The 288358-nt window shown below is 31.6% G+C and overlaps 11 protein-coding genes across 20 annotated transcripts; 7 read left to right on the forward strand and 4 right to left on the reverse strand.

Moving 5' to 3' along the window:
* Positions 1-10756: 10756 nt before the first annotated feature.
* LOC139514232 (U4/U6.U5 tri-snRNP-associated protein 1-like) lies at positions 10757-42587 on the reverse strand. The gene is made up of 20 exons (XM_071303097.1): positions 42038-42587; positions 38134-38188; positions 35877-35941; positions 35060-35225; positions 32133-32235; positions 31172-31249; positions 28310-28406; positions 24111-24253; positions 23074-23220; positions 22581-22640; positions 21410-21519; positions 20454-20626; positions 19201-19334; positions 16455-16622; positions 15407-15514; positions 13906-13987; positions 12659-12755; positions 12148-12379; positions 11440-11558; positions 10757-11078 (listed from the first exon to the last, which is right to left on the reverse strand). The coding sequence occupies exons 1-20, from the start codon at positions 42246-42248 to the stop codon at positions 11054-11056; spliced, it is 2373 nt and encodes a 790-aa protein (XP_071159198.1). The 5' UTR covers positions 42249-42587; the 3' UTR covers positions 10757-11053.
* Positions 42520-50634, forward strand: LOC139514233 (ankyrin repeat and SOCS box protein 3-like). 2 transcript variants are annotated; one of them, XM_071303099.1, is made up of 8 exons: positions 42520-42751; positions 44680-44788; positions 45650-45748; positions 46143-46292; positions 47054-47311; positions 47850-48030; positions 48667-49433; positions 50387-50634. In XM_071303099.1, exons 2-8 carry the CDS (start codon positions 44692-44694, stop codon positions 50581-50583), a joined length of 1749 nt encoding a protein of 582 aa, XP_071159200.1. In that variant the 5' UTR covers positions 42520-42751; positions 44680-44691; the 3' UTR covers positions 50584-50634. The 2 variants fall into 2 exon arrangements, with proteins under 2 accessions (XP_071159200.1, XP_071159201.1); XM_071303100.1 differs by having other exon boundaries at positions 42525-42592.
* A 1659-nt stretch (positions 50635-52293) lies between these two features.
* Positions 52294-71717, reverse strand: LOC139514234 (kelch domain-containing protein 3-like). Of its 3 annotated transcripts, none has more exons than XM_071303102.1 (12): positions 71675-71717; positions 67296-67374; positions 66012-66174; positions 64308-64475; positions 63071-63186; positions 61556-61630; positions 60740-60953; positions 58708-58794; positions 58325-58433; positions 57724-57806; positions 55734-55812; positions 52294-54516 (listed from the first exon to the last, which is right to left on the reverse strand). In XM_071303102.1, the coding sequence occupies exons 3-12, from the start codon at positions 66163-66165 to the stop codon at positions 54447-54449; spliced, it is 1155 nt and encodes a 384-aa protein (XP_071159203.1). In that variant the 5' UTR covers positions 66166-66174; positions 67296-67374; positions 71675-71717; the 3' UTR covers positions 52294-54446. The 3 variants fall into 3 exon arrangements, with proteins under 3 accessions (XP_071159203.1, XP_071159202.1, XP_071159206.1); XM_071303101.1 differs by having other exon boundaries at positions 67296-67377; XM_071303105.1 differs by having other exon boundaries at positions 67296-67377; positions 71665-71696.
* Positions 71718-79428: 7711 nt separating this feature from the next.
* On the reverse strand, positions 79429-105496 carry LOC139514235 (BBSome complex member BBS1-like). 2 transcript variants are annotated; one of them, XM_071303106.1, is made up of 16 exons: positions 105362-105490; positions 102454-102620; positions 101864-101953; positions 100789-100913; positions 100272-100318; positions 96994-97105; positions 95696-95827; positions 94980-95086; positions 94329-94346; positions 90608-90731; positions 89603-89831; positions 85391-85549; positions 85046-85179; positions 84227-84361; positions 83225-83311; positions 79429-80885 (listed from the first exon to the last, which is right to left on the reverse strand). In XM_071303106.1, the coding sequence occupies exons 1-16, from the start codon at positions 105409-105411 to the stop codon at positions 80799-80801; spliced, it is 1803 nt and encodes a 600-aa protein (XP_071159207.1). In that variant the 5' UTR covers positions 105412-105490; the 3' UTR covers positions 79429-80798. The 2 variants fall into 2 exon arrangements, with proteins under 2 accessions (XP_071159207.1, XP_071159208.1); XM_071303107.1 differs by lacking the exon at positions 94329-94346 and having other exon boundaries at positions 105362-105496.
* Positions 105497-105637: 141 nt separating this feature from the next.
* On the forward strand, positions 105638-146409 carry LOC139514237 (crossover junction endonuclease MUS81-like). Of its 6 annotated transcripts, none has more exons than XM_071303113.1 (21): positions 105638-105786; positions 114217-114363; positions 115147-115219; positions 115554-115610; positions 116300-116454; positions 118451-118555; positions 119109-119189; positions 120301-120389; positions 120825-120986; positions 122338-122414; positions 123627-123711; positions 134954-135099; positions 135524-135821; positions 136351-136472; positions 138239-138351; positions 138614-138730; positions 139115-139210; positions 141367-141492; positions 142362-142465; positions 143005-143088; positions 146300-146409. In XM_071303113.1, exons 2-21 carry the CDS (start codon positions 114226-114228, stop codon positions 146364-146366), a joined length of 2295 nt encoding a protein of 764 aa, XP_071159214.1. In that variant the 5' UTR covers positions 105638-105786; positions 114217-114225; the 3' UTR covers positions 146367-146409. The 6 variants fall into 6 exon arrangements, with proteins under 6 accessions (XP_071159214.1, XP_071159213.1, XP_071159211.1 ...); XM_071303112.1 differs by having other exon boundaries at positions 105641-105733; XM_071303110.1 differs by having other exon boundaries at positions 105645-105786; positions 138614-138802.
* Positions 146410-149961: 3552 nt separating this feature from the next.
* LOC139514238 (acylphosphatase-2-like) lies at positions 149962-159788 on the reverse strand. The gene is made up of 5 exons (XM_071303116.1): positions 159630-159788; positions 156837-156853; positions 154637-154746; positions 150654-150838; positions 149962-150096 (listed from the first exon to the last, which is right to left on the reverse strand). The coding sequence occupies exons 1-4, from the start codon at positions 159694-159696 to the stop codon at positions 150715-150717; spliced, it is 318 nt and encodes a 105-aa protein (XP_071159217.1). The 5' UTR covers positions 159697-159788; the 3' UTR covers positions 149962-150096; positions 150654-150714.
* On the forward strand, positions 159712-226060 carry LOC139514236 (proteasome activator complex subunit 4-like). Its single transcript, XM_071303108.1, has 47 exons — positions 159712-160135; positions 169193-169333; positions 170642-170758; positions 171200-171244; positions 171727-171876; positions 173477-173540; positions 173949-174023; positions 174381-174500; positions 177498-177587; positions 177933-177991; positions 178723-178929; positions 179299-179485; positions 180134-180223; positions 182191-182255; positions 186040-186184; positions 186546-186644; positions 191151-191223; positions 192035-192102; positions 192818-193033; positions 193631-193785; positions 194328-194420; positions 194795-194853; positions 195717-195779; positions 196219-196274; positions 196754-196852; positions 197168-197230; positions 197631-197726; positions 198127-198252; positions 198587-198778; positions 199492-199631; positions 200502-200555; positions 203067-203196; positions 205142-205380; positions 208197-208392; positions 209269-209433; positions 210134-210238; positions 210440-210531; positions 211940-212071; positions 212809-212960; positions 217679-217783; positions 218131-218207; positions 218670-218798; positions 219965-220117; positions 220637-220711; positions 221064-221267; positions 221905-222046; positions 224382-226060. The coding sequence occupies exons 1-46, from the start codon at positions 159942-159944 to the stop codon at positions 222037-222039; spliced, it is 5490 nt and encodes a 1829-aa protein (XP_071159209.1). The 5' UTR covers positions 159712-159941; the 3' UTR covers positions 222040-222046; positions 224382-226060.
* A 6489-nt stretch (positions 226061-232549) lies between these two features.
* Positions 232550-243715, forward strand: LOC139515118 (uncharacterized). The gene is made up of 4 exons (XM_071304679.1): positions 232550-232667; positions 233264-233736; positions 242317-242401; positions 242788-243715. The coding sequence occupies exons 1-4, from the start codon at positions 232550-232552 to the stop codon at positions 243231-243233; spliced, it is 1122 nt and encodes a 373-aa protein (XP_071160780.1). The 3' UTR covers positions 243234-243715.
* Positions 243716-251250: 7535 nt separating this feature from the next.
* Positions 251251-253247, forward strand: LOC139516031 (uncharacterized). The gene is made up of 3 exons (XM_071305838.1): positions 251251-251320; positions 251881-251965; positions 252575-253247. Exons 2-3 carry the CDS (start codon positions 251884-251886, stop codon positions 253015-253017), a joined length of 525 nt encoding a protein of 174 aa, XP_071161939.1. The 5' UTR covers positions 251251-251320; positions 251881-251883; the 3' UTR covers positions 253018-253247.
* A 16393-nt stretch (positions 253248-269640) lies between these two features.
* On the forward strand, positions 269641-272781 carry LOC139516032 (keratin, type I cytoskeletal 9-like). The gene is made up of 2 exons (XM_071305839.1): positions 269641-269722; positions 270276-272781. Exons 1-2 carry the CDS (start codon positions 269641-269643, stop codon positions 270725-270727), a joined length of 534 nt encoding a protein of 177 aa, XP_071161940.1. The 3' UTR covers positions 270728-272781.
* Positions 272782-284526: 11745 nt separating this feature from the next.
* On the forward strand, positions 284527-286174 carry LOC139516033 (ctenidin-3-like). The gene is made up of 2 exons (XM_071305840.1): positions 284527-284613; positions 285545-286174. Exons 1-2 carry the CDS (start codon positions 284532-284534, stop codon positions 285997-285999), a joined length of 537 nt encoding a protein of 178 aa, XP_071161941.1. The 5' UTR covers positions 284527-284531; the 3' UTR covers positions 286000-286174.
* The last annotated feature ends 2184 nt before the right edge of the window (positions 286175-288358 follow it).

A 288358-nucleotide genomic window follows, 5' to 3' on the forward strand; every position in this document is an offset into this window, starting at 1 on the left:
AAAAGTGAATAGAAATCAATGAAATTTTAACACAAGGTTTATGACCACAAAAGGAAGGTTGGGATTGATTTTGGGAGTTTTGGTCGCAACATTTTAGGAATTAGGGGCCAAAAAGGGCCCAAATAAGCATTTTCTTGGTTTTCGCACTATAACTTTAGTTTAAGTGAATAGAAATCTATGAAATTTTGACACAAGGTTTATGACCACAAAAGGAAGGTTGGGATTGATTTTGGGAGTTTTGGTTCCAACAGTTTAGGAAAAAAAAGGGCCCAAATAAGCATTATTCTTGGTTTTCGCCACATCACTTTATTATAAGTAAATAGAAATCAATGAAATTTTAACACAAGGTTTATGACCACAAAAGGAAGGTTGGGATTGATTTTTGGAGTTGAGGTCACAAGTGTTTATGAATTAGGGGCCAAAAAGGGGCCCAAATAAGCATTATTTTTGGTTTTTGCACCATAACTTTAGTATAAGTAAATAGAAATCTATGAAATTTAAACACAAGGTTTATGACCATAAAAGGAAGGTTGGGTTTGATTTTGGGAGTTTTGGTCCTAACAGTGTAGGAATAAGGGGCCCAAAGGGTCCAAAATTGAACTTTGTGTGATTTCATCAAAAATTTAATAATTGGGGTTCTTTGATATGCCGAATCTAACTATGTATGTAGATTCTTAATTTTTGGTCCCGTTTTCAAATTGGTCTACATTAAGGTCCAAAGGGTCCAAAATTAAACTTAGTTTGATTTTAACAAAAATTGAATCCTTGGGGTTCTTTGATATGCTGAATTTAAAAATGTACTTAGATTTTTAATTATTGGCCTAGTTTTCAAGTTGGTCCAAATGGGGGTTTAAAATAAAACTTTGTTTGATTTCATCAAAAATTGAATAAATGGGTTCTTTGATATGCCAAATCTAACTGTGTATGTAGATTCTTAATTTTTGGTCCAGTTTTCAAATTGGTCTACATTAAGGTCCAAACGGTCCAAAATTAAACTAAATTTGATTTTAACAAAAATTAAATTCTTGTGCTTATTTGATATGCTTTATCTAAATATGTACTTTGATTTTTGATTATGGGCCCAGTTTTCAAGTTGGTCCAAATCAGGATTCCATATCAAGTATTGTGCAATAGCAAGAAATTTTCAATTGCACAGTATTGCACAATAGCAAGAAATATCTAATTGCACAATATTGTGCAATAGCAATTAATTTTCAATTGGAGTTATCTTTCTTTGTATAGAATAGTAGTTGATAATATATGTTGGAAATTTGCCAGACATGACTATGATGTCATTTTCTATTTTTATTTGCCAATAACTTTATGTAAATAACTTCATTGGAAATTTGCCAATATAAAATGTTGCTGATGAAGCTTTTTTTCCTTATCTTATATCTAAAATGTTTTTAGATAGTGTATGTTGGACATTTGCCAGATATGACTATGATGTCATTTTCTATTTTTATTTGCCAATAACTTTATGTAAATAACTTCATTGGAAATTTGCCTTTTGGAAAAAGGGAAACGGGGATGTGAAAAAAAGGGGGGTGGGTTTAAATTTTTCTCATTTCAGATTTCATAAATAAAAAGAAAATTTCTTCAAACATTTTTTTGAGAGGATTAATATTCAACAGCATATTGAATTGCTCAAAGGCAAAAAAAAACTTTTAAGTTCATTAGACCACATTCATTCTGTGTCAGAAACCTATGCTGTGTCAAATATTTAATTTTAGATTTAAAAAGTTTGAAGAAGAAATCTTTTAATTGATTTGTAAAATATTGACATTTGTTTTGTGTAAAAAAAAACCATGTATTGTCAAAAATTTGATCACAATCCAAATTCAGAGCTGTATCACGCATGAATGTTTTGTCCATACTTGCCCCAACTGTTCAGGGTTCGACCTCTGCGGTCGTATAAAGCTGCGCCCTGCGGAGCACCTGGTTCATTTTTGTTTATTATCTTTTCTGGAAAACTATAATAAATTGATAGACCTGAGTGGTTGTGCTAAGGAAGTACTTCTTTAGCTCAGTTGGTGAAGGTGCTAACATGTAACACAGAGGTCCAGGGATTTAAGTCTGGGCGGATACAAAATGATGCTCTCCGGTTACAACATACCATTGTTGTTAGTATCAATGCTTCAATATAACTTTGAAGAGGACTTTTTATTTAAGTTGTTAAAGGAGTAAGTAAGGGCCGATTTTGGCCCCAAATTTCAGTTTCATCTAACGAGATATTTAGGACACTTTTTAAACACTTAAGTGTCTATTTTAATTGATTCGATTAGTTTAAGCTAAAGATTTTAACTGATTCAGTCATTAACAAGAGGCTGTCACAACGACAGCAAACTGGATTTATTAATATTTATTTGTGTCCTGGCAATATCACAAGAACCATTACTGATGAATGGTGAAAGTGAAAATCGTCAATATCAAATTTGACCTCCATTTTGTCATCAGTATCAACATATTAAAATTTGAAAAGCTTAGATTGAATGGTTCATGAGTAAATGCAACAACGTGAATGGAAACCCCATTTTGCAATCTTTCAAGAACCATAACGCCTGAACGGTAAAAGTCAAAATCGTCATTATTGAACTTGACCTCTATTTTGTCATCAGTAACAACATATAAAAATTTCAAAAGCTTTGGTTGAATGGATATGAGAAAATGCATGGACACGACTGGAAACACCATTTTTCAATCTTTCAAGAACCATAACTCCTGAACGGTGAAAGTTAAAATCGTCATTATTTAACTTGACCTCTATTTTGTCATCAGTTACAACATATTAAAATTTGGGAAGCTTTGGTAGAACAGTTCATGCGTAAATGCAAGGACACAACTGGAAACTCCATTATTCAATCTTTCAAGAACCATAACTCCTGAACGGTAAAGGTCAAAATCGTCATTTTTGAACTTGACCTCCATTTTGTCATCAGTAACAACATATTAAAATTTGGGAAGCTTTGGTAGAACAGTTCATGCGTAAATGCACGGACACGACTGAAAACTCCATTTTTCAATCTTTCAAGAACCATAACTCCTGAACGGTAAAAGTCAAAATCGCCATTATTGAACTTGACCTTCATTTAGTTGTCAGTAACAACATATTAAAATTTTAAAAGCTTTAGCTGAATGGTTCATGAGTTAATGCAAGGACAACATTTGATTGCCGCCCGGCCGCCCAACCGCCCGCCGTACATCCCCAAATCAATAACCGACATTTTTGTCACAAAAATCCGGTTAAAAACGCTCCGATTGAAGCTTAAATATGAAAAATCTATCAAATATGCCAAAAAACGTCACTTTTTAGATGGTTTTCGTCAAAAATGAAAGTGGCCGCATCCGTGTTCATCCTCAACCTTTATATATGTTATGTATTATCTTCAAATACAACTTACATTTCAATATTATGAATGAACACGAATGCGGCCACTTTCATTTAAGCCGGAAACCGTCTAAAATTTAAGTAAAATGCTATAATTGTGAAGATTTCAGTAATTTAGCAGGACTTTATGATGCTAGTACACGATATATGTGCATTGTATTGTCAAAAACAGCACATATTTATGTAACAGAAGCATTCTACTTTCCAAAAAATAGCTAAAAGATTACATTTTCACAATTTTGCAAAACTGCTTAATTGTGGGGCCAAAAAGGGGTCTTACTGAACCTTCTCCTTTCTGGCTGATCCAATTAAACCCAAAAGACTATAACGCTCACAAAATGTCTACTCTGTTGAAACCTTGAAGATTTGCCTCAATTTAAAAGATAAGTTCAACAAGCACTGTGAGTATTGCATGGCAATACATAGTCCACTCCCGTTTAAAAATTAATTGTATTGGAACAAAATTCGAACTTGATCTATTAATTGTCATGGTGTAAACTATAACAATTATCCAGTCAATATCTTCAAACATGACCAAAAAAATTGTTGAAAACTGATTATTTAAGTAAATTTTCTATGTCCAAGTACCATAATTCTGCACAAAATCATCAGACCAGATCAAACTTGATCTATCTGTTACTTGTCATGATAAAACTATATATCAATTTTCAAATCTCGTTGTAGAAGGGTCTAAATACAGCACAAACAACATTTTCCAAAAGACCAAAAAAGTGAAAGAGTATATTTTAACGAAACACATTTGACTAACAGGTCAAACAACTGAAGTTCTTAAACCCTGCTGACTGCCTATAACCATTGCCAAATAAATTGATCACAAGATGTAACAAAGTGAATTTTTATATTAATTTACAGTGACTTGACTGTAAGTGTTGCTATCCACCAATTGCAATTCATTCAAAATTTTGACAAAATTGCAATTTGTTTTATTAAACCAAATTGCAATTTGTTTTATTAAACCAAATTGTTCAACTGGTCAGAAATTTGAACCAACTGCTGTAGAAAACCACAGTCAAGTCGTGAAAGTGCAAAGGTGATAAAATAAAACATACTTACAATCCTATAAGACTTTAACTCCACTTTATTGATGGTATTACTAAATCAGTCTATCAATCTGTATAGTTATATTATAGCCATTACCATACTAAAGGTGAACTGTTTTATTTTTAATTGCTATAAAAATGTCCAAACTAAGCTTTTATACAGTTTTTCTTTCGAAAAGTATTCTATATTCATAAGAATCACACATTATGTGAATAAAAACATTTCATATTCAGTAAAATATTTGTGAAATTGCAATATGTTTGTAGGAAGGGGAGATAATCTTTTTTGGTTTCAAAAAATCTGTATTCAAAAGAATAGTATTTTAGGTTATCTCCCCAAGGAAATTTATCAATAGCATATTGTTATTTCACCCGTATTTTACTGAATATATGATGTATTATTTTAAATGATATATGATTCTTATAAATATAAAATCCTTTTTGAAAGAAAAACTATATAAAAGCTTAGTTTGGACATTTTTATAGCAATTCAAAATAAAACATGTTACCTTTAGTATGGTAATGGCTTTAATATAACTATACAGATTGATAGACAAATTTAGTAATAACATCATTAAAGTGGAGTTAAAGTCTTATAGGATTGTAAGTATATTTTATTTTATCACCTTGCACTTTCACATTTTGACTGAACAATTTGTTCAATATTCTAACCAGTTGAACAATTTGATTTTATAAAACAAATTGCAATTTGGTCAAAATTATGAATGAGTTGCAATTGGTGGATAGCAACACTAACAGTCAAGTCACTGTAATACTAAATAGAAAACAATAAACTTGCAGCAAAGATGGTAAACCACAAACATGAGGTGCTAAAATTTGTACACCATATCCGGATTTTGACAATTAATGTCTCTTCAGAGATGTTAGGGATCGAAAAGAATTTGGAAGGCCATATTATTTACCTCAATTTAGGATAGACTCTTGAATTTTAAATTTGCAAATCAATATCTTCAAGCATGATGGAACCAGGTGCTCCGCAGGGTGCAGCTTTATACGACCGCAGAGGTCGATCCCTGAACAGTTGGGGCAGGTATGGACAAAACATTTAAGCGTGATACAGTTCTGAATTTGGATTGTGATCAAATTTTTGACATTATATGTTGTTTTTTTACACAAAACAAATGTCAAGATTTTACAAATCAATTAAAAATTTCTTCTTCAAACTTATTTAAATCTAAAATTAAATAGTTGACACAGCATAGGTTTCTGACACAGAATGAATGTGGTCTAATGAACTTTAATTTTTTTTTGCCTTTGAGCAATTCACTATGCTGTTGAATATTAATCCTGTCAAAAAAATGTTTGAAGAAATTTTCTTTTTATTTATGAAATCTGAAATGAGAACAAGTATGGACACAACTTTTAAGCTAAAAATATTTTAGATAAGATAAGGGAAAAAAAACTTCATCAGCAACATTTTATATTGGCAAATTTCCAATGAAGTTATTTACATAAAGTTATTGGCAAATAAAAATAGAAAATGACATCATAGTCATGTCTGGCAAATGTCCAACATACATTATCTAAAAACATTTTAGATAAGATAAGGAAAAAAAGCTTCATCAGCAACATTTTATATTGGCAAATTTCCTATGAAGTTATTTACATAAAGTTATTGGCAAATAAAATAGAAAATGACGTCATAGTCATGTCTGGCAAATTTCCAACATATATTATCAACTACTATTCTATACAAAGAAAGATAACTCCAACTGAAAATAAATTGCTATTAAACAATATTGTGCAATTAGATATTTCTTTCTATTGTGCAATGCTGTGCAATTGAAAATTTCTTGCTATTGCACAATACTTGATATGGAATCCTGATTTGGACCAACTTGAAAACTGGGCCCATAACAAAAATCAAAGTACATGTTTAGATAAAGCATATCAAATAAGCCCAATAATTCAATTTTTGTTAAAATCAAACTTAGTTTAATTTTGGACCGTTTGGACCTTAATGTAGACCAATTTGAAAACTGGACCAAAAATTAAGAATCTACATACACAGTTAGATTTGGCATATCAAAGAACCCATTTATTCAATTTTTGATGAAATCAAACAAAGTTTAATTTTGGACCCCCATTTGGACCAACTTAAAAACTGGCCCATAATCAAAAATCTAAGTACATTTTTAGATTCAGCATATCAAAGAACCCCAAGAATTCAATTTTAGTTAAAATCAACCTAGTTTAAGTTTAATTTTGGACCCTTTTGACCTTAATGTAGACCAATTTGAAAACGGGACCAAAAATTAAGAATCTACATACATAGTTAGATTCGGCATATCAAAGAACCCCAATAATTCAATTTTTGATGAAATCACACAAAGTTCAATTTTGGACCCTTTGGGCCCCTTATTCCTCAACTGTTGGGACAAAAACTCCCAAAATCAATCCCAACCTTTATTTTATGGTCATAAACCTTGTGTTAAAATTTCATAGATTTCTATTTACTTATACTTCAGTTATTGTGCGAAAACCAAGAAAAATGCTTATTTGGGCCCTTTTTTGGCCCCTAATTCCTAAACTGTTGGGACGAAAACTCCCAAAATCAATCCCAACCTTTATTTTATGGTCATAAACCTTGTGTTAAAATTTCATAGATTTCCATTTACTTATAATAAAGTGATGTGGCGAAAACCAAGAAAAATGCTTATTTGGGCCCCTTTTTGGCCCCTTATTCCTAAACTGTTGGGACCAAAACTCCCAAAATCAATCCCAACCTTCCTTTTGTGTTTATAAACTTTGTGTTTAAATTTCATAGATTTCTATTTACTTATACTTAAGTTATTGTGCGAAAACCAAGAAAAATGCTTATTTGGGCCCTTTTTTGGCCCCTGATTCTTAACTGTTGGGACCAAAACTCCCATAATCAATCCCAACCTTCCTTTTGTGGTCATAAACCTTGTGTTAAAATTTCATTGATTTCTATTTACTTTGACTAAAGTTAGAGTGCGAAAATAAAAGTATTCGGACGACGACGACGACGTGATAGCAATATACGACCAAAAAATTAAAATTCAAACTTGAACTGCAACTAGCCATGATAAAACTATATATAATTGTTATTAAATCAATATCTTCAAGAATGACAAATTAGAGGCTCTTAAGAGCATGTGTCGCTCACCTTGGTCTATGTGCATATTAAACTAGAGGCTCTCAAGAGCCTGTATCACTCACCTGATTCTACTTGGGTTTTTGAAATCATATGAAAAAATATAAAATTTGGCTAAAAGTGACAACACAACCTCATTGATAAGGAAAGGAACATGTTTAATTTCATTCAAAAGTCCCCCACTGGCGGCCATCTTGGATGGCGGTTCGGCTACAAAGTAACAACACTTGGTCAGCACCTCATAAGGAACATTCATGCAATGTTTAGTTTTATTCCATTCAGTGGTTCTCTAAAAGAAGTCATTTGTATGCATTTCCCATAGGGTCCTATGTTAAACTAAGTCCCCTGCTGGCGGCCATCTTGGATGATGGATCTGCTACAAAGTAACAACACTTGGTCAGCACCTCATAAGGAACATTCATGCAATGTTTCGTTTTATTCCATTCAGTGGTTCTCTAAAAGAAGTCATTTGTATGCATTTCCAATAGGGTCCTATGTTAAACTAAGTCCCTGCTGGCGGCCATCTTGGATAATGGATCGGCTACAAAGTAACAACACTTGGTCAGCACCACATTAGGAACATTCATGCCATGTTTGATTTCATTCCATTCAGTGGTTCTCTAAAAGAAGTCATTTGTATGCATTTCCCATAGGGTCCTATGTTAAACTAAGTCCCATGATGGCGGCCATCTTGGATGATGGATGGGCTACAAAGAAACAACACATGGTCAGCACGGCATAAGGAACATTCATGCAATGTTTGGTTTCATTCCATTCAGTTGTTCTCTAAAAGAAGTCATTTGTATGCATTTCCTATAGGGTCCTATGTTAAACTAAGTCCCCCGCTGGCGTCCATCTTGGATAATGGATCGGCTACAAAGTAACAACACTTGGTCAGCACCACATTAGGAACATTCATGCCATGTTTGATTTCATTCCATTCAGTGGTTCTCTAAAAGAAGTCATTTGTATGCATTTCCCATAGGGTCCTATGTTAAACTAAGTCCCCCGCTGGCGGCCATCTTGGATGATGGATTGGCTACAAAGTAACAACACTTGGTCAGCACTCCATAAGGAACATTCATGCTATGTTTGGTTTCATTCCATTTAGTGGTTCTCTAGAAGAAGTCATTTGTATGCATTTCCCATAGGGTCCTATGTTAAACTAAGTCCCCTGCTGGCGGCCATCTTGGATGATGGATCGGCTACAAAGTAACAACACTTGGTCAGCACCCCATAAGGAACATTCATGCTATGTTTGGTTTTATTCCATTCAGTGGTTCTCTAAAAGAAGTCATTTGTATGCATTTCCCATAGGGTCCTATGTTAAACTAAGTTCCCGGCTGGCGGCCATCTTGGATGATGGATCGGCAACAAAGTAACAACACTTGGTCAGCACCTCATAAGGAACATTCATGCCATGTTTGGTTTCATTCCATTCAGTGGTTCTCTAGAGGAAGTCATTTGTATGCATTTCCCATAGGGTCCTATGTTAAACTAAGTCCCCCGCTTGCGGCCATCTTGGATGATGGATCGGCAACAAAGTAACAACACTTGGTCAGCACCTCATAAGAAACATTCATGCCATGTTTGGTTTCATTCAATTCAGTGGTTCTCTAAAAGAAGTCATTTGTATGCATTTCCCATAGGGTCCTATGTTAAACTAAGTCCCCTGCTGGCGGCCATCTTGGATGATGGATCGGCTACAAAGTAACAACACTTGGTCAGCACCCCATAAGGAACATTCATGCTATGTTTGGTTTTATTCCATTCAGTGGTTCTCTAAAAGAAGTCATTTGTATGCATTTCCCATAGGGTCCTATGTTAAACTAAGTCCCCGGCTAGCAGCCATCTTGGATGATGGATCGGCAACAAAGTAACAACACTTGGTCAGTACCTCATAAGGAACATTCATGCCATGTTTGGTTTCATTCCATTCAGTGGTCACTAAAAGAAGTCATTTGTATGCATTTCCCATAGGGTCCTATGTTAAACTAAGTCCCCCGCTGGCGGCCATCTTGGATGATGGATCGGCTACAAAGTAACAACACTTGGTCAGCACCTCATAAGGAACATTCATGCCATGTTTGGTTCCATTCCATTCAGTGGTTCTCTAGAAGAAGTTCAAAATGTAAATTGTTAACGACGACGGCGACGGACGCCAAGTGGTGAGAAAAGCTCACTTGGCCCTTCGGGCCAGGTGAGCTAACAAAGTACACAGATGGATTCATGACAAAATTGTGTTTTGATGATGGTGATGTGTTTGTAGATCTTACTTTACTGAATATTCTTGCTACTTACAATTTTCTCTATCTAAAATAAACTTGGCCCTTTAGTTACAGAGGAAAATATTTTGTAAAAATTTACAAAAATTTACCAAATTGATGATTTTTTTAAAATTGATTATAAAGGGCAATTACTCCTTAAGGGGTCAACTGAACATTTTGGTCATGTTGACTTATTTGTAGATCTTACTTTGCTGAACATTATTGCTGTTTAGTTTATCTCTATCTATAATAGTATTCAAGATAATAACCAAAAACGGCAAAATTTCTTTAAAAATTACCAATTGGGGGGATAACCCAACAACCAGTTGTCCTATTCATCTGAAAATTTCAGGGCAGATAGATCTTGACTTGATAAACAATGTAACCCCTGTCAGATTTGCTCTAAATGCTTTGGTTTCAGAGTTATAAACCAAAATCTACATTTACCACTGTTCTATTTTAAGCCATGGCGGCTGTGTTGGTTGGTTGGCCAGGTCACCAGACAAATTTTTAAACTAGATACCCCAATGAAGATTGTTGTCAAGTTTGGTTAAATTTGGCCCAGCAGTTTCAGAGGAGAAGATTTTTGTAAAAGTTAACGACAACTACGAAGACAACAGACAACGGATGCCAAGTGATGAGAAAAGCTCACTTGGACCTTTGGGGCAGGTGAGCTAAAAAAGTGGATTATTCTAGTGAATTTTCTAAGTCAAAGGGCTATAACTCTGCACAAAATCATCTGACCTGCACAAAATTCGAACTTTATCTGAAATACACCAAATATCAAATCAATATCTTCAAGCATGAAGAAAAAAAATGTGGAAAACTGATTTGCTGGACAGATTGCAAACCTAAAGTCCCCTTAGACTTAGTCGGCAGGGGAGTAATAAACTACAGCATATTATAAAGTCATATTTATTGTTGATTAATAACATATCATTAACACATTTATCAAGAGATCTTTTCGATATTCATACTACATTTTTGTGTATCTGTTTTATGTAGAAATTCTATCACAACTTTTTATTATTGTAAGGTATTTGAACACTATAAAGTTTCCATGTAGCGATACCTTGAGATTGAAAGGACCTCACAAATTTTTATGAATGACATTTTCCAGCGGACATATTTTACATGTCTATCATTCATTGTGAAATTCTACTGTTCAGAGACAACCATGAAATCTGTTCTATCACACTCATTTGGATTTGGCAATGTTGGCTCTGAAAAAAATGAAGGAGTTAATAACATGTAAGACAATGCAATTAATACTTTCAGACAATAATTCTACATGTGCATTGTATTTCCCTACTGATCATCAAGTATTTTAAAATCATTCACTGACAAAACATGGAGTTTTGCAAGTTATGCAATATATTCTAATTAGTAAAACATTTCTTTATAGGTTTTTGAATGCATCTTTTTATCAGTCAAGGAGTTATATATTTGCAGGTGTAGATACTATGAATCATGAAACCAAAGAATTTAAATTTTTGGATTTGTGCGCTCCTGATGATGTTAGAGCCAGAAAATCTCTTCGAAGGCACCAAATATATAAAATGTTATCTTCCTATGTTATTATACCCTGTTAGTCCTTTGTTCCCTGACAGAAGAATATAAGCAGATTTTTCTGATTTCTGCTTCTCTTTTAACATATTGAGTGTACCAAGTGGTGTGTCTGTTGAACTCATCTGTTTCATTAACTGTAAAGTAGAAGATATTGTGATCTATCAAATACTGTCTAATTTTTCAGTGATATTAAAATATAATAACTTTACAATAAATTTAATATTGGAATGCTTTAATGAAAAAAAAATCATCAACTGTATTATAAATTCTAAGAAAAGAAAAATGAAAACATCCCTTAACATGCTAGGATGATTTGTTTAACTATTGCAAAAGTATAACAAATTTTACTATATATTTCTATCATTGAGCATTTGAAAAATTCATAACTTCATATTTCATTTATAAACAAAAAGATCTCAAAAAACATATTTAACCCTGCTGCATTTTTGCATCTGTCACAAGTCGGAGACTCTGGCCTTTGTTAGTCTTGTATGATTTTTAATTTTAGTTTCTCGTGTATATTTTGGAGATTTAGTAAGGTTGTATACATTTTTGTTTAGGGGCCAGCTGAAGAACACCTCTGGGTGAGGGAATTTCTCACTGCATTGAAGACCCATTGGTGGCCTTCAGCTGTTGTCTGCTCTTTGGTCGGGTTGTTGTCTCTTTGACACATTCCCCATTTCTATTCTCAATTTAATTCTAAAATTTGAAAACAATATGAACCTGTTCTTCTTCAACTTTTTTCTGCCTTTTTTCTGTCTTTTTCTTTCCTGAACCTTTTCCATGGAAACGATGTGACAGCTGTCTGAAAGCCTCTTTCTGGTTCATATGTCTCCCAGCGTCATCAACATATTCCAATTTAAAAGAGGGCTTATAAGTATCTTTTTCTTTGAAATCAGTTGTAATACCACTGCCTCCATATCTATCTCTTTTCCTAAATTTTTCATCCAGATCACTAAAATGATAAATAAAATGTTTTACCGGTAGACAAATTATTTTAGAAAATCCTAATTTAAGATCTAAAACTTTACTGATATTATCAAATTAATTGCTAACATGTTTATGCTTTCATAAAGATATGTACAAACTTTTTTCACTTTAACTTATCAATACCATGATTTGTTCCCAAATATTTCAATAACAAGATGAGATAAAAATTGTGTTCTAAATGACTAAACCGGCACTGGTATACTGGGATATTAATATTTTTTTCAATGGCAGCTTTAACACTTACTCATATCTTTTGTCCTCAATAGAATAGTTCTGAGCAGACAAATCCTCAGCATCTTTTACTTCAGGTCGAGGTTTTTTCTCATCTTTTTCTATGTAACCTGCAAAATAAAAATTAGAAACTATTATGTACAATACTTTGAAATGTTGTGAAATGCTATTTGGGCCCCTTTTTGGCCCCTTATTCCTAAACTGTTGGGACCAAAACTCCCAAAATCAATCCCAACCTTCCTTTTGTGTTTATAAACTTTGTGTTTAAATTTCATAGATTTCTATTTACTTATACTTAAGTTATTGTGCGAAAACCAAGAAAAATGCTTATTTGGGCCCTTTTTTGGCCCCTGATTCCTAAACTGTTGGGACCAAAACTCCCAAAATCAATCCCAACCTTCCTTTTGTGGTCATAAACCTTGTGTTTAAATTTCATAGATTTCTATTTGCTTGAACATAAGTTATAGTGCAAAAACCAATGTGTCTTCGGACGACGACGCCAACGTCATACCAATATACGATTGCAAATTTTTTTTGCGGTGGTATAAAGAATCTTGTCCAGTGAAATCAATTGCGTTCATCTTCATTGCTCAACTCTATTTATGTACCTAACGATTAGAATAAAAAAATATTTATAAATTTTCCAAATTTGATACAGTTTGTATAAACTTTACAAACAAATCCTGTAACCTAAATGGGTATTGATTCAAAATTTTCAAATTTCAACAAGTTTTAAGTTTGTTTTTAGTCATGGAGTTCTTTTTGAAAAAAATCAGACTATATTCTAGATACCCAATAAATGGGCATTTAGTATAAAAATATGGATTTGATATTGATGCAAGTAAAGTTTTGTAACTGCAAACAAGGCCCCTTAACTGCATATAGATTTGATATTGATGCAAGCAAAGTTTTGTAACTGCAAACAAGGCCCCTTAACTGTAATATGGGACTAGGCTTTATTAAAATCATGAGCATTACATATTTGGGGAACTTTCATTTCAAACAAAATTGCACTTTATAAGTTGCATGAAAAGTCATAATTATGCAACTTCACTGCAAGAATTTAAACTATCTTATCAAAATTAATATTTTTACATAGTCGAAAATTAATTCTGCTTAATTTATTAGTATTCTAGCTAAAAGAATATTATGAAAGTTCTATTGGACAAATAAAAGCTAAAGTCCTTACACAATATTAAAAGGTCCCCAACAATTGACCTACACAAGTTGAACCCTTGGATATGTGTAAACCCAACTGACCTTTTTTATTAGCTAACTGTAAAGCTGCTCCTACACCTGTGCCCACAACAGGTTCATCATCCAGAACTGTTTTCTCGGATGTCTACAAACAAATGTGTAATATTATTTACTTATACACAGTTTTAATCAAGTAAACAGTTATTCATTAGTTTAACCCTTTCACCGATAGCTGCCCAGACAGAAGCTACTCTGAGATGATGGCTTCCCTGGCTTCTATTAGTCAAGTGGGAGATCTTCATAATAAATGTCAATAAAAACTTGTCTGTAGTTATTTGTGTCTTTATTTCATTATAATAATAATAATAATAAATTCTTTATTTAAAGAGGGTAAACTCAGTTAGTTACAATAAACTAATCTTCCCTGAGGCCCTCACATACAAATTACAATACAATGTACAATCAAAACAGATATTTACACATAGTTAATTTACACTCATGTAGTTCAATGTATTGTTATTAACATAAGATATAATGCTGTTTAAGATGTATACATGTAGTCAAAAAATCATTCACTAACACCATGTTCACAGTTTTGTTCCTGTTTTGATAAATTGATAATTTTTTCTTCATAAAATATTTATAATAAATTTTCAAATTTTCGGCATTTTATAGGTGAAATTCTCAAAATTCTGCTCTTTGACCCCAAATCGTATTTATTTTTACCCAAAACGGCAAAATTTTGAAAATTTAATGAGGCTGTACAAATTCCTTACATTGAACGATGTCCATTCCAAGTGTTGTGTACATGAAACGACATTTTATGTCTAAAAAGTATACTAGTTTGGCTCAAATTCATCCATATTCTTTCAAAAAAAATGTTCCTTCATTTCAAATTCTTGTAAATTCCATAAATTTCCTCTGATTTTTTTGACACGGTTTTCAACAAACAAAAGCGCATATTTTACACATTCATCTGGGTATTCAACAAAGAAAGATAGCTCATGTTTGCACTGTTTTAGCGGGAAATATAAAAGAAGTATTCCGATCCCTGTAAAACGGGACTCATCGTCAATTGTCTGAAGCGTGAATCCAGGTAAACCGGGACTCATCGGCGAAAGGGTTTATCATTCAATAAGTCCCTATGACATTACACTCCATGAATCACAAATTTCACTAGGATGAATGAGACTGGCCTTTACAATATAGTTCTGATTTAATAAAAACCTTCAGTTTGCTTTCTAAAATTAAATTACTTCAACTCAACATATATCTGTGTACAGCTTTTCAAGAAATCGCAATAATCAATCTTACTGTTTTGTCCATTCTTCAAATATTGCAATAATAAATGCATGCAATAATTACTGAATTTACAATATTAAAGACAAGCGCTTTCTTTTCTTGAATTGAAAGAATCAGCCAGACTTAAAGAGAAAACTGTTCATTCACAATTTCTTGTGATATCATGATGTATATAGAGATGCCCCTCTGTTTTATAATCCTGACATGTTTAATAAAGCTACATTTGTTTAACATACAATGTCCATTGTTTCAGTAAACTTACATTTGATAAATCTACAGGTGTCTGGTCGATTTCCACTATGTTCCAACCTGACTGATCATCCTCTTCCTGTTTACGTAATCTTTCTTCAGCAAGTTCTCGTTCCAAGTCCTGTAAGAGAATAACAATATATAGATATATCTAGGAAATAAAGCGCTGTTAGAATGTTTTGCACTGAAATTTTTTCATTTTTCCCTTCATTTCTGAGAAATTAAGAAAATATTCCCGTAGTAATACCTGTATTATCGAATCTAAAACTGAACAAATTTCAAAAAATAATACTTAAGGGGGTTCGCGGGTCTAAATCATTTATATAGGATTTCTCTATATTTTTCTATAAATGAACTTTATCTTAAAGTTAACAGAAAAATAAAATAAAAAAGTGGGGTCACCGTTCATTTGCGCTCACAAACTGCCTTCGAAAGAAGCATACATTTCTGTAAAGGTGTTATTTTTCTGTTGAAGTAATAGGAGAAATAAAGGTTATATCGAAAAAAAAAAGAAAGAAATTTATAACAGAAATCGCTCAAATTTTACAATAATTTTGTTTAAGTACAGCTTATATGGAAATTATATTAAAAAATATAGGTCACCGATGAGTTAAAAAAGATATTTCAATTTTAAAGCCAAAAAATGGCATTTTTCCACCAAAGGGAGATAATTTGGAACTTTTTCAATGATGTATACATTTTAAAAGTCATCTGGGGCCAACACAAATTGTTTGTTTTGAATGATTTTTGTACCATATGATAAGTAACAGCTTCAAAAGGTAACAAATAAAAATTTGAAATGAAAAACAAATGTTTATTTTTTTTCTGAAACTTTTATACCCTCGAGCCTCCTTAACTAATTAGTATGAAATTTGTCTATATGCTCCCTGTATCTAATTATAACTGCCTATGCCATGGGAGTTAATTGGAACAGCCAAAGCAAATTTTATGTTGTAATACAATGTATTCCTATTTTACCATGGGTATGGACCAAGAGTGTTGAAAGGCTATCCAATCAATGATGTCCACAATGTTATCATTAAATAATATTTTATACAAACCACCAATTCATCTTTGTCTTCCTCTCTATTACCAGCCTGTCCATACGTAGGAATATCTCCAAGAGATCGACAGAATTCTGAGGTAGCATTCAATATTATGTTCAGTGCACCTTTCTTTGTGGGAGACATATCCATGGGATCTTCTCTAGATTTAATCTGTTCTCCTATCTGTTCAAATTAAGTAAGAAAATATCAATTATACATCATATTAGATAGTCGGAAATCTCCTTGGTCACCTATTTTCTTCATTTTCTTGATAAACATAAAAAAAACATTAAAACAGACAATAATCAAATACATTTCATGGAGAACATATAACAAATGAGGTTATACTCAATTATTACATTGGTTGCAGTGAATAACATTGAATTCCCAGTTAAATAACCAGATGCTCCACAGGGTGCAGCTTTATACGACCGCAGAGGTTGAACCCTGAACGGTTGGGGCAAGTATGGACACAACATTCAAGCTGGATTCAGCTCTAAATTTGGATTGTGATTAAATAGTTGACACAGCATAGGTTTCTGACACAGAATGAATGTGGTCTAATGAACTTAAAATATTTGTTTTGCCTTTGAGCAATTCACTATGCTGTTGAATATTAATCCTCTCAAAAAAATGTTTGAAGAAATTTTCTTATTCATGAAATCTGAAATGAGAAAAATTGAACCCCCCCCCCCCCCCCACAATTTTTTTTTCACATCCCCCTTTCCCTTATTCCAAAACTGATCTCAATTCGAATTTCTTATGGAGTTTGCAACAATAACTACTCATTTAAATACATCATAAAATATTAAAATGTAAAAAAAGTGCTTGTTATCAATGAATGGTAAAGATTGTGTTAATTAATCAGTTGGTAGTAAAAGTGAATATACATTGTATATTGTATAAAACAATGAATTAAGTTGATTCAACTACTATTCTGGACAAAGAAAGATAACTCCAATTGAAAATTTCTTGCTATTGCGCAATAGTGTGCAATTAGATATTTCTTGCTATTGCGCAATACTGTGCAATTGAAAATACTTGCTATTGCACATTACTGTGCAATTGAAGATTTCTTGCTATTGCGCAATACTGTGCAATTGAAAATTTCTTTGCAACTGTAGATTTCTTGCTATTGCTGAATACTGTGCAATTAAAAATTTCTTGCTATTGCACAATACTTAATATAATAATTTTGGATCCTGATTTAGACCAACTTGAAAACTGGGCTCATAATAAAAAATCTAAGTACATGTTTAGATTCAGCATATCAAAGACGCCCAAGAATTCAATTTTTGTTAAAATCAAACTTAGTTTAATTTTGGACCCTTTGGACTTTAATGTAGACCAATTTAAAAACAGGACCAAAAATTAAGAATCTACATACACAGTTAGATTTGGCATATCAAAGAACCCCAATTATTCAATTTTTGATGAAATCAAACAAGTTTAATTTTGGACCCCGATTTGGACCAAATTGAAAACTGGGCCAATAATAAAAAATCTAAGTACATTTTTAGATTCAGCATATCAAAGAACCCCAATTATTCAATTTTTGATGGTATCAAACAAAGTTTAATTTTGGACCCTTTGGGCCCTTATTCTTATCTTATACTTAAGTTATGGTGCGAAAATCAATCCCAACCTTCCTTTTGTGGTCATAAACCTTGTGTTTAAATTTCATTGATTTCTATTTACTTATACTAAAGTTATTGTGCGAAAACCAAGAATAATGCTTATTTGGGCCCTTTTTTGGCCCCTTATTCCTAAACTGTTGGAACAAAAACTCCCAAAATCAATCCCAACCTTCCTTTTGTGGTCATAAAACCTTGTGTCAAAATTCCATAGATTTCTATTTACTTAAACTAAAGTTATAGTGCGAAAACCAAGAAAATGCTTATTTGGGCCTTTTTTGGCCCCTTATTCCTAAACTGCTGGGACCAAAACTCCCAAAATCAATCCCAACCTTCCTTTTGTGGTCATAAACCTTGTGTTAAAATTTCATAGATTTTCTATTTACTTATACTAAAGTTATAGTGCGAAAATCAAATGTTTTTCGGGACGACGACACCAATACCAATATACGACCCAAAAATTTTCAATTTTTGCGTCTTATAAAAAACCGATAATTTCTCATGTGAAATAAACATGGTTATCTAACTTTCTGACGTCATACAACAATAGGCGTTGCCAAGACGTTGATAACATCGGATCAAAACAAATTGTGAATGCGTAGAAAAAAGATATAGTTCCTTAAATTTTCTACATTAATTTCATAAAAAAGTCATTTGCCAATGTAATAAAAAGAATAACTAATCAAAGAATTCAAATATCGAAAAATATTCAACTTGTGACCGAACAACACTGATAATTTATGCGCAATTGTGAATTAATGTGTTGTTCGGTCACTCGTTGAATATTTTTCTCTATTTGCATTCTTCGATTAGTTATTCTTTTTATTACATTGGTAAATGACTTTATGGGAAAAACTCACATCTCTGGGGGTTGATGTAAAAATGTGTATGGCTATTAAGTCCCTTTATAATGGGGTCAGGTGCTCCATCAGAGTCAATAGATTCAACATAGATTGGTTTGCTGTGAACTGTGGTTTATAACAAGGTTGTCCACTTTCTCCCTTATTATTTAACATTTTCATAAATGAATTAGCTGTATACTTAAAATCTTTTAAGCAATTTACAAATTATGAGGGATTCAAAGGAAATTGTAATTGTAATTAAAATGTTAACTGTAGAAATGGTACCTGTAATGTTGGAGGTTTCTTTCGTTTCAGATTGACTTTACGAGCTTTGGAAAGTGCTGAATGTAATTCATTTTGGACTTCATCTTCCTCTATATTAACACCTGTTAAATCTTCATCGGGCTCCAATAGTTCAGCTAAAAGTATAAAATTAGCAATATTAATACATGAACAGTTCTCATAAATCAATTTAGCATTTAAAATTTTGTAAAGCCAGAACATTGTTTTTCATTTCTGTACAATCCATATATTTGATTCTTTGAAAAGTATTCAAGGAAAGAAATGGACATGAAACAAATATAAGCAATCCAAATAAAATTTAAAAGCTAAAGGCAGGGAAGAACAGACAACACAAAGGCCAAAAACTAAAGATGCAAATCCACAAAACATTACAAACCAAGTTAATGTTGAAAGCATTATAAACCCAATAAAAACTTAGAATGAACTCAAATGCTCTGGAATGTGATAAGTTGTCTGAAGAAAGGCCAAAATTTTTACTACAAGTACAATAAATTGTTTCCTTGGTCATCTGTGATACATATATTCAAAAGACCATTGATAATCTGTTTATTGCAGTTGTCCTAGGCAACGTCAATGATGTAGGCTCATGACATCAAACAATTTCTTTCTTTTGACGTGAGGAAAAAAATGCTCTTGCTCATAGACTTTAGATATTAGCAACAAATTTCTATATCAAGTGAGATGCATGATATGAAAAATTATCACAAAAAAAGATTAAATAAATAAATGGAGAATGTGTCCATGGGGGCAAAGATGATTCCCCCACCACTTGCATTTAATGTTATAAAGGGGCATAATTTGAGAACGGTAAAAGTGACGCCACCCAAATTGGAATTTGATCTGTGTTTTGTGGTAATAATCATTATGTATAAGTTTCATAACATTTGGTTGGAAAGTTGGAAAAGAAAAACCTATTTTGGGACGTACGTACATATAGAGAGACAAGGGAAATACTTGAAGCATAACGGTGAGGCGCATAAAATCACATCAGTACACACAAAGAGATTAAGTTTCTAGGTGATAATATTTCCAAATGATTGCGGGTGAATGATTCAGGGTAAAAACTTGTGTGTTTTTACATCAATCATAGGGATTAACTCAGCAGTAGCTAGAAAATTTTGAAAAGAATCACTTTGTGTATTGTATTTACTCATATCTGTGTAACATGCACTTACCTGGATCTATTTATCATTATGTGTACTGTGTATACATATATCTGTGTAACATGCACTTACTAGGATCTATTTCCTCTTCTTTTAAGGCTTCAATATCCATTCTAACCTCTGGAGGTTTGGACCAATCAGGTTCAAATGGATTAGCAATTCCTGTCTGGTATACACCCTGATAACTGTTTGTGTCTTGTTCGACCTCAGGTTCATCTTTTATCTTTATACCTTTACCTCTATCCCTACAAAATGTAAACAATACATGTATACCTATCCTATGTGACTGTTAAGGTGGTACATTCAACTACAGGGAGATAACTCTGTAAAAATCAGCTGAATGTTTAATCACATTCTATTGTTATGGAAATATTACGCTACTCACTGATCAAAATATAAAGTGTTTGTCAAACTGCTATATATCTAATATTTTTTATAAAAAGTGTGTGTGGTTCGAGTGTATTAATTCTTATATTTTATACAAAGGGTCAAATAACATATTTTGTCAAAATTTTCATGAAATTAAATGAGCCTTATAAAAACATTTGTTTGCAATAAGAAATGGCTTTTTAAAGAATATTGAAAGCCCTGTTGTTTTACAATTATGTTGTTATATACATGATCTTTTCATTGGCTCACAGTGACTATCAAATTAGTTCAGAAGTATTATTTTGTGCTTTTAAAAGGCACAAATATCACCAGATATATTCTTTGTCCAATGGACTTGGTGCCTTTATACATAGCCATACTTATATCATTATAATAAAGTTTTACCATACTCTGAACCATGAACCGAGGTCAAGGACAATGGACATACATGTATGACAGACAGAAACTTTATAACATAAAGCATCTACAAAAAAGAATGAAGAATCCACGTCTTCAACCTTTTAAAGTTTATAAAGCTTTATTCAAATAGTTTATTCCGCCATAACCTGATGGTAATCCCTATATGGCATTCTGCAACTTTTTTCGTAGGCACAACAACCAATTTCATCGTCTTTCTAGGCTTTTTTTACAATAATTACCTTGCACCATAATTTTCCTCATTTTCATCTAGTGGTAGCAAATCATCTGCTTTGAGTGCCTTCCCTCTTATCTTCCTTCTCTTCTTCTTTATTTTCTTAAATTTGGCATCCTGTAAATTGCAATCGGTCAATTAAGTGTTTATATTGTAGAAATATGTCTAATATAAAGAATCTTAATGAACCTTTAAGTTAAAAAAAGATCTATGAAAGAAACAGTAAGATATGTCCCCAGAATATTCTCATGGGACAGGATAATGCGCTGGGCATAAAACTTAGCAAGACTTACTCTTATTTGGGGTAAGCTGATATAAGGGTACTTCAAATCACATCATAAATTGGTATATACCCATAACAATAAATTTTCTACCAGTTATGAAACCTTAACACTAACATTTTTGTGGAATTCCATAATTTTACTTTAACTGAAATTGCACACATGCATTGACCACTATAATATTTTGTCAGGATACATATCTGTAATTTGGTTAACGCTTGTGGCCAATCATTTAAAAAAAAGTAATACCCTGAAAATGCATAAAAACAGGCAATCTGGCTAAAATAAAATAATTTGTAAAATTTCATACTTTTAAAGCAGTCAACATTAATAAAACAAAAGTAGACAGAAAAAAAGTCTATTATATTTCTAGATCATAAATCTAAATGTAGGTTTTTAGATGAAGTATTAAAAACTTTTGATTTTCACAGATCTAATTAAGGCTTCCTTGCCCTACTCCTTTTACTGTTTCTTATATGAAATCATTAGCTGTCAAATCTTGATTAAATATTTAAATTTAGTAATGAGTAACTTTGTAAATATATTAATTGTAAATAAAAGAACTTGTGGGGATATGTCAATATGTTAAGTAAAACAAAAAACATCTTGAGAATAAACAATTGTCTAAACGATATATCAAGCTCTAAATCTACAAAAGTTTAGAAAATATTCTACAGGACTATCTGCCATCAACACCCAATGACAAAATGTCAAAAAAAATAGATATAACTAAAGACAGAGGCTAATGAGGTTCATTCCTGACCTGTGACCAGCACATTGAGACATAGTAGGGTTAAACCAGTTTTTCTAGGTCTGAACTTTCCCCTTATTAATCTGGAAAAGTGGAAATTCATATGTGTATATATTATACCGACTAGTAAATATAAACAAACTTACTGCTTCATCTTGTGTATAATATTCACTTGCTAACATCATACTTGGTAAGGACAGAGTTTGCTGCAAAGAAAAGAAAAGTAATTCATGCAGATTAAAACATCTATAACAATCATTAAGTCACAAACCCAGTGTATTAAATAAAAAGTTTCAAAAATGTCATATTCAGTTTAGCACAAAACATGTACTTTTTTCAATATAGTAAATAGTCTATTGTATATTTTAGTAATCATTGTAAATCATCCAACAACTATATCAATGTAAGATTAATGAATGAGATTCAAGTAAATGTTGCATAGTATCAATAGGTTAAATAAATTTCATCTAATTTTATGTTCATTCTGTCACATGATAGACATAGATTTTAATATCTCATTAGTTCATTAAATTACAGTATGGTTATGTTTTATACTCTATTTTAATTATTTTAACTTGTTGATCATTCTGCAGTATACAAACAAAAACAAAACTAATCTGACAGATAAAAATATCCTACACTTTGATCTCGTAACTGTTGTCTAATTCTGTCCATCTGTCTATCATCATCATTAGAATATCTTCCTCCAGCTCCAAGTTCAAAGGATTTCTTTTTCTCACCTTCAATCTCTTCATCATACTTGGCAAGGACATCTTTAGGTTTGAGCTATGGAAAATAATAGTGTAAACAAATAAACTTGTATGCAACATTGTTGGCATTTTAATTTTGCTCAAGTTCAATTAAAATTCTTAAATACTAAAGAATAAATACTTAATATTAAAGTTCTTGTATATTTTTTGATAAAATAGTACATGTACCGCTGGAATTATATACAAGCATATTAATAAAAGTTTGTAGGGTTAATGCCAACGAAACAGCAAACCAACAACAAAAATATCATGATATTTCCAGAAGTGTGCATGAAGAATATTTCAAACAGGGTTGGGAGGGACAGGGTTGGGAGGGAGAATGAATACCATCTCAAGTATGATATATTCACCTATTGACAAATGCTCTTGTAGTAATTCATACTTTGAGATTAAAAAGAATATATATCATGATCCAAGATGTTATGCTTGAACAGGTTTTGTTATTTACTCAATATTTCTATTTTGAATTAATCAGAGTGAGAATCTACATAAACCAGACCTTTTAGATAAGATTTATCTGTTCATATTCTATTTCAATATTCTGTCATTTATTAACTTTGTATTGGTTATAAAACAACCTGTAGCTTTTTTAAATATATTTTTGGAAATAGAATGTACAAGTTACCTTTCAAGTAGTATGAAAATCATTCTGTCTTTTTTAAAATTTATACCCTCATTCTAGCTAAAGCAAATACAAACTAGATGCATGTGGATATTTGATTATCTGTTTAAAATTTTGCCCACTCACTAAAATCATCTTATGGTGTTGAAGCTTTTTTATACTATGTATTTAATTTTAAATAGCTTTCATAGTAAACACCAAAGCAAATGAATATTTTAAACACTGCAATAAATAAGTAAAACCTTTGATATTTCATAGTGATTTGAATCATAGGTTATTCATACCATTCCATATTCATCTTCTTCTGCTTCATCATACGGTTTATACTCTGCTTTCTTCTTCTTATTTTCTAAATTCTTTTTAGCTGCTTCATCATCTAACATATTTACATTCATCAAAACATCTGCGTTATCATCATCTAAAATACCTGAAAGATAAAGCAGAAGTAACTAGGTGAACATACATATCCATGGCAACCATTAAATCTCAAATTATTTGTTCTGCTGAAATTTCAAACTCTTTTATAAACAAGGGTACATTGTATTTTTCGCCAAATTAAGAAGAAATACAGTATTTCATTTGCTCCACAATTTTGTTCATTAGTGTCAAAATCAAATATGGTTTCTTTGCCATTTTACAGGTGGTATATGATGGAAAAATTATAATATACATTGTATCCCATATGAGGCTTGTGAAAGAAATACCTCCAAACCCTGAGTAATTAAGTGAAATCACAGAGTCAAAACTGAAGCAAAATTTCCTTAAAATTACCAATTTTAGGGCAGGAAGGAACCCAACAACGGGATGTAAGATTCATCTGAAAATTTGTGAGTGGATAGATCTTATTCTGATGGACATTTAAATCTTGAAAGATTTGCCCTTAATGTCTTAGTTTCAAAGATATAAAGCAAAAACTGCATTTTACCACACTATATTCTAATTTTAGCCATTTGGGCCATTTTGTTTGGTAGGCGGGGTCATTGGACACATTTTTTAAACTATATACCACAATGATAATTGTGGCCAAGTTTGGTTAAATTTGGCCAAGTAGTTTCAGAGAAAAAGATTTTTGTACAAGTTACAAAAAATGACGAAAAGTTGTTAAAAATTGACTATATAGGGCAATAACTCCTTAAGGGGTTGACTGACAATTTTGGTCATGATGACTTATTTGTAGGTCTTACTTTGCTGAACATTATTGCTGTTTACAGTTTATCTCTATCTATAATAGTATTCAAGATAATAACCAACCAGGTGCTCCGCAGGGCGCAGCTTTATACGACCGCAGAGGTCGATCCCTGAACAGTTGGGGCAGGTATGGACAAAACATTTAAGCGTGATACAGCTCTGAACTTGGATTGTGATCAAATTTTTGACATTATATGGGTTTTTTACACAAAACAAATGTCAAGCCACTCCATCATCATCATCATCTCAATTCAAATTTTAAATGGACTTTGCAACCATAAACACTAATTTAAATACATTAGAAAATTATAAAAATAGAAAATGACATGATAGTCATGTCTGGCAAATTTCGAACATACATTATCTAAAAACATTTTAGAAAAGATAAGGAAAAAAAGCTTCATCAGCAACATTTAATATTGGCAAATTTCAATGAAGTTATTTACATAAAGTTATTGGCAAATAAAAATAGAAAATGACATCATAGTCATGTCTGGCAAATTTCCAACATATATTATCTAAAAATATTTTAGATAAGATAAGGAAAAAAAAACTTCATCAGCAACATTTTATATTGGCAAATTTCCAATGAAGTTATTTACATAAAGTTATTGGCAAATAAAAATAGAAAATGACATCATAGTCATGTCTGGCAAATGTCCAACATACATTATCTAAAAACATTTTAGATAAGATAAGGAAACTAGAGGCTCTAAAGAGCCTGTGTCGCTCACCTTGGTCTTGTGCATATTAAACAATGGACACGGATAAATTCATGAAAATTTATGAAAAATGTTAAAAATTAACTATAAAGGGCAATAACTCCTTAAGGGGTCAATTGACTATTTTGGTCATGTAAACTTATTTGTAGATCTTATTTTGCTGAACGTTATTGCTGTATACAGTTTATCTCTATCTATAATAATATTCAAGATAATAACAAAAAACGGCAAAATTTCCTTAAAATTACCAATTCAGGACAGTAACCTAACAACGGGTTATCCAATCCATGTGAAATTATCAGGGCAGATAGATCTTGACCTGATAAACAATTAAACCCTGTCAGATTTTCTCTTAATGCTTCGGTTTTTGAGTTATAAGCCAAAAAACTGCATTTTACCCCTATGTTCTATTATTAGCCGTGGCAGCCATTTTGGTTGATTGGCCAGGTCACGCCACACATTTTTTAAACAAGTTACCCCCCAATGATGACTGTGGCCAAGTTTGATTTAATTTGGCCCAGTAGTTTCAGAGGAGAAGATTTTTGTAAAAGATTACTCAGATTTAGGAAAAATGGTTAAAAATTGACTATAAAGGTCAATAACTCCTAAAGGGGTCAACTGACCATTTTGGTCATGTTGACTTATTTGTAAATCTTACTTTGCTGAACATTATTGCTGTTTACAGTTTATCTCTATCTATAATAATATTCAAGATAATAGCCAAAAACAGCAAAAATTACCTAAAATTACCAGTTCAGGGGCAGCAACCCAATAACGGGCTGTCGGATTCATCTGAAAATTTGAGGGCAGATAGATCTTGACCTGATAAACAATTTTACCCCTTGTCAGATTTGCTCTAAATGCTTTGGTTTTTGAGTTATAAGCCAAAAACTGCATTTTACCCCTATGTTCTATTTTTAGCCATGGCGGCCATCTTGGTTGGTTGGCCGGGTCACGCCACACATTTTTTAAACCAGATACCCCAATGATGATTGTGGCCAAGTTTGATTTAATTTGGCCCAGTAGTTTCAGAGGAGAAGATTTTTGTAAAAGTTAACGACGACGGACGACAGACGACGACGACGGACGCCAAGTGATGGGAAAAGCTCACTTGGCCCTTCGGGCCAGGTGAGCTAAAAAAGCTTCATCAGCAACATTTTATATTGGCAAATTTCCAATGAAGTTATTTACATAAAGTTATTGGCAAATAAAAATAGAAAATGACATCATAGTCATGTCTGGCAAATGTCCAACATACATTATCTAAAAACATTTTAGATAAGATAAGGAAAAAAAGCTTCATCAGCAACATTTTATATTGGCAAATTTTCAATGAAGTTATTTACATAAAGTTATTGGCAAATAAAAATAGAAAATGACATCATAGTCATGTCTGGCAAATTTCCAACATATATTATCAACTACTTTTCTATACAAAGAAAGATAACTCCAATTGAAAATTAATTGCTATTGCAAAATATTGTGCAATTAGATATTTCTTGCTATTGTGCAATACTGTGCAATTGAAAATTTCTTGCTATTGCACAATACTTGATATGGAATCCTGATTTGGACCAACTTGAAAACTGGACCCATAATCAAAAATCAAAGTACATGTTTAGATAAAGCATATCAAATAAGACCAAGAATTTAATTTTTGTTAAAATCAAACTTAGTTTAATTTTGGACCCTTTGGACCTTAATGTAGACCAATTTGAAAACTGGACCAAAAATTAAGAATCTACATACACAGTTAGATTTGGCATATCAAAGAACCCATTTATTCAATTTTTGATGAAATCAAACAAAGTTTAATTTTGGACCCCCATTTGGACCAATAATTAAAAATCTAAGTACATTTTTAAATTCAGCATATCAAAGAACCACAAGGATTCAATTTTTGTTAAAATCAAACTAAGTTTAATTTTGGACCCTTTGGACCTTAATGTAGACCAATTTGAAACGGGACCAAAAATTAAGAATCTACATACATAGTTAGATTCGGCATATCAAGGAACCCCAATTATTCAATTTTTGATGAAATCACACAAAGTTCAATTTTGGACCCTTTGGGCCCCTTATTCCTAAACTGTTGGGACCAAAACTCCCAAAATCAAACCCAAACTTCCTTTTATGGTCATAAACCTTGTGTTTAAATTTCATAGATTTCTATTTACTTATACTAAAGTTATGGTGCAAAAACCAAAAATAATGCTTATTTGGGCCCCTTTTTGGCCCCTAATTCATAAACTGTTGTGACCTCCACTCCAAAAATCAATCCCAACCTTCCTTTTGTGGTCATAAACCTTGTGTTTAAATTTCATTGATTTCTATTTACTTAAACTAAAGTTATAGTGCGAAAACCAAGAAAATGCTTAGATACCCCAAGGATGATTGTGGCCAAGTTTGGTTTAATTTGGCCCAGTAGTTTCAGAGGAGAAGATTTTTGTAAAAGTTTACAGACGACAGACAACGGACGACCGATGCCGGACGCCAAGTGATGAGAAAAGCTCACTTGACCTTTCAGGTCAGGTGAGCTAAAAAGCAGTATGTTATCTGAATTCTAAGTTTACCCTTGTCTTGTAATGTTAGTATCACAGTCTTTCCTTCCTTAAATGTACCCATCCCATGTTGCACTTTCAGTCCTTTTAAATTCTTAGATGTGTAATCCTACAAAAATACAAAAAACATTAACATGTATTTGGAAGCAAAACACTATCAGATTACTTGACCTGCCCTGTCTGTTTTCCTATCAAAAGTATGTGGTTTTCTCTGGACCCACCAATAAAAACTAGCCGCTATGAAATAGCACAAAAGTGGCGTTAAAATGTTAAAACTCCCAACAGTCAACAGTCAGTCAACACCTAAAGAAATTAACTGTTTATTTCTTTAAATTTCTTTACTTAAGAATTGAATGCTCTTTTTTGTAAAATTTATTGGGGTGTAAAAGCGTTGACCGAAGTACATTTTGTATGAAGCGCGGAAGCGCTTCATACTAAAAATGTGCGCACGGTCACACTTTTACAACCCTATAAAGTTACAAAACAAGAGGCTCTCAAGAGCCTGAATCGCTCACCTGAATTTTTTTGGTTTAATCTCTCATCAATGATTATTTTGGCTTTTCAATTTATTTAAATGTTCTTTGAATCGTCCTATTTTCTTCAAAAGCAAAAAAAAATCATTTTCTCCTATGTTCTATTTTAGCCATAGGAGCTATGTTTCTTGACATACAAGGAAATGAAATATAAAATTTATACTAGATACTCTGAAACTCTGAAACTCATTTAGCCTAAGTTTGGCTGAAATTGATACAGCAGTTTCATAAGAGAAGATTTTTTAAAGTAAGTCAACATGATGAACAAATTGTGAAAAAAGTCTTTAAAGGGCAATAATTCCTAAAGAGGTCAATTGACAATTTTGGTCAAATTGACTTATTTGTAGATCTTACTTTGCTGATCATATTTGCTGTTTACAGTTTATCTTTATCTATAATAATATTCAAGATAATGACCAAAAACTGCAAAATTTCCTTAAAATTACCAATTAAGTGGCAGCAACCCAACAATTGGATGTTTGATTCATCTGAAAATTTCAGGGCTGATAGATATTGACCTAATGAACATTTTTACTCCATGTCAGATTTGCTCTTAATGCTTTCGTTTTTGAGATATAAGCCAAAAACTGCATTTGACCCCTATGTTCTATTTTAAGTAACGGCAGCCATGTTTTTTGACGGATCAAAAATCAAAGCACACACTTTGTGCAGGATAATCTAAGGAACAACCATGCTAAGTTTTAACCAAATCCATTCAGTAGTTTCAGAGGAGAAGATTTTTTAAAGTTAGCAAATATGATGAACAAATTGTGAAAATTGTCATTAAAGGACAATAACCCCTTAAGGGGTCAATTGACAATTTTGGTCATATTAACTTATTTGTAGATCTTACTTTGCTGATCTTTTTTGCTGTTTACAGTTTATCTTTATCTATAATAATATTCAAGATAATGACCAAAAACTGCAAAATTTCCTTAAAATTACCAATTAAGTGGCAGCAACCCAACAATTGGATGTTTGATTCATCTGAAAATTTCAGGGCTGATAGATATTGACCTAATGAACATTTTTACTCCATGTCAGATTTGCTCTTAATGCTTTCGTTTTTGAGATATAAGCCAAAAACTGCATTTGACCCCTATGTTCTATTTTAAGTAACGGCGGCCATGTTTTTTGACGGATCAAAAATCAAAGCACACACTTTGTGCAGGATAATCTAAGGAACAACCATGCTAAGTTTTAACCAAATCCATTCAGTAGTTTCAGAGGAGAAGATTTTTTAAAGTTAGCAAATATGATGAACAAATTGTGAAAAATTGTCATTAAAGGACAATAACCCCTTAAGGGGTCAATTGACAATTTTGGTCATATTAACTTATTTGTAGATCTTACTTTGCTGATCTTTTTTGCTGTTTACAGTTTATCTTTATCTATAATAATATTCAAGATAATGACCAAAAACTGCAAAATTTCCTTAAAATTACCAATTAAGTGGCAGCAACCCAACAATGGTTTGTTTGATTCATCTGAAAATTTCAGGGCTGATAGATCTTGACCTAATGAACATTTTTACCCCATGTCAGATTTGCTCTAAATGCTTTCGTTTTTGAGATATAAGCCAAAAACTGCATTTGACCCCTATGTTCTATTTTAAGTAACGGCGGCCATGTTTTTTGACGGATCAAAAATCGAAGCGCACATTTTGTGCAGGATATACTAAGGAACAATCATGTTAAGTTTCATTCAAATCCATTCAGTAGTTTCAGAGGAGAAGATGTTTGAAAAATTGTTAACGACGACGACGACGACGACGGACGCCAAGTGATGAGAAAAGCTCACATGGCCTTTTAGGCCAGGTGAGCTAAAAAGGCATTCAACACTTATAATTACATTTTTACCAATAGGACTATGAAAACACGCCTTTTATCAAGTTTTTATTTCATTTACCTGTGCACTTTATTGTGGGACCTCGTGTCATCATGAATGAAAAGTTGCATTGTGTAATGCAATTGATTAAGGAATATCACAAGATTGCTAGTTAGCCAATCAGAATAACGTATTATAATGAAACATACATCTAATGTAATTATTTAGAAATGAAAAATTGCTGTTTCATCAACTTAGTAAATATGGAAAACTGAGATGATGAAAGCAACTGTTGTGAACAGAAGGACGACATGACATCACTTTTGACAGTCATGAATAGAAAAGACAAAGACTGGAAACTTCATTGCCCAGTCACCCAGTAGCATAAGCCCTTTAACATCTTATATTCATGATTTACAAAACAACGAAAAATAGTACGCCACAAATAATGATGAATCCACATTATCTATAAGAATGGAAAAAGTGTCTCATTTTAAGTGATTACCAATCTTACCTTTGATTTATTTGTAAATTCCTGTTCAACAATATTTCCTATTCCAAACTCTTCATCCATCTCTGCTAACATTTTTTCCTGAATAAAAAAAAAATGAAATGTACACAGAAAGTTGTTGAATTATGTATCTGAAAATACATCACAGGATATAGCTGACTCATATAAACCCTAAAACCAAATTTCAGAAATCTTTGTAATGAGTTCCTGAGAAAGATGCAATAAAAAATATTAAAGGGACAGGTGGATGGACAGATGGACAGACAGACAGATTGACGTACAGACAGATGTAAAACAGTATATCCCAACATTTTTAAGCGGGGGAATGGGGTATAAAAATGGAGACATGATCATTGTGTTCATAAATAATGCATTGTAATCATTATACTATCTTGGCAACAATCATTAAATCTAGATTTTTCAAACATCAACTAAGTAGATGTGTTAAATAAGTAGATGTGTTTTGTCCCAGCAGAATTGCTGTTTGATCAAGTCATTAGTAGCTCTGATGAGAAGAACTTGGTTGAATCAAAATCTAAGTTACCTCAAGGAAAAAAAGAAACATAAATTTACCCTGCTGTGTTGAAGTTTGATAGAAATTACATTAAAGAGGAAAATAAAATTCTGACAACTCAAACATGGAATGAGAAAAATAATTATGACAGGTCCTTTTGACTTTGACTTCTCAAGGTTTTACTAGTACTGTATCTGCAAAAGCAGAAGTAAACATGAACAGCCCATATTTCCTTCAGCATCTTGTTTAAGGAGGACCCATCCAAGATAACTTTATACTGTAGGTCATAATGTTATTCTATACTTTTACCTGAACCTTGAACTTGACTAAAAACATATGCATACATTTCAGTGCTTTAAAATGCAACTTGTATTTGTAGAAAATTTGTATATTTTGCTTTGAAAACCTGGTCTTCAAAATGGTTTTTCAATTAAAAAATATGTAGCTTACTCTTTTGGCTGCTAATTCTTTATCTGTCTGTATTTTTCTGCTTTTCTTTACCCATGAAGACGCATCATCTCCTGAATCACTTTCACCCAGTGTCTTAACTTTACTGAAAAATAAATATTAAATCTATTTCAAACCCCAGTTTCTGATTGATTTAATTGTACTATGTCTTAAAATCAAACTTTTTGTTTTCTGTATTTGTTATCAAAACTGAATTCGACTAATCTAAAAAATCTTAAAGTAACAGATATTTGACTAGCATGGATTTCAAATTCTCAAATGCTTTTGTTTTAGAGTTTCTTTTATTATTAACTTTGGTCTTACAAAAATTTTACATACATTTTAATCTAACTGATCAAATTATGTTTAACAATTATGTTACAATTCAACTTTTAAGCATTTGGAAATTAAAATGTTGAGATGATACCAGTTCTTTAAAATAAGATATCCCTATAACTAGTACCATATAATATTGAACTAGGATTTATATCAAATAAGATGATGTGGAATGATAGCATATGAGACAAAATTCCATCAAAGTTAAATTGAAGTAGATGTAAGCAATTATAGGCAACTTTATGGCAAACTAAGTTTGTTGAAAGTAAAAGTGATATATATATGTCGTGTACATGTTATTATTTTGTACAGGTTATTACTTGTACAAAATTTTCATACAAGTAATTACTTGTATGATGCCATCATACAGGTTATTACTTGTATAAATATAATTGTACAAGTAATAACCTGTACAAATTTTGTGGAGAAAAAGATAATAACTTGAACAAATCATTATTTTACATTGGCCTATTTGAAGTTCACAATAAATTGTTTCCCTTTTAACATATAATTCATTACTTTGCCTAAAGGTATAAACTCTCAATATGTAAGTACATTTAATATATAAGGTATATGAGCAAAACTGTTCATTTAAGTAGTCAAAACTAAAGTGCAGAGATGGAAAACAGTATAGAAAAGAAATTTAATGATGAAATAATTAAATTGTGTGATGACAATAATAAATCTCTTAATAATTCATTATTTACACGTGAAAGATACAGAGAGACTATTGGGAATGTAAAGAAAGCAAAATTAAGTTCCAAAAAGACTGCTCTTCAAAGATATTTCTTAAGGCAATATGATTTTTTGAGTGTAGCAGGCATTTAAAAACTCATTCGCAAAGGCGACATTTTTTTTTTTTACTATTGTACAGTAGATGAACTTTATCCATTAGTTAGAACTGCACATTCTGGAATTGGCCATGGAGGCATCCACAAGACATACAAGGAGTTAATAAAACAATTTGCCAATATCAGCAGAGAAATTATCAGAATTTTCATTCAGATGTGTGAACAGTGTATTTTGAGGACAAGTCGTACTGCAACCACAAAATTAGTTGTTCGTTCTATCACTTCTACAGACTTTAATTCCCGTTGTCAAGTAGACCTTGTTGACTATCAGTCATTTCCAGATGGAGAATACAAGTGGATCATGCACTACCAGGATCACTTTTTTCTACTTATGGGATCTCCACATATACTGCAAAGTGATAATGGAAGGGAATTTACGGCTAATGTAATTACAGAACTTAAACATATTAAACTCATTTGGCCAGAGCTGAAATAAATGAATGAAGGGTACCAATTTATTTTTGCTTTTAACGACCATGTCACTTTGCACCAGAAGTCCGTATTTACGTGGAATCTAGCTGTTTAGCTAAATTTGCATAAGATGTCACATGAGCTTATGTCATTACTTTGCGTCCTTCGTTCATCTGTAAACTTCTAACATTTCAAAAATAATACTGATAAACACTTGAAAATAAGAACAGAAAAACAAACACAATATAAATTTAAAAAAATACGAAAGATAATGAGTTATACAAGTTATTATCTTTTTCTCCACAAAATTTGTACAGGTTATTATTACTTGTACAATTATATTTATACAAGTAATAACCTGTATGATGGCATCATACAAGTAATTACTTGTATGAAAATTTTGTACAAGTAATAACCTGTACAAAATAATAAAATGTACACGACATATATATATATAAAATCATGTGACACCAAGTTCTGTGCAAGACAAATCCCAAACATCTGAAATAATATTCACATGGTATGTTCAATCCCAAAAGTTTCAAAATAAAAAAATAAAGAGATTTTGCTGGCACAGCAAAATAGCCAAAACTATCTCTGGTGAACTTTGCCTGAGGGATTTGCAACCTGGATTTAGTATATATGTAACTACAGGAATTTACAGTAAAACGTTTCATTTACATGTCAAACTGTATGTATAAAATTGCAAAGATATGTTTTTAAACTTCTACATTTTTGGTTCCCTTTTTCATAATAATCAGTGCCAAAAAGCTCATCATCAATCTTCTCCATGTTGCTATAAGTTATAAAATTGAGAATGGAAATGGGGAATGTGTCAAAGTGACAACAACCTGCCCATAGAGCAGATAACAGCCGAAGGCCACCAATGGGTCTTCAATGTAGCTAGAAACTCCCGCACCCTGAGGCGTCCTTCAGCTGGCCCCTAAACAAATATGCATACTAGTTCAGTGATAATGGACGTCATACTAAACTCCAAATTATACACAAGAAACTAAAATTCAAAATCATACCAGACTAACAAACGCCACAGGCTCCTGACTGGGGACAGGCGCAAAATTGCGGCAGGGTTAAACATGTTTTCTGAGATCTCAACCCTCCCCCTATACCTCTAGCCAATGTAGAAAAACAAACGCACAACAATACGCATGGTCAGTTTAATCATACAATTTGACAGTAACTTAAGCGTAATAATATGCGAAGAACAGTTGAGTACTCGAAGACTTGAAAACAATTGATTTAAGTCAGTAAAACTAATTGACTTTCTAGTTAATATCAAAATATTGCAGTCTGTCAAACTAATTAATCTCTAACCTTAGTTTCTGACTATGTTTGCGTTTTTCCTTCATTCTCTCCATTTTTTCTTTGAATTTATCTGTTTCTTTCTTAGCTGTAATGTTGACTGCTGGTTTATGTACGTCACCGTCTTCTGTAACAAAAGGAGCATCCTCTCCAGCCTCATTTCCATCCTCGTCTACGTCTAAAATAAATATCATAACAAATATAGAGCAACAGTCACAGCTGATTTGTATCGATAATTGAAGATGTGGGGTAGACATCAATAATAACCAAAATACATCTATAAGACAGTCTTAACAACAGACATGTGTTTGTACAAAATATAAAGCTTATATTGATGCAAGTTTATAAATTTTGTGAATAATTTAAACAAAAACAATCAATGTTTTGCCATCAACAACAAATTCTCTAAACTTTATACAATATAACATTCAGATATAACAAAAGAGAATCACTGAAAAAGATGAGTTCATACTACAATTACATAAAATATTTAGTTATTGGTATTTTGAAGAGTATTAAATTCAGGCTTGTATAAGCCAGTTTTATTCTCCAAAACCTGCCAGACAGGTGTGCCGATTATATACATGTAGTACATGTACAATAGCAAGAAATAAGAATAAAACTTGATTTCTCAAGGTTTGTTTATTTTCTGCCATGTTCTTTTTTTGAAATTGTAAAGGGCACACTATCATTTTCAAAACTAATATTTTTCCTAATTCATATATAATGAATGTGCAATTTTAATTCCAAATACATTATAAAGTGATTAATATCAAAATTGAATGCCTCATTACAAATTTTTTATTTCTATATATTTTCTTGTACCTACCCGCTTTAACTAGTGCTGGATAATTAACCTCTAGTGGTTTCAATCCAAGCTTAGCACGGATACGACTGAAAATATTCATAAAAAAATTCAAATCACACTGTTTCATTAAATAAAGATAAACTGCATGACTGCATGTCTTATTTCAGGTATTTACCTTAAAATATTAGAAAGATCATATCATAGTTAACATATGTACTAAGTTTCAAGTTGATTGGACTTCAACTTCATCAAAAACTACCTTGACCAAAAACTTTAACCTGAGCTTCACACTATCTTCTTTTTTGTTCAGTGGACCATGAAATTGGGGTCAATACTTTAATTTGACATTAAAATTAGAAAGATCATATCATAGGGAGCATGTGTACTAAGTTTCAAATTGATTGGACTTCAACTTCATCAAAAACTACCTCGACCAAAAACTTTAACCTGAAGCGGGACGAACGAACGGACGAACGGAGGCACAGACCAGAAAACATAATGCCCCTCTACTATCGTAGGTGGGGCATAAAAAAAAAGAAATTGTTTAGTATATCTTAAATAGATCCATAGACAATGTGCCTTCTTATTATTGAAACAAAACACCCTGATCTGTCAGGATCTCATCTCTGTTAGTATTGATTTAATTCTAATTGAGTAAATAAAACTAGAGGCTCTAAAGAGCCTGTGTCGCTCACCTTGGTCTATGTGAATATTAAACAAAGAACACAGATGGATTCATGACAAAATTGTGTTTTGGTGATGGTAATGTGTTTGTAGATCTTACTTTACTAAACATTCTTGCTGCTTACAATATCTCTTTCTATTATGAACTTGGCCAAGTAGTTACAGTGGAAAATGTTAGGAAAAATTTACAAATTTTATGAAAATGTTTAAAATTGACTATAAAGGTCAATAACTCCTTAGGGGGTAAATTGACCATTTTGGTCATGTTGACTTATTTTTATTAGGCCTTACTTTGCTGTACATTATTGCTGTTTACATTTTATCCCTATCTATTATACATGTAATATTCAAGATAATAACCAAAAATGGCAAAATTTCCTTAAAATTACCAATTCAGGGGTAGCAACCCAACAACTGGTTGTCCGATTCATCTAAAAATTTCAGGGCAGATAGATCTTAACCTGATAAACAATTTTACCTGATGTCAGATTTGGTTTTTGAGATATAAGCCAAAAACTGCATTTTACCCCCATGTTCTATTTTAAGCCATGGCGGCCATCTTGGTTGGTTGGACGGGTCACTGGACACACTTTTATAACTAGATACCCGAATGATGATTGTGGCCAAGTTTTGATTTAATTTGGCATAGTAGTTTCAGAGGAGAAGATTTTTGTAAAAGATTACTAAGATTTTCGAAAAATGATTAAAAATTGACTATAAAGGGCAATAACTCCTTAAGTTTTGGTCAAGTTGACTTATTTGTAAATATTACTTTGCTGAACATTATTGCTGCATACAGTTTATCTCTATCTATAATAATATTCAGGATCATAACCAAAAACAGCAAAATTTCCTAAAAATTACCAATTCAGGGGCAGCAACCTATCAACAGGTTGTCCAATTCATCTGTCAGATTTGCTCTAAATGGTTTGGTTTTTGAGATATTGTTCCCTAAAATCTGTCAAATATGTCAATGCCAACATATAAATATTTTTACAATATAATAGTCATTCATTATGACAAAAAATTAACCACAAAAGGGAAAGACTTGGACATGCATGGACAAAGACTTTTGACAGCAACATCAAAATTAGGGAGAGGTAGGTAGTTTCTGCATTTTAGCTTTAGATGTCAAACATTTAATTACAACAAAAAGGTTTTTTGACATGATAACCTTTGGTATTCTCCAAACATGACCAATAGAAACCATAGTCAGGACTTCTTTTTAAAATCTGATAGATATCATGAAGTTACCCCCATCTACTACATGTATTTGAGGAGGATTAGAATAAGCACATTTAGCAAGATATTGTCATTAGTCCAGTCATTTATAGTCGAAACATTATTACAGTAGAAACCTTCCATATATTCTTGCAACTGATTTAATATGCATGTACTCTAAATACAATAAAATCTTTCTTGATAAAAAGGAATGAACTAATGAAATAAAATAGCTTGTATAAAATACATCATTTATATATAAGTTTTCTGAACTTCATATTGATGTTTTTTTTGTTTGTTCCAGCAGTTACAATGTATTATGAATTATTTCAGGGTATTCATTTTTCTCTGAATGTCTTCTTTAATCACTTACTTTGTTTCTTCTATGCTCAATTCCAGGCCTCCACCACTTGCTGATGTCTCTTGAGCTACAAGTAGATAAGAAGATATCTTTAAAACAATTGTGCGCTAGCTTTTATAAGAAAAATGGCATGCCATGAACATTTCAGTTAAACTTATGATCATGAGATTTTTTTGTGAAAAGGGTCACAGAATTTTTATATTTCATATGATATGCAATTGTTTTGTATTGTAATGTTAAGTTATTTAGTGCAACAGTTGAAATATATATATTGAATTTGATCACATTTCATAGTTTTATCACAAAATGCAAGCAATGGAAATTAAAAAACTTGTACCATTAACATTATTAATGAAATGTTGAATAAATTAAAAATAAAGCATTTTTTATCATCATATTTCAAAAACTACCACGAACAAACTGCAAATTATGGTTGTCTACCTTGAGAAATATTGAAATTGAAATTGACTGATTTTACTGTAGAAAATCATTATGATGGTCAATTTTGAGGTTTATTATATATTCTAATTAATAAATAACTCAATAGTGAAACATCTGATGGCAATAAGCAGGTTTACTGTTATCACATCTTTAAAACACCTGTTGTAAATGTTTATTAGCTGAGGCTCATAAACATGTCACAAAAATTTTTATAGTATTTTCATGGAAAATGATTTTACACAAAAAGTGACGAAATTGATGTGAAATACTTTTGTCATTTGGAAAACAGGTTGTAAATAATGAAAAATTATTAGCTCTAGCAAAATCACTGCTTAACCCTGTGTCAACGTATATTTGTTCCACCTAGAACAAAAGTTCCACTGGAACTGTAATAAACAATGTCATAATACCTGTACCAGTTGGAACAAATATTCTATACCATTTATTCCGTTAGGAACATATACTGTAATATTTATTCCTGTGGAAATAATATTCCAGAATATTTCTTCCTTTAGGAACTTATATTATGAAGGACCTTCTATTCCGTGACACCTCTAGCTGCAGAAACATTTTAAAGTTGCATTATGTGTGCCAGAAACTTGATGTCAGTAACGTCTCATGCCCAACAATGACGTAACACCCTAATGACTATTACATTACGGAGGGAGGGTTGTAGGGGTCCTGATCCCAAAATCACAGGCTTAAAAACATGAAATTTAAAAAAAAATAATCCAGACATCCCTAAAATTGTAAAAAATAAATCCCGGATCCCGAAACGTTCAATCCCGAAAGCCCTAGCTTAAAAACACCTGATCCCCACGTCCTGCCCCCCTCATTTTGAACCTCTAAAGACATATATAACACAATGTTTAATCTTGAGGATTTTATCTGAAAGAGATAAAGCAAGAATGAGAAATTTGCATAAATTCAAACATGAACTAGAGGCTCTAAAGAGCCTGTGTCGCTCACCTTGGTCTATGTGAATATTAAACAAAGGAAGAAGATGGATTCATGACAAAATTGTGTTTTGGTGATGATAATGTGTTTGTACATCTTACTTTACTGAACATTCTTGCTGCTTACAATTATCTCTATCTATAATGAACTAAATTGACTATAAAGGACAATAACTCCTTAGGGGGTCAATTGACCATTTCAGTCATGTTGACTTATTTGTAAATCTTACTTTGCTGTACATTATTGCTGTTTAAAGTTTATCTCTATCTATAATAATATTCAAGATAATAACCCAAAACAGTAAAATTTCCTTAAAATTACCAATTTAGGGGCAGCAACCCAACAACGGGTTGTCTGATTCATCCGAAATTTCAGGGCAGATAGATTTTGACCTGATAAACAATTCAACCCAATGTCAGATTTGCTCTAAATGCTTTGGTTTTTGAGTTATAAGCCAAAAACTGCATTTTACCCCTATGTTTTATTTTTAGCTATGGCAGCCATCTTGGTTGGATGGCCAGGTCACCGGACACATTTTTTAAACTAGATACCCCAAAGATGATTGTGGCCAAGTTTGGATTAATTTGGCCCAGTAGTTTCAGAGAAGAAAATTTTTGTAAAAGATTACTAAGATTTACGGAAAAATGGTTAAAAATTTATTATAAAAGGCAATAACTCCTAAAGGGGTCAACTGACCATTTCGGTCAAGTTCACTTATTTGTAAATCTTACTTTGCTGAACATTATTGCTGTTTACAGTTAATCTCTATCTATAATAATATTCAAGATAACCAAAAACAGTAAAATTTTCTTAAAATTACCAATTTAGGGGCAGCAACCCAACAATGGGTTGTTGGATTCATCTGAAAATTTGAAGGCAGATAGATCTTGACCTGATTAACAATTTTACCCATTGTCAGATTTGCTCTAAATGCTTTGGTTTTTGAGTTATAAGCCAAAAACTGCATTTTACCCCTATGTTCTATTTTTAGTCATGGCGGCCATCTTGGTTGGTTGGCCGGGTCACGCCACACATTTTTTTAAACATGTTACCCCTATGATGATTGTGGCCAAGTTTAGTTTAATTTGGCCCAGTAGTTTCAGAGAAGAAGATTTTTGTAAAAGATTACTAAGATTTACGAAAAAATGGTTAAAAATTGACTATAAAGGGCAATAACTCCTAAAGGGGTCAACTGACCATTTTGGTCATGCTGACTTATTTGTAAATCTTACTTTGCTGAACATTATTGCTGTTTACAGTTTATCTCTATCTATAATAATATTCAAGATAATAACCAAAAACAGCAAAATTTCCTTAAAATTACCAATTCAGGGGCAGCAACCCAACAACAGGTTGTCCAATTCATCTGAAAATTTCAGGACAGATAGATCTTGACCTGATAAACACTTTTACCGCATGTCAGATTTGCTCTAAATGCTTTGGTTTTTGAGTTATAAGCCAAAAACTGCATTTTACCCCTATGTTCTATTTTTAGCCATGGCGGCCATCTTGGTTGGTTTGCCGGGTCACGCCACCCATTTTTAAAACTAGATATCCCAAAGATGATTATGGACAAGTTTGGATTAATTTGACCCAGTAGTTTCAGAGGAGAAGATTTTTGTAAAAGATTACTAAGATTTACGAAAAATGGTTTAAAATTGACTATAAAGGTCAATAACTCCTAAAGGGGTCAACTAACCATTTTGGTCATGTTGACTTATTTGTAAATCTTATTTTGCTGAACATTATTGCTGTTTACAGTTTATCTCTATCTATAATAATATTCAAGATAATAGCCAAAAACAGCAAAAATTCCCAAAAATTACCAGTTCAGGGGCAGCAACCCAATAACGGGTTGTCGCATTCATTTGAAAATTTGAGGGCAGATGGATCTTGACCTGATAAACAATTTTATCCCATGTTAGATTTGCTCTAAATGCTTTGGTTTTTGAGTTATAAGCCAAAAACTGCATTTTACCCCTATGTTCTATTTTTAGCCATGGCGGCCATCTTGGTTGGTTGGCCGGGTCACGCCACACATTTTTTAAACTAGATACCCCAATGATGATTGTAACCAAGTTTGGTTTAATTTGGCCCAGTAGTTTTAGAGGAGAAGATTTTTGTAAAAGTTAACGACGACGGACGACGACGACGACGACGGACGACAAGTGATGGGAAAAGCTCACTTGGCCCTTCGGGCCAGGTGAGCTAAAAATGTGACTTCGGATCGGCACAGCACATAGTCATCAATAAACCTTATCGCTAATCCCGGCTGACCCGGCCGCTTGAACTTTTGACGCATACAACAATCACTTTTCCATTGTGGCGTCAGCTATTTTGTTTTATGACGTCAAAATTTTATGGGAACCTGTGTGATATCCAGTAATGGCAGACAAATGGGGATAAGGTGTATATAATTTATGATGGAGTGCGGAAACTGAAAATAGAAGACACTCGGCAGTAAGGGAAATCAGAAAATAATTTTACATAGATGGAAGCCAAATTTCTTGACACCTACCAACATCTGCTAGAACTTTTTGTAGTGGTGCTCGATTGTAGTCATCATAGTTTTCATCATATCCTTCGTGAGTGTATTCTTGTTCATCTTCATGTGGTTTGTTGTCTTTTCGACTGTGTTTATGTCGCTTTCGTTCTCTCGATCGAGATCTGTGACGGTGTTTTCTTTTGTGTTCACGGTCCTTTTCTTTGTGTTTTTTAGACGACCCCATGACGGAATATACACTTGAGATCTACAGCATTAATGGGTAAAAACAGATATTTATTTACGATTTCTGTTCGTTGAATTACCGGAAGTTAAAAAAAACTACAGTAAAGTGTATAAAATAATGTTTTATAATGGGTTATGCCAAACTCAAAAGCGTCTTCTATAAAACAAATAAAAAACATAATTCCATAAATGGTTAGTATATCTAAGAATATATATTCAAAACTACAAATTGCAAAATATATTAAACATAAACGAACACTTTAATGTTCTATGAATGGTAAAGCTAATAACCCGGTCTACAGACAGACCATTTTGTGAGATGTGGAAAATCCATACAAACTAAAAGTAAAGTTGCTGTCTGACAAAAATAATGCATGCAATATGAATTCTCTTATTAAGAATATGAGAGGAACAAATAGCAATGATCAGAAAGAGCATTCAACTTTATCCCTTTTGACTCTACATGCTCTTCTCAAAAACCTATAGAAGGTTACAAATAAAAAGGTAAATTTGACAACTGGACTTTCATTTTTATACAGTACTTAATGAGGATAGGAATACCCATTACCGTCAGCCATCAAACGTTGTGATTTGTCAAAATATCTGTATCATGGTTCTTTAGAGGTCTTAAATGATAATCATTAATGTTATTTTTGGAAAAAAATAACGTGATTCTTAAAAATTTGTCATTTTTTAATTGTCATGCACCAAAAATTAATGTTGACATCATTTGACAAGTTTTTTTACTGTTATAAGTCACGAAGGTACCCGATTACAACTCTTCGTAATAGACAATGATGAAAGAATTTAGTCATCAGATGAAAAGATAAATAAAACAAGCTAATAATTATGGCTCATTCATTCAGTAAGTTTATCTGATTAAATCTGTTTTTCAGATATGAGGGGGGGTAGGAGGGGTCCTGATCCCAAAATCCTGGGTTTAAAAACACGAAATCCCGAAATTCCGGGCTTAAAAATATGAAATGCCGAGGTCCCGAAATTCGAAAAAATAATTCCTGGATCCCGAAAGGGTCAATCCCGAAATCCCGAGCTTAAAAACACCCGATCCTGGAGTCCTGATAAAGGTCCTATCCCCCCTCAGATATTATAAGCAATAGTAAGACTTTTATTAGTGTATGGTGTTCATACTACTCGTCTATATGATCATTACCTCATTTACATCGAGCATTGATAATGCAAAGTTGATATGAAAGTTTATGTTAAAATCTTAATTTTAATTTTATTAAATTGCAGTCATCTCTAACACTGACCCATATGACCGCACTTTTAAATATCAGTCTGCCAGTCATCATAAAAATCACCATAAAGTATATTAATGATTGTTTTTTTATTGAGAACATCTGTAATATTTATATTTCTTTTTATAATAGGTATCCTAATTTTTGTTTTTTGTTCATGAACATTAAAATGTGTTTTAAAACTGTCTGAAAACACACATATTTATAGGTTTTTACCCTGTGAATATACCACTGTCACTCTAATATAATTATAGTCAATTTATCTATTGTCAATTTATTGTTTCAATACTGTATGCCATAACCATGATAACCATTTAATGTAAATGTGTTAGTGCTAATAAATATTGTCTATTGTCTATTGTGATACGGTGTAAACCTTTATCTTTAAGACTTCAACATACTGTGGATTAATAATTATTTGTGGGATACCAATTTTCGAGGATTTTGTGAGTACAGGCAAACCATGAAATTAAATGTTCAATGGATGATAAAATTTTATGTAGGCTTGTATGGCATGTATGCAGACTTCATCAAAACCACAAAATTAAATATGCAAGCTTTCCTTAATCTAGAAAAATAGGTACCCTCGAAAATATATGAATTCAGAGTATATATTTTGTTTATTGTGCCCAACATTTTCAGTTTACAGACAAATTTATTTTTATTCTGATGACAGATGCAGTACAACAGTAAACTAGATTTTTTTTCATTTACAAATCATTTACACATTGCTTCATTTGTTATCATTTGTTGAAAGTTATGGTTATCAAATAAATTGTCTTTGATCTTGTTTTTTATGAACAATGTGCTGTTATTTTAAAAATTTCTTAATTTATGACAATCTGATTGAAATACAGAGTATGTATAAAAGAAGATGTTGTATGATTGCTAATGAGAAAACTTTCCACAAGAGACCTGGTGCCCAAATGTTACAGAAATTAACAACTTTAGATCACTGTAAGGCCTTCAACAATGAGAAAAGGCCATACCGCACAATCAACTATAAAAGGCTCTGTACACATAAGAATTTCTAAGACACAAATTTGTTTATTAAGAAAAAATGTACTCAAATACCAGAAATGACTACCGGTAAGCTATTGTGACATGTGAAGATACAAATGTATAAATACATGTAACATGTGAACATCTACTTCCATTTTTTCATTCTGATAGATTTGGTATGTAATGGATTTCAATGAAACCTATCAGGACACATGTTCTTCAGTAGGAATAGCAGCTCGTAATGGTGACCTTGGTCTGGTACAACAGTTAGTTTGGCATGGTATGTTTTTTTTAACAGCAATACTTCAAGTACTAATTATTGAAAAATCTTAAGGTATTTTTCTTCTGATCCGAGTTGCTGTTGACTTACTAATTAACCGTTGGTATGTTGTCTCCTAGAATTTTCAGTTTTGTATGAAGATGTCTCATTGAATAAATAATCTTACATCTCCAATTATTCATACCTAGAAAATTTAATAATAAAGAGTTGTGGTATGATTGTCTATTAACAAAAGCTGCCACAAAAATTGTTTGACAAGATATACACATGATTTAAAATGCCTTCACATTTAGAGGTTATGATTCTGTTTTCAAAAATGAATAGAGATACCTGAAGAAAAGCCATAAAACGACTTGTTAACGTCTTGTTAACTAAATGTTACATTACAGCAGCAAATAAATACCAGATCACATTTATTTACAAAAGCAAACCCCAAACTAAAACTTCATTGATCAAATGTATGGATTTGTTATTAAAGGCCTCAATGAAAATTACTCAATTTTTAAGTTCATATTCCTTAAATAATATATGTACTGTAGAAGTTACAGTACATATATTATTTAAGGAATATGAACTTAAAAATTGAGTAATTTTCATTGAGGTTACAGTACATATATTATTTAAGGAATATGAACTTAAAAATTGAGTAATTTTCATTGAGGCCTTTAATAACAAATCCATACATTTGTAGACATTCAAGAACAAAATAGAATATTTAAAATTATATACAATGATTTATTCCCAATTTTACTCAATTTTTTTTTTAAATTTAGCCACCTAGAAAAAGTCTACTTGTGATAACTCACATACTTATTATAAGTTGTGATTTTAAGGTATTTTATATATGAAATGATGTTTCAGGTCGTCTAGTAGATGTACGAGACAACAGAGGATGGACACCAATACATGAGGCTGCTGCTAATGGACACACTGGCTGCTTGGATTTTTTACTGAGGCTAGGTAGTTATCTATTACTTTGTACAGTTAGGAAAAAATAAACTATAAGGAAGGGAATGCATGTTTACTTTTTTATTTGAATTTACATTATAAAGATGGTTGGCTGATTAAATATACTTTTGTTGTACAATTCATCTGCTAATTAATAATGAAATCATTTATGACAGTGACCTTAATTTTTTTTACTGCATTCACTTTAAAAATGGAATACAACCCTCACTGAGAAGTCTATATAACATGAATTTTGACCTGTTGATAAATTGAATGTTGTGGACATATGCTCTTGCAATTAATATATTCAGTATTCAAAATGTTTAAACTAATTACCTTGTATCTACTAATAAACAAGGTATTAGGGTATACAATATATATTTAAGAAAAAGGATATTTCTTTCAGATGTTGATGTTGAGTGGAAAACATTTGAAGAGGAGACTTCATTGTTATTGGCAGCCAGAGGTGGCCATTTTGCATGTTGCAGAGCTCTTATTGGATATTCTGCAAACGTAAACACAACAACCAAGGAAAACTTTGCTCCACTGTGGGAAGGTAACTAAGCATGTTATGGGCAAACTCTTTATAGATGCCAGGATTAAAATTTTGTACACCAGACACATATTCCATTTTCAATAGAGTCATCAGTGACGCTCAAATTAAAAAAAATAATCAAAAAGGCCAAATAAAGTACAAGTGTTGAAAATCATTGATGACTCAAAATTCTGAAAGGTTTTACCTAATAAAGCTAAGGTAACTTTGGGGTGAGCTAGCAGGGTAATACCTGTAAAAAGGAAGTAGTCACTCCTTTTTGTATTGAAAGGGCAAGGTATGTTGGTACTCAATTTTTTTTTATACTGTCTTTAGTAAAGGAATTACATCAACTTGTTCATGTCTTTCCTTCCGTCTGTGTGTCTATACGTTAGTTGCTCTATCCCACAAAATTTGGTAGTGTTTTGCACAGAACCTTCAAATTATAGTTTTCCTGGAATTTGATGGGACCATGCTATACTGTATGTGGCATTTTCAAGAGCATCACTTGTCAACTTTCTGTGTGCGGAATAATTTAACTGTTTGCTGGACACTTAAATTTCACAAAGACTACAAATCAAGCTTCATTTGAGCATGCTACACTGTTGTGCTTTCAAATCTATGCTTATCAAAAAAATAAAATTCATTGAAAATACTTATAGTGGGGGTACCTTTTTATGAACACTTGCTCACATTTCAACTTGAAAACACTGTATATTCAGAGTTAAATGAATGCGTTTATGAGTGTAAAGACACCAGCATTCATCAATACTTTATAATTTTAGCTGTAAATGTGGATAACATGGATTGTGTAAAACTACTCCTGAGGAATGGAGCACACATAAACCATCAGATCTACACAGGTTACACTGCTCTACACACTGCTGCAGAGAAAGGTCATGCAACTATCCTGGCCTATTTAGTAGGACATGGTGCCAGACTTGACATTTGTGCTGACGAGGAACTAACACCTGTTTTCTTGGCCTCACAGTTTGGTCACAAAGATTGTCTTAGGATTCTTCTAAAAGTTGCTAAAGATAAAGGTATTAAAATAGAAGAATTGAAATATACAAATTCTCTTATAATTAAGTATAACACAGCTCTTTAAATATTTATGTCATCACTATCTACATTTTCTGTGAGAGAAACTTATTTCTGTATTATATACATCCATATTGCAATCCACATGATTGTTGTTAACATTCATTACATTTTTATTTAGTTGTCAATTACAGTTTATGGTATATTTGGATACCATACTTGGCTACCTCCACTTAATATTTGCCTTTATATGTAATTAGTAGTTTTATTATTACATACTTATTTTAAGACAAGATATTTGGAATACATATTTATTTTGAGGTTTTGGAAAAATTAAAATAACAAAATTACTGAACTTTGAGGAAATTTCAAAATGGAAAGCCCCTCATTAAATGGCAATGTTTAAAGCTCAAACACATCAAACAAATGGATAACAACTGTCATATTCCTGACTTGGTACAGGCAGTGATAATTAATTTTCCAATTTAAGGTATTCATTTACTTCATATTTAAATGTGATGTGTGTCTCTTATTTAATAGGTGTATTGGAAGTTGTAAACAGAACAGCATCAGACAATGCCAGCCCCTTGTTGATAGCAGCCCAGGGTGGACATGATGATTGTATTAGGTTGTTACTGGACTATGGTGCTGATGCAAATGTTCCTGTCAAAGATCTCAATGCTATAGCTGCACACTTTGCAATCTATCAAAACAAACCAAGGTTAATAGATGTCTAAAAGTCTTTAAAATTATTATTGGTACATTCAGAAAAAGTAAAATTGTTAAAAAAATAATTTACCAAGATGAAATTAATTGTTAAACCCAATTTTTGGTCAATACAAAAAATCTTAAAGGAGTGTTGCTCATAATACTGTAATTGGTCAGAATATTATGTAAGTCAGAAAATTATAGGTGCCAAAGCTAATGAGATACATATTTTGAAAGAAATTTAGTTATGCACAGAACCAAATATCATATCATATATTACATGCCAACAGGTGTACATTATTTTTCCTCAATCTTATTTGTAATGGAAGGGAATCATATGTTGTACTGCAGCAATAAGTGTAGTACTTATCCCAAAATTTGTGTTACATGTATTAGAACTGAATATTGAAAGGTTTCACTGTACTGTGTTCAAGGGTGACATGTTTTGTACTGATATAATTGTTTTGATAATTATTCCAAAATTTGAGTTATTAGGATTGAATTGATGAAGGTTTTGCTGTGTCCAATACTTTAATTTACTTTATGATTTTAATCTTGTATTCACAAAAAGAAAGTCAAAAATGTATAAAGTTTAGTTGTCTTACATTTATTTTCATATTTACATAATAATATTTATTATTTATTTTAGATGCTTACAGATGTTACTACCGGTAACAAACTTGGAATTTCTCTTCCACAATGCTGTACAGTTCATGCATCCTCTTTACTTGTCACTACAGCTAGAGGACACTACATGTCTGGAGATATTAATTGCAGCTGGACTAAATGTTAAGGCATTGATTCCATTCACAGAAGAACCATTTGAACATGAGAATGTCAGACATTTGCTATTTTCAGTGCTTGGGTATAAACATTGTGCTGGAATTTTAAGTCATGTCAGATATAAATGGCCAATGGTTGGTGTTGATCTCTTACTCCGAGCAGGATTGTCACCCAATCCTCAAGACCAATCAGAATTACCTCCCTTGGTAGCTTCACTCTGCAGAACTGCATATAGTTTATATATGACATTACTGAAGTTCCAAGCTTGTATAAATGTTTATCATGAAAGATGTGTAGGCAATTTGACAGTTTTACTTGCAATACAAAATGACCTTACCAATCATGTATTTGTTAAAGGATTTACGCAGAGGAAGATATATGGAAAATATTTAATACCACTGTTAATTCTTGGTGCTGATACAGAGTCTTGTTTTGAAACAATTGCGGATCATTATGATGATAGTGATAACACAAAGTTCACCCTGATAGATATTGTCAGGCAATCCAATGGGACCAATCTCTTCCCCATATTTGTGCTATTGATGTTCTTCACATGTCAAATTCCAAAAATGAACAAGTTCTGCGAGAGATTTTTTAGCAGAGAAGAAAATGAATATCTCCTGAAATTACAAGGTACATAATGTGTATTGTATTTTAAAGTTGATTTTAAAACTATCTAATTGAAGGACATCTCAGCATCTCTTTGGTTTGGCAGATGAAAGGTAAATACATCTTGAACAATTTATTCAAAAGAAAAAGAAATATACCCATGTCCATTTATAGCAAAACAGAAGTTCATGGTTTATGTCTGTCTGTTTGTCCTTCAATCTATGGCTACTTCATAGCTAATTGAAAGAGCTAGCAGTACTCCTTTGGAGTTTAAAACACAAAACTACAAAAATAATATAAAATTAAGTAAAGTCAAAAATGTAAAGAGTATGTATTATAAATTATTAAGCTATAAAAGCGTCAAGAAATGTGATAAGAAAATTACAGGATAATTGGCATATAGAATTTTGATTTTTTTTTTTACTTCTTTTGATTAAAAAACAGGAAGGGCTACAACTCTTAAAAACTTTATTTCATGCAAAGGAACATTGGGTTGATTTTTTTTCTTTTGGAAAAGTCCCAAAAGTTATACCTAGAAAAATCTGTTGTCTAATTAACAACATGAACAATGCCATTTTCATCTGATGATTCAAATACAATTTGTTTTGAAGTTGAACCTTATTTTTTTATGAATACAGACAAATATAATAAGATGAGCAAAACACACATAAAGGAATTAACATAAGATCATAAATTCATGCTAGTTTTCATCCATTCATACTTTTTTCTGTGTAATTACCTATTGTCCATTAATATGGTTTTCAATAAACTTATGAAGAAGAAATTTTATCATTTATGGGACATTGATTCTTACTTATATAACTCTTTCGAATCCAACAATGACTAAATGTAAATAGAATGTAAGAAATGGTGAAATGATTTAACCTGATTAAGATAATTCTCATTCATTAGATTTGATATATAATATTACAACAGAAATCTGTTTTAGTATTTTTAAGACTTTTTTTCTTTTTCAGATTCTAGTCATACGTTACAGCATGCTTGCAGAAAGAGGATTATTTTGTATTTTGCCCAGCAAGGAAGGTTAAATAAACAACTAATTGATAATTTGCCTTTACCAAGGATTCTACAAGATTATATTTTATTTAGAGATGACAGCATTCATTACAGTGATCTGGTGTTAGACGCTTTTAATTTTTTATTTGACCAATAAATGTTAGCATATTAATATTAGGAACACTTTAATAAATTATTCATCATGTTATATTTAATATATTTACTATTTATTTCTGTTTTTAAAGTCACATAATGCTAATCAGACTTGTCCATTGCGGCAGCAGTCCTTTTGCGCCAATTACTGTTTTTCAGGGGTATCATTTGCGCCAATATTCGGAACTCATCGTATGTTTTATTTTTGGTGCAAATGAAACCATCTAATTTAGATGCAAAAGTAGCATCTGAGAAAAAAAGTTGTGGCGCAAAAGAACGCATTTTTGGCGCAAACGGATCTCTCCCTCCATTGCTACCTATTGAATAGAAATTGATTAACAAATTGTTTTAATCACGCTCATGTGTTTTTTAGCCTGTCCATCCATTACTCTTTAACCTTCAGACCTTATCCCTATTTGGGAATCTGTAACACTTGAGATATTGATGTCATCCAACAATTCCTTTTTTCTTTGTAGTGTCAGACAAAATTTTAATGAAACCTTTGTGATGTATAGTAAAGGTGAACAACTATATATAAGGTGTATTCTTCTGATATGTATTTATGCATATGGTATTTCAAAATTAAGCTATTGTACTTTCAGAGGAATTCTAACCAGGTGGTGGTGGCATTAGCTATTTGTATTAGCCTTTTTACCTCAGAAGGTACAAAACAGGGATACTGCATACCTTATTTAAAGATGTCTTATGTTACCAAAGTTTTTGTCTGTCTGACAATTCATGGATCAAGGTTAAAATTTTATGACAAGTGTTTTCTAAATACAGTTTTTGTCTCACCTGTGACAAAAGTAGCTGTATGCCAGATATAGATATTACTATCCAGTGGTGTAAACTATTTGTATAAAGCATTTAAAGCTTTAAATCTCCTGTCTGCTTCTTTATCTTGTATGCTGCTAGCCTGCTACCTAACCTTACGTTAAAAAGTTTCCCTCTGTTATATGTCCTTGATCTCATTTTCATTGTTCATTGACTGCTTGAAAAAAAAATAAGAGTTTTTTTTCGTATCGTGCGTTTCTCACTTATTATGAATACTACTAGTATAGCTATATTTGGTATATGGGTTCCTTGTAACAGCTTCTTGTTCTTCTGACAAGATTCACCTGACCATGACCTCATTTCATGGATCAGTGATCAAGGTTTTAGTTATGTGATTAGGTCTGTTTCTCAAATACTAAAAGCAGTAGGATAACTTAATGTAGTGTATGCAATGACTGTAATAGGTACATGTCAGTCAGGTAGGTTTCATCTGACCTTGACCTCATTTTCATGGTTCCTTGGTCAATACTAAATCTTTGTGGTTATGCCTATTTTTCAGATATTATAATCAATTGGTCAACTACATTTCCTGAGTGGGTAACCTCATGTAATGTAAACACAAAAATGGTGACCATAAATTAATTTATGATAATCAGTTATGTGTCCCTTGCACATTTTTGTAGGTTTCATGTGACTGTGGCCACATATTTTCATCTCAACAGAATTATTGTTAATGTTTTGCGAACAAACATAGGAAGATCTTGGGAGCCTTTTGAAAATTCAAATATGGGATCATAAGCCTCATGACTCAATAGAGTTAACTCCCCTGAACCTTCAGACCCTCAGTCTAAGCGTGGCCTTATATAAATACAATCACACATTAGATCTGAAACTTCAGACCCTCAGCCCCAGCTTGGCCTTTTATTAATACAATAACACATTAGATCAAGTATATTTAATTGAAAGTAAGAAGATCCAAACTCATTAAATATTTTAGTACATAAAATATGTAATCGAAGATATTAACTATTATAATTTTTTTTTTTTAATTTCTTGCATATTATTTCACTTTAACCTGATACAGCATAAAATTAAAAACTTCTCAAATCATAATTGTCTGACTACCTTGGTAGATCTTTGTGTGAAAATGATGCTTAAAAGACTTTTAATTACTTCTTTAAAAAAAAAAAAAAATTTAAATTCAAGTACATGTACTTACAATAAAAATTTAGTTTTCTTTATATTACCTTCGCATTTGATGAAAAACATAACATTTCCATTAGCATAATTAATAACATGATAGTTCTGTATATTGTTAATATTAATGTAAACATATGTTATTAAAAAAAATATATCACAGCAAAGAATGTAAACAAAATTTTATGTAGATTTCAAAAAGTTTTATTATCAAATACTAATTACCTCATCTTAAAAAAATTCTACATATATATGGGCCTGTAAGTCCATCAGCACTTCTATTTTGTCAAATTTGTCTCCATAGGTTTAAAAAAAAGTAATGATGCAATGTTTATAGCTAATAAAAAAGAGGTTTCTTGAAGTTTTAAATTTGAAAAAAAAATTGACAATAAAGGTTAAACATATCCTGAATTACTTCTTGGTTGTCAAAATTTATGATAATCAGGTTTCTTGGGTTTGTGGCATTCCAATAGTGTGGATGGTTGAAATTGCTGTGCTTACTGGTGAAAAATGTTGACAGTTTTAGATGACCTCTTACTTAAAGATCTAACAACTGTTGAATAAGAAAACAAAACACCTGCCAGTGATTTAAAAATTAATTCAACACGTTAAAACATTTTATGCACTTGAAGATCTTTTCTGGATTTACCCTCATCAGGAACATTCAAAGCCAAAAATGTATATGAACCTAAACAGTTGAAGAGTTATATTACAATAAAAATACCTTAAATAATAGCCAAATACACTGTCAAAATACAAAAATAATATTTAGGAATAAATTATGACATTATCACAGTTGAAATTAGGGCAGGGGCAGTATCTAAACATATTAATACATTATTATGACAGATATTTTAAAAAACAAAACGAAGGGAACAACACATAAATTGCTGCTTTCAAACCAGTACCAAATCATAACTCACTGCTAGTGCAGAATAGCACCAGCAGCTGATGGATAATTCTTTGCAAGATGCTGATATTCTAAATCACAGCACTGAAGAACACAAGTGCAAGGTAATATCAAAAGTTATAATTTTTTATTTCAATTTATAATATTTTTATTTTTATATTAGAAAGAAAAATGTAAAAGATATAAAAATAATGTCATGGTAATTACTCCTATAGCTAAGTAGAAAAGAGACCTCACTGTCCTGAAAAAAATATTCTCACAAAAATACATTTTCATACTGGTTACAAAAATGAAGAATGATTTACTACAATTTATTAAATGCACAGGTTCATTGAAAACAGGGGAAAATTTACAAGATGGTAATCAAAAGTTTAAGAAACACTATAAATAAACATTTCTAAAAATTAAAAAAAAAAAAATCAGCACTTGAAGTAAATAATTGAAAAAAGTACAGATCAAACATTCATGAAATAAAAATCAAAATCTTTATGTATTTATCTACAGGTAATACTTCAACTGGATGAGACACATATAGTTAATGCTTTAAAGAGAGACGGTTTCTCTGAGACTCATCCACTATGGCAATAGAAGCAAACATGTAAATTATTGATGATGAGAACTATTTATGACATTTTTTTGTAAATTTTCATAAGCCATTCACATGTTAACCAGTTTTCTTCAAGTGTCCCAATGGTAAATTCTATTCTATAATAACTCAATCAAGAACTTTAACAAATTTGTCTAGTATTCAAAATCTGGGTAAAGTTCCGAAGATCAATGGGTTTCCCCTCACCAATACTGATTTTTATCATCAAACAATACTTTTAATAGCCCTCAACCTGACTGGTTGCAATAACAATTGGATTGACAAATAAGTAATTTCTGTGTAACACACATACGTGTCACTGAACACAAACATCACAATGCCTCTAACACAAGCTTAGGTAATGCAATGATAAATGCAAGGTGTATTAACCAACATTCACTCATCCATTTGTGTTGCTGGGTCTAGCACTTGATATTGTATTGTTTGTAGTCATTGCAGCAATCTCCCACCTGCAAAAAATTATAGTATAAAATGTATGAACTATTTACAATATATATGAGATTAAGACTATACGTCATACACTCTAAACAAATGTAACACACACAATAGTGTTGACCTCTCACAACCAATTCACAAGATGAATAATTTGATCTATCATGTTTATTTATAATGAAAAAGACCTCTTCCTGAAAACTTCAATTAACAACTGGAAAATGATACATCTAGCAGAAAGGGTCTTTTCATAAACAACCTCCAAGTTTGATTTACTGTGGATTCATTTTGGTACCAATTTCCGTGGATAGAGGAAAACTTGCATATTTAAATTAGTGGTTTTTACAAAATTTACATGCATTCCTTTAGAAAATATGCATTTCTTTGAACATTTGAACATTGAATGTTGTTTCCCTGTACCCACGGAATCCAAGATCTTTTGTTGGTAGGACAAGCAAATTAGACGATACTTCCAAACTAAAAAAAAAAAGATTCTTACAAAATGCAGCTTGAAGTCATATGAAACAAGTATACAACAATGGAGATGATACAATGATGATTATTTAATTCTTTTATATTTTCCATGAATTCCCATTTCAAAATTAAACTTTGTCAAGTCAGTTGTTAAACTATTTGATGTGTCATGATTTTCCTTTTAGAACTTGTTACCGGGTAATACTGTCTTCCTTTCATATTTGTTTACTTTTATTTACATATTTTCCTTTTGCCTTTGTGATATGAGATTGCTAAATTTCTAGCTAGAGATATGATAGTTAAAAGAACTGCAAACAATGGACAAAAGCTGTCAGTAATCAAAGTAATGTACAATATTAAAATCAATAGCAGTACATTTTAATATTAATATTTGGACTCCCATTTTATATTATAGAAAACATGGTCCTCTTTTTTGGTAAATTTGAAGGATCATATGACTTTAATACATTAACACATTCATTCAATTTCATGTCAGTCACTTTTTGTGAAGGAAACAAACATTCATATTATCAACAAGGACATTTTTGTAAATGACGAACAAAACTCTGATCACATCAATCTTTATGTACTTCCTGAGATATAAAAATGTGAAAGCATGAAAAGAAGGTCGTTAAACTAATTTCTGGAAAAAATTTTGGTTTACTGTAATTTTCTTTAATGACAAGTTATTTCAAAAAATTGATTCTCAATCTGTTCTTTGATTTTTATACATTTTCTTATTTAGAAAATTGTAACTTACTGGAGAACATGTGGTAAACAATCTGTTTTTATTTTGTTGTCTACAACTGCAATCTGACACAAGGTTTTCAATGTTGGTGCTACAGAAAAAAAAATCAATTTTTCAAGCATAATATACATATATAGTTTATAAAGTTTGAAATTTGTTGCATATACAATGAAATGTTATCTGTCTGCCCTACTCTTTTATGACCATGCTAAGCTCAACCCATTTAAGTTTTGTAATATTGTTATTATTTGACCGGGCCATATAATTTTTTATTCATACTTATCATATATATATGTTATAGTATAAGTTACATGGTGTGTTATTTCATATCGGTTGAGAATAAGATTCTCTTATTGGATTAAAAGGGGTCACATGACATTCATTATTCTTCAGTAATAAATTCCATCGGTCATTAACAGAAAAAAACGGACCAAAAAAATGGTCATTAACAAACTTTTACATGATAATGACCGATGGGGCGTGGTTTCCGTCTGATAATGACCGCTGGGGCGTGGTTTTCGTCTGATAATGACCGTTGGGGTGTGATTTCTCTGTTAGTGACCGGTGGGGCGTGGTTTCTCTGTTTACAGAGATGTACCTTTTATAAAACATGTTCCTGTTTTTAATATAATTGTTTATAATATGTTTTCGTTAATTATAAAATTAAAGATAACTTGATTAAGTATTTATATACTGAAAAAATGCACTAAAATGAATGGCAGTATTACTACGACTGGTCTTCATTCTTTGACATAGAAATCGTACAACTACTCGAGTTCGCTGTAGGCATTTTGAATTCATGAGAATTTTCCAAAACATGGTTTCTCAATGAAATAAACATAATAGTTCTTGAAACACTGGTCACTATATATGTTATAATATAAGTTACATGGTGTGTTAGTGACCTAATACAATATGTTTGGTGTCAGTAAATTCTATATGGGGGAAAGCGTAGTGAACTAATACGATATATATTCACCATATGGAATTTACTGACCCCATATATATCGTATTAGGTCACTAGCACACTGTGTAATGAATTTTCCTTACTGACTATCTTCTATGTGGTATTTTGACTAGCGGCCTATCAAAGTGATCAAGTCTTCAATACTTAGTATTAAGATCCTTTTTCCATTTTTCTATACAGAAAATGAATGCCAATTTTTTAGCTTTAAATATGTTTAATGAATTTATTTCAATTGTTCATTACATGTTTCTTTTGTCTGTTGAATCCTTTCAGATTCTTTTTTTTTTTGGTTTAAAAGGGAAGTAGCTCAGTTATGCCCATAATAACAACTTGTTAGCTTTAATTTTGTTTTATGAATTATTTCAACCTTTCATCATCAATTTCTTCATCTGTTGAATCCTTTCAGTTTTTTCCTCAACACCATGTTGTTTTTATAAAGGGTTGTGTCATCTTTTTTGTTTTGAAAGGGAAGTAACTCCTTACTAACCCCATATGGTCACTAACCATGTATGGTAACCAACCCTATATTTTTTTAGGACACCCTATATCAAATAAACATAGTCGCCATGTGTAGTCCTTTAACCAATCATATCTCTATAAATCTATAGGAGGTAAGATAATAATATATACATGTCTTTCATCATATTGACCATAACTTATCAATTACAACAATCAATTACAATGTAATTACAGCTTTTCTATAAAAGTATGCAAACATTTTATCAACTTGTTTGATTGGATTTTTGTAAACAACAGGTAGGTAGCCTGTTTCAGCCTGTTAACTAAATACTGGAATTTGGTTGGACAATAAACATTTACTTCATTTCAAGGTTAAGTTCCACATTGTATGTCAACTTTTATTGTCCAATCAACATCCAGTATATAATAGACAGACTGAAACTCTGCCTACCTATTGTTTGCAAACATCCAAGCAAACATAGCAAGCAAGTTGATCAAAGTTTTGTTTTGTATGCTTTTTGTAGAAAAGCTGTAATTAAAATCTTACAAAAAAAATTGCAAAATATTTATACTTACCAAAATCTAATACATGGAGGTCAGAGTGATCAGTCAAATCTGAATCATTGTTTTGATTAGGTATGGCAGGTTTCACAGATGGACTGCAATGAAATGTGATAGTATAAGCTTAAATCTGTCCTTACCAGGAATATTAACACTGACTAAAAGACTGATCTTCAGATGTGTTTTCATTTTTTAGGTATGTTGTTCTGCAGTAGAAACTACTTCTCTGTGTGATATTGTACATGTATTGTTAGAAGTAAATTCTATTAAGATTGTGACAGAGGCAATTTAAAGTGACAGTTGTAAAAATCAAATTGTTTATATATTATTCATGTATAGCTTCAGTAATTTCATGCTAAGGCCATAGACAGGCCCTACAAAATGTAGAGGTACATTGTAGAAAAGATGGCTGATTTTTTTTTTAAAACCGCCAATGACCAATTGTTTGGATTTACCTTGTTTACCTTCAAAATATTTTGGTAGCATATGTAGGTTATGACTAGAACCTTAGTGATCTCAATTCGTTAATCATGGATTGGTTAATAAAAGGATGAATTAAAATAATTGTAAAATAAAGTTTCTTTTCAAAATAATTAAAATACAATGATAATCATACCTAGTACCACCAAACAGAAAGACTTTGGTTCCTATCACACAACAACATTGTCGTCTCCGAGCACATGGACCTTTACCTTTTACTTTGACCATAGACCAATGCAAATGCACTGTAAATATTACACATAATACAATAAAATTTATAAAACACAGCAATGTTCATTTGTAACACTGAACTTAATATACTTTAAATAATCAGTTTTCTGAGGTTATCATCTTAAATCAATTACTTGTACTATTTTGGCTATGCTACATTAAAAAATGAGGCAATTTGCCCATTTGCTTTAATAAAATTTTAATTATCTTGGTTGTTAAAAGCATCTTAATTCATATGCCTCCATAAGTTTGATGATTTACATAATCAGTATTAAGTATATAACTCACCAGGATCAAATCTAAGAACATCTCTGAAGTGGTAGTCAAATTTGCCATTGTAGCCACCAAATATATACAGGTAACCCCTGTACACAACTGTAATGTACATGATAAATATCAAAATAAATGACATTAATTCTTACCATTGTGTATATATAATAGTAAAATTGCTTTTGACAAAAAGGCAACAACAGTAATCAAGTAAAACAGTGAACAGTAGCTCACTAATGATAACCCTTCTTTTATAAATTGGTAAACAGCAAGTTACTGAACGATAAATCTAAACACACATCACTCTGCATATATAGCAAGTCAACATGAAGACTGATGAGTAGCTCCTGAGAAAATGTGACTGGGATTCATGAGGCGAAGGGACATCCAGACAATGGACATATGGATGAATGGTCTGACAGAAGTATAACAACCAGACATTGACAAGACTATCACGTAATGAGAAGACTGAGAGTGCACCTAGCCATGTTCAATTATTTAACACTAAATATACTGGATGTAGAGTGAAGTATTCAATCCAGGTAGAGTTCATACAGCTAGCTAGACCACTAGGGCCTACACAAATAATGAATAATTGATTGTTGCTGGTATAATGTCTAGTTTAAACTTATTTCATGTTTCAGAACATAATTTATTTACTGCTACTGGTACTAAAATGTTTGCTTTAAACATGTTATATTAACTGACAACAAGTGTTCTAGTAATCAACAATAAAGTAAAATCCACTCAAACCAACCTCGACTTGCATTGTCTGGAAGTTTAAAAAGATTTGGCCTGTACTTTTATGTCAAATTTAATTCGTGGGTATTAATTTTCTAGGTTTGAGCAACATTTACATGTTCAAAGGTTATTTAATTCGTGGATTTTAGTTAAAAAAAATAAAAAAATTGAAGCCATTAGAAACAAAGGTTTCAAATTGTCTGGATTGAAGGAAATTGCAAAGTAATTATTGACCTGTGTAAATCGTAGTTATCATACTAATAAGTAACTAATTAACCCGTGATAGAGTGATCAACAGATTAGAGACTATCAAAGGTGTTAAATAGGCCATAAACATGTCACCTAAAGAAAACAGTAACATAAATAAATGCTTTAATGTATCTTGAATTGTAAAATAATTCTTATCAAAAGCATGCAAGCCCAGCATGAAATTATTTTCTCTAATTTTTGTGCTATTTTGACATTTCCTAACTGGTGTGAGAAAAATATTTTCCCTCACTAGTGAAAAATCTGTTCTCGGCAAATGATTGGTTGAAATTGAATTGTGACGTTAAATTTTCTAGTTTTCTTCTGAATTTTCTTATTGTGATGTCATGAAAAAAGATGACCATGCCTGATGACGTCACATTAAAAGTAAACAACTTTCCTCAAATTTTGAAAAGAAATCATTAGAGAAACAGATTTCACCACTGTAACTCGTGTATTACGATATTTCTCCACCCTCAACAGTTAAATTTAAATTATTTAAAAGCTCGACAAGCCTCACGCTTTAAATATTAAAATTTAACTGTCTCAAGTGGAGAAATATCGTAATACACTTGTTGCAGTTATGGAATCTTTATATTTCCCATACGTACAAGAACTAGTGGTATATAAAATGAACACTTTATCATAGCAAATCAATACCGGAAATCAGATTTTTATCGATTAACAATATTTTTCTTACGAGAATTAAAAGATTAAAGTTGTACAGTTTATGTTTTAAAGATTAAATTGATATAATCCTGCTTGCAGTTGCAGTTCATAGTGCATTTGCACTGTGACTACTATTGCAGTACCTCAGATTTGGTGATATTCAATATATTCTTTAGATGATATCAGTAGTCAAACCTACATCGGGATCTTTAAATGAATTGATTTGGACAACAGTGTTTTTTTATTTCGTTGGACACTTAAATTCATGGATGAAGTTACATATAAAAAATGATGTTTTTTCACAACATTAACCTTTTTGGTCATTATCGTCACTGATGAAGGTTGATCAAGAATCATGTACATAATACTATCATGTTTGAACAGAAATACTCACAAGCAGAATGACTTCTTCGTCCAATGGGTAATACACCAGTGGTTTCTGGTTCTATCCATGTCCTATTTAAAGTGTCAAAAATTTGTAATTTGTTACAATAAATCTCATTGTTAGTATAAATATTGCCTCCATGATCACTTCTACCACCAAAAATATACATCAGATGTCCAATTCCAGTAGCAGTGTGAAAATCTCTCCAACGTGCTGGTTCACCCTAAAAATAAACCATATAACTATGCATTTTATTTAAAAGCACAAATACTTTAGAAATGCCTCAGAGTTGACAATTGGTGTCATTGGTTATTATCATATTGTTGATACTTACGAATAATAGAATGCCCTATTAAGGATTTTGGACCTTTATTGATCATATGGTTATTTGAAAAGATCTAGAACCAAAAGTACATTACATGGTGAATTCTCAATACAACTGTGTATTACTTTTCAAGATAAAATTTCTTTGAAAGAAATCAAATTGAATTGGTTAACCATATGATTTGCAATGTTCTTATTATTATTTTCATTAAGCTATCTGAAAAAAAAATACAAGAAGATATTTTCAATAAACAGTAAATTAGTTACCCATGGTCAAATTCCTAACTTGTAGTCTCCAAGTACGTAAACATATAATTATAAGTTTAAGGCATATAAATGTTAAAAACATGCTGATTAACCCATGTTTTAACCTTTGGAAAACATGTTGTGCATGTCAACTTCCATGAGATGATTTTTTTTGTAAAACTTCATAGTAAAAGTGACACAGTTGAAGCTGCAAAAGAAGTAAAAATAAAAAGTATAAACTTAATGCATACTTACATTTGAAGGTACAATCAGTGACCAAGAAAAAGTGGAAAAATCTAAAGCATAAATCTCATTTGAAAATCTGTCTGTCTGGAAAAAAGATATAGTAGAAATACTAATTGATTAATATATCAGCTATTTTTGTCTCTAATTATCATTTTAGTGATAAATTAGATTATGAATTCCTAAAAATAAAAATAAAAAGTACCCCGGTAAACTGAAATATGTCAATTAACACAATGTAGTGCTGTGTAATAAAAAAATAGTCTTGCCATCAAAATTTTAGTAATTGGTATGCCTTCTTTTGGATTTTGACAAATAGTCAATATCAGGAACACTAGATTAAACAAAATGCTCTAGGGGCACAGCTTGATACAACCACAGAGGTTCATCCCTGAACGGATAAGCCAAGTATGGACACTACATTTAAGCTTGATACAGCTCTGAATTTGAATTGTGATTAAATATTTCACACAGCATAGGTTTCAGACACAGAATGAATGAGGTTAAAGAAACGAAAATTTTTGATTTAAATACACAGTCCGAATAGAACCACACACATCTGGCCTGCTAAACATCATTAATACAATGTCAATTCTATCATGAAATAGTCTTTAAGTTGTCCTCTTTCATACTGACATTTTTAATATTTATTCTGTTCCCTTAAACCATCTCAATGTAGTCTTTTTATAAGCCCATACTGTACAATTTCTTCAACCATTATCCCTTATATGAATATGTTGAAGGACAAATACAAGATTCCATCACCGTATTGTCAAACATAAAATTGATTTATTAGAATACAGTTGAAATCAGCAAGGGGTATTGTTTTAGGGAATTTGAAAAATGCTATAAAAATAGATGAGGAAAGACCCACTGTGGATTAATTGTCAAAGAGTTTGTAATTGTATATCTTGGCACTCTAAACAATGAAAGATCACAGTTTTTTACGTCAGAGACATACATGTAGCAAACAAATAATAGAACAACACAGGGATGTGGAAATATCAAAACTCTTCACATGTCCAAGAAAAAAGTAATATTAACCCTTTCCTCCATTTAAATTATTTTTTAACACACTGGATTCACATAGGATTTATTCTATAAAAAAAAATCATCAGGTTTAAAGTATTAATATGCATTTGTAAAACATATATTTCATCAATGAAATTCAAGTCAGATATTCTCATGAATATCCTTTTTATATTAGATACAAATATTATTAAGTCTGATTCAGATTTGTCTTAGGTAAGACGTTTCAACTGAGTCAAAAGGCATCATTATGGAGTAAAGGGGGAGGCGTCAAAAGGCGTTATTATGGAGGAAAGTGTTAATAAATCCATTTCCCAGACAGTTTTTTTGCTTTTCCATTTTGGTTTTGCTATTACAAAAATAGCTTATCCAGGACAAAAAGCTTGGTCATATTTAATTGTCCAGAAGAAAAAGGGACAAGCTGGACAAGTTGGGCATGGTATTTCCACAACCTTACAACCATATCGTTGGCAGTAAACAATAAGCTAAATGTATTACTTCTTCTTCATATCCTCCAAAGACATACATCTTATGGTTAATAACACAGGCAGAATGACCATCTCTGGCATTTGGAATAGAACCACACACATCTGGCCTAAACCATGCATGTGTATCTGAAATAAAAACATCAAAGATAATAACATCTACATTTGGAGTTTACCCAAAAAATAATAACATGTTTTTACAAAAGAATGGAATCGCCATTAAAACTGTAACAGCTCATTAAACTTGGAATAGTATCTCTTAGCAGGGCATTTCAATAAAATTGTGTGGTGTTCTGTAAAATAAATTACATATCAAAGAATAGGTACAATGTACGAAAACTGACATTTTTTGGTCTCTGAAGTTGCAAAAAGAGTAAAAGAAAATTATATATATTTCTTCAAATTATGTTAGTACTATTGATATGGGCACTTAAAAAATGTGATAGTTATTGTTTGCATATATTTTTTCTTTGAAGATGAGTAAGGTGTTGGTTGTTTGTGTGGTCTGTAGACCAGATTTGAGTTAAACAAGTTTAAGAAGCTCAAAATCAATCCTTGCATCTTTTTTTTTTTTTTTTTGGCTTGTCAATTTTCTATACCATATGTTGTAAAAGTAAAACACACAGTGAAAATAAAATGACAATACTTTAACATTTAATACTATGCAAATCATTCCAAGTCATTAAACCATAACTGAAGTTGCAGGACCAAATAACCTCAGTTGAATTGAGAAATGCCATTTAAGCTCATACAACTCAATACCAAATATAATTGAATTAACATACATGGTTCCCTTTAAACTGATCTAAACAGAAACTTTCACATTCAAATTATAGTTAAATTTTTAATTCAATGAACCATAATACAACTGCATACCAAATACCATTGACTTTTGATCAGTGATTCATCTTAAACTGTCCTAATCACAAACTTTAACATGTAAATGATGCAAAACTTTCATTCAATAGACTGTCAACATGACTGAGAAGGTGTCAATTTTACAATATGACCCAACAAATATGAGAAGCACAAAATATAACATCCTCATTTCAGTGAGCTACCTTTATGTATGTTCCAATTTAAGATATTTGCTTCTACTGCATGTCTTTCTATCATAATTTTCAGTCAAGTAATCATCTCTTTAATTCCTTGTAGAATATATGAATAATAGACTTTCAGTTTTTGATGTACAGATCTGCCATAATATGTATCTATTAATAGCAAATGCTAAATCCAATGTGTTTACTTACTGCTATTAAATCCATACAAAATATTACAAGCTCCATCTTTATCATTTCGTCCTCCCCAGATGTAAGCATTCTCATTATAAGCTACAGCAGTATGACCATATCTCTGGTATGGAATTGATGTTAAATTAGCTGGTTCTTCTAATAGTATTAATCTCCACCTTAAGGAAACTAAAAAATGCAGAAAATTATGAATATTTACATATACTTTTTTTTTTTTATTTACTGTGAAATTTTTAACCAAAAGAAACAAAAGAACTGAGGGCCAATGTACCCAGCACTGCATAAAGGACAAGGTTAACTTATGGCACAAAATGGCCTAAAATGTCAACTTTATCATATAACACCAAAAAGGTCTCAATTTGGTTCTTAAATGGGTCTATTTCAAATGTTTTAATGCTAAATATATCAATTCTTTTCATAAGGGTACAAAATATTCTCCAAAGTATGCCCATTTTAGACATTTTGTCAAAATATGATGATTTTGTGAATTTTTCAGACCTAAAAGCTTTAGAAACACATTGGCCGCCACCTAAGATCCAAAATGTGTTGTAACCAAAAGGTTCCAATTTGATATAGATTATCAATATAAAAACATTTTGGATCGTAGATGGCGGCCAAAGTTAATTATGCCAAAAACAATTAAAATTATGGGAAAAAAGTACCAAAATTAACCTTTTAATACAAATTATGTTTATTTAAGCGGTCATAGCTCCATAAATTATAAAGGAAAGTGCCAGAAAAAAATATTTTTGTCTTACTAGCATTATCTCAAGTATTTCTATGTGAAATTTGTAATTTTTTGGCCCGATTTAAAAAACATAAAAAATTCAGGGGCAATTTTAACCCTTCGTGAACCTTCTCCTTTTATCTGTTTAAGGACAATGTCTAAAAAAATTTTGGTTCTTTTAGACTTTTTATCTTGTACACCGATTTCCAAGGGCCATAACTCCTGTGAAAATAGATGTTGGACATTCCTCATGACCTTGGTTGTACAAGCATTTGATATTTTCCGCAATTGATATTTTATCGTGTGTTTTTCTATGTTGTGATGTTATACTATTGTTTCAGAAAAAGGGAGAAGGTTTGGTACCATTAAAACGTTTAATCCCGCTGCAAATGTTTGCATTATATGTGTTTCTCGTTTCTCATTTATTTATATAGATTAGACCGTTGGTTTTCCCGTTTGAATGGTGCAGATTACACAAATCATTTCAATTATCATGATTATAAGTCTGGTTTCTTATTAATTTTTTATAAACATTAATTTCATCAAGAAATCTGCTTACTGTTTTTGCATTTTTACCATTAACTCAAGATACTTGAAATAACTTGTTTATTCAGTTGCATTTCTTTCTGTTCTTTAAGTCACCTTTACCAATACGGCTTGTTGAAGGCCGTACTTTGACCTATAATTATGACTTGGTTGGAGAGTTGTCTCATTGGGACTCATACCACATCTTCTAATCTTATATTTATCTATATTCATATATAATAACATTAAGTACACCAATAAAAGCACAGTCTATAGTTTTATACTGTATTCAGGATCATTATATTCCACATATACTTACATCAGCTCTCTTATTTATATTTTACAACAAATCATTCATAAAAATAATTGATAGATTAATACTAATAGCTACTAAACATTAATGCAACCTCATACATAAATAAAATGTTTAAAATAAGGCTGATAAACTATACCTGTATCCAACAAGTGGACATCCATAGGTGTGGTGGTTTCATAGTTTTCTCCTGTACAGTACCCCCCAAAACTGTATATTCTGTCACTAATAGCAACAGCTGCATGGTTAACCCTTTTAGGTCCACCTTCCAATTCAACAGTCCAACGTAACATTTCCTACCACTGAAATATTTACAAATTACTATGTGTATTACATGGCATTTTCATTAATAGTCATTGAACCAGTCAGACACCTATTTCAAGCCCAATAGCTTTGATTCCATTACTTATATGAGGTTAAGGGATGACACAAGGGTAAAAACGCTTAAATCATTCTGTCAGGTACTACAGTAAATAGCTGTAATCAATGTACAGAATAAGATAGTTAAAACATTCAAATCATATCTAGATATATTAAATGTGGACAAACAATGCTGATAACACACCATTGCAGACAGTTGCAGTTACCATGTTTACTACAGTTCTTTAGAAAGATAAGCTTTTTTCAGTGGATATAATAAACTAAATGTGAGTCAATGACAGTCATGACAGTAGGTGCCTTACTAGTACGGCATGTAGTAAATTATTTTAAATTGCAAATTTGTATTTTAATCAAATACTGTTTGAAGTTTAAAGAATTATGAATATGAAACTTTTGAAATTGTTTAAATTTCCAATTCATACTTTTCTAATAAATGAAGTATCTATTCTGTTTTGAATTGGGGTACATTTCTTATCGCAAATAAATACACCTTATGTATTAATAACAATAACGGTACCAATTTTTCTGCACCAGATGCGCATTTCGACAATACATGTCTCTTCAGTGATGCTCGTGGCCAAAACATTTGAAATCCAAAGCTTATATAAAAGATGAAGAGCTACAATCCAAAAGTTCCAAAAAGTATAGCCAAATCCGTGAAAGAAATCAGAGCTTTGCATGACGGAGATACATTCCTTAATTTATAATAAATTCTAACATTTTGTAACAGCAAATTTTAATAAAACAAAAATAAATATAGAAATATCTTAAATTGTTTAAAGATGGTGGGATAAAAACATGTTTTTACAGCAGTTTTATCAGGTTATAGTTTCATGAATTGTTTCCTTGGAATCTAACTTATTGTTTTAAGAAAATCAATGAAAATGATTATTGTAACCTAAATACTTGTATAGATATACTGGCATATACATGTAATTTATCTATCTGAATTGAATTTCATATATAATCTATCTATGAATTAACAAATGACGAAAAATAATTGTGTGTTTAAAATGAATTACTCCGGGTAATAAAAACTTACTTATCCTGCCACACAATCTAATTTGTTGTAACCATATATGTATGGTGTTACTGCAATCTGGTCATGGAAATGTCTATCTCTACTTGAAAGTGAATAAAACAGAAATGCAGATATATTATATCATATTTACAAACATTTTGAAAGTTAACTACATATAAAAAGTTATCCACAGAGACTGAAATCAGTTTATATGTATTCATTCTGTAAAGATAAATTTCTGTACTTATGTTTATTCTTCCAGTAAAATAGAAATTAGTGGATTGGATTAATGATTGTAGAAGGTTTTGGAGAATTAGATTATTTTTAAAAATGAAAGTAATGTCCCTAATGCGGATGTCATGTACTAGGAAAGTTGAATACATATATATTCAACAGGTTGTTGAACATCCTCAAAAATCAATACCATCTTAATTTATGGATAGTAAATTAAAAATCAAGTATCAATATTATTTACAGTGATAAAATTTGTTATTCTGGGTTTGCTGTCATGGCACACATGATGTTATTATACTTCATGTTAAACTGCAAGATTTTGATTGGTTAATGAGAGGGAGATAATTTACACTATCCCATTGCAAACATTCTCAATATATATATATCTGAAGTGCGATAGACTCTAAAGTGCTATGGTCACGCTAAAGTATGATGGTCTATGCTAAAGTACGATGGCCTACCACGCTTAAGTGCGATGGACCAAAAGGGTAACGTTAAAGGGCTTAAAACTTTTTAAAATACAAGGATGTTAATAAATAGTTTTTTGCAGAAGTTAGTATGCTAAGGTTTTATAACATATGTGATAGGCTGTAAAATGTACTGGCAGGCTTAAGTCATGGTTTCTGAATATAAAAAACCTGACCATGTGATAATTTGTTAAAATGGTAATTTAGGTGTGACAAAAAATCCTTTCTTCTTTTTTAAATTTGGGCGTATCACATATTTTTGATAATTAGCGTAGATTATTGTTCACATGCATGTAGTCTATCCCTTATGTGAACATCTCCCTTTAAAGACGTCATCGAAAATTACAAATACAAAATTAGTTCATTGTGTAACATTTATTTGTTTAAATCTTAGTTAATTATAAAAATGAGAGAGAAATGCAATGTTCTCCTAGCTTTCTCCTTTTTTGCAGCAAGTACAAATACAGGTTGTATTTTCCTACAATGTACAAAATGATGTTTTAGCAGATAATTTATGATTTCGCATCTAAAACATGTACCTTTATTTTACCGACTAATAATTTAAATAAATTGATAAATTCTATAAATTGACGATATTTTAATGGGGACCACAAAGTATTAAAACTACAACATAAACAATGATTGCAATGTATCCGTTAGCTTCTAATAGAAACAAAATAAAGGTTACCTATGCTTATACTTTTGTATCTGTATAGTAAAATGGTCGACTGCAGGACACAAGTCCTTCTTCCAGCATCCGAAAAAAAACAACAACATTTGCCTCAGCCGACAAAGCATGGTTAGGTTAAAATTAAGTAAGTCATGGACATTTGGTTTAAAATTTTTCATCAAAAATTCTACATTTATCTTTCGGCATGTTCATTTTTTTGTGTATAGTGGACTGTTCACGTCATAATCCATAGTACGTCTATTTTGTTTATACATTTGCGGACATCGCACTTTAGCCTGTGTAGGCATCGCACTTCAGCGTATACCATCACAATTTAGCATATACCATCGCACTTTAGCTTGACCATCATACTTTAGCGTCCCCATCGCACTTTAGAGTCCTACATATATATATATATTTATATATATCTAACATTGTTGGGTTGATGTTTAGACGTGTTGTATATACATTATGTACACAGCCATGTATCACCATCATTGATGGCGATCCGATGGATACATCTGTTGTAGAGTTGTCACTGACTCAGACGTACTTATAAATATAATTATTTTCTGTGACTGTATATTACATTAATTTGTAGGATCCTTTACTATAGATAATTTAGCTGATCTGTAACAATAACATCTTCATGCCTTATATATCATGTACTGTAGTACGCTGCTAGATTAAAACTGACGAGGGAAGGTAACACACGGCCAGCGAAAGCTCTTTTTTTGAGAGCCCAGGTGGTTGTGTGGTCTAGCAGGACAGCTGCAGTGCACACGATTTGGTGTCACAATATCACAGTAGCATGGGTTCGAATCCCGGCGAGGGAAGAACCAAAAATTTGCAAAAGCAAATTTACAGATCTAACATTGTTGGGTTGATGTTTAGACAAGTTGTATATATATATATAATATATATCTGTCATAGAAGTGTTTGATCAATTGTTCGCTTTATTAAATACAGATAATTGCAATGTACATGATGTACAAGACCTCATAGTACATAACTTTAAATTTAAAATTTAAAATAATACACAGTGATGAAAAAACATTGAGCATATTGTGACAAATCTGGACTGATAATTGTTATTATTTAACCTATTATTTATTGTATATTACATATATCTATTTGAATATTGCCGGGTGGTCAACTTCTCGGGTGTGCACAAACACTGATAAATGCATTGACTTTCATACTCATGATTTAAACTATTTGTACTTTGCAAGTGATAAGGGCCAGTTTTATATGTATATCTTGGTAATGTTTACCTATGTCATGTATGTAATACTTTGATTTTCCCGTCATATAGTGGTTTATTTTGACAAATATCGTCGTGAGATTCAACTTGTTTACATCTGCCATGACACCGTTCTGTACTTTCACTTTGCGATCTCATATTATTATTTGTTTAAGTTAACACTTTATCAATGCAGATAAATTGTGTATTTATTATGTTTGTGCCTCCCTTTTCATTAACATTGTCTTTATTTATGATAGAACAGGGTTTTCATTGATCTCATTTAAGCATTATATCTAATGCGTAAGGTTATGTAAATTACACCCAAGTTCATACGCCGTATCGATAAAGGAATTTACTGTCCGTTTAAAAATAGCATTATGTAGAAATGTCCTTTTAGTTTTATTTGCTTTTAAATATAATTCGGACAAGAAGGACAAAATACGGACAACTCAATAACGAGTCTTTATTTAATAATAACGAAATCTGATTGTCTTCTTGAACGTTTCAAGCCAAAAGACGCAAGAAACGTTGCTTTTGATTGGACGATTAGATGTTTACTCTAACGTCATAGTAAGTGCCAAAAGACATAAATAGGAGCCTGTAGACAAACATGTCATTCTGAATCAATCTCTTGAACCGTCAACTACCTTTTATATTGACCACCCGATTTATTGCTTTATCTGTTGAATGATGAATGTGTATTTGATGTTTATTATATTGAAAGAAGAAGTCAAAATACTACTAAAATAAATATTGTTATGTTTATTACAAATGTGTTTCTCCACACTGCCATTTATTCCACTCCTCCTGAATGATGAGTTAAACAGTTTTATAGTAACCCTAGGTTGGTTACAATATTATATTAAATAACACATACTGGTTTATGAAAGGGTAATAGACCACATCCCTTGAAAATGCAAAAATATTGCCATTTACATAAGCTTGTGTACCACGACAGTCATCATATGCTCCCAAAAGGGTTTTTTAGCAAAAAAAACTTATTCATAGAAAGATTAATAATACACCAACAATTCATCTTACTTGTTTACAGGATTTTTTTAATTGAATAATACTTATATACAATTAAACATTATTGGACACCGAACAGGAGCAGAATATGTATTCTTTGTAACCTTGATGATGACATAATAAAAGTAATAGCAGGACACACGTCTAGGTGATACTTCCTTCTTCTTCTTTCGAATACGGGAGTAGTCTCCTAGGTAGGAGTGTAAAATACAGATACTGTATTCTCTTGAAATTTACTTGAGCTATTGTAGTACAGATAAAACTGTACAATTATTTACATTATAATACCCATTACATTGAGATACAGACGTAGTACTGCTTCATCATTTTTTGGACCATGGTCAAGAGAAAGCTATTCATTATTTAGTTCATTTACATTTTTGTAATCATGCGGTCTGCTGGAAGTATTATTCAATTTTGATTTTTATTTATCAACCTCTAGCTCTTGCCCCTGCCATGTCTTGTCTTATATGAATATCCTGCTTTGAACTTAACGTGCAATTTTGATTATTTCGCTTTTTGAAAGTTTGATTTTTTAAATAGAAAAGGGGCGAAAGTACATGTAAACACGGTTCTGATTATAATCAATCTTAGACATGTCAGACAAAATATAATTTTGGTATGGACAGAGCTGATTATTTGTGAGTAGAACTTCATATGTTAATTAGAATATAATATTTCTGATTCATATAGTGGTTCTTTCTGGATTTTTTTTTTGCAATGTTTTTGTGAGGAAAAAAATACTTCGACTTACAAAAAGGAAGTCAAGTTTTTACAGTAGTTTTAGAATCAATGACGGATTCAAACATGGAAATTTTTCCGAATCAAGATTGTCTTTCGAAGTCCTGTCACAGTGCGTCTTTATTCATGTTATTTAAAAAAGCAGATAACAATCTTATTGTTATATATAAATTTTAGATTTTTGGAAATTTGATCAAAGTTTTAAAATATAAAAATTCCAAATTGTGTAAAAGTTTTGAAATTTTGAAATTTTAACCAAATAATTAAAATATTAAAATTCTAAATATCGTTTTTGAATTTGATTGTTTAGAAGTTTGATCAAACTTTAAACATTCTTGAACTTAACGTGCAATTTTGATTATTTCGCTTTTTGAAAGTTTGATTTTTTAAATAGAAAAGGGGCGAAAGTACATGTAAACACGGTTCTGATTATAATCAATCTTAGTTAGGAATAAATAGCACGAAATCATTTTTTAATTACAAAATAAATAATTAAAAGAAGAAGTCGTTTTTTTTTTGTATTTACATATTAGACATCACATGGGATAACAGTGTCCAGAAATTTTAAGGTTGTGCATCTATTAAAAATATTTAAACCGGTATAAAAAAAAGTTGATTTAAATCTCTAATATAAGGTTAGAGTTTGGGATAAATAATTCAGAGCTATTTGGTGTCCCCAGTGCCAAACATTTATAGTATTATATATTTTTTTTTTTTTTTTTTATTAATTGCATTGTCTTATATGATTGAATTCAGTTCCAAGCAATGATACGGAGGAATACTAAATGTATGGTGCCGCAATGAACATTGTGCTAGGCGTGCTTCAGCTGCGGTCTCTAGACAAATAAGTGTACTGGTTCAGTGTTGGTTCAGTGATAATAGACATCTTACTAAACTCCGAAATATAACAATGAACTAAAATTAAAATCATACAAGAAAAGGCCAGAGGCTCCTAAATTGGGACAGGCGTACAAATGCGTCGGGTTAAACATGTTTGTTGATATCACAACCCTACCCCTCTTCCTCTATTCAATGCAGAATAAACAAACACACAGGCTCAGCAATACGCACTTTAAAAAAAATCGAAGTCCTATGTCAGAATAGGAAACAGAAGAAACTAATCACAATGACAATGATAATAAATTAACAAAGGATAGCTTTATATAAAGCTAGCAGTTACTGGCATATACCAGCTCCAGACCTCAATTAAACTAATTGAAAGATTCATCATATGAATAGCAAGCACAATCCTTCTCTGTTGTATTTATTGTATTTATTGCTAATTTGTTCCTGAACATTCATGAAATATTTGTCACTGGCAACCAAAAACCGATAATTTAAAATGGGTTGTTTAGATACAAATCACAAAGAAACTTAGGATTCAACTCCCGCGGGCAAAGTAGCCCTTATATATGGATTTTGATGTGTTTAACTTCACTTTGGCCAAGCACCTCTTCATTTGTTTCGGTTCTTATATTTACTCGAGTTTTAAATATCCAGTTTTCAGCGTTCCATAGGTGAATTCTTTACTTAAAATTCAGGGTTTTACATTGTACAGGTTTATCGAGAGCAACATTGGTGTATGGCCAAAAATGGAAAAATCCATCATGCAGCTGACAGCGTGGCACTCTTTTTTTCACGCCCCATTCTGACTGGAGGTACATGTGTTCTTTTATTTTGCTCAAAGTTGATTGCCGTACGATAACTTAAAAATGCTCAAATATTAACAAATACGAAACAATGATATCGATATCCCTTAATACAAAAAAAAAACCCTTTTCCTTGTATTTGCTATTTAAAAACAGTGGATGATTTAGGGCCCCAAATTGAGCTATGTATATGATAAATACATATACTTTTTCAGAAAGTTAGCAAACTGCCAGGGCAACTAACTAATAACACAGCATACATCTACTGGTATGAATTTGTTGCCCTGATCCTGTGCTACAAGTCAATATTTTTTATATGTGGCCCAAATATTATGCCCGCAACGTCTGTCAACCTAAGGTGTGCGTGTTTACGATAACGTTAACAAAATGACACCTCCGCTAACGCTATTGGGTCTAATGGTTTTCTCCGTTTTTAAAAAAATACCGGCGAGTTTATCGGCTGAGCACAATTTAAGTGTTATTAGTTAGTTGGCCTGGCAGTTTGCTAACTTTCTGCAACTATTTATAGGGGGTCGCTTGTATAGTTTGTCTACAATTCATTAAACGGAAGTGACTTTCCAGACTGTCATAGATTTCCGGGAGTGTGCTAAATGCCGAAAGTTGTTTCAACAAAGCATACATCTACTGGCATGAATTTGTTGCCCTGTTCCTGTGCTACAAGTCGATATCAATTTTTTTATGTGGCCCAAATATTATGCCCGCAACGTCTGTCAACCTAAGGTGTGCGTGTTTACGATAACGTTAACAAAATGACACCTCCGCTAACGCTATTGGGTCTAATCGTTTTCTCCGTTTTTTTAAAAATACCGGCGAGTTTATCGGCTGAGCACAACTTTGGTGTTATTAGTTAGTTGGCCTGGCAATTTGCTAACTTTCTGCCGCTATTTATAGGGGGTCGCTTGTATAGTTTGTCTACAATTCATTAAACGGAAGTGACTTTCCAGACTGTCATAGATTTACGGGAGTGTGCTAAATGCCGAAAGTTGTTTCAACAAAGCATACATCTACTGGTATGAATTTGTTGCCCTGTTCCTGTGCTACAAGTCGATATCAATTTTTTATATGTGGCCCAAATATTATGCCCGCAACGTCTGTCAACCTAAGGTGTGCGTGTTTACGATAACGTTAACAAAATGACACCTCCGCTAACGCTAAATTGGGTCTAATCGTTTTCTCCGTTTTTTCAAAAATACCGGCGAGTTTATCGGATGAGCACAATTTAAGTGTTATTAGTTAGTTGGCCTGGCAGTTTGCTAACTTTCTGCCGCTATTTATAGGGGGTCGCATGTATAGTTTGTCCACAATTCATTAAAAGGAAGTGACTTTCCAGACTGTCATATATTTCCGGGAGTGTGCTAAATGCCGAAAGTTGTTACAACAAAGCATACATCTACTGGTATGAATTTGTTGCCCTGTTCCTGTGCTACAAGTCGATATCAATTTTTTATATGTGGCCCAAATATTATGCCCGCAACGTCTGTCAACCTAAGGTGTGCGTGTTTACGATAACGTTAACAAAATGACACCTCCGCTAACGCTATTGGGTCTAATCGTTTTCTCCGTTTTTTCAAAAATACCGGCGAGTTTATCGGCTGAGCACAACTTTAGTGTTATTAGTAAGTTGGCCTGGCAGTTTGCTAACTTTCTGCAACTATTTATAGGGGGTCGCTTGTATAGTTTGTCTACAATTCATGAAACGGAAGTGACTTTCCAGACTGTCATAGATTTCCGGGAGTGTGCTAAATGCCGAAAGTTGTTACAACAAAGCATACATCTACTGGTATAAATTTGTTGCCCTGTTCCTGTGCTACAAGTCGATATCAATTTTTTATATGTGGCCCAAATATTATGCCCGCAACGTCTGTCAACCTAAGGTGTGCGTGTTTACGATAACGTTAACAGAATGACACTTCCGCTAACGCTATTGGGTCTAATCGTTTTCTCCTTTTTTTCAAAAATACCGGCGAGTTTATCGGCTGAGCATAACTTTAGTGTTATTAGTTAGTTGCCCTGGCAGTTTGCTAACTTTCTGCCGCTATTTATAGGTTTATAGGGGGTCGCATGTATAGTTTGTCCACAATTCATTAAACGGAAGTGACTTTTCAGACTGTCATAGATTTCCGGGAGTGTGCTAAATGCCGAAAGTTGTTACAACAAAGCATACATCTACTGGATGAATTTGTTGCCCTGATCCTGTGCTACAAGTCGATATCAATTTTTTATATGTGGCCTAAATATAATGCCCGCAACGTCTGTCAACCTAAGGTGTGCGTGTTTACGATAACGTTAACAAAATGACACCTCCGCTAACGCTATTGGGTCTACTCGTTTTCTCCGTTTTTTCAAAAATACCGGCGAGTTTATCGGCTGAGCACAACTTTAGTGTTATTAGTTAGTTGGCCTGGCAGTTTGCTAACTTTCTGTCGCTATTTATAGGGGGTCGCATGTATAGTTTGTCCACAATTCATTAAAAGGAAGTGACTTTCCAGACTGTCATATATTTCCGGGAGTGTGCTAAATGCCGAAAGTTGTTACAACAAAGCATACATCTACTGGTATGTATTTGGTGCCCTGTTCCTGTGCTACAAGTCGATATCAATTTTTTATATGTGGCCCAAATATTATGCCCGCAACGTCTGTCAACCTAAGGTGTGCGTGTTTACGATAATGTTAACAAAATGACACCTCCGCTAACGCTATTGGGTCTAATCGTTTTCTCCGTTTTTTCAAAAATACCGGCGAGTTTATCGGCTGAGCACAACTTTAGTGTTATTAGTTAGTTGGCCTGGCAGTTTGCTAACTTTCTGCCGCTATTTATAGGGGGTCGCATGTATAGTTTGTCCCCAATTCATTAAACGGAAGTGACTTTCCAGACTGTCATAGATTTCCGGGAGTGTGCTAAATGCCGAAAGTTGTTACAACAAAGCATACATCAACTGGTATGAATTTGTTGCCCTGATCCTGTGCTACAAGTCGATATCATTTTTTTATATGTGGCCCAAATATTATGCCCGCAACGTCTGTCAACCTAAGGTGTGCGTGTTTACGATAACGTTAACAAAATGACACCTCCGCTAACGCTATTGGGTCTAATCGTTTTCTCCTTTTTTTCAAAAATACCGGCGAGTTTATCGGCTGAGCATAACTTTAGTGTTATTAGTTAGTTGCCCTGGCAGTTTGCTAACTTTCTGCCGCTATTTATAGGTTTATAGGGGGTCGCATGTATAGTTTGTCCACAATTCATTAAACGGAAGTGACTTTCCAGACTGTCATAGATTTCCGGGAGTGTGCTAAATGCCGAAAGTTGTTACAACAAAGCATACATCTACTGGATGAATTTGTTGCCCTGATCCTGTGCTACAAGTCGATATCAATTTTTTATATGTGGCCTAAATATAATGCCCGCAACGTCTGTCAACCTAAGGTGTGCGTGTTTACGATAACGTTAACAAAATGACACCTCCGCTAACGCTATTGGGTCTAATCGTTTTCTCCGTTTTTTCAAAAATACCGGCGAGTTTATCGGCTGAGCACAACTTTAGTGTTATTAGTTAGTTGGCCTGGCAGTTTGCTAACTTTCTGTCGCTATTTATAGGGGGTCGCATGTATAGTTTGTCCACAATTCATTAAAAGGAAGTGACTTTCCAGACTGTCATATATTTCCGGGAGTGTGCTAAATGCCGAAAGTTGTTACAACAAAGCATACATCTACTGGTATGTATTTGGTGCCCTGTTCCTGTGCTACAAGTCGATATCAATTTTTTATATGTGGCCCAAATATTATGCCCGCAACGTCTGTCAACCTAAGGTGTGCGTGTTTACGATAATGTTAACAAAATGACACCTCCGCTAACGCTATTGGGTCTAATCGTTTTCTCCGTTTTTTCAAAAATACCGGCGAGTTTATCGGCTGAGCACAACTTTAGTGTTATTAGTTAGTTGGCCTGGCAGTTTGCTAACTTTCTGCCGCTATTTATAGGGGGTCGCATGTATAGTTTGTCCCCAATTCATTAAACGGAAGTGACTTTCCAGACTGTCATAGATTTCCGGGAGTGTGCTAAATGCCGAAAGTTGTTACAACAAAGCATACATCTACTGGTATGAATTTGTTGCCCTGATCCTGTGCTACAAGTCGATATCATTTTTTTATATGTGGCCCAAATATTATGCCCGCAACGTCTGTCAACCTAAGGTGTGCGTGTTTACGATAACGTTAACAAAATGACACCTCCGCTAACGCTATTGGGTCTAATCGTTTTCTCCTTTTTTTCAAAAATACCGGCGAGTTTATCGGCTGAGCATAACTTTAGTGTTATTAGTTAGTTGCCCTGGCAGTTTGCTAACTTTCTGCCGCTATTTATAGGTTTATAGGGGGTCGCATGTATAGTTTGTCCACAATTCATTAAACGGAAGTGACTTTCCAGACTGTCATAGATTTCCGGGAGTGTGCTAAATGCCGAAAGTTGTTACAACAAAGCATACATCTACTGGATGAATTTGTTGCCCTGATCCTGTGCTACAAGTCGATATCAATTTTTTATATGTGGCCTAAATATAATGCCCGCAACGTCTGTCAACCTAAGGTGTGCGTGTTTACGATAACGTTAACAAAATGACACCTCCGCTAACGCTATTGGGTCTAATCGTTTTCTCCGTTTTTTCAAAAATACCGGCGAGTTTATCGGCTGAGCACAACTTTAGTGTTATTAGTTAGTTGGCCTGGCAGTTTGCTAACTTTCTGTCGCTATTTATAGGGGGTCGCATGTATAGTTTGTCCACAATTCATTAAAAGGAAGTGACTTTCCAGACTGTCATATATTTCCGGGAGTGTGCTAAATGCCGAAAGTTGTTACAACAAAGCATACATCTACTGGTATGAATTTGTTGCCCTGATCCCGTGCTACAAGTCGATATCATTTTTTTATATGTGGCCCAAATATTATGCCCGCAACGTCTGTCAACCTAAGGTGTGCGTGTTTACGATAACGTTAACAAAATGACACCTCCGCTAATGCTATTGGGTCTAATCGTTTTATCCATTTTTTTCTCAAAAATACCGGCGAGTTCATTGGCTGAGCACAACTTTAGTGTTATTAGTTAGTTGCCCTCGCAGTTTGCTAACTTTCTGCCGCTATTTATAGGGCGTCACATGTATAGTTTGTCCACAATTCATTAAACGGAAGTGACTTTCCAGACTTTCATAGATTTCCGGGAGTGTGCTTAATGCCGAAAGTTGTTACAACAAAGCATACATCAACTGGTATGAATTTCTTGCCCTGTTCCTGTCCTACAAGTCGATATAAATTTTTTATATGTGCCCATTAAAAACTAGGTTTTGGTATTGAATGAATACAACACCACATGCAGTTTTGTGAGTCCTTTCTTAGTATTGGTATAAGTATTTTTTCATCATTGACAGTTCAATTTTTTGTTCAGGTAAATTAATCAATGAGTGATAGATTTCTCTTGATGGAAATTTAAAGGTCCTGGTGAATAAACTATACAGAGAACAATACCTGTTGTATTTGTTAGATGGGACAATAGAACTGCCAAAAGTTTAAATCGACAGGTAACTTGCAAGTAAATCTATGGAAAACTATCATAGGGTTTGCTATAAGATCATAAACAAGCTTCTGTCCAAGTTTGGTACAAACCCAGGACAGTTTAAGAAAGTTATTAAAATTTAAAAAAAAACTTTAACCACAGAGTGAATGTTCCAGCAGAAAAACTAAGTCCATTTATAAGTAAAATACAGAAATAATAGAATCTTATTTTTACGAAATTTACTTCTGGATACTATTTGATGATCATAAACAACCTTCTGTCTAAGTTTGGTAGAAATCCATGGTAGTTTAGGAAAGTTATTCAAATTTCAAAAACTTTAACCACAGAGTGAATATTTGGGGACGCCGCCGCCAGCGGAATGTTGGATCGCTATGTCATGCTTTTTCGACTAAAGTCGAAGGCTTTTCAAAAATACCTAGACCAAGAGGAGATAACTCTGTGGAAAAGCTTCATTTGGTCCGCAATAAATAGACATTATATCAAATTATTCATATTCCTCTTTTCAGATATATTTTCAATAAAAGAAGCCTACGATCTTTTGAAAATAATTTATTCACTATCACAGATATTGTATACACAGATGAAACATATATATTAATTTACAAAACAAAAGAAAAATACTAGTTCAACATTTGCTCTTCATGTTAAGTCTAAATATATAGTAGCAAACTTTTAGAGATGAAACAAAAAATGCTTAATGTAAAGGGACATAATACAGTAAAATTACTATTATAGCACTTTCTTGTGTATGTGAAAGACACTGTAAATTCAGTAAATAATGTGTGAATTTTTCATTGCAATTTTTGAGATTTATAATTGGGTCTTCAGAAAAAACTGCATAGAGATCAATGTATCAGGTATAAGAATGCAAGTAAAATGGAAGCATACTAAGTCCTTATCAGATCTAAATTCCTAATTGGTCATTTCATTTGTTTATTGTCATGATAGTAAAGTAATGTTCTATGGTACAGAATTTATTTTAGAATCAAGTAACTGTGGTCTCACATTAGTGTCAGCTGTAAAAGATTCAACTAATAAATGCAAACTTTGGGTTGCTGTCTCGTTAACCAACATCACTATTGTTCATAAACATTTAATTCTGAAAATACAATAAAATCATAAACACTGGGCTTTAAATTTTGGATGCAAAATTTGTGTTTTGTCTACAAAGACTCACCAGTTGCTCTCAAATAAAATTTAAAAAATCTTTCATTACAGAATGCTCAAAATTATAACATTTTCACAATTTAGACTAAAACAAAGTTTACTTTTAAACCTTTACCTTCACCCAACTAAGGTGCAATTGAATGTAAATGTTAAAACCAGTTTTAATTGATTCTCTGTTATCTTTACCAATGAAACTAATATAACTAAAAAAAAACTCTGAACAGAGCTAACAAATAGTTCCTTTATATCACCGTTTGTGTAGATATGGCATAGTCCAATGTATTTTTGGGAAACCCTAAAAATCATTAAAAATTTCAAATCAACAATAATAACTCTGTGCACAATGCAATTAGGCACCGAAAATTTTCAGAAAGCATCCTAAAAATCTATAAAATTAGATATAGGAAGAATTGCAGATATTGAAGTGAAATAGACATACTACGTTCAATTATGTACACACTGGCTTCAATAAGTGATGATAATATCTCAAAAAAAAAGTTCTTGTTGTAACAATCAATATATCCTAAAAGTTACAAATAAAAATAACAAAGAAAACAGTTTTTTTTCAAATTATAACTTTAAACAAGAGAATCCTATCAGCTGACTGGTCCTGATTCACACTGTAGTTGTTACATATCACAGGTCTCAGTATTCCCCCAAATGTACAACAAATAATATGTCCTTGATGTCTGAAATCTCCATGATACTTCATTGGTCCAACTTTCGATATGTAAACTACACAACAACTAATGATTCACTAACTGGCATACTTATTACACCTGTTATAATGGGTATACTCTTTCCTTCTTTTAAAACAAACACCTGTAATAATAGGTAAATAATGTACAAGTTATAGTAAAATTGGTGTTTGGTTAATTGATGAAATTGAAAGCAATAATTAATGCAGTTGTTTTTTAAAAACTTTAGATGAAAAATTTTATGCTTAAGGACATACAATACAGTTTTGATCCCACAATGATTTTTTACGACAATTTGCACACGCTATTTATCAACTTTGTCAAATCAAATGTTATAAAAAATATTATTTTATATGGTGCTTTGAGAGATAAATGGGATTGAAATTTAAACATTTGCCAACCAGATGCTCTGCAGGGCTCCGCTTTATACGATCGCAGTGGTCCAACCCTGAACAGTTGGGGCAAGTATGGACACAACATTTAAGCTTGATACAGCTCTGAAATTGGATTGTGATTAAGTAGTTGACACATCATTGGTTTCTGACACAGAATGAATGTGGTCTAATGAACTTAAAAAAAAATATTTTTTTGCTATTGAGCAATACAAATGAATTTTAATCCCCTAAACAAAAAATATTTGTAGAAAAATTCTTTTCAATTTCTGAAATCTGAAATGAGAAAAATTTTACATCCCTACCCCTACCCCCCTCCCACATTTTTTTTCACCTCCCCTGTTTACTTATCAAAAAAAATAATCTCAAGTTAAATTTCTAATGGAGTTGGCAACAATAACTGCTCATTTAATTACATCATAAAATATTAAAATATAAAATGACATACATTTCTTTTAGACAATAAACAGTAACTTCTAAAAATAAATTTACAGCTACACATCTCAAGACAATCATCATTTCTTAATACATAATTTTTAAGCAGTGAAAGGGAGGTAATCAAGTAATCAAGTATATATATAACAGTGGTCTTTAAATTTGAATTGGATTACCTCCCCTTTACTGTTTTTAAATTTTCTAAATTGTCCTTTAACCAAAAAAACCCTTGTTTTTCCCTTTTTTGTCCCTAATTGCTTGATGATTTGAACCATAACCCTGCCCCCCCCCCCCCCCATAACCATGCCTTTGTAGTAAAGAAACTTGTGGTATAATTTCAGAGAGATTTATACACTTGAACACAAGTTATTGACTAAAAACTAAAAAAAAAAGAAGTTTATTTTGGCCCCTAATGCCTACACATTTAAGATAATAACCCCCAAAATTAATCCAAACCTTCTTGATGGTACAATTTCAGAGCAATTAAAATGCTTATACACAAGTTGATATCCTGAAAGTAGAAAAATGCTTGTTTTGGGCCCCTTTTGGGAACCATATGCCCAATCCCTACCTTTCTTTTGAGGTATTGAACCTTTTTATAAAATTTCTTAGAGATCCCTTCACTTAAACTTAAGTTATTGTTCGGACACTAAATGCGTCTTCGGACGATGATGCAGACATTGACGCAGACGACGACATCATACCATTTTATAAATGCAAAAAATACAAATTTCTTTCCTTTGGACAGGCATTTTTGTTTCAAAAGATAAGATCAGATAAACACAAATAGATTTTGTAAAACCATTTCCTTTCTCAAAGCTGTAACTGATTTTTTTCTGGAAATTGCTACAACTAATTTTTATACATAACCAAGCTATATATTATTTTAAAAAGTGGGGTCCATGTACTGGATTTTAGACAAATGATTAAAATCAGTCGAAGAATGCATCTTTCATGATATGTCACAACTTGATTTCGTGAACAATAACATTTTACATTAGCAACATTACTATCTCACCTGTAACTGGCCTGAGAACACAGTTATTTCATAGTACATTTCTTTTAGACAATAAATTCGAATTAAAAAAATCGCACCTGCTCTTTCTCCAAAAGATTTTTACAGTGCTGTGTACTACTAGTGGGACAAATAATATTAAATTATAGAAACTTCTACCAGCTCTAATTCAAAATATTGACAATTCTGTTTGACAGCTTCAAACGTACTAAAATTTGACCTTTTTTAACAGGATCAAATCACTACTTAACATAAAGATTCAGCACCAAAATTTTTTTAACATGCAATTTCATCCCACTACTTAATATTTCATGCATTAAATATAAAGAAATTAATTAAGAAAGTGTATCAAAAAAAAATTGCAAGTTATACACTGTTCACACTAGGGACTATATTTGTAGACAACAAAAACCAAAGGATGATAACTTTGTCCTTGTACCAACTGTATCATATGCCCATAAAAGTCAATTTAAACAATTTATGAGTCACATACGACAGTTCCTGGGAAATACATTTCCACCATTATATAGGGTTCTAGTTTTTCACAAAGTATTTAATATTGATAAATCAGTAAAGTAATGGTTGTGTGAATAATTAATCGGTTAAAAATAGGAAACAAACCTTAACATTATCAGATATTCCTTTATCACTCTGACATTCAACAAATGTGTCGAAGGCATAGTTCAATCCTGGTACTAGCATAGGAACCTACAGATAAATATAAATCTATTATACTGACATAATAACTAGTAACTAAAACCACTTACATGAACATTCAAAAGCATTAATTCACTTATATATTCTAAGTTTGAGGGCATACTTCTTATATGTATAGATTATCAGGTTTTCTACACATTGATATTGTAAAATATCAGCCGCGAGCCACAATATGGACCTTTTTGGTGAGTGAGCGTAGCCAACGAGCTAAAAAGTTTCACATTGTGTCGAGCAGCTGATATTTTACGATATCTATACAAAGAAAACCTGATTATCTTTTTATCGTTTATCTCCCTAAGACAGTTTTACGCTTGACAAAAGCAAGCTTGATAACGTCTCCTCTCGCATTGTGACGTCGCTGATAACTTCTCCTCTCACATTGTGACGTCGCTGATAATGCCTGGTCTCGTTTTGAAGTTTTGATACGAGAATTACAGAGCAACTGAGCAGGGTGATATAGGCAGAGGGAAGGACGATAAACAGATATATACAGCCATGCAGCTAGAAATAAAGTCTTTTTAATATTATCAGCATGATTTTCTACAGATTCTATCTATGGATTAAATATTATTTATGCATCACATTAAATAATGCTGTAATCTTGTAAAATAAATTGTATACATAATACAATCGCATCTCTATCACATGTATATTTTTTACTCAAGAAAATTAAAAGTACAGTTGAGCAGACTACTTCAATTTCTAGGAGAATGTCAAACTGCTTCATATGTGACGTACACATTTTTGGAAAATCATAGTGTCAAATTGGAATGAAATGTTCTATAGATATGTATAATCCAAATCTTCTTTTATTCATATATCTTTAATGAAACTATTGTCATACTAAATTTTTCAATGCTTAACTTATCTTAACTTATATCATTTATAGGAAACTATTTAGATTACCTGTAGATATGCTTTCTTGAATACATATAACTTTTCATCATACTGGAATGTGATGATTAGGTTTGATGATGCTTGATTTAATGAAGTATTCTGTAAGTTTACTGTCAGCTTAAATGTTGGACCAATTCCTTGCACCTGAAAAAATGTCAAAAAAGGATGAAATTGAGCCCTTAAAAAAATAATTAATGAAACATTTACTTCTTGAGATTCATAATGAATACGAACACATGTATTTAATTTTCATTCTATCCATTATATGTTTATCATGTGTGTTATCTGCAATAAAAGAATTATACATAATGATTCTTTTCAAATATATTTGAACCATGAAAATCAGTTTTAGATCATTACTGACAACTAACAGACAGACAATTCAGATCCTATATATATACAATGCATCTCCAGATGAGGGAATTTCTGACTGTGTTGAAGACCCATTGGTGACCTTTGGCTGTTTTATGCTCTTTGGTCGGGTTGTTGTCTCTTTTGACACATTCCCCATTTCCATTCTCAATTTTAAATTAAGAATTGATTCATGTTGATCCATGCAATTTCCATTTCTTTCAAAATTCTAATATATATTGTTCAAAGAATAGAAAATCTTACTGTAAGCTATTGCTCACTTACATTAGCCCTGCTTTGATTATTCTGTAAACATGAAGCTATAAAATGTGTTTGATTAATTTATAAATTATCTGTTACAAAATTTTAATAAGCAATGAATTTGAAACCGCATCACAAGATAAAGCATGATGACATGAAGTTTGATTAAAATTTTCACAAAGCTATAATAAGTAGCTCCTATGTTTAATAACTTACTGTGGCATTTAGTTTAAGTGGCTCCATAGGGTCAGATGATATAGGGTTCATGCTATTTTCTAATGACTTGGCATATTCTCTAGCTGTATTCAATCTTAATAAGTATAAATCTCTCTGAAATGTTCTGTGCATTGCTGCAAATAAATAATCTATAAATTGACAAATGATCATTCAAACTTGAAATTGAAAAAACGATAAGAAAGATAAGAAGTCAAATTTTGCTGAATTAGTTAGTAGACTTTTTATAGGTGTGATTGCCCTTAAAACAATTAAATTTGTAAAGAAAAATGTAGAGCTAGTATAAAGGCTTTATAACTTTAATTCTAAAGTACAAAAAGCACTTACACACTGCATTTTCCCTCTCTCTCATTGTCTGATCTACAAATAGTTTAGTTTTCTTTGGAACATTTAGCCTTGTATTCTGTGCTGCTGGAGGTCCTGCTGATATATCTTTTTCTTCAAACGTTGCATTCCTCTTCAGGATCTTTATTAGTAAGCCTCCTCCTATAATGTAGAAAAAATCTTGTTAGCAAGCTATTTTAAGATCTCTGATTTTTCTTTGTAAAAAATATTTGTACACTTGTTTGTTAAATGATTTTATTTATAAGTTTAAAATTAATGTTTTTTTCTTGACTAAACCTTTCAAATCATGCATGTTTATTTCAATTGTGTTTTTGTATGGTTATCTCCATCTTTAAAGAAGGTAAGCTGATTCAAATAAATCTTCTATATTTAGTAAATGGATATATCTTTTTAAAGCCTGACGTCTGCTGCAGATGATTCTCTAAGTGTCACCTTTGTGGACACCAATTTATTTGGATTTAGGAAAAATTTATTTTCTTTGATACTTGAGTTTGTGATTTTGTCAAATTCTGCAAGCAAACGTTTAAGAAATTTGTATTTTGTTACTCTTTAAATAAGTGGTTAACCTTAGCTATACCCCTGAAATCCACAAAACTAGAGGCTCTAAAGAGCCTGTGTCGCTCACCTTGGTCTATGTGCATATTAAACAAAGGACACAAATGGATTTATGACAAAATTGTATTTTGGTGATGGTGATGTGTTTGAAGTTCTTACTTTACTGAACGTTCTTGCTTCTTACAATTATATCTATAATGAACTTTGCCCATTAGTAACAGAGAAAAATATTTGGTAAAAATTTACATAAATTTACCAAATTAATGAAAATTGTTAAAAATTGACTATAAAGGGCAATAACTCCTTAAGGGGTCAATTGACCATTTAGGTCATGTTGACTTATTTGTAGATCTTACTTTGATGAACATTATCGCTGTTTACAGTTTATCGCTATCTATAATAGTATTCAAGATAATAACCAAAAACAGCAAAATTTCTTTAAAATTACCAATTGGAGGGCAGCAACCCAACAACCGGTTGTCCAATTCATGTGAATATTTCAGGGCAGATATATATTGACTTGATTAACAATTTAACTCCTTGTCAGATTTCCTCTAAATGATTTGGTTTCAGAGTTATAAGCAAAAAACTACATTTTACCCCTGTTCTATTTTTAGCCGTGGTGGCCATCTTGGTTGGATGGCCAGGTCATCGGACACATTTTTCAAACAAGGTACCTGAAAGATGATTGTGGCCAAGTTTGAATTAATTTGGCCCAGTAGTTTCAGAGGAGAAGATTTTTGTAAAAGGTAACTAAGATTTACGAAAAATGGTTAAAAATTGACTATAAAGGGCAATAACTCCTTAAGTGGTCAACTGACCATTTCGGTCATGCTGACTTATTTGTAAATTTTACTTTGATGAACATTATTGCTGTTTACAGTTTATCTCTATCTATAATAATATTCAAGAGAATAACCAAAAACAGCAATATTTCCTCAAAATTACCAATTCAGGGGCAGCAACCCAACTACGGGTTGACCGATTCATCTGAAAATTTCAGGGCAGATAGACCTTGACCTGATAAACATTTTTACTCCTGTCAGATTTCCTCTAAATGTTTTGGTTTTTGAGTTATAAGCCAAAAACTGCATTTTACCCCTATGTTCTTTTTTTAGCCGTGGCAGCCATCTTGGTTGGTTGACCGGGTCACGTCACACATTTTTTAAACTAGATACCCCAAAGATGATTGTGGCCAAGTTTGGATTAATTTGGCCCAGTAGTTTCAGAGGAGAAGATTTTTGTAAAAGATTACTTAGATTTATGAAAAATGGTTAAAAATTGACTATAAAGGGCAATAACTCCTAAAGGGGTCAACTGACCATTTCGGTCATGTTGACTTATTTGTTAATCTAACTTTGCCGAACATTATTGCTGTTTACAGTTTATCTCTATCTATAATAATATTCAAGACAATAACCAAAAACAGCAAAATTTCCTCAAAATTACCAATTCAGGGGCAGCAACCCAACAACAGGTTGTCCGATTCATCTGAAAATTTTAGGGCAGATAGATCTTGACCTGATAAACATTTTTACCCCATGTTAGATTTCCTCTAAATGCTTTGGTTTTTGAGTTATAAGCCAAAAACTGCATTTTACCCCTATGTTCTATTTTTAGCCGTGGCAGCCAGCTTGGTTGGTTGACCGGGTCACGTCACACATTTTTTAAAACTAAATACCCCAATGATGATTGTGGCCAAGTTTGGTTCAATTTGGCCTAGTAGTTTCAGAGGAGAAGATTTTTGTAAAAGTTAACGACGCCGGACGACGATGACGCCGGACGACGATGACGCCGGACGACGCCGGACGCCAAGTGATGAGAAAAGCTCACCTGGCCCTTTGGGCCAGGTGAGCTAAAAAAGGAATGAAGCAATCTTTGAGTATTCAAAATGTTGTGTAGAAGATAACTGTATAAGAGTATGAAGGTAATTTCACTAAACTTATTCCAGGACTATATTATTCACATAGTCTATTACAAAATGTATAGTAATCATTCGTCTTTTCTTCTCATATTCTACTAATGCATCCTTTCATAAAATCTACCAATGTAAAATTTGGAACTCAAATCTTTCAACTTTTTTTATTTTTTGGTTATTTCGGAAGTATACTATATATTTTGAAATGAACAATATAAAACATTTGCTGCAATGTATATGAAATAAATGAGAAATAATGAATGTTTCATAGAGATAGGAAGCCACTTAATTCTTTACTCCATAATGACGCCTTTTCACGCCACCCCCTATACTCCATAATTATGCCTTTTGATGCCACCCCCTTTTACTCCATAATGAAGCCTTTTGACGCCACCCCTTTTTACTCAATAAAGATGCCTTTTGAGGCCACCCCTTTACTCTTTAATGCACCTGTTGATGCCTCAGTTGAAAGATCTTGCCTACGAAAATCTGTATCAGACTTAATAAAATTTGTATCTAATATAAATAGTTGACACAACAAAAGTTTCTGACACAGAATGAATGTGGTCTAATGAACTTAAAAAAAACTTTCTTTGCTTTTGAGCAATACACTATGCTGTGGAATATAAATCCCTAAAAATAAATATTTGAAATCTGAAATGAGAACATCTTTGCTTAATAATTTGATCCATTACCCCCTTTAACCATCCATTTGTAGTATGGAAACTTGTTGTATAATTTCAGAGAGATTTATACACTTAAACACAAGTTATTGACTGGAAACTACAAAAATGCTAATTTGGGCCTCTTTTTTGCCCCTCACCAATTGAAACTCCCCTTGAAGAAAGAACCCCAAAACTCAATTCCAGCCTTTCCTTTGTAGTAAGAAACCATGTAGTATAATTTCAGAGAGATCCATACACTTAAACACAAGTTATTGTCTGTAAACTAGAAAAATGCTTCTTTTTGGCTCTTTTTTGGACCCTTATTATGTTCAGGGACATTAACCCCAAACTGACACCAAGCCTTCCCTTCATTATATTGAACCTTGTGGTACAATGTCAGAAAGATCCATACAGTTAAACATAAGTTTTTGTCCTGAAACTTCAAAAATGCTTGTTTTTGACTCCTTTTTGGGCCCTTAATTTCTAAACTGTTTGCTCCATAACCCTTAAAATAAATCCCAACCTTCTACTTAATGATATGAACATTGTAGTACAATTTCAGAGTAATTGAAATACTTATACACAACTTATTGTCCTGAAACTAAATAAATGTATGTTATGGGCCCCTTTGGGCCCCTTATTCCTAAACCAATGGGACCATAACCCCCCAAAATCAATCCCAACCTTCCTTTTAAGGTTATAAACATTGTGTTAAAATTTATTGATTTCTATTTACTTATACCAAAGTTATTATCTGGAAACCATCTGTCTTAGGACAACACTGACGACGACAACGTGATACCAATATACAACCTTTGCGGTTGTATAAAGGATATTTATTCATGAGAATATCTGACTGGAATTTCATTGATGAAATATTTGTTTTGGCAATGCATTAATACTTTAAACCTAATAATTTTGTTTTATTGAAAAAATCCTATGCAAAGTATATGAAAAAAAAATCCATAAAGGAAGGGGTTAAGTTAAAGGCACTTAAAACAATCAACATCTAGAACCAGCATTAAATAAAGTCTAAATCAGCCTCTGAGTTCCTACCTCTTGTGGTCATTACTAATGTAGCGTCTTCTCTCCCAAATCTACCAAACTTCAGACCAGTAACAATGTCCTCTGTACTAATAACATTCACCAAATACTTCTCCTTGTACAGATGGACCTGACAGTTATTAAGAGCTAGGATGACACCTTTAAATCCTTTAGATGGATAATCCATTGTTTCCATTGTAGTAATACTAGCTGGTAACTTTACAGTCCAAACCTTCTTACCCTGTGCATAGACATACAGTTTCAATCTTAAAACAGCTTATTTTAAACAAATAATGCAAAAATATAAATAACATCTGTATAATCAAATTGCTTTTGATTTCACATTTATGGATTTAATAAACAACTGTCTAGCAAATATGTACTTAAAAGTTAGTAACTATGAAAGCACAAGAAAGTAGAATATATCTACTATCATTTGTTTAATTGTTTAAGCTTCAATGCCACTGAACCATTATATCAGTGGTTGTAGAATAAACAATTTTAACCATTCATGTGTTAACCTTTTTTGCTGGCAAGGAGCCAAATTCAGATACTCTTCATCTGAAGAAAATTTTAGAAGTTGAAATCAAAATTCTTTCATTGAAGCAGTACCTTTACCACAGGTCTATTTACATTTAAAATTTTCCAGTTTAACAAAAATATTAACTGTAAAATTAAACTGTGATGAAACTAACTTTGAAAAAATTCTTGATCAATGTGCAGATGTGTGACAACCTTCTTCAAAAAGAAAAACAGAAGACTTGTCAATGTTGTTTAATATTTATTTGCATTTGAACTCTTCTTTCTTAGTATAGAGTATTTAACTTAGCCACATGGTGCTAAAAGTATGTCATTATGTGGTAATAGTAAGTATTTGATTTTTTTCAGTGAGAACGTGCTACATGCACTTTTTAAAAAAACGCACCCCTCTATTTTCAAATCCTAGATGAAACACTGAGTAATAACTTAAAAAGTATTGAAAAAGAAAAAGACAGCATCAATTATAATCAATCCTACCTTAGATGTGAAACAATGCATGGTTTCATCCATAGTTCCTACGTATATTGTTTTGTTTATTCTCTCTAAGCCAACTGGCTGTGAGTTCAGCTCTATACAATGTTTTAGGTAGTCTGAACTTCCCCTACAAATACATCATATAAATACATATTATTCAAATTACCTGTTATTAATAAAAAGCTTCAACCAGATGCTCCGCAGGGCGTAGCTTTATACGACCGCAGAGGTTGAACCCTGAACGGTTAGGGCAAGTATGGACACAACATTCAAGCTGGATTCAGCTCTAAATTTGGATTGTGATTAAATAGTTGACACAGCATAGGTTTCTGACACAGAATGAATGTGTTTTAATGAACTTAAAATTTTTGTTTCTCTTAGAGCAATTCACTATGCTGTTGAATATTAATCCTCTCAAAAAAATGTTTGAAGAAATTTTCTTTTTTATTTATGAAATTTCAAATGAGAAAAATTGAACCCAATTTTTTTAATCACATCCCCCTTTCCCTTATTCCAAAACTAATCTCAATTAAAATTTCTAATGGAGTTTGCAACAATAACTACTCATTTAAATACATCATAAAATATTAAGATGTAAAAAAACTGCTTGTTATCACTGAATGGTAAAGATTATTTTAATTTATCAGTTGGTAGTAAAAAGTGAATATACATTGTATATTGTATATAACAAAGATTTAAGTTGATTCTGGACAAAGAAAGATAACTCCAATTAAAAAAAAATCTTGCTATTGCACAATATTTTGCAATTAGATATTTCTTGCTTACTATTCTGGACAAAGAAAGATAACTCTAATTAAAAAAAAATTTGATATTTCACAATATTGTGCAATTAGATATTTCTTGCCATTGCGCAATACTGTGCAATTGAAAAGACTTGCTATTGCACAATACTTAATATAATAATTTTAGATCCTGATTTGGACCAACTTGAAAACTGGGCCCATAATAAAAAATCTAAGTACATTTTTGGATTCAGCATATCAAAGAACTTCAAGATTTCAATTTTTGTTAAAATCAGACTAAGTTTAATTTTGGACCCTTTGGACCTTAATGTAGACCAATTTGAAAACGGGACCAAAAGTTAAGAATCTACATACACAGTCATGACAGTTAGATTCAGCATATCAAAGAACCCCAATTATTCAATTTTGATGAAATCAAACAAAAGTTTAATTTTGGACCCTTTGGGCCCCTTATTATGTTGGGACCAAAACTCCCAAAATCAAACCCAACCTTTCTTTTATGGTCATAAACCTTGTGTTTAAATTTCATAGATTTCTATTTACTTATACTAACGTTATGGTGCGAAAACCAAGAAAAATGCTTATTTGGGTCCCTTTTTGGCCCCTAATTCCTAAACTGTTGGGACCTAAACTCCCAAAATCAATACCAACCTTCCTTTTGTAGTCATTAACATTGTGTTTAAATTTCATTGATTTCTATTTACTTAAACTAATGTTATTGTGCGAAAACCAAGAATAATGCTTATTTGGGCCCTTTTTTGGCCCCTAATTCCTAAACTGTTGAGACCAAAACTCCCAAAATCAATCCCAACCGTTCTTTTGTGGTCATAAACCTTGTGTCAAAATTTCATAGATTTCTATTAACTTAAACTAAAGTTATAGTGCGAAAACCAAGAAAATGCTTATTTGGGCCCTTTTTGGCCCCTAATTCCTAAAATGTTGGGACCATAACTCCCAAAATCAATACCAACCTTCCTTTTGTGGTCATAAACCTTGTGTTAAAATTTCATAGATTTCCATTCACTTTTACTAAAGTTAGAGTGCGAAAACTAAAAGTATTCGGACGCCGGACGACGACGACGACGACGCCGACGCCAACGTGATAGCAATATACGACGAAAATTTTTTCAAAATTTGCGGTCGTATAAAAAATGGTTCTGATAAAATACTGGACCATCATGACATTACTATATCAAGACTTCTCCAATTTTATAAAGGAAGATATTGTCACCAGTTTTTAACTAGATATTTTACACAACTGAAGATGAAACGAATTATAATGTGGAAGTTGTGAGAAAATGTGAGTAGCCTTTTATAGATGTACAGGAGAAAAAGATAAAAGTTTATTTAAATATATTTGTGTTATCCTTTATATTTTTTTTTATCATAATTAAGACATACATTATTCACAAATATTGTCTTCATAAAGGATCTGATGCAATAATGACCTTATTTGAAAGAAATTGAAACTTGGAAGTTTTTATTTAAGTTTTATATTTGTGTCATTTTAAAATTTGGAGTAAAAGAAAACAAACAAGAATGTGTCCATAGTACATGGATGTCCCACTTGCAATATCATTTTCTTTGTTCAATGGACCGTGAAATTGTGGTCAAAAGTCTAATTTTGCATTTAAACCAGAAAGATCATATCATAGGGAACATGTGTACTAAGTTTAAAGTTGATTGGACTTCAACATCATCAAAAACTACCTTGACCAAAAACTTTAACCTGAATATTGCACTATTATTTTCTATGTTCAGTGGACCGTAAATCTGGGTCATAAATCTAATTTCAACTTCAACTTCATCAAAAACTACTTTGACAAAAAACTTTATCCTGAAACAGGACAGACAGACAGAAAGACGAACGAACGCACAGACCAGAAAACATAATGCCCCTCTACTATCGTAGGTGTGGCATAAAAATATGTTGTTTACAATCCCTGTACAACACATTAAAATGTCTTTTCCATGTCATGGAAAAGTTCCTTCTACACACATTCATGAAAAAAATCATCTTTTTTTGGTCAATTTTTTAATAGTTTTTATACATGCAAGTAAAAGGCACATACAAGAACCAACTAAATAATTTACCACAATGTTTGTCAATAGGAACAACACTCCTCATATTATAATCTTACTATTGGATGGTGGAAATCATTAGAATTTATTGTATTTAGGTATATGGCAAATACTCGTGGATAATATAGTCTAATGTAGAACTATTTAAACTGTTTTGAACAGTGACTCTTATTCAATAGTATTAATGATTTTTTAAGAGATACTTTATGATATATAGGACTGAAAAATATATTAACCCAATGATAGAAAAATTTAAAACAAAAGTCTATTTCAATTTATATTATTAAAACATTTATTAAACTCAAAACTTGGATGCACACCAATACCTACTGAAATGGACAGGTATCAAAGATACATATGAATGCTCAATTTTAAACTCCAATTTGTCTGAACAGCATGTACAAAGTTGATTGAAATGCATTTCCTGATCCAACCTGAATGGATAATATCATGGTACTTAAAACTGTAGTTAAGATTTTTCAATGCAATATGATGGCTGTAAGCTAGGTGAGCTAAGAGGTTAATGAAGCATTGACATAATTTACATACTTAGTTTGATGGTATGTACCAGCCTCTCATAATCTCATTGGTATATTTTGAGAGAAAAAAGATCATTTAAGTAAGAGAAGATTATACATATATGTAGTTTCTCAAGACACACAGTATAACTATAAAGAAATAGTATGACCAGTACAAACATAAGTAATTGTATTAAGTTGAGAGAAACACACAAAACAGAAGTTTTATCTTTTTTATAGAAAATTAATCAAAGAACATAAACTAATAAGTATTTTATGTAAGACAAATGATATACTCTACAAGGTTTTTGTTAACAGAAGTTAACAGTGTTAAATCAATGTACTTTGTATGAAATTTACCTCTTCAAATTATAATCGCTACAAATAAATATTTATCATCAAAGCAAGGTTAAAGGGTTACAAATTATCACAGAAAAAACAAGACATACCAAGCTTCTGTATATATGATGGCAATAATAAAATGCAATATCATATGTTTTCTATTTATTCATATCTGTCAGTAAACTATCAACTATCAAAGATTTAGTTGTCAACTTTTGATATTTTGCTTAATTAATTCAAAATCACATAACTAGTTGATGGAAGGTGTTGCAATGGAATGAAAAAGGAGTCTGTGTCAAAAGATATTATTTCTAAGGAAGGTATTATGTACAGTGCAATGTTGATATTGGCAGGAAATAAAATTAACTTTCAACACAAATATTATTTTATAAAAAAAAATAAACATATGCTTTACTGATGTATTGATGCATTACATTACATTTTTTGTTTTGTTTTTTTCTTTTAAATATGCCTTATCTTCTGTCTATCATTATACATATTACTTCAATAGCCATAAACCAGAAAGGCAAATTATCTATTTTTCCATTATTTTCAAAACACTTTCCAGAAGCAATTTTATTCATTTTAACAGTAACTGTCAACAAAATGGCTAAAATAGAAGGTGGAGATATCTTTTTCAAGCAATGAGATATAAAACATTTGGCTTACCTTTTGAGGGTGTATATACAACCATTTCTACAAGCTACAACAATTCTGTATTCTACATCATATAAACCAGTCACACTAAGGAACACAGGTACACTGGGTAGATCAATCTGTAATTATATATAAGTACTAGTAAATGTGATAATTTATCCCTGCATTAAGATGTAGGACAAGAAATAATATATTTTTCTGTACATCCTCTGGTAGTTTTGAAAGAATTAAACCTTTTGTTTGTGTTACAGGTGTGTAGTCTACACCAACAATACAATACTAGCACCTATATAAAATGTACATATTCATGATTTATTTACATTAAAATAGTTTTAAAGTTTAAAGTTTGAGGCTTGCCAAGCTTTTTTAATAATTAAAATTTAACTGCTGAGTCTTGAGAATGGAGAAATATTGTAATTCATGAATTATAGTGGTGGAATCTGTTCCTCTAATGATTTTAATCCTTCCTCATCAAAGATTTGTAGAAAGTTGCATTCTTTATATATAAGGTCATCAGACATGGTTGCCTTTTTAACATGACGTCACAATAGAAAATTCAGAAGAATTCAAGAAAATTTAACATTGTAATTGAGTTTCAACCAATCATATGCTGAGAACAGATATTTCTCTAGTGATGAGAATTTTTTTTTTCACACCACTCAAGAAATGTGAAAATAGCACAAAAATTTGAGATTTTGTTTACTGTCTCAATATTATTTAAGGCTTACTGTAGTAAGGACTGTGAAAGCTTCAGGATCCAGTACATATATTGATTTACTTTCGGTACCTATAACTAAACAACTAATGGCATCTTCATCTGCTAAAGATTTCTTCATTGTAGCTAAACATGTAATAACTGTCTGGAAAACAAATTACAATAGATTGTATTTATACATTTCAGTAAGATAATGTAGTCTTCAAGAGTTTAAAAATCTTTTTTTTTGAAAGAAGACAGTAAACTAGCTGAATAGTGTTTGTTTTAAAATTGTAATACATATTTGAGCTGATTTTCTTAAGTAATTGAGACTCTCCTACAAAATTCTGATTTTCCAAATAATGGGGATGTGAGATGTGTATCAATGAGATAACAACCCCAAAAAACAAATACCCTAAATGATAAATAAACAAACAAAAAATGGTAAAGCAGTTGCTGTTCTCATTACAGAAACTCTGAACATATAGCTTAAGGATGTACTTAGGTGAGGTAAGTGAAAATGAATAAATCAAGAATTTAAAATTGATACCTTTTCGAGGTATTTGAGATTTAAAATATGGCAGGAAAAGCTGACTCGGACTTTTACCTTATGTTTGCATTGGTATTATTGGGGTCCCAAAACAACAGAAAGAAAATTAAGAATCTTCTAAAATTTTGGTAAATGACCTTTCATGAGCTGTTTAGTCTTATATGAAAAAATAAATGGGTGTTATGGGGCAAAATAATTTACCTTGTTTTGTATTGAAAAACACCAAGGAGTCTGAAAATTTGACATGAATTCCAAAACCTAACCTAAGTACATCCTTAATACAAACCGATAAATAACGGAAATCTAATGAAATTTCATATTTAAATTTGCAATCAGTAAAATCTTGACAATAAAACATTTACATATATTTAAAGATCTCAAGAGTTAACTTACTTTTTTTTTAAATGATGGTATGTTTATTATCTAACCTGTGGTAGTTTTTATCTTCATTTGTTTGCAATAAGAACATAATGAGCTTCACAAACTGTGTGTTGGAGAACTCTTTTTTGTGTGTTGGTTTGCCATGGCACTGACATTTACTCTAAATCATCACATTTATACCTATAAACACTCTGTTGTTGAATGAGCAAAGTAAAAAAAATTTTGATCACCAGATAGGATTGAATCTTTTGACTTGATTTCTGTTAATATACTCTGATAATGCACAAAGCAAGACCAATAAAACTTCAGCATTTTCCAAAACAGATATCAGATCAGTCATCAGTTGTTCGAACTTGGAAAATTTTGTATTATAACATAGAAAAACTTGACAAGTGTGATACCTGTCTTCTAAGAGGTGTATGTTTATACATGTTGGAAAAAGCTTCACAATCAGGAACATCTTGTAGCTGGAGAAATCGTAAGGATCTTACAGTCAAAACAGCACCTTCAGCTCTACAAAAAATTATGTTTATTTGAAACATAAAAAAATAAATATTTAAAATATGTAAACAAGTTTTCTTTATGTATTCAATGACTTTTTGAAAATAGAAAAAAAAACATACTGGTCATACCCCTTTCTGCACAATCTTTTACACACTTATTTCGAAAAACAATACAATAAATGAAATCCATTTTTATTGATTACTTATGTTGCAGTCAATATAGTCACCATGAGCACAATATTAACTATCTGAGAACATAAATTACCTCCCCTTTCCATTTTAACCATTGATTCATTTACCTTGTTTAATCAAAGAGCTGAATAGCTCTGAGGGGAAAGACGGACCTTGTTTCTATCTAATTAATTTTTTTTTGGAAAAGGGGGGGGGGGGGGGTATCTTTTGATAGTCTTCATATAAAGAATGATAAAAGAGAACAGCTAGAACATGCAGAAAGGTTGACAATATTGAAATCAATTGTTGTTTATGTAATTTCATTTCCGTAGTTTAGGATTCAATTTGGACCAATGGAAGAGATCTGCATCTTCTAAATCTAAACATTTGATTAAAGTTGATAGTTAATTATCTAAAATTCAACTGAATTCTGTCATTCCACAACAACTACAATATTTTTTGAAATCTTGATTGTTTACCACTGAACTGCAGGCTAGGGCCATTTTCCATTTTTTGTGACAGTACTCTTGGATTTTTAATTTTTTTCTTAAGAAAGTGTGGACTGAAAAATCTATTCAGTTTTAAATTTCCATTGATTAAGTTCCCAGTTACAACTCTCATCACAGGGAAACAGGTACAGTCGATTCCACTTAATTGCATACCGCTTAATAGCATAATTCGGTTAATTGCATACTTTTCTCCTGCACAAAACCATTTCCCATTCATCTAATGTTAAATTGTACGGTTATATGCATAGCCCCACAAGTGCCATTTCGGTTAATTGCATAGAAAAAACTCGCCAGCTAGATATGCTTAGTTAAAACTGACGAGATTTTTGACCGGAAACAGCAATTTGGTAAGTATATTATTCTTGAATGCATCATAATTTTTTATATTATTTCACATTTACTTCTGTGTTATTTAAATAAAGTTTTAAAACAGTTTCTTTCGTGTTTATATGATTATAAAAAAGGCCTCGATGTGTACACAGGTAAAGTTTCCCATATTCTATTTTAAGCCTCGAGGTCATAAAAATGTCAATCAGCTGATTGTTGTAAAAACACAACGATTCTATGATCTTCTATCTAGAAAGGTGTTAATTATTGATTGGATTTCAAACATTATTCATAGATAACTCGTAGATAACATTTTGGGTGTATTTTTAAAAATATAAAGCCGGCTAATTATCGATCATTATCAAATGTGCAATCTCGTAATTCGGCTAGGGGTGATCTACATTTATGTTAAATATTACAGGGCATTTATATATGGTTGAAGAATTTCATACATCAATCTTTCATTTTTAATATTTTTTTTAAAGAATATTAACTTCTAATTATTATATTTTCTCACTTTCAACACTCGTGTCCAGCAAATAACCCGTGCAGGCCTGCAGGGCCCCATTACCTGTTACTTTGCATATATACGAAACTAGCGAGGGCAAATTAACAGTGTTACATCACTGTGCAATTGGTAAATACTGCATAAAAAAGGCAGTTCATTACACATTTATTGTATAAAATGATTATAAACTGTGTAGCATTGTTCAACAGTTTGTTTTAATCAAAGCGTAACAATATAATTTGTACATCCGGGTCATAGAAACAAATCTATTTTTAGAACAATTTTATTTTCGTATCTCAGGTAAAGGAAAAGTCGGTACATAAATAAACTAAAACTGAATGTGTTGATCAACTTTATTGAAAGAATACACAATGAAATAAAATGCATGACAATAGACAAATAACTTTTATTAGAATAAGTACATGTAAGCATTCAATATGTTGCAAGTCAATGCAAGTGGATTAAGGACGTTCATCTTTCTTTAGATGTCTTTCTTCGGTATTTCCTTTACTGATCTGCACTATCGGCGATTTGACCCTGTATTCTGGCATTTCGGATATAAGCATACTCCGCTTTATTGCATAATTTCGTCTGACAAATAGGCTATGCAAATAACCGGAATGCACTGTACTAATAAAAAACAATATGATTGATGTAAACTGTGTGAAGCTTGTTTCCAAATCCTAAATTTGAAATATTTGTAAATTTCATGAATAAATAGGTTGAAACTACAAAATGCAACATTTTCTTTTTTTTTTTTTTTTTACCATTACAATGATTATGTTGGTACACAAAAAATTAGTTTTAATGGAAGGCTACAAATCCAATGAAATGTCACATTTTAAGTGTTTAAATACATTAACTTTTATTTTAGTGGATAATTACTCATCAGTTGAGGTGTTCCTGAATTGGAGGAAGATTCTCAAAACAGAATTTTTACAGAAAAAAATCGTTTCTCTCCCCTATCTCATATAACCCCACGATCTTTGTTTATTTTGAAAGTTGCTGACCTACAAATTAAAGTATTGCATGTTAATGTTTGAATCATCTACAGCAAACAATATTATGTTTAGATTTAGCAAATACCAATTTGTAATTAGTGCACGATCTCTGGGAATGATTTAAATAACCAGTGAAGGATATCCCTGCTTCTGGTTGCATTCCAAGAATGACGTCACTATAAAATACAATGTAGGTTGGATATATTTAGAATATCTCGTCATACTGATTTTTCCGAATTGTAAAAGAAACGTAAATAGTGTAAAGGAGAGCTCAAGATACAATAATTTCGTTAGAAACAGAAGGGAAATGTGTAAAAAAGTGTTTAAAGTCAAACTTTCATTTCTGGGTCTCCTTCTCTTCAATCTAAGTAAGATTTGTTGTGGGGTTTTCCACACTATAAAAACAAAATGAATGATGTGAGGGAATGTCACTCTGGTCAACCCCATAGGGGATTGACGGCTTGAAGCCGTCTTTCCCCAAAAACAATACCCAATATCTATGTTTGATATAATAATTCTGAATATGTCATGTGAATATATCACTAAGGACCTTCGCATCTCAACTAGATGAGTCCAGCACTTATATTATTTTTCACTTAATTTAATATAGATTATTAAATTGTTACACTTATTTCAATGTATCAACAAACTATACATTACCTCATGCCTTCTAACATTTCTCTAAGAACAAAAATATTTATCTTTTCCTGAAATGAAAAATCATAGTTTATGTAAAATATATCATGTAAGTATTTGTTTCTTATTCAGACTCATTTTAGTATTAATGTTTACCAAAATATTTTGACACCAGAAATACAATTCTTGTTAGATTACCTTCCTGGGCAAGCGTTGTTCTTTTTTTTTCTTAACATGTTTGAGTCAATTATTCCTGAATGAAATAAATTTCATATACATGATTTAAAATTTTAACACTGTGATCCCAAAATATGCATATTATATTTATTACCTGATGTCAAGCACCCTTTGATCAATCATTAATTTTGCAAAATTGAAAAACAAATTGAAATACAACTGTGACGTTAAATTGTGTATTCTTTAAATAAAATTTCCTTGATGATGTTGGAAGTTTTTAAAGACCTTTACTGGCTATACAACCCTTGCACGCTCAGTAATACTACTTAATTAATTTCTTTTTGAAAGATTTTGTGCTTTTTACCTCTTTCACTTGGTTCCAGAGGTCTAATTCTACAGGATTGACATCTAGAGTTGGCAAGGTAAACTTGAAATATGGATGTAGATTCTTGTAAATATAAATGTAGGGTCCTGAGGCTACTGCTACAGCTGTAATATATATTAAGGGTCTTAAGTATATAACACAATGACAAAGTATATCAAGTCTAAACACTTAACATCTTTATATGTAAGCAATATTAAAATATTAAATTTCATAATGCCTGTTCCCTAGTACTGGTATATCTTTTCGTTTTATTTTTTGTTGCAAAAAATAATATGTTTAAGAAGGTTGTGTAATACTGTGGTACATTTTGTACTTCTGAATGAAAGAGATTAAAAACTAAAGCATTTTTCAATCTATGTGAATTTATCCTTTATCAACAGAGAGGTGAAAGATACCAAAGGAATATTTAAGTTGAAAACCAACTGACGAACCATGGTAAAATTTAATAAACAGCTGCGCCATGAGCGCATGATACGCCCGACGTCTTATGTGGAAGTCTTATGCAATAATCATAAATAGTTTATGAGAAAGTTTTAAGCAATAACCATATATTGTTTTAGAGACACGGCGGGACATGTGAAACCCCCCACCCTGTTTTTTTTTACAAAAACTAAATATTACCAAAATAAAATTTTGAATCAAAACCAAAAAGTATACAGATCTTTAGATTAATATATCAAAGAAGTGTGTAAAGTTTTAAGCAATAATCATAACATATTTTTGAGATACGGCGCGACATGTAAAAAAACCTCCCCTGTTTTACAAAATACTCAACAACTATATTAAGTTTCATGAAATTTGGATAAGTCGTTCTCAAGTTACGGTGCGACATGTTTACGACGGACAGACAGACGGACGGACAGACAGACGGACGGACACCGGACATTTGTATACCATGATACGTCCCGTCAAAATTTTGACGGGCGTATAAAAACAATCAACGGTGCACAATATACAATATAGAAAAATAAAGATTGGCTTATTTTACATGAATATCAGCAGTGTCATGAGGTATTTTAATCTTTCGATGGACAATCTGTATTGTATTATGTACCTGGAGTTCTTGGTTCATTCACATCCATATAAAATGTCACAACACCAGTGGGTAAATCTATAATCGCATTTTCACTCATCACATTTGTGCCTGTAAATAAAAAAATACCAACTTTTATACAAAGGAGGTTTTATTCAGGTCAGAGCACAAGCCACAAGGCATGCTGTAATAATTTCTATTGGGTTTTTCTATTGATTTGTTTTTATGAATATTTTCTCCATTTCTTTATCTTATTGTTTTTGCATACACATGTATATTAGTGTTTGACTTAGTATTTCACTTGCACCACAAGATCCTCTCTTCCTGTACAGTACTATTTGTGACATCACTTTATGCCGTCTTAAATGAAGTTCATCATTATTTCTTACTGATCATATCTGTTACCATACATGTATTACTTTTCTCAGCTCTAAGCCCCTTTATAAATTTGCAGTTCACAGCTTTGAGGTGTCAAGTACATTGATCAGGTGACGACATAATCTACATATTAAATAGAAATATATCATCCACATTGTTACAATAACATTTCATACTCTAAATTATCCTATTCAAAGAATGGAATTTTCAAGAAAATATGAAGAACCTGTTACCTTTATAAACTTTCAATTTCATGTCATATGATCCAGTTCCCAAATCAGCAATAACAAGTTTCCAATCCCCATCAGCTTGTATATCTGATAATGCAACACATTGTGTTAAGGTATATAGAGATGCCACTGGATCATAGTAAGCATTCAACCACTTCTCACTTCCCTGACTAAAAGGAAAATATGATTGTAATTATAACGAAATTCAAGTTTATCATTTTTTAATTATTAGAGAAAAGAAAACACATATCAATTGGCAAAGTAATTCAAAACTCTATAATACATGTAACAGATCATCATCTAACCATTATCTGCAATATTGGTTGGCAATAATTTTAAATGCAGACACAGTACTGTAACGAAATGGTGGTCCCTTAGAATGGAACTTGTTGTCCCTAAAATTGTGTGATGACAGTTGATGTTGTTAAAACCTTACCATTAATTGACTGTTCCTATTATATATTTCTTGCGTAACAATGTTTGTTAACTTTTTATTATTCTTGTCTATGTTTTTACAATCGGAACAGCTGTGAATTGTTTACTTTCAATGACGTACAACACAATGACGTCATAACCTATTTTTGTTATGATGTCGGCTCTGGATTTGGTAATTTAGGTAAATGGTAAGCCAAAATGGTAAATGGTAAACCTTATTGGTAAATGGTAAACCTTATCGGTAAATGGTAAACCTTGCACTTTCACATTTTGACTGAACAATTTGTTCAATATTCTGACCAGTTGAACAATTTGATTTTATAAAACAAATTGCAATTTGGTCAAAATTTTGAATGAGTTGCAATTGGTGGATAGCAACACTAACAGTCAAGTCACTGTATTGATAATTAGAGACAGCATGGTTGACACTAAACAAATTATCAGATGGTCTAATCTTTCTGTATATCGTCTCGAAAGGACTATACATAAATTCATGACAAAACTTATTCTGTGCATTTTTATATTACGATAATGATATATTTTTTTCACTAAAATTTCATTACAAAAAGTGCTTCTATCTACATTTTAATATGGGGACGAAATTTTCATTGTACTAATGAACTCAAAATCGTACAATTTTTTTGAATTCCCGCATCTGCATAGAAATCTACAATGTTCTTCCTTTTTCCGGTCTCGTTTGTATGAAACTTTGAGTAAAATATATATTTATCAGTCTAGTCATACCTGCCAACTTTCAAGATTTAGGTATGTACTACATGATTTTGACCCTGTCCCGATTACACGATCGTGAAAATAGCCAAAAAACATGATTTTAGTAAAATTTACACGAAAAATATTTTTGTTCCCGATTTTGAACTTTTGAAAGTTTTCCCAAGGGAGACAAATCGTGTCTGACAAATTTCATCCAATCAAAATTTAGTGATCATGCATTCACCAGTTGATTAATGTCGGCATAGTAAACAATCAAAGAATCGAAATTTTGAGTTTTTTTTTTTTAGCTTGGGTGTTAAATTTATAAAAATTGGAATCATGATGGGCGAGTTATCACTTGGAAAATAGTTCTGTCACCGCCTAAGAAAAAAAAGCGTGTTGCTTCGTGCAAATACATAAAATGTACTTAGAGAAATGGGAGAATGATGTCAAGTACAGGGGCTGGTTGTCTAAATCAACGTTAGGATTGTCACATACCTTTTGTAAAGTTTGCAACAGAAACTTCAAAGTTGACCACGGTGGCCTTAATGATGTCTCCAAACATTCTAGTACTGCTTGTGATATTGATCTATATAATATATGAGGGTTTGGATGGGGTTAAATGATTAAAGAATATAATGCCCTTAAAAAATGAAGATAAGGGAATAACGGGCCAAAAAAAATGAAAATTGGAGAAATGAGTGGTCAAATTTTTTGAAGATTAGAGAAAAAAGAGGTTAATTTTTTGAGGATTAGAGGGAAAAGGGGTGAAAATTAAATGTTTACAGAACAACAGACCCCCCCCCCCCCATTCCAGACCCTCATATATTGTTGTTTTTTTTGTTATTAAATTATTACTTTTTTTTAATTTCTTGACAATGTATCAGACAAACATAAAGTCATCTTACTGGTGTTTATCTCATTGACTCAACAAAAAGAATACAACAATCAAACAATTTAAAAAAAGATAGGTTATAATAGCATCTTCAACTATCACCCCCCAAGAAAGAAGTATGTCAGACACTTTTAGGAGCCAAATCATCACACAAAAAAATGCCGCGAAAAATTCTACCCTCAAAAATGCTGCAGCGCACAAAAACCCCCATGGCCATTTTCAAAAGTTGGCAGGTATGTCTAGTATAAAATAGGAAGGAACGCGCAATACCAATTTCATTTTTAATAATTCCTTGATATGAAAAAACGCTACCTGATGATAGTGTTTCTTTGTTTACATTGCATACGACGTCATAACTTAAATCCCTAACAACAGAACCAAAATCGGAAACGTTACGGTATTTCCGTTTATTTTTTTTTAACAAATATTTAAGTTACAAAAAAATTATTCATACAGACTTTGTCCTCATTTACAGGTAATGCCTGCCTCATATTAAAACAAATTAATCGCTAACCGACATAGGCTCTTAAGGCAAACTTTGCATTATTTTATTGTATACATGTTTGTATGTCATTTTGTGAAGTATGCTTTTCAGTTGTTTTAGTTGCATCGTGTCAAAAAGCGTAAAAACACCATTTACTATCATCATCATTAAAAAATGTATCACTTGTAAACATGGTAAATGATAGTCCAAATAATTATGACGTCTGGCAAGGCTATTTTAATTTTTTTCTGGGAAGGCGTCCCAGAAAAAAAATAAAAATAGCCTTGTCAGACGTCATAATTATTTGGACTAGGTAAATGCAATATTTTTTCTGCCGTGCGATGATTTCATATTTTTAAAAATTAATTCACAAAAATGTGTTAAACCTTATTTGGTCTACTGTAGGAGGGTCCTGCTTTTCGTCAACAGTTGACATTCTGTAAGACTTTACAAAAAATCAAAGGCAAGTTGTTGTGAATGTAAACATTCTTGTGATTCCGGAAGTAGATCTAAAAGACTAGACCGCATATAATTTCAATTGAAAAAAAAATATTCTACAGTAATTTAATTGATAATGTTGATAGGAACGAAAACTTCAAGGATTTTTTTTTTGATATGGTGAAATTATTGAAAAAAAAATATACTCAAAAGAATCATTTGCTGCATTTTGGCGCCATTTTCAAAGATTCGCAGCCTTCAAGACTCCCATCTTCCATAAATATAAATCATTTTTACGAATTCCCATGTCACAACTTGTGGTGAATACTCTGACTTGCAGAAAAAGACTGTATAAATATCTAGAATTTTAAAGGTACACCAACTGCTTAGTTTAGTGAATAGTGTGCAGAGACACCACGTACTTCGATATTTTTAACAGGTTTTGAAATCTCGTATTCATCAACAGGGTTTTGGGATCTGAATTGGTACGTGTAGGATCCGGTTAAGGCGTTTATATACAGTAGAGAAGCTTAAATATAAAAAAGAAGATGTGGTATGATTGCCAATGAGACAACTGTCCACAAGAGACCAAATCAACACGGACATTAACAACTATAACGTAACGGTACCCAAATTGCACCGAGTACCCAAATTGCACCTATTTAGCAAAACTAGCAGCGAAAATCTTACAAGATTTTCTAGAGACTAAACAATTTGTTTTTTTTTATGATTTGATACTAAGCACATCTTTCAACATAGGTAAAACTATTTAGATATGCACAAAACGTTCACAGTATCTATCAACAGATGAAGTATTTACTGAAAAAGCAAAATGTACTGAAACGTCGCCATGCGACGTCATCAAAACGTCATCTTTTTAAAATGAGCAAATACAATATGTTCCAAGTATCCATTTAAAAAATAATGAAGAGTAAGCATGGACTAATATCCAATTGTTCAAAATATTTAAAGAAATAAAACAAAAGCTCTGTTATTAGACTTTTGACTATGTGAATTTAAGCATGGAAGCAATTTGGGTACTCCTCATTTCAGAATCATTGATGGTTTGGAGGTCAGTTTGGACCAATTTTTCTATGATTCCATATGGAATAAAAATCAAATTGGTGTACCTTTACAATAAAGAAGGATAGGGCTACAAAATAAACACAGAATGGACATTTTTGTATTCATCATAAAAAAACGTAGATGAAAAAACTGTCAAAATAGGTGCTATTTGGGTACCGTCACGTTAGCTAGGTCACCGTACGGCCTTCAACAATGAACAAAGCCCATACTGCATAGTCAGCTATAAAAGGCCCCGATATGACAATGTAAAACAATTCAAACGAGAAAACTAACAGCCTTATTTGTATTAAAAATTACATGAACAAAAAACAAATATGTAACACATAAACAAACGACAACAACTGAATTACAGACTCCTGACTTGGGAAAGGCACATACATAAATAATGTGGCGGGGTTAAACAAGCATGCTTTGGGGTGAGACATGTTTGTGAGAACTCAACCCCGCCTTCCTGAGACAGTGGTGTAATAGCATAAGAGCCAACTATAGATTTCAGTTCAAAAGGGCTTTAACAAACAAACTAGTTTTGAAACATTCTGTATTTGTCTTTTCCAAGCCAGAATGCTGTAAAAAAACCTGGTTTTCGTTTGTTGCTCTGTGTCATATTTGTTTTTCATTCATTCTTAAAACCAAGTATATATATATGTGTATATTTACTATACAAATCCTTGTTAAAACATGATAATCTAGGCTGTTAGCTTTGTCATTGGAATTGTTTTTCATTTGTCATTACTGGATCTTTTAAGGCTGACTGTGTGGTATGGTTTTTATAAGCCCGTCAAAATTTTGACGGGACGTATAATTATGGTATACAAATGTCCGGTGTCCGTCCGTCTGTCCGTCTGTCCGGCGTAAACATGTTGCACCGTAACTTGAGAACGACTTATCCAAATTTCATGAAACTTAATATAGTTGTTTCTTATGATGGTCAAATGATCTGTATACTTTTTGGTGAAAATAAGATTTAAACTTTTTGAGTTACAGCACTTTATGACTAAAACAGGGGTGTGTTTTTTTCACATGTCGCACTGTATCTCAAAACTATTCTTGATTATGACTTAAAACTTTAAACACTTCTTAGTAGTATATTAATCTCAATATCTGTATACTTTTTGGTGATGATTCAAAATTTCATTTTTGAGTTATTGAGTATTTTGTAAAAAAGGGGGAGGTTTTTTTTACATGTCGCGCCATATCTCAAAAACTATTTATGATTATTGCTTAAAACTTTACACATGTCTTTTTTATATTAATCTCAATATCTGTATACTTTTTGGTGATGATTCAAAATTTCATTTTTGAGTTATTAGTATTTTTTAAAAAAGGGGGAGGGTTTTTTTTACATGTTGTGCCATATCTCAAAAACGATTTATGATTTTTGCTTAAAACTTTACACACTTCTTTGTTCTATTAATCTAAAGATCTGTATACTTTTTGGTGATTATTCAAAATTTTATTTTTGAGTTATTGAGTATTTTGTAAAACAAGGGAGGGTTTTTTACATGTCGCGCCGTATCTCAAAAATAAGTTTTTTTTGTTGATATATTAATCTAAAGATCTGTATACTTTTTGGTTTTGATTCAAAATTTTATTTTGGTAATATTTAGTTTTTGTAAAAAAAAACAGGGTGGGGGGTTTCACATGTCCTGCCGTGTCTCTAAAACAATATATGGTTATTGCTTAAAACTTTCTCATAAACTATTTATGATTATTGCATAAGACTTCCACATAAGACGTCGGGCGTATCATGCGCTCATGGCGCAGCTGTTTATTGTTCATTGTTGCAGTTGGACGGCAAACGCCTGAATCTGACAGATAAAGGTCAACTTGTCGACACAAAAAGGACCCGTATGTAAAATGTTTACGCCCTCAAACAGCGCCACCTATATTTTTTTATACGGCATCTTTGAGAACGATGTCCCGTTCTGTAGTAAATTAAAACATTAAATTAACTAAAACATAGAAAAGTAAGTGTAAAAAACCAATTGAAAGATATATTTGCAGATGACTGGTTATGCATGATACGCTGGCAATGTGCGCAATGTCCTTTAATCCAAGATTGAAAATTAGTTTGTTTCCTACGCCAAAATGGCGGATTTCAATGTTTACATTTTTTCCTCTATTCATAATCTGACACAATATCGTATCCAATCATTTATTAGCAATTTTATTATTGATCTTTGAAGATCATCCAATCACATTTACCGTTAGAAAGTGGCTACACGTTACAGCCATCGTTACAAAGTAGCCATGTGTTTTGTGGGGATACCTTTGGAATCAGGGCTCACGCTACCAGGCGACTTGGGCGAAGAAGTCGCCTTCCCGAACGTCACTTCGCTTTCCCCGACCCCCAAAAGCGAAAACAAGTTGCCCTGTTCTAGACGACAGTCGCTTTCAGTCGCTTCCGTCATCGGACATTTTCAATTTGATGAAACATCAAATTTTTATTGATAATTAAAGAAATTCAGACATAAACTATTCATTATCTTTTGAAAAGAGGATGAAGCATTGTTTTCGCAGTGTGTAGCAGGTTATTTGATAAAAATACAACTTTTTATCACTTCGTGCATTTCCACAAGTACCGGTGCTTGTTACTCGAAAACGTACATCAACCTCAATTTCGGCGACAAAATAAGTTTGTTACTTCATTTAAACGTGATAAAAGTTGCCTCCAGTAAATTTTAATCCATTTATTGCATTAAAAACGTCATGTTCCTTTCCAAATAACTTGTCAAACATCGTTTATTTTTGTAAATTTTCTTGCATTCGTCCGCCATTGACCGATTTCTAATCTCCGGATCTGAACCGGACCAGCTATGACCGAAATCCGTACTTTTACAATAATTACTACGGACGCACGGATGGAACAGCTGACAGAAGAATATTGATCCCAAAGGGAAAAATTACGCATTCCACACGCATTAAGAGACTTTTGGTTACATCTAATTGATTGGTGTTATAATTCCTTATATTTTTTATGGATTGTTTCAAACTATTGATTAAAGTTGCTTAACTCTGAGACTATTATACTAATATCAATATATTATGGCCCAGCTTAATAACTTTTATATTTTTTTATGAGAAACACTGAATGTCATACACAAGATAATTTTTAATTAAATTGTAATTGATATATTATAATTTCTTTATATTTTTTAAAATATTTTTTATTTTTTTAGTGCTAGATATTTAGTTGGTAGTTTCTCACAAGCTTAAACAACTTTTAATTTCAAATGTTACTTTAATTGTAATTTTTTTACTCAGATATGAATTGAACAGTATAAAAAGAACATTATATACATATGGCCCTTTATACTATTGTAAAATCCAAACATTGTATCGCACCGCGCGAATGAGCACTTCTCTTTCAAATCTCACCACTTCTCCCTATCAGTTTCAAAAAGAGAAGTCACTTCTCCCTATAATTCTGAAGTAGTGTGAGCCCTGGGAATGTTGTGTATTCAAAAGTTACGGTAAAAATCAATGGTTTCTTCATTAAATTTACCTGCAATTCACAAGTCATAACAGCAAATCCATTCTTAACAGACCTCATAAGGTAAACAGACATATTTAACTGTCTGCTTTAGCAAAAAACCGTGTAAATAAGCCTGATGGGTCGTTTTGAATTCAAGCACAGCAGACAAACACGTGGTAGATTGTTTATGTTTGATAGTGTGTTTACCTTAATCTGTTAATTGCACGTTGATGTTACTATATACTTACAACCTTTATCGTGTTATACTTTCAATTGTTATATAATACATCTTGCCTAAGAAACACGTCTAGCTAGGTGCAATGACTTCCTTTACTAGGACTTTAAATAATGAGGGTGTAATGATGTTTACAAATTACCATATTTACATTACAGCAAAATTTTTTTTTTTGCATTTGATATATATTTCATATATACATGTACATTTTATGTACACAAAGAACTATAGAGTAAATGAACATACATGGGTTTAATTTCCACCCTAGATATAAATTTTGATACTCATTATAGGTTGGAACAAATAGAGCAGATTGCAATTGACAATAATGTAATGTCTAAAATGCTGATTGATGGGGCCAAGTCCTCAACATCATTTTTTCTAAGTATACAGCAGCTCCTATAAGGATTAGTAAGGGAATACTTTACATATAGTCCAGTGGCTTAGTCCTGTCTTTTTTGTCTCTGATATTTCCTTATTTATATTATCATTTCTATTATTCATGTAGTAAGACAAAAGCTATTGTTACTCTTATATTCCTCATTTGCCTGAAAACAATGGAATTTATTCATTGTTGATGTATGTAAAGTGACTTGTAATTTAACTGTCACTGCTAACAGACACTTGGACTCTGGTGATAAGTTTCTAGACTGTTAATATCTCATTGGCAATTATACCATATATTTAAATGTCAGTTTCCCCTTTATAACTTTTTAAGAAAAGAATTTAATGATAATACGATAATAAGTTGTAAAAATTTTGAAAAGTTAAGCACAAGTGCCAAATTTAATTGGCTTTTTATTCAAGAAAACCTAGAGGTATTAAAAAGTGTTGCAATTTAAATAAATTTTTTGAGCTCAGAAAACTATCAATAAACATTGATAAAGTGCAGATATTGTTTTAATTAAGACTTTGAGAATATTTGCCTGTTAGTGTTAATACATGTAGAATATATAATTGTTATGCCTTTTTTTTCTAATATAAGTGTGGCTCTGATCTGGCTGTGGTTTAATATCTAAGAATGGATTTGGTTAAATTCATATTTATCTGATTTATATCAACATTATTGTGTCAATTATAAAAATCATTGCAATACATTACTTTGCTCTTCATGGGCCCTTTAATTGGAATAACATATCTTATCTTATACCACATCTCTTTATTTTAGTACTGACAGGTTAACTTTTAAAAGCATTTAAAGTAAGTGAGATGTTGACAAGCTTAGTCAATGATCATGATGATTGTAAATCCAGATAATATCATGAGATTTTTTTTTATAAAAGTAAATAATGTGATTAAATTGATTATCTCAATTCTAAGAACTGACATTCTGATTTGATACTATGAGATTATTTCTGATATCAGAATAATAAATATCTCATTGTTGTCCTTTTAAAAAAAAATTCTGAACATACTGTATTTAAGTCAGTTTTGTTTTTGTCTGAGACTACTATAACATGGGAAGTGACCAATCTCTATGTTATACATTGTAGTAGTCTCAGGTTTTTGTTTTTGTAGTTCAATTGACTATGCATTTTAGGGCAGGAAAATATGAATTTGGATTAAATTTGAAGTTGATTCAGTATATTTTATGACATAATACCACTATTTTATTTTAACAAAGCATTTTCAAACTTTATTTACTGGTCAGCTTAGCTTATTATTCAATCAATAATTTAATTGAAAGGACTCAACAGTTGGTTAATTGCAGGACTTTTGAATTCAAATGTAAGAAGGAAAAAAAATAAAGCAAAACTTGAAATAATACAAATAATAGGAATTATGAGATCTGCATGATCTCAGATTGCAATACAGCTTTTTTTCAGTTATCTTTGTGTTGATTATTATGTTTTAAATCCCTTTCTGGTTCTTTGGGTGTTCAGATTTTTTTCTCTTGATTAATGCAAGCTATAGAACTTGTACATCTTATATAGTTTCTTATCTCAGGGTGAATCCAGACAATTTTAAACATGGGTGGTGGTATTCTCAACCAAGGATAAAAAGGAGGGTTCCAACTATATGATCCCATTCAAATGCATTAATATTCCATAAAAAGAGGAGGTTCCAATCTCCAGACCCCTGGGATCCACCACTGTATCTTAAAGCAGGTATGATAAAACAAAAATTGTTCATGTACCTCTGTCCACTGCAAATTGATTTTATTTTCATTCAATGGTAATGTTCACAATTTTGAAGACCATATTTCCTTTTTTCCATATTTTTGTTTTAATGTAATTAAAAGTTCAATTCTATTGTAACACAGGTTCTGCTGACAAATGACTGATAAACCCTTCTTGTATCCTTCTATCTACTAAAAGGTGTTTGAGAATATACAATAAGTCCAAGTTTCAGAGAAAAGTCAGTTAAATGTATAATTTTCTTCTTTGGAAGTGTTCAATAACCTGTAAGTACTTGAACAAAATGTCATATTCAACCTTTCCATGACTATTTTAATGTTACAACAGTAGAGGAACATGGAATATTGAAAAGTTATTCAAGAAGTCGTCGAAATATATCAGCAATCATTAATTTTACTCGAATTTACTGTTGTGAACTTGCAATATCCAACGATGCGCGTACCGAGTTATCTCCCTTTGATCTCCGCTTCACCACGAATAAGCTGACACAATTGCGTATCCGGGGTTTTTGTGATCTGAAAGAGTCAATAGAGAACCAAAAAATGGTTTTACTTCATATTTTATACCCCTCAACACGTTACCAAACCTATTTAAGGAATTATTAAGGATTTTCCGTGAATCTACGCAAATTTTCAGAAAAAAAGTTTCACTTCACTCGTGAATTTATAACATTTTAACAACACATTTTAATAATTATTATATAAAATAAGGAAGCTAATTCAATCTAGAATTCTAATGCAATTATTTTGTAACGATGGTTCTGATTGGATGACAGTAAGCGTAAACTTCTCTATCTCCTTGTCTGTAACTAAGGAAGCCGACATTTTGAATTGATGAATATATTGACATGTCATTTCTACAATAATAAGCCAAAAAACTCACATGTTGCACCTAAAAATATTCTTTTTATCAAATTTTATTACATTCTGAAGCGGCACAGAAGCCAGAAAACACCCGGTGTTTATGTTTGAGGCCGGAAGCATACCTATGACGTCACCTAGTGTAGGGACCAAAGAAGATAACATCTTTTCGCGGAATTTTCTTTAATGAAGATTTTACACTGAAATCATGATTGAAATTTAATAATGAAATTGTTTTGCATTAGAATAGAGATAACTGTATTGTATGTGAAGCTTTGCGGACGTCCATCGGTAGTTTTACTGTCGCAAATACCCGTTTACCTGTCTCCGCTCCGCGTCGCCAGATAAACTAAATTTGCGACAGTAAAACTACCGATGGACGTCCTTAAAGCTTCAAATACAATACAGTTATCTCTTAATTGACCACTTTGGTTTTTATTAATGTACGTGTACAAATAAGTCAATACGAGTCCAAAAACCACGAGGCATGCACACTTACCAAAAAATCGTAAACTCCGACCTTTTATCACGTGACCAATGTCTTGACCTTAGAAGCCATTAAAACGTTTGCCGTCCAACTGTGAATGCTGTATGGTGACCTATATTTTTTTTCAATTTTGTGTCATTTGGTCTTTTGTGGAGGATTGTGTCATGGGCAATCATACATGTACCACATCTTTTTTTATATCTCATCAGATCAATACAAAGCAGAAAAACATCAAACAAAAACACTGACCAGACGTGTTATTCATCCCCCATCCCTAACAACAACAAAAAAGACAAGTACTGAAGTAGTACAGATCTGAATCATTGAAGAGTTCTTATGCAATTACTGACAGCTAGTAGAAAGCCAACAACAACTAATATTAAAAAAAATCATGTATTCATGCCTGAAATGCATGTTTCATATTATATATGTTAGAAGACTGCAGAGAGGATGGATATCAACATGTGAGATAGCAGATAAGTTACTGATGCAATTCTAAAAGATATTTTTTTTTAATTTTAGTTTAAGAAGATGGAGAGACACCCATTGTATGGTAAAAGGAAAAAGACCAAACCTGTTTGTCCAAATCCTTTATTTGCCTATTGGTTACAAGAATGGAAAGATGATGCTGCAGAAAAAGGAATTAAGACACAGTTTGTTTATGCTAAGGTTATATATATAGTTGGCAGTATATATTTTCACTTTAAATTTTTTAGACCTTATACATCATGTTCATGTATTATAGAAATGATTTTCCCGTGTCTATTATGGAATTTGTATTAAATAATGATCGATCAACTGTTCATGTGATTGTTTGTTAGGTATTGAAGACCACATTCTGTAAATCTAAATCATACAATTTCATGTTCCATTTTTATGGTTGGAGGATATGGAAATTTTTCTAGGAATAACTACCCTTATGAGGCAACTAAATTCCTAACTGTAATATTAGTCCAGTCCAGTAAATGCAGTGAACCTTTTAAGTAACATGAGCTTGAATATAGCGGTGATAGGCTGAAGTGAACATCACAGATTGATAATAGATTGGCTGCTGACTCCCATGGTGGTGCAGTTTATAAACAAATGTGTGCATATATTGTATTCTTTCATAATACATTTTTGTACATATGAAAGAAAAGAAGAATTACCCAAAATATTGAACAGTACAACATTCAAGAAAATGGACATACAAACATAACATGATCTAGATAGGCTGACATGGTCCAATTTGCTTCTGTCTAAAATTTGTTCAATTTGGCACTATTAACTTGCTTGCTTAACTTTGCTGAACTTGTACAATTACAAATTAATTGCCTTTCATGATGAAAATGATAATGGAACAACTTGAATAAGTAGTTTATAATGAAAGATTTTTATGAGAGTTTACTTTTAAGAATAGTAGTATATATATATATGTAATATTCCCAAGATGAACATTACATTTGTTTACAGGCATTGAAATCATTAAGGAATTATCCATTACCAATAGCATCAGGAAAGGATTGTAAAATGTTGGAATATTTTGGTTTGTATTATCATGATTATTCTACAACACTTTAAATGATATTATTTTTTGTAAATGGTCATATAGTTTACTCCAAATGTCTGAGGGACAGTACATTAATTCTCAAAGACATTCAATTATTATTGTGTAATTCTAACTGAAAGAATTATTTAAATTTGACTAGATTAAGCCAAAGAAATGTTTTTTAGGAGTATTCATTAAGAGATAATTAGTTTAAGTCTAGTTTTAAAATAAACTCATAATATTTGGGAAAAGTGTGTTATAATTAATGGTTTATTAAAACCATTGTAATTATTTTAGGTTAATATTTGTAAAAAAAAAAAAACTTTTCCAGGAGACAAAATATGCAAGATGTTGGATGTTAAACTGGCAAAACACATTGCTGAATATGGTAAGTGAATTTGGATTTTGTTCTTTCACCTTCACTCTTTCATGTCTTGTGATATGTTTTTTTTTCTAATGATAAAGACTTTATATTCAAAATATGAATGCAAATGATTCGGGTTATTTCTTTTTGGATAATTACTAGGCAAAATTTTGTACCACTGATCTTTGAAATTGTGTTGCATCCACATATATAATATCAAATTGAAAAATATCTTATTTGTGAACTCTGACAGATGTTTTGATAACCACTGAGGGTTTAGTTTCTGCTATTGTACAGTTATAATGCTGTTCATAGATAAGACAGTAAGAAGAAAAGATGGAATAGAAGCAATACCCAGACAGATTAACACTTTTATACATGAAAAAGATGTGAGATTAAAACAATGTATACAATGTGGACAGTTATAACAGTGGGAAGGGGCACTGAGTTGGACAAATTTCTAGCTTGTCCACTCTGCCCACCCATAGAAGTGGATATGCAATTTCTTTTGTTGAATCAAAAGACTTGCAAGTACAATCAATTAAAAGTAGCAGATAAGCATTTGTAATTAATGGAAAATTTTACAAAAAAAAGACTACACTGTGGGCAGGTGGAAAAAGCAAAATCCACAAGGGCTGCTCTGTACTTGTGTAGAAAACTATGAGTATCGACTTAGATAGATGATCTGAAAGTATACAAATATTTAACTACAGGTTCTGCTGAAAATGCACCATTTTTAATGACTGACGATGAAGCACCAAAACAGAAAAACACTCAAAAGAAACCAAATGGAAAGACCAAACAAGATCATAGATTTTTCTCTGCAGAATCTGATAATGAAGATAAAGACCAGGCACCTGTTCCCAGGGTATTTGTGGTTTTAACTTTTTACATTCATTTATAATGAATGTGAAAATAAAGCAAGACATACATTTATGAACATATTTTTATATTTTAAAGTAACCTATGTTAACACAAACCATTCAGAGTCCCTTAGGATAAGAGAATTGAAACAGGGAATTTGTCAAATAGACAACAACCCTCCTAGTCTCTTAGAGGATTTCTTACAACTTTTAAAAATTTAAACAAACAAACCCTAAAAACTATCTGTATCAACAATTTTGAAAAAAAATGTATGAGTTTTGACTAAAAAACATTCAATCTTGAAAAAACCCAATTCCTTTGTATAAATGGAAATGGGGAGTTAAGACATTAATAAGTCAACATGCAGTCCTAAACAGACATTCCTCTCAATATCATCCTCTAAATCTCCTTAAAAAAAAAGAAATTGGAAGAGACTTATAAAGTTCTGTTATTGGCATTAAATTCCTAAATACATGATTAAGTTTGTTTATGATGAATAACCGGAGCATGCCAATTAATATTATGGAGTGCTTTAGTCCATAAATTTCTATGCTCTCTTTAGTTATAGTGATGGTAACTAAAACTAGAGGCTCTTAAGAGCCTGTGTCGCTCACCTTGGTATATGTGCATATTAAACAAAGGACACAGATTTATTCATGACAAAATTGTGTCTTGGTGATGGTGATGTGTTTGTAGATCTCACTTTGCTGAACATTCTTGCTGCTTACAACTTTCTCTATCTATAATGAACTTGGCCATTAAGTTACAGAGGAAAATATTTTGTAAAAATTAATGAAAATTGTTAAAAAATGACTATAAAGGGCAATAACTCCTGAAGGGATCAACTAACCATATTGATTATGTTAACTTATTGGTAGATCTTACTTTGCTGAACATTATTGCTGTTTACAGTTTATCTCTATCTATAATAGTATTCAAAATAATAACCAAAAACGGCAAAATTTCCTTAAAAATTACCAATTCAGGGGCAGCAACCTAACAACCAGTTATTCAATTTATCTGAAAATTTCAGGGCAGATAGATATTGACTTGATAGACAATTTAATCCCTTGTCAGATTTGCTCTAAATGCTTTGGTTTCAGAGTTATAAGCCAAAATCTACATTTTACACCTATATTCTATTTTTAGCCATGGTGGCCATCTTGGTTGATTGGGTGGGTCACTGCACACATTTTCTACACTAGATACCCTAGTGATGATTGTGGCTAATTTTGGTTAAATTTGGCTGAGTAGTTTCAGAGGAGAAGATTTTTGTAAAAGTTAACGATGATGACGGACGACGACAAAAGACGACGGAAGCCAAGTGATGAGAAAAGCTCACTTGGCCCTTTGGGCCAGGTGATCGAATAAGTTATACTCCACTTTATATGCAATTTTTAAATTGTTTTCTTTTGAAGCAGTTTTTAATGGCTTTAAATGCATTTACAGGAGGGTAGTAATGCCCTTTATCGTCAGGCGTCAAACGGTCTTTTTCAGTTACTGCTAGCTTCAAATTGGTTAAAATTTTACCGTGATTCGTCAAGATATCCTTATTGTGATTTGTCAGATGTCTCTTATAATTATCGTTACCGTCTTTTGGGGAAAAATTAAGCATGATTTGTTAAAATCAGTAGATTTTCTTATGGTCTTTTATCATCATGCACCAAAAATTACTGTTAACATCATTTTGGCAAGACTTTTTACTGTTATTCATCATAAAAGTATTCAAATTACCACCCTTTTACAGAGGAATGTCAACTCCTACAAATATGCTACTGAATGGAAATTTATCAATGACCTTGCTGTTTTAACGTTGATGCAAAGAAGGCAAAACATTTCTTTTGTCTCAACAGTTATATTGTATTGTATTGTACTATTATAACAGTTTTATTTATTACATTTTAAAACAAGTCCATACATTTGTAATAAAATTTGATAAATAGGCTATACTTTTGTTTGATATTAAAGATTTTAGTAAATAATTCTTACATTTCCCTTAGAAGAGACAAAAATCTGGGAACCAAGGTGGAGGAGGAAGAGAGTATGTACCAGCATACAGATCAGGACCTTATGCTCTGTTGTTAACCCTGTACAAACATTCACAGGTAAATCAATGTTAAAATGTCATATTCACTGGTCATACTTTTAAAATGTTCACATAGAATACAGTTTGTTATACATATATGTCCAAAATTAAAAATTGTTGGAAGTCTGCTTTAGGATTTTAATCATATTTACCAAGTAAGTAATGCTTTTTATAAAATAAGATAGCTTATCTCTTGCATCCCTGATAAATGTCAATGTTTTTTTGGCAAAAAATGTTTTGGTGTAAAATCAGTATAACTAATTTGTTTGTTTTCACTTTGCTGGATTTTGTATGCTAACATTTTTAGACATTAGACATTTGAAATCATTTCAAGTTACAAAAAAATACATTTTGACGTTAAATCTAAAAAAAAATTGTTTGATTTTACATTTAAGATGCAAGAAGGTCTTAAAGTTAAAAATATCAACTAAAATTAACATATATTGACGAAGTCAGTGATATGAGTGTTGTTTTTATTTCATCTATCATAGGATCAAGATAAGAAGTAAAATATAATCTAAAAAAGTTATCAATTTTTTGAAACTTTTATTTAACTTTTTTTTTTTTACTAGTCAGATGCTGATAGACCATACATGTCAAAGACAGACCTAATTAGACAAGCACAGATTTTAGCTGACAAGTCATTCTCCATTGTAAGTCATAAATTAGTTTGATGTCTGTTAAATTTATATGTATAACGTAATGCTTTTTTGTTAAGTAACATAGTATATTTCTTCAGCATTCTCTTTAAATGCTCATGGGTTTTTTTTGGACAAATTTTTGGGTGTTTAAAGTTAGAATAGCTAATCAGCAGTGATCTGTTTGTTTGTTTTTTTTATTGACAAATTTGTTATGCTCACATGCCCATAAAAATCTAATATATTTTGTTTCTATACCAAACGATGTATTCAGGATTAATATTCTATATAAACGGGTCATAATCACAGGGTTGACACTACTAAATTGTCAAATTGTTATCTATTGTAGTATTTTAATCCGTAAGACTTTCTAAGATAACAATACGAATACTAAAAATCTGGACTAAAAATAAGTTTCAATTTGTTAGCGGGCATGACGTAAAACAGCGAATCAAAGAATTCAACTTTATTTATAACTAATATAGGACAATGCTGTTGATTAAAAAATACTCCATTCCAGGACCTTTTGTTTTCCAAATATTTAATATTACCAATAATTGATAAGTTCCAGTTCGACGGGTTCAAACAGAAAGATTTGAAAGCAGAGAAAATTGTGTATCTTATAATCGGCATGACTTTATCAGATGACAGTACTAATACTAAGATAAGGCTTGCGCATAGTTATATACTTTAATTCAGTCCCGGACCCGCGATATCACGGGTGTGTTCTAGTATAGATATAAGAAGATGAAGTATGAGTACCAATGAGACAACTCTCCATCCAAGTCAGGATTTATAAAAGTAAACCATTATAGGTCAAAGTAAGGTCATCAACACGGAGCCTTTGATCACACCTAACAGCAAGCTATTAAGGGTCCCAAAATTTACTAGTGTAAAACCATTCAAACAGGAAAACCAATGGTCTAATCTATATAAAAAACAAGAAACAAGAAACCCTTATGAACCACATCAACAAACAACAACTACTGAACATCAGATTCCTGACTTAGGACAGGTGCAAACATTTCCAGCGGGTTTAAACATTTTAATGGCATAATATGTTACACAAAAGTATTAAAGAAACAAGACTATTTTTTTTTACAATAAATGTTCTTTTCCCATACAGCCAGATCCAAGTTGTAGGTACACAGCATGGTCATCAATGGGAAGCCTCATCAACAAAGGGCTTGTTGTAAAAGAAAGTAATCCAGCTAAGTAAGAAATTTGAAAAAAAGAAATCAATGAAACCTTTATAGCATTTCAGCATTCATTATCATTACAAATATTGTGAGCAGTATGATCAGATATCATTTCATTCGTATTTTAAAATATCTTTAAACTTGTTCTGAAAGGTAATTCAAATATAAATCATAGTTATTAAGATAGATATATGATAAATATCCTGCAACCATATGCATTTACAAGTTACTGTGGTTCTTTCAAAAAAGAGCTTGAACTCTGTAAAATGTAATAAGAAATTCATAAAAGAAAAATAATGTTCTTATTCAAAACAGTAGTTTAAAAAAAATACCAACAGGGATAATTCACCCCTCATTGTTAAAAATTTTTCCTTAGTCTTTTCAATGATTTGAAAAGTTTGCACTTATGAAAAAGCACTAATGTTTATAGCATTTGTAATGTGTATTAAAGGTATAGTTTGACAGAAGCTGGATGTGGTATTGCTCATAAATTAGAAGCTGTAAAGGATGGTGTTGTTCCTTCTCCTGGAAACACAAGGGCAATAAGAACTGGAACCACTGATACACCACCAACACATGTGGCTCAAACTGTAACATCTAGTGATAATAATATGTAAGTCTTAATTAACAAACACAAGGACAATAAGAACTGGAACCACTGATACACCACCAACAAATGTGGCTCAAACTATATCATCTAGTGATAATAATATGTAAGTCTTAATTAACAAACACAAGGGCAATAAGAACTGGAACCACTGATACACCACCAACACATGTAGCTCAAACTGTAACATCTAGTGATAATAATATGTAAGTCTTAATTAACAAACACAAGGGCAATAAGAACTGGAACCACTGATACACCACCAACAAATGTGGCTCAAACTATAACATCTAGTGATTATAATATGAAAGTCTTAATTAACAAACACAAGGGCAATAAGAACTGGAACCACTGATACACCACCAACACATGTGGCTCAAACTGTAACATCTAGTGATAATAATATGTAAGTCTTAATTAACAAACACAAGGGCGATAAGAACTGGAACCACTGATACACCACCAACAAATGTGGCTCAAACTATAACATCTAGTGATAATAATATGTAAGTCTTAATTAACAAACACAAGGGCAATAAGAACTGGAACCACTGATACACCACCAACACATGTGGCTCAAACTGTAACATCTAGTGATAATAATATGTAAGTCTTAATTAACAAACACAAGGGCAATAAGAACTGGAACCACTGATACACCACCAACAAATGTGGCTCAAACTATAACATCTAGTGATAATAATATGTAAGTCTTAACTAACAAACACAAGGGCAATAAGAACTGGAACCACTGATACACCACCAACACATGTGACTCAAACTGTAACATCTAGTGATAATAATATGTAAATCTTAATTAACAAACACAAGGGCGATAAGAACTGGAACCACTGATACACCACCAACAAATGTGGCTCAAGCTTTAACATCTAGTGATAATAATATGTAAGTCTTAATTAACAAACACAAGGGCAATAAGAACTGGAACCACTGATACACCACCAACAAATGTGGCTCAAACTGTAACATCTAGTGATAATAATCTGTAAGTCTTAAAAAAGATAACTTCATATGTCATGTTGAAAGGTAATTTGTTAGAAAAGTTATTCAGCAACTTCATTTTATTCTCCTACTGATGCATTCATCTGCCTATCACCTATCTGTCTTTCATGTGAAGAAGATGAAATATCAATATGAAAATGTTTTTAGGGAATGCATCAAGGTTTGTTTTTATCCATACTTAATTTCTTTAGAAGAATATTTGTCTTCTTATACTGTTATTAGATGTTTTGTTGTTTAGTTGCTCAGTAATTGTTTCATGTTTTAAGAAATGGTTATTGAGGTCAAAGTTGTTAATCTTTGAAATAATGATAACTTAATAGTTTTTCTTCTTCAGAAATATAAACTTTAAGTACATTAGAGAGGATAATTCAGAAGTATTCACAAAAGATCAGGCTGCCGTTTCAATTGATGGTCAGTATTTAAAAATAATGGCATTTTTTTTTTAAATTTTGAATTCTATTGATCTTTATTACTGTAGTAAGGGAGAGATGAATTCAAAGATCTTTTTTATTCCTGTGCTTAGTTAGGCAGTATTATACAATGATTTTTGTCTCTTATGTATCTTTTTGTTTATTCATCCATTTAATAATAAGTAGATGATGCTTCATTGCTAATGAGACAACTTTTCACCAGAGACCAAATGAAAGGGTGTAAACAACTAGGTTTCTTCACTGTTTTCAACAATGAGCGAACCCCATACGCTATTGTAAGCTTTGTTCTGATGTTTATCATGTTTTCATATATCATTTCCAACTTGCCATGTTTTCACAAAAATCTTATACAACAGAATTGAACACACACAAAAATGTTGGGATTTTTATGTAATTCCATCTTATGTATTAATGCTGTCTTTTGATTGGTTGAGAGACGGGATTTTTCACTAATTTTCTATTTAATATTGAGATTTTTTTTTATCTACCAGTGAATTTGCCTTTAGGCAATTCCATGTGCAGGGGTATTTGCCACCATGGCAGATCAGGAATACCTTGTCTCAAAATAACCCAATGAATTATTTCTATTCTTAAAGGACAAATTTATGGTTATTCTTTATATACTGCAACTCCTACAACTGTTGCAAGTGTAAAATACTTAGATAAAAATTTGGAGTGAATGATGTAAAAATTCTGCAAACCTGTACTTGTCTACTTGAAGTCATAAATAAAACTCAATGGAAATGCATTGTCAAAGTAGTAAATATGGAGATTTATTTACCCTCAGTACATAAAAATTATCAGAAATGATTAAATGGCCAATGCAATTTGACTGCGCAAATAGGACAGCTGCCGTGTGTATATTATTATACAGTCAAGTAGAAACTTCTACAATAAAATTTCTGAGGGCTCATAAAATTCTGTGGAATTAAACATTTATACCATGCTTACAAGGGATATTTGCAAAAATACTGGATTCGACAGCTTTGGAAAAGATTGGCCAAATCTTATGCTCCAACTTATCAAGCTTCAGCATACTGCCTATTGACTCAAAACACATGATAACAATTTATTAAAGTATAATATGTTACCAGTATATGATTTTTTTTAACATTGGTATATTATTTGTTTGGAATATACATCTGTTTTTTACAGACACTTTGTTTAATATGGTAGATGAATTTTATTTCAGATGATATTGGATTTGGATTTTTGATCAAGTGTAATTATCAAAGATTGTTGTCATCAGGCTTACTCTATAAATTAGATACCAGCAGGTACTTAGTTTGAATATGTATATACAATGTACTGGTATATAGATGTTTTAATTGAAACCAGTTCAACACCAATGACACAAAGCCTAGCTTACATCATATGTTGCCATATAATTGTAACAGAATATCAGTTCATATTATTCAGGGTTCTCACAAAGGCGAGTCCATGAGTCCTGTGCTTATGAAAATATGTCTGGACTCACCATTTTCAAAACTGGTGAGTCCAAAGATGCATCAAAATTGAAATATTTTATATAACCTCAACACACATCATTTTATAGCAAAAGTTTAAAAGTAATCTGTATTTAATCTCATTTCATTGCTCTATTAGGTCATGGAGACTAACATGATAAATAATATTGCAATAAAATATCTTCTTCTTATAGGTACTCACCATGGCCAAAAATAATGAGTCCCTGGACTTGCCTTCAAAAATCCTTAGTGAGAACCCTGATTATTGTGTTGCCTGACAACAAAGCTGTAGAAACACATAGAGATCACATTGACCCTCTTGCATTATCAATGTCGGTGTCTGCCAGTTCACACTTGGTAATCAGCAACTTCTTGAAAATGGCTTGACAGAATTCACCCAAACTTCCATATATATTCAAACAGGAAATGAAGTTGAGTGCTTTTTACACGACCGCCAAATATTTTTTGGGATTGTATAATGGTATGTTGTCATCTGCTTCGTCGTTGTCTGAAGACACATTGGTTTCCGGATAATAACTTTAGTTGAAGTAATTGGAGCTCTATGAAATTTTTTAAGAAGGTTCAATACTTCAAAAGAAAGGTTGGGATTAATTTTGGGGATGCTGGTCCCAATCGTTTAGAAATTACGGGCCCTAAAAGGGCCCAAAACAAGCATTTTTTTAGTTTCAGGATTATAACTTGTGTATAAGTATTTCAATTGCTTTGAAATTGTACCACAGTTTTAATACCATAAATAGAAGGTTAAGAATAATTATATGGGGTTATGGGGTCAACAGTTGAGGAATTAGGGGCCAAAACTAGCATTTTTCTAGTTTCCAGATAATAACTTGTGTGTAAGTGTATGGATCTCTCTGACATTATACCACAAAGTTCCATATAACAAAGGGAAACCTAGAAGGAGTTATGGTTTAATTGCCCAAAACATGTAAGAATAAGGGGCCAAAAAAAGTGCCCTAAACAAGCATTTTTCTAGTTTCCAGACGATGACTTGTGTTTAAGTGTATGGATCTCTCTGAAATTGTACTACAAGTTTCCATACTACAAAAAAAGGCTGGGATTGAGTTTTGAGGATAATGCACCAAGGCAGTTTTCAAAAAGTTGGGAGGGGGTCCAATTTTTTTAAGGGGTTCATATTTTTTCAATATTTTTCAAATTTCAAATTCTGAAAAGTTTCAAGAAGAAATCTTCAATTGCACAGTATTGCCCAATAGATTTGTAAGAACTTTGACCACACCTATTTTGTGTCAGAAACCTATATTATGTCAAAAATTTGATCACAAAAAAAATTTATCATGTTTATACAGTATCAATCTTGATTATTGTGTCCAAATTTGTCCCAACATGGATATAGATTTAATTGCCTACATTACAGAAACATTTATCTATGAATAAAAGCAAATGTTCTGATCTCTCAATAATGTAGCAAGCACACTTACAGCACAATACATCCAAATAGACATCTAGAGTTAAACATAAAATACTAAGATATAATCAAATGAAATCTGGAGAAAATTACCACCTATGAATTTTACCATGCTTTTTAGCTCACCTGGCCCAAAAGGGCCAAGTAAGCTTTTCTCATCACTTGGTGTCCGTCGTCGTCCGTCGTCTGTCGTCTGTCGTTTAACTTTTACAAAAATCTTCTCCTCTGAAACTACTGGGCCAAATTAAACCGAACTTGGCCACAATCATCAATGGGGGGAAAAATGTGTCCGGTGATCCGGCCAACCAACCAAGATGGCTGCCATGGCTAAAAATAGAACATAGGGGTAACATGTCGATTTTGGCTTATATCTCTGAAACCAAAGCATTTAGAGCAAATATGACGTGGTTAAATTGTTTATTAGGTCAAGATCGGAGAACCCGTTCTTGGGTTGCTGCCCCTAAATTTAAGGAATAATTCTTTCATGCCATGCTCTATGCTCATTTTAACATGGGTAGGCATTATATTTGTTAATATCTTAATACCGAGCATTAGTGAGGTATTGAATGTTTACAAATATAATGCCTACCCAAGTTAAAATGAGCATAGAGCATGGCATGATAGAATTATTTCGATTCTAATAGGAATATTTTGAACTTTTGTACTTTGAAGCGGACCTAAAGTAGACGCTCAAAATGTTGCCATTTTGATTTGATGAACAAAAACGTTGTAGAAAAATCAACAGTTTAACAATAGAAAAAGAACAAAAACATTTAAACTTACTTTAAGAATGTTTTTTATTTAATTTCCCAGCGAGCAGCACCATACAAAATATCCATTTTGATCTCTGGCTTTGTTCAAAATTCATCTGACCTTGCAATTTCAATTGTGACGTCAATCACGTGCAGCCCCATTTTCTATTCGAATTAGAACATGGCTTTGTACCCAAAGCTAAAGCAGAACTTCATATTAGAATGGTAATTTTAGGGAAATTTTGCTGTTTTTGGTTATTATCTTGAATATTATTATCACTGGGGTAAATGTGATCTCCGTAACTGCAGTTACGTATATCCAAAGATGGCGAACGATGTTTCTGGTCAATATTTCTTTTGTCAATTGTGTTATAATTCTGTATTATTCTTCGGTATTTCGTGTCTTTTATAATGTATTACAATATTTGAAACTGAAATACTAAGTGTTTAATTCATAATTCAACCGCTAAATGGAGAAAACAGCCATTTAAAATATCGTGATGATATGGGTAACTGAAGTTAATAAATTTTTAATGATATACGTAACTGGAAGTATTGATATCCGTAACTGATTTTATTTTTAAATAGTTCAATCATGTTTGAAATGAAATAAATGTCTCCGGTTATTAAAATTGTAATAAATATGAATCAGAAATGATCATCGAAGTTCGAAGTCTTGAATTATTATGGAAAAAAGGCTTCCAATTCTTAATTTCTATATTGTCAGCAGCATGCATGCATAGTGAGCTAAAGGATTTGATAGCTTATTATAGATGAAATATAAGTAAAATTGAGAACGGACAGTACTTAAGCAAATGAAAAAAAATTCTCAAAAAACACCAAACGAATTGATAACAACTGTCGTATTCTTAATTTGGCACAGGCATTTCCTTAAGTAGAAAATGGTAGAGTATTAGCTGGTTGTACAACTAGCTAAGCCCCTAACTTGTATGATAGTCACATAGGATTCCATTATATTCACAATACATGTAATACAAAGCAAACAGACATGATAGGTCAGAAATCAAAATTTTGGGGAACAATGCATCTAAGTCAACAAAATTTTAAAATTTATCACACGATTAACAACTATTTCAACAGAGAAACACGTTAAAGATAGAGTTCATAAAACAAATTGGAGGGCAAGAGTACAAATTGACCATAGCACCATAGTACAATGGCTGTATGTATGAATACTGAGCCATCCCAAAAAATAATCAAACAGTACTATAGAGTTAAGGTTAACAATAAACATTTGGACAAAACAAAGTAGCACAAAATCACGTACATCAGATGATAAACAACAAATACATTAACAACATATTTCAAGACCCCCAAGAGAGACTGCGGTTGGAAAAATTGTCTCCATTGGTCTACCTCCACTTAAATTATAGTCATAGTGTTGTATCAGTTTTGCTGTCCGAGATGCACAAGTACGCATCCACTTCTGGTCAGAATGGGGACGTTAATTCAGATGCCACATGTTGAGTGAATTCCGTGCTCTTTGTAGCTAGGTTAATAACCCTTGTAACAAATCTTTGAGGGGTCCATAAATGGCCAGTGGCAAAGACAGACTCCCGTCCCTATCCAATCTGCCATACCCGTGGTAGACCAAATTTCTTTTACCTTTAACCGGGACGGCCTCTGATGCAAGACTTACCTACTTTATCTATATTTTTTAGCTCACCTGGCCCGAAGGGCCAAGTGAGCTTTTCCCATCACTTTGCGTCCGGCGTCCGGCGTCCTGCGTCCGTCGTCGTCCGTCGTCGTCCTGCGTCCGTCGTCGTTAACTTTTACAAAAATCTTCTCCTCTGAAACTACTGGGCCAAATTGAACCAAACTTGGCCACAATCATCTTTGGGGTATCTAGTTTAAAAAATGTGTGGCGTGACCCGGTCAACCAACCAAGATGGCCGCCACGGCTAAAAATAGAACATGGGGGTAAAATGCAGTTTTTGGCTTATAACTCAAAAACCAAAGCATTTAGAGGAAATCTGATGTGGGGTAAATATGTTTATCAGGTCAAGATCTATCTGCCCTGAAATTTAGATGAATCGGTCAACCTGTTGTTGGGTTGCTGCCCCTGAATTGGTAATTTTGAGGAAATTTTGCCGTTTTTGGTTATTATCTTGAATATTATTATAGATAGAGATAAACTGTGAACAGCAATAATGTTCAACAAAGTTAGATTTACAAATAAGTCAACATGACCGAAATGGTCAGTTGACCCCTTAAGGAGTTATTGCCCTTTATAGTCAATTTTTAACCATTTTTCATAAATCTAAGTAATCTTTTACAAAAATCTTCTCCTCTATAACTAATGGGCCAAATTAATCCAAAGTTGGCCACAATCATCTTTGGGGTATCTAGTTTAAAAAATGTGTGGTGTGACCCGGTCAACCAACCAAGATGGCCGCCACGGCTAAAAATAGAACATAGGGGTAAAATGCAGTTTTTGGCTTATAACTCAAAAATCAAAAAATTTAGAGGAAATCTGACATGGAGTAAAAATGTTTATCAGGTCAAGATCTATCTGCCCTGAAATTTTCAGATGAATCAGTCAACCTGTTGTTGGGTTGCTGCCCCTGAATTGGTAATTTTGAGGAAATTTTGCTGTTTTTGGTTATTATCTTGAATATTATTATAGATAGAGATAAACTGTAAACAGCAATAATGTTCATCAAAGTAAGATTTACAAATAAGTCAACATGACCGAAATGGTCAGTTGACCCCTTTAGGAGTTATTGCCCTTTATAGTCAATTTTTAACCATTTTTCGTAAATCTTAGTTATCTTTTACAAAAATCTTCTCCTCTGAAACTACTGGGCCAAATTAATTCAAACTTTGCCACAATCATCTTTGAGGTACCTTATTTCAAAAATGTGTCCCATGACCTGGCCATCCAACCAAGATGGCCACCACGGCTAAAAATAGAACAGGGGTAAAATGTAGTTTTTTACTTATAACTCTGAAACCAAATCATTTAGAGGAAATCTGACAAGGAGTTAAATTGTTAATCAAGTCAATATATATCTGCCCTGAAATATTCAAATGAATTGGACAACCGGTTGTTGGGTTGCTGCCCTCCAATTGGTAATTTTTAAAGAAATTTTGCTGTTTTTGGTTATTATCTTGAATACTATTATAGCGATAAACTGTAAACAGCGATAATGTTCATCAAAGTAAGATCTACAAGTAAGTCCATGACCTAAATGGTCAATTGACCCCTTAAGGAGTTATTGCCCTTTATAGTCAATTTTTAACAATTTTCATTAATTTGGTAAATTTATGTAAATTTTTACCAAATATTTTTCTCTGTTACTAATGGGCAAAGTTCATTATAGATATAATTGTAAGAAGCAAGAATGTTCAGTAAAGTAAGAACTTCAAACACATCACCATCACCAAAATACAATTTTGTCATGAATCCATTTGTGTCCTTTGTTTAATATGCACATAGACCAAGGTGAGCGACACAGGCTCTTTAGAGCCTCTAGTTTCTCTTCCTGAACATATATTTAATATAAAGAAAATGTGGTACCACTGTAATTGAGACACAAGAGACTAACTGACACAGAAATTAATATTTTGGTCACCATACGACATTTAACATTGATCAATGTCCATACCGCATAGTATGCTATAAAATATAATTCAAACAAGTCAACTAATGACCTAGGCCTTATTTAGGGGCCATTTTTTTTTTGAATAACGAAAAACACTGTAACAAATCACACCAATGCATTGCAGGCTCCTGATTGGTGTCAGACCTAGGCAAATACTGGATGTGGCGATGATAAACATGTTAACTGGCGGGATTAAGTGTGAAGAAATCTTAAACAGTAGATTTTTTTCTGATGTTGTTAGAACATTGTGGACATATTATTTTTGATCCCGATGATTTCATATATTTAGCTTAGCCATATTTGGCACAAGTTTTTGCAATTTTGGGTCCCTAATGCTTTTCAACTTTGTACTTGTTTCAAACGGCTTTTTAACTGTTTTGATATGAGCGTCACTGATGAGTCTTATTATGAAGACAAAACGCTAGTCTGGCGTATTAAATAATAGTCCTTGTACCTTTGATAACTATTTTACACCACTAGGTCGATGCCATGGCATGCACTACTGGTGGACGTTTCGTCCCCGAGGGTATCACCAGCCCTGTAGTCAGCACTTCGGTGTTGACATGAATATCAGTTATATGTCATTTTAATAATTTCCTGTGTACAAAATTTTGAATTTTTTTGAAAAACTCAGGATTTTCTTATCCCAGGAGTAGATTACATCAATCTAATTAAAACCCGACCTCTCATCGGTCCCGTTTTTAGCTCACCTGGCCTAAAAGGCCAAGTGAGCTTTTCTCATCACTTGGCGTCCGGCGTCCGTCGTCGTCCGTCGTCGTCCGTCGTCGTCCGTCGTCGTCCGTCGTCGTCGTTAACTTTTACAAAAATCTTCTCCTCTGAAACTACTGGGCCAAATTAAACCAAACTTGGCCACAATCATCATTGGGGTATCTAGTTTAAAAAATGTGTCCGGTGACCCGGCCAACCATCCAAGATGGCCGCCATGGCTAAAAATAGAACATAGGGGTAAAATGCAGTTTTTGGCTTATAACTCAAAAACCAAAGCATTTAGAGCAAATCTGACAGGGGTAGAATTGTTAAGCAGGTGAAGATCTATCTGCCCTGAAATTTTCAGATGAATCGGATAATCCGTTGTTGGGTTGCTGCCCCTGAATTAGTAATTTTAAGGAAATTTTGCTGTTTTTGGTTATTATCTTGAATATTATTATAGATAGAGATAAACAGGAAACAGCAATAATGTTCAGCAAAGTAAGATTTACAAATAAGTCAACATGACTGAAATGGTCAGTTGACCCCTTTAGGAGTTTTTGCCCTTTATAGTCAATTTTTAACCATTTTTCGTAAATCTTAGTAATCTTTTACAAAAATCTTCTCCTCTGAAACTACTTGGCCAAATTAATCCAAACTTGGCCACAATCATTTTTTGGGTTAGTAGTTTGAAAAATGTGTCCGGTGACCCGGTCATCCAACCAAGATGGCCGCCATGGCTAAAAATAGAACATGGGGTAAAATGCATTTTTTTGGCTTATAACTCAAAACCCAAAGCATTTAGAGCAAATCTGATATGGGGTAAAATTGTTTATCAGGTCAACATTTATCTGCTCTGAAATTTTCAGATGAATCGAACAACCCGTTGTTGGGTTGCTGACCCTGAATTGTTAGTTTTAAGGAAATTTTGCTGTTTTTGGTCATTATCTTGAATATTATTATTGAAAGAGATAAACTGTAAACAACAATAATGTTCAGCAAAGTAAGATTTACAAATAAGTCAACATGACTGAAATGGTCAGTTGACCCCTTTAGGAGTTATTGCCCTTTATAGTCAATTTTTAACCATTTTTAGCTCACCTGGCCCGAAGGGCCAAGTGAGCTTTTCCCATCACTTTGCGTCCGTCGTCCGGCGTCCGTCGTCCGTCGTCCGTCGTCGTCGTCCGTCGTCGTTAACTTTTACAAAAATCTTCTCCTCTGAAACTACTGGGCCAAATTAAACCAAACTTGGCCACAATCATCATTGGGGTATCTAGTTTAAAAAATGTGTGGCGTGACCCGGCCAACCAACCAAGATGGCCGCCATGGCTAAAAATAGAACATAGGGGTAAAATGCAGTTTTTGGCTTATAACTCAAAAACCAAAGCATTTAGAGCAAATCTGACGGCAGTAAAAGTGTTCATCAGGTCAAGATCTATCTGCCCTGAAATTTTCAGATGAATCGGACAACCTGTTGTTGGGTTGCTGCCCCTGAATTGATAATTTTAAGGAAATTTTGCTGTTTTTGGTTATTATCTTGAATATTATTATAGATAGAGATAAACTGTAAACAGCAATAATGTTCAGCAAAGTAAGATTTACAAATAAGTCAACGTGACCGAAATGGTCAGTCGACCCCTTTAGGAGTTATTGCCCTTTTTAGTCCATTTTTTACCATTTTTAGTAAATCTTAGTTATCCTTTACAAAAATCTTCTCCTCTGAAACTACTGGGACAAATTAATCCAAACTTGGCCACAATCATCATTGGGGTATCTAGTTTAAAAAATGTGTGGCGTGACCCGGCCAACCAACCAAGATGGCCGCCATGGCTAAAAATAGAACATAGGGGGTAAAATGCAGTTTTTGGCTTATAACTCAAAAACCAAAGCATTTAGAGCAAATCTGACAGGATAAAATTTTTCATCAGGTCAAGATCTATCTGCCCTGAAATTTTCAGATGAATCGAACAACCCGTTGTTGGGTTGCTGCCCCTGAATTGATAATTTTAAGGAAATTTTGCTGTTTTTGGTTATTATCTTGAATATTATTATAGATAGAGATAAACTGTAAACAGCAATAATGTTCAGCAAAGTAAGATCTACAAATAAGTGAACATGACCAAAATGGTCAGTTGACCACTTTAGGAGTTATTGTCCTTTATAGTCAATTTTTAACCATTTTTCGTAAATCTTAGTAATCTTTTAGAAAAATCTTCTCCTCTGAAACTACTGGGCCAAATTTAACCACACTTAGCCATAATCATCATTGGGGTATCTAGTTAAAAAAATGTGTCGGGTAACTCGGCCAACAAACCAAGATGGCGGCCATGGCTAAAAATAGAACATGGGGGTAAAATGCAGTTTTTGGCTTATAACTCAAAAACCAAAGCATTAAGAGCAAATCTGACTGGAAGTAAAATTGTTGATCAGGTCACGATCTATCTGCCCTGAAATTTTCAGATGAATTTGATAATCGGTTGTTAGGTTGCTGCCCCTGAATTGGTAATTTTGAGGAAATTTTGCTGTTTTTTTTGTTATCTTGAATATTATTATAGATAGAGATAAACTGTAAACAGCAATAATGAACAGCAAAGTAAGAACTAAAAATAAGTCACTATGACCAAAATAGTCGATTGACCCCCTAAGGAGTTATGGCCCTTCATAGTAAATTTTTAACAATTTTCTTAAAATTTGAAGATTTTCAATAACATTTTCCACAGAAAGTACTCTTATAGATAGAGATAATTGTAAGCAGCAAGAATGTTTAGTAAAGTAAGATCTACAAACACATCACCATCACCAAAACACAATTTTGTCATGAATCCATCTGTGTCCATTGTTTAATATTCACAAAGACCAAGGTGAGCGACACAGGCTCTTTAGAGCCTCTAGTTTGATATGCCGCGTGTTGAGATTACATTAGCCGTATTTGGCACAACTTTTTGGAATTTAGGGTCCTCAATGCTCTTCAACTTTGTTCTTGTTTTGGCTTTTTAACTGTTTTGATATTAGCGTCACTGATGGGTCTTATGAAGATGAAATGAGCGTCTGGCATATTGAATTATAATCCTGGTACATTTGATAACTATTTTGACGAATTTATGACAGATTTATTTCCGAAATAAATGATGGTCCGAACTATTTAATCGAGGGTAATGAATGAAGCAGAAACAACAAAATTCAACAGTTACGGATATCCTTCTATAACCATTTATTACAGTTACGTATATCAGCCTTTACAGTTACCCATATCCTCGGGATTTTTTTAAATGATGATTTCTCCATTTAGCGGTTGAACTATGACAAGAAACGTTGTATGTAAGTTTCAAACTTAGTAATACTTTAGATAGGATACGAAATACCGAAGAATAATACAGAATTATAACACAATTGACAAAAGAAATATTGACCAGAAACATCATCCGCCATCTTTGGATATACGTAACTGCAGTTACGGAGATCACATTTACCCCAGTGATTATAGATAGAGATAAACTGTCAACAGCAATAATGTTCAGCAAAGTAAGATCTACAAATCAGTCACATGACCAAAAGGATCAGTTGACCCCTTAAGGAGTAATTGCCCTATATAGTCAATTTTTAACAATTTTTAGTCATTTTTGTAATCTTTTACAAAAAACTTCTCCTCTGAAACTACTAAGACAAATTTAACCAAACTTGTCCACAATCATTATTAGGGTATCTAGTTTAAAAAAGGTGTCCAATGACCCTGCCCGTGAACCAAGATGGCCGACATGGCTAAAAATAGTACATAGGGTAAAATGCGGGTTTTGGCTCATATCTCTGAAACCAAAGCATTTAGAGGAAATCTGTTCATTAGGTCAAGATCTATCTGCCTTAAAATTTTCAGACCAATCGGGCAACTTTTTGTTGGGCTGCTGCCCCTGAATTGGTAATTTTAAGAAAATTTTGTAGCTTTTGGTTATTATCTTAAATATTATTATAGATAGAGATAAACTGTAAATAGCAATAATGTACAGCAAAGTAAGAACTACAAATAAGTCAACTTGACACCTTTAGGAGTTATTGTCCTTTATATTCAATTTTAACAATTTTCATAAATTTTGTAAATTTTTGTAAGATTTTACTTAATATTTTCCACTGTCACTTCTGGGCCAATTTCATTATAGATAGAGATATTTGTAAGCAGCAAGATTGTTCAATAAAGTAAGATCTACAAACACATTACCAACACAAAAACACAATTTTGTCATGAATCCATCTGTGTCCTTTGTTTAATATGCACATAGAGCGACACAGGCTCTTTAGAGCCTCTAGTTTCTCTTGCATCCATAAAATTAAATGATATTCAAACGTTTATAAACATAATTGCTAAAAATATACTTCTACATTTGATTTCTCAAGATTAATGACATCAATGACAAAGGTGCTTTATGGTTATGCGAACAAGCTTTTTCATTTATATCATTTACAAACACAATTAAGGATTATGTAGAGTTTGAATACATTTTTTATTGATGTTTTTATAATTATTAAAACAGACCAATGACAGACCATGTTTACGCCTACATCAGAGACAGTGATGCACCAGATGTAGCACCAGGTGTTCCACCTTTACCAACTCTAAATAACACACCAGATAATGAAGTTCATCATCCGATACCAAACATCACTGATCATATACCAGGTAAATTGTTTTGAACATGCATAGCCATTGCAAGAATGAAGCTATGACTTGAAATATCAATATAATCTACATATAAAACATTATTTTAAATCAACAAATTTAAAATTTATGCCATAGATTTTTTCAAATGTATATGTTCATATTGTCTTTAAAACTATTATTTAAACTATAAAAGTAACTAAGTCCATGTAAATAAAATTGAGAAATAATCTCAAAATCAAGTAATAAAGAATCAATTTGATATGATTAATTAGTTCATTTGATTTATTGTAAAACTAGGATTACATTTAAAAAAAAATGCCTTATTTCAAAAAGTTTCCAATATTACAGAAATCCTTTTTTTTTTTTTTTAAGTCTATGATGACACAATCAAAATATAAGATAGATGCATTCTCATTTAATTAAAAGCTATTTTATATTTTAGTTCAAGAAGCACAAAAATCTGTTAAGGAGAAGAAACCTAGACAAAAAAAGCAGAGTTCTATGGCAAATCCATCAGCAGAACTAAAATTACTTCCCTTGTTAAATGATTTACCTCCCATTCCTTCTTTTTCAAAGTTTCAAGAAACCATAGATTTAGATTCTCAGAGTTCCCAGAGCTCTATAAAGAGCATCAGTTCAGTATCATCAACATACAGTTTACCAAGACCAGATTTTTCACTAAGACCAGGGCAGTTTGAAATAGTTTTGTGCATTGATAATAGAGAATTTTATGGAGGAGGGTAGGTGTTTTTTTTAATATTAAAAGGAAATACTGCTAGACTCTTCATTTACTGCATCGAGCAACATGATATGTAGATTGTTTCTAGCTCAAATTATAGTTGCTTGTACTAGTTGCACTTTGCATTATAATCAATCTTATTTTTAGATATCTGTATTTTAATAATCACAAAAGTTGCACAGAAAATGTCTAAAATGAAAAATGGAAAGCTCTGTGTTTTGGAGAAAAAAAATGAACAAAATTAAACTAAATAATTGTATTATGCACAATTTCGATTAATAAATTTGTCGACAGCTTGTTGTTACTCAACATGGGTTAATTGGAGATGAATTACCAATAAATACAAGTTTTGTTTTTATTGAAAATCAAATGCTTCAATTAGGGAATTAGTTTTTTTAACTATTATTTCGAAATTTAATGATGTGATAAGACACACTGCATTTGACAAGTACACTTATTGTTTTAATATCAACAATTACATGTATATAGACAATCTTCATTTATATATTTTTTTTCCAATAACAAAACAGAAAGAAAGGCAGTAAGAATTTGCTACCAGATCTCATGAAGAATGGTATAAACTGTGATTTAAGAGAATTGCAAGTTGGAGACTTATTGTGGCTTGCTAGAGAAAAACCAGAATACTCCCAAAGTAAAACTCTTTATTATATTTGCTTGAAAAAGTTGTTTTTATTGATGAAAAATGTTTTACTAAAAGGTGCATGTATAACAGAAGTTTTCAGATTCAATGATTCAAAAGAGTGTTATGGAGTTTTACTTCTGCCTGTCCATTGGTCTACTCATCCTCATTTTGGACCTTGCATTAATTCTTGTACAATAATATTCCTAAGAGCATGCATGGATATAAATTAATAAATAAATTTGGTGTTTTTACTGTCTTCTGATTGGTTAAAATTATTAGTTTTATTTTCAATGTTGTCAATTTTGATGGCGACACCCCCACTCTGACGTTGTGTATTCATACGCCAACATGTGTGTACGTTGTTATTGTTAATATAAATTATATAAAAAGTTCTTTGAGCCTTATTTTTGATAGACATTTATTTATAATGAATGGCAATAATTTATTTTGATTTTATTAACCGGATTTTTGTGACAAAAATGTTGGTTATTGATTTGGGGATGTACGGCGGGTGGTTGTCGGGCGGGCCGGCAGGCGGCAATCAAATGTTGTCCGTGCATTAACTCATGAACCGTTCGGTTCAACCAAAGCTTTTAGAATTTTAATATGTTATTACTGACAACTATACGAAGGTCAAGTTCAATAATGGCGATTTTGACTTTTACCGTTCAGGAGTTATGGTTCTTGAAAAATTGAAAAATGGAGTTTCCAGTCGTGTCCGTGCATTTACGCATGAACCATTCAACCAAAGCTTCCCAAATTTTAATATGTTGTTACTGATGACAGAATGGAGGTCAAGTTTAATAATGACGATTTTGATTTTTACCGTTTAGGAGTTATGGTTCTTGAAAGATTGAAAAATGGAGTTTCCAGTCGTGTCTGTGCATTTATGCATGAACTGTTCTATCAAAGCTTCCGAAATTTTAATATGCTGTTACTGATGACAAAATGGAGGACAAGTTCAATACTGACGATTTTGACTTTTACCGTTCAGGAGTTATGGTTCTTGAAAGATTGAAAAATGGTGTTTCCCGTCGTGTCCGTGCATTTTCTCATGAACCATTCAACCAAAGCTTTTGAAATTTTAATATGTTGTTACTGATGACAAAATAGAGGTCAAGTTCAATAATGACGATTTTAACTTTTACTGTTCAGGAGTTATGGTTCTTGAAAGATCGTAAAATGGCGTTTCCATTCATGTTGTTGCATTTACTCATGAACCATTCAATCTAAGCTTTTCAAATTTTAATATGTTGATACTGATGACAAAATGGAGGTCAAATTTGATATTGACGATTTTCACTTTCACCATTCATCAGTAATGGTTCTTGTGATATTGCCAGGACACAAATAAATGTTAATAAATCCGGTTTGCTGTCGTTGTGACAGCCTCTTGTTGAACCATAAAACTAATTTTTGACTCTTCACATTTTATATAATCCGCTTTGCGGATTATTCAATGTGAAGAGTCAAAAATTAGTTTTATGGTTCAATAAATTCAAAATAGATAATAGCCGTTCATTAAATGAGTAACAGCTCAGAGTACATTTCTATCTCCAAAGCTTGATAAAAATTTAAAACAACATCGTTCTGCCTCATATATTGTTGGTTCATGTATACCTTTTTCCAATGTTTTCCTGAAATCAACAATGTTTTCAGCCTTTAACATGCATTTTTGAACACATAGATCAATTTTATTTTACAAATTCTTACTCCTTTAGTTTTCCTTACTATGACACCATTATAAATGCAATGAATGAGTTTATGTATTCCAGATTTTATGCCAGATCATAAACCAAAAGAACTTGTTTTAGACTATATTGTGGAGAGAAAAAGAATGGATGATTTAGTACACAGTTGTACAGATGGTAGACTGAAAGATCAAAAGGTGAATTGTGTAATCTGTTTACTTTGAAAATTTGACTTTACAACTTTACACTTTCACGCTCAACTCAAGTTCATCAGATTGTTAAAAATAAAAATTTTAAATAATTTTAGAATTGTTTTTATTATCTTACCCTAGAAATATAAAACCTGCACAATTCAATCAGATTGTACAATGCCTTTAAATATTCACTAAAGCAACTGTAAAAAATGTATGTAGTAAAAATAAATAGTTGAGTATATTTTATGATAATTTATTTTATTAGTTCAGATTGAAACACTGCGGTTTAAGATGTCCTATATTTTTGGTAGAAGATCATGGATCCATGCAACACTTCAGTATCCCAGAGAGCACAATCAAACAAACAATGACCAATCTTACAGTAAGATCTGAATTACAAATTTACTTCAGTATCCCAGAGAGCACAATCAAACAAACAATGACCAATCTTACAGTAAGATCTGAATTACAAATTTACTTCAGTATTCCAGGGAGCACAATCAAACAAACAATGACCAATCTTACAGTAAGATCTCAATTACAAACTTAATGATCTTCAAATAAGATAATGGTTACAAATTTAAACAAATCTTTCAATAAGAATTCAAAACAAATCATAACTTATCTTATCAAAAAATCTCGTTCAACAATCTGAGTAATATTGTGGTAATGATTTATTAAATAACTTTTGCATGCAGGTGCAAATAATAGTTTTTAGTCTGAATATTCTGTATTTGATATATAATGGAGATTCAATGATTTGTAGGTTATAGATGGATTTCAATTGAAAAGAACAAAAGGCAGTAAAGAAACAGTGGCATATCTAACAGTTATGACAAGACATCTTCAACGATTATATAGGGTTTGTTGAAAATACCCTAAGACTTCTGATATCTTTTACCATCCCCAAGTTGTACACCCATGTTTCCAAGTACAACAAATTTCTGTTTAATGCCAGTCTTCTGAAATGATTTGATCAATTTGAACATGCACTTGTGCTTAAGGTCAAGTAACTTAATAAAATAATGTCACCAAATTTGACTTGCTACATTTTAAACCATTTATTTTAGAGTTATTTTCCCTGAAATGTTGATTTTTAACTTTTTGGGGCATTTTCTTGCCATTGTTTCAAAAACTATAGAAGCTAGCTAACTTAAAAGTGTAAATTGCAAAAATTATCTGACAGCATGACAAGATGCATCAAGCCTGAATAGGAGTTATTGCCCTGTGATATTAACAATATTTAGAAATTTAAAGATTTTGAGTTACTTTAGTGATTATGTTATGCTGAATTATACTTAATTATACCCCCACTTTGAAAAAGGGAGGGTATACTGTTTTATCTCCGTCTGTCCGCCCGTCAGTCTTATGAATATTTTCGTTGCAATTTTCTTAGTAACTACAATGCCAGGATTTCTGAAATTTGGTTTCAAGGTGTATATAAGTCAGCTATACCGTGTGATGTGTTTTCAGATTCATCACTCGACAACTTTCTGTTTACTGAACACTTGTATCATTTTACACATGATGGCCAAGTCGAAAATTTTTGTCGCATTTTTCTCAGGAACTCCAATGCCAGGATTTCTGAAATTTGGTTTCAGGGTTCATATAAGTCAGCTATACCATGTGATGCAGTTTCAGATTCATCACTCAACAACTTTCTGTTTACTGAACACTTGTATCATTTTACACATGATGGCCAAGTCGAAAATTTTCGTCACATTTTTCTCAGGAACTCCAATGCCAGGATTTCTGAAATTTGGTTTCAGGGTTCATATTTATAAGTCAGCTATACCATGTGATGCGTTTTCAGATTCATCACTCAACAACTTCCTGTTTACCAAACACTTACATATTTTACACTTTTAACATTATCCACTTGCAGTGGGGGTATCAGCAGTGAGCAGTAGCTCACAGTAACACTTGTTTCCCCATAGTTTGCAATGTAGTAAGAAAACACTTATTGAAATCCAAATTGATTATTTATTCACTGAAAATATCTGATAAAAGCCTGTCTTTTAAATAAAAATTCGTAAGGGTTCCGCGGAACCCAGTGTCTCGCCTACTTTTGCTGTTAATCGCAGGCTCAACAAAAATGAGGGAAAAAAATCAATAAAAATATTCTCTAGATACTATCTTTTGATTGTAAGAAGCTTCTGTCCAAGTTTGGTAAAGATCCAGGATAGTTTATGAATCTAATAAATGTTTTAAAAACTTTAACTGCAGACTGTATGTAATGTTAACTAAAAGAGAAACTAAGTCCATTTATAAGTAAAATACAGATACACAGGTACAAATTTTTCACAAAATTTCCTTCTAGATACTAACTTTTGATCATAAACAAGCTTCTGTCCAAGTTTGGTACAAATCCAAAATAGTATAAGAAAGTTATTAAAGCTTTAAAAACTTTAACCACAGAGTGAATGTATTGTTTCTTGGCAGAAAATCTAAGTCCATTTAAAAGTAAAATACGGAAAAAATGGATTTGATTTTTTTACAAAATTTACTTCTGGATACTATCTTATGATCATAAACAAGCTTCTGTCCAAGTTTGGTACAATTCCAGGATAGTTTAAGAAAGTTATTAAAATTTTAAAAACTTTAACCACAGAGTGAATGTGTTGTTTCCTGGCAGAAAATCTTAAGTCCATTTAAAAGTAAAATACGGAAAAACGGATTAATTTATTTTACAAAATTCATTTCTGGGTACTATCTTATGATCATAAACAAGTTTCTGTCCAAGTTAAGTAGAATTCCAGGGTAGGTTAAGAAAGTTATTAAAATTTCAAAAACTTTAACCACAGAGTGAATATTTGTGGACGATGCTGACACGATGGAATTTAGGATCGCTATGTCTCGCTTTTTCAACTATCGACAAAAATGAATATTTTTTTTTAATATTATGTGATCAGTATAAAAAGGGATGAGACAAGATTATTCTCTATTTAAGACAAAAGAAAAAATGTTAAAGTTTGATTTCTATTCAGATATTTGTTCAACCTTGTCTTTTATTTTCAGAACAAAACATTACATGCCTGTAGTGTTGATGAAATTCAAGAATATAACAAAATTTTTGATATCAACGACAGTGAACAAAAGCTTATCACATTTGAACATTTCAATGTAGGATCAGTAAAGTCAAAGGTAAATAGAAAAGAACATTTAAAAGTAAATAAAACACAGACTTTTGTCTTACCTGGGACTTTTCATTACATTTGTGAGACATAAATATGTTCATCTCTAAATTGCATTATCTTCTTTTAAAAACCTGAAAATTTAGAAGGTAGAACTTGACAAAACATTTTGTTTATAGATAGCTTATGGTTTGACATATGTCATATGCTATGAGTAAAAGGACATGTATAATTCTGTCTATATAATCTGTTGTTGTGTGTCTTTCTCTTAAGTGTTACTTAATCTCAAGCTTCTTTCATTGTTTAAAGCTCACTTAGTTTTGGTGCTTTGGTCATTTCCTAATTCTTATTAATAATATGCTATTGGTAACTCTAGTTAGGTTTGTAGAATTATTGTAGTTGGATATGTTTCCTTATCAGAATTCATTTGATCATCTCTTATTTTCATGGTTCAATTGTTTATTTTAAGTTTTGTGCCTCTTTAATTAATCCATTACTTGTTTCTAAAATAGAAGTGATTCACTTGACCTTTACATCATCTTTTCTATTCATTGTTCAACATTAAAATTTTGCCCCTAATTCATGTAGTACTTTTCATTTTATTTTGACTATATTCTGAAATACAGAGACAGACATATTCTGTTAAGGTTTTCATATTTTTACTAGTTTTAAATCTGACATGCAATATATTAATAGTTGTGTAAAGAAATGTTGATATATATTCCAGTGTGAATTCAAATTCAATTTGTGCATAAACAAGATGCAATTTTATTTTTTCATAATTTCTTAAAAAAAATTGATAGGTAAAGTCATCATTTTGTATGAAGAATAAATTTTATAGGCAATTTAGCTAGATGGAGTAAACTTGTGTATTTATAGATATTGACAGTACAAGAAATGTTTGGTAAACAGCTGATACAACTATACAGAATGTCTGCAGAGAAAGCTAAAGCTATCAGTGATAAATATAATACTCTGAAACAGTAAGTATTTTGTTACATACTTTTATCAATTTATAGATGATTTATTCATGCTAATGATGTAATTGGGGTATCACATTTCTTAATTTCAAGATTTTGAATTCTGATTGCATTTTATGAAATTGCATTCTTTAATTCTGCATTTCATCTGCTGTTTATCAATCCCATGAATAAATATACACAATGAGTATTGAATTAACAGTTATAGAATAAAACAGTTGATTTCTAAAGAAAAAAATTAAGGTGTCAAATTACTGAACAATTGTTTTAACAAAGTTAAACAATCTTTTGTCTCCATTTTTATGCACATGGTTCATGATTCTGTGTTGATTGGTTATCAAGGTCATGATGGGTAAACTTCTGCACTTTAACCTGAATGTTAATTATCAACCAATATTTGTTGTCCACTACAAGTTCTGGATTTGTAAAAAATGACCAAAGAGGACATTAGTTTGTATATATGCATCCATTGGCTCAAATATCTTGAACATTATAATCACCAGAAACTCGTTTGATATGACTCTTAATTTTTTTCAATACAGGTTGTTGTATTCATATAATGAATGCAGAACAGAGAAGGATAAAGAATTAATGCTTAGTGGAATAAAATGTGGCAAGGCAATGAGGTATGTAGAAATTGTCCAGATGTTACCTAAAGTTGAATTAGATTTTTGTCGAGCCTGCAACTTTTGTTGCAGAAAGCTCGACATAGGGGTAGTGATCCGGCGGCGGTGTTAGCTAACTTCTTAAAAGCTTTATATTTTAGAAGGTGGAAGACCTTGATGCTTCATATTTTGTATATAGATGCCTCATGTTACGAAGTTTTTGTCAGTCACATGTCCATTGTCCTTGACCTCATTTTCATGGTTCAGTGACCCCTTGGAAAAAAAGTTCAGATTTTTTGTAATGTTGAATTCTCTCTCAATATACATAATAGGATAATTATATTTGGTATGTGCATACCTTGTAAGGTCCTCATGACCGTCAGACCGTTTTCACTTGACCTCGACCTCATTTCATGGATCAGTGAACAAGGTTAAGTTTTGATGGTCAAGTCCATATCTCAGATACTTTAAGCAATAGGTCTAGTATGTTCGGTGTATGGAAGGACTGTAAGGTGTACATGTCCAACTGGTAGGTGTCATCTGACCTTGAACTCATTTTTCATGGTTCAGTGGTTCACTGATTTTGTAAGAGTTCAACTCTACGTACAACAGTAAATGATACATGTATTTCTTCGTTAAAGTATTCACCACAGCATAGCATTCTCTGATTTTCAATATTTTGATCAGTTGAATAAGAAAATTGAGATTTAGAAATGTACATACCTTTTGAAGCGGTGACAATTACTCCACTCAAGCACAACCGGAAAATCCTCTCACGGTTTTCATTGCAGAACCAAATGTTCTGCGTGTGTAGATTACCAGCCGTGTTATATTTAGGAGTATCAACATAATATCAATGATTAGTAAAGAAGGCGAGACATTTCAGTGTGTGCACTCTTGTTAAAAATTTCTCTTCTTACTTGATAATTGGGCAGAAGTAGTGAACATAAGAACTATTATCAGGGAACAGAAAAATACAAAAAAGCACAGAATTCCTGTAATGAACCATGCACTAGATAAATCATTAATAGCAACTAAGAAATGGCTGTAATGTGACAATATATTTCCCATCTAATTGATTTGGTACTGAGGGCCCTCGATATAGGTTTGTATTTTTCTGTTCCATGATAATAGTTTTAATGATCAACAAGAGGCTGTCAGAGTAACAGCAAACCGGATTTATAAACATTTATTTGTGTCCTGGCATTTTTCAATATCACAAGAACCATAACTCCAGAACGGTGAAAGTGAAAATCGTCAATATCAAAATTGACCTCCATTTTGTTATCGGTTACAATAACAACATCAAAATTTGAAAAGCTATAGTTGAATGGTTTATGAGTTAAAGCACTGACATGACTGGTAAGACCATTTTTCAATCTTTCAAGAACCATAACTTCTGCACAGTGAAAGTGAAAATCTTCAATATCAAATTTGACCTCCATTTTGTCATCAGTAACAACATAATAAAATTTGAGAACCATAACTCCTGAACAGGAAAAGTAAAAATCGCCATTATTGAACTTGACCTTCATTTTGTCATCAGTAACAACATATTAAAATTTTAAAAGCTTTGGTTGAATGGTTCATGGGTCAACTGGAAACACCATTTTTCAATCTTTCAAGCACCATAACTCCAGAACAATAAAAGTAAAAATCGTCATTATTGAACAAGACCTCAATTTTGTTGTCAGTAACAAGATATTAAAATTGTAAAAGCTGTGGTTGAAAGGTTCATGATTTAATGCACAGACAACATTTGGCTGTTGACCGCCCGCCCGACACACATCCAAAATCAATAACCGATATTTTCGTCAAAAATCTGGTTAATAATTGTCTTTGTTGGAATTGAATTGAATAAGTTATCATGTTTAAGCATATTTAAGTTACCTGTATTGTTCTTCAGTTCAATTATGAGACTTTCAAGAGTTTATGGGACTAAATGCAACAGGTGATTCAATTGTAAACAAGCTTTTTGTTTCAGTGTTGAAATTTCTTCCCAGAGATTTGATGTGTTTTCATCTCCTGAAATGTCAGGAATATTTCAGCTATTCATTTAAGACAATTTTACTAAATTTTAATTATGTATATTTTGGCCTTGTTCCTGTTGATTTTGCATCATATAAGTTGTCACCATGATCTGTGTTTTTCTGCGGTTATTTTTGTCCTGTCATTAGCATTTAATAAATACATATAATAGTATTCTAGTAATTTGAGTAATATTTGCATTGAAAAACATTTACTCTCACCAGTAACAGCCATTGCTACTTGGATATGAAGCAAATATATAGGCTTGTGGAAAACTCATCCATTGTAATAACAACAGTTCTGCATTATGATTGCTTTCATTTTTAGATGACAATTGTAGCTGCATAATTTTTCTTATTTACCAAGTAAAATAAGATTAATACTTTGAAGAATTAAAACTTGTATTTACCAAGTAAAATATGATGAATTACTTTGAAGAAATAAAACTATTGTATTTACCATGTAGAATAATATAGGGTTATTGCATGAATATTGGGGAATATTGTCTCGAGTAGAATTTTATATTGCATGAGCTTGCAAGTGCAATATATGTTCTACGAGGGACAATATTCCCCAATATTCATGCAATAACCCTTTTATTGTATAGCCATATAATATTTGAAAGTAAACATTGGTTTAAACTAAGATTTTGTCGTTGATGACGTCATGAATTATGAAGATTTATTGCACTAGTGCAATATTAGAATTTATTCCATATTGATTAAATTTTAGTAGGTTTCTCTATATGAATGGGATTTTTGAATAAAAAAGCATATTCACCTGAGAAAGTGTTATTCACCGCGCTAAACGTCACACACTTTTACATGCAACGTTATGGTAAACATTTTCATGTACAATTTGTTTTGGTACATGTTTGTCATCAAATACATTTTCTTCTCTCGGAATATGGAATAAAACAATTACTGTCTTTTGTTTCGATAAATATGGGGTTTAATTGACTTTTGAAAAACTGATATTCACTTCGGCCGTCGGCCTCAGTGAATATCATTTTTTCAAAAGTCAATAAAACTGCATATTTACCTCATCAAAAGACAGTAATTGTATATTATTGCACGCTAACTTTTGGTTACTTTCTGTGGGAAATATTATATTGCTATGCAATAAAATGAATTACTTTGAATAATAAAACTGTTGTGCAAATACAATAATATGCATGTACTATGAAGTTTAATTTCTTTTTTAGGAACTTGGGAGCATCACAGAGTCGACAGATATATCAACTTTACTGTACAACTGGACCGTTAACTTAAACAAATAAGTCATAAATGAAGATTCAATATATTCTAGTCAAGATTACTGAGTTTATTTTTTTGCCACACAAGCAACAAGTTGCCCCAACCCCACCCCCCAAAACTGAAACAAATTGTTCCCTGTCTGTCTGTCCTTTTGGAGTATATACATGCATAATTGATGGATTGGGTTTCCAGATAACTTCTCCTAAAGTTTGAATGCCTGGAAGTTTTCACTTTGCTGGCTGTTTGTACATATATTGATTGTGTGCATGTGGTCAGGGTTTTGATTTCTATTAATTTTTGCTCTTTTAGGAGATAGTTGAACTTTGTCGTTTTTGGAGTATATACATTCAAAAGGGGTGCATTTCATTTCTGGATAACTCCTCCTACAGTTTGAATCATTGGAAGTTTTCACTTTGCTGGCTGGGTGTACATATATTGAAGGTGTGCATGTGGTCAGGGTTTTGATTTTTATTAATTTTTGCTCTTTTGGGAGATAGTTGAACTTTATCATTTTTTACTTGTATAAGAGGTTCTCCTACAGTGAGCCATAAACCTTTATGCACCATGCTCAACTTTGTGTATTTTAAAATAAAACTTTGCATCTGCGGGGGCATCATTCGTCTCTCCCAAACACAATAATATCTCAAAGAAGTTTCACATTGACTTTGTTATAATACTAGTAGTTACTTCAGAGTGAGGCATCACTTTGTCTAGTTAACTTTTATTGCAGAAAGCGCAACATAGGTATAGTGATCTGGCGGCAGCAGCGTTAACTAACTTCTTAAAAGCTTTATATTTTAAAAGATGGAAACCGGGATGCTTCATACTTTGTATATAGATGCCTTATGTTTTGAAGTTTCCGTCTGCCACATGTCCATTGTCCTTGACAAGTGACTAAATGAAAAAAAAGATATAACATTTTTTTTTGAAATTTTAATTTCTTTCTAATTTTGAGCAATAGATAACTATTTATGGTATGTGCGTACCTTGCAAGGTATTCCTGCTGTCAGATAGTTTTCACTGAAAGTCTACCTCATTTCATGGATAAGTGAACAAGGTTAAGATTTGATGGTCAGTCCATATCTCAGATACTATAAGAAATAGTTCTTGTATATTTGGTGTATGGAAGGACTGTAAGGTGTACATGTCCAACTGGCAGGTGTCATATTTTTTGTTATTAATTGAAATTGGTGTTGATGGAAGATCTTTAATAGTATATAAAATAGGGAGATGTCGTATGATTAAAGTAAAAGTTTGAATACCTTGTCCAGAAAGAGATGGCACGGTGGAAACTAAAATTGAGTTCGCAATAACATTTCTATAATCTGTGATACAACATATTGTTCAATGATGAAAACCATAAATATTTGGTTTATTTGTGATTTGGTTGCTATCTTATTGACATACAACCCATTTCTTTAACCATTTATATAGGTGCCTTAGTAGACTGAAATTTTGACTGGAATATTTCAGTTTTGCTGATATTCTTAAATTTTAAATATAGCAGTTGACAAAAGGAAAGTAATCTAAAAGCTCTTTTGCATGATAGCAAACACAATAGATTTCTAATTTCCTACCATGTAAGACCCTCATGGGTAGTCAAAGTCATTAAAAACCATCATTGGATTTCAAATTTGGTCTTTCACCACCTCGGGTGCAGAATTTTCTCATTGTGTTGAAAACCCATTGTTGGCCATTGGCTGTTTTCTGCTCTTTGGTTTGTTTGTTGTCTCTGACATTCCCCATTGTCATTCTTAATTTTATTTGAGACTGCTACACAGCAAAACAAAACTCTGAATTTGGAGGGGAGACAAAACAACAAATGTTAATGTGAACATTTATCTGTTGTGTTATTTTGAAATGGTTCAATGTAAAATTGTGTCCCATAGCAATCTCAGATAGCAATGGCCTTCTTTGATTTCAGATTGGCACTAAAATGTAGGAAAAGAAGATAACATCCTGAGTTTATCTTTGGTCTCATCTGTACAGCACTTTGTATTTAGGAGCAGTTGATTTGTATTTCCTGGAAGTTTTTATTATAAAACTTGTGTTCTTTAAGAGCTCATACACACACTCTTGAACATTGAGAATCCAGCAATTAATCTTATCTTTGGCCCCATAATTTTTATGATATTTCCTTAATATCTGATGTTTAATTATTATTTATTGACAAATTTCTGGACAGCTACATGTATCAATAAATCCATCTATCTTGGGTATTAAAATCACAATTCAAGATTTGACCTATCTTTTGTTGCGTAAATATCTATATGTTTTCTGTGAAGCAATCTCCAGTAAAATGTAGGTTACAAGGAATCCTAAACTAATCATTTTGAACTACCAGTAGTTGCTAAAACACAATAAAATATAAACAACTTTCATCTATAAAAGTGGAAAAAAACTTTTAATATAAAACATTGTGTATAAGTGAATATGACAGTAAAAATGAACACCACTTGACTTAACTATAATACTGTAGGTTTACCTCAAAATAAGGCTTAATTTTAAGAGATTTCAGAAGGAGCAATTCAACATGTTTCTAAACCTTGTGTACATATATATAATGCATTTGTTATGGTTGATAGAACATTCATATCATTTTCCTATAATTTTTTAAGGGAAAATGTACAAGTTGTTAGATCAGAAATCACAATAAGGTTTATATGTAAATAAAACCCTGATATGTATATGCTTAGATATGACATCAATATAAATATAAAATTCACTTTCACACATTATAACATTAGTAAACAAGAATGTGTCCCAAGTACACAGGCCCCATCCGCACTATCATTTCCTATGTTCAGTGGACCGTGAAATTGGGATAACTTGGCATTAAAATTAGAAAGATCATATCATGGGGAACATGTTTACTAAGTTTCAGGTTGATTGGACTTCAACTTCATCAAAAACTACCTCAACCAAAAACTTTAACCTGAACTGGGACAAACAGAATAACGGACAAACGGACGTACATACAGACCAGAAAACATAATGCCCATAAATGGGGCAAAAAAATGTAGGTAGCCCAGCCAACAAATGCTTCCCAAAAATCCAAACAGACAAATACTACAAAATGCAACAAAAGTGAAAAAAAAATGTTCATGTTAAAAAAAAGTATATTTGACCATAACATATGCTAGAAATTTTTAACATATCTATAAAAATGCTTTAAAACAATTAACAAAAGCTGTATAAGTTCTGGTTTGGGAGAAAAACAGTAATTGTTGTCAAAATTGATAGTGAACTTTCTTTTTTAAAAGTTGTTTTAAGCCAAAAGTCAGCAAATGAAATTGAACCAAATGTTGATAGTCACTGTTACCTTTACCATTTATAAACCTTTTGGTTTATAAATCACAGTTAAATATATATGTGCAAAACAGCACAGAAACACCAAAAATGGCAAAATATCAAAAAGTTTCCCTCCAAGTTTGGTAAAGGTAGGATACGTATGATTCAAAGATGTAACATCTTTTAACCAAAAAATCAACAAACCTCTTCTTTTCCCCAAAGGACAACATAAACCACAAACTTTATCACTATCTGTGGTCATTACTGGCAATCAAGGACATTCCTACAAAATCTTGACATCAGAGAAAATGTTTTGATGCAGCAATGCAAAAGTGGTTGTTTTATGACATCAACAACAAGCTGTTGGGACATAAGAAACAGAAAATTTAGGACTATATGTTTCAATGATAAGTGATTTTCAGTCAAACATCTATTGATAAGTCACAAAAACCATTTAAGGGGGCTTGCGGGTCTAAATGATTTTTTTTATTTAATATAGGATTTCGCTATATTTTTCTATAAATGAACTTTATCTTTTACTTAATGGAAAAATGAAATAAAAAAATGGGGTCACCGTTCATTTACGCTCACAATCTGCCTTCAAAAGAAGCATACATTTTGGTCAATGTCCTTTTTTTCTGTTGATCTAATAGGAGAAATAACGGTAATATCAAAATAAAAAAAGAACTAAATTACAGAAATCGCTTAAATTTAACAATAATTTAGTTTGTGTACAGCTTATTCGAAAACAACAATAAAAAATATAGGTCACCGATGATTTAAAAAAGATATTTCAATTTTAATGGCATTTTTGCACCAAAGGGAGATAATTTTGAGCTTTTTCAATGATATCTACATTTTAAAAGTCACCTGGAGTCAACACGAATTAATTTTTTGGAATGATTTTTGTACCATATGATAAAGTAACAACTACTAAAGGTAATTAATAAAATTTGTAATGAAAAATAAATGTTTAATTTTTTTCTAAAAATCTTATACCCGCGAGCCTCCTTAAAGATCACCTAACACACTGGTATTGAACAAATACATCACAAAACAGATCTATCATTGGTCACCAGTCTCCACCTGACACAGAAAATCTTTCGTAGTCTTTTTGTACTAGTTCTCTTTCATTGGTAAAAACTGCTCTAGTTATTTGACTCATGGGACTGCCTACTTTGCTGACAAAATGTTTCCTGAAAACAAAGGAATACTATACATATGTGTACTGGTCCGAGACCACAATTATTTCGTAGTGCATTTCTTTTAGAACATAAATGAAAATTAAAAAAATCCCATCTGTGCTTTATCAATGAAATTTTCACAGTGTGTTGTACTACTTTTGGGACAAATAATATCAAAATTATAGAAAACTTCATCGGCTCTAACTCAAAATATGGACAATTTTATACAAGGGGAATATTTTCTTTATAGTCATAAAGGTCTCATCATTTGTAGTTCAAATGGCAGTCCAAATTCTGAGAAAAAACATATTTTTATGACGGGATTTCAAGAGAATTGAGATTAACAATATCATGTGCAATCCTTTATTCATGTGTCCCCAAAATTATCCATCAGCTGCAACTTTTGAAACACCACCAAATTTAATACATACTTGTTTTAGTGTCCCTCACAATATTTTGTAAGTTATGACCTTTCAGATTACCTGTAGTCCGTTTTCTAGTTTTAATGTATTACAGTAGGTCCGAGAGGGCGTCTTGAAATCTTTTGACAGCTTCCGAAGTGCTAATTTTTAACCTTTTTTCACTACTTTCCTTTAAAATTCTGGACCCAAATTTTTTTAAAGTGTAATTTCATTCCCCTACTTGCAATTTTAGGCATTAAACATGGAGAAATAAATTTGGTAGGGGTATAAAAATTAATGTCAAGTAACCAACCCACTGTCAACACTAGGGACTATATTCGTGGACAACGAAAATCAAGGGACGACAGGTGTGGTCTTGGACCTACTGTAATACATTAAAACTAGAAAACTGACTACCGGTAATCTGAAAGGTCATAACTTACAAAATATTGTGAGGGACACTAAAACAAGTATGTATTAAATTAGGTGGCGTTTCCAAAGTTGCAGCTGATGGATAATTTTGGGGACACATGAATAAAGGATTGCACATGATATTGTTAATCTCAATTCTCTTGAAATCCCGTCATAAAAATATGTTTTTTCTCAGAATTTGGACTGCCATTTGAACTACAAATGATGAGACCTTTATGACTATAAAGAAAATATTCCCCTTGTATAACAACACTTGTTTTTATCTGTAAAAACGCATTTATGTATTTTAGTTTTATTGCTTTGTTTAGTTGCATTTTCATTGATGTTTACCAACATCTCTTTTTAATATGATTAAAGAGGCATCAGCAGATGAATTCATGTTCAGTGATTTGACTCAAATTCTCATATTTGATTTATAACATAATAAAACACAGATCCAAATTACAATTAAAGTCTGAAATAAACAGTTACCAATGCATATACTAGATAATATATATCAGACTTTAGTGTGTATTTTAGTCTATACATCATCTAATTAATTTAACTATCTAGATGACCTCTGAAAACTGATAATCACATAACACTATATAAATATAACTAGATAGGAACCTGGTGTAATTGGATTTTTCTATGTTTGTTTGATTTCATGTTATAGGTTAAAAAATAAGTTGATTATCATTTCTACAGTATAAGCATGAGGATTTTTAGGATCAAATCAGTCAGCCTTTTCGTGAGAAATTTGGTTGATTACATAGGGAATCATTGAAGCATGACTTGAGCCCCCCATTAGGAAAAGTTCTGGACCCCCCACTGTACCAGTAGTTGCAACATTTAATGTCTTGGCTTTAAGACATTGCTCTCAAGATTAAGTGAGTCTTCATTACCAAAGTTTCAATTAAGTAGAACTATTTCAACAATGGCTACATTGACTTGCTATTCAAAAACTAAGCTCAATAAATCCAAGAAACAGCATTTCAGGAAAAGTATGAAACGTTTATAGATGATAACAGATGGATGCCAAAAAATGACATGGACTTTGGTTAAATGATCCATTTAATTTATAGTCTGATCTCGGATCCAGCTTACTGTTTTGTCAAATTACATTTTTACCCACAAATTTATTCATTCAAATTGTAGCTTATTAAATCTTATTTATCTGTCTGACTTTTTATAGTGATCACATTCACTAAATGTTTGATACAATAGTTTTATTGTTACCAGGGGCGTAGCTAGAAAGAAACGATGTGGAAGAAAAAATTTTGGGACCCTATATATATATATATATATATATATATATATTATGCAGAAATGTTTTTTTTTCGGTTTTCGGTCATAGGACGGTTAAAAGAGGAGCTATAGTATATGTAGATAAAAATTTATGAATGTAAAACTATTAATAAATCTTCTGAATATAGTAATACATAAACAACAAATATTTGTGATACAGAATTTACTCAAAATTGTCCAAAATCTGCTCTTCGGGACTGGGCAGAAACAAACTTCTCTATTACTTTGTCAACATTCACACTGAAATCCCGATGAACATGCAGTAATGCTATGTAACTTTCGTTGTTCATTGTTGATCGTACATTTGTTTTCAATTGCATACGTAGTACCGTGACTGATAGCATGATCTCAGGGCCATCATGGCATGGTAGCACCACGAGGGGGTAACTTCGATATTTTCTTGGTAGGGGTGTGCCATTTTTGCCTCAAAAAACGTACCCATCTTAATGTAACATTCACTGAAATTCAGTACCTATAGTTATATAAATATTTAAGAAAGAATGACCTGTACTTATATACAATATTTAAAATATGACCCATGCTTATATAAGCACTAACTCGCCAGGGTTCATTTGGGAACTTATTTGAAAGCACTTTGTTTGAAAGGTGAACTTTCAAATGAATTGATTTAATTTAATATAATAATTGACCATTAATAATGTATGATTCTCAATAGCATATTTATATATGATATGTAGATCATACCCCGAATCAATATATAGTTATCAAACGTAAATGCATTTTAACATAGGATGTCATTAAAAAGGAGGGTCATTTTTATATAAAATCTCGCAAAATTATGACCCATATTTTTGGCACATCCCCGTATACCCAATAATAGGAAGTTGACCCCCCGTGGGTAGCACTCGCGAGATGTTATAAACCAGCGTACGTGTTCGGCATCGAGCGACCTCCCAATTGAATTCGTCAAAATTACATGCTAGGTCAGTTTCGTATGTTTCAGACAATATTGAGATTTGTTCGTTTGTGATATTTCAGGGGCGGATGCAGGAATTTTCGAAAGGGGGGGTGCTAACCCAGGGCACCCAGGGCAAAGGGGGGGTGCAAAACATATGTCCCGATACAAATGCATTGATCGGCAAAAATAAAGGGGGGGTGCGCACCCCCGGAACCCCCCCCCCCTGGATCCGCCACTGTATTTCCTACAACACGATGAAGCCGTGAGATACAGCACAAAGAAGCGATTTTCTGATAACTTGACGCGAGATACAAGTAACCTTCCGATTTTGTCATAATCTTCAAAAAAATTTTTATTTTGAAACCAAATGTCGTTATCTAATGATATTTCATCAATTAAAAAAAGTGACAACATAGGTGTTTCCTTTAACATTCAATTTATAAATTTTTATTTTGCCATTTCTTTTTTTGCATGCCGAATCAATATGCACGCAACTTCGGAGCTACGATCTTTTTCTGAACGAACAGCTTCATCAACACTTGTAACTAGGTTGTCAAACTAATATCCGGGATAGACGGAATTGACACCAACAGTCTCCGATTCCGATTGACCAACTCATCTCTCTCTCTCTTCTGCTTTTTTTTTTTTTTTCTTTCTTTTTTTTTTTTTTCTTTTTTTTTTTTGTGAAAACGACGTGGATGCACGTGCTGTCGTGCCTCCGGGTAGCTACGCCCCTGGTTACTACCGGTAAAATAAATATTATTTACATACATTTCATCAACTTGAAATTTGGTTCCTTGAAATGTTCCCTTTACAGTTCCTGCTTCTGTATTCATTACCCAGCCTACCACTCCTGTTGATTGTGCTTTATCTAATGTATACTAAAACATAAAAGTGTTTTCTTGATATACTTGATCATTTAAAAAAAATAGATAGCTAACATTATAAAGTGTACAGATACAATCCTTTGAAGATTTCTGACAAATTTTTTAAAATTGTTCATGAATCATATTGAAATTTGCATTTATTTGGTTTTTTTTGTTAAATTAAAACATACATGTAAAAGAGCCTTAATTTAAGCATTGCCCATTTTGCCAGTTTTTTTTAAGTCCCAAAAAAAATTCAAAAATTCGATAGTTATAAATAATGTTCAAAATGTTGTCAGAATTCAATTTTTAATATTTGAATCCATTTTTACATTGAAAAGATTGAAAATATATTGAATAAACACATCACATACAGTTATGAGAGTAAATGCATTCTTTTACTCAGGAATACTAATCATTGTGTCTTACAAGACATTTAAAGGTCCCAGTGAATTAACTAGACTGATAACAATAGCCCTTTGGCCAGGTGAGCTAAAAATGGAATATTGTATCAAATTTAACCAACAACTTTGATTTATAGATTATTTGAAAATAATTATTAAATTAATTAATAATTTTGATATTATAATTATACACATTCTACAAAACAAAACATAAGTTAAAAAAATATAACTATGTTTTGTATCAGAATTGAACAAACTAACAGTTAAAATTAAATATTATAATCGGTAAAATCATTATATACATTGAGCAATGTTGAGGAGCTGAATTCAAAGTGTCATAGTTTCATATTTAAAATCTATATTAAGGCAAATCTTGTGGATCTTTCATATAAATACTGAGTACTTCAACTATTTTATTTTATTACTTCAAATATCATACGTGTGAATAAGCATGATATGAGCAGGAGTAGAAATTCAAATATTACCAATACAAAACTACAGGGTCCAGTTTCATCCTAAATATAAAAAAGAAAATTTGGTATTTTTCCCAATGAGACAATTCTCCACACTAGAGAGCGGAAATAAAATCACTAATAAAATATATGTTATTTATATTAAAACGCATCAAATAATAATTTAAAAATAATAAACATGATAGAAATTTGTGTTAAAATCATTGTGTTATCACAAGTTGTGGTGGATCTGTTAACAAAGAAAATTTACTGATCCAACAAAAAAAATGGAAAATGGTGTTAGCAAAAAATTCATACCTCAATTGTGTTTTGGTGATGGTGATGTGTTTGCAGATCTTACTTTACTCAACATTTCTTGCTGTTTACAATTATCTCTATCAATAATGAACTTGGCCCAGTAGTTTCAGTGGAAAATGTTAGTGAAAATTTACAAATTTTATAAAAATTGTTAACAATTGACTATAAAGGTTATATTGACTTATTTTTAGGTCTTACTTTGCTGTACATTATTGCTGTTTACAGTTTATCTCAATCTATAATAATATTCAAGATAATAACAAAGAACAGCAAAATTTCCTAAAAATTACCAATTCAGGAGCAGCAACCTATCAACCGATAATCCAATTCATCTGAAAATTCCAGGGCAGATAAATTTTGACCTGATAAACAATTTCACCTCCTGACAGATTTGCTCTAAATGCTTTGGTTTTTGAGTTATAAGCCAAAAACTGCATTTTACCCCTATGTTATATTTTTAGCCATGGTGGCCATCTTGGTTGATTGGCCAAGTCACTGGACATATTTTTTAAACTAGATACCACAATAATGATTGTGGCCAAGTTTGGTTTAATTTGGCCCAGTAGTTTCAGAGGAGAAGATTTTTCTAAAAGATTACTAAGATTTACGAAAAATGGTTAAAAATGGACTATAAAGGGCAATAACTCCTAAAGGGGTCAACTGACCATTTTGGTCATGTTGACTTATTTGTAAATCTTACTTTGCTGAACATTTTTGCTGTTACAGTTTATCTCTATCTATAATAATATTCAGATCATCACCAAAAGCATCAAAATTCTTACAATTACCAATTCAGTGGCAGCAAACTAACAACGGGTTGTCTGATTCATTTGAAAATTTCAGGGCAGATAGATCTTAACCTGATAAACAATAAAACATTACTATGCTTCTACTTAATATTTTCTGCTTAACATACAACATCTTAACTTACCTGTCGAAAAAATACACCTGAAATTATAAAAGAAACATTTGTAATTACATTCAAATCAAAGATATACAGGAAAAATTTAAAGGTGTGTGCTTGCAAATGTAACAACCATCCATTAGAGACAAAATGACAAAAATGTAAACTATATAGCTCAAATTTCCTTAAACAATTACAAAAATTCATTCAAACAAAATGCAACAATATACCTGTCAATTTTTCTTCATAATAAAAAAAAATGTAAATTGCCAAATATTAATTAGAACTTGCAAATTGGTAATTAAATTCTTAACTACTGGGAATCAATAGATCACAGGAAAATGTGTGAGTAACACTTAACAGTCTTCAAGATAAACTTTTGAATCCATAAGCCCAAAGCCAATATTACGAAAATTTTAGTTGGCTTCTTTTGGCCACAGGTGCTTGAGGACAGGATCCTGTATGAGCCACATATAGTCCCTCCCCCCTTTTTTTTTAATCATAAATCTCAGATTTTTCTATCTATATCACTTATTTGTACTTATTTGTACCATATATACTAATATACCATATTTATACTCTTAATATGCATGTTTACTATCAACGTGAATCTCGCTCTATAGTCGAGATTCACGTTGATAGTAAACATGCATATTTAGAGTATAAATATGGTATATTAGTATTTATCATATACTTAGCATTAATATGATAGCTTTTGCATATGTGTAACGAACGGAAGTACACAAGCCATAATTTCCCACCCAGGCTGATAACCCATATCAGCCCGGTCTGATAACCCATATCAGGGGCGTCTCGTGCAAAAACCCATAACAGTGCTTCTCGTGCAAGTTACTTCCGGTGTTTCCGGTATCGGTTGTTTATTTTTTCCATTGTGACGTCAGATATTGATGACGACGTCAAAATTTACGGGAACAGTTTTGTGGGGATAGTTTAGTACTTACTAACAAATACCATTGGCAATTATGAATCATTTTATAGTACAACAAACATGGAGTAATAATGATCATGAAACTCTTCCAACTACTCAATGTTTCAAAATGCCTCTATAGGAAATGTTACCATAAAATGTACATATATGTATATGGAGGTAGTGATGCTGTTGGTTGCATTGACAGTTGTAGTATATTGGATTTATAACTTAACTTCTTTATAAAGTTTTTGACTGTTTTAGTTGTTGCATTTGTGTTTTTTTTTTGCCTTACATAAAACTATTGTCGGAAGTATATGATAAAGCGATTAATACATGGCCTTTTCCATATCAGCCTGGGTATCATCCCTCGACCCATATCAGCGCCTCGACTCCGTCTCGGGCTGATATGGGGGTCTCTGGATGATACCCAGGCTGATATGGAAAAGGCCATGTATTAATCTCTATATATATGGTACAAATAAGTACAAATAAGGGATATGTATAGAAAAATCTGAGATTTATGATTAAAAAAAAAAAATTTAAAAAAGGGGGAGGGACTATTTGGGGCTCATACAGGATCCTGTCCTCAAGCACCTGTGCTTTTGGCTTGTAGAGAAGAATTTTACAAGTCCCCAAGCAATTCTGCAAGCCATGGCTATAGCACTTGTTGTGGTTAAGTGTGAAGACTGCACTACATGTGTGCATATGACCTGTGCACAACTACTTTGGTTGATCTCTTTGCTCTTTACAATTTTGGCCAAATCTTACCCATTTGCTTCATAACTTGACAGAACTGGATTTAGATGTATTAATTTCTCACATAAATTAAAATATATTATATACATGATCATATTACATGAACTATAAACCATGGTCTTATTTACAGTCTTATTGTATTGTAAATCAATGTGTATTTAAATTCTATATTATCTATGCTAATCAATGTTCTTTATCCTTATACATGTATTCATATTTTGAGTAGCAAATGATTTTGAATGGTTAATATTTTAAAGATGTTGATTGTATTATCTGGTTCTGTCCTGGCCTTTAAACTATTTTAATAGTGTTAAACAGTGTTGTTTTCTAATATGTCTCTAAATTAATGTCTAATCTTAAGTACTTGTATGGGAGGTCTCATTGGGGGTTTCCGATCCCGGATCCCGCTTACTGTTTTGTCAGATTCCTGTATCCCGCTTACACTATGTACGTAAGCAATTCTCATTTTTTTGTCATTTCCCGGGTCCCGCTAGACCTCATTTCTCGTTTTCCCGACACAATAATTTGACTTTCATGTGTCACACTTACAAAAAATCGGCAATCCCGCGTCAAGCTTAGACCCAATGAGACCCACTGTATGTATTGTAATGTGATAAGGCACTTTATTCTTATTCTCTATATGCCCCTTGTGGTCTTTTAACTGGAAATAAAATATATCTTATTCTTATATTTATTTTTTGAAATCAAACTAAGGGAGCTACCATTTGATTTTTATGGGGGGGCTAGGATGAAATTTGAAAAAAATAGGCTGGACAGGAGTTTCGAGTAAAAAAAAAAGGCAGGATGTGACACTTGCAAAAAAGAATCAGAACGACAATTTAGGTAAAAAAAAGACAGGATAAACTAAAAAAAAAAAAAGAAGTCAGGACCGATTAGAGTGAAAAATAAAAAGGCAGGACAGAGATTACAGCTAAAACAATGCAGGACAAAATTTTTCATCCTAGCCCCCCCTCCCCCCCCCCCATAAAAATCAAATGGTAGTTCCCTAATCTGACTTTTGAACCCTGATTTAGATCTACATGTACTAGTACCAGAAAGACTAGAAAACTTGGCCCCAAAATAATGTATCCCATAAAAATCATTTATCATAATTATCTATAGGCAATTCATACCTTGGACACTTCCGTGTATTTCGTAATCGACCGATGAGAATCTTCCAGAATCTGACATTGCTGTCATGTGATATTTCAGAGAAGGATGACTTGGTTATTTTGAGCTCTATAGTTTGTGTTTGGCAAAGTGAAAATGAAAGTGAAGGGGATTGTCGTTCCTGTTCACAGGTGATCTCTTTCTTAAACAATTTTTGATTGGATCAATCATTAGGGATTATCCAATTGTATTTCGTCTTTCTTAAATAACCCAAAATGGATCCAACTGTAGCAAGTCATCCTGAATAGTATCAAATTTTCAGCTTTTCTCCAAGTATGGACGAAAGAGAAAAGATTTTGGGGTTTCTCCCACAAAAGGAGAAAATTTATAACAAGTATTTACCATATGCAGACAATCTTGATGTTGAATCAAATGCTGTGTTTGCGGAAATCAAGGCCAACCTTGGAAAATCTGTTGCCTTGAGAGATATTAAAACTGGTGCTAACCATTGGAGTGGACAATTAACTAGGTAATATATGACTTGATTATGATCTATTTTTTTTTTCAACAAAGAAATCACAATTAGCATTACCTAACGATTAAATGCAAAAAAAGATCTCATTCGAATTCAGAGCTGTCATTGTCAAATCCTACACCATCTTGCCATAATTAAAATAAATAAGCTTTATTTGGAGTTGGCAAAATAGAGACAACCGAATCTATATATACAGTTTCGTTCCTTTTAGTATATTACATATAATACAAAACTTTTTCAAGTTTTTGCAATCCATTAAATGACCATGTATTTGATCTGATGAAACTTCATTTATGGCACTTTCATTATTGGCACTGGCTACGGTTACATGGAAATGTAACAATAATAAAAATATTATTATTACATTGGGGACTAAATGCCGGAATGCATGGTTGGATAAGGAACCGATTAATTACGAATGTAACAATAATTATTGAGGCTACGGTTACATTGCGTTATTGTTACATGAAAAACAGAAATGTTCGATGGGACTAGTAATATGTACTAAATAATAAAAGTTGAAGACATTATCTTATATTTACAATACATACAAGTATAACATACAATTTTTTTTTATAGTACGTCCTCCATGGATTCTGAAAACTGAGTTTTACTATGCGTAGTGTTGTGCGGGTTTTTTTTCTACATTGGCTAGAGGTATAGGGGAGGGTTGAGATCTCATAAACATGTTTAACCCCGCCGCAATTTTGCGCCTTTCTCAAGTCAGGAGCCTTTGCATGGCCTTTGTTAGTCTTGTATGACGTCCATTTTCACTGAACTAGTATACATATTTGTTTAGGGGCCAGCTGAAGGCCGCCTCCGACGGGTGCAGGAGTTTCTTGCTACATTGAAGACCCATTGGTGACCTTCGGCTGTTGTCTTCTCTATGTTCGGGTTGTTGTCGCTTTGACACATTCCCCATTTCCATTCTCAATTTTATACATGTATACAGAAGTTCACAGTGTTAGTTCACAGTTAGCAAACTTTGCTTTTGATGTATCAGTTTTTGGTAAGTGCGTTTGTATAGCTGTATGAAATTTGTGTCTTGATATTGTTTCAGTTTCGTTTCAAACGCATCCCATGCAAGTTTTAAATTCTTCACCCAAACCAAATTGGGAATCTCTTCATCTTTTGTTCAAAGTATAATGACAGTAATACGAGTAGATGTGCAGTTACATGTAAATACTTAAAAGTGAACAGTTTTCTCAGCCCGAGTTATCAACAACAAACCATTGAACTCATATTTTTCGCCTTTGGCACTACTAATTTGAAGTAGTATATTTATTATTTATTATTATAACAAGTATTATTTAGTAGACATGAATGAATTAAGCAACAAAACTATATAGAAGATTTAAGTTTAATAAATCTAGCGTACATTGCTGTTTTTCATGTAACAATAACGCAATGTAACCGTAGCCTCCATAATTATTGTTACATTCGTAATTAATCGGTTCCTTACCCAACTTTGCATTCCGGCAATTAGTTTCCAATGGAACAATAATATTTTTATTATTGTTACATTTCCATGTAACCGTAGCCAGTGCCTTCATTATTTTTCAAATCAGTATTATGTTGTGCACATTTGTATATAATATCCTTATATTATGAGTTTCCATGCTATTTAGAATGCATTTTGTAGTCGCAATTTCCATTGAAAAAACATGCATAGTATGAATTCATATGTCATACTAAAATATATGATCTGACGATACAGTAGTGTTCCAGCTAGGATTTCAAAGGGCAGGGTGCCAATCCTGAAAAGGGCATTTAACGCGGGGTATGATAATATGAAAAGGGCATGTTTTAATAAAGATATCAATCAAACATTGTGTTTATTTGTTGAAATCACTGGTTATACAAGAACTACATAATTAGCCCATTTAGAACTCTATCTTTCTACTTGCTGAAAAACTTGTCAAGCAGCACAGTGTCACTCAAGTTTTTAAATCATTGTTTAGCACAGTTAAGCTTTATACATGTTATATGCAGCATGTATTGAAAGGTGTCCTGCTTCATTCTGTTTCTATGGTCTGACACACTTTACCAGTTTCACCTTTCTACCTCTACTGTGCTTAATGGTAATACAGCACAAAACAGCTGTGCTCAGTAAATGCACAATGTTAGGATATAGCAACAGTGAAAATTTGTATTAAAAATAAAGAAAACAGAAAAAGATGACCAAGGCACCCTACCAACACTGCTACTAAGACCCTCTTTACCTTTTCCCATAACTCAAAATACCTAAACATATATATTCTTAAGGAAGAAGTATGTAGACATGTTTTAGAATGTGTTAAAGGGAAACTTCGCAAAAAAATCAAAAATTGATATTATGTTCATGCTGTATAAAAATGCTCAAATTCATAGATATTAAAGTTTTATTCCGCTAGATAAGAGATCACCATCGATTTTAAATTTAGAGTATCAATTCTCTGCGTTCGGCCATTTTGTCTTCTTTCCCGATTAATAACAACGATATGTCTATAAACCACAAAGGAACAAAACTACAGTAACCGATGTAGTCGTAATTGCGTGTCGATATCTTGTCAATCGTACGGTTGTTTTATCCGACTAACTAACTTGATACAGAAAATATTCTTAATTTTTTTTAAATTACCATGGTCTGTTATTTTTAAACTGTTAATATTGGAATTAGTGAAAAAGTCAAAGTTGAAATCATAAATAAGTGTTCCGTGAAAATTGTTTTCGAAAATCTAATTTGTTCATAATTCTTTAAAGTAATAAACTTTATTCAAATAAATTCTGATCTTCCCTCATCTGATCACCAGCATGGCTAAAGGAACCGTATTACTCCCAAAGGTATTGTGAGGGGTGTGAGGTGACACGTCCAGGTATTCAAGTGATTTCCTGTCGGGCTTGCAAGTTCATGCATCGTTTCACTTCTGTAGGTATTGATCAGTGTACACGGCCGATAACTTATAACTTTCCATTTTGAACTATCAGGTGTATAATATACATCTCTGTCTTGCGTGTCCGAAAGTGATATAATATAATACTAGTCATTACTTAACTCATACGCTTGTTTATAAATAACATTTCTCATGTTTCTGGTGTAAAGAATATTATTTATAAAAATATAAATAAAACCAACAAAAAAAAAAAGATTTGAAGGAATAAAAATCTATTTACATATTTTTTCCAAGGGTTAATTTGGGAAAATGTAATATATACTCGTTGTCAATAGTAAAGGACAGATTGGAACATACAAGAAATATTGATTTAAAAAAAATGTACGCACTTGTCGACGATTCGTTTATACGCCTGGATAGAAAGTTACGGAACTATATCGCAATTTAAGATATATACATGTATACATTGAACATAAGAAAGAAACATACATTTTGTGTAAATTGGGGTAAAAGATTTGTGAATAGACTAGTCCATGTATGCCAACAGTATGTAATAGACTATTGTATACCAAAAGAAGAAGAAGAGAACCAATTTGATTTGAATACAGGTCGATATATAACTTGCTTTGGTTCATCGAAGTTATGAACATAGTAAAATCACAGATTTATATATCAATTAGATTTTTCTCGAATAAAGGAAGAAATTCATTATCATCACAATTGTTCCGACATTCATGTGATATATATGCAACTGGACATACACTAATAATCCCCAAGGGATGTGTATATTTTCTAGGAAAACTATTGAGTATTAAAGTTTCAAATCAATTTCGGGATTTATTTTCTTTCTTGATATTCAATGACAGCAATTTAAAGAATAAACTGCTTGTCTGCTTTAAGGGTATTCTTGCCAGTTGAACAGACTTATAATTACATTCAAAAATAGAGAAAGATGATATTAAATTCGTTGTCTTTTGTTTTTAAACATAGTTGGTCAAATAGCTAAAGAATAATACGTTGTGAGACGAAGACTGTTTTAATAAGGACGTTCCCGATTATGAATAAATTTGGTTGACGTTTTTTACACTTGAAAAGAATATCTATTCGTAATTTTTCGATTCCATTCCAAGAAGATCCTTAAATTTCCTGTCAATTTTTTAAAACGTCTTTTTTTCAAATAGTGAAGTATTCATGCGTTGTGAGATTTAAAATATTTTGATGAGAACATTAATTCCTAAATAATTGCAATTGTTAATGATCTGTTTGAAATATTAAAGGTTGCCGATTCTAATTTAAAAAAGTACCATTTTTAGTTCATACACTCGTGTTTAGAAGGCTATTTTTATTTATAAATTTATTCAATTAAAATAATTCAGTATTTTATCGTTACAAAAGTAATCAGAAGTCATAATTTAAAAGTGAGCTTATGCAAAATATCAGGGGTTAAAAATTCCACTAGCCCAACGCCCGGGACTAGATCAATTACGCCTCGGGCAGTTAAAATGTGTAACCCGATATGCCCGACGGACTAGTAACACAAAATTCTTGACGTTTCCAATATAGAAAGTGGAAAATCCCTTCATCACTATTCTATGTTAGCCAATCCGATTCAATTAAGTCACCAGGGATTCCAAGAATTTGAACTGGTTTGTACAGGTCCTGTTGTACATATTTTAAAAATAGAAAAACAACTCTGGCTGCTCGGTATCGTATGTTGATTGCAATTCTAGTACTTCAAATATTGATTTCTCATACCATGGCCTGGGGTATTGTACATTGCTGATGCCGAGATTTTCAATTAACGGTATTTGGGGGTGTGATGTATTGATCGGTATTGACCTGTCTTGTCGCACAGCTCTTGAGCACGAAACCATGCAACAAAATATTTCTTAATATTTTAATACGGGAACCCCAGGAACTTTATCCGTTTCAAAACGAAAAACTGTAGATGAAGGGGGTAATGAGACTGACAATTCATCCCCCCAAAAAATGCCAAATACGACCGGGAAAAGTGGAAATGTTTTAATAGTGTCTAATAATTAACGGTACCAATTTTGTTGCACCAGATGCGCATTTCGACAATACATGTCTCTTCAGTGATGCTCGTGGCCAAAATATTTGAAATCCAAAGCTTATATAAAAGATGAAGAGCTATAATCCAAAAGGTCCAAAAAGTATAGCAAAATCCGTGAAAAGAATCAGAGCTTTGCATGAGGGAGATACATTCCTTAATTTATAATAATTTATAATATTTTGTAACAGCAAATTTTAATAACACAAAAAATTCGTATGTTCATGCCAGTAACGAAGTACTGGCTACTGGGCTGGTGATACCCTCGGGGACTAATAGTCCACCAGCAGAGGCATCGACCCAGTGGTAGTAATAAAATTAACGGTACCAATTTTGTTGCACCAGATGCGCATTTCGACAATACATGTCTCTTCAGTGATGCTCGTGGCCAAATTATTTGAAATCCAAAGCTTATATAAAAGATGAAGAGCTATAATCCAAAAGGTCCAAAAAGTAAGACAGGAAGCCTGCCAAGTCTTTATCGCGAGATTCACACATTTTCATGCTAATTTGGAAGCATTTGCCTTTGATCTATTGTTTTGTATTTAATCTTTACAATTTGGCCAAAAACTCACGCATTTACCATATTTACTACCTGTAAAAAAAGTTGGCAGAACTAGAACACAATGATTCCTCTGGCAAGGTTGGCTGTTGGTGATGAAAAAAACAGACGATGCTCTGTAAAAATTGCCGTTAATTGCCCCAAGCACGCAAATAAAAAGTCTGCTTTGAATGTGGGAACAACTAACTTAGGTTAAGCACCAACAGAATAAATAGCAGATTAACAAAAAATATGAAATACAGTGTATAACATGTATAATGTCTTCTTCAAAACAAAGGACACACATTTTGTATTAGGCAGCAAACTCTTGATTTTTACGGCATACTAGGGCTAGCAGGTCAGTTTTGATGGACTAGCAGTTCTTCCAACAGGGCTAGTGAAATCCTGCTGCCAACAAGTCTTGGGCTAGTTAGCTGTTACAAAAAATTTTAACCCCTGAATATATAAAAATATACAACAGCTATCCAGTTATTGTGCGACCTTATTACTCCCGTAAATTAATTTTAATTCTTTTTCTTACATTTCTGTGTCTAAAACTATAACTGACTCCCGTATATCATTCATACGAAATGTTGTTCACACCTGAAATGGTGAACCGTGACGCCTAGTTGTCACTGAATGAAGATCAAAAGATTAGAATTACATAATGCTAATCTTTTAATTACCTGGAGTTTAACTACGCATTCAACATTCACTAAGTGTCACAAATTAATACACATTTTATTTCCACAGTACAAGCAAGTGAAAATGTTTGCTGGAATGAAGCAAAAAGTTCAGAATACAAACATGTATTTTTTAATACACTATCGATCATGTCAGTTTCATATGTTTGTTTAAAGTATTTGTAGAAAAAAATCGTAAAAATGTTCTATTGTATTATTTACTTTAATTACTTAAATTCGTATAAAAAAATCCACACATAAATCCTACACTCTAATTTCAAAAGTTGCATGGCTATCACTTACTTTTAGTTGGTTAATAGCTACACCAAAAGTCGTCGATGCGCTTTAAATAGCGTTATTAGATGGTTAACGTACAAGACTTAAATGATATTAATTTCACTCCCGGCATGCAAAAAGACTTAAACTACGTCACATAAGTCAGTAAGTTTGAAGAAATAAAATTAATAATTCCCAATTTTCTTCTTTATTACTTTTCATATCAAAATAAAACTTGGTGAATATGTTTTTTATGGTATTATGAACATAAAAAGATGAAAAGTGAAAAATCGCGAATTATCCCTTTAAGTGGGTTACTCAATGGTAGGGAAAAAAAATCAAATTGAGTTATCTTTCTTTATTTGGGTGTGCTCCTTCTTTGGAGGATTATAAAGAGTGAGTATATGATCAACAATATCATGAATATGGCAGCTGATTTTGTTATTTTCGTATAAAAGATGAGGACAGTCAAGGACAAATACGTTTGAATTTGCATTTTATTTCATGGAGAACAAGTAAAACGATGTCTTCCACAAGTTTGTTTGCGGTTTTCAACTTTATGGCATTACGTTTTTCTCCATGAAACTATGGTAAACATTGCAAATTGTGCCCAAGTTGTCTTATGCACATTTCTTCAAAGATAAATGCAGACTGACTGATTCTATTTGAATGAATTAATGTTGATGATCATTAATGACCTGTTCAATAAACAGATTACTTATAACAACAGATTATGACACCTGTTGTAACCGTTGATTAGCTTGGGGTCGTCGAACAAAGTCATAAACTTTTCGCCAGGTAAAATTAAGTGATTAGCGGGGGCGTATGACATTTGCGCCGATTTAAAAAAAAATTGATTCTTTCATTTGCGCCGATTTCATTTTTTCATTTGCGCCGATTTTATATTTGCTCCTAACTGGATTTACAGGTAAGTTAATACTTGTACATATACTATACCGTGCAGGTATATTGGTAAAATCTGTTTATAAACAAAGGTTTTAGTTAATTTTGATTCATATTATTCTGAACTTTGCTGTAATTGATGGACATATTGCACACTGCAACTATCCTAGGAGTCAATTTTTATAACCATTGACGGCCATACACATAAGTACATTAATAGCAAGACAAAGAAAAGATGGATTTCGTTATTGACAATTACAACAAATATAGAAGAGACGAAATCACAAGAAAGGAATATATTAGATATGTTGCCTATAAATACTCAGCAATAACAGATTTATGATTTTAATGTATTCCGTAATTATGGTTTTAAATGCTGTAAATAGATTTTCAATTCGTCATTTTAGTATAAACCAGAGTGCTTTTATCTAAGGTTTTTACTTCTTGATTTTAAAGTATGTGAATATAGTGTACAACTTGAAGACGGAAGAGGTCTATAATGATAAATAAAAAATAACACGACTTGGATGGAGAGTTGTCTCATTTGCACTCATACCACATCTTCTTATATCTATTCACCTGTAATTAACCTGTAATTTACCTGTAAAAAATCGGCGCAAATGAAAACAAAAATCGGCGCAAATGAAAGAAAAAATCGGCGCAAATGAAATGCAGATCGGCGCAAATGCAAAACGCCGATTAGCGGATCATATCAATACAAACAAAACAATATACAATCGATCTTCCAAAAAGGCAGGGCGCCCTGGAAACTGTAAAAAGGGCACAGGGCGGCACTTGGTAAAGAGCGGATGCCACACCCTCTGAAAACAGCCTAGCTGGAACACTGCAGTAATACAGCAAATTCCAACGAATTTTGTTTGTCAAACTGTAAGTCCATTCATTTAGTTAATATCAAAAAGTTAATGGCATGAACTTACTGGACAATCAAAACAAAGAATCAGCATGCCATTGTCCATGACATATGTCTTATTATTTATTGATTTACCAAAAAATTTGTAGAATTTTCCTGATAGGGTTTAAAGTTCATCAAAAGAAATGACAAATAGGGACATGTTTATATTATAAAATGGATTTTAACTTCTGAGTGCAGACAACTTTGGTATCTTTGATGGTTTTAAGGCATGGCTAGACTTAGATATATTAAAAGTTTTATGCATCTAATGTATTGAAATTTTTAAAACTCACCTGTAATTGATGTGCATATTTTTAAAAATTTCCAAAAGATAGCTAAATAAACTATCACTTGACTTGGTCATGTTTGTTACACAGTTTAAATCACATATTGTTGTGCAGTTTTCTGTTGTCCATGTCAATCACTACAGTTCACTATATTTCTTTTAGGACAACAGGAACAATAAAAAATCCATAGCACAATTTAGTTTATGTTATTCTTGAACTTAAAATTCATTTTAATTTTATTTATATATTTTAATCCAGCTATATTTGTCAATAGATTATGATGAATCTGAAAAGATTCCAAAAACATATCTTGTAAGAAAAAAACCCCCATAAAAGTATTTTAAATCATCAAAATGAAAGAAAGAGAAAATTAATGAAATTATATATATATAAATATTATAAATGTAATCATATATATATGGAATTTATTTTAATGCAAGTTTCAGTATTTTGTTTGCATGATCTTATTTCCATTTATTTTTTTTGTTTATTTGATTATTGTAGGTACATAAAGTTAAATGGAATGAAGTTTTGCAAAGAAGATCACCTAGCATTAATTAACTTGATGTATGAACTAGTTGTGATGCCTGAACTTGAGTTGTCGTTAGTACAGAAGTTTGCGGCGATGTTGATTAATCTGCTTAAGTAAGTATCGTCTGTTAAACTGTATCAAGTTGAAGTATTCAGTTATTGCATATACTGACAGTCACTCTGTCATAACCAGTGTTTTCCCTAGGCTATTCATGCATTGCAGTACCGCTACGCATCAAATTTCGGCCACCATGTGCTTATCATAGCCGCAATGCATCCCGCTATGTGTGAAATTTTTAATCTTAAAATTTGAAGAGACAAGTGACAAAACTCTACAGGTGTTTCAAACTCGCTGGACTGAATATTGATCATAATTAGATGCAACACTCTGATTTAACAACCAAGTTGATTAGATAGAACAACATTCAAGACTTTGATTACTTAATAGAAATCAGGAGTTCAAATTGATTTAATGATAAATGTTATAGCCTGACACAGCTTCCAAATATCCTTCAGTGAAAAATAAATGTAAACCTTTTGCAGTATTAATTTTACGTATTGAAATCGTAAGTTTGACATTGTTAATTTATTGAAATATTTATATCAAACACAGTTGATTTGTTGTAACAGAGAATACACATCATTGGGTTAAAAACATGATGTAACTTTGACCTCTGTAGCAGTGTTCACAAAATTTAGGGGTCACTGACTATTAACAGGTTGACACAATTGATAATGACATCACATTCAGGGGCAGATCAAGCCCTTTTTAACAGGGAATTCCCAACCAAGGATAAAGGGGGGTGGGGGTTCCAACCATATGTCCCCATTCAAATGCATTGATCATCCCAAAAAAAAGGGGGAGTTTCCAAATCTCCAAAGGGGTAGATCAAGCCATTTTTAAAAGGGAATTCCCAATCAAGGATAAAGGAGGAGGGGTCCAACCATATGTCCCCATTCAAATGCATTGATAGTCCCAAAGAAAGGGGGAGTTTCAAAACCCCTGAACCTACCCCACCCACCCCACCATCTGTCAGAGTTTGCAAATCTATTATACTGTGGAGGATTAATTTATTTTCATGGGTACCAATTTTTTGTGGATTGAGGAAAACTTACATTTTCATGGATATTTGTTTTCAAAGTTTTTCTAAAGTCCTTATTTGAGCCTCTATAAAATTTGTCATTTGTTGAACATTTGAATTCATGGTTCACTTGTACCCAAGAAAATGGTATCCCACGAATAATAATGAATTCACAGTAATAGGTTTTTTCCCCCAGTTCATCCCCCAGCATGCATTATAGATCTATGTTATGTATGTTTTGAGATCACAAATAACTAACATGTTTGTACACACATGTTAAAGGGGCCCTTTCCTTTAATTTTTGTCTTCTGAATGATCATAGTTGTTGTATAATTTATAGGAAAAGAGATCTTCTTAACAGAGATGATTTAGTTCTTCATTGGAGGCCGTTATATAAATTGGTTGAATATGTGGCTTATTCACCATATGAACACCATGGTTTGCAGCTGTTTCCAAGGTAATTGTTATTTCTTAAAATTGGTATGCACTTTTAGTAAAAATGATACGGGTTTCATAACCAGTGAGATTTGGATATCACTTTATAAAAACTCCAGTTATTTAAATTTAATGTGAAAATAAACGTGAGACATACATGTACATTGTAGGTGTTACATTTCACACGGCATCTGCCTCCTAATTATAGTAAATTCAAAGGAGCTAGTTTTATTTAAATATACAATGAAGTCTGTTCCAAATGTACAATTTTAAAACTGTTTAAGTAAATGTTAATGTCAGAATTCAAACACTGAAATACAGAATATGGCCAGTGCACCTTCATTAACAAGAGTAAGAACTTTAATAAAAAAAATGGATTTTATTTATAATCAAACACCAATAGTCATGATAGTGGTAAATATGAACAGTAACAGTATGCCATATATATATTTTTACATTTCAGCAACATTGAGAATGTTATAAAAAGTCTAGTCAAGCAATGTAGAGTGTAAGTAGATCTCTTTTTCACATGTTTATTTATTTATTAAAGATTCTCAATAATAAATATTTTGTATGAGTGAAGGAACTTGTTCATTTTTTTACCAGGGCCAGTCCATAGTCCTAGTATACATCAATATACTTTAAAGCATGAACATAAATTGAAGTCTTCTGGTCAAAACAAAATGGGAATAAATTCTGCTTATTTCTATCCTACATTCCTATTGATAATAAAATAATTTCAGGACTCAGATCATAAAATCTTGATGCAGCTTGATATTCACTTGTTTTGGAAAAGTAGGTCCAGTCTAATTTTCATGCGTCAATGACTCATTGATATAGAATCCTGTTTAATAATCATGCTAGTTTATAAGAAATTGGAAAGCTGTTTTTATTCAACTATTATAAATGTATTCAATGAAAGTTTTAATTTGTTAATGGTTCTTTTTGATAGAATATATAATGTGAATACTCTTATTTAATCAAATCTAGGTACTTCCCAATAGAAGCTACACAAGAGATGTTAGACGAATGGAGACCATTAATGTGTCCTTTTGATGTAACACATATTAAAGCCATGCATTGTTTTGAGTACTTTTTGCCTACAAATCTACCACCTTCAGAGCATGATCAGGGATTTAAGTAAGTATAATAAATGAATTAATAGGTTATTTTCAAGATAACCCACAATGCACAATATATAAGTCTTGTTGCAAATAAACAACAGAATATAAGCATTGATAATTATATACCTGATACATGAGCTTTGTTTGATATTTTATTTTACCCTACTAAAAGTAAGGGCTATATTGTATTTATCTTGTCTGTTCTTTCCTCCTTCCATTCATTTAAACAAATATTCCTGTTATCATGGTTCTACATTTCAAAGTACCATTGAACAGAATGATTTAATATTTGGTCAGAAGCTTGACAGTTATATGTTGTAATGTATGATTACTTTTGAGATCTCTCAGACATCTACTCAATGTTTGCATTTACCTTTCAGAAACGGTGTGGACTACTTTAAATGCAGCAATGTTTTAAATATAAATGCAAAAATGCATCAGTATCAGTTTTACAATATTAAAATCACACATTCAAAAATTCAGTAGTAATTTCCTTTAACAAAAAAATTATGACAATCACATTAGATATCTCACATTTTTACAAATAATCAAATGTACACATTGAGTTTGGAATTTAAAGTAACTCAATTTAAAACATGGAATATAGTTTTATTAAAATATGATGCATAAACGTATCTTTTGCATCAAAATAGTTCCAAAGTTTAATGAAGTATAAACGTATTGCAACCAGAAGTGAATATCCACCATATTAGCTTTAACATTTTATTGCTTTAATTTTTATACTACCCCGAAAATTATATTGGTATCACGTCATTGTCAGCGTCGTCCCAAGACAGATGGTTTCTGGATAATAACTTTTGTATAAGTAAATAGAAATCAATAAAATTTTAACACAATGTTAATAACCACAAAAGGAAGGTTGGCATTGATTTAGGGGGTTATGGTCTCAAAGGTTTAGGAATAAAAACAAGCATTTATCTAGTTTCAGGACACTAACTTGTGTATAAGTATTTCAATTGCTCTAAAATTGTACTACAATGTTTAATACCATAAGTAGAAGATTGGATTTATTTTAAGGGTTATGGGGCAAACAGTCTAGGAATTAAGGGTCAAAAAGGGACCAAAAACAAGCATTTTTCTAGTTTCCAGATACTAATTTGTGTGTAACTGTATGGATCCCTCTGACATTGTACCACAAGGTTCCATATAACTAAGGGAGGCTGGGATTGAGTTTGGGGTAAATTTCCCCAAACATGTAGGAATAAGGGGCCAAAAAAGGACCAAAAAGAAGTCAATAACTTGTTACTGGGGTACAAATTTTCTCATTTCAGATTTCCGAAATTAAAAAGAAAATTTGGTCATAAAATTATTTTGAGGGGATTAATATTCAACGGCATAGTGAATTGCTTAAAAGCAAAAAAAATCTGTTAGTTCTATAGACCACATTCATTCTGTGTCAGAAACCTATGCTGTGTCAACTATTTTTAAATCACAATCCAAATTCAGAGCTGCATCAAACTTGAATGTTGTGTCCATACTTGCCCCAACTGTTCAGGGTTCAACCTCTGAGGTCGTATAAAACTGCGCCCTGTGGAGCATCTGGTTCTTCAATTGTACTTCATTTTCTGAAATATTTTTCATTATTTTATTTTCAGACTGTGGTTTGAAGAATTTATAGATTTATGGGATTCGTGTCATAACACACCACCATGGGAAGCAGTAAGTTATTTTAACTTCATATTTTTTTGTTGGTAGGTGACTATTTTGGTACCAATATACTATTGTATACTGTCAAAACTTCTGCATTTTGTTCAATTTCAGACACCTACAATCATTCAAATTGGGAATGATGTGCAATCAGGCATGTCATCCTTCCATGTAGTCATTTGATTTTCATCTCACAAGCAGATTTTCTGTTCCTCAACTTGAATTCATGAAACCAAATAATTTCAGATTTTACTTTAAAATTTTAAAATTGACAATCAGTCAGGAGTTAAAGTAATTTTCTTCATTTGTAGTCAATATCTAATCCAATGCTTGCCAATGTTTATTCAGATGCTTAAAGTTTGCACAGAATTATGCTAGTTTACATGTACATGTATATGGTTTTTTTTTCTTTTATTTTAGAGTTTGGTGAACTTATTTGCAAGATTGGCACATGATAATATTGGTTATATTGACTGGACACCTCACATATCTAAGGTAGGTCATGGTAAAAATACAATGTCATGATTTTATTTTTTTAATGACTGGCTTTACATAAATCCATGCTGTAATTTACTCTTTTAATGAATACATGATTGTGGTGTTTATATGTTTGAAGGAATAAAGGAATTACTGAGGATCAAACAATGAAACAATTGAATTACTTTTCACAATTCACCACCATATGTATGTTGCTTATAAATAAATGGCCATGAGACAACTCTTATCAATCAGACATCCATTGAGACACACAAAGACATATCTTTTTACATTCCGCAGACCCAAAATAGTTATTTATGGAATATATACCGGTATGAATAATCTTTTAAATGGTGTGATTTGTATTTCACTTAGATATTCAACAGATTCTTGAGAAGTTTTAACTTACCAGTTGGAACACAGGAAGTACAGATTGGAAGAACAAATAACACATATGATGTACACAGCACTGTCACATGGGTGGTTTCTCTAATGGTAAATTATGTTAATTTTTTGGGGGGCTTTTCTAGATTGTACCATTATTCTTAATAAAAAAAGATTTTAGGTATATGTCAATGAGACAACAACATAATAACACAGTAAAACAGTTATAGATATATCTGTATATATGTGTCTTCATTAGATGGTAATGATAATAAGAAGTTATCAAGTCTGTTTATATTATTATTTTGTGTTCTATATATAAAAAAAAAATGAAAAGTAGGCACATTATTTTCGATTTAATTCCTGCAATAATTCATAAAAATTGTATGCATAATAAGTTGAAGGATATTTTGGGGGAATAAGCAGGGATCTCCATGGTTGAAAATTGAACGATTGAGGAACTTTCACCATCACAAACCATGTTTACGCCATACAGTGTAGCGTGCTCGAAAGTATTTAATTCCTTCATGTAAGGAATGGTGAACATGCTAATTCATTGCTTATTTAAATTATATTTATTTGAATTATCATTATAGAAGTATCAATATTTTCATTAATTGCTGTTTGTAACCATTCAATTACCAAGCCTTCATGGTCCCCTCTTAGTCGAAAATGACCAAAAGCTGTCATGAAGGTCCCCATGTAGTTTTCTTGCTATTTTTATGTCCCTGCAACAAAGTTGTCGGTGCTATATAGTTTTACCCTTGTCCGAAATTCCGATATTCTGAAATTCCGTAATTCCGTCATTCCTCAACAAACCATTATACAGAGTTTTTTTCTAAACGCCTTCAGATGTTGGGCTGATTTTTGGTATGTGAGTTAACCATGATGAGTTACAGATCAAGTTTAAGTTTCGTTCCGCTCCGCTAATTTTTGCTGAAAATTACAGGCTTTGGACTTTGAAAAATTGTTGAAAATCACAGTTATATGGACTTTTTTTCTATACGCCTCCAGTTTTTTACATGTTTGTGTCCACATGTGTTATTCAAGTTGCAGATTTTTTTTGGGACGGTGCCATTCGTGTCGCTTTGACACATCTAGTTGGTAATTGTTATGGGGTTAAAAATCATGTGGAGCATATTTTTCATGGACACTGTCAAATTCAGAATTCATAAACCCATTTCCGGAATGGCTGATTTGCAGCAACAACAAAACGATTCTTACGGGTAATGTAATAGGTTGAAGAGATTTGCATAGCAAACGTTGACAAATGAAAAGGCTTTTAATGACTTTATCTAGTAAATATATGATATGCAACAATAAAATTGAGAATGGAAATGGGGAATGTGTCAAAGAGACAACAACCCGACCAAATAAAAAACAACAGCAGAGAGTCACCAACAGGTCATCAATGTAGCGAGAAATTCCCGCACCCGGAGGCGTCCTTCAGCTGGCCCCTAAACAAATATATACTTGTCCAGTGATAATGAACGCCATACTAATTTCCAAATTGTACACAAGAAACTAAAATTAAAATAATACAAGACTAACAAAGGCCAGAGGCTCCTGACTTGGGACAGGCGCAAAAATGCGGCGGGGTTAAACATGTTTGTGAGATCTCAACCCTCCCCCTATACCTCTAACCAATGTAGAAAAGTAAACGCATAACAATACGTACATTAAAATTCAGTTCAAGAGAAGTCCGAGTCTGATGTCAGAAGATGTAACCAAAGAAAATAAACAAAATGACAATAATACATAAATAACAACAGACTACTAGCAGTTAACTGACATGCCAGCTCCAGACTTCAATTAAACTGACTGAAAGATTATGATTTCATCATATGAACATCAGGCACAATCCTTCCCGTTAGGGGTTTAGTATCATACCATCATAACATATATGAGAAGAACATAACCCGTGTCATGACAACAACTGTTTTTAGAATAAATGTGTTTAGTTCCGATGCAAAGACCTTATCAGTGACTCAATATTAACGCCAAAATATGCAATCTTTAATGACTTGACAACAGTATTGTAATTATATTCCTTCTTAATAAGTCTTTTCAAAGGTTTTGTAAGTTTCTGAGGTGAATACTGACACCTTTGTGCTTTATAAAGAATATTTCCATAAAAAATTGGATGTGAAATACCTGAACGTATTAGAAGTCTGCATGTTGAGCTATATTTACGAATGATGTCTTTATACCGATGATAAAATTTAGTAAATGTTTTTACTAGTTTGTGACATCGAAAACCCTGGTGTAATAATTTTTCAGTAATACAACATTGTTACATAACAAGCATCTTTCTTGAGTCTGAATAAACCGGAAACACAGATGTATCAATTTGATTGTAAACTACGAAATGAATTCGGAATTACGATACAGTATTCCTTCACAGTAAATATTTTAGTTATTAGTTTTTAGCTTTTAAAGTAATTCTGTATTATCATAACAGCAGTACTCGAGTTACTTGCGATGCAATAATATTAATATTTTATGTCTTATTTTGTACTTAAAAAAGGGGGATGCTGGTTGTGTAAGTCAAAATGAAAGCACGTGTTCGACTTGTTAAACTGTTATCTTTATAACTGGATTATTAATTATTTATTTAATCTAAATTATCATAATTATTTTCTTAAACTTAGTTGAATAATTCGATAAATGAATCATCTATCTTCAGATAGAATTCTCCTGTCTGATTTGTTGATCTACCTGTACAAGCTCAGGTACAAGTGATTAGCCATCTTAATCTAGATATCCCTCAGGCGTTAGAACTGTATTAGATTATAATATAAAAAAGCCTAAAAGGTTATGTAATTACATGCATTTGATTATAATTGCTAAAAAAAATGGCGTTGGGCTATAAAAAACAATAACAGTTTTGAATGATGGCGAAGACAATTTAACGATGGGGCGGGTCATTTGACGATGGCACAAGCTATTTGAACGATGGCGGGGCGCCATCGTTAAACAGGCAATGGAGATCCCTGAATAAAATATTTAAAGTAGTGAAGATTCAAACTGGGTTAAAGACCATAGTCAAAGATAAGAAAAAATATTTATTTATTAAGTAATGAAGAACATTACTTGTTTTTGTTGTAGGGAAGAAATCAAGATGTACAGGAACATATCAACAAGTTGTTCAAGACTTTACAGACATTTTACCATCCTTCAAACCTTGGAAAATGGAATGTAAGTTCAACAGTAAATTTTTTTGACTAAAAAAATACTTTTTTTGATATTTAATAGACCATTTAATAATAAATTGTAAGTATGCCCAATAAGTGTCTTCAGAAGAGTTTCCTGTAAGATTTGAAAGAGCATTACTGTAAATAATGCATTTACTTACTACACTACAACATGTGCACCATCAAGTTGAAAAAAAGTAAAACAAAATTTATAATTTAAAAAAAAAGTTTTGCATTATAGTACAGAAATATTCAACAACATATCACGGTGGAAATAGAACATATATTTTTTTTTAAACAAAGAGAATACTGATATATTTATTTGCTGTAAATGTTTATGATTTTGCAGATCAAGTTAAGTGGGTTACTGATGTGGTTTCCAAAATTACTTGTCAAGAGATTACACAGGTAAAATATAGCTATAAACATATAGACATAGCAAAGCAATTTTCTGACAGCAATGGTTTAAACAGTTTTATTATATCTTTAAATATTAGTAAGAGTCATTGTCCTTCATTGGGTTGATAATTGATTGATTGATTGGTGTTTAACATCACTTTTGGCACTATTGTGCTATTTAAGGGCTCTGTTTATATTTATGGATGAGGTAGGAGTGCCTGGAGAGAACCAAGACCTTCTGCGGAAAATTCCTAGTCAATTATGATTGGAGTTCAGCGCCCCTACCACATGGGGTATTTGAACTCACAACCTTGTTGGCATGCTAGTGATACAGCAGTTTGACTACTAAGACCACTCAGCCACTAATGCCTCTAATGATTTGTTGAAATGATTCAAATATCTTAGTAGACTATACTTTTATTGTAACAACTCTTGATAAACTTCCTTCATATTGTTAATGCATTCTAAGATTACACTTTATTTAGGAAATGATAGCACAAAGTTGATGTTAATGATAGCAGTTACAATATGTATTTAAGTATATGTGAGATTCAAAATATTTGAAGCTTTCTTTTTTTGTTGGGTCTGATCTAATTGAAATTCTGGAATATCCCAAATATGGAAGTGTGAACCATAAAACCAAAAATCGATATAAAGTGAATGAAGTTTGTAGTTATTTAGTTTATCTTAATTACATTTGTCAAATGATGAAATTCAGTTCTTTTTTGTTTTGTATGTAGAGAGAGATATAAGAAATCCTCCTGGCATACACCAATACCAGAGAATGAGAAGCTCACAGAAGATGACATTACCAAGTTTGTTGAGAGTATGAGACCTGTAATCTGTGTATCTATGTTCAGTAAATATGGCAGTCAAGACTCAGCAATAGCTCTTAGACACTTGTCTAATCTTAGGCCAGAAATTGTTGTTCCTGATCTACTTGAAAGGTGATTGCGTTTATCTTAGTAACATAGATTTTGATGTGAAGATTTATCATTTTGTTATCTTAGCCTCTTTAACATGTTTAATTGCAATGGTACAACGAAGATTCAGTTGAATTGAAATTCCCCAAAATCTTTCAATTTTTTTCGTAGTGAACTGTTGTGGTAGACAGTTACGAAGATTGTCCATTTGTTTTGTTAAAATTGAAATACTAGATCCTTGGATACTTGTGCAAAGAAAAAACATTAGAAAGTCATCTATAGCCAACATTAAGAAAACAAAAAAAGCAACCTTCTTTAATACATTCTGTTCTCTCTGTCATCATCTATATATAAAGTTTAAGGTAATATAAATATTAAAATGATATTTTGTAGAATGTATCCAGCAATGGAAAATTTGACAGAGCCACACAGATTGATTGCATGCATGATTTGTATTGTGGCAGTAGCACGTCCAATGTTACAGAGTCCAAAGTTCTATCCTGAAGGGAAATCACATGTATTACCACTGCTGAATCTAGCTTTACCAGGAATAGATCCAAATGACTTCAAAAAGTGTTTGGTAATTAAAAATAAAAAACAAAGTATTAATTATCAATCAATACAGGACCATATGTCTTGAACAGTTAAATGGAAAATTGGCTCCTGTTTTTCAGTAGACACAACATAATTAAATTTGTAAATTTTATGTTTATCCTTTTTAAGTTATTGCACTGAATAAAGTGCTGTTTTCTAATCAGTTAAAGACTATTACATCTGCACTAGACACTGCCTTCCATACTACACAATATTAATAATCAGATTTCTGGAAAACAGTGTTACATTTCATAAAACATATATGATTAAAACAGAATATTAACAGATTATGCATTAATTTGAAATCATCAAACCACCCCAAGTCTTCATAAGTGGTTAATCCAACTGAAACAACCAGACATCTGATAATCATTTACAAAAAACACAATTGATAAAATGAATTCTGTGTGTAATTTAGGTATTGAAAATAAATATTTTTTGGCACATTATTTAATTGTGTATACACTTATTTACTGTTGAGGACAACATGTGTAGCTGTAGATGTCTTGTAGCCTTTTTTTTGTCCGTCTCATTGATGTAATCTCTACATCTCCTTTTTTATTCATATATGCTGATTCCTTTTAACAGCATACATGATAATTCTCTTTTTAATTATAACTTTTCTATTTGACAGGTAACATTCCAGATGATATCAACATTTGTAACATTAGTACCTATTGTAGACTGTTCTGAAGCTTTACATTTGAGGAATGATCTCACTGAGGTAAACATACTTAAAACACAAATATGATGGTAAACATATTTACACCAGCTCTGACAGTCAAGTTACATTGTGTCATGATCTGTATTCTAATCGTTTCTAAGTGGATGTATTCTTTTGGTCAGTAGCTTGAAAGTAATGAATCGTAAAGTGAGAGCACTTTATGCATCTGTGAGATATCTGTTTTTTTATACTTTGATTTACATAAGAGGTATGATTCGCATGACTACATGCACCATCATGTTGAATATGACATATGAATATCTGGTAAATCAAGTTTTCAATGTGCCAAAATTATGTTAAATTAGAAGAATTAGATGTAAATTACATAAAGGAGTAAGTTCGGTAAGTGCCATATTTGGCCCCAATTATAAAGTTCATGGTTACAAGACAATAATTGTTTTATGTTGCCTTAAAGACATGTGAAAAAGTTAAACAGAGCTGTTTTTGTCAAAGTTTAATTCTAACACAACAATTTTTACATTCCTAAACGTTCAAGATAAGGGATTTTGGTGAAATTTGACAAAATCAGCGGGATTTCAACCAAATAAAGGACCAGGAAACATAGAGCGCAGGCGTCGACAAGCTTAATATTCAAATAAGACATGTTAAATGTCTTCACAAACATTCTTTTAAAAGATCTTTGTTGTCGACGTATGCGCTCTATGTTTCCTGTCAAATAATCTTTGGAAATTTACCCATTTTCATTGATTTTTTCGTGAAAAATCAATATAAGTACAACTTGTGACGTCATAATGAAACGCAGAAACGTAAAATTTTAAACAAAATGGCTTATATCCTATCTAGTCAATGTATTAGCTATAATTTATCGCAATATTGGTCAATAAATCCGAATTTGAAATTTACGCTAAAAAAGTGGGCCATTTTAGGACCTTATCGAACATACTCCTTTGTTTGATATTTTCTGATACTTGGCTTTAATACGCCCGTCGTCAAAATTTTGACGGGACGTATTATGGTATACAAATGACCACCATCTGTCCGTCTGTCTTTCCAGCATAAACATGTCACACCGTAACTTGAGAACGACTCATCCAAATTTCATGAAACTTATTACAGTTATTCCTTATGATGGTCAAAAGATCTGTATACTTTTTGGTGAAAATAAGATAAGAACTTTTTGAGTTACGGGACTTTGTAATTTGAACAGTGGTTTTTTTTTTCACATGTCGCACCATATCTCAAAAACGATTTATGATAATTTTTTAAAACTTTACACACTTCTTAGTTATATTTGTCTTAAGATCTGTATATATTTGGTGATGATTCACAAATTATGTTTTTGAGTTTTGAGAATTTTGTAAAAAACGGGGATCGGGTTTTTACATGTCTCGCCATATCTAAAAATGATTTTAATTATTGCTTAAAAATTTACACACTTAATAGTTATATTAATCTAAAGATCTGTATACTTTTTGGTTTTGATTCAAAATTTTAGTTGAGAAATATTGAGTTTTTTTTTGTAAAAAAAAAAAGGGCTGACTTTCACATGTCACGCTGTATCTCAAAAACGATTTATGATCATTGCTTAAGACTTTACACACTTCTTAGTTTAATATATTTATCTTAAGATCTGTATACTTTTTGGTGATGATTCAAAATTTTATTTTAGAGTTATTATTGAGTTTTTTGTTAAAAAGGTGGGTTTTCACATGTCACTCTGTATTTCAGAAACTATTTATGATTATTGCACACAACACAACGAGCGTATCATGCGCTCATGGGGCAGCTGTTTATTACTCTGACTAAATCAAATTTAAGATAACTTGGTTATTATTCATAAAAATGAAATTTACCAATTGAAATCTTTTTAATCATTTAACAAATATAAGTATGAATTGATTACCATGATTGCAAATTATTATTATGTTATTCAGACTATTATTTTGTTTTTATTGGTGTTTCAAGTGTAAAAATGCATTCACAGAATCAATTTTGTTCTCTTTCAGAATGAGAGAGAATTGTGTTCAGCTACTGCTCAATTTGAAGACTTTGTTCTTCAGTTCATGGATAGGTAAATTTGTTTTGTCCAAATATTTACAGAGTTGATTAAATTTTCTGAAAAAGGTTACATAAAGTGCATTAGACATAAGATTCATAGACATGGCATTTGAATGAATGGTTACAAAATTTATCTTCCGGCCTCATAGAATACCAAAATGAGAATTGGAATAGAGAAACACAAAAAATGACAAAAAGACAATCAACAGTCTACAAAACACTACATACAAACTAAATTATTAACAGCATGAAACCCACCAAAATCTAATGTGATATACGGTGCTCTGAAAGGATAAGCAGATCCTTTTTATACGACCGCAAAATTTGAAAATTTTTTCGTCGTATATTGCTATCACGTTGGCGTCGTCGTCTGCGTCGTCGTCGTCCGAATACTTTTAGTTTTCGCACTCTAACTTTAGTAAAAGGGAATGGAAATCTATGAAATTTTAACACAAGGTTTATGACCACAAAAGGAAGGTTGGTATTGATTTTGGGAGTTTTGGTCCCAACATTTTAGGAATTAGGGGCCAAAAAGGGCCCAAATAAGCATTTTCTTGGTTTTCACATTATAACTTTAGTTTAAGTTAATAGAAATCTATGAAATTGTGACACAAGGTTTATGACCAAAAAAGAACGGTTGGGATTGATTTTGGGAGTTTTGGTTTCAACAGTTTCGGAATTAGGGGCCAAAAAAGGGCCCAAATAAGCATTAGGCCAAAATAAAAAGATTGTATGTTTGCCCAAACGCGACCGACCCAAAATAAACCCGCCGACTCTTTTTTTGACGTTTTTAAGAAGAATTTTTTTTTTCAGATTTTTTCGTGTCATCGTGTAAAACTTAATGTTTGTCGTCTTTGCATTTGAAAGTAACCGTGAATACGATTAAAAGAAAGCGTATAAGAGACACAGTTAATCGATATTCGATGTTCTCTGTTTTTATCTTATGATTTAACAAACGTAAAGAAGTAAAACATGTGAAGTGGCACATTTTTTTTATGCTGTAGTAGTCTGTACTACCAAACTCTAACCTATATGCTCAATGTTAATTTCATCGTGTAATCGAATATCTGATAAGAATATTCAGGTAGATTTGTTCGAAACCATGTGCAATCAACATTTTCAATGTTATTCTGACAGGAAATGATCCGGAAGTTGCGAATTTACAATCTTGCTAGAAGATTTTTTTTTTACTGAATAAAAAGAAATTATTTCTTAATAAATTGTTGTCTTTAATTATAATCTTCCTTTGTCACGTGAAATAGATGCTCTTTCATTCAGATAGTTCAAATTTACAAATCTTAGTTGACAAGATCAGTACGTTGCTGTTTGGGAGAATTTGATAAAACTATAATTGCTCACAGAATCAGAAATATAATCTTAACTGAATGTAACTCCTTCTGAATAATTTATTGCAATATAAAGATAAATCCCCTTTTGACAAGAGAAATCTGGCTTTTGTCAGAGATATTTTTTTCACATGTGCAAAAGTAAAAACAAGTTATGGACGCCATATTGGATTTTTATACAAATTTGTGAGGAAGCCTCTAGAACCACTTACCATGACCTAAAAATAAACAGTCTTCAGAAAACGTTAACTTTATGCAATTATATTTTATCTATAATGATTTTTTTCAAAAATTTAAACTTGATTATTTAAAGAAAGATATAATTATAACAAATACGTTTTTAGTTTGGAGATTCTACAGAACATGCTTTGATCTATTTATAGCCAAATTAGTTTACCTGTGTGATAATGTTTATATAAATTTGTTTTCAAAACAAAAAAACACACAGACTATGGATGGTAGATAATAATTTATATAAAATATTTTAGGACATTTAATCTATGTTAATAGATATTGGATTTAAAAACTGAAAACAATTCTAATATGACGTCCTTATTACGCTTTGTAAACAAAGCTGTGTTCCAATGAGCACAAAATATGTTTGACACATGCGCACGAACTTACTGTTTGTATTTACTTTATTTCCATCGTTATCCCAGCCAAAAAGGGACCCAAATAAGCATTTTTCTTGGTTTTCGCACCATAACGTTAGTATAAGTAAATAGAAATCTATGATATTTAAACACAAGGTTTATGACCATAAAAGGAAGGTTGGTATTGATTTTGGGAGTTTTGGTCCCAACAGAATAAGGGGCCCAAAGGGTCCAAAATTAAACTTTGTTTGATTTCATCAAAATTGAATAATTGGGGTTCTTTGATATGCCGAATCTAACTGTGTATGTAGATTCTTAACTTTTGGTCCCGTTTTCAAATTGGTCTACATTAAGGTCCAAAGGGTCCAAAATTAAACTTAGTTTGATTTTGACAAAAAATGAATCAGTTAGGTTCTTTGATATGCTGAATCTAAAAATGTACTTAGATTCTTGATTATTGGCCCAGTTTTCAAGTTGGTCCAAATCGGGGTCCAAAATTAAACTTTGTTTGATTTCATCAAAAATTGAATAAATGGGGTTCTTTGATATACCAAATCTAACTGTGTATGTAGATTCTTCATTTTTGGTCCTGTTTTCAAATTGGTCTACACTAAAGTCCAAAGGGTCCAAAATTAAACTTAGTCTGATTTTAACAAAAATTGAAATCTTGGGGTTCTTTGATATGCTGAATCCAAAAATGTACTTAGATTTTTTATTATGGGCCCAGTTTTCAAGTTGGTCCAAATCAGGATCTAAAATTATTATATTAAGTATTGTGCAATAGCAAGTCTTTTCAATTGCACAGTATTGCTCAATGTCAAGAAATATCTAATTGCACAATATTGTGAAATAGCAAATTTTTTTTTAATTAGAGTTATCTTTCTTTGTCCAGAATAGTAAGCAAGAAATATCTAATTGCAAAATATTGTGCAATAGCAAGATTTTTTTTTAATTGGAGTTATCTTTCTTTGTCCAGAATCAACTTAAATCTTTGTTATATACAATATACAATGTATATTCACTTTTTACTACCAACTGATAAATTAAAATAATCTTTACCATTCAGTGATAACAAGCAGTTTTTTTACATCTTAATATTTTATGATGTATTTAAATGAGTAGTTATTGTTGCAAACTCCATTAGAAATTTTAAGTGAGATTAGTTTTGGAATAAGGGAAAGGGGGATGTGATTAAAAAAATTGGGTTCAATTTTTCTCATTTGAAATTTCATAAATAAAAAAGAAAATTTCTTCAAACATTTTTTTGAGAGGATTAATATTCAACAGCATAGTGAATTGCTCTAAGAGAAAACAAAAATTTTAAGTTCATTAGAACACATTCATTCTGTGTCAGAAACCTATGCTGTGTCAACTATTTAATCACAATCCAAATTTAGAGCTGAATCCAGCTTGAATGTTGTGTCCATACTTGCCCCAACCGTTCAGGGTTCAACCTCTGCGGTCGTATAAAGCTACGCCCTGAGGAGCATCTGGTTCAAATTTGTAATATACTAGGCCTGATTCGTTTACATCGTGCTGAATAAAAAACTTTTGTTTAAAGAATAGGATCAATTGAACAATATAAAGCATCTGAGCATCTAAAATGACAGCAACCAAATTAAGGCAAAAAAGATAATAGTGACAAGAATTTAAAAAGGTTAAATTGGTTTTTTTTTTCAGAAATAGACAATTGCACATATACATGTTTATAACAAACTCCAAAATCATTTGAACTTTAAACAAATTCTGCAGAGACTCCCAAACATGTTATATTGTAGACGGTATGTAATCTAGCTGTTTTAGATGTATGTTTGATATTTAGTCTTTGTACATTTTTTGGTTGATTTGAACATTGCAGGGTGCTTGGTTTGATAGAAAACAGTGCTCAAGAGCATATCCATGGCGATATCAGTAAACTGAACCCTGAACAAAGGATGTTAGAAGTAGGATTGTCCTCTACATTTACCTCAGTTCTACAACAGTGTTCTTCAGCCATATTTAAGGTATTAATGGCATGGCTCATGCTACTTAATTTAGAATATGTAATGCAAGTTGTTATCTATCCTTTTATGATATTTATGTTATGTAAGGGTGAAGTAGAAGGAATCAGAAAAAGTGGACACAAAGAAAGTCAAATTAGTTAAGGCGATTGTAATTTGTATGCCTAAAAAATTAATGAAATGTTAATGTGAAATAACTTTATGAGTGTATGATTGTGTTAAAAATAAATGGGACATAAGAAGAGTAATTACTTTAAATTATAAAGCTATTTGGACAATGATCAACTTTGTGCATCATGAGAAATAATTTATTAGATTTTAGAGGGCTTTAGTTTATGTTAAGATATATTTATATATATTTCAGAGTGCCCTTAGACATCTCCATCACTTTGTGGCCAACAGCATTTATGAAACCAAGGTTGGAGGAAGATTTGCTGCCAACTTGTGCAGAGCTGCTGCCAAAGTAAGTTGGGTCGCAAGGAAAAAAACACAAATTCTATAGTCCTGACTGAATTCTTTTTAATGGTGTGCACAAGGCTTTTAAAAGAATTGAGGTCTGCAGTGCTTTAGAAATGTACATAAAGAAGTCAGTGGTCATAAGTCCAGTGTAATTTTGCTTTTGAAGAAGATTGTAATGTTTCAATATGTAGATGTGGTGCAAATATCAATCAGAAATAATTACTTAGCGGTATAATTTTTCTCAAATTGGATAGCGTGAAGACATTTGGAGTACATGTATTTAATTATAAGAGTATAGTATGTAACAGCATGGAAAATGACAATTTTAATTATTGTGTTTAAAAAGGACAATGGTGCATGAATATGTATATAATCTGTGAAAAGTGGTTCATTTTTATACGACCGCAAAATTTGAAAATTTTTTCGTCGTATATTGCTATCACGTTGGCGTCGTCGTCGTCGTCGTCGTCCGAATACTTTTAGTTTTCGCACTCTAACAGTGTTCCAGCTAGGCCGTTTTCAGAGGGCGCGGCGCCCGCCCTTTTCCGAGTGGCGCCCTGTGCCCTTTTTACAGTTTCCAGGGCGCCCTGCCTTTTTTGAAGATCGATTGCATATTAATTTGCGTATTGATATGATACGCTAATTACTAAATTTTACCTGGGGAAAAGATTATGACTTTGTTTACCACCCCAAGCTAATCAATGGTTACAACTGGTGTCATTATCTGTTGTTATAGGTAATCCGTTTATCGGATGGATCATTAATGATCATCAACATTAATTCGTTCAAATAGAATCGGTCAGTCGGCAATATATTATCTTTGAAGAAATGTGCATACAACAACTTGGGCACAATTTGCGATGTTTACCGTAGTTTCATGGAAGAAACGTAATGACAGAAAGTTGGAAAACAATTATAAACTCGTTGAAGACATTGTTTTATTTGTTTTCTGTAAAATAAACAGAAAATTCAGACGTATTTGTCATTGACTGCCTTCATTTTTGATACGAAAATAACAAAATCGGCGGCCATATTGTGATCATATTTACATCATATTTACGTACTGTTTATAATCCTCCAAAGAAGGAGCACACCCGAATAAAGAAAGATAACTCAATCTGATTTTTTTCCTAGCATTGAGTAACCCATTTACATATTCTAAAATGTGTCTCCATACTTCTTGCTTAAGAATATATATGTTTAGGTATTTATTTTGAGTTATGGGAAAAGTTAAAGACGGTCTTAGTAGCAGTGTTGGTAGGGTGCCTTGGTCATCTTTTTCTGTATTCTTTATTTTTGATACTATTTTTCACTGTTGCTTTATATCCTAAAATTGTGAATTTACTGAGCACAGCTGTTTTGTGCTGTATTGCCATCAAGCACAGCAGGGGTAGAAAGGTGAAACTGGTAAAATGTGGTAGACCATAGAAACAGTATGAAACGGATCTCCTTTCAAAACATACTGCATATAAAGTTCAACTGTGCCAAGCAATGATAAAAAAACTTGTGTGACAAGCTGCTTGACAAGTTTTTCAGCCTTAAAAGTAGAAAGATAGAGTTCTATATGGGCTAAAGATGTTGTTCTTGTATAACATGTGATTCAACGAATAAACACAAATGTTTGATTAACATCTTTTATTAAAATATGCCCTTTTCATATTATCATATCGCGCGTTAAATGCCCTTTTTCAGGATTGGCACCCTGCCCTTTTGAAAACCTAGCTGGAACACTGTCTAACTTTAGTAAAAGTGAATAGAAATCAATGAAATTTTAACACAAGGTTTATGACCACAAAAGGAAGGTTGGGATTGATTTTGGGAGTTTTGGTCCCAACATTTTAGGAATTAGGGGCCAAAAAGGGCCCAAATAAGCATTTTCTTGGTTTTCGCACTATAACTTTAGTTTAAGTAAATAGAAATCAATGAAATTTTAACACAATGTTTATGACCACAAAAGAAAGGTTGGTATTGATTTTGGGAGTTTTGGTTCCAACAGTTTAGGAATTAGGGGCCAAAAAAGGGCCCAAATAAGCATTATTCTTTGTTTTCGCACAATAACTTTAGTTCAAGTAAAGAGAAATCAATGAAATTTTAACACAATGTTTATGACCACAAAAGAAAGGTTGGTATTGATTTTGGGAGTTTAGGTCCCAACAGTTTAGGAATTAGGGGCCAAAAAGGGACCCAAATAAGCATTTTTCTTTGTTTTCGCACAATAACTTTAGTTTAAGTAAATAGAAATCAATGAAATTTTAACACAATGTTTATGACCACAAAAGAAAGGTTGGTATTGATTTTGGGAGTTTTGGTTCCAACAGTTTAGGAATTAGGGGCCAAAAAAGGGCCCAAATAAGCATTATTCTTTGTTTTCGCACAATAACTTTAGTTTAAGTAAATAGAAATCAATGAAATTTTAACACAATGTTTATGACCACAAAAGAAAGGTTGGTATTGATTTTGGGAGTTTAGGTCCCAACAGTTTAGGAATTAGGGGCCAAAAAGGGACCCAAATAAGCATTTTTCTTGGTTTTCGCACCATAACTTTAGTTTAAGTAAATAGAAATCTATGAAATTTTGACACAAGGTTTATGACCACAAAAGGAAGGTTGGTATTGATTTTGGGAGTTTTGGTCCCAACAGTTTAGGAATTAGGGGCCAAAAAAGGGCCCAAATAAGCATTATTCTTGGTTTTCGCACAATAACTTTAGTTTAAGTAAATAGAAATCAATGAAATTATAACACAATGTTTATGACCACAAAAGAAAGGTTGGTATTGATTTTGGTAGTTTTGGTTTCAACAGTTTAGGAATTAGGGGCCAAAAAAGGGCCCAAATAAGCATTATTCTTTGTTTTCGCACAATAACTTTAGTTTAAGTAAATAGAAATCAATGAAATTTTAACACAATGTTTATGACCACAAAAGAAAGGTTGGTATTGATTTTGGGAGTTAAGGTCCCAACAGTTTAGGAATTAGGGGCCAAAAAGGGACCCAAATAAGCATTTTTCTTGGTTTTCGCACCATAACTTTAGTATAAGTAAATAGAAATCTATGAAATTTAAACACAAGGTTTATGACCATAAAAGGAAGGTTGGTATTGATTTTGGGAGTTTTGGTCCCAACAGTTTAGGAATAAAGGGCCCAAAGGGTCCAAAATTAAACTTTGTTTGATTTCATCAAAAATTGAATAATTGGGGTTCTTTGATATGCCGAATCTAACTGTGTATGCAGATTCTTAATTTTTGGTCCCATTTTCAAATTGGTCTACATTAAGGTCCAAAGGGTCCAAAATTAAACTTAGTTTGATTTTAACAAAAATTGAATCCTTGGTGTTCTTTGATATGCTGAATCTAAAAATGTACTTAGATTTTTTATTATTGGCCCAGTTTTCAAGTTGGTCCAAATCGGGGTCCAAAATTAAACTTTGTTTGATTTCATCAAAAATTGAATAATTGAGGTTCTTTGATATGCCAAATCTAACTGTGTATGTAGATTCTTAATTTTTGGTCCCGTTTTAAAATTGGTCTACATTAAAGTCCAAAGGGTCCAAAATTAAACTAAGTTTGATTTTAACAAAAATTGAATTCTTGGGCCTCTTTGATATGCTGAATCTAAACATGTACTTAGATTTTTGATTATGGGCCCAGTTTTCAAGTTGGTCCAAATCAGGATCCAAAATTATTATATTAAGTATTGTGCAATAGCAAGAAATTTTCAATTGCACAGTATTCAGCAATAGCAAGAAATCTTCAATTGCACAGTATTGTGCAATAGCAAGAAATCTTCAATTGCACAGTATTGTGCAATAGCAAATATTTTCAATTGCACAGTATTGCACAATAGCAAGAAATATCTAATTGCACAATATTGTGCAATATCAAGAAATTCCAATTGGATTTCAATTGGAGTTATCTTTCTTTGTCCAGAATAGTAGTTGAATCAACTTAAATCATTGTTTTATACAATATACAATGTATATTCACTTTTACTACCAACTGATAGATTAAAACAATCTTTACCATTCAGTGATAACAAGCACTTTTTTTACATTTTAATATTTTATGATGTATTTAAATGAGTAGTTATTGTTGCAAACTTCATTAGAAATTTGAATTGAGATCAGTTTTGAAATAAGGGAAAGGGGGATGTGAAAAAAAAATTGGGGGGTCAATTTTTTTCATTTCAGATTTCATAAATAAAAAGAAAATTTCTTCAACATTTTTTTGAGAGGATTAATATTCAACAGCATAGTGAATTGCTCAAAGGCAAAAAAAATGTTTTAAGTTCATTAGACCACATTCATTCTGTGTCAGAAACCTATGCTGTGTCAACTATTTAATCACAATCCAAATTTAGAGCTGAATCCAGCTTGAATGTTGTGTCCATACTTGCCCCAACCGTTCAGGGTTCAACCTCTGCGGTCGTATAAAGCTGCGCCCTGCGGAGCATCTGGTTATAATCAGTAAACTCTATAATATCAGGCAATTTGAATTAAAATTTACATTCTTTCAGGTGAATCCTGAAGCTACTTTGAAGCTTTTTTTACCTCATCTATTCAGAAATATAAAGGAACATATTGCATCACGTGAGTACAATTACAAATACCTTTTCTTATACAAAATGTAGAATACATAACTTCTATATGTAGGTACAGATGTACATAAAAGTGATATAATTCAGTTGATACATGTTGATCAATGATAACCCCTTAAGGTGGTTCAGGTGTCTGCCTCCATCTTGGATTTTGAAATAGCAGAAGATGTTGGTCTAGATCTTTGATGACATGTGCAATTTTGAGAGTAGTATGTTATTTATGTGTAAGACTTTTGTTGTAAATACAGAAAATTATATGTTTTATCATAACTACGGCTGTAATTTCTCAAAAACACCTTGAGTTTGATTAATTATTTTCAAATTTGTCAAATAAGGTGAGATAACTCAGATAAAGTAATTTTGATATTAATAGAAAGTGTTGTTAATTTACACATTTTAAATTTACTTATTTTAATCTGTAGCAAGAAAACATGTTCAGTGACCCCATTTTTTTCTTTTTCTTATCTGAAAGCATGTTATTAGAGCTATCTTCTCACATTATATCTTAAAATTCTATTATGTTGTTTTCTTTGTATCACACAAAATTTGATTTCCATGCATAATCTATACAAAATCTGACAATTTAGCACAACCTGTAGCGTGAAAAAAAGCTGGTGACCCATACTTTTTATTATATTTTTGAAAAATGCATGATAAAAACTTTATTTTGACAAATAATTCAAAAAATTCTATCAATTTTGATTAAGATGCCCCAGTCACCTTATGTTTTATTTGACAATAATAAAAATTTTACCCATTACTATTTGATATTCATGTATATATATATTTTCTCCTTATTTTAGATGAAGATTTTGCTGAAGAAGAAAGATTAGACAACAGCTTTCTCTGGAATCTACTGATGCTCTCCCAGGTACTGATAGACACTTTGATTGGTGTTTTAAACTCAATTATTGTCACAGTCATGTAAAATTGGACCCAGGTTTTTTATGCCCCATTTATGTGTATTATGTTTTTTGGTCTGTGCGTCCATTTGTTCTTCCATCTGTTCTGCTTCAGGTTAAAGTTTTTGATCAAAGAAGTTTTTGAAGAAGTTGAAGTCCAATCAACTTGATACTTAGTACACATGTTTCCTATAATATGATCTTCCTAATTTAATGCAAAATTAGTTTTGAACCCAATTTCATGGACTACTGAACATAGTCAGTGATAGTGCAAGTTGGGCATCCATGTACTATGGACACATTCTTGGTTTATTAAATATATAAATTGATACCAAATATCAGTCAAGTTCATTGGAGATTATTAATTTATCCAATGTTTATTCTTTGTTTTGGTAGATAGAGAGATTTTTTTTTAAAGCAAAACATATCATAAGGACAAGATCTACAAGTAGGTCAAGCATGACTGACATTATGATTTGTGTTTAAATAAGAGTTCTTAAAAGACCATTTCAATCAATTGTTTGTCCAAACAAATATATCAAGAAATATTAAATCTATGTAGCCAGAAAAACTGCATTTGCAATTTTCAAATTCTTAATTGACAGTATCAACTTAAACATTACTAGTACTTCTTAAATTTAAGTTATAGATTTTTTAATCATTAATGTATTCATATTTTTACAGCTTGTAAGATGCAATGGTGCAGAGTTGGTAAAATACAAAGACAATTTATTGGAAATAATTGAGTTAACAATACATTTAAAATGTGTAGAAGGCTATGAACTGACAGGACAGTTAATAAGATATACTTTGCGTGCTCTGACTTTACATTATCCATTGGATTATAAAAGTATAGCTGAATCTTTTGATAGACCTGTTACTGAATATCTTCCTATAAATGTAAGTAAAAAATAAATAATTGTATTACATATCTTTCTCCAACTATAGAAATATATATTATTTTTATAACCATGTGACCTTGTCTGTATGTTAATTATGTGGTTGTTGCATTCTAGAACAGAATGATTGTTAGCTTGTGAAGTTTGATAAAGGAAGTATATGTTGCAGGGAAAAAGAAAAAATAAATATACGAAAAATACTGCTATATTCTTCTAATCTGGGATCCATTGATAAAATATTTTAATAAGCACAAGCTTCCAAAGTGCAAAAACCTTCCTGACAGCAATGATTACAACATTTTACTTATTTCAGATTCCAAAAGTACCAGTATTCATCAAATAAATTCTATAACTACTCTACAATTTCTTTCAAATGGAGGTAATGATAATTGAAATAAATTGTTGTTTGCTGATTTTTAATATAAAAAAAAAGGCAAGCAACACCAAATCTTGTAATTACATTGTACAACTGGGGAATTTTCATGTTGACCATATCTTAAAGTTAAAAGAAAAATATAATATTACTGTTATAAGTCATTGGTTAATGTTTAAAAATTACAAAGATTCATAGAACAGCACTTATCATATCTCATTTTAGGATTGGGCAGTTCCCGGTGATTCAAGTAAAATAGGAATGGTTTGGCATATACCTTCCACAGAAGAAGTTAACTTTGCTTCACAAATTATACATAGAATATTAGGAAAAGAATTAGAGGCTGTACAGTCTATATCTGATGATAAACCAATGAAAAGGTATGAAAAAGGTCCTTCTTTCTTCTTAATTGTTTTACATATGTATATATAGATTTATAAAAGTAGATGTTGGGTATACATCAATAAAGTAGCAAACTAATGACATAAATACCCAGTAAGACATCTAGAGATTGTGAACATAAGGTTTTCAACAACAAACAGTCTGTAGCTTTCTGATCTATGTGAGCCAAGGCTCTGTGTTGAAGTCCGTTCTTTGACCTTAAATTGTTAACTATTTATACATTGTGACTTGGATAGAGAGTTGTCTCATTGGCACTCATACCACACTTTCTTATTTATATAACGAAAGTGTCAAACATTGATGTCAAGCTCTTAACCACCCCAAGTCTAGAGAACTTAGTGAAAACATAACATAACTTATTTATAGTAACATAGCAACCAAACCACCCAAAGAATAAATTCTTTTTATGACATTTCCCAAGATTGTTGAAAAGTCACAGAAGTCATGATTTGGATTTTATACTACAAAATTGCTTTCAGACATGTAGTTAACAATATTTTGTATAATTTTATAATTTTAGAGAGGAACTTTTATGTCGACTGAATGTTGTATTAGAATGCTTACAAGGTGCTGGTGCTGTGATAAGTATGTGGGAGGATAAAAAGGTTGACCTGTAAGTAACGCCATCAATAGCTATTAGTAACACCACAAATAGTTACACCAAATTATTGAAATAATGACAAAATAAGTTGTAAAAAGCTTTAACAGACAGGCATTTCATTTAGTAATCATTTTACATTTTTTTCTATCAAATATGTTAATGTGAACATGTTTATGACAGCATAGTGACATACGAAGTGACCTGTCTGCATTAAAATGTCCAGATTATATTGACCTGCATTTATCAATAATTTTGAAATGTTAAATAATTTTACTAATTTTGTAAATTTTGTAAGATATATTTTGATGTTTCTGATAATTTACTTGAAATTGAAACTATCAGTTCTAATGCATGCATGATAGAGTAATTTATATATATTTTTTTAGAATTGAAAGCCAAGTACCTCTGCTTAGATTTACATGTTCCTGTTCATTAGGAGACCTGGGTAAGATTTAAAAATCTATAAGTTTGTATTCTTCTATAGTAACAAGTGATTTTATACCTTCATAATGAAGGTACTTATGGAATAATTTAGTCCATTTTATGTATTATATCTTTAGTGTACCAAACAATATTTTAATTCAAAGGTCACAAAATACAAATGTACAATAGGAAAAAATAGGGATTTGGAAACAAGAACTTATATAAATCCGTCTCCCTATGATATCCTTGAATGCACTCAATCAATGAACTTTTTTCATATTACCGACTAAAACTCCAGTTTATATTATTTTTCGACAGGTTACCTACAACATCCAGGTACTTGGTCAATTAAGAGCGACGTAAAGAAGTAACACAAAACATTTAATCAGTACAATTCTTGGGGAAAAGATACTGCTTCATATTTTCTTTACACGACAAACTCATCGGAAAATAGTAAAATTTTCCCTCAAATCACACCAATTAAATGTTTGATGTTACTTGTTTACGTTGTAGTCAAAAGTTGGTAATATGAAAATAGTCTATTGGTTTTACTCACTTCAAAACTTTGTCATCACTTGGCAGATTTTGTACATCCACTTACAGATATCACATTAAGTTTTAGTTTATTTAGATTGAAATCAGCCAAAACACTACAGTTTAGTCAAAAGGTATTGGCTGTCTTGAAATGAAGTATTGCTTGACTTTTCAATGAGGTCTGATGAATTACACTTACTCGAACTCATTAATATAGATGCATGCTTCTATGTTAGCTGTAGAGATATTGCAATTAAGTTTGCACAAGGTTCCCCAAAAATACAAAGATTTTAGTAGCTTTCTGATGCTTTTATTTTCCCAAAATTTATTTGTAAATATATTCTATTTTAGAGATCAAATTAAATGGTACAAATATAAGAGAAGCTGTGGTTACTGCAATGAGAACCTTAATATGTAAGTAGACAAACATCTAACAAAGTAACTTTGTAAATGGGAAAAGAAATGATAAGTTTGTTTACACAGTCGACAACAAGCCATGAAATAAAAAGACATAGCTTATATGCTATAGGAACAGTGTTGCTGTTCTCTAATTGGATAGTTGATTAGAGTTTCTTAGTTGCTAGATGAACTGTTGACACCTAGCAGCAATAGCAAGATGGCCTTTACTGTCAATAGAGGACTCTTTGTTATTAATTTATTACTAGAATTTTTACTAGAATTCATTTTAAAACAATGTCCCATTCTAAAGCTTGTATCAGTGAAGACTATTTTGTCAACAGTATTTATGTTACAGTTGACATTGACTCCTGGAAGATATATTTAACAGAGGATGTGTTCAGATTAATTATTATCAGTAGTTTTTTAACAGAAATATCTTTTTCAATATTTTCAGCTCATATGACATTAACTTGTGAAGATGATACAAAAGGAATGCTTAAAATATTATCTGTAAGTTTTATTGTTAATAAATGTTATTACAAGTTTTATTGTTAATAAATGTTATTACAAGTGAAAGTTTTCAAATATTTTGGTAAGAAATTACATCTATGTGTATTCTGAAGAAAAAAAAACCTTTTAATTTTATTTACTGCATGGCTTTATGAAAATAACTATACCTTCTTTTTCTTCTCCCACACAGTTCATCCCTCATATATCTAAGTATTGCCAAACTTTTTATATACACATACTGAAAATTCAACATCAAAGTTTCCTTGCAAAGCAGAAAGGAATAAAACAAAAGTAACATTTAAGTAAACACTCAAAGTCCTTGATATTTCTATTGGCTCAAATTAAATGGAATCTAAATATCTGCAAAAGAACTTTTTGTACAAATGAAAGGTTGATATGTGCAAACAAGAATGGCTGCATAAAATTACATCAAAGCAGAAGTGACTTGGAAATGGTATTGTATTTCATTTCTCTTGCAGATTTATGAAGCTGTGTTATTCTTTCATGGTGCTCAGAAGAATGATTTTGATTCACGGTGGAAAAGTTTTCACGCTGTAAAAATGGCTTTACAAGATGATGTAAGTATTCAGTAAAAACATCAAACAAATGAGGAACAAAAGAATATGTCTAAAAAATGCTTTACAAGATGGTGTAAGTGTTCAGTAAAAACATTGAAAATGTGGTACAACAATATTGTGATATGAAACCTTTCAAACATTTATATAAAGTCATGAAATAATACTTTTCATTAGGTCAATTGATTAATTAGTTTGTGTAGGGATAGGGTATGTTATGTTCTTAAGTGACCTTTAATTTCTTTTAACTTTTACAAAGGAAGATTTTCTGATTTAAAAGCATGTGTATTATTTCATAAATCTGAATTTTTATTCCAGCTGAGAAAAGGAAAGCGACATATTAGGGCTCTGCTGGTAGACAGAGTACAATTACAGCAAGAGGTTAGTATTCTTCTGTTTCTATGGTTATATTGGGTACATATTGATTTAATTATAAACTTGGTCAACCATTATGATGTATATATGGTTCATATCAGTTTGTAGGCAGCAGTTATTAGCTACTTTGGCACTTTATAATAGCTAGTTCATGTTTTGTTCCTACCATGCAAAGTATACATAAAAATGCTGACCAATGAATACATTTAATGTTTAAATAATTATTTTGTAAAAAAGAATGTTACATCTTTTACATAACAGTACTTACAATAGAAATATAAACTGAAATTTTCAAGTTTCTGTACACTTTTTTGGCAATTACTGGAATCTCCTATTGTAGTATCAGAGCAGATCTGTCAATATATTTTAATCATTGCGAATGCATTTTATGATTGACTATTTACAGATGAGATTGTTGTACAGCTGTGAAAGGATTTTTACAGAAAGACACAGAGACATGATGAATGATCTATATAACCTGTCTGTCAGTAGATATAGAGAAGTAAGAAATTTTATACAGGCTTTGTACATTTCTTGGATATAGATTGGCTAATGACAACTAAACCAATATACCAGGGCATTGCTATCCATTACCCTCGGGACTTCACACATATTTTCCATAGTTCCATATAGGTGTCACAAAAATTAAAACTCCCATTTGAAATTTAATAGCATTATTTGTATGGAGCTGTTCCTTAAATCACACTTATTAAAATAGCCGACCGTGCAAGGGCTGTATAGCCAGTCAAGGTTGTTAAAAACTTACATCATCATCTAATTAAAGTCATAATTTGTTTGATAGTTCAAAAGTTGCAATAATAAATTCACTTCATAATTCTGAAGTGAATAGATAAAGACTATGTTTTATTAGACCTAAACTTACATAATTCTTCTTTTTTCAGGTTAGAAAGAAATCCCAAGCAGTATTGTTTAGTAGTTTTAATAACATACCATATTCCTATAGATGTGTTCTTCCAGATGTTATAACCCATATCAAAAACTCTGAAGCACCAGAATATCAATTCAAAGTAAGTCAAGTAAATGAAATATTCTTTGTCTCATATTAAAGCTATATCATATATAACACTGAACAATGAAATATTTTAAACGATACATATGATACTTTCCATAAGAATAGAAAAGAGTTAACCAGTAAATTGATTATTGCTTTAGATCCTTTTAACTGGGTTCTGTTCCCAGATAGTTTAAAGGTTGTTATTTCAATTAGTTGTACCAATTTAATGTTCTGTACTGTTCTATGTAAACAGGATTTTTCTTTGAAAGAAACTATTTCCTATCTATATTTTGAAAAAATTTACAGAGCAATCTTAGAATATTTTTATAAAGTGCTCTCTTATTTAGGGTGCTCTTTATGTGATACTTGGAAGTGGGAAGAGAAACATGGCCACAAAGAGAAGCTGGGAGATAATCAGTGGATTGTGGCCTGCCATTACACAGGCCCAACATTCAGAGAAACCATCAATATTGAAGGTTGTAGATGATATGATCAATAAAGTTGACAAGAACATGGAGAGCCCTGGTATTGTAACTAAGGTAATATTATCAATAGAAAAGGTATACAGGTTGACTTTTCCTTAGATAATCTGTTAGTGGAATAATCTTCATCTGACACTCATGGAGTTAGAAGTATACAGCAATTGCATTGTAAGTCAGTTTTTTATATCTCCATAACCTTTGTTACATATGATTTAGAGTCTGTATTAAGGAATGATTAAATATTTGGTTTTAAGTTGCTATATTTAAGTGATTTTGGGGTCTGCCAGGCTGGCATTTTATGTTGGATAATCTTTGTACCCATTGGCATTGTGCATAGAATTTTTTCTGTCTGGTATATATTTCTGAGCTGACTCATTAAGAAATGACTCATGTTTGGTCTGAAACCTATTAATGTTGAGTTGTACTGTGTAAGTGATTATAGTATCTGCTTGGCAGTTTCTTCAGTGTCTGATAAACAAGTAGTTGTACACTTTGAATTACAATGCTTGCAACAACTATTTACATTGGCTCACAGTTTTTGTTTTTAGCTGTTAATAATGAGCAAGTTTCTATTCACAATGAAAAATCAAGAATTATAAAACAATTTATTTTGGACAAAAAGTAAAAAGATAAAGAGTAATATTTACGCTTTATCTAAAAGTGAATTGTGTTCTTCGTGATAATCTGCGACTAAATAAGTCAATCAAATGATTAGAATAATATAATCTTGGTAGAGCATTCATAATGTATTCTTTGATGAATTTTTTCAGACAACAGAATCTGTTCTCAGCGCTGCACAGAAGCTGTTACAGCAGAGACAACCATATCAATCTGATGTCAAAGAATTAAATTCTCAGCAGTTGAAATCAGCTCAGCAATTTGAACAAAATCTAAATGACAGAAATCTTAGGTAATTTAGTTAGCTGACCACTTTAAATTTGTATTACAGTGGATTCCATTGAGTGTGTAGCGAAAGGTAATATCTCTGGTTAGCTTGTTTGTTAGCTGAACCGTGAAGTCATTATTAGGTCAGGCATACTACCTCCCTTCGAATTAGCACAGTCCAACAGATTAGTTTTCTGTCGGACTAGTCTATATTCTTAAAGTAGGGTAGTTTACCTAACCTAACAATGACTTCATGGTTCAGCTAACAAGCAAGCTAACCAAAGATATTACCTTTCGCTGCACACTCAATGGAATCCGCTGTAAGGTCTTTTTCTTGATTCTATAATCAATAGTCTTACAATATTCAGGTTTTGGTATAAAAATAATCAAGCAGGCGTGACATTTCAGTGCGTGCACTCTTGTTAAAATTATAAAAAGAAATTTATTATACCATCACTTAGAGTAGGGGTATACTGTTTTACCTCTGTCTGTCATTCCATCTGTCCTTCCATCTGTCCTTCTGTCTGTCTGTCTGTCTGTCTGTCTGCCTGCCTGTCTGTCTGTCAAATAAACAGTTTTCGTCCCATCATTCTCAGGAACTACATTACAGTGATTTCTGAAATTCGATTTTAGGGTTTATACAAGTCAGCTATACTGTGTAATCGTTTTCAGATTCATTACTCAACAACTTCATGTTTACTTTATACTTTTAGCGGATGGGGTATCATTAGTGAGCAGTAACTTACAGATTCACTTGTTTTGTTTGTCTCCTTTGCTATGTATTCAATTATGAGCCATCAAACACTTTTATGAAATGCTGCACTAACAAAGAACCAAATTATTGTATATTACCTCATTTAGTTAGGGAATAAAGCTGTTTTTATTTTATTATTAGACTTTACAACCAACTTGTAGAGGATTTGGTCAAGCTGGTAAATGCTGGAAATTTGTGAGTATTTATTAAGACTTAAAAGAGTTATACTTTATGGCCCATGAACAGAGTTATTTCGTAGTGCATTTTTTTTTAGACAATAAATTCAAATTATAAAATCGCATCTGCTCTATCTCAAAAAGATTTTTACAGTGTAGTGTACTACTAGTGTGACAAATAATAATAAAATTATAGAAACTTCTACCAGCTCTAACTCAAAATATTGATAATTCTGTGTTAAGGGGGTCTAAAATTCATTTTGACAGCTTTTAAAATTTGACCTTTTTTAACTGGACCAAATCACTTATTAACATAAAGATTTAGCACCCACATTTTTTTAACATGTAATTTCTTAATATTTCATGCATTAAATGTCAAGAAATAAATTGGGAATGTGTATCAAATAAAAAATGCAAGTTATACACTGTTTACAGTTGGCAGCAGTGTTCAGGTTTATTGAATATTTGACTTATTACATGTTGAACATCTGTGTTAGGATTTCTTTAATTCAGAACTGAAAGTTTGGTTAGATTGACATGTTATTCACCATTAATTTTCTCAACCTTGAAGTTGAGTTATACTGAGCTGATGTTTTTAAAAATATTATTATTTTCTTTCAAAACTAGCTTTAGAGGTGTAATACCACCAAATCATGGTACGTCACATCCGGTTGCATACGAAAGTAGGTCTAAAAAAATATTCCCTTGAATTTGACCATTGTAGGTAATTAATCCTACATTTTATTGCAGTAAAACTATTTCTGTGTCATAAACATATGTCTTGGGTATTTCAAAACACTATTATTTTTTATTTGTGATTTCTATAGAAAATTTTGTAATCTTGAGGTTACATGGTGACTAAACCTTGTACACAGATAGAATAGGGGAGACATTTGATTGGTTAACTTACAATGATGGTTATTTTCTTATATGCAATGAAATGTTATGTGAAACTTTTTCTATAGAACTGGACAGGATAAAACTTTACTCATGCCAAGTTTTTCTTTATTTGAAACAAAGATAAATTCTGCACAATTTTTTGAAAAGTGCAAATTTAACAAAGACTAATAGGGGAAAATCAATGGTGGTATTACACCTAATATGGGAAGCTGTACATGCACCTATGGCCTTGTGAGTAATCTCATGTGTTAAAATTTCTTGCTATTTAAGTGAAATAATACAAAAAATGAAATATTCTGAGTGGATTGAGTCTTCAAAACACATTTTATGAGAAAATTGTCTTGAAATAGGACTGTACCATGAATATTCAGTTGACAGAACAAGCCATACTAAGTGCATATATTTATTTTTTTGGAGGGGGGTGGACTTTTTCTCCTTATTTCTTATAGTTTGCTATGATATAATATTTTCCTAGGTAATACTTAAATAAATATATAGTTATAAGTAGATGAAATTATTTTTAATGTTGTAACGACAAGTTATTCACTAAAAGAGAAGCCTTTTATGTCCCTCTTTAGAACGCGGCGTAAATTTAATTTTTACGTAAGGACTTATTGAAACCTTCATGGAGACAGTAAACTTTTATATGGATGGTTCATTCTGCTAAAATGCTTCAATTACTCATTTCTTATAACATTTCCACCATAAATGATTGAAAGTTACCCCAATATTTTTATTTATTGGCCTGAAAAGTTGAAATTTCGAGGAAATGAGAGGTATAAATTGACCCAAAGAGACCTTATAAAGAAGACAAAGAGGTTTATTAGTGGTATTTTATGTTCCTAAAATCATCTTTTGTATCATTTTCAACTGTTTGTAGGCAGATAAGATAGATATTTGATCATTTATTGGTCTACACTCTATTCTATCTTGATGCGGCTTGGTTTGGATTTGTCGAAGAAATTTTGCTCGAATCGCTGTAGATGTTGTCTTTCAATATACCAGATTTTTCTCAAACTATTGAACTGATTACGACAAAACTTGACAGAAATGCTTGAAATAACCAGTATTACAAAGGGAAAAAGTCACATTCAGTTTATTGAACAAAAAGGTCTTCTTTAGGTGTAATACCACCAAATCATGGTACGTCACATCCGGTTGCATACGAAAGTAGGTCTAAAAAAATATTCCCTTGAATTTGACCATTGTAGGTAATTAATCCTACATTTTATTGCAGTAAAACTATTTCTGTGTCATAAACATATGTCTTGGGTATTTCAAAACACTATTATTTTTTATTTGTGATTTCTATAGAAAATTTTGTAATCTTGAGGTTACATGGTGACTAAACCTTGTACACAGATAGAATAGGGGAGACATTTGATTGGTTAACTTACAATGATGGTTATTTTCTTATATGCAATGAAATGTTATGTGAAACTTTTTCTTTAGAACTGGACAGGATAAAACTTTACTCATGCCAAGTATTTCTTTATTTGAAACAAAGATAAATTCTGCACAATTTTTTGAAAAGTGCAAATTTAACAAAGACTAATAGGGGAAAATCAATGGTGGTATTACACCTAGAGAGTTTTATGGAATATTTATACTTATTATTACTTTATTTCAGAACCTGGAAGTTTAGTCATATTGGACTTGTGTTTTTATCTTTACTACTGAGACATGATACACCAGTTCCTGCAAGTCTTGTAACATTGAATATTAAAACAATGGTCCATGATTCACTGCATGCCAGAAAGGTAAATTACATGTAACATTTGCTGTCAGCTTCGAAAAAAATTCTACAAATAGATTAGATTAATGTGGTATGGGCTTTGCTCATTGTTGAAGACCATGTGGTGACCTACAGTTGTTAATTTCTGTGTCATTTGGTCTCTTGTGGAGAGTTGTCTCATTTGCAATTATACCACATCTTCTTTTTTATTGAATTTCTAATTTTGGATCAAATAAATCTAATTCACTTAGTTTTGTGCCAACTTTATCAACAAATGAAGGCCTTCAGGAATCTAATATCTGTTTTAAAAATATAAATGATGTTATTGTTAAAATCCCCTTTAAAGATTGGAGTTATCTTCCATTGTCTAGAATTGCAGTTAAATCAAATGCAACCAATGACTTTATTGACAATGCAATATTTAATTTTACTTACCACTGATAAATGAATGCAATCTTTACTTTTCAGTGCTTACAAGCACTTTGATTTTTGTTTTGTCAAATGCATGCATCTCTTTTTCAGAATTGTTTATTAACAATTTTCCATTGATTTTTTCATACTGATGACAGTATTTTAAAAAGTTCAGCCTAACATATTGTTGTTGTGTTGATAAAAATTATGTTTGTGAAATTGTGAGATATTTACAGTTCTCTCTAAATGGCATTGCATGAGAGACCATGCCTGTTAGCAATCAATGCTGGCAAAAGAGTGCCTCTGATATACATTTTTTTTTTTATATATATCTATTTGGGATGTCAAAAGATCGGAAATTTAATACTCGGATACTCCGTCATGATACTCCAGTACTCGCAAGTACTCAGATGAATTTTAAACGTCTATTGAAAAGTTAAGCCGGATTTTAGGTGGGATGCAGTGTTTATGTTATTACCATTTATAAACATATCAACGAAAGACAAACATACTGCAATTATAGCTCGATCATCTGTTTTTGTGTGTCAATCAATGAATTACGGACCGCTGTTTCAACAAATTACCTATCATAATAGCAATTATTGTTTGTGTACTTGTTCCTGAACCAAGTTTCAATAAAATCAAATATATTTGCGCATAAAGTCCACCAAAGTAGACAATATATGTTTCATCTGTTCCTGAGGAGTTGGTATATTTTAAAAATATGACTTGTTCATTAATTTGTCAACAACAATATTGGACTTCAAATTACTAGACCTTTTTCGTGTTGCTCAGTCTTACTTTTTCTGTGTTTTGTTATTTTGCACTGTCGTTAACTTTGTCTGAATTTATCTTTTTTTAAGCCATGACGTTGTCAGTTTATTTTTGACTTTTGGGTCTGAATGTCGCTCTCGTAATTTCACCTATCTTTACATTGTAAATTAAACAATTATAGTTAATTTTCAAATACAGAGTAATTAAATTAATTTAAATGTCTTATTAACAAACAAAGGTAAGTTTTTACAACTTGTGATGAGATAATTATTAATCAATGATATTGTTGATTCGTTGTACAAACACCGTTTAAAATGTCTCTAGTCAGTGGCATGGGCTTCACCGCAGGTCACTTTGATTTTTTTTCTTTTTTAGAAATATGATCTGGTCAATAACTTCTGACAGACGAAAGACTGTTTGACTTTTTTATTTTTTGTTACAAGTAGTGCACATGAATACATTCCCTAAGAAGGAAGGGACGTTGCTGGTACTTATATAACAAGTAGTATCCACAGGATAAACATATTTATGTTGATAATTGATTTTATTCAGTATTTCGAAGGGGATATTTCAACGGAACTAAAGTGAGTGGGAATGTGAAGAGAAATATCTCAGGATGTATAACAAGCAAACGAGTATTCAAGTACTAAAACTGTACTCGAGTACTCAGCCTTCCGACCAAGTACCCGAGTACTCGAGTACTTGTTGCCATCACTAATATCTATACAATTATTTGTGATTTAAACATTTTCTGTTTTATTATTCTTTTGAATTATTCATTGTAGCTTACCACAGCAGCAGTATCTGCCCTTTTGAAACAGCAGAAAAGGAAACATAAAAAAGTGGTGATAGATCCTCATAAGATATCTGGTACAGAACGTCCTACAACAAAGTTCTGTCCAGGGGATAGGAAAGACAATAAATGGATATTGTATAATTCTGACGATTTACCAACAACTAAGGAGAAATATGACAAACTGATCTTTATAGAGAAGACACATTGGGGATATTATTCCTGGCCAAAGTAGGTCAAAATTAATACAACATACCTTTATAAGGTATTTACATTTTTACATAGTCCTAGTATTTTTATTATATTTATAAACTTACTTGAACAGATGAGTGATATTGTGTTTAATGCTTTTGTCAACACTGATTTGTCATATGATCATCTTTGTAAACTTTGCTTAATTTCAGTACACATAAAATAACAAGTTTAATTCACAGTAGATGTTGGGTGTTCTCTTTTGTTACATACATTTGGTACTTTCAGTATGAACCCTAATTCACTTATAGTTTTCAATGTTTTCCTTCAAACCAATTTGCTGCATACTTTATGTTACCAGACTGGGAATGATCAGTGACTCCTGTCAAAGGTGAATCTCATCACTTAGAATAGAATGTCTTTTTATACTATTGAACCTAGAGACATTTAACATGATATGAATCATTTACTACAAATGAGTTACTTGTATATCCTCCAAAAATCTAAACCAAGAAACCAACTGAATGAAATCATAGTTTTTATACGACCGCAAATTTTGAAAAAATTTTCGTCGTATATTGCTATCACGTTGGCGTCGTCGTCGTCGTCGTCGTCGTCGTCGTCGTCGTCCGGCGTCCGAATACTTTTAGTTTTCGCACTCTAACTTTAGTAAAAGTGAATAGAAATCTATGAAATTTTAACACAAGGTTTATGACCATAAAAGGAAGGTTGGTATTGATTTTGGGAGTTTTGGTCCCAACATTTTAGGAATAAGGGGCCAAAAAGGGCCCAAATAAGCATTTTCTTGGTTTTCGCACCATAACTTTAGTTTAAGTTAATAGAAATCTATGAAATTTTGACACAAGGTTTATGACCACAAAAGAAAGATTGGGATTGATTTTGGGAGTTTTGGTTTCAATAGTTTAGGAATAAGGGGCCAATAAAGGGCCCAAATAAGCATTTTTCTTGGTTTTTGCACAATAACCTTAGGTTAAGTAAATGGAAATCTATGAAATTTAAACACAATGTTTATGACCACAAAAGGAAGGTTGGTATTGATTTTGGGAGTTTAGGACCCAACAGATTAGGAATTAGGGGCCAAAAAGGGACCCAAATAAGCATTTTTCTTGGTTTTCGCACTATAATGTTAGTATAAGTAAATACAAATCTATGAAATTTAAACACAAGGCTTATGACCATAAAAGGAAGGTTGGTATTGATTTTGGGAGTTTTGGTCCCAACAGTTTAGGAAAAAGGGGCCCAAAGGGTCCAAAATTAAACTTTGTTTGATTTCATCAAAATTGAATAATTGGGGTTCTTTGATATGCCGAATCTAACTGTATATGTAGATTCTCAACTTTTGGTCCCGTTTTCAAATTGGTCTACATTAAGGTCCAAAGGGTCCAAAATTAAACTTAGTTTGATTTTGACAAAAAATGAATCGGTTGGGTTCTTTGATATGTTGAATCTAAAAATGTACTTAGATTCTTGATTATTGAAGTTTTTTTGGTCCAGTTTTCAAATTGGTCTACATTAAGGTCCAAAGGGTCCAAAATTAAACTTTGTTTGATTTCATCAAAAATTGAATCCTTGGGGTTCTTTGATATGCCAAATCTAACTGTGTATGTAGATTCTTCATTTTTGGTCCTGTTTTCAAATTTCAAATTCTACATTAAAGTCCAAAGGGTCCAAAATTAAACTAAGTTTGATTTTAACAAAAATTGAATTCTTGGGCCTCTTTGATATGCTGAATCTAAACATGTACTTAGATTTTTGATTATGGGCCCAGTTTTCAAGTTGGTCCAAATCAGGATCTAAAATTATTATATTAAGTATTGTGCAATAGCAAGTCTTTTCAATTGCACAGTATTGTGCAATGGCAAGAAATATCTAATTGCACAATATTGTGAAATAGCAAATTTTTTTTTAATTAGAGTTATCTTTCTTTGTCCAGAATAGTAAGCAAGAAATATCCTATTTGTGCAATAGCAAGAATTTTTTTTAATTGGAGTTATCTTTCTTTGTCCAGAATCAACTTAAATCTTTGTTATATACAATATACAATGTATATACACTTTTTACTACCAACTGATAAATTTAAATAATCTTTACCATTCAGTGATAACAAGCAGTTTTTTTACATCTTAATATTTTATGATGTATTTAAATGAGTAGTTATTGTTGCAAACTCCATTAGAAATTTGAATTGATATCAGTTTTGAAAAAGGGAAACGGGGATGTGAAAAAAAAGGGGGGGGTTAAATTTTTCTCATTTCAGATTTCATAAAAAAAAAGAAAATTTCTTCAAACATTTTTTTGAGAGGATTAATATTCAACAGCATAGTGATTTGCTCAAAGGCAAAAAAAACCTTTTAAGTTCATTAGACCACATTCATTCTGTGTCAGAAACCTATGCTGTGTCAACTATTTAATTTTAGATTTAAAAAGTTTGAAGAAGAAATCTTTAATTGATTTGTAAAATCTTGGCATTTGTTTTGTGTAAAAAAAAACCATGTAATGTCAAAAATTTGATCACAATCCAAATTCAGAGCTGTATCATGCTTGAATGTTTTGTCCATACTTGCCCCAACTGTTCAGGGTTTCGACCTCTGCGGTCGTATAAAGCTGCGCCCTGCGGAGCACCTGGTTAAATCTATGAAACAAAGTTAATTGTTCTCTTTTGAAGAACTATGTTGTTTGCCATCCATGTAGAGAAGATTATGATTTATCTGAGATCATTTTACACAAATAACAGACAAAAGGCAAAGTCACAAATCCATAATGGTTTATTACTGATTGCTACATAGTTAAATGTGTTTTACAGATATGAATTTTCATCTTATTTGTTTCTTCAGAGAAATGGAAGTATATGCCCCTTATGAAGATCAACCAAACATCAGAAGAAGCAGGGATGAATTACCAGATAATGAAAAACCAATTTATGATGCATTTATGGACCCGGAATTTGTTAAAAAATTTGTGTCTTTCTTGGCATTAGAAGAAAACAAAGGCAAAGACAAATTTAGGCATAAATATTTGACATTGTTTAAGGTAGGTCCAGACAGGGAAGTACTTTATATTATTATCTGATTCAAAACTTTAAATCTCTTAGATATCTGCCATTTCAGATCCTTACTTTTGTTATGGGGGTTAAAAATCAATGTGGAGCTTAGACACTGTCAAATTCAGAAGTCATGAACCCATTACTGGTATGGCTGATTTGCAGCAACAACAAAACGATTTGTACGGGTTATGTAAATGGTTAAAGAGATTTGTAAAGCAAACGTTGACAAATGAAAAGGTTTTAATAACTTTATCTAGCATTGATGCTATGCAACATGCATCTTTCGAGTCTGAATAGAAACAAATTTTAATAACAATTACTTTACGTCTTATTTTGTACTTCTTAAAAAAGGGGGATGCTGATTGCGTAAGTCAAAATAAAAGCATGTGTTCGACTTTGTTAAACTGTTTTCTTTGTAACTGGATTATTATTTATTTAATCTAAATTATCATAAGCATTTGCGGAAACTTAGTTTAATAATTCGACAAATGAATCGTCTATCTTCAGATAATATTCTCCTGTCTGGTTTGTTGATCTACCTGTACAAGCTCAGGTACAAGTGATTAGCGATCTTAATCCGGATATCCCTTAGGCGTTAGAATTGTATTGGATTATAATATAAAAAAAAGCCTGAGGGTTATGCAATTACATGCATTTGATTATAATTGCTAAAAAAATGGCGTCTGGCTATAAAAACAATAACAGTTTTGAACGATGGAGGAAGACAATTTAACGATGGCGCAGGTCATTTGACGATGGCGCAAGACATTTAAGGTTTAAACAGGCCATGGAGATCCCTGTATATACATTTAAAAAGAGAGAAAAAACACGTGAATTTTAATAACATTTTCCTTTTATTACAGGGGTTGTTCCGTAACTATGGTGATACATTCTTGGAGAGTTTCAAACCTCATATTGAAAAATTAACTGCCGATTCTAGTCATGATAAACATGATAGTCATCAGAGATGTGGAATGGAGATGCTGTCTGGAATTCTCAGGGGTGCTAAACATTGGCCTTATGATATGGTAAAAATTGTAACAGCAGTGCTGTCTTTTAGACATTTTTTTACTATTAAGAATATAATGTTTATTGTGTTGCCTAACACCAAAGCTGTAGTAGAGGCATGGGGATCAATTATTGCGCCAATGCATCATAATTCTTGTCACACTATCTGTAACTCATTAATTGAAATAACTTGACAGAATTTAACCAGACTTGCACAGATAATTATACAATTGCTGTTTAAATTTTTTATCATTGATTTTTTTTGGTTTTCCATACCAAATTATTCTATTTGAAGAGAACAGGTTGCACTGGTACTTTGAAGGCTCACACATTCTATTGACTACCTGTTATTGGTAAATTGATAAAAACTATGAGGGAGCAAGTGATCCTGCCAAAACGCAGTTTCCTTTTGATCATATAAAAAATATTAGTTATCTGCATTGTGTTTCCTTCTTTTCAAAAAATCTTTTTTATATTTAGCTTTATAGAAATAAGTAGATGTAGTTGATTGTTTTAATGAGACAATTATCCACTTAAGTTCAAATGAAGTGGATGTAAGCTATTAGGCAACTGTGCAGCCTTTAACAATGAGAAAAATATAGTTGGTTATAAAAGCCCAAAACATAAAAATATGAAACCATTCATTTGAGAAAAGTAACGGCCTAATTTATAAGAAAACAATGTGATAAGTGATATTGTACATTATTGAATTTATTTCAGAGTGAAGCAATGTGGGAATGGGCACTTCCTGTGATTAGAAAGGCAATGAGTGTAATTACTGTGTCAACTATATCTGACTGGGGTAATTTCTTCTCATCAGTTTCTGTAAGTATTGTCATATATTGTTGTGTATTTATACTTTTATCTCTTTGGGAAATCACTAATTCATGGAGATGCAAACTAATTTCCTATTTTAAGTGTAGATATTTAAACTTGACTTGTACATCTGTTCATATCCATGTACATTGTAATTACATTTTTTTCTCTCTCTCAGTTTGCATCTATTTATATTTATTTTTCTAACAGGAAAGTAGAGATCCAAGGAAGATATATAAGTTTTTTGAGCTGTTGTTAGAGAACCCTCTGAATGGAGAAGGTGGATCATTTGGTGATACAAGGTAATGTTTGAGTTACTGAAACTGCAAGTCAAATGACCATAAAGGCATTCTCTGAACTGTTGAAATAAAGCTATTGTTAAAACCATTGTAGATGCATACCAGCCTTTATGAAAAATTAAGTGAACATGCTTACTTTTCATTATTTTGAAATTAAGGTGGCTCGCTGGTATAAATCTTTTTTTTTCTAACATAGGATTTCACTATTTTTTCATAAATGAACTTTATCATATATACTTAATAGAAAAATAAAATTAAAAAATGGGGTCATCATTCATTTAAAGTCATAAGAAACGAGTGACCGGTGAAAAATAATGTTCTTCCAATTCTTGAACTAATGCATACAAACATCCTAAACTTCGTCTTCTGTGCTCGAATTTATCATTTTTTTCGTGTAAATTTCGTATAATTGTCAATTTTTTTTCTCAATCGGTCAGTGTTGTTGTGAAAATATGGCAGGTAATTAAAGTTCGTGTTTTGAAGCCGAAGTTTAACGATTGTCACCTGTTTGTCAACAATTGACGAAAAATAATCAAAAAAGCATGGAATTTGAGCACGTGTTTAACATGTAAATTCAGATAATAGTTTATTTTAAGGACATCCATGCGTATTGTGGTCACCGGATCTTTACGAGATGGGTCACACTGAGGTCACCTTGCATACGGAAAATATGTCGGGGGAATAGCTTGCTGGAAGGAAGCTATTCAAATAAAGTAAACTTCTTCTAAATATGAATAAATTAAAGAATTTTCTTCAGAAAAAAGTATATGTACATAAGTTTTATAATGAAAACTATCCATTGAGTTATAAAAATCATATGCATTATTTTTTTTTGATTTGAGGTTTCTTATGACTTTAAGCTAACAATCTGCCTCCAAAAGAAACATATATTTTTGTTAATGTCATATTTTTCTGTTGAACTAATAGGAGAAATAGCGGTAATATCGAAATAAAAAAAGAACTAAATTACAGAAATCGCTTAAATTTTACAATTATTTAGTTTATGTACAGCTTATTCGAAAACAACAATAAAAAATATAGTCAAAAGAGATATTTCAGTTTTAATGCCAAAAAATGGCATTTTTGCACCAAAGGGAGATAATTTGGAGGGTTTTTTATGATATAAACATTTTAAAAGTCATCTGGGGCCAAACTGAATCAATTTTTTTGGTTGATTTTTTGTACCATATCATAAAGTTATAACTAATAGTGTAATAAATAAAATTTGTAATGAAAAAGCAAATGTTTAATTTTTCGCTGAAATTTTTGTACCCGTGAGTCTCCTTAGGTCAATATAACTACTGTGAAATTTACAAACCTGACAAATAACAATGAATCCTTAGTAGTTGCAATTGCAACTTTACGTCAACATTTCCATTAGATTAAATATGTGTTAATATTTTTATTACAGTCGACTGTATGCCTTGCAGCAAGCTTTGATCCAACAAGAATGGAGAGTTCCTGACTTACTTCATAGAGTTCTTACATATGTACAGCCTCACTTATCTCATCCATATAAAATTGTCAGGGATAGGATTGGAAGGTAATATTGTCTACTTATTTCCCTATATTAGTCATACATAGGCTGAGATTTCAATAGCCTATCATATATCTTTGTTTAAAAGATTTCTGTGTTACTGTAAGTTGACTGTGGGTGTTGTCCTTTCCCTATACCTAATGTTCAAACACATTGGGAAAATATGAATATGATTGGAACACAATTAAAAAGCTGGTTGTGATAGATTTAATGAATATGTGATTACTCATGCATTTAGAGTCTACCTTATAGCTGTCTTGACAGGTTAAATAATCAATTGTTATTTACTATCCTAGTGTAATATACATTTGTACCCTGCTATTTCAAAACTTTCTAAATGAGTATGCAGGCCTTAGTTTTTGTTTTTGGTTAGATTAGTTAACATGCACAAGTTTTAAATTGGTATGAGATTACTGAATCTGAAGTATTGGCATAAGACAGAAACTAATCCATTGCTCTATCATATTCAGAGACATACTGATTGTTTTTTAATTAACATCCCCCTCTTGTGTTTCACAGCAAGTGAGAAGATTAAAATAATGTAAGGAAAAAGAAGTTCTATTTACAGATTATTGCATGCAAATTGATGTATTCTTAGAAGCAAGTGATCATATTTTTCACCAAATTACAACAAAAAAGTTCTACATTTACTTGTCATTTAGAAGTGAAACAATACTTCAATTGGTCTTTCCAAATAGTTATTGCGAGTTTGTAACATATGAAACATAAATGTATATTTTCAGTATGATATCTGATCTGTTCTTGTTTGACTATAAAGTCAGTTCTTTCTGTGATACTTCTTCACCTAAGAAGAAACCATTCCTGGATATGGTAATACCTCAGCTAGATAGTCTTAAGTTTACTGTCATAGATGAATTGGATTCAAATCAAACAGGTATGTAATCAGCTGTTGGAGAATCAAATGAATTATGGGTAATATTTAAGACTATGCTATAGTGGTTGGTCAAAAACTGACCTTGAAGTGAGATGTGAAGGCTACACCGTGATGAATAATAACAATAAAGCACTGGGTTTGCTTTTGGTTTTGACTAGAATGTGTATGAATTTAATGTCATGATGAATAATTACACCATATTCTATCGTTATAAACAATGAACTTTAAAAATCACTTTTCATAGGTAAGCTATTATTTAATGTGACTCTAAGCTAAATCAAGCTGGTAATCATGGGGGTTACTTCCCCTTTTGGATTCAACATGAAAAGCTGAAAATTTTATTTATTGAACAAATATTTCAATTTTTAAACGCCCATTTACGGGGTGTATTATAGTATACCAATGTTCGTCTGTCCGTCCATTTATCCATCCGTCGTCAACATTTCAGCCATTAACTCAAAAACGCTTTATCCAATTTGCATAAAAATTTGTGGAATTGTTAAGATCCATTGATGGGTGGGAGCTCCCATTAGTTTTTTATAAAATTTTAGATTTTACGTTTCAGAGTTATGGGGTTTTATTCATTAAAAAAATGGGGATTTTCCAGTTTTCAGACATTAACTTAAAAATGCTTTCAACTATTTGTAAGAAACTTTGATGAATTGTTTATATCTATTGATATGAGCTACTTTTCAATTTTTACAAATTTTAGATTCAACTATTCCAAGTAACTGAGTTTTATTCATTAAAAAATCTGGGCTTTTCCAATTTTTGGACAAGATCTCAAAAATGCTTGGTCTCATGAAACTTTGGTGAACAGTTTATATTTATTGATTTACGCTCCCTTTAGAATTTTATGAATTTCAGATTTTACGTTTTCGAGTTATGGGGTTTTATTCATTGAAAAAGGGGGGAATATCCAGCTGTCAACAATAACTGAAAAATGCTTTCATGTCTCGCTACATTCACTGGGGTAAAGCTGATGACCGTAACTGCATTCACGGTCATCCCAAGATGTCGGATGAAAAATTAGGTCAGTTTCTGTATTGTCTGTTAAAGTGTTTCTATATCATTTTCTTGACAAATCATACATTGAAACGATGTAAATTTATAAAAGAATCACTCGGAAATCACTAATTACTTCTGAGAAATGTGCATGAAACGGGAAATTCGATTTGAAAAAATCGCCAAGATGACCGTAAATCACAATCGAGATGACCGTAACAGAATCAGCGATTCATAACAAGGCTGACCGTAACTGCTTTTAAGATGACCGTAATTTGTAAATGATGACCGTAACTTTTAAAGGATGACCCTCAATTCTAAGAAATATCCGTATTTATATAACTATCTTTTTGTATCAAATGATTAATCGTGTTGGTATACACATATTAATATGAAAGTTTTATCCTATAGGTAGAAGAAAATAAGACGTGCTTCAAATGCAAAGATTACCATATGTATCTTTTTTACAGTAGAGGGTTCAATTTTTAAAATGAATTTGCCAAAAGACATGCGGTGCACAGCCTTCAACTGCTCGACAAAAGATTTTTTTTTTGTTTCTGGGATTCCTTTTAATGACATATAATAAATACACATTTTTAAAAATGCCAAAAAATTGCATGTACACCCATTGATATTATATCGTCTTTCATTTTGTCGTGCAAATAAAATAACAGAAATATTTTGAAAATATCATTCGAATAAACTAGTGAAGGTGAGCTCCAGCAAAGTAGATCCTTAAAATAGTATTGTACGAAAAGCATATCACAAGGCGGAACGTTGTCAATTTGTATATATACAGAAATGTTATTCATACAGTCAGGATTCTACTTCTTCAAAATTATCTCCCCATTACGCCAGTTCATGCTCACAGTCGTAGAAATGGAAGCCATTGTAGGGATGACGCTCTGCCAATTTTGCTCTTGAAAACTGATAAATTTATCCACATAGCACCATTACGATCGATCGTTATATGTCAGTTATATTTTAAAATACAAATGTATCTACTAGCTAATGAGCATTAGTTAATGATCTTGTCTGCATTGATTCAACTTAAAAATATTGTCTGTTTGGATGTCAGATGGAATTTTTGAAAATTCTTAAGCATTTAAAAAAATTCTAATTAAATATTTCGTGGAAGGGCAGACTAAACATTTTCAGTGTTTGAAGATTATAAACCCTAGTTATCACACACACATTTTCATCATCCAAATTAAAAGACTGTCGTCAAGTACTTTTAGAAAAAATAGCTATTCGAACACACCTACTCTGTTTTTGTGATTCATTAGATAGGTATCTCAATTGACCCATATATTTCATCTTTTCGTACTGTCATTTTTTTACGTTATAAAGTCAACCTGTAGCTTTGATATATAATAATGATAGAATCTGAAGCGAGATGCTATATAAAATACTCTTGCTTTGTACGTTTTAAAGACGAAATATACACCCCAAACATGCCCTAACATAAAAAGGTGCACTCGATTTTTCTCTTTTCGATACAATCGTTACCTGTTTTGGGGAATTTTTTCTTGATTCACATAATGGAAGGGCAGACACGAAAATTTCTGAACTAAAAGATTGATATGTTCTCCATCCGGAGGTTATGCATTTTCTACATCCAACTTATAGATACTATATATAAAAGAGAAGATGTGGTATTATTGCCAATGAGACAGCTATCCAGAAAAGACCAAAATGACACAAACATTAACAACTATAGGTAACCGTAAGGCCTTCAACAATGAGCAAAGCCCATACCGCATAGTCAGCTATAAAAGGCCCCGATAAGAACCATGTCGTCGACTTGATATCTTATTGTTTTGCATTACTATGTAATAGATACATTGAAAACTTATGCAAATGGTGTTTTTAAAATAAGAAAATTGTCGTTTTATTTGTTTCTATTAACTTTTTAAAATTTTGTTACTATATCAAACATTACAGTTAACTTTTATCGCTTTCTCGATAAACACAGACCTTCGATTCTTTTGTTCTATTTCAAAAGTGTTTCCGCCTGCATATATCAAGACAAATTAAGATTTTAATCTGCTTCCTCTGGACCCATACACATGGGCTCGATTACCAAATATTCGTATGTATTATTAATGTTTTTAATGCTCCATTTATTGGCATTATGTTTTTCTGGTCTGTGCGTACGTTCGTCCATTCGTCTGTTTGTTTGTCCGTTTGTCCAGCTTCAAGTTAAATAAAATTGAAACTTAGTACACATTTTCCCTATGGGATGATCTTTTTAATTCTAATGCCAAATTACAGTTTTATCCCATTTTCATAGTCCACTAAACATAGAAAATGATAGTGTAGATGAGGCATCCGTGTACTAGGGACACATTCATGTTTCTTCAAATTTTCGTCGTATCGCTGTAAATTTGTGTTAAAATTTTAACGTCGATATCAATAAATATTTCATTGTTTACGAGAAATATGCAATTTACTATCATTGTTATAAATCCTAAATATGGCCAATTATATTATAGTTTAAAAAAAGAAATTTATGAAACATATTTATATCCGCTAACCGAGCCCCTATTGAGATCGACAAACTCAACAAAAAAGCTTTGAATACAATACGGATATTTCTTAGAATACGGTCGTCCTATATAAATTACAGTCAGTCTTTACAAATTACGGTCATCCTTTACAAGTTACGGTCATCTTTTTACCAATCACGGTCATCCTTGTTTTATGTTACGGTCATCTTGAAAATATTTTGATTATGATTTATGGTCATCTTAACGATTTTTTCAAATCAAATTTCCCGTTTCATGCACATTTCTCGGAAGTAATTAGTGATTTTCGAGTGATTCTTTTATAAATTTACATCGTTTCAATGTATGATTTGTAAAGAAAATGATATAGAAACACTTTAACAGACAATACAGAAACTGACCTAATTTTTCATCCGACATCTTGGGATGACCGTGAATGCAGTTACGGTCATCAGCTTTACCCCAGTGTACATTGAAGACCTGTTAGTGACCTTCTGCTGTTGTTTTTTCTATGGTCGGGTTGTTGTCTCTTTGACACATTCCCCATTTCCATTCTCAATTTTATTTCAGCAGCTCTCATGAAACTTTAAGGAACTGTTTATATCTGTTGATGAAAGCTCCTTTTCGATTTTCATAAATTTCTGATATGACATTGAGACGTTATTGAACCGTTATTCTTTGAAAAATGCAACAGGCCTATCATGCGCTTATGGTGCAGCTGTTTATTTATACCTGAACACATCTTAACAGTTAAAAGCAAAATCTAAATGAATTTTTATTTGAATCAAAATCAACAATTGTAGCAATATTTTTCTTTATCCTTTGCACATTGAAAGCTGACATTATATTATAATACTCTTGGAACTCTGTTTTAAAAAATGATACTGAAATTGTCAGAACTATATGAAATTGTTATAATTGTATGTTAAAAGCAACATAAGAGGTTATGATATTGTCATGATTGTTGACTTTTTAGTAGATATTAAGAATTTATTTGACACGTCTGGGGCAAAATCAAGCGGTACAGTATTATTTTTAATAAGTATTGATTCTTGTGATTTATAAAAAAAGTAAATTGAAAATAAGACAAACTCTTCATAAATATGTGCTCTCTGAAATTTCAATTGCCTGCTAAAAAAAGATCATTCCTTGTAGTCAATTTAAATACTTATTATTACCAGCACACACGAATGTTTCTATTTATAGATGATAAAGTAAACCATGTAGATGAGACTAATGGTGAAGAGCCTATGAATGTTGATACCGAAGAAACAGATGAAAGGAAAATAGCCATAAGATTATGTAAAACTAGTAAGTATATTAGAAGCCTCTTAACCGTTTTTGCCTGAAATGTACTTTCTACCAAAATGCATTTTGGAATGATAAGCAAGAATGATAATTGATACAAATTGTTCTTCCTTTATTTACAGTAATGCACCTTGTGTTTCCTTTATTTACAGTAATTTACAATGTTTCCTTTATTTAAGATTAGGAACACTGTGTTTCCTTTATTTACAGTAATTTACAATGTTTCCTTTATTTAAGATTAGGTACACTGTGTTTCCTTTATTTAAGATTAGGAACACTGTGTTTCCTTTTTTACAGTATATTATGTTCACTCTTATACAGTGATGTTTATTGTGTTCCTTTATTTACAGTAATGAAATGGTTAACTAACAGTTTAGGAAGAACATTAACTACAGCACCACCAGAAATATTTCCTATTCTTCCTATTGTAAGTACTGCCTACAAGTTAACTACAATGCAAATCATATCACTCATCATACTGACGAAAAGAAATAAGTCTTTGAAAACACTTTTTAACTTTGCTGGCTCAAACTCAAAGGCATAAAAGCAATTTGAGATATTGATAGTATGACATTTTCTTAAATTTTACTTCCTATAATGAAAAAGGTTTTGGCATTGATTAAACCTTACTTCCATATTGTAAGGAAACTTTTGTATTAATTTCTATCTATTAAATATGATATCATTTATCTGAATTTCCCATTTTAGATGAGTACTTAAAAAAAGTATAAAGGAATCCTAAAACTATAAAGTACACGAAAGGTACTAACAAAAGTACCACTTCAACAAGAGCAGAATTAAATAATAGTGTTATCACATTAATGTGTCTTTAGGTTTTAAAGTATGTCAGTAACTGAAGACAAAATATATCACAATTTTACTTTTTCAGATGTGCACATTACAAAGTGAAAGTAAAGATGAAGAAATGAAGTCATCATGTACTTTGAGTCTTGCCTGCTTCTCACAAGCTCTTATTCAACCTGAAGTCATTCCTGTAGCTATTAGTACCATGCGAGAGGTGAGTCTATAGTTTCCTCATTTTTTTACTGGTTTTCATGTTTGTGTATAATCTCAAAATCCATAAAAGATAGGTAAAAACTGTAAGCTTAAAAAAAATTATTAGCAATAGAAGATACACTGAAATACCGGAACCAAAATGACCCTTATTGCCACAACTGATGATTTTTTTTAACTAATTTTCAATTTTGAAACTGTGAACAGCAATAATTATCAGCAATCAAGATCTACAAACAAAAAACAATCAGACAAAAGTCATTCTATGTATCCTTATAGGTCTTATTGCCCTTAAATGAAGATGTTTTACTAATTTAAATGTATATTTTTGCTATTTAGGTAAAGGAGTAGGGGCAATAAGGCCCTTATTTGGCCCAAAAAATACTGCAAATTTAAAAGTTATCATACATATTCTTCAATAACTGAATACTTGACTCAGGTATAAGGTACTAAGAAAAACAAAACAAATTTGACATTGAACAAGTTACCATGGCAACAAATCATGACTTAATTTGCATATTATGTCAAATTTCGTGATTTACCTTGTTTTTTCATCAAATTTTAAGTATATTTTAGATTGAAAAAGTATGTGCGCACCCAAGAAACAACTTTATATTTTGTGAGATTATTCCAATAGTTATAATAAAGCTTCTGTTAAATTATTTTGTTGTTTCTTGGCTGCGCAGGATGTTTCCTCAACGGAAATAAAGATAGAAAGCTGCATAAATTCTGTATTTTTTCATTGTTTCTGAAAACGGTACATATTATGACGTAATTGTGACGTCATCAGATAAAAATCTTTATGTTTTTCATTTATATTTCTTGACCTGATGCATTTCTAAACATTATGTGCCAATTTGAAATGGTTATCAAACATTTTATTTTCTTGGGCCAAAACTAGGCCTTAATGTCCCTACTCCTTTAATTTATGCTGTAGACTAATAGGGGGAAATGTAGAATACTTTTAAGTTACGGTTACTGACCAGAGATGTAAGTTGTTGGTAACTATTTGCTAATCTAGTCTTTGGCTACAAAAGTATTAAAAACAAAATGAATTAACTTTTGTTTGGCCACCTTTGTTCAAAACTAATGAAACTATCAAGCTTAAAAAATGTAAAGAATGATAATCAGCATTCTTTGATAATAATTGTTTTCTATTTTTCTCTCCAGATCATTGGTTTGAAGTCATGGCATGCAAGAGTAGCTTTACTAGGTTACCTACAGGTTATGACGTTTAACAACTTCTTCACAGTTCACCAACCATCCATCATAGAGGACATACAAGATATTGTCTTCCATCTTATATGTGATGAACAATTAGAGGTATAATGAGAAATCAATAAAATAAGGAATTGACTAAAAATGAAGCAAGCTTACTCAGTCTGTAACACTGGATAACGAGGCCTAGATTTACATATAACAACGACCCATAATTTTAAAACATATTTATAAACTTATATAAAATATAAACTTAGTTCGTGGAGAGTTTTCTCATTGACTATCATACAACTTTTATTAATGGGATAAGATGAAAAGAACAAACAAATCAGTGCAGTGCCAATGAAATTTCTTATGTTTTAAGAAATCGTATTGTGTTTTGAGCCTTCACATATATGTCATTACTAAAAAAATTATAATTCTTACTATATTTGGAAATAGATCATAAATATTTGCTAAAATTTTGTCAAATTTTTGACAGTCATTTATGAATGCCTATAATTTGACCTAACTTAACCTGTAAGTTGTAAACTCAATTCTCTTCAGAATCCTATTCTCAGACCTTACATTTTGTTTCTGATCATTGACAAGCAAAAATCTAATTTTATTTGTTGTTTTTTAAAGGTACGGGAGATGGCAGCAGTAACTCTTAGTGGATTATTACATTGTGGATATCTTCAGATGAATAAACATATGGTGGTATGTACAAGTTATGTCAGTTAAAATAATTAATAAATTTTAATTAAATCTTAGCCTCATTTCCCTCAAATGTAGGTTTCTAGTGTTTCTTGATGTTATAAATTGTTTGTAAACCAAACTTTGTCAATTGTGTGTGTACACTTTTATACAACAATGATTAATTAAAAAACTTATATTAAGCAAATTTTGCCGAGTTGGAAGTAGCAAAATAAAGTTAACACCCAGATAAAATTAAAATATTTTTATGAGAAGCCCTTGTGCAGAATGGTACTTTATACAGAATGATTTTAATTATTCAATCCCTAAGCCTGAAAATTATAATTTTTTCAAATGGATGTAAATATAATTTTAGGATCATTTTGAGAGACTGACTCGCATCAAGTTGAAGAAAAGAAGAGTTACAGAAAATATAACCTTGGATGCTTTGATAAAACGTCATGCTGGAGTGTTAGGACTTAGTGCTTTTGTACAAGCTTATCCATATGATGTTCCAGAATTCATGCCACAGATATTAATGGACCTTAGTAACCATGTAGATGACCCTCAGCCTATACAGGTAATTTGTTATATCATCTGACACCAGAGAATAACTGAAATATTTTACTGACCTGAAGAAAATTATTTGTATAGAACCTCCTTGAACTCTGTCTTTGTGTATGTCTGAAGGAAGGAAACCCCCTGTCATTTCAAAATATTATGATTGTAAAATCCTTTTCATGTTTTGTAAGTACTCAGTTGGATTTAGGCCATCTTGAAGCTTATTAAAGGGAGATTATCAAATGTTTAAAATATGGAAAGAATGGAGGATAATTTTAAAGTGATCTCAAGTTTAGTACACGTTTATCTCCTCAATTAAGTTATTTCAAGGTTTCTTTTATTTAATGGAAAACCATGGACAGTGTATGTAATTTTATAAATCAAAACCTTGTAAACCCTAATGACAAAACCTAAACTAATGTTGGTCATCTCACTGTGATTTACAATGGTCTAAGTTTCCCCAAAACTAGAAGGTAAAAACACTACATTAGTTTATTATTTAAGGCATTGAAGAAATTGAACACTAAATTTGCATTTCTGATACAAAGTAACTTAAAGTAGTTATAAGCATATTTCAAAGTGTCATAGCAAACGTCATGCTGTAACAAACAAGGAAACATTATTTCTTTATTAACAGCTGATTTTTTTTCTTTCAGATGACGGTAAAGAAGACATTATCCAATTTCCGACGTACCCACCATGATAACTGGCATGATCATAAACAGATGTTTACAGATGATCAGCTAGTTATACTGACAGATCTATTAGTTTCTCCTACGTATTATGCCTAGTGTATTGGTAAACATTTTCTTTTAATATTATAGCTGTATTGGAAAAATTGGGAAATATAGGAATTTGGTTATTTTATTTTTTTTTAACTCCAAAAATTATTAAGTTCTGTTTAGTATTATTACATTTGAAGATATTAAGGGGTAACATAACATGCTGTAATTTAAATATTTTAAGAGGAAATATGTGCTGAGAAAGTTTAACAGTAGTTAAACCAAATTCGAGCAAATCATTTGAATGTAGAACATAATTCCATAGATAATATAATACTGGTCAAGTTTGATTTTTTATAATTACCTTAGAATTTCCACCCATTTTTACCTTAATTTTAATCCATCCCCCCTCCCCTTGTTGTTGATTAAAGTTCTATTTGATGTAATCTTTAGAGTTTTAAAACATGGCAGAGAACAAAAATACTGATCACATCCAATTAGAATTTTGGTTTTTGGCGTTTACTGTTAAAGAGATTTTCTGTAATCTGTGATGACTCAATACTGAATTCTGTTACAATAAGCTTATAAATATGGAATCAAACATTTTCATACCCCAACCATAATATTCTGATTTGTATGTATGTACATTTATTCACCATTGACAAAGATTTTTTGGTTCATATTGATTAGTGCAGTATTACAATATCTTCCTGATCCAATTCTTAATGGAGTATAATATTGGAAATTTATCAAAATTAGTCTTTGTTTCTGATGGAGGCAATTACATGTATAGCATGTTCATTTAATGGTTTAGATTACTTCCCTATATGTAGATTATATTATATATCTTGTTGACGAGTGCTGTTTTACATGCTGCCTCAAGTCATTTGTCAAATAATAGGTGGATTATTATTTCCAAATGTGATTTAAAATTACCTTTTAATTGCATATACAAGAATTTCAGATATTTTCTTGGTAGTGAATAGTACAATCTTATCAAGCAGAATATATTATATCAAGTTATTAGCTGAAATAGCAATGTGATTTGGGATAGAAAAAACTTTTTTACATGACTATAGTTTCAACATTTTTGATATTTTCAATGTTGTATCTGAATATTTATCAGTAGATAAAAGTCATCTATTGGGTTTAAATCAGTAGATAAAAGTCATCTGTTGGGTTTAAATTACATGACCAATAATATAGAAATACTGTTATCAGATTTTGTGCTGTTAGTTTTTTTCAACACAAAGGAGTATGTTCGATAAGGTCCTAAAATGGCCCTTTTTAGCGTAAATTTCAAATTCGGATTTATTGACCAAAATCACGATAAATTATGGCTAATACATTGACTAGATAGGATATAAGCTATTTTGTTGAAAATTTTACGTTTCTGCGATTCATTATGACGTCACAAGTTGTACTCATATTGATTTTTCACGAAAAAATCAATGAAAATAGGTAAATTTCCAAAGATTATTTGACAGGAAACATAGAGCGCATACGTTGACAACAAAGATCTTTTAAATTATGTTTGTGAAGACATTTAACATGTCTTATTTGAATATTAAGCTTGTCGACACCTGCACTCTATGTTTCCTAGTCCTTTATTTGGTTGAAATCCAGCTGATTTTGTCAAATTTCGCCAAAATCCCTTATCTTGACCTTTTTGGGATGTAAAAATCAACGTGTTAGAATTAAACTTTGACAAAAACAGCTCTGTTTAACTTTCTCACATGTCTTTAAGGCAACTTAAGACAATTATTGTCTTGTAACCATGAACTTTATAATTGGGGCCAAATATGGCTCTTACCGATCTTACTCCTTTAACATGATTCGTCCTTATAATTACAATCACAAAATAACATTTGATCTTTTGATCTTTTCTTCCATGCAGAATCTTATATTGTATTTATCCTTTGCATGATATTTTGTTAGCAAATGAGATGAACTTTTCAATATAAATTTAAAATTTGACAAATGAAACAATTCATCTACTAACCTGTTTCCTTGTAGTTGATCAATTAGAAATAGTTATATAACAAATTTTTTAAAAGCTTTTGTAACAATTAAGAAATTTTTTATCAATTACAAGAAACTTTAGCAGAAATGAATGATCTCAGCTGTAATATGTATATTTTAAAAAGTAAAAAGTACATTATGAATAACCATAAAAATTGTCTGAATACATTTCATTTCAATCTAGACCACAGGATTTGTGAAGTATGAAATGAGAGAAAACTCTTCAGTAGATCAGTATCAGCATTGTACATTTTGGAAACTTATCCTTCTAGATGGATGAACATCATATCACTTAAATGTGGTATTGTTGCAATATGTATATTTAGCTCTGGTCTCACATATTTTTTATTAAGGTTTGCATTTTAATATATTATTTTTATTTTTTCAAGGTTGATATACTGATGTCGGTGAAGATAGTTTGAAAGACAATGTTAATTTGTAGTTTTAACATAGTGTTGATGATAACATGCATCTGAAGACGTTTAAATAACTTATATTGTGTTTATATAACATTATTTTGTGTTTATATAACATTTTCCAAATCTTTTCTATAGGTAGTCAGTTGATACTTCTCTTATAGATAAAAATAAATATTCAGAATTGATATTTGTTTCATTTTGCTTTTTTGAACCTAATCAGTGTTCAAATTTGAATCAAAACCAAAACCATACATGTGTTAACTGATGTTGTTTAAATGGTTAAATTGTATTTTAATTTGAATGAAAAGCTATTTTAAAAGATACCTAGTTTTTAAATTTGAAATTACTCAGTTAAGACTGGGATAAAACTTCAATTCAAGTAAACTGCTTTGATTTTCATATTTAGCAAATGTTTAATTACCTGCATATGAAAATTAAAACTGAATGCATTATATAATAATTTATTAACTTGTGTATGGTTTTGGTTGTATAAGTACCCTTTAGTCACTTATGTGTAACTGCAAGTGTTTTATTATTTGGTGATACATGTATTCCATACTTTGCATTCATAACCTCATTTAAAAATAAATATATTGGTAGAAGGGCATTATTTCCATTTAGCATTTGTATAACAAAACAAAAGAAATCTACCACAGGTACATTATTCAAGTTTATTATCAAAAGCTAGGATTTGAATTGTCACAGTATAATTGTTGATTCAATTGTTAACTGTCAATTGTGAAAATGCTTTTTTCCCGTCAATATGATTTTGAATAAATTTAGGTAGGTAAACTTGATGCAAAGATGGTGAGAGTAATTGTAAAGTGACCATACTTGCTTAATAAAATATCATTTATACATGAAAAACATAAGATATTTATTTTTTGTCTATACCACTTTTATTTCTGAGCTACAGACAATTTTCCATCAACCACTTAGAGAAGTTTACAGATATTTATAATCTCTAGACATTACTGGGGTATGCAGTATTTTTTCATTATATTGGAAAACAATTGGTGCTGTTATATCTTACCTATAATTTGAAAATGTGCATACAGAAAACAAGAGGAAATAATCAATAACATGCATTTTGTTTGATCTTATGTTTTTGTTTTCTTCAGTTGTAACAATTGAACTAGTCTTCATTGACAATCTTTCCTAAAGAGTCTGATTGGTGGTTCTTAAATTATATATATATATTATAAATATATTATGAACTGTTTAGAACATAGGATTTGAATTAACAGGCTAAACTAGTATGTAAATAAGAATATAATTTTGGAGTTGGTGAAATGAAGCAATTTCTTATAAATATTTTATTGGTTATATGTCTACATGATATATAAACATAATATGTGACCTTAAGGTGTTTAGATTTGTTAATGATTTAAAGATTTTTTTAGATTGTTATGTGATAAAACTGTAAATAATTTCTTTTAATATAGGTACATGTATATGGTATTAGTTAACATGTTTTTAAGACGGCTTTTTCCTTAGCTGTAAAGTAAGAATTTGAGTTAAGTGCAGTGAATTTATGAAAATGTAATTAGTTCATGTCCGAGTTGTGTATGAATGTTCAGACCATTTTGCCTGTATTATAGACAAATATTGCCATAAAGATCTTGGAAATAAAATATTTATGTACATTTCTTTATCTTTTAATAATTGTAATTACAATATTACTATGTAATTTTATCACCTATGACTGAAAACAAATCCTGGAATTAAACTGAAAGTAACCAATGTTATTTAACACAATCCCAATTCCAGTCAATGATGAAACATGCTCATTGTAGTTGCAGTGGTTGGAAAGGAGGTATACTGTGGATTCATTTATTTTCATGGTCACCAATTTTGGGATTGAACAAAACTAACACCCTCTTGAATATTTTTTATTTATGTGGTTTTGCCAAAGTCTGCATACAAGCCTATGGAAACTGCAATTCATCGAACATTTAAATTCCTGGTTAACCTGTAGATGTACCTATGAAATCTACGAAAATTGGTATTCAAGAAAAATAATGAATCCACAGTATACCAGTTTTTAATCACTAGATGAAGGAGTATTTGCTGTAAATACATGTAATTATAAACATTGAGACAACTTTCATTTGAAGTAATTTTGTAACATTTTCAACAAGAGCAAAAAGATAAGATTTTGTCAATATCATGCCAACTTTCCAAACAATTTGATATTTTATGTCAAGTTTTCATAATTGCAGTTTTGCCCCCTCATTATCTATTCTATTATTTTAATGAATTCCAACGTCATTTGTCTAACACTGCATAGGGATTAATAAGATTCTTCAGAAAACAGAAATAATTTTTTTTTCTAAAGTACCCATATTCATCAGTCAAAATCAAAATAAATTTCCAAGTCTTGTTAGAAAATGGACAAAATTAACTTCAGTGGAAATCCATTCATCTTTTCAATGTGATTATATCAGTTGTCAAAAATCAGACAAATCATTAGTCATATCTTGCATCACAGACGTCACCCCAGAAAAAGATTTACACAGTGCATGTTTTTTGGGGTTATTTATTCACTGGCACAAAATTATGTTGGACAGGGCTTTTGATTTTATTCCTCCAAGTTGTAATTGAAGTTAATCTACTTTTTACAAAAAAATCTTCATTTGTCAAATTGTCACATTTGTAAAACAAAAACTCGGTAAAATGCCAATATTTTTCATCTAAATAGAATCATAACTAGGTCACTATAGTCTTTCATAATGAAAAAAAAACCTTACCATAAAATTTAAAAAAAAGAAACAATACAACTACAAAAAACATAAAAAGGAAAAATACAACAGCAACCAATAACAACCACTACCTTACAGGTTCCTCTGGTATCTTTCATCCCTCTTTCATGACATAAAAGAGGCACATTAAGGATGTTCTTATCCCAGGCAGAAAACCCTAGCCGTATTTGACACAACCTTTTTGAACTTTTGATCCTCAGTGCTGTACAACTTTGAACTTGTTGTGACTTTCGAACTTTTATATCTGGGAGTCACTGGTAAGTCTTGTGTGGACGAAGCATGCTTTTGGCGTATTAATTTTAAACCTGGTGCCTTTTGTTAGCTATTATTCATGTGTTTCTTTGTCTAATATGTTCTCCATTTAATTTGTATTGTAGTCCTGTAATGTTATGTTGTCATTTTAATGTTATATTTAACATTGCTATTAAAGTGGGAGGTTTGGCATGCCACAAAACTAGGTTCAACCCACCATTTTTTTCTTTAAAAAATGTCCTGTACCAAGTCAGGAATATTACATTTTAACGTTGTGTCGTTTGTTTTCTCTTATATTTGAGTGTGAATTCACATTACTATAATACGTGTCACAATACTTTTCTATCTCAAATTCATGTATTTGGTTTTGATATTATATTTATGTCACCCAATCGACAATGTTCCTTTGTTTCTTTTTCTGTATTATTATTATTCTTCCACCTATTTTGTCCAGCAGTTTTCTCGGAGCCAATGGTTAACTATAATGAGGAACACAAAATTTCGGGTTGCAGTAGGTCTTAAGAACATAAAAAATGGCTGCCGTTTCCATGGAAAAGGAACAAATGTGAAAAAATCCAGTTTTTGGTTTTGGTGAATTATTTGGACATTATTAAACTTAGAATCATTATATTTTAATACAATGTAGGTGCCCGGCATATACTGGTTTTGGATGATTTTGGCAATCATTGGAACTACTATGTTGCCATGGAAACTACACCAAAAATTTCAAAAATATCAAAATGCTCCAAATTTTTTGAAACTCCATAGTAACGATGAGCAACATTGGTAGATGTGGAATTTGGTGTTGAAATTTAGAAAAATGTCTGCCGTTACCATGGAAACAATGCAAAAAGGTCAAAATGATCCAAAAACCTTAAAGTGGCATTTACTTTCTTAAAATGGGAAGTCAAATTGATCGAAACTTTGATGGTATGGTCCCTCCCATATACCAATGTGGTATATGCCATTATATTTTGGGAATGGTCTATGTTGCTATTAGGAACCATCACAAATGTCAAAAATTTCAAAAAATTCAAAATGCTCCAAAATTGATGAAACTTTGTATGATTGTTGACTGGTAAGTCTGGATGAGACTTTTGATGTTGGAATTTCCAAACAGACCACCGTTGCCATGGAAACTGCAAAAATGTTAAAAAATTTCAAAATGCTTTGAACTTTATGAAACTTGATATAATTGTTAACTGGCAAGTATAGATGAGACTTGTGACTTTGAAAATTTCAAAATGGCTGCCGTTGCCATGGAAATGGCAGAAATGAGATTTGTTTTAAAATGCTCTAAATGAACTAAAAAAATTACAGAAAGATGTCTAGCCATGTATATTTGTGCATTCACTGTTAAACATTTTTTTCAAATGGCTGCCGTTTAGTGGCAATAGGGGGAGGGTGACATCCGCTGTTGCTTGCAATGGCAATTCTAGTTGCTATTCTCATCGGATTTTTCTAATGCTAAGTCCGTTTCTGTGTGTGTTACATTTTAATGTTGTGTCGTTGTTCTCCTCTTATATTTAATGCGTTTCCCTCAGTTTTAGTTTGTTACCCAGATTTTGTTTTTTGTCCATCGATTTACGAGTTTTGAACAGCGGTATACTGTTGCCTTCATTTACATTTACACCATTACCTTTGATTTTTCTACGCTTTATTTACTATGCCCATGCTCAATTGAAATGTGGACTATCTCATTAGACTGAGCCTTTTCTATAAAAATAGGAAACGTAGATAAACATTCCCATTTCCAGTCATGAAAAATCTTACTTTGTGAAGAATCGTAATTGATTCCCACAACAAATACATCGAAGTTGAAATAACCGAAATGCTGGATTTTTTGGTCGACAACTTATTGCCAAGCCCCAGTTTAGTGGAACGATCTCAATATGGACGACTGACTTCAAGTATAAACCATCTGTGCTACTTCCCCATTCGTATGATAATCCGGCTGACAACGTTATTTCGAAAATGTGTTGGCGAAAAGTACGAAATATCATGAAATATCCATTGTTTGGCAACACAACTTCGAAATACTGATGGATTTAGTGAGGATTATACCAGGCAGTAGGTTTAACGCAAGAACAAGACGTAGATACTCTTTCCCAATTGATTCAGGCTGTGAGGTCGATGATACAAATCCAAATTAAGAAAATAAATGGGTCTATCAATACCCATACTACATCAATCTTTAAAGACCCAAATGTTGCGAATCACTTGTACTACCTCCATGAAAAATATGCTGTGTCCCCGCAGATAAAGCCACAAACAGCATCGTTTTTATGTGTAAATCACATTACATAAACTGCTTGATAAATGAATTAGGTTTTGACAACTCACTTTTAAACTCAACATATATTCTCACAACACTAACCAAAGAGAAAATCCTGGATAATCATAAGTCTGTTCTATGTTCCTTTGGAATTTCAACCAAAGATAAAGAACTGGATCTTCCATCACTTTATTGGATACATATACTACATAATTGTCTTTAAACAACGGTATATTACTGGGTCTTCCAAACTCTACACAAAAATTCTTTCCAAATTACTAACATCAAATTTATCAGCAATCAAAGCCGGGCTTCAAAGTTATTGTGAAACTGCCTGGTCTAGAGGTGGCGTGGATATGATGTGAATACTAAAACATTTTAAAGATCTTTTGAAGTACATACAATTCCTGATTCTTGCAATAGTATTAAAACATTTGACTGTTCTACACTTTATACAAGTATTCCCCATTCCAAACTAAAAGACAAATTGAAAGAGTTTGTATAGCTTTGTTTTATAAAAAAGAATGGCCAACGTGGATAATAGTAACTTGTCTTATGGAGGGATTAATAATACTTCGTAAAAAAAATAACTCTGATTCAAACGATAAATGCTCTAAAATGTAGATTATCAACATGCTTGATTTCTTGATTGATAACATATTTGTTACGTTTGGAGGACTTTATTTCAACAAATAATCATCATCCCCAAAGGAACCAACTGTGCTCCTATATTCTTTCCGACTTATTCCTTTATTCTTATGAGACTTTATTCATGCAGGAACTTCTCAGGAAGGAAGAAAGAAAATATGTTAGCAGTATTCTTACTAAACCTTCCGATATATAGATGATGTTCTCTCACTATCCGGCATGAATTCCTCAATAGAGGGATGCTGCTCACAAGGAAGATGCTAGATTGTTTTGAAATTTTCGTAAATAAGAGCTAAATCTAGATAATTCAAAATTCAATCTTACCAAAACAGATTCCGTACTAATCTTTAAAATAAATTGAATTAAACATATTATTTGGAAGGAATAATTTAGAAATGCAGCCAATCTTTCGTACTAAACATAATAATCTGCTTACCTTTCCAGAGCACCTTAGAGATCACCCCAGTTTTGGTTGGGTTCTCATAGCCCAGTCTTTAGTTTTCTATGTTGTGATTTGTGAACTATTGTTTGTCTGATTGTTTTATTATTTTTTAATTTTTAGCTATGACATTGTCAGTTGATTTTCGATTTATTAGTTTAAAGTCCCTCTGGTACCTTTCGCCCCTCCTTAATAAACAAGAACATTTTTTTTTTTTTTTTTTTTTTTTTATGTTTATAGCTTTATAGTTGCCTGATGGATACATTTAACATTATAATTCTTATATTATCTAACGAGTGATTTATAATTTTATAAGTACAGTTATAATAAGTCTTTAAATATAATAAATATTGTTATTTTTTATGAGTTTGCGTTTGTCAATGTTACCGGCCGACCTTTGTGTTTAAGCAATCAACGCGCTGCAGTTAGAATCATATTCAAAACAGTGTGGCTGTGGCCATTGATTGACGACCTAAATTATCCTATTGACTGGGGCAGATTAGGTGAACGTTTGTCTGTAACGACCACTGATCACTATGTACTTGTTAAAGACACTTAAACTGTGGTGTCACCAAAGGTTCTCAACGCTTGAATAAAGTAATTCGAAAAACTAATCAGGATTAACACGATGTTTTGATTTATATCAATAATATGATTCAAAACATAAAGGTTATTCCTGATTAATTTTTCGAATTATTTTAATATTAAAAGCTTTAAGAACCTTTGGTGACCCCACATTTTAAATTCTATAATAAGTAAGGTGTGAGCAGTGGTTTTTACAGACACAAGTTCACCTAATCTGTCCCAGTCAATGGGATGATTTAGGTCGTCAACCAATGGCCACAGACACACTGTTTTGAATATGATTCTACACTCCATCAGGCTTCAGCTTGTTGTAAAGCCATTTTTTAAGAAGAAAAAATAATGTCATAACAATATCACAATGTACTCGAATACGAAACGTTCCTTTTGATATTTGCATATTTTCTTTGGAAAAGATGAAGTGCTTTATAATTTGAACCCAACCCCCTTTAGTATTGTCCATTATTTTCGGTTGTGTTCATGTACGTTTTTTTTTTTTTTCAATCTTAATTATTTATAAGAGGTACCACCGTCTGAAAGTACACATGTCAATTGGCGCAAAATGTCAAGGAAAGTTCAAGATCATTCTGTCTGATCATAAAGTGTAAAATTATTATATAAAATGACACTGTGACCAATGACCAGAAGTCTTCCTGATATAGAGATTTGCATAATAACTTGTTACAATATTATTTGAGGTCTGAAATGTACACCATCTGATGACATCATTAAACTAGCTATATATATAAAGATCGCTGTCCTAATATCCACAATTATTTGGAACTCTCTAACCAAATCGTAAGTACGAAAAACACACATATATACTAGTATATTTCAAAGAAAAGCATATAATTTATATTGATTCAAAGAATATTGAATGAAATAACTATTTATGAATACGAATAAAAATAAATAATAACTTAATTTAAAAAAGAGGGAGAATATCGGACACTTCCAAAGTAGGGACACATGAAAAATAAGGCAATGTCTCTGAGTTTTTTTCACTTTTAAAATGCAAACAGTGCAATCCAAGTTTACATCAATGAAACAACCAGGAAATTATTCAGTAGATAAGCACAGCAAAATTATTATCATTGTCATTTTTTTTTTATGATTATTATTCTTTTGTTAATACTCAGTATCTATTTATGATAAATAAAATTTCTCTTTTGTCCAGAAAATGAGATTCATCCTTGCTGTTGCCGTAACTGTTGCCCTAGCCGCTGTTGTATCAGCAGGAGGGTACGGACACGGAGGAGGAGGATATGGACATGGAGGAGGAGGATACGGACACGGAGGTAAAGTTAGGGTTCTAAATATTTCATTTATTTGTCATCTGTATCATATCTATAATTATCTGACACAAAAGAAATACATTCAAAGATTATTTCATACACATTCTGTTATTCCTATGTTCATGATAGTTATAAATGAATATTCGCGAACCTTGCAATTGGATTTAAACGAGTAACAATGATTTTTAACAGCGTTTACTAGTATTTAAGTTAAATGAAACAGATGCAAGATAAATATATAAAGTACCCTTTAGATATTAAAAAAAACTTCTTGAGTTTCTTTGAGGGGTTGGTTAGTATTTATCTACCGGACAATTGTTAACACTTTAGGGAAGCTCAATGCCATAGAAGGGGGATGCCGATTTTGGACATACATATATATTTGCACATGTTCTAGGAACGTGATCTTAATGTCTGTTGTTGAAGAAAATATCTGATGACCCATTTGAATTAATTATTCATTGAACAACCTTGTAAACTTCGCTGAAGTAAATATGCATGAAGTTCGAAACGAAAAGCTACTCATTTGTGATGGTTGGTTTCGAATTATTAAGTGATTTTTTTTAATGATAGTAATAAGAACTTATATATTTTTTCAGGATATGGCGGTAAAGGATATGGAAAGGGATACGGTGGCGGATATGGCGGTGGATATGGTGGTGGAAAGGGGTACGGTGGTGGATATGGAGGATTCTCTGGAGGATACGGTGGAGGCATGGGAGGTGGATATCACGGTGGAATGAGTGGATCTTATGGAGGATTAGGTGGATCCTATGGTGGATCTTATGGTGGATCTTATGGCGGATTAGGTGGATCTTATGGTGGTATGAGTGGATCATATGGTGGATTAGGTGGATCTTATGGTGGATTAGGTGGATCATATGGTGGATTAGGTGGATCTTATGGTGGATTAGGTGGATCTTATGGTGGTATGAGTGGATCTTATGGAGGTTTAGGTGGAGCTTACGGTGGTTTGAGTGGATCTTATGGTGGATTAGGTGGATCTTACCCATCAGCTGGTGGATCTTATTACCAAGGCCAATCCTCATATCCAGGATCATCCATGCCAATTTATTAAATGACATCAAATCAGAACAATAGAAATTATCGTCACAAATGAGGATCAAGAAGTGGAATGCATATGGCGTTTTCATAACTTGTTGATACTAACCTTTGTAATAAGGAAAAAACATAGGACAAAATTTAACTTTCAGAATATGAAAGTATGGATTGGAATAAAAAATAAATAACCTTTTAAAAAAGAAAGAGAAAAATATTAATTAACTCGAAAATCACCTCTTTTCAGCATTCAATATAAATAACAGATTCGTTCGAATGAAGAGCAAATTAGCTTTTAGTAGCATATTTAGAAAGAAAATATATTGCTTTTTAATTCGATGCCTACATTGATGGATAAAAAAAGTTGAATAAACATAAGGGCTTATTCTAAATAACGTATATTGATAGTTTATAAACTAAACTTACCATTGTTAATACACCATATTAAACTGTACTATAGAAGACTTCGGAAATGTGTTAAGAATCGGATGAAAAACTATGATCTTTTTAATACCAAACAAAAAAATCAAGCATTATATTTTTAGCATATCTTATTATAAATGTTCATTTTGAAATACTTTGAATACTGAATCTTTTATAAAGTAATTTTGTAAGCCTTGATTAACTTCCATTAAAAAGGTAAAAAAAAACCACCAATATGGTTTTAATTCTAACCTTTAACATGCTTTCTAACATGTAAATCTTATAAAGAGAACGTAAAATTTGTCAAAATAGAAAAGAATTATATTTGAATTCGGTTGTGCTTATAACAATACTTATTTACTCCTCCTAGATCTTAATAAATGATTTGCTCATTTACAACTGAAAAAGACGCATACCTAGATTATTCTGTGTTTAATACTCAGTATCTATTTATGATTAATAACATTTATTGTATGCATTATATTCAGTCATGTACATACAATGTATATTTCTATTATTGGTTTTAACATCGTTTATGAAGAATATTTGGAGAAATGAATCAATTAAAAATTTTGAAAGAGTACATACATGTTAGTTGTATTTGTGTGCCGGAATGCCGAGCATTAAAACAGTCTTTTAAAGCCGACCACACGATATATGTTTTACTCATTGTTGAAGGCCGTACGGTTGGCTATAATTTCTTACACATCCACTTCATTTGTTTTTGGTGGATAGTTGTCTCATTTGCAATCATACCACATCTCCTTATTTTTAATTATATTGTTGGAAATTATTAAATACCAGTCCAAAAAAATATAGTGAACTTTGTTACTTCTCTGTGGTGGACTTTCGTGGTCAGTTGTGATAATAACATTATCTGATGTTGAATTATAACATTGCTAAATAAAAAGTCACATCGAGAGTTGTAAAAACAATTTTGTTTGAAAAGCTTAAAAAACACACACTGAGAATTACAAATATTAAACACGGAAATATAAAATATATAGTTATTGTGTTGTAAAATGTTCGAAAATGAACATCGAAAACTGTAAATTACTCAATAATTATACAAATTTACAGAATAAGAAAACAAATTTACAGAATACGAATTTAAATTACTCGCTGAGCATTGAAATTACACACACTCTAAACAGAGGAAAATTAGACTGACATTTGTAATTTCATGCGCACTTACTCATTAGTATACATAGGATTAGTTCAGAATGTGTTTTGGGGTTGCCAAATACAATTTTGTCAATATAACTGAACTATAAACAATTGTTATCCTTCATTTCGGACTCTAAATGCTTTTTTTTCTGGCTAGACCCACAAGGCTTGGTAGACAATATGTAAAAGAAAACAGTTTTCTCTGTTTGTATAGCAATCACGAACACTAAAGATAAACACATACAAACGTCGATATTTAAAATTATTTAAAAAAAAATCTAAACCCTGAACTCAAAACGACAAAGTCTAAAAAACAATACATGTGAGACCGACAGAAATAAGATGAACACTATGTATAAATTTCCAGAATACCGGTATCTCATTGACGGATTAGTCTCAATTTTCTCCTATTTTATTTATTTATTTATTTACAAGATTGCTCGTTTATATAAATATACAGTGTTAATTTCCATTGTTTAACGCAAGCGTACATTTCAGATAAAGAAATTGAATGAAAACTATGGTTCCTTATTTGTGCATTGTGATTTAAAATGCGTATGTATCATTACTTTCATTTGTTTACAACTCTGTCTTGTATTGTTCTGGTCGTACTATTGCAAATATTAAATTTCATGACTGTATCATGTGTTTCCATCAGTTTACCATGTAACTATCACATGGTTAGGTTTGAAATTAATGGTAAACCCTAGTTTTTAGTGCTTACCGTTTTAATTTATTGACATAACTGCACGACTCGATTCTCAATTGATAATGGTAAGATAATCGTTGCAAAGAATCCTGCTAAAATTTTGTGAAAAACGGTTTTAATTTTGCAGTGTTGCAAGAGTTTATGTTATATTTTAAAGGCAATTGTAGTGTCCTGCAATACAAGTTCCGTTCCATTGAGTTTAGTTATATGTCTTGTGTTTCTGTCTCTGACCTAGGGTTTCTGTATTTGGCATGTGTAGTGCATCATGACATAAGACATTGTTACGTGTACCATGATGAACTTTCGTGCATGACTGCAAACATATATTTTTGACATGGAACTATTGACCAGAATATCACTTTTTGTCTCTTGACCTATGCACGTTGGGTGTGTCATCGGGATCATGTGTATATTACCTTGACCTCAAAATATAATTTTCAATTGACCTTGCTTCTGAATATGTGGCATGTAGATATATTGTCATAAGATGGTGAGTCTAGTGGCAATAGAAACTTCATGTGAGCTTGACCTTTTGCTTCAATGTACAACTTGTATATTTTGTTTGAATTAAATGAGGAATTGTCTGATTGGCACTCATACCACATCTTAATATATCTATTTTAGATATAAAGATAATATATTTGTTAGTTTGTGTAGGACGATTACCCTTTTCTCAAAATCTGCTTTGTGTTTTTTTATAAGGAACTCTTGACCAGACTATGACTTTTTGACTCTTGACCTCTGCATATTGGGTGTGTCTCTTAATATGTTTACCTTGACGACAAGTCGGGAGTCTCTGTTTTTTGATGATCTTGTATGTTTTTAATTGTAAGTTCAGTTTTATGTTTTGGATTTTAAACCAGTACACACTTTAGGGGTCATCTAAAGCCCGCCTCCGGTCGAGGGATTTTCACGCTTTGTTGAAGACCCTTTGGTGGCCTTCGACTGCTTTCTGCTTTTTTGTCATGTTACTGTCTCTTTTACACATCCACATTTTCATTCTCAATTTTTAAGAATGTAAGGTTCAAATGAAAACTAAATCCTTTAATTTCCGTGAAAAATTTGAGTGGGTCTCATTGCTGACTTATTGTAAGCGTTACACGTGAAAGTCAAATTATTGTGCCGTGAAAACGGGAATTGAAGTCTAGCGGGACACGGGAATTTACCAAAAAATGAGAATCGCTTACGTACATAGTGTAAGCGGGATACGGGAATCTGACTAAACAGTAAGCGGGATATGGGATCAGAACCCCCAACGAGACCCACATCATTTACTGCTTTAATAGCACCATGTGCTGCCAGTTGTGATAGATAATGCAAAATGTTTCAATCATGTTTTCTTAGATTTCATTTCATTTCATAGACATGCAGATATGGATAGTCTGTTTTAACATCTTAAAAATTCCCACAGAAGGTATACGCATATCAATAAACTGAACTCAATGCAAAAAACCTTTAAAGTACACTTAGAAAGAGAGCTGAATCTAGTGAAACACTTCGTTATGCTGGTCACATGTAGCTTAAACTATCGTTGTCTGTTACCAAACTGCACCGAGATCGATCCTGAAAAAAATATGCAAGTTAATTCTAGAAGTAGAATTCAATGGAAGTAAATAAGATGTTTACTTAAATAAATGTAAAATATGTCAATGGGCCACAGATGTCCCCTGCTTGTGCAAAAACATGAGTAAACTTCCACATATAGATATAAGTTTCAAAATGTTTGGTTAAGGCAAAGAAGCTGAAGTTGAAAAACGGTAACAACAGATTTAGCATTTTTCCTATCTTAAGGCTCCGTGTTGACATTTGTATCATTGGTACGCATACCACATCTTCTTACATCTAATGACTCATGAAAAGTAAAAGTGACGCCACCCAATATCGAACTTCATAGATCTGTGTTATGGGGTAATAAGCATTGCGTATAAGGTTTATAACGTTTGATTGAGTCTAACTTATTTAAGAGAACGGAAACGAAAAATTCAGCATTTTCTATGTTTTTAAAGGGACACGAATTCTCATAAACGGTAAAAGTGACGCTATCAAATTTCAAATTTTATTATGTGTTGTGTGGTAATAAGCATTGTCCCAGGTTAGGGGGATGGTGGGGATCCCGCCTTATTCGGTATGTATGTGCCTGTCGCATGTCAGGAACCTGTAATTCAGTGTTTTTCGTTTGTTTATGTGTTACATATTTGTTTTCCGTTCATTTTTTGTTCATAAATTTGTCCGTTTCTATACTCGTTTGAATTGTTTTACATTGTCAATTTCGGTGCCTTTTATAGGTGACTATGAGGTATGACCTTTGCTCATTGTTGAAGACCGTATTGTGACCTATAGTTGTTAATTCCTGTGTCATCTGATCTCTTATGGATAGTTCTCATTGACACTCATGCCACATTTTCTTTTTTATATTGTGTATAAGTTTTGTGGTGTTTCCCAATATTGGTTGAGGTTGAGTAATGGTTAAAGTTAAGCCCCAGTCCCACTAGACCACGATCGCACCACGCTCACCGCGATCTAAAATAAATTTAGATCGTGGTGAGGTCGCGGTATGAGCGGCATGAAAATGTTAATTTTCGTTGTTTTCACGATGCTACTACGTCCTAATTACGCTTCTACAACGATTTCGCTACGATTAAACAACTTTCTCACCGCGCTTATTCTGCGACCTCACTACGCTTATAAAGATCTTTCTACGCTCTTCACGTTCTCAACACGACCATACCACGAGTTATCCGATTGCAACACGATCTTACTGCGATTATAGCACGTTCTTACCACGATTATACTACGTTCATACCGCGATCTTACTACGTTCTCAGCAATACCGTCAATATCGTGTTTCATATCAATATAGTTCCATTCCTTCTATTTCTGATTAAAACGGAGATTTCTCGGAAACAATACAGTCATGCCACCAAAATCTACTAGAACACGTGGGCTTGGTGGTAGGGGTTGACGTAAAGGCAGAGGGAGCAAAGTATGAACGCCATACTAAACTCCAAATCGTACACAAGAAACTAAAATCAAAAATAGTACAAGACTAACAAAGGCCAGAGGCTCCTGACTTGGGACAGGCGCAAAAATAGTGGGGTTAAACATGTTTGTGAGATCACAACCCTCCCCCTATACCTCTAGCCAATAAAGAAAAGTAAACGCATAACAATACGCACATTAAAATTCAGTTAAAGAGAAGTCCGAGTCTGATGTCAGAAGATGTGACTAAAGAAAATAAACAAAATGACAATAGTACATAAATAACAACAGACTACTAGCAGTTAACTGACATGCCATCTCCAGACTTCAATTAAACTGATACTATACACATAAGTAGTATAATACTTGTCATCAAGAGATGTCGAAACGACCAATCAAACCTAAATTACAACCTATTACTGGTCCATAAAGCTCAAATGACGATATTTTAGTGAACGATTACAGAGATGACACAGATGTGTCAATATATATAGGAAGATGTGGTATGAGTGCCAATGAGACAACTCTCCATCAACGTAAAAATCTAATAAAGTAAACCATTATAGGCCAAGGTACGGCCTTCATGATGATGGTAGTAGTGTGAACGTAGTAAGGTCGTGAGAAGAGCGTGATGAGGACGGCAAGGGCGTGCTAGAATCGTACTATGGTCGTGAACAGCGTGGAAAAGTCGTAGTGGAAGCGTAGTTGGGTCGCGGCGAGAACGTGATGGTCGTAGTAAGGTCGTGCTAATGTCGCTGTGAGATCGTAGCGCAATCTCTCCGAATAGAATCACGCTTTCGCTACGCTATCGCTACGATTGTACAGCGACCTTTGCGATCTTACTACGATCTTTGTGCGCTCTCACTACGCTTTTACTACGACCTAATTTCGCCACGACCGCACCACGATTGTTTTGAACATATTCAAAGTTGGCCATGCTCTTCACGATCTTGAAGACCTCACCACGACCGTGGTACGACCTTACTGCGACCTACACGATCGTACCACGATCATCAAAATTTGCATTTTTTTCACAGATCGTAGTGCGATCGTGGCCTAGTGGGACTGGGGTATTAGGAGAACGGACTCATTTTTTTGGGATGTTCGGGAAGGACAGACTAGGGTAATGCCTCTCAACTATGGCACCAACACAGAAGTTCTGACTATTGTGCTGCTAATACTCACCCCACTAGCACAGTCATTAACACACACACACACAATTTTATTATAAAAAACATTTAATCTCAATTTTGATTTCTTTATTTTTTTGGGCCGAATGATTATATGCATCCCCTTCAAAAGGAGTCTCAAATTTGACAAATTTATTGTACATATACATTTTTGTAATATTTTATAGCTTATTTTTCAACTAATTAAAGCTTACAAACTTAAATTGATTTATATATCTTTTAACATTTTGTTTTGAACAAAACGATTTGTTACATATACTTCACATGTATTTCTATCAAATTTGGCATTATTACAAAGCCAATTAAATAAAATTCAGTCGAACTTGAAAATAAATGTGCAATCATTCAAATATATATGCAAGTCGTTAACTGGTCAAGTGGCTAGATGCACATATCGTCGGCCAATTGAACGACATGTCGTTTTAAAACTTCTAGAAATATTAACGGAAATAAGGGATAGGTAAAGAAAAATAAATGAAAACAGAACGACTGAATTAAATAAAAGGTTGTTCGATATAATGTATATTTCGTTTTTTTTTATAAAATCTATACGATGCTTTATTTTTATCTAGTTTCCTAATGAAAATAATTAAAAGAGAAGATAAATACCTTACAGCTTCCTTTACCGCCGATGCTGAAATGTTTAATGTTATAAAACAATTTTAGCGTCTTTGACCTACTTTATCTTTTTATTCGGATACTTGCGGTTATCTTCTCCAAGTTCAACGGGAACATTAGAATGATCTAGAATAGAACCCAGATTGAACCAAGAAGTTGGGTTGCTATAACCAAACAACCCCGATGTTGAACCAGTTATCATGGTTTCGAACCAAAGAACCAAAGTTCAGAACCAAAAAAACCAGATGGAACCAAGGTTTAGAACCAGAGTGCCCGGATAGAACCTAATTGCATTCAGAATTCTCTTGACTTTATATACTTTCAACGTGTTTTCCAAATCATTTATTTATTTAGTATATATACATCATGGATATATATAATATAATTTTTCCTAGGTGTCCAACGATTTTTTTCGATATCTCTTTTGTATTGTGGAGAACTACATTAGAAATGTAGAATTAGGAAACAACTGTGTAGGGGTAACTATCAATTTCATGTTAACATAATGTATCAATAAAGAATAATCTTTGCTTGCTTCTTCTAACATCATTTCAGATAAAACTGTCACTCTCTTTTAAAGCAAAATTATTTACAAAATATTGCAGATTAATTCAACAACCCCAATCAGTGTATAGATTACCTATTTGTCATTGATTTCGAAAAATGCATATAGGTTGAGCAATTCAACCTTTGTTATTTCGTATTTCAAAAGCATCCATTCCTCTCTATCTTGAATTTTGACACCTAAATAAATAAGTTTCTGCTCTAAAAAAAATCAAATATATCTTGGATCTCGTATATATAATTAAATAATTTTGGTAATGTATTTCTCTCTATTTTTTAGCGCACCTGAATAAATAAGTTTTGAACTACAGAGAATTTTGATCTTTTGAGAAATCTGAGGATAAGGTAGCTCTATGGCGATGGTAATTGTTCTGAAAAAAAATCAATGATATCTTGGACTCATCTAGTATAATTCTTTTTTTTTATTTCAACTTTGTTTTTAAACTTATATATAATTTCACTAAAATAATGGTAGATGTAAAATATATGCTATATTTGTTATTAGGTCTTATCTCATGATATTACATTATTACATAAAATGACACAGTGACGGCTGACCAGAAGTCGTCCTTAATGAAATAATTTGCATAATAACGTGTTACAATATTATTTGGGTCTGATATATTATACCTGATAGGATGACATAATAATCCACCGATATATATAAATAAAACACCTATCACATTATCTCCACCAATTAAGAAAAAACTAACCACAAAGTAAGTACAAAAAATATGAGTATTCCAAGTTCAATGTTAATAACCTGTAATAAATATGAACTATGATAGTACGTTCTTAAAAATCATTTCTAGTTAATATTTTTTATTGAGTTTTAATTATTTTTTATTTCTTGATTTTGTTAAAGAAATGAGAGAAGTAAAAATCGGGCAAACTATTTAGAAAATTGCATCTAATGAATAAAATATGTTATTTTTTTGTTTAGAAAATGAGATTCATCCTTGCTGTCGTCGCTACTGTTGTCCTAGCCGCTGTTGTATCAGCAGGAGGATATGGTAAAGGACATGGAGGTAAAGTAAATATGATTATTAAAATTTCACCTTAAAATGCAATTGTTACGCTTTTTGTACTTTCTATTCGATTTTATTTGTTTGTATGGTATTTCACAATCGGTTTGTTATAGTTTAGATGAATGACGGTTGCTTTATAAATACTTCAATGTTATCTGAGTTTTATCTTTAAAATCTTTTGACTATTGAAGATTCATGACTGAAAACGTTGTTGTACGTGCATTACCGACGTTATTTCAGCTACTATTTTTTTTAAATATTATGTAAATCTTAATTTAACACCCTTGTTTAGCGAAAACCTTTGCATTTTAATTATGTTTCCTCATCTACTTAGAATAAAGTGAATTTCAGTTAGTTTTCAAAACCATTTTTTTTTGTCTTTTTAGGATACAACGGATATGGCGGAAAAGGATACGGTGGACATGGTGGCGGATACGGAGGATATGGAAAGGGATACGGTGGTGGATATGGAGGACACTCTCTAGGTTATAGTGGTGGATATAGTGGAGGATATGGCGGAGGACATGGTGGTAATATGGGAGGATATGGTGGCAGTATCGGAGGATATGGTGGTGGATATGGTGGAAGTATGGGAGGATATGGTGGAAGTATTGGAGGATACGGAGGAAGCATTGGAGGTTATCATGGTGGATCAGGAAGTGGATCTTATGGAGGATTAGGTGGATCTTATGGTGGTATGAGTGGATCTTATGGTGGATTAGGTGGATCTTATGGTGGTATGAGTGGATCTTATGGTGGATTAGGTGGATCTTATGGTCAAGCTAGTGGTTCATATTACCCATCTGGTGGAATATCCAAGTCAATTTATTAAGTGACTTTAAATAAAAATTGTAGAAATCATATTATCAAACAAAGTGAGATGTTCACCCTTTATTTCATAGGGATAAAATCATTTTAAACAAAAAAGTCGCCACAAACAAATATGTGTAATTTATAAAACATAAACAATTGAACTAGAATTGAAGTTTACCTAATAGGAACAACATGAATTTGTAATAATCATTAACGTGTTTTTAATCTTTTGAAGAGCGAAGTAAAAATAAATTGAAACGGAATAAAATTTATATTTAAATACAGTGCGCTTTAAAAAAAACTATTCATGTTCTTTTTAGGGGTTTTAGATTTTGATTGTTGTTTCACTCACTGACAATTGATACCGAAAAAAAAGTGACTCAAAGTCCGTAAACTTAAAGTCAGAATTGTGTATTTATTGAATAATGTATTCATGTTTACTGTTGCATTACTTATGAAGAATATTCAAATAGAATAAAGAACGAAAGATTCGATGAAGAGCACATATATGTTGTTTTTGTTTGCCTTTTAGTTCGGGAATTTTATAAATGCGGGGCTCTTGAATGTCTTGTAGTGCAGCGATATAGTAGTGTGAAACAATTGTTGTTGTTCATTTAACGAAAATCATTCGGATGAATATTTGGTTAAACAAAGGAAAATTGAATATTCAGAGTGTCAAACAGGTGGGCGGTTGGTTGGGCAACAAGCTTTCTAAAAGTAGTAAAATCCCATGAGAGATAACTGAAGAGAAATATTGGACAACTCAATGCATATCTATACCGAGCTAAGACCTTTAACGAATCGTCTGACCAATCTTACATTCCGGTAGCTGCATTAGATCTCACGACACACTGATGATATTGTACTGTAAATGTTGTACTTGACATATACCTATTGTTCAACAAAGATTGTAAAATTGATATAACCATTGGTAAATTTAAATTGACCAGTAAGTAATGTAAGAATTTATGAATTGCTATATATTAATCACTCATGCATTTTTAAACTTTTATGTCATTTGGTATCTGAAGGGGGTTGTTTTATTGGCAATCATATCACATCTTCTTATTCGTACTGGTATGTTTAGAGTCTACCTTGTTGCTGTCCAATCACATAACCTGTTTAAATACCACTGCTGTACTGTAGTGTGACTGGGATAGCTTTTTCGGGGTTAATTAATATCAATTGTAAATGAGAGACGAAGTGTACAAAGGGGACATTCAAACTCATAAGTCGAAAATAAAATGACAATGTCACGGGTAAAAAATACCCCCAAAAAATCAGAAAAACAACAGCACAATAAACTCAAAACTTAATATTTTATATCATTTGGAAATATTGATAAACTCGTAAATTTCCAGAACAAATACATGTTTAAAAATAGCAGAATACACGTATACATTACTTCAATAAAAGTTGCTCATTACATATTGGCATGAGAATTGTCCAGATGGATTTTATTGTTGTAAAATATCAAAATAATAATTATGAATGAAGTATTTATTTATTTATTATTTGCACTTTAATTTGACATTCATTCTGAATTTCCAGTGCACTAATCGAAATATTATCCAAATTCTATGAATTCTATGAATTACTCGAAATATTTTATTTATATAGTCCATTATATAATTAGAATTTTTGAATATATCCACGGAATTCCAATTTGTATTTCACTGTGTAACATGCAAAATATATATCTATATCTAAACAGATGCAACTCTTTAATAGATCTAGAATTTTGTAAAAAGTGTATTCAAAAATATATTACTCATTTTTAGATTTTTTGGGGAATATTTTAAATGAGTTTTCCTTTTGTCACCAGATTTTACGATATCCCCAGTATACACTATTTATTCTATTTTCCCTTGATTTATTGTTTATAATAAGTATAGCACAATACCATGGGTGTCATTCGGTTTAACGAGAAAAATGATCGTGAAAGAATATCTAACGGCCAATTATTGAGAGACGATCGTGAAAGTTCTAGACATATGAAAGGTTAATAAATATTCTAATTGAATTAATTACACAGACAAATTAACGACAAAGTAAAACTGTCTATCAAAATGGTTTAACATTATGATCAGTATGTGAGAATATCCAGTTTTAAAAGTACATAGTTATTACAAAACAACAAAAGGCAGATTGCTTCTCGACATTTTAATGACATAAAAAGTGTAAACAAACATGATTTTTTCACAAATTCGACTAGAATAACTACTTTTATCCGAATAAGGGTATTCTTTTTGAATTAAACAAATGGTTCTCATAGTTTTTTTGTATAAACATAATCTGAAACTTGGTAAATAAAGAATTATTTACACAAAAAAAATGATTTTTCGGATCGTGAAAGATCACGTACCGCATTTTTTTAAGATCGTGAAAAGGATCGTGAAAAATCTGATGCTACGCAGATGTTCAAATTATTCTTCAATTATATCATAATTAATATTTGTTATAGGTATGAGAAAAGCTAGATAGGTCAACATCCTGAATAGGTTTAAGCATTTCAAAGTATTAATATTTTCAGAAAATGGAATGTAAAATAGTTGGATGATTGTAGGATGAAGCTTTTTATTGTCATGTGAAGTACTTACTTATCACGAGTTATAGGATGCCCACATTTTGTATATTGGATCCTATAAATTACATGTCCGTCAGACAGGATTCACTTGACCCCGAATTTGCCTCATGTCATGGATGAAGATTCATTTTGTGGTCAAGTCCGTATCGCGGATTCGTTAAGCTTTAGGATAACTGTCTGTTGTTATGATTGTAAGGTGTACATTTCCGACTTCTGCAAGGTTTCACATAACATCTAACTCATTATCATGCATTATATATTATATTATATTAAAAATCAGATGTTAGCAGTCATCTCTATAACATTTTAAGTGAATTTTTATCTCAGACTGGTATCTGCATACTACGTACAACTATTGCAAATATGGCTTTGTTTGAACACGTCTAGTACACATATTAGCTAAATTGTGTCAGATATATGGTTACAGATGATTCTGTTGTGACAAGATTTTTTGAATTCTAAATTGACCATTTGAGACAGAAAATGTGTACTTTAATTGACAAATAGGCATACAGTAAGATGTGGACTGGAGACACAGCTTGGATTGGATACTTTATATAATCTTGACTGTTGTAATGATTGACTGCTAAACATTACATATATAGTATTCTGATATCCTTTCAATATGTTATCAAAACAGTTTTAAACAGGTTCTAGGCATTTTTTTTATCAGAAAATATGCAAATAGGGTTAGCTGGCAATAATTAAAGTCTTGTTTTCAAATTCTTTAAAAAATTGAAACAGGGGAGGGGGTATAAAATGTACAGTAAAGAAAAGCTTAGGAGTAAACGCAGTGATTTCTTTAAGTCTATAATTCTGATAAATGAGCATTAATGTGAGAAAAATTGATTTTAGAGAGTTTTCTATTTAAATAAATGTCTGTATAGGTTGCACTTTGTAAATACAGCTGTTTCTCAAAACACGCCTCAATTGAGGAGATCTTGAATATTCATAGAAAATAAATTTTGTTTACAATACTGGTTCCCAGTTATGCCTTCTGTGTTCCATCTCACAGAGACATAACTTGGGAATGTTACCGTGTGCATATTGTTTACATTGAAATCTGTGGTAACCTTTCATTCGATGTAGGGTTAGTTAAGAAAATAAGTATTAGTTTAAACTATGAGAAGTTCAGAGCATATAAACGTTGAAAATATGCCGCACAGCCCTATATTTTGACCTTTGAAAAAAATTGTGGTGCATATGAACTTTCAATTCTAGGATAAGATTTTTTTCAAAACTTCATAGTAAAAGTGGTACAGTTTGAGCCGTAAAAGGAGTTCCTATGGAAAATTGCATTGTCAATATTTACAGAAATGCAACCTATAGTACACTGTGGATTTTAATGATAACTAATTTTGTAAACAAATGCACGTGTCTGATTGATATCAGATACATATAAGAACGTGTGGACAGAACTAGGATTTGAAGTTTATCAACATCATCATTTGACAGCTTTATGACCACCGACCAGTTATCAAAATAGCAGTCATTGAAAAAGAGGCGGATTAGGGGGGATATAGAAAAAGATAAAAGACTGATAAAAAAAAACCATTTATACATAACAGCTGCGAAGAGAAAAAACAAGAAACAATATGTTATATGGAAAATCAAAATATAAATGTACAAGATTTAAACAGATAAAATTGTACAACAGGTAATTTTGCTGATGTTTTCCTGATTATTCTAATATCATTTTATTTAGTATATTTTATAAATGTTTGAAGTTGATTTGTTTTTTAATATAAAACACAAATTAAATATTTTTTTTCAAAATACTAAACTATCATATTTCTAGTTTATATAAAACACCGATTTTTCTTTGTATGCAGTTACAGTTAAATAAAATGTGCAATATGAATCAAAACTTCCCTTTGTAATGTTAAAACAAAACAATTAGTTGTATATACTAAAGGAATATAAACCAAATAAAAAAATAAAATGCAATGTGGAATTTAATGTCTCAGATCATTCACACACATATGAAGCAACTGATTTTTTAGCAAGGTCAAATGCGGTATAACTTCTACCGCAAGATGTTTCCTTTATATTTTTAGAATTGCTGAAATGGAATGTTTTTTGAGATGGAATGTTTTTTACTGGTAAAAACCAAATTGATTAATGAGTAAATTCTGAAGTATCCATTGTACATGTGTGAACAATATTGAAGTAAATGAGGTTAAAGCAGGAAAATCCTTATTTATTCAAATGTGACACACGTAGTTTTAAATGAAATAAGCTGCTAGATTGATACCCCAATATGTCTGATTTTGGTAGGTATGTGTTGATCTTTGAATACTCAGATTTCCAATAAATTCAATAGAGCAAATTTTATACAAAATTAGATGTGGAGATTTCTTTAGAAATAAGCTTGCATACCAAATTGAAGGTTTAGAGTAAATCATATGGAACGGTAAACATATGAGACACCCTTTGGAGGTCAAACGGTGTTACACTACAATCTTTTAAATATGTTTGGATGCTACGAATAACACAGCAGTTAGTTTCATTCAAATGTGTACATCACAATATAGCAACACATAACATAATGATTGATTATGTAATAATTATGCATTAATGAAACTATAAGTTATAACCATATGGATAATACATATTTTTTCTTTCATTCGTTCCTCATCTATGAGTTTTAAAGTTCATGAATGGTCTTGAAAACAATCTTTGTATTGTGCTACTTTAAACAGATACATACTTTATATTAGATCCAGAATTTTGTAATATCAATCAACATTATTATCCTTATTTTCGGATTTTTTTGACAATTTTACAGAGATTTAGGATTACGAAAAAGCAAAAACTTTTCTTTCCTACCAATATTATAAGATACAGAAAAAGTTCCAACAATTTGGTAGCAGAATACCAATTTGCATATGGGATATACATTTCCTATCTCATTCGGAATTTTGAGCTTGCAACTGCTACTCAGTCTTTGTAAAACGTCACTTGTATCCGAAAGTTAATGAACCAGGATGATGTCAAAGAACGTCTCGTCCTTTTTCCAAAAAACAAGTTCATTGGATGTTATCAAAACCTTGTTGATAAATATTCAGAATCCAATAATAAATGCTGGTCTTGAAGTATTGATTCTAGGTACTGGCTTTGTGTGTCATCTTAATTATTTGTTCCAGTGTTTTTTTTATTTGTCTTTACTCTTTAGATCATTTTTTATTAATATCCTTTTGGCGTAACTCGGTATTTTGTACATCCCGCCATTGTGTTTTTCTGTTATGGTAATTTTTTTGGTATTCTTGACTTTCATTTTTGTTTATGTGCTTTGTCTTAATGACATTTTGTTTTTATTTGTTGACAAATTAGTTTGGTTTTTATAGCGATTATAATACAAAGTTTACTGCTATACCCCTTTTTGACATTTTTATCTATTATGTACGTTTAATTTGTTTACAGATTGTTGTCAAATTTAATGGAATATTCGCCGGACTCTTGTTTTGTTAATTTTCTCAATTTTATTTGTTAACAGTGTTTAAAAAAAAATTATCAGTGACGAACAATAAGGAACGCCAAATAAAGTACAAAGTTGAAGAGCTTTCAGTTTCGAAAAAAGAGATTTTTCCATATTCAGCTAAGGTAATCTATTCCTAGGGTAAAAAATCCTTAGTAGTTAGAAAAGTTCGATGTTTTGTAAACAGTTAATTTATAGTTATGACCATATAAATGATAATTTATGCAAAGACTGACTACTAGGGTGGTGATATCTTCCTTTGTAAATCTTTCCTTAGCAGTGGCATCATTATTAAAACAGGTTTACCCTGTATAACTTGGACTTGACACTCATACCACATCTTCTTATATCAGCTTACATTAAAAGTGTAAAATTAGGAACTGTAAGATACTTTTAACATTTATTGCCTTTACCATGTTTAGGTTACTTTACTGACACCTACGGATGTACTAAGGTCAGGTTTAAGAATTTGTTTCAGATATTTTTTTCTACGATACAGGGTTAATATTGTGCCCCAGAACACCCATATTTGCTTTCATATAATACTTTAATGGCTCATAAAAGGCCAAAGTTTAAGCAGATTCTAGATTTCTTTTCTTTCGATTTGAGACCCACATAAAACTACTGCAAATATAAGGTACAAGACCGAGTCTAACTTTTCCTACCATTTAAAAAAAAATATCACAAAAAGGAGTTCCATAATCTATCAATATTTTAAACTTATTTTTTTCCTTAACTTATGATCTTTCGACTTATTGCATCAATTTTAAATTCTAGATGTTTTTAATTTCACCTACTTAAGGAATAATCATTGATAACGTTTCTAATCAGGAAAATGACCATTGTTATATTATAGTTCGTTTCTATGTGTGTTGCATTTTAGTGTTGTGTTTCTGTTATGTCGTTGTTCTCCTCTTATATTTGATGTGCTTCCCTCAGTTTTAGTTTGTAACCCGGATTTTTTTTATCTTCTCAATCGATTTATGAATCTCGAACAGCGGTATACTACTGTTGCCTTTATTTCTAACTGTTCATTGAATTTTTTACACTCCTTTTTACATCCAAGAGATAAACCAAGACTTTTTATGCAAAAAAAAAATCTAAACATTTATACTTTCTATCATGTTAAGATACTACACCCCGTAAGAAATAATCTTGGATGACTTTCTAACTGCGCTTGAACAGTACTTTTTCGGACAATACGTTTTGCATCTTAAATATATACTAACACTGTTTATATGCCAATAAACCCAAATAATTACTTAACAGTTGGATTCAGAATGCCCTGAATTTGCAAGCTAATTACATCAAGTTTTATGCTTATCATAAAAGCAAAAATCTCAACCGCAACATCATTAAGCTAAAATATGTTAGTGTAAGGAACTTTTGCCATTTCCATCGAATTATTCTGATTGATTGTGAAATCCGGCCATCTTTAATTAGCTAACTTTAAATATTACAATACAAAATTTAAATTCATTTGAATATTAAATTCTAAAATCCTAAATTCATGTGAAGTAAAAAATATAGAGATATAGAAATAAAAGATTCACACTGAAAAAAATAAGCTCTGAAAAATAAACTTTTGTTATTTTTAATTTCTCTACAAAATCAATAGTAACTTTAAAGTATCTATTATTAATTTATATACCCTTATTTTTAACAAATTACTATCCTGGAACAGAATTTTATAATTTGTAATACCAATGATGTCGGCACTAGTTGTGTATCAACATTGAGAATTAAGGTCTATAGTTATCTAGACGGAGGGTATTTTATGTTCAGTTAGTAGGTGTCACATCATGTAAAACGAATCTAATATGGCAATTAGATAAATCTGTATTTTCGAATACTTAGAATTATTACATTAAATGACGTAGTGTCTGGTTAAAAAAGAACGTCCTTATTGATATAATTTACATAACAAAGTGTTACAATATTTTTAGGTCTGATGTATACATCTTCGGATGACATAATCCAACTAGCTATATATATTAAACAGCAATCGCATTATTATCATTAATTCAAAGCTAACCAAAAAGTAAGTACAGAAAATATTACTCGTCCAAGTTATATGTTTAATAACTAATTATAATTCTGATGAACGAAGTAAAACATTTATGTTTGTAAAATTATTTCTACTTGTTTCTATTGCTTTTTTTGGGTGGTTACACTTTTTGCGTTTAAGAAATCAGAAAGTTGTAAAAAATAGGCTCAAAATATTAATACCAAAACAGGAATTTAACTGAAATGAATTTTTCATACGGGCTACAAAAAATGTATTTATCATAAATACAAAATGATAAGTACTAATATGATGATTGTCGCTGTTATGGTTGGTATTATATTTCGGATTATTCTTCCTTTTTTTTCATTTACAAGGTTGTTAAGTTCATGTTATAAGACTTTTGTATGCAAGTTTGGTTATAATTAATGCTAATTTGTTCTCCAGATGTTCAAATACGTTATTGCGATCATATAAGAGATAATATAAGTTTGCATTATTTGCAGCGATTTACATTAGCGTTATTTTTGTTCCCGTAAAATTCGCGAAAATAAGTGAGTTTGTCTATTGTACTAATAACATTTATTTTTGTTCAGAAAATGAGATTCATCCTTGCTGTTGTCGCTACTGTTGTCCTAGCCGCTGTTGTATCAGCAGGAGGATATGGTAAAGGACATGGAGGTAAGGTTTTGATTATCAAAATTTCATCTTTAAATCCAATTGTTTTTTTGTCCATCGATTTATGAGTTTGAACAGCGGTAAACTACTGTTGCCTTTAGTTAGCTTCTCATTATTTCTATTTTATCTTATTTTTTGTAACTTAAGATATACACGTTATTAGAATAGATCGGTATTAGATAAACGTACATTTTAATGATAGTTTAATACGTAACACTCATATATTTTTGTTTAAAAGCATTCTTTTTTTAAAATATTTGCAAATCTCTTTCAAATGGTATCGGTATACTCATTGATTGATGATTTATGAAACTTTGTACTTAATATTTTCTAAGTTTTATCGTTAAAAACTTCGTTAAAAGCTCTCGACTATAGTAGATGACAGATTATTTGGCACTAAAAACATGTTTATATGTTCATAACGAACATTGTGTTATGTACAATTCTCGGTATTATTTATATCTTTATTTATCAACTTACCTTGTTGAACGTTGCGTTATATCACAAAAACTGATAGTTTGCATTTGGAACATTTTTTTCATCTTAATGGTTAGAGAAAGTGAACTTAACGGTTAGTTATGATATTGGTTTGACACGTTTGTCTCTTCTTAGGATACAACGGATATGGTGGAAAAGGCTACGGTGGACATGGTGGTGGATACGGTGGTTATGGAAAGGGATATGGTGGTGGATACGGAGGACACTCTATAGGTTATGGTGGTGGATATAGTGGAAGTATGGGAGGATATGGTGGTGGATATGGAGGAAGTATGGGAGGATATGGTGGAAGTATCGGAGGATATGGTGGAAGTATGGGAGGATATGGTGGAGGATACGGTGGAAGTATGGGAGGATATGGTGGCAGTATCGGAGGATACGGTGGAAGTATGGGAGGATATAGTGGTGGATATGGAGGCAGTATGGGAGGATATTCTGGAGGATATGGTGGAAGTATGGGAGGATATTCTGGAGGATTAGGTGGATCTTATGGTGGATTAAGTGGATCTTATGGTCAATCAAGTGGCTCATACTACCCATCTAAGTCTATTTATTAAATGTGAAATGACTACCTATAAGAAGTGTAGAACAAACAGAGCGGTGAGATGTTCACCCCTATTCCATAAGGATCAATGTATTTATTAACAAAAAAGTCGGTACAAGCAAATATATGTAGTGTTATTTACTATATTTAAAATCGATTTCGACTTCGATTAAAAGAAACCTAATGAACTTGGAATACCGATTAACGTATTATTCAATATTTGTATTTGTAAAAATAATTGTATTCAATATTTGTATTTGTAAAGATAATTGTAAAGAAAGAAATTTTATCTTGAAAACTGTATTCTTAATGAAAAATAGTTTATATTCATCTTATTTAAAAAAAAATAATAGTTGTTTGGCTCACTTACAAATGAAAACTGAAGAAACCGACTATAAGTCCTTTTATGTTTAGTCAGTGATATGTATCGGTTGCATAACTGTTTTGTGTTCATTATTGCATTACTGATGAATAATATTTAAATATAAAAGAGAAAAAGCAATAAAAGATTTGATGAAGATATATATGTTGCATATGTCTGCCTTTTGGTTCACGAATTACATAAACGCTGGTCCCTTAAATGTTTATAGGGTACAGATAGAGTAGAGTTAAAAATTTGAAGTTAGTCATTAAACGAAAATACGTTCGAATAACATCAGAGTTGCTCTTTAGTGTTAATGTATTTTGAATACTGAACTTTAAAGGTCGTTTGTAAGGAATAATACAGTTGTTATACATTCATTTGATGTGTTTGGATTTTGCCATTTGATTAGGGACTTTCCCTTTTGAATTTTCCTCGGATTTTTTATGATTTTATTTTGTACTGAAACCCGATAGTAACTTTGCAGTGCGGACTGACATCGATCAAGTAGTTTTCCATTAAAATAAAATTGTTGTTTACACTGATTCCATTGCTGACATAGAAAATAGTAAAACATTTAGATTTTATTTAATGAGTATGTCCCTGCTACGTATATGTGTGGGCTTTCTTACTTTGTCGATATTTCTTCACATGCTTTTACCCCTGTACATTTGCTTAACATAAAACAATGAAATATTTACCACTTGTAAGCCACCTGAAAGTCAATAGATATGTTGAAGCCTTTAAAAAATTATTATCTTATACTTTGCATGGTACACAAATATTACAAATAATAAAAAGTTTGGACCGATAAAGATCGAAAACGATGAAGAGATATATGACTAAAAAGGTCGCACTTGAGAGGAAGAAAAGTCACACAATTACGAGCAACAAGTCATGACAGGTATACGTCACCGAGACAACAACCCGACAGAAAAGAAATCATAAAGAGTTTTTTATTCAGACCTTTATCTGTATTTGGAAGGAAAATCAACATCTACAACTGATAATTTCTAAAAAAAAAAATGAAATGTTCATGGCCGGTGTCAAGGTACTCGTTACCTGGTTGTTAATAACACCAAATATTGTAACGTTTACCCCTGCAAAGGTTACATGGAAAATCTAAATAAGTGTCTATTTTTAAGGATGTACTTATGTGAAAAGACTGACTCTGACTTTTACCTTACATTTGCATTGGTATTATTTGGGCCTCAAATCGAAAGAAAAAAAGAATTAAGAATCTGCTTAAATTTTTGAAAATTACCTTTTATTAAAAGAAAAATGGATGATTTTGTGCAAAATATATAACCTGTATCGTTGGAAAAAAAACCAAGTCCGAAAATCTGATAGAAATTTCCAAAACCTCACCTTATACACAGGAAAAACTGGAAATCGAATAGCATTCACTTTACATGTTACATACGGTATCCTTAAGAAATGGTTAGATTGAACTTGGTTATACGTTATAAACCAACAAATTTCCAATTACGCCGTGTTTCAAAATTAAGGAACAAGTGATATAAAAAGTTATGCAGCATAACTAAAGTAAAACATAAACCGTATCAGTTTTTTATACCGCATTAAACTAATTAAATGCTTGTTCTGTGATTGAAACGATATTCAAATCCAGAATGTATTGTAGTGTTGTTAACAAGGGAAACATATTTGCAGGTTGTCACTTTGATTTTTGGCGTGAGAACATATGCCAAAAGGTTATGATACTCATACTATCCTTGATAAATCTTTATATCGATCAGGTATCCTGTATTATTTATCGTTGTTATATCTTTGAAAACAGTTAAGTTTTATAATTGAAAATGTTGAGTATTCCTACCTTTTTTTCTTGAAAAACGTATGTCAACCTTTATAATTCACCTGTAAGTGTCACTGGATTAGGACCCATATCTAATACCCAAAATCAAAATCTCTTCTACTCATATTTAATATGCAAAAACACATTAACTTCCTTACATTATCTTTTTTATAAAGTTTAAACTGCACTTCAAGATAAGGATCTGTATATAGGGACACAATTGCTGTTTTAAAATACAAAATAAGCCATTTTCATAGTTGCGTATTTCTTTGGAATTAGTCTAATTTTCTTTGTGATGTCAATCAGTATGATTCAGCATTGTGGTGATGAAAGCATATACCATATGTTTTGCTTTAGTTTTAACAAAGAACAATAATATATCACTCGCTGTAAAATACAGTCGGAAACCCGGTTGAAATAGAACAAAAGAATAGAAGCTCTTTGTTAGAGAAGGCGATAAATGTTTACTGTAATGTTTACTATAGTGACAAAATTTTTAAAAGTTAATAGAAAAAAACAAAATTACAATTTTCTTCTCAAATACGAAGAGTTTTATTTTAAAAACACCATTTTCATAAGTTTTCAATTTATTTAGTACATAGTTAGCAGAACAATTAGATATCAAGTCGACGACATGGGTATCTTTCAAGTTGGATGGAGAAAATACATAACCTTTTTTTTTTTTTACCACGGACGGAAACATATCAATCTATTAGTTTAGTAATTTTCGTGTATGCCCTTTCATTATGTGACTCAAGAAAAAAATTCCAATTTTTTTTTATAGCAAACAAGTCTAAAAAATACCAGTTTACAATTTAAAAGCTTCTGACGTGACCACGTATTTATTCTCCTAAAGGAGAGGTGAAAGATATTCAAAGATATTCAAACGCATAAGTCTGAAATAAACAGACAACGACTTGGCAAAAAGGAAAAAAAGACCAAAAGACAAACAGTTCACAAAACACAACACGAAGAACCAAAATCTGAGCAACACTTTACCAAACCGGGGTTGGCTTTGAATGTTAATGTATGAACATACCTGATGAAGGTATATCTAGAAAGGCATTTCGGACACACGAAATGTTTTAACAACTATTTTCAATGAACATATTGGCAAATATCATTTTTCTGGGTTTATTTATGATATTTCAAAATCTGTAAATATTGCAAATAATTATATATAAAATATCAATATAATGTATTTATTTTAAATACGTTATTTTTCCCGAAGAGTCTAGAGATAATATATTTAACTCGGGGAAAAAAATGGTCAGACTCAGACGTAACTACATATTTGCATAGTAAATTTCCCAAAGAGAAGGACACATAGCCTTGGAAAACTGACAAATTCAGTCAATGAAATACAATGCATTTAGGCCGCGACGAGTACTTTGAACATCGAGGAAAATTCAAAACGGAAAGTCCCTAATCAAATGGCAAAATCAAATGATAAAACACATCAAACGAATGAACAACAACTGTCACATTCCTGACCTGGTACACACGTGGAATATTGGAAAAACTGAATTTATATACTGTGAAGATTTTGACAGATGGCAGTGCCTAAATTTTTATTGATATTGTCTATATTGTTTTGTCCTTATATCTGCCAACTGTACTTTGTATTATAGCAGTTAATGTGCGTATTTAATTTCGTTATAACCTATATATTGTATAATTGTTTTTATATACTATGTTCCAAAATGGCAGAAAACGTGTGTTACTTTTCTTACCGGCAACTTTTGATCAATTGTACGTTACTTTCACTTTCGCTTTTACCGAAAGTAACGGGAATTGTTATAAATAATATAATGTCAAAAAAAATGATCGTTTGATTTTTAGACTATACTGAACATGTTGTAGTTATGTTTTTGTATGTATTTCAAAATAAGGATACATGTTATAGTGTTTTATGTTAAGTTTATGTAGAAGGGAGTTTTATTTAGATTAAAGTAATAACTCCTTATGAACTATTTTTGCACCGACGTTGCGCACCTTTTTACAGTAATAGGGCTGTGATGACGTCATATTCTTCGACGTCAAGTGCAAAGATATTCCTTATTTGGTCTTTGATTTAACCCATATTTGGAATTTCAAAACAACAGCACTAGCGTAAGACTCATAGTATTTTACGTCAGTTCCAGCTTGTCCCTACCGCCGGCTAGCAGCTTAATTTACGTGTCTCATTAATTTCAAGGTACAGTTTTTCTGAAGCAGCAGTTTATGTTCCAGAATATTGCAATATATATGCAATAAAACTATGTATGCAGTTCATATAATTGTTCCAGTTTCCAGTTTTGAACGGAGGCAGCCATTTAATAGTTTTCTTGTTTTCTAAATACTATAAGTTTGGAGAATTAAGTTTAATAATGAATTTTAACTTTAAATAGAGATTTCCAATAAAATGACATTACTCGACATAACCGACCTATCTGACCGTAGCTCGGCCTATTGCAGTGAAGGTCGACGGAGGGGACCATAAACTGTATGAAGTTTTGACTCGTTGAATACACATACTTTGTTGGAATAAATATTATCTAAAAACTAGCACAGTTTATTATTTTTATTTGTTTTACATATTTTGTTATTAAATTTGCAGTGATTTCATCGAAAGCAACCTTAAAGGGAATAATTTGTTCAGTAACAGGTAATCAAACACACCGATCATTACTTTGTCATTTCAATTGACCCATTTATTTATCTCTTAAACTGTGAATTCTTATAGCTCATAAATCAAAATTAAGTTTGAATAAATAAAAATAATGAAATATGAAGCGTGATCATATTCACATTTTTTAAGTTATAAGATTAAGAAAAGAGTTTCAAACACGCCGGAATGTAAAAGGTGTACACGACTTGCCTCTTCTTCTTTTTAGCATAATTCTATAATCATTTCAAGCTACTTTGGTAAAAGAAAAATCAGATCACTGATGCATCTGTGTCACCTTTCCGTATAATTTTAACAAATGAATTTATGAGGACGCATCTATAGAACAATTATGATTACACTTTACTGAATCAGATAATTCTAATAATATATATTGTCTTTAATTATTATGATGCATGGATTCTAGGAAGAGTCCGTACAAACGTAGGTGTAATATAACGTCAATGTTCTTAAATTATTTTTTTCTAAAATAGTTGGCGTTTAATATAAACTGTCTCTTTGATCGCAACTTCTCGACAGTAACCTCTAAAAGATATCAAGGGAATAGAAATGGTCACCATTGGTCTTGTTCCGTTTAGCAGTTTAACCAATGCCAAAGTTGGAAGTCCGTTAGATGTGCGGGTTGAACATGTACGCAGTCCCGTCCGGTCAGAATACGGAAGTTGAATCCGATGCCTCTTTTATATATAATGTCACGCTCTCTACACGTTAATGATGCATAAAATAATTGCCACTGGACGTTAAGCAACCAACTGTCGACTAACTTGAATTTTATTTCTGGTGATGCAAATGATTTGAATCCTGGCAGATAAAGCCCCACCTTTGTTTAAACAATGGCAAAAACATACTGCCTATGCAAATTCAGATTTGTGGAATTCTATCATTAAAATATATTTTTAGTGCGCATTTAATCAAAATATTTTAATTACACTTCTGGTTAAAGGCCTAATTCTCAGTATTCGATGAGGTATTAGAACTAAGATAGGTTCCTTCCTGATCGACAAAATTATATTTATGACCTCCTCTAAAATGTGTGTTTTTTTTTTTTTTACAAATATGGGGATACTAAGTTTAAGATCTACTATGTCTCTTAACTTATAAATTTAATTTTTGTCAGCATGTATGGATGATACATGTACAGTAATAACATGAAGAACTATATTAAGTCTTGCTATATTAAATAGGGTAGAAGAGTACTCAATAAAAAGTAGGAATGCTGCGTGTCTTCAAAACTTTGCTCACCAAAAGTAAGTTCGTTAAAAAAAAAAAACCGCAGCCATGACTCCTTGTTCGGATCAGTGTTTGCGATTTACACTTTGTATGTTACTTAAATAAATATCCGTATCTAGCTTATCCATTTTATGATGCATCTTGGATTCGCATCCGACAACAAAATCTTATTATGTTATGTTGTTTAATGTTACTTACCTTACATGTGCACATTTCCGTTAATATAATGATTATTTACACATTAAATTGAATTCGGTAACCCCTTTTAGTTCTTTATCAATAAAATGGATAGAATTCTCTTAATTAGTTCACTTCAAGAGATATTAAAAATATTCCCTGAAAATATATTTTGTATTTGGACTCCGATAAAAATACATAACAATCCATAATCGAATACACTTTAATTCTTAAAAAAAACTAACATATAGCGCGATTTCTTTTTCAATGCATTGTATAATAAATGAAAAATACTTTTGTTTATAATGTAAATGGAAGCGATAGTTATATGAATTTTCAACCTTTATAAGGATAGATTCTGAAAAAAATCTGCTTTCGATATTTCCGAAATTGTCAGAAACATATCCTTTTAAAAATTTTCCCCGAAACAAATGTAATAAAAAGATCGGTACGCTATAAAGAAAGACAGAAAATGTATAATTAGGCGTCCATCTGCAAAGTATATTGAAAAATAATTTTAATAATCAAAACAAAGAAAGTTAACTTATAATAGGTACGGGATATGTTTGTTACGTGATTTTATGTCAGTAAAATAAAATTGGGAATCCGGAAAACCACGTGATCAATAAAAATGCAATATTTCTATCATGTTTCGTCATAATGAAAAAATATATCATATGAACGATTATGCAAGTGTGGGATTATTTAAGTCTTGGAATACTTTTTTTAAACTTAAGAGACGTATTCAATCAAATTTGATGGTTGGCAATAACCCGTCCCATTACGTTCGTACGTCGAGTTAAGTGCGTATGTCGTTTTATTGGTGCGTAAAGTCGTCAAAAGTGTCCGTTTGTTTCAATTAGTAGGGTTGTTGTTAATATATATTTTTATGATATAGAAAGAGGGTTACGAAAATTGTGACTTATTTATTTGTGTAGTATTTTACATGTATTTATATGGAGAGTTGCTGATAGAATCTGTGTTTCTTGAATGTTGATTTTTGGTGTAGCTGTTTTAGAGTATTATCTGTTCGTCTAATCTTAACGGAATATTGTTAATTTGGTGATTGTTGCTTTTAGAGATTTAAATTACATGTATATCTGTTAATTCGTGTTCCAGTTGTTATTGATATTATGTCTGCTGAATAAAAGTTGTTATACACTTGAAAAAAAGTTCATCGGAAGGTACCAAGACCTTGTTGATAAATATTCCGTATCAACTTCTCAAATAATACACGATGGTCTTGATGTATAGATTCTGCGTACTGATGTTGTTTATCATCTTAACAACGTGTTTTATAGTTCTTTCATTTGTCTTTGTTCTATTATTATTATTACTTTTACTGTTGAATGGTTTCATGTGATATCCGTTTCACGTGGCTCGGTACTTATACATCTCGTAAATGTGTTTGTATTGGCTTTCATTTTTTTGTGGTTTGTTTTGTATTTGCGACTTTTTGTATTTCTTTTCTTCTTATAACGTGACTCTGTACTTTGAAAGATCCCGTCAATATGATATTGTTCTATTATATGTCATTATGATATATTTCTATTATGAATTACAATATACGTTGAACCACAAACGTCAAAATCATTCAATCGCGTAGTGGAATTAAATATTTTTGGATTCTTATAAATTCTATATATAACTTTTGGACTAGTTTAAATCTCGGTCTATTTCTTAAATTTATTCTTACATACTTTTGATTTTTTAACCCTGTATGCTAACATTCCAATGCAAATTTTAAAATTGTTTGTACGCACATTGAACGACAAATTTATGTGACGTATAAACTTTTCTGACGTCAGACACTCAAATCAATAAATGTGTTCGTAGATAGTAGATGTTTTTGTGTTCTGTTAAATTGTTCCTTTTAAAATTGTTAAACGATGATGACTGATGTAACCATATTTTGACTATTTTATTTATTGTGTCTGTTTATTTAACGCATCAATGTAAAAATATCGGAAATTGATGAGACTGTCATTAAAGTGAGAGGGTTAGCGCTATAGAACCAGGTTTAATCCACCTTTTTCTACATTTGAAAATGCCTGTACCAAGTTAGGAATATGACAGTTCTTGTCCATTCGTTTTTGATGCGTTTTGTTATTTGATTTTGCCATGTGATTATGGACTTTCCCAATTGATCTTCCTCTAAGTTCAGTATTTTTGTGATTTTACTTTATACACTTGAAGCGATTTTTTGTTTACATTCAGAATCTCAACTTAAATTCTTATGTGAACACGAACACGTTACAATACTATCCTGGACTCTTATAATACATATTTTTGTTCAGCAAATGTGTTAATTGTAAAATATATAATATAATCTTCAATTTACATGCCGAGACTGAAAAATAAAGACAACACTAGTATACCGCTGTTCAAAAGTCTTTACTCGATTGAGAGAAAACAAATTCCAGTTATATACTAAAACCGAGGAAAACAAACATAAATACTGATGTGCAACAAAAACAAACCCCAAAATTCATAGAAATGAGCTATTTGATAACAACTGCAAATATTGTAAACTGGCTTCAAGATTTAACTTAGTTTTTCACCTTGTAAAAAGTAGTTGAACAGACAATCTTGAAATTTTGACAGAGAACAGTAACTTATTACTTTGGAGAATGGAATATATGAAGTAACTGAAAAAAATACAGGAATTAAAGTTTGAAATTAATATGAACCTGCTTAGAGTTATATCAAGAAAAACAAAAAGCTTGAATACAATATGTTAAAGATATATAATAGGTTAAGATCCAACGCTACAATGTTTTCACAAAATTTATCAAAGTTCACGTCTTTGTCGCATGAAACATGGCTAGCATCATCAATGATTTTATTATGAGAGGCAAATATCCGACATATATAGTTGAAAATATTAAAAATATCTACGATAGGAGAAAAATAACTTCGGAAAGAGGAAAACAACACGAAAATAGAGCTTCTTGCAATGACTGAAGAACCTTTTGCTTCCTTACCCGCAAAATAAAGGGAAGAGTTTGAGACAGAAAAAATATGAAATAAATTGAATATAAGAAAGCAAATCATTTTTTTTTTTTTTACCTCAGGCCTAGATAACCTTAGCTGTATTTGGCAAAACTTTTAGGAATTTTTACTCTCAATGCTCTTCAACTTCGTACTTTATTTGGCCTTTTTAACTTTTTTGGATTCGAGCGTCACTGATGAGTCTTTTGTAGACGAAACGCGCGTCTGGCGTATATACAAAATTTAGTCCTGGTATCTATGATGAGTTTATTTTCTTATAGATTTTGTGATCTTTTTCAGACAATATTTAAATAATGTCTTGAACAGTTTCGATGAGTCATTAAAGTTTATTTAGATTTTAAAAATGTACTGTTCCTGTCAAATTATAAATATATAAATATTTCACAAAATTCTATAGTAACATCTCTTTTCAAGATAAAGAAAAACCGAACTTTCTGAAAGGTGTTTCGAAGAGACAAAATAATACACGCCATCCTCGATTCAAATTACCTTTTAATCATAGAATTAGGAACAATATCATTTTATCAATTATGTGAAAAGCTGGGACATTTTATTTACCCAAACAGATAATTGACCCAAGCCAAGTTTTCTTCTTATTACGAATAGAACACAGTAAAAATTTTAGGACCCTTTTTCAAACTAACTGAATGGGTAATTGTGGTTTACATGTTTGTTTCGTTTTTGTCTTGTGGAATGAATATCTCAAATATTCATTTAATTATCAATAAAATAATGGCTATTTTTCGGGTAATTCAAACAATCATTTCTTCGCATAGAAATAAAAATGCGTTAATATGAGCATGAAACGAATACTTTCTCATGGACTATAAGTGTAGACAAAATAAAATGAAAAACTAAGCGAAATTGTTTATTTCGCTATGCATGAAAATATGTGTTGTATTTCAGTAAATAACACGTGTTCTCGGTTTATAAAAAACTCGTGTTACTTCACCATGCACTGCTACTCATTTGAGGATTAGTCCAACGCCCAGGTGAAAAAACTGTTTCATTCGTATTTAGACATAGTATCCTAATTTATGTGGAGCAGGATTTTGATGGGGTTCGTGTTGGTTTATCTTGAGTTTTCTATGTTGTGACTTGTGTACTATTATTCGTCTTTATGTTTTTTTTCTTTTTTAGCCATGGCATTGTTAGTTATTTTTTTAAACTATGAGTTTGAATGGCCCTCTGGTATCTTTCGCCCCTCTTTTATGCATATCTATATAAGGTACATGAACTTTTAATTTTTTTAGTTATACATTTGAACCAACGTCTACTTCGTTATGTCTCTGATGTAAAGTTGTCTTATTGGTAATCTTATCACATCTTCTTATTTCTATATATCGAGCATACCTTGATGTCCGATCACATAACCTGTTCAAATGTCACTGCTGTAGTGTGACTGAGACAGATGTTTTTAAACTGACCAAGTGGTACACAAGCTTAACTGTCATCTAATTTAAATAACATTACATGCAGACAGATTAAATTTGTATGGTATGGTCAGAGCAAACATATTGCTACAAGATGCAAACTTGTTACTTACCCGATATGTTTCTCGTTAAATATTTTTTGAAAAACAATTATTATAAAAAAAATTCCCACCGAATTTAATGTTTGAAACATTTATAGTGTTTTTGCATTGAAATACATAAATTCATCGAAGCAAGTGGCCTTGCAATTTGCCAAAGTAACACTGCATTAAGACGCAAATATCGACATTACTGTACTTTCATATTTTAAATCATTTATGAAATCATCCCTTCGTAAATTTTACGGACGCCATCACGAGTTGGTTGACCGTTATGTAATCACATAAGCAACACGACGGGTGCCACATGTGGAGCAGGATCTGCTTACCCTTCCGGAGCACCTGAGATCACCCCTAGTTTTTGGTGGGGTTCGTGTTGTTCATTCTTTAGTTTTCTATGTTGTGTCATGTGTACTATAGTTTTTCTGTTAGTCTTTTTCATTTTTAGCCATGGCGTTGTCAATTTTGTTTAGATTTATGAGTTTGACTGTCCCTTTGGTATCTTTCGTCCCTCTTTTAAAAGAATGAGCCATTATCAGACAAATGTATTACTGTTTTTTTCTAAAAGGGTATTTAATTCTTTGTCGTATACACATAAAATCATAAAAACGGCAGTTATTTTTACTTCACAGTTATTTTCCAATTCGTTGGTCAACCCATTTTTTTTTAAATTCGAAATTCGATTAACGCTATTATACCCATTGTACCGTACAGTATTGTTGACATGGTTGATAATGATACAAACTGAAAAATGTTGAAGAATATTTATGACGCCAAAATAATACAAATTGGTAAATATATATACTGCAAGTGAAAGAAAGTTACTGTATATACTTTAACTCCATCTTTTCTTGATTAGACAGGGTTCCACATCTTTTTTGAAATATTTGTATTGTTCTAATAATTTTAAATCAAATGTAGAGTTGACCAGATTAGTACAGAATGATTCTATACATATTTGAAAAATTCGGTTATAATATTGGGATCGCTTCTTTTCATTCTCACCATTTCCGTATTCGAGGTATTGCGTACACAAACCATTCTATTTGTCAGGTTCACACACGTGCATGTGATTCTACGATTTTACTCTAAAATTTCCTCTCTCGATAGCTTTCCCTTTTCTTTAACGTATCATGGTATCAATGTTTGCTGGAGATTCATTAACAAAGGAAATCATTTCTTGAAACATTATTTCTTAAATTTCCACATGTACGACTCATAAAAAAAATCTGTAAATGCATATCATCTTGAGAATGGCTATAATAAGGTCAAAAGAAGAACCCGTACATAAATTTCAGAAAAATAAAACAGATCGGATTTTTTTATATAACTTTCCGTTACATAGATCACTGCCTGTGTTATGCCTTAGCATTGTGTATATGCGTATTGTTGTAACTGTAATTCTAAAGCTTTGTGCAATTACTGTTATAGTAAAATGTTGTAAATGTGCTGGTGTCATGATATAAATGAACTGTTGTCATGCTATAAATGTTCTGGTGTCATTTAATAAATGTACGTACTATGTAATGCTATACGAATGTACGTATACATGTAATGGTATACTGCTATACGATTGTACCAAGAGTGATGTAATAAGAATATATTCATCCAGTATGATGCTAAAAAAATTTCTAGTGTAAATTCATTTGAATGTATCCATGGACCAGTATAATGTAGAGACCACTTCTAAGCAAGGATCGTAGCTCATAAACTCGGCAATACAATCAGAAAGTTCGGAAAGGCGACAAACTTACTTCGGAAGTTGGCAAGGAGGCTGTTCATAATGTAATGATAAACGAGTTTATTTTGCGTATTGTGTCTGTAACTAATGCAAATAAATTGGTTTTGTTTATGTAATATAAAAATTAGGAGAGAAGCTTACGAGACATTTATCGCCGAAAATTTTGACACCCCAGCTGCCTTGTCGAATGAAGTGGATACAAGCAATTATAATAGGCAACCTTGAGAAAAATCCCTAACGTTTCGTCGGTTATAAAAGGCCCCGACATAGAAACATAATTTTCTTCACTCTCTCTCTTCTTCCCTATACCTTAATCTTCAATATTGAGACTTTAGAAGAAAAAAATACTTCAAATGATACACAAAAGAACAACACAAGAATGTCCCTTTCGCTATCCTTTAGAAATTGGAATTTGATCAAGAAAAAACTGCATGTTCTATTTTTATCATACATGTGTAGTATTAGTTTCAACTATGGTTCTAAATTTAGATTTTAATTTCCCAAAAAATTCCGGACGGAATAGAAGACACCTGTTTATTTTCTGCTTCGTGAAAACTAAGATTTGGATGAGATAGATGATTTACTTATTCTGAGATAACTGTCACAGTTCTAAATTCTGATTTTTTGTGTATTGTTTTGTAGACGGAATCAGATTATTTTGTTCCGTTTTTTTTTCTCTGTAAGCTTTGTCCACTTATAATGCATGTTAAAATTGTTTCACTTGATGTCAATTACCCTTTACTAACGTTTATACTTTTCACACAAATATAAATTATCCTAAAATTTTCAATTGCATAAAAAACGGGACATGCCCACGCCTTTCTAGTTCAGCACACATATTTACGGTTATTTTTCGTTACCTTCAAGATACAAGATTTCATTCATTGACAAATAATATACTGTGGGGTCAATTCTGGTTTGATTTTAACGAGTATGATACTACTAGAGGCAGAATTGTCACTAGTTTATTTGTTTATTCTTAATTTCTGTTGAAATAAATACAAGCGATATCAGTATGTATATCCGGCCGCTCCTGCATGAGGCTAAAACAAAAACAGTTGCAGACTAACACACAATAGGCCCGTGATGCTACAATTTATGATTAGAGTCTGATAATGTCATTGAAATTTTAATATAGCACAGGAGTACTTGTTTGGGTTCATGATAGACCGCACAAAGTCACTGAAATGATGATTTCTCCCCGGATTTCTCTTTCATGTGCCCATTTCCCATTCTTGGAGTAAGGGAGATAACTTGCGTAACTAACGACGCACGTTTTGTATCCCGATTTTCGCTAGAGGCGTGCAATTACGTTTACTTCGCCTTAAACAAATGCAGCTTCTCTTTTGGATTATAGCTCTACATCTTTTATATAAGCTTTGGATTTTACATATTTTGGCCACGAGCATCACTGAAGAGACATTATTTGTCGAAATGCGCATCTGGTGCAGAAAAATTGGTACCGTTAATGTTATTATTCTCTAACTTAGGTTTATAATTTTGTAATAACATATATTCAAAACTGTAAAGATTTTTTCCAAAATATTTTTACAGATTTTTCTGTTGATCACCGAGTTTTACTTTCTCCCCAGTATACACTATATGTTTCATTTTCCATGTTAAAACATATGCATATACTACTTAGAAGATCCAGAACTTTGTAATATCGCAGTCAATATTATCATCCTCGTATCTGATTATTTTTGAATATTTTACTTATTTTTATCCCCTTATCCATATGTTAATCCACTGTATTTACTTTTTATTTGATTTTCCATGGTATATATTCCATTTAACCAGATGCAATATCCTTATATTAGATCTATAATTGTATAATGATTATTTACAATATCAAATGCATAGCCAAAGATATATGTTCTTGTTTTCTTCTGAATTTTCTTATTGTGACGTCATGAAAAAAGGCGACTATGTCTGATGACATCACATCAAAAGTACACAACTTTCCTCAAATCTTTGAAAAGGAAAGATAAAAATCATTAGAGAAACAGATTTCACCACTGTAACTCGTGTATTACGATATTTCTCCACTCTCAACAGTAAAATTTTAATTATTTAAAAAGCTCGGCAAGCCTCGCGCTTTAAATATTAAAATTTAACTGTCTCGAGTGGAGAAATATCGTTATACACTTGTTGCAGTTGTGGAATCTATATTTCTCCTCCATGCATTTGAATTTTGTATTAAAAATCCTCAATGAACACAGTATTTCTATGCAAAGAAACCACAAAAACTGTCAAAATAACAACTAAGGTATTACACTTCAAAATTATCATTAGAATATTACATGCACATGTAAAAGCCTCATAAACTTTTGATGGTTTATTTCCTCTCATGTACATTCCATTCTTGAACAAAAATCCCATTCGGAGATTTACTTTAGCCTTATTTGGCAAAACCTTTTGGAATTTTGGGTCCTTAATGCTCTTCAACTTTCTAATTGTTTTGGCTATCTAACGATCTGGGCGTTAATGATGAGTCTTATGTAGACGAAACGCGCGGCTGGCGTATTAATTATAAGCCTGGTATCTATGATAAGTAATTCCAATTAAGAAGTGCAATAAAATAAAATAAAACCAAATATATTATATGTACATTGATTTCTATAGTATTCCAAATTTAATAACTTGCATTGATATATTTTCAAAATGTATAACATTCAACTGCTTTGTAAAAAAAAAATAGAAACTAAAAAACTCCATCGTTCGTGAATTATGCTACAAACATTTTATTTCAATACATGTCAATATGCAATTATTACAATCTTTCACTAACGTAGATGTTTGCAGTGATATTAACACATTAGAGAAACCAGACTTGAAGGCGATTCGCCTATAAAAAGAAGCAAGTGACATTCGAATCAAACAAATTACAAAAACAAATTAAAAGAACGCAAAATGTCCTAAAGTTCCGCAATGTTTTGTAAAAAACAGTTAAGATAAACTACTCTTGGGTCGGGAAGTCCTTATGATTCGAAGAATCAAAACACTTAGTTCATAAATTACTAAACGGCTTAATTTCGATTTCTACATTGTATTGTCAGTTGTACAATCTGGTTTCACAACAGGTTTAGGTAAAGTCTTAACTTGTAGTAGACAACAAATCAAGTCTAAAATCATTTACAACAAAAAGGTCAGACCAAAGTTGAATATTATAAACTGATTTCTAAAGTATTAGTTTGAAGTTACAAGATGTATAGTTTTCATATTTTAATTGTTATTCATGTTTTATTCATATTTTAATTAAATCTCCATAACTATTTAAGGTTTTAAGGCCTACATCTATATAGACAGTATGTAGATGGTATTTTTTTGGTAATTTTTTAATTGAATTTTAAGCGCAAACTGCTAAAGTTCTTATAACAAATATCGCAACATGAAAAAATAATCTAATGATTTTTAATGATTTCGTGAATCTGTTATTTTATCACTGACTATAAGAGTATTACATTAAATGACGCAGTGTCTGGTTAAAAAAGACGTCCTTATTGATAGAATTCACATAACAACGTGTTACAATATTTTAGGTCTGATATATACATGTTTGGATGACATAATTCAACTAGCTATATATATTAATAGCGGTCACAGTATTTACACTGAATTAAAGCTAACTATTCACAAAGTAAGTAAAGAAAATATCAGTATTCCAAGTTCTATGTAAATTACCATTTATGAATATGACTTACAAATTTATTATTTAAGTTAAATTATTTCTACTTATTTCATTGGATTTTTTAAATTTCTTTTTTCAATTGATGCTTTTTTTTTGTGAATCAGAAAACAAAAACAAAAATGGGAACAAAATATAAAGAAGAAAGAAGAAAAATTGTGCATTTAACTGAACTGTATTTATCTTTTGCAGTTCACTTTTTTTAATTCAAAATTATACTATTCCTTTATGTGTATTTCGTTCAAACATTCTTAGTTCAAAAATGATTAGTGTTAGTTTAATGTTTGTCGTTGTTGTAGTTTGTATTGTATTTCAGATTTTCCTTTTTCAATATTTTTAATGAACTATATAAGAGATTCGCGATAATAAGTGTGTTTAACTAGTGTATGAATACTTTTATTTTTTTGTTTAGAAAATGAGATTCATCCTTGCTGTTGTCGCTACTGTTGTTCTAGTCGCTGTTGTATCAGCAGGAGGATATGGTAAAGGACATGGAGGTAAGGCTTTGGTTATTAAATTTTTATCTTAAATGCAATTGTTAGCTTGTCACAATTTTCTATTTTATCTTATTTATTCTGTATCTAATGATATACACGTTTTTAGTATAGATCAGTATCAGATACAAATACATGTTAATGATAGTTTGGGAGACCTAACACTCATATATTTTTGTTTAAAAGTGTTTTTTTAAATTTTTACAAATCTCTGTCAAATAGTATCGGTATACTCATTAATTTAAAAAAAAACTTTGTAGTTAATATTTTTCTAAGTTTTATCGTTAAAAGCTGATGACTATTAGAGTTATAGATTATTTGGCACTGAAAACATGTTTGCATGTGCATAAGGAACATTGTATTAAGTACAATTTTCTGTATTATTTATATCTTTATTTATCAAATAGTGCTTACCTTGTTGAACGTTGCGCTATAACACGAAAATTTAAGTGTCAAACAATTTGCATTTGGAATGATTTTTTTCATCTAACTGGTAGGAGAAAGTGAACTTAACGGCTAGTTATAATATTTGTTTGACATATTTTTCTCTTCTAAGAATACCACGGATTTGGCGGAAAAGGATACGGTGGACATGGTGGTGGATACGGAGGACACTCTCTAGGTTATGGTGGTGGATATGGTGGAAGTGTTGGAGGATACGGTGGAGGATACGGAGGAAGTATGGGAGGATACGGTGGTGGATATGGAGGAAGTATGGGAGGATACGGTGGTGGATATGGAGGAAGTATGGGAGGATATGGAGGAAGTATTGGAGGATATGGTGGAAGTATGGGAGGATATTCTGGTGGATATGGCGGAAGTATGGGAGGATATTCTGGAGGATTAAGTGGATCTTATGGAGGAATAAGTGGATCATATGGTGGTATGAGTGGATCTTATGGTGGATTAGGTGGATCTTATGGAGGTTTAGGTGGATCTTATGGAGGTTTAGGTGGATCTTATGGTCAATCAAGTGGTTCATACTACCCATCTAAGTCTATTTATTAAATGTGAAATGACTACCTATAAGAAGTGTAGAACAAACAGAGCAGTGAGATGTTCACCCCCTATTTCATAAGGATTAATGTATTTATAAATAAAAAAGTCGGTACAAACAAATATATGTAATGTTATATACTATCAATATTTCAAATAGATTTCGACTACGATTGAAAGAAACACAATGAACTTGGAATACCGATTAACGTATTAGTCAACATTTGAAGAGAGACTTACAAATAATTGTAAACGAAAGAAATTTTATATTGAAAACAGTATTCTTTATGGAAATAATTCATGTCCATCTTATTTTTTTAAAATTTTGATAGTTGTTTGGCTCACTTACAAATGAAAATTAAAGAAACCGACTATAAGTCCTTTTATGTTCAGTCAGTAGTATATATCCATTGCATAACTGTATTTTGTTCATTATTGCATTACTGAAGAAGAATATTAAATTATAAGAGAGAAAAAACAATAAAAGATTTGATGAAGATATATATATATTTATATACATGTTGTATGTGTCTGCCTTTTGATTTGTGAACCTGATAAACGCTTGTCCCTAAAATGTTTATAGGGTAGAGATAAAGCGAAAATACGTTCGCATAATATTGGAGTTGCCCTTTAATGTTAATGTATATTCAATATGGACTTGTAAAGGTCGTTTGTAAGGAATATTACAGTTGTTATCCATTCGTTTGATGAGTTTGAGCATTTGATTTTGCCTTTTAATTAGGGAATTTCCTTTATAAATTTTCCTCTGAGTTTTTGTGATTTTACTTTGTACTGAAAACCGATAGTAGCTTTGCAGTGCGGACTGATATCAATCCAGTAGTTTTCCATTAAAACAAAATTATTAAGTAGGTGTCAATTTGTAAGGATGTACTTAGGCGAAAAGGCTGACTCAGACTATTAACTTACATTTGCATTGGTATTATTTGGACCTCAAATCAAAAGAAGAAATAAAAATGAAGAATCTGCTTAAATTTTGGAAAATGACCTTTTATGAGCTATTGAAGTCTTTTAAGAAAAAATGGGTTTCATTGGTCAAATATTTTATGCTGTATCTTAGGAAAAAAAACATAGGTCCGAAAATCTGGCACAAATTCCCAAAACCGCATCCTATATACAGGAAAAACTGGGAACCGACTAGCATTCACTTTGCATGTTACATACGGTATCCTTAAGAAATAGTCAGATTGAACTTGTGTTACGTTCTAAACTTAAATATTTCTTATTACTTTGTATTTCCATATTAAGGAACCAGTAATATAAAAACACTGCATAACTAGAGTAAAACACAAAGGGAATCAACTAGTAAAACTGACCATAAAAAAACCGAGAATAAGCTACTTTTTACCATATGAAATTTCAATAAACAATGTGTCTGTAATCGTCTACCTTATCCAAATTAATCCCGCACTAAAACAAAGTAATGCTTGTTCTGTGATTGAAATGATATTCAAAACCAGTAATGTATTGTAGTGTTGTTAACAAGGAAAAAAACATTTGCAAGTTGTCTCTTTGAATTTTCTATTTGGCGTAAGAACTTATTACCAAAGGTAAAACAACCCCAAAAAACCCAACTTATTACCAAAGGTTATGATACTCATACTATCCTTCATAAATATTTATATCGATCGTGTATCCCGCATTAATATTTTCGTTGTTATGTCTTTGAAATATAATCAAGTTTTATAATTGAAAATGTTGGGCTGTCTTTTGTTGTGAACCTTTATAAGTCACCTTTTGGTGTCATTGGAATAGAACCTTATAAACTGATCACCTATTACTCATTTTCAATAATACAAAAAAATATTTCCTTACATTACCTTTTTTCCTTCTAAAGTTTTAACTGCACGTCAAGAAAAGGAATTGTATGTATTGAGACAATTGATGATTTAAAATACAAATATAAGCAATTTTTATAGTTGCGTATTCCTTTGGAATATTTCTAAAAAAAATTTCTTTCTTTTTGATGTCCAACTGTACAATGCAGAACTGTTGGGGTGTAAGCATTTACCATATGTTTGTCTTTGTTTCAATAAAGAACAAGAATAAATCACTCGTTTTAAAAAAATACTTTCCATGTTCACGTGTAACATTTAGGGTCCCTGGTACTTGATACAAAAGGTTCAGGGAATATGAAGGTAGATAAATTGTATGTTGTTAGTGTATTGTTGTCGGTTTTGCAATGCTCTTCATAGTTGTTAAAGATTTTGCTTTCCATTTATTTTTGAAGATACCGATGAGCCATATGTAGGCAAAACGTTTCTTGCATAGTTAACAATAAAAATGATACCTTTAATGATTTTTGTTTGTTAAATATAATCACAGCAATACTTCAAGATGGTTTCCGAAATTCAATATCTTACCGAAAATAAGCTTGTGGTAAATTAAATCATTATATACCGTCTGAGATTTTTTTTTTAATTACATTGGTAAAACTGATGTTTTGGGTATCATCATCTCAGTAGTCAATTGGTTAGGTACGGACAATATTTATATCAAGCAAGTCTATAAATACCTGTTTACAATTAAAATAGCTTTTTACGTGACCAAATATCTATACATCTAAAGGAGAGGTGAAAGGTACCAAAAGACAATCAAACTCATAAGTCTGAAATAAAAGACAACAACATTGCAAAGAGAAAAAAATACCAAAAACACAAACAGTACACAAAACACAACAACAAAAACCAAAAACTTACCCCACCAAAAAAAGTATCATTTTTTCTTGGCTGATATATGATATTTTAATATGTTTATATATTGCAAATGTCTTTGTCAAATACAACTTTAATGTATTTATTTTAAAATATGTTGTTTTTTTTCTCGAACAGTCTAGAGCTAATATATCTAACTCATCATAAAACAGGTCGTTATCAGACGTCAGTATATATTTGCATAGTCATTTCAAAAATAGAAGGCAAACATAGGCTTGAAAAACTGACCAATTGAGTCAATGAACTAAAATGCAATGTGGGATACTACAAGTTTACTTCCACTTAAATATACGTGGAATTAGTGGGAAAACTGTCAATTTATATGGTGTCTGGAACTCGCATAATACCTATTTGTGTTCAGAAAATGTGTTAATTTAAAAAATATATAACATAATCTTCAATTTACATGATCAGACTAAAAAATAAAGGCATCAGTAGTATACCGCTGTTTAGAAATAGAAGGAACAGCAGGAACACTGAATTGCAACAAAACAACATGCAAAAAACCGAACTATTTGATTACAGCTGCAAATACTATTGACTGTTATGCATTGTACCTGTGATCTAATTTCACGTGTAACAGCGAAATTGTGATCTAATTTCACGTGTAACAGCGAAATTTCAAATCAAGTTTCCACTGTCCCATAATCTTTAAATTTAAATGGAGAACATTTACCCCTTACATTGAAGAATGAAATATATGAAGCTACCGAGACAAATACAGGAATAAAAATCCGAAATTATTAACCTGCTTCGAGTAGAATTAAGAAATAAATGCTTAAATACAAGAAATAAAAAAATATAATAGGTTTATATCCAGCGCTGTAGTGTTCACTAAACATATCAAAGTTCAAATCCTAATGGTTTTATTAAGATTGGCAACTACCCGAATCCGTTGAAATATATAGCAAAAATCTGTAATTTCAGTAGAAGAAAATTAACTTAGTGCTGAAATCGTATTGCTTCATTACCTTCAGAACAGTTTGAGTTTGACAAAAATATCTAATAAACTTGAAAATAATATAATATCAATACTAAAAGACTTTGTTATCATTGTCAAACAAGAATGAAGGAATATCTTTAATCGTTTCGATTAGTTATCATATTTAATACAATGCTTTCTATATTGCCGTTTCTATCAAATCATAAATATATCAATATTACACAAAATGGTATAGTGATGTCTCGTTTTTGACTTTTTCTATGACTTAAAGTAATAAATATATGCTTACCTCGATTTAAAATACTTTTGAATCATAAAAGTAGGTACAATACCATTACATCAGTGATGTGAAAAGCTGTGACAGTTTAACGACCCAAACAGATAATTTTCCCTCTCTAAATATTTCCCTTATTACGAACCCACTCACAATTCTGGGATCCTTTATTTATTCTACTTATCTGAATGGGTAATTGTGTTTTTTGTTTCATTGTTGTCTTTTGAACAAATAACTGAAATTTTCGTTTAATCATCAATGCTATAAGTTGCTATATTTCGGTTATTCAATCATTCGTTTCCTCGCTTTGAAACAAATATTTGAGCATGAAACGAATACTTTATATCATGAACTATAGATGTAGACATTAAAGATGAAAAACTAAGCGAAATAATTCATCCCGTAATTTATGAAAAAATGTGTTTTGTTTCAGTATATAAAACGTCTTTTCGGTTGCCTCTAAACAAGTAGTAGTCCAATAATTAAGTGGATAGGTCAAAAACCGAGGTAAAAAAACGTTCGTCATACGTTAATAAACAATTACATTTGCTAGGACATTATCTTAATTTATGCATGAATATCTGAGGTAGTCTTACCGTTTTTCGAAAAACTAAGAATTTTCTTGTCCCAAACATAGATTACCTTAGCCTTATTTTGCACAACATTTTCGAATTTTATGTCCTTTATGCTCTCCAATTTTAACTATTGTGATCTGAACGTCACAGATGAGTCTTACATAGACAAAACGCGCGTATGACGTATTGAATTATAAGCCTGGTACCATCATATTACGTCTTCTGACGTCTTTATATTGAGTCAACCTTGATGAAGTCCGTTCACTTAACCTGTATAAATGTCGCTGTTGCAGTGTGAATCAGATTGCTGATTCAAACGTATCCAGTGGTTAAAAGTCTTTACATGGAAAACTCCCATTAAACTTTACGACAAAATGAACGATTTTTCGTTCCATATCGTAAAAATGGCAAAAATACAGCAGTCAACATTGTGTTATAATCTTCATCACAAAAAAATACATACAAAAATATAAAGCACGAAATGGCATATAAGCAAAAATTAAAGACAAGAATACACAAATTTACCATAGTACAATAACACGGGATATATAAGTACAGAGCCACGTCATATTTGTAACAAAGAAATATATAAAAGGCATATAGACAAAGCACAAAGCAAAAACAAAAGTTTTCTAAGTAAACCCAAAAGGCATATAGACAAAGCATATTAGCAAAAATGAAAGACAAGAATACGAGAATATCATCTTTACTATTAAATCTATACTATTAAATGAGAAGACCTCATTTTGTGTGCCGCTTCTCTTTCTTCCACAATAAATTAATCATCATGCCTCTGTGTCCTTAAGGTAGAATACATAGTCTCATTTACCTACCTTGCTTATGATTATTCCGTTTGAATTATTTTTGGAGGAAAATGAAAATAAAGGTGTCAGACCACCAATTAAAAATCCCTATCTGTTCAACCAAATTTTGCAATTTTCACAGCTTTCTAAATATTTTACCTTAAGTTTAACTTCAAGGAAACCAGGTATATCCTGAATTGTACATGTATCACCTTCCTACATGCCAATTTTCAACCAATGTTTAAAGTCTTGTAACAAATTTCTGATTTTGAAAAGACAGGTACTACCAAAATAACTCCCGGTTTTCTGGAAATCTTAAATTAGTGTACTATGTAGCGCATTAATCCTGAATTTTTAATGCAAACTCAGAGACAAGTGAATTTTGGCTCAAAATAGTCTAAATATATTTCCCTTTCACCAAAAGTTTCATTTCTGCAAATTTGTTGGTTAGTTTAAGTAAACAATGACATCAAAAGCACTATTTTGTGTCAAAGTATGACTACTTTTACATACGTTCTAAATTGGAGGGAGGAATTGGTGGTCTGACACCTTTAGGTGTCATACCACCAATTACTCCCTCAAATTTAGAACGTAGGTGTCAGACCACCAATTCCTCCCTCCAATTTAGAACGTATGTGAAAGTAGGCCTACTCGGACAAAAAAAAGTGCATTTGATGTCATTGTTCACCTAAACTAACTAACAAATTTGCAGAAATTAAAGTTTTGTTGAAAGAGAAATATATTAAGACCATTTTGAGCCAAAATTTACCTGTCTATGAGTTTGCATTAAAAATTGAGGATTAATGCGCTCCATAGTATACTAATTTAAGATTTCCAGAAAACCAGGGGTTATTTTTAGTGGTACCTCCTTTCGGAAGCTCTCTGCTTTCTTATATGATTTTGAATGTATGTTGAAAATTGGCATGCAGAAAGGTGACACCTGTACAATTCAGGATATACCTAGTTTCTATGAAGTTAAACTTAAGGTAAAATATTTAGAAAGCTGTGAAAATTGCAATATTTGGTTGAACAGATAGGGACTTTTAATTGGTGGTATGACACCTTAAAGCAAAATGCGGTGAAACATCAAAATCAGAAAACAATTGTTTTTTTTGTCTTAACTGATCATTTGAGATAATAGTAGCCACATTTCAATCTTTTTGGGGGTAAAATGTCACATATTGCAAATTTAGAGCCTAAATCTTGAGTTTGTCCTATTTTTAGCTTTTCCCATCCTGACAATATGCTTTTATATAAAAAATGTCCTAAATAATGTTATAAATGCACAGAAAGTTATTCTGTGGTGTTAAACATTGAAACATAAGTTGTTTACTACCCCCAAAAAAATTTTGTCATGCAGATTTAATGAAATTATTTGATTTTTACCCCTTATAGCATTGCGTCATACTATGTACTTGGCAGATAGCATAGCCTAATGTAAGCACTGCAGAAACTCACAAAAGCACCATTTATTATTCCAAATGAAATTTTTATATCTTAAATTTTATTAACTGATGTAAATAAACACAGTTAAATGACCATGACTGCACTTTTGATCAATTTGTAGTACTTTACTGACACCAGATGAAAAAAAGGGGGGTCAATATTCCTTGACACTTCAATACCTTGGATTTTTTACTAAATTCATTGCAAAAATTGTTGGAAGTCTTTAAAGAAGTAGAACAAACAAGAAAAAATCAGCAAACAATGATCTTGATATTGAAAGTTTATGTTCCTGTAGCCCAAAATGAAATTTTCAAGTATTTTCTATCAAAGTCATACATTACAGTCAGTTTAAATTGAGCTGTGAAATTTTTATTATAAGTCGCATAATGCTCAGATAGGCTGTTTTAAACTACAAATTGACTAAGGATTAAGAATAAAGCAAAATAAAAGATTTCTAATCAACTTTTTTGTCTCTTTAGGTGTCATACCACCAATTACTCCCTCAAATTTAGAACGTATGTGAAAGTAGGCCTACTCGGACAAAAAAAAGTGCATTTGATGTCATTGTTCACCTAAACTAACTAACAAATTTGCAGAAATTAAAGTTTTGTTGAAAGAGAAATATATTAAGACCATTTTGAGCCAAAATTTACCTGTCTATGAGTTTGCATTAAAAATTGAGGATTAATGCGCTCCATAGTATACTAATTTAAGATTTCCAGAAAACCAGGGGTTATTTTTAGTGGTACCTCCTTTCGGAAGCTCTCTGCTTTCTTATATGATTTTGAATGTATGTTGAAAATTGGCATGCAGAAAGGTGACACCTGTACAATTCAGGATATACCTAGTTTCTATGAAGTTAAACTTAAGGTAAAATATTTAGAAAGCTGTGAAAATTGCAATATTTGGTTGAACAGATAGGGACTTTTAATTGGTGGTATGACACCTAAAGGCGTCCGGATATTGTTTCCGTCATCGGACTGACTTTTGAGAAAAAAATTGTTCCGTTTAGGACTGTATCAAAATTACATATAATTTTTAACAAGTACTTGGGGATAGAAGAATTATTTTCGCGTTTTTCTTTATAATATGTCATACATATACATGTATTATAAATATAGTGAATTTGCTATTTATTATCAATTCCAATAGTTTACTATCCATAGCGGTCACTGATATAGTATATAGAAAGTCTCTATATATATATATAATATATCAATGACCATTTCATGATAGCATTTATAGTATATGTATGTTCATAGAATAAAGAAAAACAGAAAACCAAAACAATTGGTCTTCGGGAAAAAGGGGAGGGCTAAAAAAAAATGGCCCTGTCCCCAAGTACCTATGACTTTTGATACCTTTCCTGAAACTGTACAGTTAAAAATTATTTTACAAAAAATTATCCTGCAAAAATTTACATATTATGCTCTAAATGCCCGCGGGTGTGTTCTAGTAAACAATAATGACAGAATGTACAAATGCCTCAATTATCTTAATAACAATAAAAAGAAACAAATATTTAACAAAGAAGCATAAAAAACATATACCAAATTTAACAACAAAATTCGTTGCTTTTTATTTATGTATTTTAAATACACCCATAAACGATTAAATAATTTTAAGCATTGGGACCGAATGGCCAGATCAACATGGCTCTAAAATAGAATCGCGTCAGAATGGTAACGTCACACAGGTAGAGATATAAAATAATTTAGTCGTTAAAAGTATGAAAATAATATACTCTATAGTTCTTTAGGCATATCCCCTGCAGAATGTAAATTAGAAGATTACATTTCCTTCTTGCCGCTTGTCTTTTATCGAGTCAGTGATGTTTTTACCACAAATTACTTAAAACTTTTACTTAATTCTTCAATAGATATAAGGATATGGTTTTAAAATGCGGTTGTTTCTGTAGAAAACTTATTTCAAATGAGATAGCACATCTTCATTTTTACGGATATATTGTTAACCTTGCCCCGATATGATCCTGGTAAACTTTATATCAACCCTTTAAATAAACTTATCGATCTTTCAAATAAACTTATTCTGAAAGATAACCAATTCAACACTGTGTCTTTGAACAATGTTTTTATTAGTATTAATATTATTACAATTATCAGTAAATTAAAAGCTGACTAATATTTAAGGAATGACTGTAATATTTTTTCTGTCTATGAAGAAATAACATAAAAAATGTGGTGCACACTGAATAACGCGCGTAGCGGTTTTTTTAACAGTGTGCACCACATTTTTTTATGTTATTTCGAATAGACTGACAAAATATAACAGTTATTTCTTATAATTTAATTCTAAATTCCATTTTAGACCGGCGTAATTCATGAAAAAACGTTGATGACGTCATGGTCACATGACAAATATGTGTCAATGTATGATAAACAAAACGACGTCAGCCAATCAGAAGACGTGATATTTCTACAATTAAATTATTATTATATACATATGCACTTTCATGGATCTACAATATGTCAACTCCTGTATATTGGAATTGCAGAAGATCATGTTTTTCTCGGACTGTTAATGACGTCTTTACAATAAACCATTGTATGTGGGATGTGTACTGATTGAAATTTTTGTCTTAGATACTTGAATTTTTGTCTCAGATCTGTCTTTTTATTGTTGGGATGTACAAGTATCTGTTCACGCCCACATTTTTTTGTTATATGTCTTTCTATTTATATCCATCTGATGAGCCTTATTCAACTTAATGCTTATAGTTGGCCAGGTACTTGTGTATCCCAACAACAATAAATACAGATCTGAGACTACTCCCAGTTACTGGCAGCTACTTCAAAGCCACTAACAACTCATAAAAAAATCATGCATCTAAGACTTAATAGCTAAAGTCCGAAAGTTTCGAAAGGTTTTGTGAAAAAACACAGCTTAGATAATCTATCATTGGTGTGGAAAATCCTTTGTTGAAAAATTTAGTTAGCTCATAAAACACCAACCGCTTACTTAAGATTTCCCAATAGTTTAAATTTGGTATGTATTATTGTCGTTTGGGTAATGCACAAGTTCAAAAACACCTATTAGTCACAGTAAAATGAGAACATGAAGTATATACAAACAAAGCAAATCAAGTATAAAATCACGTACAATATAAAGGTTGGACGTGAAAAGTAAAATTACAAAAAAAATTACAAATTGAATTCCGATTTTGTCGTACACAATTTGCCATAAATGAAAATATATTGCGAAACGGCTGTATCGTTTTTGGAACTAAACAATGGGACTTTATATGTATACTCCCGATGACTAGATAAATTTATACTTTTCTTACGCTTCTGAATGGTTTCAATATTGAGAAAATGTGACTTTCTTGTTTATATTTTGAAAAATTCCATATAAAAAAATCGGAATTCAAAATTGTGGCTTCCTAAGTAACGGCCTGGTAAAACATGGAATCTAAAACCCTCAAAAATAGTTGTCAACATCCAATGAAAATTAAAGATACAAACGAATTACATTAGAATGTCAAATTAACTGAAATAAATGTGTTTGGTATGACTGTCAAGCTTATAGAGTTTATCTGCATTTTTCATATAACTTTCATATTTTGTAGATAAACCGATATATAATTCTTCACTTTCCTTTATGTAAAAGTGGGACAGTCAAACTCATAAATCGAAAATAAACTGACAACGCCATTGCTAAAATTAAAAAGACAAACAGACAAACAATAGTACACATGACTATGTAAACTTGATACCGATGTTTTTATTTGTTTTATTATATATTATCTAATGCAAAATATATATTATAAATTGATCACATATATCAGGATTCAAATTGTGTACGACAGACGCGCATTTAATCTTAGAAAGACTCATCAGTGACGCTCGAATCAATAAATGTACAAGGCTCACTATAGTACGAAGTCAAAAAGCATTGAGGAAAATTACAAAAAGGTTTCACCATATTCATCCAAATTAATATATTCCTTGGATAAAAAAAAACTTAGTATAAGAAAACATCAGTTTCCATAAACAGTGAATTAATGATTACTATCATATCAATGTAAATTAATGTCAACACAAAAGACTACTGGATTGATGATACCATCTGGGAATATACCTCAATCAGCAGTGGCATCAATTTTTAAACCGGTCTTTGTTTCAAAAAGTTCTTATTGGCTTTGAACTAGTTGAAAGTAACTGTCAGTTCTGAAAGATTTTTATTTTGTATATTTTTTTGTTGTTGTCAGGGGTGTATAAATATCTACCACTTTCAGTCTGTGTTTTTTCTGCTTTGTATCGATTTGATGAATAAACCCCAATTAAACTGATTTTTATAGTTTTTATAATGTTTTGCTGTAACACCCCTGTATAAAGTTAAGGAGAGAGTCGGACGCTCAAACATGTTTCACCCGGTCAAATTTTTTATGTGTATGTGTTAAGATAGGGCATGTATTTCAGTGGTTGTCGTTGTTTCATCGCTGTTATAATTGATTTTCGTTAATTGTGTTGTTATGAATAAGGTCGATGTTTTTTTCTTAATTGAATAGTCGAATATTTTTCATGTCGGGGCCTGTTATAGTTGACTATATGGTATGTTTTTTTCTCATTGTTGAGGGCCGTACAGTTGCCTAGCATTGCTTACATTCACTTACTTTGGTTGATAGTTGTCTCAATAGCAACCATACCATTTTGCCGTATTTTACATTAAAAATGTAAATTTAGGAACTCCAGGAATTTTTTTAACATTTATTCTGTCTGATATATTTAGGTTACTCCCTCCCGTAAAGAATAATATTTAATAATTCTTATATGATTTGCATACTTGAATTGGATTGGTCAATTAGAAATTTTCTCTAAGTTTACACTTCGATAAACCATGTTTACGGAACTACTTTTGTAATCTATTCATGCTTGATACACAAGCTTGCAGTGATCCCGGGATTTTCAGCAAATTGAGATTTAAAAACAATTGCATAACAGTTGTGACTATTCTAGTGCATATATAACCAAAAAAAAAAAAAGAAATAAATTTAAAGCACTTAAGCTTCGAAAATGTCTAAAAATAAAATTTAATAAAATTCCGCGAAATTTCATGAAGAATTTGGCGAATTTACGTCATGGCAAAACACGACGTCATACGAATGGAAATTTTCAAGGGAAAGATTATTTCGTTACGTGTACGCTTCAAATTTGGATAACATTTAATTAAAATGAAGTTTTTGAGGTAGGTGCTATTTCATTTAAGATTCTTTTGTATTTATCGGACATTTATGGTTTTTAGAAAGTCAAGACGGCGACGTACTCCTTAGTTACGACTTGCCATTGTACTTTTGATGGTAAATATATATAGTAGCCATCAACAACAAAAAATGTATACTCACAAACTCAACATAATTTTTTTTTGTGAGTTAATCGCCCCGGTTTACACATCAATAACCTCTAGAAAAAATGTGTTTAATCCTATAATAACTTTTCTAAATATGAGTTTTACCATTTATTTTTGGACACTTCTTTTACGTACAAAACATATACCAAGAATGTTTAATGGTTGATATGCCAATATACATTTTTAACATTTATGCTCTATCATGATTATATTATATCCACCTTTCGGTAAGAATGGTTTTGTCAAATTATAAGGTTTAGCTAGCTATGAAACCAGATTTTATCAACCATTTTCTACATTAGATTTATCTAATACTAAAAGCGAAAATCTCAACGGGAACAGCACTTAAAAATACTTATATTAGTGTAAAGAACTCTTAACCTTTTCCTTAAAAAAATGATCGGTGGTAAAATATTGGTATTTAATTGTCTATCTCCTAATATCAGTATATAAATATTTTCAATCATTGAATTAATTTTAATTAAGGTTAATGTATGAAATTCCCAAAATATAAAGCGCCTTTAAATTTATATAAAAAAAAGATTATATGGTAAAATGAAACAGGTTAATTTTTTTTTCATATATCCATATTTACTCCAAAAATGAAGTATCTGCGGTAAAGTATTATTATTCGTAATGGCAGTGACAGAGTATCAACACTAAAAGTTTAAGGCCTTTAATTATCAAGACAAAGAGAGTACTTTTTGTATTTTATTATGAGTTTTAATCGCAACTTGTATAGTTCTAATAATAAATATCGAAACATGGAAAAAAAACCTGTTTATTCGCATAAAATTATTACATTGTATGAAGTAGTGTCGTGTTAAAAAAAGACATCCTTGTTAATAGGATTCACATAACAACATATGGTTAGGTCTGATGTACATGTATAGATGACATAATTCAATCAGCTATATATATAAAAACCGAAGTCATATCATTTACACTTATTTAAAACTAACTAATCACAAAGTAAGTACAAAAATATCAGTATTCCGAGTTTATGTGAAATTACCAATTATGAATATGACTTTCAAATTTAAAACGGTTATTGAGGTAAAAAAATATATTTTCAATTTTTGCCAGAAGAAACCAGAAATCAAAAACAAAAAATTGGACAAGACATTAGAAGATCAAGAATAAAAAAAACGTGCATTTAACTGAACTTTATTTTTCTTTCGCGCTTCATTTTTTTAATTAAAAATAATAAAAGTGATCGGTTAATAATATCATTAATTGTATATTTCGTCAAAACATGAAAAGTTTAAAAAATATATTATTATTAGTCGTTGTTGTGGTGCGAGTTTTCTGATTTTCTTTCTTACTTTTCTTTCAAAATCTTTAAGCATCACCCCTAGTTTTTGGTGGGGTTCGTGTTGTTTATTCTTTAGTTTTCTATGTTGTGTCATGTATACTATTGTTTTTCTGTTTGTCTTTTTCATTTTTAGCCATGGCGTTGTCAGTTTGTTTTAGATTTATGAGTTTGACTGTCCCTTTGGTATCTTTCGTCCCTCTTTCTAATGATTATACTTTTGTTTCAAAAATTTGTTATTTAAATTCGCGCTAATTTGTTCTCGCTATTTTCAATGAATTATATAAAAGATGATCAAAGTTCATATGCGATAATAAGTTATTTTAACTAATCCATACATTAATTTTATTTATTTGTTCAGAAAATGAGATTCATCGTTGCTGTTGTCGCTACTGTTGTCCTAGCCGCTGTTGTCTCAGCTGGAGGATATGGTAAAGGACATGGAGGTAAGGATTTTGTTGTACAAATTTCACCTAAAATTCAATTGGTGATTTCGTATAATGTCTATTAATATCTCTTTATTTTTTATCTGATGACATACGCGTTATTAGTATAGTCTAGTTTCAGATAAACTCACATTTCATTTTAGTTCGAAATGCGATTTTCGTTCAAAAAAGAATTTGCTATTTTTCTTTTAATCAACTATTTTCGATATACCCATTTAATGATGATTACTGAAGTTGGATAACTGTGTAACTAAACTTTATACAAGTTACATCAATAAAAGCTCTTGAATATTAGAGATTTGGAATTAAAAATACATGCTTGCACGTGAAGAAAGAACGTTGTTTGAGCTAAATGTTTCTATATCAAGTATATCTTTATTTATTGAAAAAAAATTAGATTGAACAACCTTGTTAAAACGTTTCTATTTACACGACAAATTTTTCATAGGGTTTGCATTTGGTAAATTTCATTATCTAAATGGTTAGAAGGAGTATTATTTCACGTACCTTTGTTTTCCTCAAATAGTCTTTGTTCGCCGTACTACAGTGAAAATTTCAAATAAAACTTTATTTCGTATAAGATAATAGCCATCACTGGAAGTAAGTCACTTAATTTTTACCCCTCCCCCTTCTTCCAGTTTACAAGCTTTTATAACCATGTCACCTCAAGTTTACAAAATATTTTTTAGAAGCACGAAATTAAAGAGTACTTTGAAACACCCAACATATATTTATATGAAAAAATATAATTTTCTGCAATGAACTGCGGGGCTGATTTCTTACAACTGTCAAATTCCATAAAACAAATGTTTTTCTTCTCGTTTTCGTTGAAACTAGATGTGAAGAATTGTGATTTGGTGGTATTTTACATAAAATATAGTGAATTGCACGGTAGTTTTGTAAATTTTTTTACATGGTTCTGTCTTTTTAGGATACCACGAAGGATACGGTGGACATAATGGTGGATACGGAGGATATGGAAAGGGATACGGTGGACATGGTGGCGGATACGGAGGACACTCTCTAGGATATGGAGGAAGTATCGGAGGATATGGTGGAAGTATGGGAGGATATGGTGGTGGATACGGTGGAAGCATTGGAGGATATGGTGGAGGATATTCTGGTGAATTTGGTGGAAGTTTTGGAGGATACTCTGGAGGATACGGTGGAGGTATGGGAGGATATGGTGGAAGCATTGGAGGATATTCTGGTGGATATGGTGGAAGCATTGGAGGATATAATGGTGGATCAGGAAATGGATATTACGGTGGAATGAGTGGATCATATGGAGGAGTAAGTGGATCCTATGGTGGATTAGGTGGATCTTATGGCCAAGGAAGTGGTTCATACTACCAATCCGGTGGAATATCCAAGTCAATTTATTAAATGCCTTTAGAAGTCATATTGAACAAAGTGAGATTTTCATCTTCTGTTACATGGGAATAGCACGCAGTTAAAAGAAAAAAGTCGACGAAAACAAACATATGTAGTGTTATACACTATTTACTTTTCAAATATAAATCAACACCACTTAAAAGAAAAATAATTAATCTCGAATAAACTTAAGGTTGCACTTTGTAAATACAGCTGTTTCTCAAAACACGCCTCTTTTGGGGAGTAATTGAATATTCATAGAAAATAAATTTTGTTTACATACTGGTTCCCAGTTATGCTCTCTGTGTTCCATATCGCAGAGACAGAACTTGGGAATGTTACCAGTAAATAAACACGTGCATATTGTTTACATTGAAATCTGTGGTAACCTTTCATTCGAGGTAGGGGTAGTTAAGAAAATTAGTGTAAGTTTAAACTCTGAGAAGTTCAAGGCATATAAACGTTGAAAATATGCTGCACAGTCCTATATTTTGACCTTTGAAAAAAATTGTGGTGCATATGAACTTTCAATTCTAGGATAAGATTTTTTTCAAAACTTCATAGTAAAAGTGGTACAGTTTTAGCCGTAAAAGGAGTTCCTATGGGAAATTGCATTGTCAATATTTACAGAAATGCAACCTATATAGGGTGAAAAAGGGGAACATTCAGAATTTAACCAAATTTGCTTAATTTCACAGATTTTAAAGAAATTAACTCAAATAAAAAGTTTTATAAATATTTAATGAAGATTGATAGAATCCTGGGCCTTAAATATGATGACTCAGCATAAATTAACAGTTTACAGTATGCATAGTTTACTTAAAGTCCTGGATACAAAATTAAATCATAATATTTGCATATGTGTAAGTTAAATTGTTAAGAAGTGCCTATATTTACTCTTCGCAGTCATTGAAACTCATAGATCCTTCCGGAATATTATTTATGGGGTATTCGTGTCCTTTCGATAACCCAAAAGTAAGCCGCAACACCTAAATCTGCTTTTTTGTCACCACGGCATAATAAATACAAGCTAGAAAAACAAAAATATCTCAAGAAAACTTACAATAGTGTGTTCTATCCTGAATATGTACTAAATATTCAAAATTGCTAGAAACAGCAGAATGATTTAGGAAATTTGAGGCCCCAGGGGCAAAAAACATAGAAAATTGCCTACCCCCTGGGTCATAAAACAAATAATTTAACTTGTAAATGCTATGATTTTATGATTTTAAAGTTCTTGATATAGAAAACAATAACTATGCTTAGAAGTTATGCAAAAATCAGATGTTAGCAGTCATCTCTACAACATTTTAAGTGAATTATATCTCAGACTGGTATCTGCATACATACAACTATTGCAAATATGGCTTTGTTTGAACACTTCTAGTATATATAGTAGCTAAATTGTGTCAGATATATGGTTACAGATGATACTGTTGTGACAAGAATTCTAAATTGACCATTTGAGGCAGAAAATGTGTTCTTTAATTGACAATTAGGCATACAGTAAGAGGTGGACTGGAGATAGAGGCTGAATTGGATACTTTATATAATCTTGAATGTTATAATGCTTGACTGCTAAACATTACATTTATGATATTCTGATATGCTTTCAATATGTTATCAAAACAGTTTTTAACAGGTTCTAGGCATTTTTTATCAGAAAATATGCAAATAGGGTAAGCTAGCAATAATTAAAGTCTTGTTTTCAAATTCTTTAAAAAGTTGAAACAGGGGAGGGGGTATAAAATGTATAGTAAAGAAAAAATTAGAGCATACACAGTGATTTCTTTAAGACTTTAATTCTGATAAATGAGTATTGATGTGAGAAAAACTGATTTTAGAGAGTTTTCTATTTGAATAAATGTCTGTATAGGTTGCACTTTGTAAATACAGCTGTTTCTCAAAACACGCCTCTTTTGGGGAGTAATTGAATATTCATAGAAAATAAATTTTGTTTACATACTGGTTCCCAGTTATGCTCTCTGTGTTCCATATCGCAGAGACAGAACTTGGGAATGTTACCAGTAAATAAACACGTGCATATTGTTTACATTGAAATCTGTGGTAACCTTTCATTCGAGGTAGGGGTAGTTAAGAAAATTAGTGTAAGTTTAAACTCTGAGAAGTTCAAGGCATATAAACGTTGAAAATATGCCGCACAGTCCTATATTTTGACCTTTGAAAAAAATTGTGGTGCATATGAACTTTCAATTCTAGGATAAGATTTTTTTCAAAACTTCATAGTAAAAGTGGTACAGTTTTAGCCGTAAAAGGAGTTCCTATGGGAAATTGCATTGTCAATATTTACAGAAATGCAACCTTAAGGTAGCACAATACAAAGATTTTTTTACTTCCAATCACTAACCTT

This window comes from Mytilus edulis, chromosome 3 (genome assembly GCF_963676685.1).
Source record: "Mytilus edulis chromosome 3, xbMytEdul2.2, whole genome shotgun sequence".
Taxonomy (NCBI): domain Eukaryota; kingdom Metazoa; phylum Mollusca; class Bivalvia; order Mytilida; family Mytilidae; genus Mytilus; species Mytilus edulis.

Excerpts from the sequence above, each read along its gene's own strand:
- LOC139514234 (XM_071303102.1), bottom strand. The coding sequence starts at position 66,165 with ATGTTACGTTGGACTGTTGAATTGGAAGGTGGACCTAAAAGGGTTAAC. Across the intron at positions 61,631-63,070 it reads TTGGAGGATATGAAGAAGAA|ACAGACAGATTTTCAAATGA; the intron begins GTAATACATTTA and ends TCTTTTTTCCAG. Across the intron at positions 54,517-55,733 it reads TGTTTACCACATGTTCTCCA|GTGGGAGATTGCTGCAATGA; the intron begins GTAAGTTACAAT and ends AATTTTTTGCAG.
- LOC139514235 (XM_071303106.1), bottom strand. The coding sequence starts at position 105,411 with ATGTCAACTGTTGACGAAAAGCAGGACCCTCCTACAGTAGACCAAATA. Across the intron at positions 85,550-89,602 it reads ATTAGTAATGACCACAAGAG|GAGGAGGCTTACTAATAAAG; the intron begins GTAGGAACTCAG and ends TCTACATTATAG. Across the intron at positions 85,180-85,390 it reads AGAGAGGGAAAATGCAGTGT|CAATGCACAGAACATTTCAG; the intron begins GTAAGTGCTTTT and ends ATTTATTTGCAG.
- LOC139514238 (XM_071303116.1), bottom strand. The coding sequence starts at position 159,696 with ATGACAGCAATGTCAGATTCTGGAAGATTCTCATCGGTCGATTACGAA. Across the intron at positions 150,839-154,636 it reads AAATTTCAAGTTGATGAAAT|GAAACATTTTGTCAGCAAAG; the intron begins GTATGTAAATAA and ends CTTTGTTTTCAG.
- LOC139516032 (XM_071305839.1), top strand. The coding sequence starts at position 269,641 with ATGAGATTCATCCTTGCTGTTGTCGCTACTGTTGTTCTAGTCGCTGTT. Across the intron at positions 269,723-270,275 it reads ATATGGTAAAGGACATGGAG|AATACCACGGATTTGGCGGA; the intron begins GTAAGGCTTTGG and ends TTCTCTTCTAAG.
- LOC139515118 (XM_071304679.1), top strand. The coding sequence starts at position 232,550 with ATGAGATTCATCCTTGCTGTTGCCGTAACTGTTGCCCTAGCCGCTGTT. Across the intron at positions 233,737-242,316 it reads CAGGATCATCCATGCCAATT|AAAATGAGATTCATCCTTGC; the intron begins TATTAAATGACA and ends TTTTTTGTTTAG. Across the intron at positions 242,402-242,787 it reads ATATGGTAAAGGACATGGAG|GATACAACGGATATGGCGGA; the intron begins GTAAAGTAAATA and ends TTGTCTTTTTAG.
- LOC139516031 (XM_071305838.1), top strand. The coding sequence starts at position 251,884 with ATGAGATTCATCCTTGCTGTTGTCGCTACTGTTGTCCTAGCCGCTGTT. Across the intron at positions 251,966-252,574 it reads ATATGGTAAAGGACATGGAG|GATACAACGGATATGGTGGA; the intron begins GTAAGGTTTTGA and ends GTCTCTTCTTAG.
- LOC139514236 (XM_071303108.1), top strand. The coding sequence starts at position 159,942 with ATGGACGAAAGAGAAAAGATTTTGGGGTTTCTCCCACAAAAGGAGAAA. Across the intron at positions 169,334-170,641 it reads ATGTTGATTAATCTGCTTAA|GAAAAGAGATCTTCTTAACA; the intron begins GTAAGTATCGTC and ends TATAATTTATAG. Across the intron at positions 199,632-200,501 it reads CTAAATGACAGAAATCTTAG|ACTTTACAACCAACTTGTAG; the intron begins GTAATTTAGTTA and ends TTTTATTATTAG.
- LOC139516033 (XM_071305840.1), top strand. The coding sequence starts at position 284,532 with ATGAGATTCATCGTTGCTGTTGTCGCTACTGTTGTCCTAGCCGCTGTT. Across the intron at positions 284,614-285,544 it reads ATATGGTAAAGGACATGGAG|GATACCACGAAGGATACGGT; the intron begins GTAAGGATTTTG and ends CTGTCTTTTTAG.
- LOC139514232 (XM_071303097.1), bottom strand. The coding sequence starts at position 42,248 with ATGGGGTCGTCTAAAAAACACAAAGAAAAGGACCGTGAACACAAAAGA. Across the intron at positions 35,942-38,133 it reads TTGAGCATAGAAGAAACAAA|TCGTATCCGTGCTAAGCTTG; the intron begins GTAAGTGATTAA and ends GAATATTTTCAG. Across the intron at positions 12,380-12,658 it reads ATTGAGGACAAAAGATATGA|TGATCTGGATGAAAAATTTA; the intron begins GTAAGTGTTAAA and ends TTATCATTTTAG.
- LOC139514237 (XM_071303115.1), top strand. Across the intron at positions 114,364-115,146 it reads CACAGTTTGTTTATGCTAAG|GCATTGAAATCATTAAGGAA; the intron begins GTTATATATATA and ends ATTTGTTTACAG. Across the intron at positions 138,803-139,114 it reads AAACAATGACCAATCTTACA|GTTATAGATGGATTTCAATT; the intron begins GTAAGATCTGAA and ends AATGATTTGTAG.
- LOC139514233 (XM_071303099.1), top strand. The coding sequence starts at position 44,692 with ATGGATTTCAATGAAACCTATCAGGACACATGTTCTTCAGTAGGAATA. Across the intron at positions 45,749-46,142 it reads GGATTTTTTACTGAGGCTAG|ATGTTGATGTTGAGTGGAAA; the intron begins GTAGTTATCTAT and ends TATTTCTTTCAG. Across the intron at positions 49,434-50,386 it reads ATATCTCCTGAAATTACAAG|ATTCTAGTCATACGTTACAG; the intron begins GTACATAATGTG and ends TTTCTTTTTCAG.